Consider the following 245,094-nt stretch of genomic DNA (forward strand, 5'->3'; position numbering starts at 1 on the left):
CTTCATCTCCCTCCCAAGCAAATGAGTTCTTCATTCTATCTGTCGCAAATGCAAGGCATGACCCAGACCAGAACTATATGCTTCAAAGCTTAAATTTGGCATCTATTGCTAGGTTTTGCTTCTCTTTCCAGTGTGCAGTGTAAATGCCTCCAAATTACTACCACTTGTCTTCCTTCCGTCTTCCCCCAGGGAAAAGGATTCTCTAGCAAGTCAACGGACAATTACCCAAGTCAAAAAATTAACTTTGACTTGCTCACGCTTTTCCACAGAGTAGTAGCAATATTCCCCTCCACTCAGATTTGCTTTGTTGGCTGGGAGACCCACAAGGAGAAAGGGTGAACAGTGCTCTTCATTGCTCATTAGTTGGTGCTGAAACAGAGGCTAAATGAGCCTTCCCTGAAGCTCCACCTCCAGTCTCTTTGACAACTAATTCCCACTAGAATGACAGTCTCTCCTGTCTGCATCCTGCAATCTGCTACTACAGATAATGGTCAGGAACTTTGTAGCTGAAGTTAAGGCATAGTGACTCCCAGCTCTGGGTAGCTTCTGCCTCATTCCCACGTCCTGGGAATGTTTGATGTCTAAGAGCTCTGTGGCTCGCCATGGTGCCTGGTGCTTTAGTACCTCTCAGTGAACTCTTGGTGCTTTCTTCTCTTCTCCCAAGACACAACCCACACGGTTGGTCCCCACAAGCACGAACACACACAGGTGTACACACGCTCCTCTTTGGGGGGCTGTACAGATAGTAGACTCAGAGGCAGCTTTCTGGCATAATTTAGCTCTCTGGCACCACCTTCTGCGGCATGGAGGGTGTTCTCAGCATTTTCAGAACACGCTGTAGGTCTCTAAGCCTCTGGGAGAGACTGGATTTCCTACCTCTATTCTTTCATCCTGAAGAAACTCTTCCATATACAGCTATCACTCCAAACTTCCCAGCTTCTTAAATGCTTAACAGGGCTTGTCAGTGACCACATCTGTTCTACGACTCTACAACCTGTACTCCTCCTATAGCATCCTGCCCAGAAGTCATTCAATAAACACTCTGTAACAACGGAAAATGTTCTTACTCCCCTGCCTCCTCTTCAGCCCACTCAATTAAGGATGTCTTCCTCTATTAAAGCAAAAGCAAGAACACAGATGTTCCTTCCCATGCCTCAAACACAAGTGAATCCACTCACCTGCTGGGAATGCTGCATGCAACCCAGGCAAGTGCATGGCACAGTTGGATGAACCTCCGTTATGGCTTTGCTAGGGAAGAACAATGATCCTAATGGCCAGTACATGTGCAGAGTGCTACAAAACAGCTCCAGTGCTCAAACCCCAGACAGACTTTCTGAAAAACTTCTTTGTCTAAGTTCATAGGTCCAGGCTATAAACTCTGGTGAGAGAACCCCAGCCATGCCACTTAACACTCAATCACTGTGGCATCTCAGCAGCATGTCTCCGTTTCCAGACGGCGATGCTGGGCACTGATGAGAGTCAGAACTGTTGGTTTCGGGTTTCTCAGCCATGTTATCTAAGGACCGGCTGCTTGGGATTTGATCAGGGCTGGTTTGGGAGAGAGGCAGACGCCGTCTTTTCCCCAGAACAGACTACCCTTTGAGCTCTGCCGCCACCCGGGCTGGGGATGGAAGAAAGAAAACAAAAATCCTCACTGTATGTGGTTCTCCGGAATTTAACTTGGCTCTGGAGAGGGAAAATTAAAGAGCAACACTGCTCATCCACTCTCAACGCCCTCTGCAGGCAGCAAAGCCCATTAGCACTGAGGCTTGTCAGGACTGGGAAGGCATTGGGGTGAGGACAAGGTCAATTTCTCTCCCATCTCCTCCCTAGGCCAACACTAAGGTGTTGAGTAGGGAAGTCCGATTTAAAGTCCCTTTACAAGAACCAGCCCTTTCACAAAGATGGCACTGAAGGCAGAGAAGGAAGCCCCTGACCCTCCCAAAGCTGAAGCCAAAGCAAAGGCTTTGAAGGCCAAGAAAGCGGTGCTAAAAGTGTCCACGGTCACAGGAAAAAAAAGATCCGCATGTCACCTACCTTTTGATGGCTCAAGACACTGTGTCTTCAAAGGCAGCCCAAATATCCAGGAAAGAGCGCCCCCAGGGGAAACAACCTTGACCATTATGCCATCATCAAGTTCTCGCTGACCACTGAGTCAGCCGTGAAGAAAATAGAAGACAACCACACACTTGTCTTCATTGTGGATGTCAAGGCCAACAAGCACCAGATCAAACAGGCTGTGAGGAACCTCTATGACATTGACGTGGCCAAGGTCAACACCCTGGTCAGGCCCAATGGAGGGAAGAAGACATATGTTCCACTGGCTCCTGACTATGACGCTTTGGATGTTGCCAACAAAATTGGGATCATCTAAACTGAGTCCAGCTGGCTAAATCTAAATATAAATTTTTTCACCATAAAAAAAAAAAATAATGAAGTCAGTTTCCAAGAATCAATTGAGACAGAACGTTCTCATCGGGCTAAGCTATGAAGAAAGGAGAGAGACCCAGTCTAGTGATTTGGGACAAGGACAGCGCAACTAGTCATGTGGTGAGATTTTTTTGTTTTGTTTTCCTGGCCCTTCATATATTCACTGCATACGTGGTGTGGGTGTGGTGTAGTGTAGGGTGGTCAGGGTGGGTGTTGGGTGTAAGAAATCACTTTGGGAGAAAGTGAAATGCTGAGTTCTTCCTAAGTATTTATATTCCCTAGAGCTTCAAAAAAATTCTTCTGCCTTAACAAAGATTCTGCTCTTCAACCTGACATCTTACCCTAAAAAGAGGCCTGTCAATGCAAGTCACTGAGAGATACACATGGAAAACCCCTGCATTCCATCATCCCAGCTCATTTTAGGGGACATTTCATGTTCTGTTTTCCTTTAAGTCATTAGCAAGTGAACTTGGGGACTTTAAATCAGTCTCTGATTTATTTCTCTCATCTGGATTCAGTCACCCTTTGCTATACAGTTTCCCATCCCAGTGCTACCTTTGCTTACTAGGTGGATACTTTGCTTTCAGGTAGGTTTTCCCTTAAATTCCATGCTGTTCCTGGCTGTCAGCAGAGCATACAACTTTTGATCTCAAGGTTGTGCTTTCAGTCCCCATGTTGGGTATATAAAAAATAAATAAAAAATTAAAAATAATAAAAGTTGTGTGGTTTTTTTTTAATTTTGTACTATTCTCAAGGGAGATTACTCCTGCTTTTCAATACCTCTAGGCAAAGAAATCCCCTAACATTCTCACCATTAGTTGCTGGAATCATGGAAAAGCAGATCACCTAGGGAGGATCCTGTGGGTGAGAGAGTCCTGGGAATATTGACATTGACATGATAAGCAGAAGGGAGTCAGACAAGGAGTGAGCAAATCCAGCCGACAGAGGAGTCAGAGAGGACAGAGAGATCTACGAAGCAAGGAGAACACGTGAGGATGGGGTGGCACCCTCAAATGCGAGTGCTCAGGAGGTGAAGCTGGAGGCCAGGCATGACACAAGATGGGGCAGGATGAATTCAAGGTTACGGTCAGACTGAGTAGAGGTGAAATACAGAATCCTGAAGACATTATAGAGGATTTGAACAAAGAACATATAAAGAAGAGTTTAATAAGGTCATTTTTGGGGAGAAGGAATTCATTGCTTTGACATAAAGCAAGAAAGCATAGCTTTTGGCACATAGAGAGCATAGCTCTTCTGTAGAAGCTTATCAGGTGGTGCCCTGGCCTAGGAAGTGATACAAGAGTGTAGGGCAGAGTGAAGAATCACTCTAGTTAAGTAAAAGAACCCCAGACAGACAAGTCCAATCTTGACCAATTATCGAGCTTGTGGCTAAATGAAATCTTACAGAAATATGCATGACAATACATCAGACTCATTCAGATTTTGGATCCCTCCATTTAATATTTCATTATCCCTTTCTAAATGTCAAGACAGAGAACAGTCAACAAAGTAGTATCGAGATTGTACTAATTTAAAATTAGCACCGATATGGTTAAATACGAAGATGTTTAGTGGATTGGACAATAGTGAGCCAAAAGAGGAAAGAAAATGCCACAAAACCAACAGGAGGTCCATCAGAAACACCGTGGTCCAATTGGAGTTTGTTGGGATGCAAAAAAACAGCAGACTAGCCATGTCAAAATGGAATGGCTGGGAGAAACTGGACAAATAACATCTTACTCTGTATTTCTTCCAACCACATGTGAACCCACAATTATCTAAGAAGATAGATAGATTGAGATGGAGGTAAATGAATTAACTTTTCAAGCATATGATTTTATAATAAATATTTAACTAAAACAAATATATATTTACCACACCAATTTGAATTGACTCTATTACAGTAACCTAAATTCCAATATTTAATTGGGTCTATTTCTCAACTTTGTATTCTATGGCACTTGTTGGTCTGTTAATGTGTCAATACAACACAATTAAAAAAAAAAAAAAAAGCATGGCTGGCTCAGTTTTCAGAAAGAAGCCACGCAGCCCAAAAAGCAAAGAAGAGATGCCAAGATCTGCAAACAAAAGCAATAATAGCTTCTATTTGACAGCCAAGCTCCCAGAAAGCTCCTATGGCAAGGGCAGTGGGTTTCTTAGTAACAATCTCACTCCACACACTTATGTACCACTTAAGATGTGAATATTATCATCTGGTAGTTCAGAAAAAAATTACATCGTTTCCAAAAAGAGAGCTATCCCATCCACAATAATATGGGTATACTATGATGCTACCTTAGACACCAAGTAATCAAGTACATAACTGTTCCACAAGTTCAGCTTGTGTTCACACTTCTTTTTGTAGGACTGACTTGAAATTAAGCTACCAATCAGTCCAGGAGTAGAATACTTCACAGCTTACACCCATTAACAGATTTACAAACAACAAAACCCAAAAAAAACTTTTGGAGGAACTTAGCTGGCTCAGTTGGTAGAACACGTAACTCTTTATCTCAGGGTCCTGAGTTCAAGTCCCAACTTGGGCCTAGAGCTTACTTTAAAAACAAACACCATCTTTTGAAACATTTTCTTTGCAGTGCCTCCCTTTGGCCCTTTCTCCTGTCTGCCTATTCTAGATCCATTTAGTTCTCTGCCTTTACCTACTTGCTAAGTTAGGACACATGACGCAGACAGTGATTTGCTGGAATCTTAGACTTTTTTTTCATTGGCAGCCAATTCAACTCACCAAATCCTTCATCAAAACCTACTCCTAATGGTTCTATCCCTTGCCCCTCGCCAGTGCCCTCTCCTCTTTCCAAACATTCACTCTTCTCAAGCTCCGCACGACAGCAGTGCCCCATCTCACTCTCAGTGGAAGGCCTTGATTTTATTCCCTCTGTGAAAAATGAGGCAATCAGCCCTTAGGATTATCTACTCCTCTGCTCTTGCTGCCTCCATCGAACTGGCTCTCATTCTCCTCCTCCTATTTCACGAACATCTCTTCATTTATATGTGATAGAACCAAAGGTAGTGGCACTAAAACTTTATCCATTTTTCCATCTACATCCTCTATAAAGCAAATTGTTCTGCCTCTGGACCAAAATAATTGCATATGTACCTGGACAGCCTCTGGACAGTCAGTTGATCTTAGCTTAGTATAGCCTCATTCTGATTCATCCAGGACAAAGGAAAGAACTCAGGTTTCCATATTTGTATTAAGAAAATGGTGATTGAACTGCCAGTAGGAGATGCTACTTTCTTCTTTAATGTCTATGATAACAGATCAGGTTTTTTTCAACTAACAAGTTCAGCCAGAAATTCCCAGAGGGATTAGTCTTGGACTTTAGAGGGACTTACATATGTGGATGGTTCTTCTTTTTGTTCTAACACTTAAAGAACTACTTTTTCATTACAGTTGCTATTTTGGCACTAGGCAAAACAAAAAGGCTTATTAAATCATAGAATTTCAGAGCAAAACTTTAATACTTGTACAAAACTGCAGAGACTTGGAACAAGTAAAGTCATTAACAAAGTTATAAATGTGGTTTTTAACAAATTATAGAAAACTAGAATATCCTCAATTACATTTTTATTGAAAAATAGTTAATGTGTAATATACAATATATACATTATTTTTTAAAAAACATGTTATTGGTGAAATGATGAGCTTTCATACAAGGATCACTGAAGTTTCACTCACTCTTAGCAAAGTGGCACTTTTATTTTCCTAGGTGAACATTTTGTTTAAAAATGGAGTCTCTAGAAAGAAAAAGAGAGAAATAAAGGGAGAAAGAAAGGAAGAGGTCTTTAGTGCCCTCTGGTGAAACTTCCTGAGACTGGGTATCCAAAAAAAGTAATTCTGCTCATGAGGGAAGAAAGTTAAATAGCAGAATTACTACCTGTTCACATTTGACAGAATGTGATTTGCTGCCTTGGGCAACCTCAGAGGATGCCTTGATCTCAGGGAAAGTGTTCCAACTACTGACACTCAGCCCAGCCGAGTGAAGAAAATACTTTCTTCCTAAATTTTCATTGTCATTGCCTTCTTAAAAAAACAAAAAACTGTCATATTTTAAGTGGGAGAAAAAATGTGGGAAAGGTTACAATCCAGACCAAAAAAAAAAAAAAAAAAGCTAATAGGACAGCAAAAATTATAGCTAAAACTTAGCAAGAAGAGCTCCTTTAGTGGTCCCTAACTCTTAGCCCGATCTTCATAATGATGGATATCACTGTCCTAGCCGACTCTATGTGTACAGATTCTGGGAGAAAATAACCTTTTCCTCAGATTTCAGGAAGCAGACCTATTCCAGACGAGGGCCATTTCTAAATGTAAACATCAACAGAGTCTAAGTTCATTCTCCAGACCAAATACTTTGGACTTAAGGTTCTTCAGTTCTCCTTGTAGCTTATGTGCCCGTCTATTGCTGTCACGCACCTCACACAGAATGGCAAGATCCTGGTTTGCCTGGGCATTAAGTGTTGCCTAGAGATTGGAAAAAAAAAGAAGAAATGATTATAGCACACGCCAGGGGAAGAAATCGGTCAGAAAGGCTAGGCTCTCTGGCTCCTTTTTGTGAGACTTGTAGTACATAAGAGAAATCCAGTCCTCAGTTTGCTTAACAACTAACTAAAAGAAGGAAAATGTAGAGTACAATTAAAGCAGAAAAGGCGTGAGACTCTTGGCTTTCCCACATAGCAGTAAAGAAGCCATGGGACAGAGATCAGAAATAATGAGTAAAAAAAGACACTGATATGAACATTACTGGTAAATTTGCCAAAGAATCAAAGAAAGCATCTCTTCTTTTCCACAATTGACCTTGTTTGGCACATAGCAATCATTGAAGATATGTGGATGACTGGTTAAATCTCCTTAAGAAGGATCCTGAGGCAACCTGGATTCTAAATAAAGCTGTGTTTGATAGGAAGAAATTACTTTACTACTCAATTACTCACTTTCTCCACTGGTAAAATAGACACAGTTCTTGTACTTGAACGGGGAAGGATGAAGCTTTCTGCTAAGTTTAGCTAAGACAGAAGTACACTGATGCAATCAATGATTTCAGTCTACTTAGTCTTCCCTCTGGTGTGTACTCGCTAAACTGATTTTAGTGAGGTGTGTCTACACATTTCTCTTCTGAGGAGGCCTCACGGCCACGTCTCCTCACCTGCACCCCTTTTCTCCCTCTTGGTCATTCAGAATTAGCAATTACCTTATAGAGTATTTGCTCCAAGTCTTTCAGCCTCTGCCGGAGAATCTTAATATCTGTCTTAAAGCCTTCTACTTCCAAGATACGCCGATTCTCCAAGGCCTCATAGCGTTTTGTCATCACCTGTAAGCGCCTCCCCATCTTGTTAGTGCGATCCTAAATATAGGGACAGGGCAAGGCATTTTTGAAGATGAGGGAAGCATTCCCCAAACCATCTGCACTTCCCACTCCATCAGAGGTGGCAGAGAATTTTGTACCTTGAAGATCTCTCTCCTCACTCTCTCTTCCTCACGAATTCGGGCAAGTTCTTCTTCTAGGGAAATGCACTGCTCTTGATACATGTTGGACAATTTTTTCTCTTGTACTAACTTATCTTTTAGGGACTGCAGGTCAGAAGGAGAAAAAATTACAATTTTGGTAATTCAAATAGCACTTAGGCAAGGAAAGAAAGGATTTCCCTAAGTCTAAAACGAGTTAAGGAACAAGACAGCAAGGAACTTTGGGGAGAATGTGAAAGCCTCTTATTTCTAGAGGACTCTCTCAACCTTTTTCTGAAGTGTACATAGTAGAAATTCTTTAAAATAAAACAAATATCTTGGATCTGAGGAGAATCAGATAATGGAGCTCAGAACTATCTCAAGTAAGACATTACAATATATGTTTTGGGACACATTTCTGAAGTTTTTCTTTATTTTACTTTCAATTTTTTTTAAGTTTATTTATTTTTGAGAAAGAGTGAAAGCACAAACAGGAGAGGGGCAGAGAGAGAGAATCCCAAGCAGGCTCTGCACTAATAATGCAGAGCCTGATGCAGGCTTGATCTCACAAACCGTGAGATCATGACCTGAGCTGAAACCAAGAGTCTCATCAGACAGAGCCACCCAGGCGCCCCTGAAGTTTCCTTTAAATAGAAACAACAACAAATATTATATATGTTCCATCAAGCAGCCAGAAGATCTACAAAAACCTAAATCAGATGTTTCTTCCTTACACACAATCCTTCAAAGAGGTACAATGTTTACAGCTAAATTATTCTCACCAGGAATGTAAAGGCCCTAGAAGGCATCCTCCACAATTGGCTGCTGCCCCCACCCCCCAACCCATCAACCTCTTTGCTTTCCACTTCCTTCTTGCTTATTCCTCTATGACCACAATGATATTCTCCCTCTTCCCTGAACATACTTTTCTTTTTAAATTAAAATTCTTGTAAAGTAGGGTCCACGCCCAATGTGGGGCTCGAGCTCATGAACTTGCTCTACCGACTGAGCCAGCCAGCTGCCCCTCCCTGAACATACTTTAAATTTGCTTTTCCCTCTGCTTGAAATGCTCATCCCCTAGGTCTGCACAACAGGCTCTGTACCATTTTAGGTCTCAGCAAAAACATCAGACATTAACAGAGGGTCCCCATGCTTCCCTATGAAAGTAGACTTTTAGCAACTACATACAATCTTCATATAATCTTTTTAATTCCTTAATACCATTTACTTTTTAATAATCTATCATTTTTAAAAAATGTTTATTTAATTTTGAGAGAGAGAGAGACAGCAAGCAAGAGCTCGGGAGGGGGAGGGGCACAGAGAGAGGGAGACACAGAATCCGAAACAGGCTCCAGGCTCCAAGATGTCAGCACAGAGCATGACATGGGGCTCAAATTCACGAACTACAAGATCATGACCTGAGCCGAAGTTGGACGCTTAATTGATTGAGCCACCCAGACGCCCCAATCATTTTCTTTGTTAATGTTTCCTTCTTACCCATTAAAGTTTTTTTTATCTATTTAAGTAGTCTCTACATCCATGTGGGGCTCGAATTCATGACCCCAAGATCAAGAGCCACATGCTCTTCCAACTGAGCCAGCCAGATGTCCCCATTCTCACCCATGAAAATGTAAATGCCATGAAGGCAGGCCTGGTCTAACTTATCTACTGTTGTAGCTCCAGAGCCTAGCCCGTAGTAGGAGTGTTATAAGTATTTATTCAATGAATAAACAAATCAACCAGTAGTTTAATTTTCTAAATATGCAAACACTGTAATGATAACACTACTCTTTGAAAACTATTTCTTGGAGTGCCTGGGTGGCTCAGTCAGTTGAGCGTCCGACTCTTGGTTTCAACTCAGGTCATCATCTCACGGTTCGTGGGCCCGAGCATCACATCGGGCTCTGTGCTGACAGTGTGGAGCCTGCTTGGGATTCCGTCTCCCTCTCTCTCTGCCCCTCCCCCACTCATGTTCTTTCTCTCTCTCTCTCTCTCTCAAATACATAAACTTAAAAAATATATATTTCTTTTTACTATTATTTTTTAATGTTTACTTATTTTTGAGAGAGAGTTCACGCACGAACCAGGGAGGGGCAGAGAGAGACGGAGATAGAGGATCCCAAGCGGGTCCACGCCGACAGCAGAGACTCCAATGTGGGGTTCAAACTTGAGAACCATGAGATCATGACCTGAACCAAAGTTGGATGCTTAACTGACTGAACCACTCAGGTGTCCCAAAAAACCTATTTCTTGAGGCTGCTGCTATAACAGCTTTGGGAACTGAATGAATCTTGTATGACAATTCTCAGGTTCTTTGAAATTCTCTGAATTCTTTCAACTTTTCCAGAAAAATTAACAATTTCTATAAGACATAAGAAAACTACCTTAACATATTCATTTTGGTGATGATGATTCTCATGAATGACTGGCCAAACGTTTCTAATTTTATCTTCTTTCTTCTTACATTGCATGCTGTATTGCTTAATCTTTGACATCAAATGATCCTTTTCAAGCATCCATGACTTCTCTTTATTTTGGTTTTCAAATCTGAGTTGCAAAAAGTCTTTGGTGCTCTCATAGAGAAGTTCTTGGGTGTGATGGAGACTGAAAGAAAATACAAATGTGGACACGAAGAAGCTTACATGGCACCTATGACACATAGTTATTCAGACAAAGGGAAGATATAGGTTCTTTAAAAATTGTGAAATCCGTGAATTCTGTAAAATATCATTAACACTTTTAAAAACACACTTAACCTGGTCACTGGCAATCTTACATGTTTTACAAGACAAAATGTACTGTACTTACCCTTGCTCACTGGCTAACAGACTGGGCTTTATAGATATTTTCCTAAATTTCAGGTTATATAATTAAAAGACCTATAGAAATATTCGCACATAGCCTGCACAAATGTGGACTATTCCCTGACTGAGGGTGAACAAAAGTTCTAAAATGTCAAAGAGTTTTGCTTTTGTTTATGCTGTGCTCCACACGTAAACTGCCTGGTATCAAATCTTATCCTTTTCTCAAGATCAACTTCCTCCATGGAGGCATCGTGGCAACTTTAAGCCCATTTAGCTTCTCTATTCTCCAAAATTCCATGTCAGTTTAAATCTCTATGCCTGTGCTACAATCCGACACTTGCTTATATATGATGCTGTTTTAACTATCAAAAGGCATATTTTCCTTTTTTTTCTAAGTTTATTTATTTTTAGATCTTTATTTATTTTTAAGGGAGAGAGCATGAGTGGAGGAGGGGCAGAGAGAGATGGGGGGGCCAGAGGATCTGTACTGATAGTAGCAAGCCCAATGTGGGGCTAGAACTCAAGAACTGTGAGATCATGACCTGAGCTGAAGTCAGACACTCGACTGAGCCACCCAGGTGTCCTTAAAGTTTATTTTGAGAGAGACAGAGACAGAGACAGAGAGACAGAGAGAGAATCTCAAGCAGGTTCCATGCTATCAGTGCAGAGCCTGACATGGAGTTTGAACTCACTAACCAGGAGATTGTGACCTGAGCCGAAATCAAGAGTTAGACGCTTAACCAACTGAGCCACCCAGATGCCCTATTTTTCTTTTTCTTTTCAAAAGATTTTATTTTTAAGTAATCTCTATACCCAATGTGGGGCCCAAACTCACAACCCCAAGATCAAGCACCACATGCTCCATCAACTAAGCCGGCCAGGTGTCCCATCGTGCGTATTTTCTAACCTGAGTGAAAGCTTATACCTTATTTATCATTTACTTTTGCACTGCTACCACCAGATTTTCAAGGACAGTACCAGCTACTAAACAGACACAAAGTACTGAATAGATTCTCGCCGACTACTGAGATTTTGGAATAGGCGAATGATGTTCTATCTTCAAAAAAAAAAAAATCTATCTAGAAGTTAGCAGTTCATCAGTTTAACATCAACACCTAGAAAAATACTGTATCAAATGATCAAACTGCTTGCAAAGAATATGAAATACCATGAGGCAATCACTGTAATTTCCCACTGACCAAATAATGTCAGACACACTCAGTTCTTTTCATGAGTAATAGGATATGCAGAGAAGGGGAAATAATAGCATAATGCAGGCACAAAGCAGGACAACTGTCACCAGATGAATGTATATATGTTCAGGTATACATGTATGTGTATAAAGAAAGAGATTGATTCAGTTACCACAAGGATCTCTCTTGCTTTCAATGAGTTATTTTATTCTATCTTACATTATGTTCTCAATTACAAAGTGGGCGAGTAGGATCTTGCTAATGTATAAGTGGTTTGAAAGAGACCCAAAAGACAGTCACTAATGGCCTTGGATTTCATGCCATTCAATATTCTTAGGATGATCTATCTAATGTAAGGGATTGATCATGTGCTCAGATATGTAGATGATGTTAAAGCAGGATGGTTATTAATAGTCTAGAAGACAATTGTAAAATTACAAATTACTATGAAAATTTAAAAACACCGTTCCCTAGGGGCGCCTGGGTGGCTCAGTCGGTTGGGCGACCGACTTCGGCTCAGGTCATGATCTCGCGGTCCGTGAGTTCGAGCCCCACATCGGGCTCTGTGCTGACAGCTCAGAGCCTGGAGCCTGTTTCAGATTCTGTGTCTCCCTCTCTCTCTGACCATCCCCCATTCATGCTCTGTCTCTCTCTGTCTCTAAAATGAATAAACGTTAAAAAAAAATTTTTTTTAATAAATAATGAAAACACTGTTCCCTTAAAAACAATTAAAATCCAGTGAAAACTGAAAATGCTATGCGTAAGGCCAAAATACCAAAAATAAAAACGAAGGTGGAGGAGTGCTGGCCAAATGCAAACATACTGTTGTGTTCAAAGAAACAGAGCCGGCAAGAGCCAGAAGGCAGTTCCTACTCTGCAGTGGTCAGAAATCTTAATTTAAGTATCACATCCAATTTTAATCCCCATACTTTCAAGTGGAGGAAGAGGCACTAGAGAAGTTTAAGATGACAATAAAAAAAATAAATAAATAAAGCGATGAAAAATGTAACATGAAAAAAAATTTTAAATGTAGAATGTTTAACACAGAAAAGAAGCAGTAAGGTGCAGTTTGATAAGGATCACCAAGTACTCAATGTTTATTGCGTGCCTATTGTGCATACAGGGCAGGACAAGAGTTGGACACTTAACCAACTGAGCCACCCAGACGCCCCAGGACAGTCCACTTTTAAGCCACTCAGAAAAATGCAAAAATCTGTCAGGTACAGCTTTCTTGAACACTCACCTTTTGGTAAGCTCTTTGATTTTGTCCTGATTTCTCTGTTGATGCACTTGTATTTCCTCAATGCGAATCCGTCTATCCTCTATGAGCCCTTCAACTTGCTCTCGAGAAAGCCTGGTCTGCTCCTCCAGCTGAGCCTGCAGCGCTTCCACCTAGGTAGGCCAAACGGGGTATGGCATATCCACTCCTGCTTTGCTTCCATTTATTTATTACCTCTAAAAGCCAGCCTTGCTCCAGAAAAGTGTAAAAAGCCAAACAAAAAACCCACAAACAAAAGCACAGCAGCAAAACAAATAGAAGAAAAATCTTAAGTGTTCTCCTTTTTATTTAATGTCTTATAAATGGGGTTAGGCTACAAAAGAGCAAGCTCTGTCCACACTAAACAAAGCATCTACATCACACACAAAAAGCTAGAAAATACAGTTTCCTCTACCCTAAGATTCTCATCTTTTCACTATCTTCTATTTTGGAATTTTAGGACTGTCTTCCTCTTAAGAACCCCTCGTTGCACAGAAATAGAATGACTCTTCTTCATTTTTCACTTTAAAAGGTGGGGCAAAATCAGTATAATGTAATTTCCTTCTCTGATTCTGGCTGTCATGACTCCAAATGGAGATACTAGCCAAAGGCAGAAACTGTCATTTAAAGCAACAGACTGCTCTGTTGTTACTCCTCCCCAGTAAGGACAGGAACTTGAGTGCAACTAGATGAAAAATCCTGGTTGCAAATGATACACAATTACCAGATGGTAATAGGATGATTCATGACTTTCCTAGGCCAATGTACCTTTTAAAAAAAAATTATTTATTTTTTGTGAGAGAGTGCAAGCAGGGCGAGGGACAGAGGGAGAGAGGGACAGAAGATCTGAAGGTCACAGCGCAGAGCTTGATGCAGGGCTCGAACTCATGAGCCATGAGATCATGACCTGAGCCGATGTCAGACGCTCAACCAACTGAGCCACCCAGGCACCCGTAGAATACATGCACTTAAATAAACCGATTTACCCCCCCAGAGGTCAATCTATCAGCACAGATCCCCTAGGCCAATCACAAAGGGCATTCTTACTGTATGATAGTTTTGTTGGGTAAGGCTTTGTATATAAGCTGAAGGAATAGAAGGTTCAGAATAGTGCTTCTAGAATGGCTCAAAAGAGAACAATGGTTTTAAGATATAAAATAATTTCCCTGGAAATTAGGAACAACCTATATTTTCTTTATCACTTGATGAATAGATGTAACATGTATGTAAGAAGATATTTATATGATAACAAAGGTATGCTATACAAAGCTAAAGTTGTGGACAGAAACTGTTCTGGTTTGCCAAAATAAATTCTTTACCTGCAGGGTAAGTGTTTGTATGTCTCCCCGGTATTGCTCAGAAGAACTTTCTTCTTTCTCTCTCATTGCTGGTTTTCTTTTGCTTACTTTAGAATCTAAAACAGAAAACAAAAATTAATCAAGACCCTTACCTAGTTTTTCTTAGCTATTTGAGCATCAACATTAGCTCTGCAGAGGAGTCTGGCTGGGTTTACCTGTAAGAGAAGAAAAGGAAGAAGAATGAAAACATCCAATGGCTATAGTAAGTTTTCCAAATGGGAATCTCTCTAAAGGAACTATGCCAGGATGTCTTCTGGATAATAGTATTCACCTTTCTAAAGAATAAACACTAAATTTTCCTTTGGAGTTGTATCTATTCTCTTCATAAAATATTATTTAATCAGAAAAGGTAAGGAATAAGGAAAACTAAGTCTAAACATTTGGTTGTGATTTATCACCCAATTTTCTAAAGATGGGGATTTTAAAAATAAGCAATGCTAGGACCCTGCCTGCACCTGCCAGCCAGAGGCCAATTATCGGTGGGGTGGAGCAGCACTTCCCAGGAAGGGGGGTGCACAGAGCAGGACCCTTTAAGGCATCAGGGTTTAAATCCCAGCCTAGCACCAGGGAGGCATCAGAGTCAGTAGAGCAGGACAAACCGCCTCGTTCGGACCCATGTGGCACTGAGAGGAGGCCCTTTGGTGGGGTGCCCAGAGCGGGACCCTTTAAGACATTTGGGTTTGAACCCCAGATGAGCCCAGGCATGGGAGACTGTGGAGCAAGAGAGAGGGGGAAAAAAATAGCCCCACTCCCACTGTGCAGTACTGTGAGGATGGCCTGAACAGAGTGGTTTGGGACACCGGGGGTCTGGGGAGGAGAGACTGGGATGTCACCATTTTTCTTCCCATCACCAACAAGGTGGGGCCTCAGGGAACCGACAGAGGGCCCACAGTGGAGGCGGAACCCGCCTACACCAAACCACGCCCCTCTGCACCTGGTAACTGGGTGTCTACCTGAGCAAGATTGACACTAACCAGATCAGACAGCCTCTCCTCCAGACCAGTGCTGCCACCAGTTCCAAGGCACCATCAGATATCAGTCCAGCATTTTTGCATTTTCTGATTTAATTCTTGGATCATTCTTATTATATGCATATATATATGTGCGTGTGTGTGTGTGTGTGTGTGTATTTACACCCATACACATGTATACACACATATATATGTGTGTGTGTGTATGTGTGTGTATATACACATATATATACATACATATATACATATGTATGTGTATGTATGTATGTGTATGTATGTATATATATATATATATATATATATATATATATATATATATATATATATATATTTTCTTCCTTTTCTCCCTCTTATTTCTTCCCTTCTCTAGTCCGGTTATTCTGTATTCTGGTTGTTAGTTTATTTAAGCAGACATATTTAACCTATTCTCTTTATACCTGTTCTATATCTCCTTCTTTATTTTCTTCTCTCTCTGGATTAAGCCATATAGTTTCTCTGCCCAGTTAATTTTCTTTTTTTCCTTTCCTTTTCCCCACCCCTGTCATTTCTCTCTTTGTACAGGACAGGGCCTTTTCCACCACCACTGCCCCCCAACCCCCTTTTTTTAAAAATTTTTTTTCCAGGACTACTTCAATGAACAAATCAAAGCACACCTGGTGGAGGGTCCAAAACATCACTATGAGTAGGGAGATAAAGCAATCAGAGTCACAACAACAGAGAGCACATAACACACTGCAAAAAACACCTCCTGAAGGGCCAGGCCCTGGACAGTATATGACCCCTCTTTAATATAGTAGTGCTCCCAGGTGCAGGACACATAACAAGCTTTTAAAACACATAAGGGAAAGAAAACTAGCCAAAATGACAAAATGGAAGAATTTTCCTCAGAAGAAATTCTGACAGCTGAAGAGTTGATAAAAACAGATATAAACACTATATCTGATCAAGAATTTAGAATAATAGTCATAAGATTAATCGCTGGGCTTGAAAAAAAACATAAAAGACAGCAGAGAATCGATTGCTGCAGAGACCAAGGAAATAAAAAGTAGTCAGGATGAATTAAGAAATGCTGTAAATGAGGTACAAAATAAACTAGATGCAGTGACAGCGAGGATTGAAGAGGCAGAGCAGAGTATAAGTGAAATAGAAGATAAAATGATGGAAAAAGATCTAGCCAAGAAAAAAGATAAAAAAATTCTAGACCACGAGGAGGGAATTAGAGAACTGTGATTCAATGAAACAGAATAATATCTGTATCACAGGAGTTCCAGAACAAGAAGAGAGAAAGGGATGGAAGGTTTACTTGAACAAATTATAACTTCCGCAATCTGGGTAAGGAAACAGACATTGAAATACAGGAGGCACAAAGAACTCTCTTCAGATGTAACGTGAATCAACCTTCTGCATGACATATCATGGTGAAATTGGAAAAATACAAAGATAAAGAGAATTCTGAAAGCAGCTAGGGACAAACAGGCCTTAATCTACAAGGGTAGACACATAAGGGTAGTAGCAGACCTATCTACTGAAACTTGGCAGGCCAGAAGGGAGTGGCAGGAAATATTCAATGTACTGAATAGGAAAAACATGCAGCCAAGAATCCTTTATTCAGCAAGCCTGTCATTCAGAACAGGAGAGATAAAGGTTTTCCCAGACAAACAAAAACTGAAGGAATTCATCACTACTAAACCAGCCCTGCAAGAGATTCTAAGAGGAACTCTGTGAGGGGAATGTTGCAAAGACTACAAAGGACCAGAGACATCACAAGCATGAAACCTACAAATAACACAATGACACTAAATCCATATCTTTCAATAATAACACTGAATACAAATGGGACTAAATGCTCCAATCAAAAGATACAGGGTATCAGAATGGATAAAAAAACAAGATCCATCTATTTGCTGTCTACAAGAGACCCATTTTAGACCTGAGGACACCTTCAGATTGAAAGTGAGGGGACGGAGAACCATCTATCATGCTATTGGAAGTCAAAAGAAAGCTGGAGTAGCCATACTTCTATCAGACAAACTAGATTTTAAACTAAAGGCTGTAACAAGAGATGAAGAAGGGCATTATATCATAATTACGGGGGTCTATCCATTAAGAAGAGCTAACAATTATAAAGTTTTATGAACCCAATTTGGTAGCACCCAAATATATAAAACAATGAATCACAAACATAAGTAATCTTACTGATAAGAACATGGTAATTGCAGGGGACTTTAATACTCTACTTACAACAATGGACACATCATCTAGGCAGAAAATCAATACAGAAACAATGGCCCAGAATGATACACTGGACCAGATGGACCTGACACATATATTCAGAATTTTTTATCCAAAAGCAGCAGAATACACATTCTTCTCGAGTGTACATGGAACATTCTCCAAGATAGATCACATACTGGTCACAAAACAGCCCTCAAAAAAATATAAAAGAACTGAGATCATACCATACACATTTTCAGATCACAATGCTATGAAACTTCAAATCAACCATAGGAAAAAGTCTGGAAAACCTCCAAATGCATGGACGTTAAAGGACATCTTACTAAAGAATGAATGAATCAATCAGGCAATTAAAGAAGAAATTAAAAAATATATGGAAACAAATGAAAATGAAAACATGACAGTCCAAACCCTTTGGGATGCATCAAAGGCAGTCCTAAGAGGAAAATACACTGCAATCCAGGCCTATCTCAAGAAACAAGAAAAATCCCAAATACAAAATCTAACAGCACACCTAAAGGATATAGAAGCAGAACAGAAAAGAAACCCCAAGACAGAAGAAGAGAAATAATAAAGATTAGAACAGAAATAAACAATACAAAATCCAAAAAAACAGTAGATCTATGAAACTAAGAGCTGTTTTTTTTGAAAAAATAAACAAAATTGATAAAACCCTAGCCAGAATCCTCAAAAAGAGAGGACCCAAACATAAAACCATGAATGAAAATGGACTTATCACAACCAACCCCTCAGAACTAGAAATAATTATCAGAGAATACTATGAAAAATTATATGCCAACAAACTGGACAACTTGGAAGAAATGCACAAATTCCTAGATACCCACACACTACTAAAACTCAAATGGGAAGAAACAGAAAATTTGAACAGACCCATAACTAGTGAAGAAATTGAATCAGTTATCAAAAATCCCCAACAAATAAGAGTCCTGGACCAGACTTCCCAGGGGAATTCTACCAGGCATTTAAAGCAGAGTTAATACCTATCCTTCTCAAGCTGTTCCAAAAATTAGAAATGGAAAGAAAGCTTCTGGACTCATTCTATGAAGCCAGTATTACCTTGATTCCCAAACCACACAGAGACCCCACAAAGAAAGGAGAATTACAGGCCAATATCCCTGATGAACATGGATGCAAAAATTCTCAACAAGATACTAGCAAATCGAATTCCATAGCATATAAAAAGAATTCTTCACCAGGATCAAGTGGGATTTATTCCTGGGCTGCAGGGCTGGTTCAATATTCATAAATCAATCAATGTGATACATCACATTTAAAAGAAAGGATAAGAACCATATGATCCTGTCAATAGATGCAAAACAAAATACAGCATTGTTCCTTAATAAAAACCCTCAAGTAAGTTGGGATAGAAGGAACATACTGAAATATTATAAAAGCCATATATGAAAAGCCCACAGCTAATATTATCCTCAATGGGGAAAAACAGAGCTTTCCCCTGAGATCAGGAACACAACAGGGATGTCCACTCTCATCACTGTTGTTTAACACAGTGTTAGAAGTCCTAGCATCAGTAATCAGACAACAAAATGAAATAAAAGGCATCAAAACTGGCAAAGAAGAAGGCAAACTTTCACTTTTCACAGACATGATACTCTACATGAAAACCCGAAAGACTCCACCAAAAAGCTGCTAGAACTGATACATGAATTTAGCAAAGTCACAGGATACAAAAATCAATGTACAGAAATCAGTTGCATTTCTATACACCAATAATGAAGCCATAGAAAGAGAAATCAAGAAATCGACCCCACTTACAAATGCACCAAGAATCATAAAATACCTAGGAATAAACCTAACCAAAGATGTAAAAGATCCGTATGCTGAAAACTATAGAAAACTTATGAAGGAAACTGAAGGAGACACAAAGAAATGGAAAAACATTCCATGGATTCGAAGAATAAATGTTAAAATGTCAATACTACACAAAGCAATCTACACTTCAATGCAATCCCAGTCAAAATTGCACCAGCATTCTTCTCAAAGCTAGAACAAACAATCCTAAAATTTGTATGGAACCACAAAAGACCCCAAATAGCCAAAGTAATGTTGAAAAAGAAAACCAAAACGGGAAGCATCACAATCCCAGACTTTAGTCTTTACTACAAAGCTATAATCATCAAGACAGTGTGGTATTGGCACAAAAACAGACACATAGACCAATGGAATAGAATAGAGAACCCAGAATTGGACCCACAAGTGTACGGCCGGCTGATCTTTGACAAAGCAGGAAGGGGCATCCAATGGAAAAAAGACAGTCTCTTTAGCAAATGGTGCTGGGAAAACTGGACAGCAACATGCAACTAGACCACTTATACCATACACAAAAATAAACTCAAAATGGATCAAAGATCTAAATGTGAGACAGAAAACCATAAAAACCCTAGAGGAGAAAACAGGCAACAACCTCTTTGACCTCAGTTGCAGCAATTTCTTGCTTGACACATCTCCAAAGGCAAGGGAATTAAAAGCAAAAATGAACTATTGGGACTTCATCAAGATAAAAAGCTTCTGCACTACAAAGGAAACAATCAACAAAACTAAAAGGCAACTGACAGAATGGGAAAAGATATTTGCAAATGACATAGCGGATAAAGGGTTAGTATCCAAAATCTATAAAGAGCTTACCAAACTCAACACCTGAAAAAAAATAATCCAGTGAAGAAATGGGCAGAAGACATGAACAGACACTTTTCCAAAGAAGACATCCAGATGGTTAACAGACACATGAAAAGATGCTCAACGTCACTCATCATCAGGGAAATTCAAATCAAAACCACACTGAGATACCACCTCACACCAGTCAGAGTGTCTAAAATTAACAACTCAGGAAACAACAGATGCTGGCGAGTATGTGGAGAAATGGGAACCCTCTTGCACTGTTGGTGGGAATGCAAACTGGCATACCTGCTCTAGAAAAGTGTGGAGGTTCCTCAAAAAATCAAAAATAGAACTACCCTAGGACCCAGCAATAGCACTGCTATGAATTTATCCAAAGGATATAGGAGTGCTGATTCATAGGGGCACATATACCCCAATGTTTATAGCAGCGTTTTCAACAATAGCCAAATTATGGAAAGAGCCCAAATGTCCATCAACTGATGAATAAAGAAAATTTGATTTATATATACAATGGAATACTACTTGGTAATGAGAAAGAATGAAACCTTGCCATTTGCAGCAATGTAGATGGAACTGGAGAGTATTATGCTAAGTGAAATAAGTCAGTCAGAGAGAAACAGATATCATATGTTTTCATTCATATGTGGAACTTGAGAAACTTAACAGAAGACCATGGGGGAAGGGAAGTGGAAAAATAGTTACAAACAGAGAGGGAGGGAGACAAACTGTAAGAAACTCTTAAATACAGAGAACAAACTGAGGGTTGATGGGTCAGGTGGGGTAGAGGGGAAAATGGGTGATGGGCATTGAGGAGAGCACTTGTTGGGATGAGCACTGAGTGTTGTATGTAAGTGATGAATCACAGGAATCTACCCCCAAAACCAAAAGCACCCTGCACACACTGTATGTTAGCCAATTTGACAATAAATTATATTAAAAAAACAAGCAACACTAAAATTACACTGAACAAAATTCGTAGAATGATTTAAGAACCTCATGCTAAGAGAACAGATCTTAAGAGTTCTCATCACAGGAAAAACAAATGCATGACCATGTGGGATGATGAATGCTATCCAGACTTACTGTGGTGATCATTTCGTAACACAAATATTGAATCCTTATGTTGTACATTTAAAACAAGTGTAATATGTCAGTTACATCTTAATTTTCTAAAAAGAGGCAAAGATATAAAACTAAGATTTCCATTAAAAAAAAAAAAAAAAAGAGAAGAGACTGAGGCTTAGAATTGAATTAATATTCTGTGATCCCAGAAGTTGTCCAAGTCTGTTTTATGATTTATCATCATGTTAATTATGTATTTTTTATTTTACTTTATTAAAACATCAAGGAAGGTTAAAGGAAAGAAAGCTCAGTGAAATCTGAAACCACCAAAGACATCACTATGAATATTCATTATCACTACATAGTAGAAAAAATTTCTAATCATGTGCACTATGTTTTTGAATTCTGCATCAATGAGAATTTATAATAATGTGGCTAGTACCTGCTCTGAAAGCTGAGGAAAATTCATTCTGTTCACATATACCTACAGGCTGGATAGTCTTTTGGAAAATGCTGACCTGAAAAGGAAAAAAAAAAAAAAAAGTATAGAATTAGCCTCCCTATAAGATGTCATACTTCACTTTTTAGCTTTATTTCTGTAGGTCAAACACTATTCACATATCAAATTTGTCAAAATTGCCATAATCGTATAAGGATGTCATGTATGTGAGATACCAAAGCGGACAAAGTAACAAATTGGATAAAACTCAGTGCTGGTAATACAAACTAAAAAAATTAAATTTCAGAGTTATCTAGTAATATCTGCTGAAAGAAAGGGGGAGGGGATCCTTGACAAAGGCCTTTAGGAAAATAACGGTAACACCAAAGAATGTACATGTAGATACACATAAAGATGCTCATTGAGGTACTGTTTATACAAGTATAAAAATGGAAATACTATACATACACAAATATTTCTATATGAATGGAAAAAGTTTTATCTCTGGGATATAGAATTATGCAACACTGCCACTCTTATATGATCGATTTCTCAAATCTATCTGTTTTTAATAAAGACCATGCATTACTTTTATTATCAGCAGAAACTTCAGATTAAAAAAGAAACCTGAGGGGTGCCTGGGTGGCTCAGTTGGTTAAGCGACCGACCTCAGTTCACGTCATGATCTCACAGTTCATGAGTTCAAGCCCTGTGTCGGGCTCTGTGCTGAGAGCTTGGAGCCTAGAGCCTGCTTGGGATTCTGTGTCTCCCTCTTTCTGCCCTTCCCCCACTCATGCTCTGTGTATCTCTTTCTCTCTCAAAAATAAAAAAAATTAAAAAACAAAAAAGAAACCTGAGTATTGCAACTTGCTCCCACACTAACTCTGCTCCTGCTTTCCTCTCTAATCTCCCCCCAAAACATCTACTCCTCTATGCTTTAGATTTCCAAACAATAGGGGCACCTGGGTGGCTCAGCTGGTTAGGCATCTGACTTCAGCTCAGGTCACGATCTCGGGGTTCATGAGTTTGAGCCCCACATTGGGCTCTGCGGAGCCTGAAGCCTGCTTCAAATTCTGTGTCTCCCCCTCTCTCTGCCCCTCCCTAGCTCGCACTCTGTCTCTATCTCTCTTTTTTTTTTTTTTAATTTTTTTTTAACGTTTATTTATTTTTGAGACAGAGAGAGACAGAGCATGAACGGGGGAGGGTCAGAGAGAGGGAGACACAGAATCCGAAACAGGCTCCAGGCTCCGAGCTGTCAGCACAGAGCCCGACGCGGGGCTCGAACTCACAGACCGCGAGATCGTGACCTGAGCCAAAGTGGGCCGCTCAACCAACTGAGCCACCCAGGCGCCCCTCTATCTCTCTTAAATATAAATAAACACTTAAAAAAAAATTAGATTTCCAAACAATAAAATGGGGTAAACAATATTACTTCCCAAGGTTTTTTCGGAGAAAAATAAATAAAATCATAAAACTGTCTGTAATTATAGCAAGTGCTCTGAAAACTTAGGGGCTATGACATTTAATTCTCCTTCTATCTTCTTTAATAAGTACCAAAATTGCTCTTATTGTGGACCCCATCCTGTATTTTATAAAAGCCATGCTTACCATGCTGTACCAAAGATTACTTACTTTGTTTGGAGGCTCCTTATAAAAATAGGTCACTTCTCCAGTGTCTGTGCCCACAAGGGTCAAGAGGTTCTGAATCTTTTTCTTGTCTTCTAGCTCCCTGCAATTCTCATAGAGTAAGCACATATTGTGTTCAGAGGAAGTAAATTTTCCTATTTAAAAGACCTCCTTTCTGATTTACTTTTACGACAATGGCAACATCAAATTAAAATTGAGTAAGATATATTTAGACCTTAGCTCTAATTTTTAAAACATCAGGTGTTTATACTAATTCAGAAAGAATGGATCAAAGACCTACATATAAGAGTTAAAACTATAAAACTCTTAGAAGAAAACAAAGTGATACTGGATTTGGCAATGATTTTTTAAACATGACATCAAAAGCAGAAGGAACAAAAAGAAAAATATACCAATTGGACCTTACAAAAATAAAAAACTTCTGTGCATCAAAGAACTATCAACAGAATAAAATGGCAACACTCAGAATGGGAGAAAACACTTGGAAATCACTTACCTAATAAGGGATTCAATCTAGAATATACAAAGAACTCTTAAAACTAAACAACAGTAAAAATCAAAGAACCCAATTCAAAAATGGGCAAAGGACTTGAATAGACATTTCTCTGAAAAAGATACACAAATGACCAATAAACATGTCAAAAAATGTCAACATCACTAATCATTAGGGCAATGTAAACCAAAACAATGAGATACTACTTCACACCCATTAAGATAGCTAGTATTAAAAAAAATAAAGAACAAATGTTGGTATGCACATTCAGTAAGAGACTGAAACCTATGTGCACTGTGGGTGGGAATATAAAGTGGTACAGTCACTATGGGAAACAGTATGGCAGTTCCTCAAAATTATTAAACATAGAATTAACATTTGATTCAGCAATCACACTTCTGGGTATATATACAAAACAACTGAAAGCAGAGACCTGAACAGGTATGTGTACATCAATGTTCACAGCAGTGTTATTCACAATAGCTAGAAGATGGAAATAATTCAAATGTCCATCAATGGACCAAGGGATAAACACAATGTGGTATATACATATAATGGAATATTATTTGGCCTTAACAAGGGATGAAAGTTTGATATGTGCTACAACATTGGTGAACCTTGAAAACATTGTGCTAAATGAAATAAGCCAGATGCAAAGGGACAAATACTATCTGATTCTGCTTATATGAAGTCAAATACATAGACAGAAGGTAGAACAGTGGTTACTGGGGGCTAGGAGGAGGGGAGATGGGGAGATATTGTTTAGAGTTTCTATATGGGATGATGAAAAAGTATTCTAGACATGGATAGTGGTATGGCTGCACAATAATGTGAATATACCTAATGCCACTGCACTATGCACTTAAAAATGACTAAAATGGTAAATTTCATGTTAAATATATTTTACCACAATTTAAAAAAAATTTAGTAGTGGATGCTTCCACATCGTGGACCACTGCTCAGATGCTACCTTCAGGATCAAGACACTTCTCACCCAAGAGCTTCTCCAGCAACTGCCCTAGGCTGAAGGCAGCAGCCTTTCCCAAGTCTATATCCCCTCCCTGGTGGCAGCCTACATCCAATGAGTGGGGTACAAATGTTCAACCCCTTTGCCTCTGAATGGCTGTCCTGGCCTCAGAGCTCAGCTGAAGCTAACTGTTACCATCGAATCACAGTTCAAATTCTTCCTCTGTCCAAATCTGCTCGTAGATGGTATTCCTGAGAGTCTACCTACTAACCATCCTACGGGCATTCGTATCCATCTCAGAGTCTGCTTCCTGGGGAACACAACCTAAGAGAAGGACCATAGAGATATTTATCTTGTTTCATTTAATTTAGAAACAGAACTCCAATATTTCCCTTCTGCTAGTTGGCACCTGATTCTCAGTCGGTCGTTTTCAGAGTAGAGGCGTAAAGCATGTTCCCGTTCCTGGAAGAGGCAGACCTGCATATCACTTAGGGCTTTCTGCAATTCAGCAATCTCTTCCTCCCTCTGCTGCAAATCCCATTCTAGTTTATGCTGAGGGAAAAAAAAAAGGTAGTTGAAAAGATATCTGACTTCATAGGAGTATCTCTTATTGGGTATGGTGGCTCAGTTCAGGTAGATATATCACAAAGTGAATGGTTTCACCAACACAGAATTCAAATGACAACAGGTGTGTATAGACTAGGGTTTAAAAGCTACAGGGTGTGACGTTTGCATGTAGCATCAAAGCTCTCGTATCTTTTACAAATTACAAAACCCTGTAATGCCAAATGATCTACCTGTTCTAGTCACACCTTTTTTTTTTTTAATGCTTTCTATGTAATAAGGATTATAAAATTTTGGAAAGACAAAGATAAAAAGGTATGATTTTTGACTACAGAGCTGAAGAATTTTGTGGGGAAAGAGACATGCCAACAATTAAAGTGAAATAAGTCTTTCATGAAAGAGCATACAGAATAAAACGGTACAGGGGAAAGCATGGCAGGGGTAAAACCTCTAAGGTTTTGGGAAGTCAGGGAATGCAACCAAAAAGTTGGAACTTGAAAGACAAAAACTGTTGGAGACAAGTGGAGGGGGGCATACTCTCAGGAAAGAGACATAAATACACAACCATCAAAGAGCTGTAAGGGTCTGGAAAACTCCAAGTACTTCAGTGTTACTGGAGTGGATAGTGAGAGGCAGACTGGGGACTTATGGGGCCGGAGGCTGGATACTGGTAAGGAGTAGCTCAGGGGAGGCGTAACAAGAGTCTGAACTAGTGTTGTGGCAAGAGCAATTAAGCTGTAAGAATGGATCTAGTGACATTAAGGAAGCAGAAGCAATAGCACTTACCAAATGAAGGAAGTAGGGGCTGGGGAGTGCGGCAGGCAACGATACCATTTACTGGACAAAGAATAAAGACAAGTGAAGAGATAAGGGGAAGTGTTAGCGGCATATATGAATGTGTGGGTAGGGGAGCAAAGGGGAAAGGAGCTCAGACGTGGGCATGTTAGCATGGAGCTCAGGGAGAAATGGGAGTCCCCATCAGTTACTTGGTGTCATCATCGCAGATGTAGCAGCAGAACGAACAAATACGATGAGACCGTATACGGTGGAATCTAGAACTTAGACAGTTAAGACTAAGGAAAGGGAGTTGTGAATGGAGACTGACAAGAACTGGGCAGAGAGGTGAAGACAGAACCTAGGAAAGAAAAATGACAGAAATCAAGAAAGGATGAGTTTGCAGAAAAAGGTCAATGGTGACAAATACTGCAAAGGCTACAAAGAGAAGAGATCATTTTGACAAGTAGGTTCTAGAGACCACAGGAGGTACAGTTTTCATGGAGCAATGAGGACAGAGACCAAACTGCAGTCAAGAAGTCGCTGAGAGAGTGATAAAGTCAAACTATTCTAGAAGTGTGGTTGAGAAAAGAGGGTCGACAGGGAAAAGCATAACTACAGAACGGCATTTTCTTCCTTTAAGTTGGGAAAGACTGGAGTATGTTTATATACTGAGGAGAAAAAGCCAATGTCATGCAAGAAGTTAAAAACAGAACATGGAGAGAAGAGAGCGGATGAAACAGGGTTTCTTAGGAGGAAGGAGGATTGGGGGCCAGGGAGAGTTCTGGATCAATTCACCTTGAACAGGCAGAGACATCTTGCCCCTGCAGCGGTAAAGAAGAAGAGAGATGGACAGAGGTGTAGATATCTGTGTGTGGATGGGCAGGAAGGGAGTGCAAGAGAGGTGGCTGGCATTTCCTTTGTGAACTAGGAAGCAAGATTGCCTGAGAGAAGTGGGCTAAGAAGGGGTGGCAGGCTGGAGGAGAGTGAGGGTATGGCACAGGTGAGCACAGGTGAGAAAATTGTTGTACAGTGACTGAGGATACGGATGGATATGTTTACTGTGACTTTATTGTGTAATGATTTGTGACCGTTCTAGGAGAACGGTTCTTAACTGGGGGGTAATTTTGCCTATGCCCCCAGGAGAAACTGGGCAGTGTCTACAGGCATTTTTGATGGTCACAATTGGGGACAGGGAGGATGGGGGCAGAGGTGTGCTACTGGTATCTAGTGAGTAGAGGCCAAGGATGCTGCTAAACATCGTACAATGCACAGGACAGTCTTCACAACAAAGAATTACCCAGCCCCAAATGTCAATAATGCCAAGACTCAGAAATCCTGCTCCAGGAGAGGAGGTGGTGGAGAACCAGATGAAGTTATAGCTAGGATTTGTGCTATGCAAGCAGAGCAAAAGAATAAGCAAGGGGTCATGTACAGGCAGTACAGCCACTGAAGTGAAGCACAATGGGATTTGGGTTAGAAGGAAGGACATGAGGTCAGAAAACTGACAGGCAACACTTAGAAAACCTGAAAAGTCGGGATGCCCAGGGGGCTCAGTTGGTTAAGCATCTGACTCTTTATTTCAGCTCAGGTCACGATCTCATGGTTCATGAGATCGAGCCCTGCAACGGGCTCTGTCCTGACAGTGGAAAGACTGCTTGGGATTCTCTCTCTCTCTCTCTCTGCTCCTCCCCCACTTGCTCTCACTCCCTCTCAAAATAAATAAACTTAAAAAAAAAAAGGGGGGGTGAACAGGTGGCTCAGTCAGTTAAGCATCTGACTCTCGATTTCAGCTCAGGTTGTGATCTCACGAGTAAGATCAAGCCCCGAGTCAGCATGGAACCTGTGTGGGATTCTCTCTCCCTCTGCCCCTCCCTGGCTCACATGAGTGCATGTGCTCTCTCTCTCAAAATAAATAAATAAACTTTAAATAAAATATCTGATTATGATGCAAGCTGGCACTTCTCTCAGTAACGAATGGACTCCATCAGAGTCCTGAAAGGGCACAATGCGCCATCTCTTTCACCTGTCCTTCACAAGCTCCTTTGTAGAGTTCCAGTTTCTTCAACAGGTCTTCATTTTCTGCCTCACACTCAGCCATCTTCTTTTGGTAATATTCCAGAAGCTCCTGAGAAGGGCAGAGGACAGCCAGACGATCTTGTGTGGAAGGCAAGGGAGTTGACTCCACCGAATCCAAGAAAGACTTTCCCTTCCAGTTGGTGGGACCACTGAAGCCACAGGCAACATCATGTTTGGAGGCAGTTGTCAGCCTATGTGACATTACAAAGGGCAAGTTCATTAAACTGTGGGGACGTTTATGAGACATTATAATTTCTTAAATAAAAAAGGGGTTTATGTTCTTAAAGTGCTAGAAGTAAGGTGCTCATAAACCTTCAAAGTTTGATGTTTCAGGTTAGTGACAAATCTTGTGAACTGGTTTCCAAGTATTAAAGGCTTAAAGATAGATTCAAAATACATGTTAGAGGGATAAAAAGATCATTTAGAAAAATGAAACATCACCCAAGTAAGACCAGGTAGTAACAGAAAATGTAATGCTCTTCAGATGCATAGCAACGGAACACTATACACTGTAGTAAAACTGCTACTCCTCTTGTCCTAGAGAAACTCATGCACATATATACAAGCTGACATGTAAGAAAATGTTTATAATGACATTGTTTGTAACAATAAAAATGGTAAGCCTTCCATCCATTCAATAGGGTAATGGATAAATTGTGGTATATTCATATAAATGGAACATTATTCAAAGTTATTAGAAACTGTGAATTAGAGATACTCAAATATTACTGAATCACCCAAACAGTATTAAATGGAAAAATGTATGGAGATGCGTATATAGAAGGTACTGCCATTTGTTTAAGATTATAATTTGCAAAATGAAACTGTTCTTAGGAACAAGTATGTAAGTGGCAAACTTATTAAGAAAGGGAATGATAAATATAAGATTCAGGATTACAAAATAGGCTAGTTAGTGAGCACACAATCATATTAGCATCAGAGACATCTGAATTACACAGACCAAGACTAGACCAGATCAAAGGTTAATCAAAGGCAAGACAAGAAGTTTAGCAAGTAAGAGACTTCAGCTAAAAGAATGAAAGTTGGAAAACAAATAGCCCAGAAGTGGAGAAACCCTGTGAAAATTAATCCAGTTTGGCTAAATCTCTACAATTTACAACATAACAAAATACACAGCAGTGTGGAGAAACTTTATACCGCAAGCCCAGAGTTGTAGCTAACGAAAGTCATGGTCAACACCTTTAATAAGTGAGCATGTACAGAAGAGATATTAAAATTTACTTTCAGCTATCAGGAAGGAAAAAAAACTTAGTATTTTCTCAATCACTAAAAGCTCATGACAGAAATACTCTTTTACTTAATGTTTCATGTTTTCAAAGGAAGTTTTATTTATAACAACTCTGGGAAATAGTCTAGTAGATGAACTAAGAGGTACTTCTGAGATTCTGCAGTGGGGAGCAATGGCCACGAGGATGAGATGTATCTATTGTGTAGCAATAGCAGAACCGGAATTAAAAGTCCCCTGTTTGTATGCTGATTGTTCCCTCTGTCGTCCAGCATCCACAGGTACTATACCAGGCTCACTCAAACTGCCTGCATTCTGGTATGAACATTTAATATGTCCTAGTTTTTAATGTTTATTTATTTATTTTAAGAGAGAGAAAGAGAGAAAAAGAGAGAGAGAGAGAGAGAGAGGGAGGGAGAGAGAGACAGTGCAAGCGGGGAAGGGGCAGAGAGAGGAGAGAACCCCAAGCAGACGTTGCGCTGCCAGCATGGAGCCTGATGTGGGTCATGAGATCATGCCCTGAGCTAAAATTAAGAGTCAGACGCTTAACCAACTGAGCCAGGCACCCCTAATATGTCCTAGTTTTTAATCCGAAAAATACATAGTAAGAATAGAGAAATGAGGTCTAACATAGTTTAAATCCAGAGTTTGGAAATACACTTCTAAAGCCCTTCTAGTTCCCAAGTTAACTTGCACTTAAGGCTACAGAAGTCTTGATTCTTTAACAAGTCAAAAATAAACAAATGGCTTACTTTCTGGAGACAGGGGTTCGTGTTGGGGTAAAGTTCATTCTGTCCTTTTCACACCTGTCAAACACACAAAAATTCAGAATGAGGGGTCAGGAACAGAAAAAAACAGTATAAGATGGGATGCATAGACTCATTCCCTCTCCACCATCATCAGATGCACCTGCTGGTGAGAACGTGCTGTCCTAAAATGTAGGACTCTTGGGGTGCCTGGCTGGCTTAGACAGAAGAGCATGTGACTCTTGATCTCAGGGTTGTGAGTTTGAGTCCCATCTTGGGTGTTCTGATTACTAAAAACAAACAAAACAACAATAACAACAACAAAAACCAGCTTAAAAATAAATAAAAAATAAATAAAATATAGCACTCTTTAAAGTTGTTCCAAATCCTGAAAATCTGACTTTGAATTTTCATAAGGCATTCATTGTTCTTATTTTCAAATAAAATCAGAATGGACAAGCACACACAAAAGAAAAGCCTCCTTTATATGAAGGCTGTCTGCAACAATGCAAAACAAATTTACAATCCTTTTGCTGATACAGAAGAGAGATTCAGAAAAGTTTTTGACAAGTAAGGGACAGTATGGGAATTAAGGTAGAGGACTAGTTATGCTAAATTTAAAATAAATACAAAGCCACTGACATTTTATCCTTATTTGGTGTTCTTTATCCATTGTTTTATCTTAGAGAAAGAAAAAACTACTTACAAAAGTTCATTTACAATCTCCATTCCCATTGCTAATACAGACCTTGGGTTCCTCTATTTGAACAACCTTATCACAGAAATTTTCATGAAGATAACCTCACAGTCATGTTCTCTGAAAGAGGGAGGAGAGAAGGAGAAAGGGGGAGAGAAAAAGGGAAAGAGACCGAGAGGAGGAAGGGGAAGAGGGAAGGAGGGAGGGGAGAGGAGAATTTATTTTATTAACTTTAGAGAAAACTGTCTTATTGAGCATGCTTTGTCAACCCATTTGATTTTGAGCAAGATGATGTAATATTCTGCTCATGTACTTTTAGGGTTCTTCCTCATCTTTCTCTATACTTATTGCCTTGGTGACCACAGAAAGTGTCAGTTTTCAAATACCATCTACACATTAATGGTTTTCAAATTTCTCCCTCCAGCGCTGGCTCTGCCCTCGACTCTGATCATGCCTATCTGACTGCCTATTCCATATCTCCATTTAGATGTCGTACAGGTCTCTCAGGCTTAACAGGTCCAAAACCAAGCTCCTGCTAAATAAATACCTACCACCCAAAGCTGCTCTTCTCTCAGAATTCTACCTTCCAGTAATTACTACCTCCATCTTGCCAGTTGTTTATGACAAAAAAACTCGGTTGGAGAAACTTTACTCCTCTCCTTGTCTTATATGCTACACTTGATCCCTGTAAGCAAATCCTATTGGCTTTACCATCCAAATATCTAGAATCTGACGATCACTCATGCCAATACTGCCCTGGTCCAATGCACTACAACCTCTTGCTTGGATGACTACAACAGCCTCTTCAACTGGTGTCTTTGCTTCTGCTTTTAGAGCAGCCCCCCACAGTCTATTCTCAACATAGCAGTTAGAGTGATTATTTAAAATATAATTCAAACCACAAAGCTCCTCTTCTCAAAAGCCTCCAAGCTGTTTTGTTTTAGTCAGAGAACCAACATCTTTAAAATGGTTTACAAAGTCCTACATGGTCCAACTACCCCAGTACTTCTGTGACCCCACCTACTACTCTCCCCCTGCTCACTGCTCCAACAACACCGGGCTCTGCTGTTCCTCAAACGTGCCAAATTTTTACTTCAGACTTCACATTTCTACTGTATTTATGATGTTCTTCTCCCATTCATTTAGACGGCTTGTTCCCGCTGCTTGAGGGTCCTGATGTCACCTTCTTGGTGAGTCTCCTCTGACCACTCTGGCATCCCCTTACCGACCTTCTCTGCTTTACTTCATCACTATCTGATATATTTTACTTATTGACTCCCCACACTGGATCGTGGAAACTCACTAAGGGCAAGGATTTTTTATCTCTTGTTTTCACTGCTAAATCCCCAGTCATTAAAAACAGTGCCTGGTTCAGTAGATGCTCAGTAAATTTTTTTAAAAATCCTCAATATGAATTTGAAAGACTCTGTTCAACATCTTCTTCTACTGGTCAGTCTACCCAGTTTAGCTAGAATACTGGTTTCTGTCTGTCATTCCATTAGCTTTCTTCTACCAACCAACCCTTCAAATATACCATCTCTTTTTCTCACTCTCTCCTTTAAAAACATTTTTTAAGTTTATTTATTTATTTTGAGAGAGACAGAGACAGCGTGAGTAGGGGAGGAGCAGAGAAAGAGAGAATCCCAAGCAGGCTCCGCACTGTCTGCAGAGTCCAATACAGGGCTCGAACTCAGAAACTGTGAGATCATGACCTGAGCCAAAACCAGGAATCGGAGGCTTAATCGACTGAGCCACCCAGGCACCCCTCTCACTCTCTCCTTTAAAACGACTACTCACCTCCTTCCACAAAACTTCTCCAAGTCAGGCCAATTTGTCTTTTGTAAAAAATAACCTAGAAAATAGAAATGGTAATTGGGTTGGTATAGTAGGATAATGGGTAACATTTTTTTTTTAAACAGCTTTATTGAGATAGAGTAACTCACATTCCAAAAGTCATTCATTTAAAGTATATAATTCAGGGGTGTCAGGGTTGGTCAGTCAGTTAAGCGTCTGACTTCGGCTCGGGTCATGATCTCGCAGTTTGTGAGTTCGAGCCCCACGTCGGGCTCTGTGCTGACAGCTCAAAGCCTGGAGCCTGCTTCAGATTCTGTGTCTCCTTCTCTCTCTGCCCCTCCCCTGCTTGTACTCTCTCTCTCTCAAAAATAAATGGTTAAAAAAAATCTTTAAAGTATATAATTCAATGCTTTCAGTATGTTCAGATATGTGTAACCATCACAATTACAGAACATTTTCATCACTTCAAGAAGTCCTCTACCCTTTAGCCATCACCCCTGTGCCCCCCTCCCCTTAAACTCTAAGCAACCACTGATCTACTTTGTGCTTCTATAGATCTCCCTATTTTGGACTTCCATAGGAATGAGATCATATAGTATGTGGTCCTTTGCGGTTGGCTAGTACTGTTCTCTCTCACTTAACATAATGTTTTCAAGGTTCATCTGTGCTGTAGCGTGTATTAGTACTTCATTCTTTTATTTATTTTTTTTAATTTTTTTTATGTTTATTTATTTTTGAGACAGAGAGAGACAGAGCATGAACGGGGGAGGGTCAGAGAGAGGGAGACACAGAATCCGAAACAGGCTCCAGGCTCTGAGCTGTCAGCACAGAGCCCGACGCGGGGCTCGAACTCACGGACCACGAGATCATGACCTGAGCCGAAGTCGGCCGCTTAACCGACTGAGCCACCCAGGCGCCCCAGTACTTCATTCTTTTATATGGCCAAAGAATATCCCATTTTATGAATCCAGGTGACATCTTAAAGATGAATGCCACTGTTCTAAAACTATTTAAGAGTAACTTGGAACGCTTTTTTTTCAAAATAATCTTGAGTCATTTTATTTGTTTTATAAAGTAAAAGTAAAGCCCAACATGGGCTCAAACCCACAACCCCAAGATCAAGAGCTGCACGCTCTACCAAATGAACCAGCCAGGCCCTGCCGCGCTGCACACCCCCCACCCCGCCCCCAAGTAACTTGGAACTTTAAGAGAGTCCTCCCACAAGCCATAACCTCTCTTCCCCCTCCGAGTCAGCGACTGTCCTCACTCCTGTTTCCTATGACTACTGCACATCTATAAAAAGTTATCTATATTCACATCTCATTTAGTTTTATTCTCTCACAATCTGACTTCGACTACAACATCTGAACTGGTTATTCTTCTTGGTCACAAGACATCCAAATGAATAAATTTAACTGCTTTCTTGGTTTCCCACCCTCCATCCAACAAGTCACTCCTTGCTTTGCATACTTAATTTGACAGTGTTGACCACCTTTTCAAAAAATATTGGGAGTTGAGAGCTTGGGCTCTAAAGTTAAACAGACTTGGGTTTAAGTATAAGCCCTGTCCCTTATTAGCTGTGTAACAAGACCTGTTATTTAACCTCACTACATTTCAGTTACTTATTAAAGAGGGGGAAATTAGGGGTGCCTTAGTGGCCCAGTCAGTTGAGCATCCAACTTCAGCTCAGGTCATAATCTCACAGTTCTTGAGTTTGAGCCCCACACTGGGCTCTGAGTTGACAGTGTGCAGTCTGCCTGGGATTCTTTCTCTCCCTCTCTCTGCCCCTACCCCACTTGCTCTTTTTCTCTCAAAATAAAATAAACTTAAAAAAAAAAAAGGGATAATAGGGGAGCCTGGGTGGCTCAGTTGGTTGAGGGTCCAACTTCAGCTCAGTTCATGATCTCATGGTTCTTGAGTTTGAGCCCCGTGTCAAGCTCACAACTGTAAGCACAGAGCCTGCTTCGGATCCTCTGTCCCCATTCCTCTCTGCTCCTGCCTCTCTCTCAAAAAATAATAAACACTTAAAAAAGGAAGATGGGGAAAATAGCATATATCATAGGTTGGTGTGAGAATTAAATGAAATAATGAATAAAAAGGATGAACAGTGACACATAAGTGCTCAATAAATGGAGATTATTATTTTTTACTGAAAATTTTCCTTTCTTGGTTCAAAAGGTTCTGTCTTCAACTTTCTTTGCTATTTCCTCTATCCATTTCTGTGGGAACATCATTATCCCCACTGCATTTATGATTACCTCTATTATTTAAAACACTACCTGGCACAGAGTAACTAACAATTACTTACTGAATGAACAAATGACATCTTTCAATATCCTGGTTTGAATGTCCAATATGTAATGGACATTTTCACCTATATGTCCCACTGGAGTTTGAAATGTCTAACTTAAAAAAGTTTAACTTAAAAAAAAATCACTCAAGTCACGTATGTTTTAGCACCTCAAAGCAAATTCAGCATCTCATAAGCAACCTGGACTTTAAAATTAACATTCATTATTTCATTACTCCTTCTCTTGACCTTCATCCAACCATATGAAAATCCCATATAGTCTCTCTGGGCAATCACCATGTTTATTCAGGATCTCCATATCTTCTTCCCAGCTCTACTATAATGGCTTAACTGTTCTACCCACCCCTTGTCTCCCTTGGACCATATTCTTTTGTTTTTTAAGTTTATTTATTTTGAGAGAGAAAGAGAACCAGGGAGGGACAGAGAAGGAGGGAGAGAGAGAGCATCCCATGCAGGCTCCATGCTGTCAGCACAGAGCCCAACATGGGGCCGATCTCACGAATGTGAGATCATGACTTGTGAAATCGTGACACAAGCAGAAGTCGAGAGCTGGATGCTTAAGTGACTGAGCTAACCAGGCACCCCTTTGCACCATATTCTTAAAAGTCATAATATTCATCAGTGGCTCCTCAGAGCCTAATGCATTAAATGAAACTCAGCCTGGATGTCATGGCTCTCTATCTAAGGACCAAACCTATCTCCCCTAATTTCCCTCTCTTCCCCTAAAATACTCCCGTTGCAGATAACTTTCTTGCCTCCATGCCTTTGTTGGTGAGCTTCCCTCCAGCTGGAACATACATCAATCCACCCCCACCCTTCCCCCCTTCACTTAATGAAATCCAGTTAGTACCTGAAAACTAACTACCTCCATCTCTTTCCATAGTCTCTCGATCCAAATTGATCTATCAAAATGATGTAGCTGCAAAAGAACACCATCTGTAATTCTCTAAAAGTTAACATAATAGAGTTCTTTGTTGCTATAACTTCTCTCATGGCAGGGTATGTTCCTTGCAGATAGAAAATGGGCATTACTCATTATAGTACCTCCCAAAAGATCAATATAGATAAATTAATGGGTTTCAGTTAGCTTCTACTCCTCTCTCTGTGATATCCTCATTTAAGTGGTTTTTTCGTTTTTTAATACAGCCTGTTTACTTAAAATTAAATCTTGATTAGTACTTTGACATTTATTTTATTTACCCCCATAACAACTCGGTTAAATACTTTTATTATACTTTAATCTACAAATGAGGAAATTGAGGGTTAGACTATTGTGGGATGAGGGAATACCGGAGCGCATTTCCAGGACACCAAATTCTACACTCTTTTTTATATTTCATCCTGCTGTTGACTCCCTCATGTTTATGGCTCCCCAATCCTCCAGCACCCTCAAAATATTTCACTTTGCACATCCTAACTTCCTTCTTCCGGGACCCGCACTTACTTCTCCCTCACCAGATTTTTTCTAGCCCAAGGCCCGTTCCCCCACTCCTGCATCCCAAACCCAAAACTCTGTACTCACGGCACACTAAACCTCCGAGTCAGAAACCCGCAACCGAAAAACAAAACTTAAATCCGGTAGCTTTGCAGCGCCACTGAGCGTGCACGAAATCGGTCCAATCGCCCACAAGTTTACACGGCCCTTTGGATTGTGCGCCAATAGGAAGGCTATTCACACAGAGGCACGCCCCATTCCCGCTCTTCCTCGCTTCGCGTCTAACCGCGCAGAGATAGCCGGGAAATGTAGTTTTACTTCAGCACGCAGCTTCCCTGGTGGAGGATGTTAATGGATTGCAACCCAGTTCATCCCAGTACTGGTAGTGTGGTGTTTGGGGTCAGAACGCACTAATTTTGGGCACCCCCAGTTTAAACTTGTTCAACTACTTTGTTTTCATAAAAAATCATGCAGAAGCGCGATGCATAATCATGCAATGGATACAGGATTATTATGTGTTGCAATTTACAAGCTTATATCAAGGTGAAGATTCTAAGAAGATAATTTCTCCTTCAATGACCTGGTGGCCTAGGGTCAAGATAGGACCTGTGGTTCAGTTTCTACCGTCAGAGAGTTATGTATATAAATACTACTATTTTTATCAGCAGACACTGCTTCCTTTTCCTGAAAGATGTGAGAAACTGGCTTTAATAATGTAAGCTAATTCAAAACTCAATTGCAGTCTCATCTTTGCAGAAGAACAAATGGTAGGAGTAGGGGGAAAGGCACTTCAGCCTCTGAGCTGTCACTACTGCTATGAAAAAGCTGGGACTCTTTGCTGTATAAGACTTAAGGATGTCCAGAAGGAATTTGACATCTCCTAAATTTACTTTTTGCTGTCTTGTGATTTTTCTCTATTAGTTACACCAAAAATCAGTATTTTTGTGTCTCTTTTGGCCCTTACATTTTTTTATTATTTTATTTAATTTTAAAGTTTATTTTTTTATTTTGGGAGAGAGGGAGAGAATCCCAAGTAAGCTCTGCACGGTCAGCACAGAACTGGATGAGGGGCTCTCACAAACCATGAGATGATGACCTGAGCCAAAATCAAGAGTTGGGTGCTCAATTGACTGAGCCACCCAGGTGCCCTCCCTTATATATATATATTTTAAGCAAAATCATGGTGATCTTATCTTCAGACTGGTTCTTAAATACATATCATCCTATTAATTGCTACTCTGTGTCTCGTCACCTTTCACTTGGATTACTACAATAGGTTTCCAACTGGTGTTTTTCCCTTCTCCAATCCATTCTACAAAAGGTGATTATTCTTTTTAAAGCACATTTCTGGACATGTCACATTCCTGTTCATAAACTTTTGGTTACTCCCCAAAGAGTAGAGAATAAGTCCAGAGAGTGATATGGCATTCAAATACTGACATAACCTGATCCTACTTATCTCATTATATAATAAATAACTTATTTTCTGAATGTAGCATGGACTTCCCAGGTTTGGCTCATACCCTTCCTTTTATGTGGATTGATCTTTTCCATGAATCTTAACCTATAAAATCCCTACCAAGGCCAATACAAATACCATCTCCTTTATTAGAAGTAATCCCTTGTGCTTTGATATTCATTTAGCAATTTGTCATTGTATTTTGATAGCATAGCTTCTGTTCAAATGTCATCAGTCTTGAGCCCTTCTCTGACTACACTATCCCCCCTTACCACCCTTTCGCTCCCTACCTTCTGTACTTTTTAAAAAGATCTTACCAGCACCTAAAATAATATATATTTGCTTGTGCCCATTATTTTGTCTCCCCTTGCCAGTAGAATGTAAGCTCTGTCTTTTTATTGTTGTTCATGTTATATATGCAGAATGAATCTAGGAGAGTGCCTGGCACATAGCAGATGCTCAAAAGTTGTTGCCAAATGAATGAATGCATATATAACATTCTTCCCCACAGGTGTGTTTCCTCTCTTTATTAGATTGCTCTTCTTCCATTCTACATCAAGGTTGAAGTGTCATCATTCATTCACATGTCAAAGGGTTATTCTCAACCCTCCCTCTCTCACAACCACCCAATGTCAGATTGATTTTTTAAAAAAACACTCTGGTTGCAGAGGATCAATTAAGGACAATGCTTGAAGATCTGGGAGGCTGCCGTGGTAATTCACGGAAATGCCTAACTAAACAAGGGAGGCAAAAATGGAAATATGAAGAGGAAAATGAGAAATATTTAAAAGTTCCAATTGACTGGGTGGCTCAGTAGGTTAAGCATCTGACTTCAGCTCAGGTCGTGAACTCGCAGTTTGTGGGTTCGAGCCCCATGTCAGGCTCTGTGCTAACAGCTCAGAACCTGGAGCCTGCTTCAGATTCTGTGTCTCCCTCTCTCTCTGTTTCTCTCTCTCTCTCTCTCTCTCTCTCTCTCTCTCTCTCTCTCTCTCTCTCAAAAATAAATAAAGATTAAAAAAAAAAGTTCCAGGGCGCCTGGGTGGCTCAGTTGGTTAAGCGTCTGACTTCGGGTCAGGTCATGTTCTCCCAGTTTGTGAGTTTGAGCCCTGCGTCAGGCTCTGTGCTGAGAGCTCAGAGCCTAGAGCCTGCTCCAGAGTCTGTCTCCCTCTCTCTTTCTGCCCCTCCCCTGCTCGCATTCTGTCTCTCTCTCTCTCTCAAGAAAATAAATAAACATTTTTTAAAAAGTTCCAATCAACTGGATCCAGGACAGGGAGATTAGCTGGAGTAGGTGACATTAATCAGAGTGGGAAATACAAGGGACCTAGCTGGCTCAGTCGGTAGACAGTGTGACTCTTGTTCTCGGAGTTGTGAGATTGAGCCCCACGTTGGATGCAGAGATTAGTTAAAAATAAAATCTTAAAAAAGAATGGGAAATACAAGAGGAAGAGTATATATGAGTATATATGGAGGCTATGAGAAAGGCAAACCTGAGAAACTCTTACTTGGTATATTCTCCCGCCCTGGGACTTTACTTTCCTACTCAGTTTAATTCTGTGGTGCATAACATTGTTACTGCCGGCAATCTCATCTCTTTGTCTTTCTGTTGTAATGGCACTACACTTTATTTTATTTATTTATTTATTTATTTATTTATTTATTTATTTATTTTTTTATGTAGGCTAATGTGGGGCTTGAACTCACTGACACTGAGATCAAGACAGGAGCTGAGACCAAGAGTCAGATGTTTAACCCACCACCAAGGTTCCACCCAGGTGCCCCAATCCCTGTACTTTAGATTATTCTTAGCTTTTGCCTTCTATGTGTGCTCCTGGGGAACAGTCTCCCATTTATGGGAAATGATATCACCATAACGTTATGGTCTCTAACCTTAGTGAAACCCTCAGAAATGAAGAACAACACTTCTCAAGAAATATTTGCTCTTTCTCCTTATTTCCACAGGAGCCATTTTGGGTATTCACAATTTACTTTAAACCCTTAAGGGAGCCCTCCCAGTATCTTTGTCTTTCTTTCCCAAGCTAATCAACTGCCTTAACTTCGTGCCTTCTCACCCGCTTACTTACCATCACTGTACTTGTATTTACCTCTTTTCCTCTGCTTCAGAGGAACGTGTGTCCCTGCTCTTATCATGCTCATTTCTTTTGCTTCTTTAGGGACTTTGGTTTTTCTCTTACTATCTTCAGCCTCCAATTCTCCATTAGTTCTTCCTTCTCAGCACTGAGGCCCACTCATGTATACTAGCTTGTGAAGATATTCTTTGGTTCTCCTTCAGTAACTTCCATGTTTCCATACCCAACCTTTCCTCCACAGCCAAGGACATTGAGTCCATGCTTGGCTCCTTTTCTTCATCTCCCATTCACTTCCCAACTCACTCAAAACTGGATTTTGACTCCATAACTTTATTGAAATTGCTCTATGATCTATTAATTGCTAAACTGAATGATCACATCTTGTTGTATCTCATTCTTTCTGGCATTTTATACTGTTGCAAATTTTCACCTTTTCTTCAAATTTTACTTTCTTGACAACTATGAAAACCCTCTCAAATCACTCTCACCATTCATTCTTAGCATCACATGCTGGTTTTTCTTTTTATGGTGAAAGAACTATTACCTTCCTGGAAAAATTAACTTTTATTAGCTCAACACAGATAACTGAAAAGTAAACTTCTGGTTTCTCTTATTTGTGTAAGAACCATGGACTTCATAACAATAATACATATCAAAGAATAAATAGAACTGAAGCATGCCTTTGGTATGCTTCCCATCCTCATTTAATGCTAAATTTAAGAAATAATAGCTTTTGCCCTCTGAGAAATCACAGAAAAATAGACAATGCACATACAAACACACTAAAGGAAATAGGAGTACTTAAAAACTATGTACCTGTCCAGGGAGCCTACACCAGGAAAACAAATAAATAACTAGTACCCATGTTTTAATTTTGAAAAATCACAGGGCAGAGAGAAGATAGAAGACTGACATTTATCATTTCCTTTCCAGTTTATTATTTGTATTTTTATTGTCATGTGTATGTTGGTACACAGTAGTGAACAAGGTCTGTGTTATCTGTCCTCTATGAAGGCATCTGCGACATAGAAAATTATTGATAAAGTCCTTGACATAAATTTGAGTGAATCCAAACCAAATATGAGAAAATACCTCACCTAGTTTTTTTTGTTTGGTTTGTTTGTTTGTTTGGAATATGGCATTTGACTCTGTTCTTGAATTCACCCAGTTTGTTAAGGTAGAAGCTCTTGATACGTTACTTTACAAATTATGCAAATATTTTGGCAAACACAGATTTAGAGATTCAAATGAGATTCAAATGATTAAAGTTAAAAAAAAACTTTAATGTTTGTTTAATTTTGAGAGAGAGAGAGAAAGAGCGCACAAGTTGGGGAGAGGCAGAGAGAGAGAGAGAGGGAGACATAGAATCCGAAGCGGGCTCCAGGCCAGAGCCCGACATGGGACTCGAACTCACAAGCCGTGAGATCATGACCTGAGCAGAAGCTGGATGTTTAACCGACTGATCCACCCAGGGGCCCCTAAAATGTTTCTTCTTCCTTTACCATAACATTAATAAGGAGATAATCATTTGAAATATTGCATTTAAAAATCTTTTAGATCATTTTGCCTACCAGCGCCATTGAAAGTGATATAAAACAGAGCCTTGTATGTTATTTCCAATTCTTATGAAATGCTGCCATGCATTATTGAATTAATCCTTTCCTTTATAACTTCCTTTTATATATCTTAATGTTTAAATGAAATATCTTTTAGTCTCTATGTTCAAAATTCTGGTATAAATGTAGCCTCTATTTTATTTTTAAAGGATTTTCTTTTCTTTTTTTAAAATGTTTATTCTTGAGAGAGAGAGAGAGGCAGAGAGCAAACAGGGGAGGAGCAGAGAGAGGAAGACAGAATCCCAAGAAGGTTCCATGCTGTCAGCACGGAGCCCCATGTGGGGCTCAAACTCACAAACTGTGAGATTATGACCTGAGCTGAAACCAAGAGTTGGATGCTTAACTGACTGAGCCACCGATGTGCCCCTACATGTAGCCTCTTAACCAAAGTTCTTCTATATGTGATTTCTTTTTCTTCTCCTAGAATATAATTTCTTCTCCTAGAATACACACTAATTAAATTTTATTATTGGCTTCACTACTGCCTTAGAGTTCCACAGTTTTTGAAAAAATTTTAAACTTTGACGTATTCTTCATATGTAATTGATGATTTTTATTTTATCTCTTCTTCAAGACTAGTGAAAATATGTGCACCTAAAATGCAGGTCTACAGAAATTACTTGTAAATTATCACTATTTTCCTCCCTTAATTAAGGTATCAACAACTACTTTCCAATCAGATTATTTGAACATTCATAGTCTATGTCTATCTTCCCTCAAAGTACCCACAGCTTGTTTGCCCAAGATATTAGCATTATTTATTTGAATATGACTTATATTTATATGACCTTTAATGGATTCTTAATCATCTATTCTTTTGTACTCAGCAGATAATGGATTGTTGTAAGGCAAGGCACAAGATTATCAATAAATTTAGGTGCACTGTAAATTGTTCTGTTCAGCAGTAAAACCATGTATATCCTTCAAAGAACACCTTGTAATTGCTTCTAAAATAATATAATTTGTGGCACCTGACTTAGTTGGTAGAGCACACAACTCTTGATCTCAGGGTTGTGAGTTTGAGCCCCATGTTGGGGGGTACACTCGTTCTTCCCCACTTGTCTCTCTCTCTCTCTCTCTCAAAAGCAAATAAACATTCAAAAAAAATTTAAAAGAAACATTTTAAATCATAGCTTTTCAACCTTTAGAGTTCATAAAAATTGAATCTCTTCCTCCTATACTGATTTGTCCCTGTGGACTACTTAGAGTCTGTCTGCTCAAAACCTATGTAAAAATGTGTCTTTTTAAAAAATGTTTATTTTTGAGAGACAGACAGAGAGAGAGACAGAGAGAGTGCGCGAGCCTGAATGAGGGAGGGGCAGAGAGAGGGAGACACAGAATCTGAAGCAGGCTCCAGGTTCTGAGTTATCAGCACAGAGCTTGATGCCGAGCTCGAACTCATGGACTGTGACATCATCAGTCCCCAAAGTGTGGTCAACAGATCCTTATTTGTCCTCAGGCCAATGTTGGTCCCTGAAGTATCTTCCGAAGTTCTTGAAGTCAAAATTATTTTCATATTAACATTAAAATGCTATTTGCCTTCTTTTTTTATTAAAAAATTTTTTAATGTTTTATTTATTTTTGAGAGAGAGAGAGACAGACAGACAGACAGACAGACAGCGGGGCGGGGGGCGGGGGAGAGAGGGAGAGAAAGAGAATTCCAACCAGACTCCACACTTATCAGCACTGAGCCCGATGCAGGGCCCAAACTCATGAACTGTGAAATCATTACCTGGGCTGAAGTCGGATTCTCAACCGACTGAGCCACCTAGGCACCCTGTTTTTGTTTGTTTTGTTTTGTTTTGTTTTGTTTTTGCCATTGACATTTGCACTGCAAAAGCAGTGGTGGCTAAAACTACTGGTTCCTCAGCATGAATCATGGCAGTAACACCAAACTGTACTTGTAGTCATTGTTTTTACGACACACACACCAATGGTTTAAGAAGAAAAAAAGCCAGTTTCATTTAAATATGCCCATGATGGGGGTGTGGGGGTGGCTCAGTCGGATGAGTGCCCGACTCTTGATTTTGGCTCAGGTTTATCAGTTCCAGCCCTACATCAGGCTCTGTGCTGACGGCGTGGAGCCTGCTGGGATTCTCTCTCTCCCTCTCTCTCCCTTCCTCTCCCCCATGCTCGCTCTCTCTCTCTCTCTCTCTTTCTGTCTAAATAAACTTAAAAAAAAAAAGAAAGAATGCCCATGATGAAGCAGTAAAAATGATTAGTTTTAGTAAACCGTGACTCTTGAACATGTTTTTTTAATAGTCTATGTGATGAAGTAGGAAGTACACATAAAGAAAGCAGTTCTACTACGTACAGAAGCAGGAAGGTTTTCTCAAGGAGAAGCACTTATGAGCTTAATTAGTCACATTTTTCATGTAACACCAGAAGGCCAAACAGATAAACCATGGCTATTTAGATCTAGGTAGTTGACAGACATTTTCTTGAAAATGAACAATGTGAGCCCATTTATTCAGTGGAAACAACTGATGGTATTTGTTGACAATGAAAATCTGAGCTATAAGTGAAAATCATTATTTTGGAAAACTTGTTTCTGTTACTCTGAGTTTGACAGCCTCTCAATTTTCTGAGAACATCAATGGTAATATTGCTATGATTTTTAATATTATATAATTATGTGCATCAACATTAGGAAGATCTATATAACTCAGTTATAATATTGAAATAATATTATCAAAATGACTAATGCATGATGTTACAAAATCATGACTGAGTAAAAAATCCACTCAAGGACAATGTTGACTACCATTTTAATGTAACAGAGTACAAAAAGTTCATTGATAAAGTTTTAGATTCCATATTGCTAACCTTTAAGAAATTACAATTATCAGGGTGCCTGGGTGGCTCAGTTGGTTGACTCTTGATTTTGGCTCAGGTCATGATCTCACAGTTTGTGGAATTGAGCCCTGCATTGGGTCTGCACTGAGTGTGGACCCTGCTTGGGATTCCCACTCTCTCTCTCCCCACCCCCCCACCCCTCTCCCCTGCTTGCGTGCTCTCTCTAAAATGAAAAAAAAAATGGAAAAAGTAATTACAATTATCTGAAAGGGCTAAATATTGAAAAAATACTATTTCCTTTCCAACTACATATCTGTGTGATGCTGGATTTTTTCCCATATATTTCAACCCAAACAATATATCCCAAAAGATTTAATACAGAAACAGGTATGAGAATCCAGCTTGGTCTTACTAAGCCAAACATTAAAAAGTTTTTCAAAAAATATAAACTCAAGCTACTTTTATCACTAAATTCTTTTTAGAAAAAATATTTTATATATATATATATATTAACATGTGTGATGGTTAATTTTATGTGTCACCTTGGAGGGTTTTTTTTTGGATGAGGTTAACATTTAATCAATAAACTCTGAGTCAAGCAGATTTTTCTTCATAGTGGGTGGGTCTCATTTAATTAGCTGAAAGCTTGAATAGAACACAAATCCAGCCTCCCCAAGCTAGATGGAATTCTCCTGCAAAGCGCCTTCAGAATTCATCTGAACCATCTTCTTTCTTGGGTTTCCAGCCTGCTAGTCATTGGAGTGGAACATCAACTTTCCTAAGACTCCAGCCTGCTAGCCGACACTGCAGATTTTGGACTTGCCGGCCTCCATAATTGTGTGAGCTAATTCCTCATTTTCTCTCTCTCTATCTCTCTCCATTCTATTGGTCTTGTTTCTCTGGAGAAAGCTGATTAATACAACATGTAAGGGTTTATTATTTATTATTATTATTATTATTTTTAATAGTCTACTTACTTAGAGAGAGAGTGCTCACATGTGAGATGGGGGAGAGAAGGAGAAAGAGGGAATCCCAAGCAGGCTCCATACTGTCAGTGCAGAGCCTGACACAGGGCTCGATCCCACAAACTGCGAGATCATGACCTAACCTGAGATCAAGAGTCAGATGCTTAACTAACTGAGCTACCTAGGTGCCTGGTTCTCAATAATTTTTAAGAGTACAAAATGGTCCCGAGACCAAAAAGTTTGAGAACCACTGGTAGAAAGTATATTTGAAATGAAATAGCCTTTCCTTACAAATTTAGTAATTTTTAATTTTGGCTCTCAGCAACTTGCCTTCCTTCAATTAGTCTGAATTTATGAAGTTTTATTACGTTTTTTAATAAATTCAGAGATCACAGCCTAGCTAGATGATTGTCAGAGTTGGATATTCATTTTATCCTATTCTAGCACCAAGGACAGCAAATTTTGTATAAAACATAATTTTTTAATATTATTTAATTTTTTCTCAAAAGTTTTTAAGAATAGCTTAACTACTGAAAACAGCACCTGTAAACTACAGCTATACCTAACTGTTCTTCCCTGAGACCCAAGCACTATTGACAGTCAATATTAACATACTACGTGCAGAAAGCCCTCATTAGAGCTGATTAACCATGGGCAAAGTAATGTTGAAAAAGAAAACCAAAGATGGAGGCATCACAATTCCAGAATTCAAGCTATATTATAAAGCTGTAATCATCAAGACAATATGGTACTGGCACGAAAAAACAGACAAATAGATCAATGGAACAGAATAGAGAACACAGAAATGGATCCACAAACATATGGGCAACTAATCTTTGACAAAGCAGGAAAGAATATCCAATGGAATAAAGACAGTGTCTTCACCAAATGGTGTTGGGAGAACTGGACAGCGACATGCAGAAAAATGAACCTGGACCACTTTGTTACACCATACACAAAAATAAACTCAAAGTGGATGAAAGAGCTAAAACGTAAAACAGGAAGCCATCAAAATCCTATAGGAGAAAACAGGCAACAACCTCTTGCAGCTTGGCCGCAGCAACTTCTTGCTTGACATGTCTCCAGAGGCAAGGGAAACAAAAGCAAAAATGAACTTCTGGGACCTCATCAAGAGAAATAGCTTCTGCATAGTGAAGGAAACAATCAGCAAAACTAAAGTTTTAGTTTAGCAAAACTAAAAGGCAACTGAGAGAATGGGAAAAGATATTTGCAAATGAGATATCAGATAAAGGGTGAGTATCCAAAATCTATAAAGAATTGTCAAACTCAACACCCAGAAAACAAATAGTCCAGTGAAGAAATGGGCAAAAACCATGAATAGACATTTTTTCAAAGAAGACATCCAGATGGCTAACAGACACTGAAAAAATGCTCAACATCTTATCATCAGGGAAATACAAATGAAAACCACAATGAGATACCGCCTCACACCTGTCAGAATGGCTAAAATTAACAACTCAGGAAACAACCGATATTGGTGAGGATGCAGAGAAAGAGGAACCCTTTTGCACTGTTGGTGGGAATGCAAACTGGTGCAGTCACTCTGGAAAATAGTATGGAGGTGCCTCAAAAAATTAAAAACAGAACTACCCTACGACCCAGCAATTGCACTACTAGGTATTTATCCAAAGAATACAAAAATGCTGATTTGAAGGGACACATGTACTCCAATGTTTATGGCAGGACTATCGACAGTAGCCAAAGTATGGAAAGAGCCTTTGTTATGTAACATCGACTGATGAATGGATAAAGAAGACACACACACACACACACACACACACACACACACACACACGATGGAATATTACTTGATGATCAAAAAGAATGGAATGAAATCTTGACATTTGCAACAATGTGGATGGAACTAGAGTGTATTATGTTAGGCAAAATAAGTCAGAGAAAGACAAATATACAATTTCACTCATGTGGAATTTAAGAAACAAAACAGATGAATATAGGGAAAGGGAAGCAAAAATAAGATAGAAACAGAGAGGGAAACAAACCATAAGAAACTTTTACAATAGTGATTCTCAAAGGGATGGGTATGAGGGGTGAGGATGGGTGATACTTCTGGAGGGGAGGATTAGAATCTCATGTGGGTAAAACTGGATAAGTTTTTTCCATCCCCAGTAGAGATATTCACTGTGTTTCTCTTATAGACTCACTGCTAAAGTGACTGCTACAGATTTTTCAGGCATATTAAGGCAAATAAATGATTGAAGATAATCACTGAATGAATTTAAATACTAGGGAGACAGTTTAAAGTACTAGGTAAGTATACCTTGAAAGATCAAAAGTAAGAGAAACAAAGCTTTTAGGAATTTGTGTTTATTCTGAGGATCAATCAAGGCTTTGCTGCTCTGCTGGTAATATAAAAGCAAAACAATTATACTTTAATTTACATATTTAATGATTATTTCAGTGTTACTTGGTTTACTTAGAATTTCATTATTTCTGTTGTGAGTAATGTGGATTTTCAGATTTAAATAGTAAAAATTTGATTTTTAAATCAGATTTTATTGTGACTCATTATAATTGTGTGTGACGAATCACACTTTTCTCTACATCCCTTTGCAATGTGATATTATTGTTCTTCCCATCAAGATATGTAGTCCATTTCACCACCTTCTCAAATCTGGACTGGCCTTATGATCTGCCTTGGCCAACAGAATATGACAGAAGTGATCTTGTACATTTTGGATCCTAGGACTTAGGCCTAGGCTTCCATTCTCACACTCCCAGAATGTTAAGACCATGTTATGAAGAAACACAGTCTATCCTATCGAGGATGAGAAGTCATGTGGAGAACTGAGGCTTCCCAGCCAACATCCAGCACCAACTGCCAGATATGTGATGAGGCCATAGTGGATCCTCCAACTCCAGTTAAGCTGTCAGACGCCTGTAGCTGCAGAAGTGATCCCAGGGGAACCATGAAAACACCGGATTGCCAACCCACAGAATTGCAGTAATAGTTTTCATTTTTAGCCACTAAGTTTTTTTAGCCATTAAGTTTTGGGGTAGTTTGTTACATAACAAAGGCTAACTGAAACAAATGTTTGTGTATGGGTTTGAGGCTGGTGGGTGTAGTAACTGGGCATTAACTTTTACGGATACTATAAACAAATGATGGGATATCATATATGCCACACCTTAGTAGAGTCTTAAAATTTGTTATATGTAAATGTAGATGAGGCAATGAAACACAAAGTAAATTTATTGGGTGAATCCACCCACTCATTCAACAGATACTTATTTAACAGATGTTTATTGCATACCTTCTATACACCAAGCACCATTCTAGGAATTGGGGCTACAGTGGTCAATACAACAGACTTGCACCTACCTTCATATAGTTTACAGCCTGAGGAAGAATGGCAATGAAGAAATTCCAAAAAGTTTGATAAGGAAGTACAGGTTGCTGTTGGGTAAATGACGCTAGAAAGTTAAGGAAAGCTTTCCAGAGGAAGTCATATTTAAACTGATATATGAAAGATGAGTAGGTCAGAAAGGGGATATATGAAACTGTGGGGTGGGGTCAGGAGAGTACAAACGTGTTCCAAACAGAGGAAACATTATCTGTGGAGGCTCAGAGATGAGAGAAGGCACAGTGCATTAAAGCCACCACAAAGCTTGGGAGTAAGGTGGCAAATAAGAAAGGAGTTTGAAATCGTGGAGTTTGGAGATGAGGGGACAAGGTGTATTCTGGATTTTAGACAAAGCAATCTGACAACTGAATGGAATGGGATTTGAGGGGGGGTAAGAACTGAGCTATCATAGTTCAGGTGAGAGAGAACTTAAGATAGTGATACGCGAGGATGAAGATACATGGGTGGGTTTAAGATTTTTAGGTGAATCTCTAGACAGACTTGACACCCAATAGTACATAGTAAGGGAGGAGTTAAGGATTAGCTCTAGATTTCTGGCTCAGGCAACTGAGTAGGTGAAGTCATTCACGGAAACAGGAAACACTGAAAAAACAGTAGGTACTTGAATTGACGACATGGGGTTGTCTCGCAGGTAGCTAGATGTATTGGTTTCGAAATCAAGAGAAAAACCTTGTCTGAAAATACAGTTTTGGGAGTTATCAATCACAGTTGGTAATTCAGGTCCTGGGGTAGCCGAGATTGCACAGGGAGTATGAAAAAAAGCCCTGGAAAGGAAGTCTTCCTTACAATAAATATTTAATACTCGAACTACCTTTTCAGTTTCTTCTTTAGTTCTTTCTACGTTATTTCCTACAATTTGGAGTAAGTGGAGATGTACACTGGCACAGAAACTTTTGACAAGCAGGATCAGAAGGTTTGCCAGTCTTTACAGCGTATTGAGAAAAGTTTACGAAGCGTGTGGTAGTAAAGTGCTTGTTGTTGAGATGACTTGGGGTTGTCAATTGCTGGAAAAGGAAGGTCAAGAGCGGTGTCTTCCACGAAAAGCAATTCCTAGACGGTGACTAAGGCCGGCTGGCAGGATTTGGGGGACAGATTCGATCCGAACCTGTTGTCACGGAGATGAGGCGGCTATGGAGTGGCCAAGGGAGATTATTTGGAAGAGATACTAACAGTCAAAATACTAAAGAAAGAGCCAGATGCTGAAAAAGCTGATTATATGGAAAAAGACAGGTACGTTAAAACAAGCCGCGATGCCAGGACAGCCAGATAGGCTCGCGGAAAGCAGGTCGAGTTTGTTTCCGTGTCATTTATACACAAAGGGGAACAGAACCCTCCTCACCGGAAGCAGAACCTCTGCCCTCTGGGGCATTACACATTCCTCCGCGCCGGAAGAGTGCGCCCCTCCTGAGCCCTGACTGCTTTCTCCCCGCCAGTATCTTTCCTGAGGTGAGCTCGTGCGACCTTAGGGGTGTGCCGCTGAAAGTCGTCGGACAGCGCGGAACTTCCGCAGACAAGGAACCACACCGGATTGCCGGCAAAGGGAGGAAGAAGAAAGGCGAAACGACGAGGCTTCGCCTTGCTGCGGAGGGATTCTGTTTCTGTGGTGGCGGAGGGATTTGACAGTACATTAACTTCCGGAAAAGTCCTGACCCAGAGAGGAAAAACCCCGAAGGAAACAATAACAAACGAGAAGAGGAAGCGACTGTGGGGTTCCTGTGTTGAGCGGTTCTTGCCCGAGAAGATGAGCTTCGGCTCCTGTCAGGAGACGTGAGAGAGTTCGGTGGGCTTCAGTGAGCCTTTCTCCACCTGTTCCCCCACGGGGACCCCCCCCCCCCGTATTGCCATGGCAGGCGTGGGGCCGGGGGGCTACGCGGCGGAGTTCGTGCCCCCACCGGAGTGCCCAGTCTTTGAGCCCAGCTGGGAGGAGTTCACAGACCCGCTCAGCTTTATCGGCCGCATCCGGCCTCTGGCGGAGAAAACCGGCATCTGCAAAATCCGACCGCCCAAGGTACCGGAGTCCGAGGAGAAAGGGAAGGGAGAGTGCTTTAGCTTTACTTTTTCAGTCCTTCTGTCCTTTCATACTTACTGTCTTTCATTTCTCAACAGCTAGAAGCTAAGTTTGTAGATGTTCTTGCCTTGGTTTCTTTTGCAGTCTTAACGTAGGAAGGTCTGAGCCTGCGAGTGGTGTCCCAGGGGCCTTTCCGCCTAGAACTTGGGAACTGGTAGTTTTCTTGTTTGACTGTAGGCAGGGGTAACAAAAGACTTCAGGCCTTTCGTTGGTCAGGAAGGTGTTTGAAGTTTATGACATGGCATGTCTTATCCTCATGTACTGTACTCTCTTCTTATGGTGCTATAGTAAAAATTGCCTTTGAATTGGTTATTTCTTTAACCAAGTCCTATTAATGCTTAACTTATTAAATATTTGGAGGCCTCATCTCAAGGCTAAGGTTTCTTAAACGGTAATCTGAGATGTAGTTGTCCCCTAGGATGATATTACCAAACAAGAGCCCTAGACTCTGTTGTCGCACTGAAAAAGTCTTCCCAGGGGAGGAGAAGGAGCGGCATTTATTACAGAATTTTGAGGTTTAAGAGGAATTGGTCAGTAATAGATGTGGAAGAAAACGTTGGATCTTTTGACATAGGAACCAAGGTTCAAAGATTTATCAATTGCAGTTACTGCAAATAACTGTTTGCCTATAGTTTTTTTATAATTCTCAATCTTTAAAGTAAGGAAAGCAGGTACTCCCCTTTGGGGGGAATTAGTGCCCCAAGAGGTTGAGTGATTTGCTCAAGGTCAAAAGCTTTTTTTTCTTTACCCATAAGACCAACGTTTTCCAAATGATGTTCTTGGTCCACCTGCGCCAGGCTCAACCAGATGCTTGTTAAAATGCACATCTCTAGGCCTCATTCCCAGACTAGAATCAGTTTCTGGATGTGGAAGTTCTAGAACGTGTTTTTCTAGCAAGTCCTCTAGCAACTTAATGCACATTTAAATTTGAACTGTTGCCTTCGGTGCTTCTTAAAGGGACACTTTATGTTTTGTCTACTAGTTATAAGAATAAAAGATGAAGTAGTTTTATGCGTGTTGCATTTGAAAAGTGTCTGTTCTCACCACAGACTACCACAGTAGTGTGTGCACATAGAGAATAAAGAGTTTAAGATGGGGGGGGGGGAGGAGGAGGAGGGATTTAGATAATAAACCTACAGATTATTTCACTTAATATTCTTTGAAGCCCTAGGAGGTAAATAACGTCTTGTTTTATAGGTGAGACAGGTCTGAATAAGTTACATAACTTATTAAATATATGATCTTGGGCATGTGGCAAAATAGATTTTGAACCTAGATCAGTCTGATTCTGAAACCCAGACATGCTACTAAACCTGTTTATGCTTAATGAATTTGATTAAGGTTTATAGACTATCAATCACAAGCAAAGGATTAAAAGCTATTGCTATGATCAATGATGGGCATTACCATCCTCCAAAAACTTCATTTAACTGTTTACCTATCAAAATTACCTAATACTAGCAAAACTTTAAGCACTGAAATTTTTCTCAAACAACCATATTTTCATCTACTTTGTTGCCATTTATGAATTAGAAATTGTATTCAGGGTTCCTTTAGGTAAAAAAAAAAAATACATGTTTTTTATTACTAAAAAAAAAGAAATAATATATCATCTCTTTGTATGTCGTATTATTACTAAAAATAAAATCTTGTTTGCAAGCAGAATTTAATTTCTATATTGGTGGATTTCTTTAGTTTCCAAGGTAAGAACAAAATACTTGACTACTTCTCATATTTTTAAGTAGATTTACTCTTATTTAGGCCAAATCAAAGTATTTTGTATAGAACCCTGCTCAAATTGTGCTATCTCATTTCAGTTACACCACAACTCCAATCAGGAATTGTGCTTGTTCTGTGGATTTGCTTACTTTTTTTTTTTTTTTTTTTAATATTTGGGTGCCGAGAAACCAGGCTTTGAACAAAACATTTATGTAACATAACATAGACTGTAAAGTGCTGTGTCACATTACATATGAATAAAAAAAAGATATCCAATTATATAAGTACTTTAAAAATGATTTTTTAATCTTTTACCCTTTTTAGTTTCTTTCAAATTCTGTTTTCTTTTTAATTTGGTAAATTTAGATGTTTATTAGACACTGTATTGTGATACATGAGCTCACTGCATTCCACTTGAGTAATTGGGGAAAGCATAATATTGGGTTATAGAGTGGGATTGTTGAAATTTGAGGAGGGTTTATAGATAAAGTAATTTTAAAATTAGAATATGATAGATAAGTGATTGGAGGTAAGTAATATTAAAATTATATCACCTAAAGAATGTTACTCTTTCTGTTTCTACAGTGAAAAAGACTTAAAGTTGACCTGCTGTCATCATGATTTGTGGCTACTCATCCTTTAAATTAAGGGAATAAATAATAGATTCTTTCTTTATATATCAGTATGTTTAAAAAAAAAATCTTTCTCTTTAGGATTGGCAACCTCCATTTGCATGTGAAGTAAAAAGCTTTCGTTTCACTCCCAGAGTCCAGCGCCTGAATGAACTTGAGGTGGGTGTTGTGTCACCATTTCTGCCTCCTGATTCATTGTTTATGTCAGGGCTCCAGTAGAGAACTTTGAGAAGCTTATGTACCAGGGCTCAGAATTAATGTTAATTGAGATTGAATGGAAGGAAGTTTCTGATAAAAACACATCATAAAAAGTAGTTGTTATAGTTTTTCCACTTAAATGGGATTATGGGAAGCTATTTTTTTTTTTTTTAATACAGGAAACTGTGTTTTTCATAGTGGAAATATCCAGTACTTACCTGCAGAGACCTGGAATTCTCAAGTTCTGTTTCCTTTGGCACTTACTATTCTATGAAAATTTTATGTTAATGTTGGAAGATTCTGTTTCTTGAGGTCTTTGGAAAGTAGGTTTTAAAATTTTATCAAAGGTTTTCAAAGGTTATATTTGGCTTTAACAGAATTTTTCCAGGACTCTTAATCTGATTTATTAAGATTTCCCTTTAAATATTATTTGTCTCTTTTATGTTTTCTAAATTGAAGTCTATTTAAATATTATTATTTTTCCTGTCTGCTGGATTATCAGAAGATACTTCGGTGTGGTAGAAAACTGTTTCAGAGTACAAAAGAGAATTCTTAGCTGAGGTTTAATATGTCATAGTAAGGTGGTTTTTTTCCCTTGATGTTTCTGAAACATTTATTTTCCCAGATTTTAATACTTTTTTTCCCTTTAAGTTTCTTGTAATTAGATACTTGATGAAGGATCTTAATATCAGTGGGGTAGAAAGTTAGTGTACCTGAGGTATATATAGTTTATACAGATGAAATGATAGAATGCTTAGAATAATCCGATTTACTACATTTTCTGCTTAGCTTAGTTAAGCCAACTCTTAGAAAGAAATTTCTTTGGTTGATAAAATATGAGAGCATTTCTCATAATTAGAGTGACTTTTTTGCCTTAGTGAATAAAGTTTATTAGTAGTATTTTCTCTCTTTATTATTGTCTTATTTTACAGGGTTGGACTAAGTGATACGAATTTCTTTAGAGAGATGAGTACCTCTGTTAAGTAAAGCTCATTTATTTTCAACCATAACTTAATTCCTATTTCTGGTTTCTGTTTTTTAATAATCTTAGGCAATGACCAGAGTGAGACTGGACTTCTTGGATCAGTTAGCAAAATTTTGGGAGCTCCAAGGATCTACCTTGAAGATTCCAGTGGTGGAGAGAAAAATCCTGGATCTGTATGCTTTGAGCAAGGTGAGGCTTGTACTTGGTTTAGAAATTGGAGCAGAGCCTAGTGAATCTGTGAAATTAGAAATTTCCAATAAACTTTATGGAAAACATTGTTTCTTATGTGGGATTTGTTTGACAATGAAATGCAAGCATGAATAAATGTAAATGACAGATTCTGAAGTTACCTTTAAAATTATTTCATAATTTGTTATGAGATTTAACATATTTAATGATTCATACTAGTAGACTCTGATAAACATTATACAAAAGAAATGATGCCAATCTATTAATAGTATCTTGTGTTGAGGGTACGATGTCTTATGTTGAGCTGGCCATTTTTATTCTACTTCTGAATTGAAAATTTGTTAAAGAGATTCACTTGCTCACCATTCTTGAGTGTGGTACATATCAGTTGTATTAATACCTATAAGTAGTGTTAACTGAAGCCAGCATTATCCAGAATGAATAAGAGCTTGAAAACTTAAGAGTGAAGAGTTTAGACTGATTTTTACCTAAACTTATGTTAATTTTGTAACATTATATTTCCTAATGTGAAAAGAACTAACTGACCTGCAAGAGCGTTTGAATTACCTTGAAAACCTGTTTTGTTAATATAATAAAATGTATGATTGTTCTGACTTGTGAGTAAAGACAGCTTGATTATCTGAGGAATTTTGCAAAACATCTATTTTTGAGTGGTCTTTCATGTCTTTGATGTACTGTGTTGAAATAAAAAGTTACTCAAGTTACAGAGTTAATTTTGGAGATTTCACTATCAAGGAAAAATGAGACAAACATACTTAAATTATTTTTTGTGGGCATCTGGGTGGCTCAGTCAGTTAAGTGTCTGACTCTTGATTTCAGCTCAGGTCACGATCTCAAGGTTCATGAGATGCAGCCCTGGGTCAGGCTCTGCACTGACAGCAGCATGGAGCCTGCTTGGGATTCTTTCTCTCTGTGTTCTTCCCCTGCTTATGCTCACTCTTTTCTCTCACAATAAATAAACATCAAAAAAAAAAAAAACATTTTTTGTAACACATTTTTTTTAAGGCAACAAATTTATGATTTTTTGAGAGAGAGAGAGAGAGAGAGAGAGAGAGAGAGCCCATGCACACACTTGAGGGAGGGGCGGAGGGAGACGGAGAAGGGGAGAGTGAGAGAAAGAGAATCTTAAGTGGGTTCCACTCTTATTGCAGAGCCTGACACAGGTCTTGATCCCAGGACCTCAGGATCACTACCTGAGCCTAAATCAGGAGTTGGACATTCAACCAACTGAGCCACCCAGGCACCCCGTAATGCATTTTAAATTTAGTGTCAGGTTAGAATGCTCTAAAAATTCTGGGATGTGTAGTCTTATGCTAAAATATGGTTATAGGCTTCTTTCATCTGATAAAGTTTAGTACTGATATCAATAATTGAACACCATCCTGAGAATTATCTAGTATAGTTGTATGAAAATTGATGATACCAAAGAGCAAAGTATATGTGAATATGAGGGATGAGTTTGTGTCTTGTAGGGAACCATTAGGATAAAAATTTAGTTTTAAGGGTGCGCCTGGGTGGCTCAGTCAGTTAAGCATCTGACTTCGGCTCAGGTCATGATCTCATGGTTTGTGAGTTCAAGCCCCGTGTCAGGCTCTGTGCTGACAGCTCGGAGCCTGGAACTTGCTTTGGATTCTGTGTCTTCCTTTCTCTCTACCTCTCCTGCTCCTGCTCTGTCTCTCTCACTCTCTCTCGAAAATAAATAAACAAAAGTCTTTATTTAAAAATTTTAAGAATTTTTTTCTTTTTTACATTTTTATTCAGTGAAAGCTTAATTATTAAGTTTTGCTATGTGATGCTGTTTAAAGCTCTGAATATGTTTGGTTCAATTTAGATAGTTTATTTTTTTTTAATTTTTTTTTTTAACGTTTATTTATTTTTGAGACAGAGAGAGACAGAGCATGAACAGGGGAGGGGCAGAGAGAGAGGGAGACACAGAATCTGAAACAGGCTCCAGGCTCTGAGCTGTCAGCACAGAGCCCGACGCGGGGCTCGAACTCACGGACCGTGAGATCATGACCTGAGCTGAAGTCGGACGCTTAACCGACCAAGCCACCCAGGCGCCCCTTTAGATAGTTTAAAGAAATTTTCAAAAATTAATCATTAATAACAATAGGGTTGTGATAATTTTTGGCTAAAACTCCATGTACCTTGGTTTTATGGAATTTGCTAGAATAAGTATTTTATATAAGCAGATAATCTATCAAATTGAAGTTGTTCCTGTTTCAGTAATTTTCCAATTAAAAGGTAAATACCTAAAATAAATAAACATTAAAAAAAAAAGAGTAGATTAAAAAAAACACTTGGAGGATACTTGGGTGTCTCAGTTGGTTAAGTGTCTGACTCTTGATTTCAGCTCAGGTCATGATCTCATGGTTCATGGGTTTGAGCTCTGCATTGGGCTCCCATGCTGACAGCAAGGAGCCTCCTTGGGATTCTCGCTGTCTCTCTCTGTCTCTCTCTCTCTCTCTTTCTCCTGTCTCCTTCCTTTCCTTTCTCCCTCTCTCTTTCTCCCTCTCCCCCCGCCCCCCCCCCCGCCTGCTTGCGCATGCAAGTGTGCTCTTGCTCAAATAAGAAAAAAAATTAACATTACTCTGATGGTAAATTAGATTGCATTCTTGGTTTTACTGAATTGTAGCATTTCAAAAGTAAAAAGGGGCTTTAGAGGTAACCTGAATACCTAGTTGTTCACAGTTCTGTATTGTATTTGTCATCTTGCCAGTTTAACTCCATCTTGAGAAACCCATTCTTTTTGTGCAAAGAGAAAAACTACTAGTAAAATATATCTCATTTAAATACTTAAGAGAGTATGTTGAAAATATATTGTGATGAAAGGTTAAGTTTGATTGTCCTGGTGTTTATTGGAGTCTCGTCTTTTAAGTACCCATGGACATCTGTTTCCCCTAATCTTTGGGAGTGCTTATAAACCTAAGATGTAAAACTAAGAGGTAGATCTAAGTTTTGATTTGTAGTTGTTTTGTTTGCACGGTATAATACTTTGTTTCCGGTATAATACTTTGTTTCCTAAATGTCACCTAAATGGTGAGCTTGCTGCTTCTCACTACATGAACTTTCTTTCTTTACGTTGGGGGAAACTTAGAGGGCAATGCACAAATCTTAAATGGACAGTTGGATCAATCTTTTTTTCTTTTTTTTTGGATCAATCTTTATATATGTATACACTCATGTAACCACCACCCAGATCAGGATGTAGAACATTTACAGGCTCTAGCAGTCTCCTTCGTCTCCCTTGTGGTTAGTACTTCTCCTCAGAGGTAATCACTATTCTGACCTCTGTCATTGGGTGAATATTTCATTACCATGACGTTTTACTTTGTAGCGAGGAGCTCAGGGTGAAAACTACAGAAAATATGTGAGAGTTTATATATATGAGAGTTCTGATACGTTTAGGTTGTTGGGTATGCCCTTTACTTAAAAAGAGAAAAGATTATAATTGGCTGACAGCTGGTGAGCATCTCTGGAATTTGTGTTATTACAGACATGATTTTGAAACACTTTAATTCTCACTACTTTATAATGGGAAGCAAATTTTCGGTCTCAGTCATTAAATTGTCAATTTGATGGTTTCCTGTATTGATTAAATCATTTGTCTTCCTGGCTATTTTTTATTATAAAAAGTATTGCTTGGAATGTCTATAATTTAAAGGAGTTTGACATTAACAATTACTGTTTATAATCAGTGCAGCAAGGAACATTCATTCTAGCCCTTAAAATTTTTTGTCAATGTAATACTTTTTAAAATATAAGGCTTAAAATGAAAACCAACATTCTTCCTTCTCCACCTCTCCACTCCCATTCCCACTCCTCAGAGCTAATCATGTTCAATTCTTTTAGCCATTTATTTTTATATTTATTTTTTTAACGTTTATTCATTTTTGAGAGACAGACAGTGTTGAGTGGGGAGGGGCAAAGAAAGAGGGAGACACAGAATCCGAAGCAAGATCCAGGCTCTGAGCTGTCAGCACAGAGCCCGATGTGGGGCTTGAACTCACAGACCACGAGATTATGATCTGAGCTGAAGTCGAACGCTTAACTGACTGAGCGACCCCTAGCCATTTCTGATTTTGATTTTTGTATTTCTTTTTTTTTTTTTTAACGTTTATTTATTTTTGAGACAGAGAGAGAGAGAGAGAGAGAGAGAGAGCATGAATGGGGGAGGGGCAGAGAGAGAGGGAGACACAGAATCCGAAACAGGCTCCAGGCTCTGAGCTGTCAGCACAGAGCCCGACACGGGGCTCAAACTCACGGACCGTGAGATCGTGACCTGGGCTGAAGTCGGACGCTTAACGGACTGAGCCACCCAGGCGCCCCTGATTTTTGTATTTCAAGTAGTATACTCATGCTAGTTCATTTTTCAGTTTTAAATATTATACACTGTATTTCTACCATTAAAGATGGAGAAAGGGTGTAGGAAACCTAAATCCTTACATAATTCCCCTCTTCCATTCTAGTGTAGTTAGATCAGTTTTTTATTAATCAAACATTTTTACTCTAACTGTAAATACAAATATTATTTGTACCTGAGCCTTATAGTGTGCCATGATTGTTTCCTTATACCAATTTTTATTTTCCTTGGGGTTAATAATCCTCCTTGTTTTCATTTTGTAATATTTCTTTGTAACCATCAAAAATTTGTTTTCAGATTTTCCAGCAGCAGTTTAAATCTCTCTGTATGCTTCACCTGTCAGGTAATCTATCAGTTTCACTTTGTTCTTGGAGCCAGTCCTCTGGAGTTCTATTTTCTGCTTCAATCCAGACTGCTTGTTTTTTAAGGTTAGCTGTCAGCTTGGAACTTCCTTTCACTGTTATCATTCTGGGAATTCCCTTTGCCTCTCTCCTTGTTTCAAATCTTCCTATTACTTGGTTCACTCCTATTTTGATGAAGCATTTCTTCTGTTAGTTTCATGAACAAGAAGGTAAATGGAATGTAAATTTTTTGCCTGTCTAAAAATGGTCTACTCTTACGCTTTAGTAGTAGTTTGGTGGGGTTTAAAAGTCTAGATTGTAAATTGTTTTCCTTTAACGTTTTGAAACTTTATTCCATGATCTTTCAGCTTCCAGTGTTGCTTTTGAGAAGAATGATGCTGTATTAGTTCTTGTTCCTTCCTATGTGGCTTTCTTTTTCTTGAAGACATAGAACGTAATCTTTATTCCCAGTGCCTTGAGATTTCACAGTGGTATATGCATTAGTATGTGTTTATCTTCATTATATACATACGTGTTTGTTTCCTTTAAAGTTTTGCTTTTAATCACCTTTTTAAACACTTAACAGATGGACATCCATTCCTTGATTTTTGGTCTTTGTTCATCTATCATTCTTAACAGTGAAAGTCCAGAACCTTTCACACTAATTGTAAAGTCCCGCTAAACATTCAATAATGAACAAAGCTGTTTACATTTACCTTTTATTTTTGTCTAAGTCTTTATTAAGTTTATTGTAAGCAGGATCATCATAAGGGAATTTGTGAATCATTCCAGTCAATGATTCTAAGACTTTCATCCTTTTGCTGTCTTTCTCAGTGGCATAACTGTGGAGGAGACATTGCCAAGCAAAAGCAACACTTTGGTAGCACTCCATCTCAGAGATGATTTTTAACTCCATGTAATGTGCCATATTGTCTTCCTTCATTTATACCTACACTATTGCCTTCTTCATAGCTTTTGTGAAACCCTCCTCCAGGAAACCTCTTCTGAAGAGAGAATGTCCACTTCCTCATTTAATACCTGTTTTTTTAATTTTAGTTTTTTTAAGTTTATTTACTTTGAGGGAGAGAAAGTGTGCGCCAGTGTTGGGGGGCGCGGCGTGGTGGGGGGGAGAGTCGTAAGCAGGCCCTGCACTGTCAGTGTGGAGCTCCCTCCCCTCAGGGCTTGAACCCACAGACAGTGAGATCATGACCTGAGCCGAAATCAAGAGTCCGACACTCAACTAACTGAGCCACCCAGGTGCCCCTCCTCATTTAATATTTTTCATTGCGCTTGATAACTTCTAATCTGAACTCGTGTCTTTGAGTTTTTGTAACTTTTCTTGTGTTTTTTGTATTTGATAATTTCTTCCACTTTTCTCTCTTTTTGAACTTTTATTAGTTGGATGTGAGACTAATAACCTGATGCTGGATTATTAGACTATTAGACTGATCCTATACTTGGCTTACATATTTCTCTTAGGGTAGAGTCCCTTCTTTTCAAACTCTCTGAAAGTAAATCTCTAGTTTTCTGCTAGGGTTAGAGAGCAATAGTTGCCCGGCTGTGCTGACTGGGGGAGGTCTAATTGCTTTTATACAGGTTTTCAGCCAGTCCTGTTCTCTGTTTTACTGCCATCTCTGATTTTAAAGGTACTGCTGCTTCCATTTCTTAAGCCTTTCCAGGTTCTGTATTGGAAAGCTTCTCCTTGACTCTCTTCTGTTGAAGGTACTTGGTTGGTTTTTGGTTCTGCCTGCTAGGTTTTCACTTCTACATCTGCTTTTTTCTTGGTCCTTTGCCTTTTTGTTCCTTTACTGTCTTTTTAATGGATGCTTGAGAGAGAGCTTTTAAGTAGAACACTACTACTTCATGTCTGTTAAAATTCTCTTGCTAACCAGACTTAGTTTTACACTGGACTGAAATTTTGGCCTTGATTAACATGACTCTGGTTAAATTTTGATTAAGGGCTTGTCTCCACTTTGTTCAGTTTAAGTGCATGGCATCTTTTGTAGGGCATGGCTCATAAGTGATATTTTTCTAGTGATAGTGGTGTGATATATTTCATGGCAAAATGTTTGGAGTAAATGGTTTATATTTTGAAATTATACATGATAATTCTTGAATCTGTCAGCTGAAGAAAACCAAGTGTAAAGTTTTGTGTGTTTTGATAGTATCGGGCCTTGTTAGATTGTTAGAGTGTTGTATGCATGATGCCAAAGTCATAGTTTTGATTTCTTTGTGAGATAGTTTCATCTTATTTCTTGGCTATACTCTGACTGTGCTGGCTGTTATTTTCACAGCTGCATGCTGGTAATCATCTTAAAACTGGGTGGGAAAGCATGACTGGATCCATGAAGATATATCATTACTAATGGAAATTGAGCTTGAAATGCTTTGAATATAGAGTATTGTGTAATGTAATGGTGATAATTGTATAATAAAGATTACTAAGAGAGCTGCTGTTTCCTTTCTAACTTCTCCCCACTTGCTTCAGCCACAGTGGCTTCCTTATTGCTCCTCAAACACTTGAGGCATGATTCTAACATGGGGCCCTTCCTCTTACTATTCCCTGTGTATCTGTTTGGGTAACTGCCTCACCTTGAAGGAGTCTTTCCTCACATTTCACCTTTATAATGAAGTTTTTTGTGACTGTTTAATACTTCAGTTAACCTTCACTCTGCTACATGTGAGGCCTTTTAACTGGTTTTTAAAATTTCTTCCACAGGATTTATTACTTTCAAATTTACATATTATGTGTATTGCCTGTTTTTCACCCTAAAATGTAAGCACCACGAAGGTAAAGATCTTTGTTTTATTCACAGATGTGTCTCAAGCACCTAGAACAGTAGCTGACAGTATAGAAGCACTGGAAAATATGAATGAAAGGCATTCTACTTCATCTGCTTACTTCCAGACAGCCTTCTAAAACACCTTCATTGTGTCTTCCTCTACACTACAAAATTGGAAAAATAAACTTTCTTCTCTTTATAATTTTCCCCTGGTTAGCCTCAGAGGGGGCTTCTCTGAGGGTGTGATAAAAACAGCTAAAGAATTAGAGATGTGTTCAGCTCTTGTGCATGTGAGCTTATGTGTTTCCTACCAAGCTTTCACATACTTCTGTAGAGGGAAATTTTGCTTTGGTATAAGTTCATCTTTGTCTATAATAGCGTTGTAGAGCACAAGCGCTGAAAACATTTGCTTATTTATAGCACGCATACTTCCTGCCCACACACGTAGATATTATAATACTGCTCACATTGATACAGTGCTTATTTTGTCCTGGTTTTTCATGTTTTATTTAGTTTGTCTTCACAACTGCCTCATAATAAAGTGTGGGTGCTGTTAAATTGTTAATATTTTAATAATAGTGAATACTCCAAGACACATTATATAAGTTGCCCAAGGTCATACAATTATTAAGTAGTAGAGCTGGGATTTGAACTTTGGAAATCTGGCTCCAGAGTCCATGTTCTTAGCCTTTTACAAAAAGTTGTGGGAAAATCTGTGTAACATAAAAGTTACCATTTTTTAAATGTACAGTGGCATTAAGTACATTCACAATATACAACCATCACTGTTCTTCGTTTCCAGAACTTCCACTCTTCCTTCAGACCTCTATTCTACTTCCCCTCTCTATAAATTTGCTTATTCTAGGTGTTTCATATAAGTGGAATCATAAAATATTCATTTTTTTGTGTTTGGCTTATTTTACTTAGCATAATGTTTTCAGGGTTCATCATGTCACGTGTATTAATTTTACTCCTTTTTAAGGCTGAATAATATTCCATTGTATGTATATCACATTTGGTTTATTCATCTCCTGATGGACCTTTGGATTGTTTCTACCTTTTGACTATTGTGAATAATGTTGCTGTGAACATTGGTTTGCAGGTATCTGTTTAAATCCCTGTTTTCAGTTCTTTTGGGTGCAATTGTTGGATCATATGGTAATTCTATGTTTAACTTGTTTCTTAACTTTTTTTTTTTTTTTTTTTTTTTTAAAGTAAGCTCTGTGGTCAATGTGGGGCTCAAACTCATGGCCCTGAGATCAAGAGTCTCCTGCTCCACCGACTGAGCCAGCCAGGCACCCCTCTCTTAACTTTTTTTTTGATACAGAGAAATACAGTAGTATATACTCAAAGAGGAAAATTTTTTTTTTGAGTTAAATGATTATGTCACAGTCCTTTTTATTCTGTTGTTAGTCAACTGAAGACTGTGAGACATACAGTATCAACTTCTGGAAGACAGGGAACCTTGATACATGTGTATTCTATATAGTGTCTTTTTGAAAAAATGTTTATTCATTTTTGAGAGAGAGAGTGTGAAGAGGGGAGGGGCACAGAGAGAGGTTGGACAACGGTCTGAAGTGGGCTCTGTGCTGACAGCAGCGAGCCTGATGTGGGGCTCCAACTCACGAGCCACAAGATCATGACCTGAGCTGAAGTTGGATGCTCAACTGACTGAGCCACCCCAGTGCCCCTATTTGGTGCCTCATTTGATGGGAGCATTCAGCCACATTGGCCAGTTTATCTCATCTTTTCCTACATTAATACATTCTATGGTATGTTCGTTAGTAAGTCTGCTACTGTAATCTGATTTTTCTCCATCATTCCTTCATAAACTTCCATGTAAAACTTCTCCTTTTGAAAAAGTATAGCCTTTTCCAAAATATCCTCTGAATCCATTGTTTGCTTGACATTTTTCTTTTGTTTCCTCTTTCTTTCTTTCCTCTCTTTTGGGGTAGGAGGGACAGAAGGAGAGGGAGAATCCCAAACAGGCTCCATGTCCCACGTGGGGCTTGATCTCATGACTTTGAGATCATGACCTGAGCCAAAATCAAGAGTTGGATGCTCAACTGACTAAGCCATTCAGGTGCCCCTGTTTGCGTGACGTTTTTGTTAAATTCTGTAAGGTATTTAGTACATTTTCTAATTCACGATTTATGTTCATTTTGTGTCCTATATAACTTAATTTATAACTTAATTTATCCTTTTTTTCCTTAACATTTATTTATTTTTGAGAGACACAGAGTATGAGCAGGGGAGAGGCAGAGTGAGAGGGAGACACAGAATCTGAAGCAGGCTCCAGGCTCCAAGCTGTCAACACAGAGCCCGACGCGGGGCTCAAACTCACAGACCGCAAGATCATGACCTGAGCCAAAGTCAGATGCTCAACTGTCTGAGCCACCCAGGCGCCCCTAACATAATTTATTCTTTTTTTTTTTTTTTTTTAATATTTATTTACTTTTGAGAGACAGAGAGAGAGCATAAGAGGCAGAGGGGAAGAGAGAGAAGGAGACACAGAATCCGAAGCAGGCTGTCAGCACAGAGCCTGATGTGGGGCTTGAACTCACGGAGTGCGAGATCATGACCTGAGCCAAAGTCAGTGGCCTAACTGACTGAACCACCCAGGCGCCCCTTAATTTATTCTTTATAAAAATTTTGTTTTTAGAGAGGAGAGAGAGAGGGAGAGACAGAGCGCAAGCAGGGGAGGGTCAGAGAGAGAGAGACACACACAACCGAATCAGGCTCCAAGCTCTGAACTGTCAGCACAGATTCTGAGGTGGGGCTCGAACCCATGAACCGTGAGATCATGACGTGAGCTGAAGTCAGACACTTAACCAACTGAGCCACCCAGGCGCCCTTTAACTTAACATTTATTCTTACGTTCATTTTTGGTCTGTTTTTAATTCATATTTTATATTGAGTTCCTTATGGATATTGAGTACATAAACCTGTTTAGTTTTCTCAAGGTATGTAACGTACAAAGTGTAAATCATTAAATGTTTTTGAGTGCCTAGTTCATGGAAAATAGACACAACATTAAAACTTCAAAAAATCATTGTCTTTATTTCATACTTTAAGTGTTGACAAGTTACAATTTTATGGGTATTTGTGGAAAGGAAATTAGAAATGTAAGCTCAGAATAATTTTTGTATTTAGCAGACAGATATAGAGTCAGAATACATGAATCTGTGTTTTTTTCTTAAATAATGTTTACTTCGTTTTCAGATTGTTGCCAGCAAAGGAGGTTTTGAAATGGTCACCAAGGAGAAGAAATGGTCTAAAGTGGGTAGTCGCTTGGGATATCTGCCAGGAAAAGGAACTGGGTCTCTTTTGAAGTCACACTATGAAAGAATTCTCTACCCATATGAGCTTTTCCAATCTGGTGTCAGCCTTATGGTGAGATGCATCATTTTTTTTTTTTTTAGGAGTGGATAAATCCAGTGGGCCAAATTTGAATGTTAGACTGTGTTCACCATAACAAGTTAGCAGTTTACTAAGTATAGGAAGTTAAATTTCTCCTGGTACCAAAATTTGGGATAGCAAGGTGTAGTTTAAAAATTGTGGCTGTTTTTGGTGGTTTACAAGATAAAGGCTAATGGGAATGAAGGCTATTTTCTTATTTATTTAAAATAAATCCTCATGACTTAAGCTTTTTGAAAAATTTCTCTTGGTTTCATGTATTTTTTTTTAACAGCTTTATCAAGGTATAATTTGCATACCATAGAATTCAGTCATTGTAGATACTGAATAAATTTAATAAATTACATATTTATGCAGTAATCACCACAATTCAGTTTTAGAATATTTCCATCAGCCCAGAAAGTTCCTTTGTGTTTAATTGTAGTTGGTTCCTATTCCTACCCTCAAACCCAGATAACAGCTGATCTGCTTTCTGGCTCTGTAGTTTTTTGCCTTTGTAGAAATTTCATAAAGATGGAATCATACAATATAATTTTGTGTCTGGCTTCTTTCACTTAGCCTAATGTTGAAGGTTCATCTATGTTTTAGCCTGTATTAGTACTTCATTCTTTTTTATGGCTGACAATATTCCATTGTATGGATATACCATATTTGTTTATCCATCTACCAGTTGGTGGACAGTTAGATTGTTTCCAGTTTATGGCTATTATGAATAAATGCTATGAATATTCCATGTATAAGTCTTTGTGTGGACATATGTTTTCATTTCTCTTGGGTAGATACCTAGGAGTGGAATTGCTGGGTTATATGGTAAGTTTATGTTTAACTTTTTAAGAAACTGCCAAACTGTTTTTCAAAGTGGCTGAACCATTTTACATTCCCACCAGTAATGTAGAGGCCTCCAGTTTCTTCGTCTTTGCCAACACTTGATATTGTCAGTTTTTTTGCTTATAGCCATTCTAGTGGGTGTGTAGTGGTATCTCATTGTGGTTTTAATTTTCATTTCCTTAATGATCAATGGTGTGCATCTTTTCATGTGCATATTAGCATTTGCATATCTTCCTTGATGAAGTGTCTGTTCCGATCTTTTTTTTATTGGGTTGTTTGTCATCTTACACTTCTTTTAAGAGTTTGCTATATAATCTGGATACAAGTCATTTATCAGATACATGATTTTACAAATATATTCTGCTAGTCTGTGGTTTGCCTTTTCATTTTTATAATGGTGTCTGTTTGAAGAGTAGTTTATTGATTTCCCTCCTCCCTGCTTCTATGGATTGTGCTTTTATTGTCCTAAGAAATCTTCCTAACCCAAGGCCCCAAAACTACTTTTTGTTTTCATCTAGAAGTTTTATAGTTTTAACTTCTATATTTAGGTATGAGATCCATTTTCAGGGTGTGTGTGTGTGTGTGTGTGTGTGTGTGTGTGTGTGTGTAGTATGAGGTAAAAGTGTAAGTTCGTTTGTGGGGGGTTGTTAGGAATATCCAGTTGTACCAGTATCATTTTAAATTTTCCCATTTATCTTGACACCTTTGTTGAAAATCAGTTGACTATAAATGTAGGTTTATTTCTGGTCTCCATTTTGTTCTTTGATCCATATATTTACCCTGATACTAATACTGTGCTGTCTTGAGTACTATAGCTTTATAGTAAGTTTTGATATCCAGTAGTATAAGTCTTCCAACTTGGTTCTACTTTTTTCAGAATTTCCAAACAATTTGCATTTCCACATAAATTTTAGGACTGACTTCTCAATTTCTACAACAAAAGCCTGCTAGGATTTTGATAGGGATTGTCTTGAATCTGTAGATCGATTGGTGGGTAGAACTATCACCTGCTTTCATGTAATTTTGAGGATTTATTGGAAATTTATTATTTTTCTCCTGATTCTCAAATCTGACTTCTTATCAATGAATCTGCTCTCTTTGTGTGCTCTGATTCTTTAGGGTGTACAAATGCCTAATTTAGATCTAAAGGAAAAAGTAGAGCCTGAGGTTCTTGGCACTGATGTCCAAACTTCCCCAGAGCCAGGCACAAGAGTGAACATTCTGCCGAAAAGAACAAGACGTGTCAAGTCTCAGGTATCAGCTTCCATGGATCATTTTTAACATGCGTTTTAAGTGCATTGACTGCAGAACAGTTATGTGGTTATTGGAGGCAGTCACACACTGTTGTTCTTTAGAACTTGAAGAGACCTATTTTTCATTTACTTTTACAATAAAAAGGGAAGAAATGATAAAATTCAGTTTGATTTGATTTAGCAAGCTTTTTGTTAATTTTGAACAGTTTTTGAGAGGGATGACAAATCAGAGGGTGACTGGGTATTGTAGGGCCAGCGTTATAGACATGCTGATGATCTGTAGTATATTATATTTTCATGGTTAGAAGTGAGAGGAGTAGGAGAGGATGGTTTTATTTTTCACTCATTCCTTTAAAAGCTAGAGTATGAGCTTGTGTCTGAACCATTCCATTGTAACTTCTAGAGTGTTCCTGTAGCCTAAAATATTTTTTTTCAGAAAAAAAAATGCCTTAATTTCCTTTTTGTGTTTCCTTGTCCTCCTTTTCCCACTCCCATTTGTGGCCCTCAAAGTTACATTTTTTAAAGTTGCTGGTAAAGACAGGTCTGTAGGTTGACAGTGAGATGCCCTTATAACTCTTAGATATGTTTCATTTAACCTGTGGTTGGATCAGAAGAGCAGCTTAACTTGATCCTAATCATTGATTTTAATATATCTAAAGAAACATTGTGTTATAAGAATGGAAATGGTTCCCACTGAAAGTAGGAATGGAGGGGGGGGGTGGCTGGGTGGGCTGGGTTGCTCAGTAGGCTAAGCATCTGACTCTTGAATTTCCACTCATGTCATGATCTCACAGTTTGTGGAATCAAGCAGCAGATTCTCTTTCTCCTCTCTCTGCTCCTACCCTGCTCATGCGCACTCTCTCTCTCAGTCAATAAATCAACACTAAAAAAACAAAAGAAAGTGGGAATCAGAGAAGGGACTTGATCTATTCATTATTAATAAGACTTATTGGATCTAGGGTTGTGAGGAGTTCTGTTAGTAGAAAGGAAGGTAGTGATATTTCATCTTGCTTTTCTAGAGCTCAGGGGATATCTGTCTTTCATGCCATGGCAGCTTTCTTTGCTCTGAATTCATGTTCTTTATTTTATATTATTTTATTTATTAAAATTTTTTTTAATGTTTATTATTTTTTTTAAATTTTTTTTTTTAAGGTTAATTTATTTTTGAGACAGAGACAGAGCATGAACGGGGGAGGGTCAGAGAGAGAGGGAGACACAGAATGTGAAACAGGCTCCAGGCTCTGAGCAGTCAGCACAGAGCCCGACGCGGGGCTCGAACTCACGGACCGTGAGATCGTGACCTGAGCCGAAGTCGGATGCTTAACCGACTGAGCCACCTAGGCGCCCCTTTAATGTTTATTATTGAGAGACAGAGAAAGACAGAGGATGAACATGGGAGAGGCAGAGAGATGAGGAGACAGAGAATCGGAAGCAGGCTCCAGGCTCTGAGCTGTCAGCACAGAGCCTGACGTGGGGCTCGAGCTCACAAACTGCGAGATCATGACCTGAGCTGAAGTCAGACACTTAACTGAAGTCAGACACCCAGGCGCCCCTCTTTTTTTTTTTTTTTTTATGTTTATTTATTTTTGAGAGAGAGAGAGAGAGAACGAGTTGGGGAGGGATAGAGAGAGAGGGAGACCCAGAATCTGAACCAGGCTCTAGGCTCCGAGCTGTCAGCACAGAGCCCAATGGCCCAATGTGGGGCTTGAACTCATGAACTGTGAGATCATGACCCAAGCCAAAATTGGACACTTAACTGACTGAGGCACCCAGGCGCCCCTGAATTTATTTATGCTCCTTAAATAATCTCCTTAATAATAATTTAGCTTCTTAAGTACTTTGATAACAGAAAGTAAGTGTCTTGAATGAGGAGTGTGAATTTAATAGAAATTCAATGGAAAGTGAATTATAAGTTATAACATATTCATTAATTAGTGAGTTATCAATATATAATATAAATCAGTAATTCATAATTTAGTTATATATTATAATTACATAGTATTTATAACTTACATTTATCATAGTAGGAATTCTTTCTTTAAAAATTTTTATTTAATGTTTATTTATTTTGAGACAGAACAAGTAGGGGAGGAGCAGAGAGCAGGGAGGGAGAATCCCAAGCAGGCTTTGCACTGTCAGGGCAGAGCCTGACACAGGACTCAGATTGTATGATCATGAACTGAGCTGAAATCAAGAGTTGGATGCTTAACTGCCTGAGTCACCCAGGCGCCCATTTCAGTAGAAATTCCTAATTATAAACCATTATAAATTGGTAAACTCTGGCTTAGATTTTTATTACTGTGGTTGATCTCAGAAGTTCTGATCATCTTTGGATATATAGTGATGATTCTATTTTAAGACAAACAGTTGAAGACTAGTCTCTGACATGATGATTCACTTTTGAAGAGTTGCCCCAAGTGGCCCTGTGCATCTAATCATTGGCCAGCTTGTGATGAAATTTTTTGATGTTCCTTCTGAAACCAGAAAAAGTCCTGCTGCTGGTTGCCTGTACATATTATAAGAAAAGGACAACATAGAATGTTTTACCTATTGTAATAATTGTCACTGTAGTCAGATTGGTTGATATCAGGTAGAAAGTAGAACTATTTTAGAATTTTTTTTCTCCAAAGATCTATTCATTCATTCCCTCATTCATTTTATTCATTCATTCATTCGTTCATTCATTCATTCGTTCGTTCGTGTGTGTGTGTGTGTGTGTGTATGTGTATGTATTTATTTAATCTCTACACCCACTGTGGGGCTTGAACTCAACAACCGAGATCAAGAATCACATTCTCTTCTGACTGAGCCAGCCAGGTGTCCTTAGGATTTTCAGTTAAGAATTTCTTGGGGTGCCTTTGTGGCTAAGTTGGTTAAGTGTCCGACTTTGGCTCAGGTCATGATCTCACAGCTTGTGAGTTCGAGCTCTGTGTCAGGCTCTGTGCTGACAGCTCAGAGCCTGGAGCCTGCTTCAGATTCTGTGTCTCCCTTTCTGCCCCACCCCACTCACACTCTGTCTCTGTCTCTCTTAAAAATAAACAAACATTAAAAAAATTTTTTCTATAACTCTTGGGCGCCTGGGTGGCTCAGTCAGTTAAGCATCTAACTCTTGATTTTGGCTCAGGATCTCACACTTGGTGAGATATGAGCTGAGAGTGCAGAGCCTGCATGGGATTCTCTTTCTGTCCCTCCCTGTCTTGGGTGGTATGTGTGCTCCCTCTCTCTTTTTTTTTTTTTTTTCCTTAAAATAAATAAACATTAAAAAAGAAAAGAATTTCTTCAACTCTCAATTTATCCCTAATTACTGTATTGCCAAGTCTGCCTCATTCCTAGTCTTCAGTTTCAGAAAGAAAATAAAGGCTTTCTGGTAGAACTCCTTCAACTTCTTGCCCCATACACAGAATTGTTAGTATTCATTCTTAATTTCTGCCAATCTCAGTGGGCAAAGGGTACCTTTGTTTCTAAGGATAATCCTTCCACATCCATCCTTTCTGGCTTCTTTAGTGATTTCAATATTACCAGGTGAAATCTTTCTCTCCTACCTTCTCTGTCTGCTTGGATCTTCTTTTACCCCCAGTGTAAACATGTTTATGTATCATCTTAAAACAAAAACTCTCTTCCTAGATAGTGCCTTACTCCTTGCCTCTCTAAATGAACTTCATTTTTTTTATATTAAAAAAAATTTTTTTTAATATTTATTTCTGAGAGACAGAGCGCATGTAGGGGAGGGGCAGAGAGAGAGAGGGAGAGAATCTGAAGCAGGCTCCAGGCTCTGAGATGTCAGCACAGAGCCCGACATGGGGCTTAAATTCATAAACCGCAAGATTATGACCTGAGCTGAAGTCGGATGCCCAACTGACAGCCACCCATGTGCCCCTCTAAATGAAGTTTCTTGAAAAATAGTCTGTGTTGTCTTGTTTCCTCAGTATCTGCGTAGCTTTTTTACTTTTTTATTTTTTTATTTTTGAGAGAGAAGGAGCATAAGTGGGTTGGGGGGGGTGCAGAGAAAGAGGAGACACAGAATGCAACGCAGGTTCCAGGCTCTGAGCTGTCAGCACAGAGCCCAGTGAGGGGCTGGAACTCAGACTGCGAGATCATGACCTGAGCCAAAGTTAGACATTCAGCATTCAGCCGACTGAGCCACCCAGGCGCCTCTTTGCTTAGCTTTCATACTCTGTAATCTGACATTGAGTAAAATCATTTTATTGAAACTGCACTACCTAAGTTACCACTGAGTTAATAATTGTCGGAAGCTGAGTACATTTTTTTTTAAATTTCTTATCTTACTTCATCTCTGGTCACATATACATTTAATATGGTTGTTGACTCCTCTCCTTGAAATTCAGTTATCTTGATTTTTCTTTGGCTTTCATGATGCCTCTTTCCTGGTTATTGTCTTCACTCTCTGACCTTTCCTTAGTCATCTTTGTTCTCTTTTCTCATTGCCTTTTACTTGGTGTTTTTAGTCGTTTCCTATCTTTACTCTCCCTAGTTGTGTATCTACCCTGTGATTTCAGTTACTACCTATACACTCAAGAATCCTAAACATGTCTTTAAAAAAATTTTTTTTAATGTTAATTTATGTACTTCATTATTTATTTATTTTTTAATGTTTACTTTTAAAAAAAATTTTTTTAACATTTATTTATTTTTGAGACAGAGAGCATGAACACGGGAGGGTCAGAGAAAGAGGGAGACACAGAATCTGAAACAGGCTCCAGGCTCTGAGCTGTCAGTACAGAGCCCGACGCGGGGCTTGAACCCATGGACCGCGAGATCATGACCTGAGCCGAAGTCGGATGCTTAACCGACTGAGCCACCCAGGCGCCCCAATGTTTACTTTTTTTTGAGAGAGAGAGAGAGAGAGAGAAAGAGCACAAGCGAGTCAGGGACAGAGAAAGAGGGAGACATAGAATCTGAAGCAGGCCTCAGGCTCTGAGCTGTCAGCACAGAGCCTGGTGCGGGGTTCGAACTCACAGACCGCGAGATCATGACCTGAGCCAAAGTCGGATACTTAACCGACTGAGCCACCCAGGTGCCCCTATTATTTATTTATTTTTAACTTTACATCCAAGTTAGCGTATAGTGCAATAATGATTTCAGGAGTAGAGTCTGGTGATTCACCCCCTACATATAACACCTAGTGCTTATCCCAACAAGTGTCCTCCTTAATGCCCCTTACCCATTTAGCCCATGCCCCCACCCACAACCCCTCCAGCAACCCTGAGTTTGTTCTCTCTCTTTAAGGGTTTCTTATGTTTTGTTCCCCTTCCTGTTTTTATATTATTTTTGCTTCCCTTCCCTTATGTTCATCTGTTTTATATCTTAAATTCTTTTTTTAATGTTTTTTAAATAATTTTTTTAAATGTTTATTTTTCACAGAGAGAAAGAGAGACAGAGAGAGAGAGAGAGAGAGAGAGAGAGACAGAGTATGAATGGGGGAGGGGTAGAGAGAGAGAGAGAGAGGCAGACACAGAATCTGATGCAGGCTCCAGGCTCTGAGCTGTTAGCACAGAGCTCAACGTGGGGCTTGAACTCATGAACCTTGAGATCATGACCTGAGCTGAAGTTGGACACTTCACTGACTGAGTCACCCAGGTGCCCTGTTGTATTTTAAATTCTCAATATTTATTTAATTTTATTTTATTCTATTTCATTTTATTTTTTAAAATTTTTTCTTAAGTTTATTTTGAGAGAGAGAGTGAGCGGGGAAAGGGCAGATAGGGAGAGAGAGAGAGAGAGACAATCCCAAGCAGGCTCCACATTGTCAGCACAGAGCCTGCTGTGGGGCTTGAACGCATGAACTGTGAAATCTCTACCTGAGCTGAAATCAAGAGTTGGATGCTTAACTGACTGAGACATCCAGGCGCCCCAAGACTCCTAAATATGTTTTGACACCATGGTTATTTATTTTTGAGAGGGAGAGAGAGACAGAACGCAAGAAGGGGAAGGACAGAGAGAGAGGGAGATGGAGAATCTGAAGCAGGCTCCAGGCTCTGAGCTGTTAGCACTGAGCCCAGAGTGGGGCTTGAACCCATCAACCACGAGATCATGACCTGAGCCGAAGTCAGAAGCTTAACTGATTGAGCCACCCAGGCGCCTAACTCTCCTAAATATGTCTTGTCACCATGTTTCTTTTCTGTTTACCTGGGATGTGTGTGTGTGTAGAATATACGTATACACGTGTACTTCTTGGTGGCCACGGCAGGTATGCTGAATTCAGTACACCTCAAACATTATTACCTTTTCTAAATCCATTTTTCATTTGTTATTTTCTAGCTCAGTGTCTTTGACAAGCCTTCCATCAGTCTCTTAAACAAGAAACAAGTTATGAAAGATATCCCACTCCCCCTTCTTCTATCACATCACTTGCTTTTCTCTGCTAGAGTTGTTTTTCATCTGCAGCCTCATTAGTGAGCTTTTTGAAAGCTCGTTTATACATTCAAGGTTTTACACTGAAGATAAATTACCTTTAATTACATTCAAAACTTTTTTTTTAAGGGAATAAGCTGTTGGGCTGTATCTGTATAAATGTGCTTTTTATTTTCTGGAGGTACAATGAAAGTTTATACTTGTATCTCACTGCATCATATCTGATTGCAGAAATTAAAGCATAATTTACAAGAAAAAAATAGAAAACAGTTTGTGAAGGGTTATCAAATCCTTAGCATATTTATACTTTAGAATGAAGCCCATAATGCCAATATGTCTCATTATTAGTGACATTAAGTTTGAGCCAATTTCTCCATTATACTTAAATTAGTATAATCAAATCAAAGTTTATGTGTATTAAAATGCCATTTTGGTTGGTTTGGCTCTTATATGATCGTAGGTAGTTTGGTTCTTATATGATCATAAGGTAGTCTGTATTTTGTCCTGGTTTATTTTTATTCTTACTGACTATATTTTTAGTAAATTTTGGTTATTTATTTAGTGTACATTCAGAGCGTATGGGCCATCTGAATTCATGATGTAACACTTGTGTCTACCAGGATGCTCTCGTCTTCAAGTACTAGAATGCCAAATGACATCAGTTTAAACATTAACAACACAGTTTTCACATAAGGACACGTTTTTCACATAAGATTTACAGGTATAGGTAGTTCTAGGATTGATGCAGCAACTGCACATTGCCATGAAGGGCCAGGCTCTTTCCATCTTTCTGCCTTGCTTTTTTCAGTGTGTGGGTAATATATTTCTTCCTAATTGCATTGTGGTTGCTGCATAGTCCAGCACCATACTTTCACCAGGTGAATCTCCTAGCAGTATGGAAGGAAGTTGGGACAAAAGGCTTACTCTTCGAGAAGGTTTTTCTCATTAGAAGATGAACATCTTCCCAAGAGACTTCCAGTAGACATTCTTTGTGTCTCATTGGCTAGACCAGGGTAACATTTCTACCTCTGGCTAGGTCATCACTAATAATGAGAAATGGCATGACTGGCTTAGGATAATCATTCATCTCATGGACTAGGCATACTGCCTTCTGTTCAAAGAAGGATGTCCATTAGCAAGTTAGAAGTGAGGATCTCTGTTGAGTTATTACCAGTATTATATTGGTTATTACCAGTATTATTTGTCTCTGGACAGAACTTAATTGACAACTGTGCTTTTCTTAGAGATAGGTTTTCTTTTGTTGAAAGGAAGCTGGGTGTTGCATAGTGCTTGGATGACTGTTCAACTGTTGTAATGAGGCAGTGAGTGGATTTAGAGAGAAGAAATCAGTTAATTTTTTTCTCATTTTGAAGAGGATCTTGAAATTTTTCTTGTTTAGGAAAATAAATATATGAATCAGAATAATTAGATAATACGAGTTTTGTTTATTGTTTTAGTCAGAATCTGGAGAGGTGAATAGAAACACGGAACTGAAGAAACTTCGAATTTTTGGGGCTGGCCCTAAGGTTGTGGGCCTAACAATGGGAGCAAAAGATAAAGAAGGTAAAATCTGTTATTTGGTCATGAAAAGAAATAAGGTAATAAAAATAATATTTGAATTGCGGTCTGCCTTGGGATTTTCTTGAGTGTAAACTTGCAGTATGGTTTTAGATCACCCTTTATGGTAGATAATCTTGAATTTAAGGCTTGAGGAACCATATTTTATTGAATTTTTATATTTGAAAGAGATAAATTTTCATTTTTATGTCTGATATGTGACAGAAATTTATAGTTTCTGAATGCTTTAGTTTATGAGAGAGTGGTGAAATAAATAGTTCTTACTTGGTGATCTAAAGCTTTTAAATTCAGAGACAGGGTTCCGTGACCTTTACTATTGACATGTACTGCGGGGAGTTCATGACTTACATTCTAATTCCAATTTTGTTGTTTTTCCATAATTATCTTGATACATTATGACACTTCATTTAAAAAAAACTGTGAAGAAAGCCTAGTTACTCTCAGCTTAGTATGTTTGAAACTTCTTGTGAGTAAAATTTCTAATGTAAAGGTCAAGTTTTGCTGTTCTATGTACATGTCAGTTTGAAAACTCAGTTTAACAAAGGTTGTGTTGGATTTGTTTTTAGTATATATGAATTTAATGAAGTGCTATCATCACAAGTCACATTAGTTATTATCCATTTCATGATATAAATCACAATTCAGATTGTGGACGAGAACTCTGGAGGATCAGATGATATTGTCCCATCACTCTAAAAACATTCAGTGTGATAGAACTTACCAAATACATTATGATATTTATTATCACCCTTTTAAGAATTAAGCACTTAATTGTCTTTTTCATTCTTGTACTTAATGCATTGGCTGGCAGTGATCTGAAAACTAGTCTCAAGTTAGTCCCTGATAAGTACTACATACAGGCAGTATAGAATTAGTAGTTAAGCTCTCTAGAGCTTGATTGCCTGGAATGGATTCCCAAATCTGCCTCTGACTGGCTTTATGATTTTGGGCAAGTTACTTCTCTATACTTTAGATTCTTTATCTTCAATGGGGATAGTAGCATATCTACCTCATAGTGTTGTGAGTTTTAATTTAAATAATTTTAAGTAGTGTCTGGTCCAGAGTAAGCTCTCAACATTAGTTTTTACTATTATTATATAACTATTTTTATTTCAAGATGAGGTCTCCCGAAGACGAAAAGTTACCAACAGGTCAGACGCATTTAACATGCAAATGAGACAACGGAAAGGAACTCTCTCTGTTAACTTTGTAAGTGTTCTGAGATGTGTCAGGAGGGAAAGGATTTATTTTTAGTTTTGCACTTTTTTATCTCGTTATGTATTAGTATGCCATTTGGTTAGTTCATTTGGTTAGAAGACTAGATGGTAAATTTAAAGTTGCAGCTTTCGTTTATGTAATGTTAACCTTGCTTTGTCCATTTACATTGACTCTTCCCCTAAGTTATACTCACGTATACCTTGTGAATGAGAGAATAAGAATCTAAATTCTTGAGCTGTATTGTGGACAGTGCTCAGTATTCATTCTCTACAAAGAGTGTTTGTGTATAGGAAGGATGACATGGTGTATTTTATTTATAGAAATTGACTTTCAAGTGGTCTAGAAAGTCTTTCTTTATTCTGATACCTTGATATGCTTTTATTAAGTAGAAGTGCTGAGGAAATTGAGGAGATTTTATGAAAACCTGTTTAAATACAGTCATTTAAAAAATATTCAGGATTTAAGTTATGTGTACTTTTTAGTATACATTATTTTGTTTCAATTAAGGAATTCCTGGTAAAAATTCAGTATTACTTATTGTAGAAAATAGACTTTTATTTTGTTTGTTTTCTAACAGGTTGATCTCTATGTTTGTATGTTTTGTGGTCGGGGAAATAATGAAGATAAATTGCTTTTGTGTGATGGATGTGATGACAGCTATCATACATTTTGTTTAATTCCCCCACTACCTGATGTGCCCAAAGGAGACTGGAGGTGTCCTAAATGTGTTGCTGAGGTACAAGCCTAAACTTTATAGATTCTTTTTTAATTAATAACAATAATATACACATACACACATACAGTAAATCCAGTTTCCAAAAGTGCTTGCTTTGTTCTTCAATGTTTAAAATCTCTAAGATTTTTTTTTTTTTTTGAGAGAGAGAGAGAGAGAGAGAGGGCACAGGTAAGCAAGAGGCAGAAAGAGAGGGAGAGAGAGAGAGAGAAAGAGAGAGGTGGAGCTCATCCAGGGTTCATGTTTTACCTGAAACAGGGCTTGTGCTTACCCGAATCGGCAGAGCACTAGCTCTCCTGAAGCAGGGCTCGAGCTCACCCAGTATGAGACTCGAACTCGTAAGCTGTGAGGTCATGACCTAAGCTGAAGTCAGATGCTTAACAACTGAGCCACCCAGGTGCCCTAAAATATCTAGGATTTTTTAAGAGCAATATTGAATGAAAATGTAACAGTTGTATTACGGCAGTTTGCCTTTCAAAAACTCTTTCTGACTATCGGTTAGATAATTCTGTTTATTGCTGTAGGTGAATGATACTCTTGCTCAGAACGTTCATATTCCTGGAAACCTGGCTGGCTCAGTCGGAAGAGCATGTAACTCTTTCTTTAAATGTTTTATTTTTTTTAATTAATTAATTTTTTTTTTAGTGTTTATTTACTTTTAAGAGAGAGAGAGAGAGATGCAGAGCATGAGCGGGGGAGGGGCAGAGAGAGACAGACACAGAATCCCAAGCAGGCTCCAGGCTCTGAGCTGTCAGCACAGATCCTGATGCGGGGCTCGAACTCACGGACTGTGACATCATGACCTGAGCTGAAATCAGATGCTTAACTGACTGAGCCACCCAGGTGCCCCTAAATTTTTTAAATTAAAAAAAAATTTTTTTAATGTTTATTTTAGAGACAGAGAAACAGAGCACAAGTGGGGTTGGGCAGAGAGAGAGGGGGACAGAATCTGAAACAGGCTCCAGGCTCTGTGCTGACAGCTCCGATGCGGGGCTCGAACTCACAAACTGCGAGGTCATGACCTGAGTCAAAGTCGGACACTCAGCTGACTGAGACACCCAGGCACCCCTAAATGTTTTATTTTTGAGAGAGAGAGAGAGAGAGAAAGCGCAGGGGAGTGACAGAGAGAGGGTGAACAGAGGATCCAAAGCAGGCTCTGTGCTGACAGCAGCGAGCCCAGTGCGGGGCTCGAACTTACAACCGTGAGATCATGACCTGACCCAAAGTCAGACATTCAACTGACTGAGCCACCCAGCCAGGCTCCCTGTAGCATGTAATTCTTGATCTTGGGGTCATGGGTTCGAGACCCGTGTTGGGTGTAGAGATCACTTAAATAAATGAACTTCAAAAAAAAAAAAAAACCAAAGTAGAAATCAGACATAAAGCTCTAGAACTTAGGATTTATGCCTCCAGTTCTCATGTTAACAGATAATGGCTAGTATCTATTAGCTTATTTAAATTTTTACTTGATTATTCTAAATTATTCTTATTCAAAGATTACATTGACATTATTGTCCTGAAATACCTAATCCGTTTGCTTAACAGAATGTTGTGGTAGGATATGGAAAGGAAGGAGTTGGCTGGGTTGTATCTAGGTGTATTCAGAGCTTTGAATTATTTGTTATTCTCATGGTTAGATGATTCCAAAGCAGCTATACTCTGAGAATTTGTGTTAAGATACTGGTTAGGGTGATTGGTGGTGTGAAACAACCATTCCTATAGCTAGATATTCTAGCAGTCAAGTGGATATCCCTTTATCCATTATCTTTCCTTTGTCTGTGAACATTTATTTTCTCCATTGCTAAATCCACTGGTAAACTGAGAATGAGTAGCATCCCTGGGCTTGATTGCATGTCAGTAGTCCTCCAGGTGTTTGTCTTGGTGCTGAGCTTAACCGACTGAGCCACCCAGGCGCCCCTCTCACCTTGTCTTGGTGCCGAGCTTAATGCCAACTCCAGAGTCTGAAACTGTCTCATTGCCACCTTCCTACTGGAAGGCTGTGAAAATGCAGTTAAGGTTTTAGAACTTTATTTACTGATTTCATATTGCAAGTAATTAATACTTGTTTTGCTAAGGTTGATTGGATTTGCTTCCCCTAGGGAAATGATCAAAGAAGGTAATGCCTGAGAGCCTTAATATTTTGTTCATCTTCAGCGAGTTAATCTTAGGTATTTCTTCTTCCTAGGAATGCAATAAACCTCGAGAGGCCTTTGGATTTGAACAAGCTGTACGAGAGTATACACTTCAGAGCTTTGGAGAGATGGCAGATAATTTTAAGTCTGATTATTTCAATATGCCAGTTCATGTGAGTATCTTTCTTTTAGGTCGGTTTGGGGAAGTCTGAAGATTTATCTGTGTCCAAAGCTTTTGGTTTGCTTTTTACTTTCATCATTTTGTGGAAAATCGGGACAGCATGAGAAAGATGATAGAATATTAAATCTAAAGATCAGGGGCCTGGCATCTGTTTCTATTTTTTTCATTTGCTAATGTGGCAGTGTGTACTCTCCTGTTGAGAAATCTGCTTTGATCTTGGAATTGTTTATTAGCCTTCTGTAGGAAATCTTTTATAGAAAACCATGAAGTATGTGGCAGTTGCTCCTTTTGTTGTTACTTGTAATATGAAGTTTGTTCTTCTCCTAGGGGATCTTGGGCTTTTTAATATCCTTATCCAAAAAATTTGCCAAAGCTATTAAAATTCAGCCTTGATTTTTCCATTTCCTTTTTTCTTTCTTGATGTCCTGGGTCATTTTTATATTTCTTAGTTGGAAAACAGTTTACAGAAAAAGGCAGTTCAAGTTTATTATGTTTTTCTGAACATTTAGGTTGCCTTTAGCATTTCGCTATCCTCATTGGAAAAAGCCAAGAACCTGGTCTTTTCAGCTCTGGAAATAAGACTTTTCATTTTATCATGGGTTTGTGTTCACTTGATCTGCATTTTATGTTTTAGAAGGTTATGGTTATAGTGAGTTAGTAATCTGTAGTCTTTGTTTTCCCTGCATAGATGGTTCCTACAGAACTAGTAGAAAAGGAATTCTGGCGGCTGGTGAGCAGCATTGAAGAAGATGTTATTGTAGAGTATGGAGCTGATATCTCCTCAAAAGACTTTGGAAGTGGATTTCCTGTGAAGGATGGTCGGAGAAAGATGCTGCCAGAAGAAGAGGTGCAGAGCAGATAGTAGTAATTCAAACTTAGCCCAAGCTGATTTAGCCTTTGCATAGTAGTAGAAAACTGCCTTTCTCTAATTTTAAGGGATTACATTCATTTAAAATATTCAATCTGTAGGATTTGGACATTATATATTATCTTCAGTTTTAAAAACAATACATCCAGGGGCACCTGGGTGGCTCATTCAGTTAAGTGTCCGACTTCCGGCTCAGGTCATGGTCTCACAGTCCGTGACGGGCTCTGTGCTGACGACTCAGAGCCTGGAGCCTGCTTCGGATTCTCTGTCTCTCACTCTCTCTCTGCCCCTCCCCTGCTCATGCTGTGTCTTTCTCTCTCAAAAAATAAGTAAACATTAAAAAAAAATTAAAAACAATACATTCAGAGTACCCTTAAAAATTTAACTTTGCATTAAAAAACCTTTTTTTTTTTTTTAATGTTTATTTTTGAGAGAGAGAAAGACGGTGAGTGAGGGAGTAGAGACAGGGAGACACAGAATCTGAAGCAGGCTTCAGACTCTGAGCTGTTAACACAGACCCCGACGCAGGGCTTGAACTCACGAACTGTGAGATCATGACCTGAGCTGAAGTTGGAACACTTAACCGACTCAGCCACCCAGGCACCCCTTAACTTTGCATTTTATTATTACTATTATTATTTTTTCTCCCCACTCTCCCATTAACTTTGCATTTTAAAACCATTTTAGTTTATTTTTATTTTTATTAAAATCTTTTTTTAACATTTGTGCATTTTTGAGAAACAGAGCACAGCGGGGGTGGAGCAGAGAGAGAGGGAGACACAGAATCTGAAGCAGACTCTAGGCTCTGAGCTGTTAGCACAGCTCAGACCCACACACTGTGAGATCATGGCAGCCAAAGTCAGACGGATGCTTAACTGACTGAGCTACCCAGGCGCCCCAAAACCATTTTAATTAGTTTAATTTTTTTTTTTATGTTTATTTATTCTTGAGAGAGAGACAGAGCATGAGTGGGGGAGGGGCAAAGAGAGAGAGAGAGGAAGACACAGAATCTGAAGCAGGCTCCAGGCTCTGAGCTGTCAGCACAGAGCCCAATGTGGGGCTTGAACCCACCAACTGTGAGATCATGACCTAAGCTGAAGTTGGACACCCAACCGACTGAGCCACCCAGGTGCCCCAACCATTTTAATTAGTTTAAAACTTTGATTCCAGTTAAAAAAATTTTGCCTCTTTGTGTTTGAAGTGATTTAAGATTTTTTTAAAAAGAGTTACATTTCTTGATAGGTTCAAAATTAAGTTTCCTTTAACACCTGAGCAGGTAGGTTTTCAAATAATGCATTTAAACTGTAATATATATTGAAGTTCTGTCAAATAGGAGATGACCCTTATGTATAAAGCTGAATTAAGATGATCATTCACTTCTTTTTCTCATTATTTTGGTCCTTTTCACTTTTCCTTTCCTTCTATATTGGCAGTGATTAAGAATTTTATTTCCTATGAAAAGAGTTACACATGGTTAAAAAAAAAGTTACATAGTGCAGAAAGATATATAAAAGAATATCCTGGGGCGCCTGGGTGGCTCAGTCGGTTGTGTCCGACTTCAGCTCAGATCATGCTTCTTGAAGTTTGTGGGTTCAAGCCCCATGTCAAGCTCTGTGCTGACAGTTCAGCCTGGAGCCTGCTTGGGATTCTGTGTCTCCCCCTCTCTCTGCCCCTCCCATGCTCATGCTCTGTCTCTTGATAATAAATAGAGATTAAAAAAAAATAAAAAATAAAAAAGAATAACTATCCCAGTTCTCTTAAGGTTAGTATTTGCAAGGTATATCTTTTAACATTCTTTTACTTTGAATTTGTTTGTATCTCAGAATCTAAAGTGTGTTTTTTGTAGGAGGATATGATTGGATCTTGCCTTCTTAAAACAAAAAATGCTTATTTTTATTTATTTTTGAGAGCGTTGTACATGTGCGTGCATGCCAACAGGGGAGGGGCAGAGAGAGGGAGGGAGAGAGTCCCAAGCAGGCTCCGTGCTCTTAGCATAAAGCCCAAGAGGGGGTTTGAACTGTGAGGTCACGACCTGAGCCAAATCAAGAGTCGGCCACTTAACCAACTGAGCCACCCAGGTGCCCCAGGATCTTGCTTTTTTAAAAAACCTAGTCTGAGGGTTGCCTTTTGATTGGAGTATTTAGTGTATTTACACTTAATATAATTACTGACACGGTTGATTCATGTCTGTTCATTTTGTGATTTTGTGTCTTGTTTTTTTTGTTCCTCTGTCTCTGTGGCCTTTTTTTGGTGTTAAACAGATATTTTTCATAATACCATTTTAATTCCTCTAGATTTTTTTGTTTTGCATATATGCTTTTTAGTTATTTAGTGGTTCTAGGAATTATAATATGCATCTTATTTATTTATAAAAGTTTATTTTTGAGAGAGAGAGAGAGAGAGAGGGAGGGAGTACACGTGTGTGCATGGGAAGGGCAGAAAGAGAGGGAGAGAGAATCCCGAGCAAGGTCCACGCTGAGTGCATAGCCTGACTCGGGGCTCGATTTCATGAACTGTGAGGTCATGACTTGAGCCAAGATGAAGAGTCAGGAGCTTAATTGACTGAGCCACCCAGGTGCCCCTTTTGCCCCTTTTTAACTTTTTAAATGGTCTTTACACAGCCTACTTTATGTTAATATTGACTTAATTCTGGTGAATATAGCAACTTTTTTCTTCATTTCCCACTGTATTGTTATACATTATGTCTACGTATTGTATAAACACGACAACACAGCAATATAATTATTACTTTAAACCATCTTTTTTAAAAAGTTAAGAGAAGGTAAAAAATACACATATACTCTTTTACCTATTTACTCAAAATTCACCATTTCTGATGCTCTTCATTTATTCCTGTGGGATCCAACTTACTTTTTCAGGTCATTTTCTTTCAGGCTGGAAGACTGCTTTTATTTGTAGTATGGGTCTGCTAAGGAATGAATTTTTTCAGTCTTTGCTTATCTGGGAATGTTTTTATTCAGGCTTTTAGTCTTTCAGTTGTAAATGCTTCTCAGTTTTTTGTCTTGTTCTGTTGTTTGCCTTTAGTTGATTTATAGTGCCTTAGAAATGGCTGTTTTGATAATTTTGTCCAGATTTATCTTTGTTTTTTGTGGAGGGGAATTGCCCAGCCTCTCCTTATTACCACTGCTGGAAATTCTTTACAATTAAAAGTCTCCCTCCTACCCAGATCACCAATGTAACAGAGGAAGACACTATTTCATCTTCTAGCTGTTCTTCAGATATAGTGATCTATGCAAGCATTTTATTTATTTATTTATTTATTTATTTATTTATTTATTATTTATTATTTATTTTTAAAGTTTATTTTTGACAGAGAGAGAGAGACAGAGCATGAGTCGGGGAGGGGCAGAGGGGGCAGAGAGAGGGAAACAGAATCCGAAGCAGGCTTCAGGCTCTGAGCTGTCAGCACAGAGCCTGATGCAGGGCTCGAACTCACGAACCAAACCGCGAGATCATGACCTGAGCCGAAGTCGGACGCTCAACTGACTGAGCCACCCAGGCACCCCTCTATGCAAGCATTTATATATCACACATGCAGAATTGTATATTCTTTTTAAAAATAAATGGAGTATACTACTTACGTGGTCTTACCCTTTTTGTTTTTTGTTTTTGAGTCCCTTCAGGCCCTGTTCAGTCCATCCTAATTCCTTATAGCATTACTTACCCAGTTTATTCATGGTACCATCTCATTGGATATTATGCCAACCAGTATCTGAGCACTTAATGTGTGCTGAGTTAAGTTTTCATTTTGTTTCATTTCTTTATGATCAAAAGTTACATCTTTTGGCTTTCTTATTATTTTAGCCTTGTTATTATATTTTTCCTTCTGCATAGGTAGAGTACAGGTTGGAATAATCAGGTTAGGATAATATAGATTAGAGAATACACATTGGGTTTTACCAAGGGAGAAAGAGAATGATTACAATAGATGGAGAACATAGATAATATACAGATGGTTTGTTCAGTATTACTGAATTTAATCTGGTTTTTATAGGTATAAGGAAACACATCAGAGTTTCTTTATACCCTTCCTTTGCCAAGTGGTGGGCAATTACTGAATTATTGGGAAGATACTTTTTCTGCCTTTTTCTGAATTTTGTTTCTGTTCTGAATTTTTTTTATTAAAAAAACTTTTTTTTTAGTGTTTACTTATTTTTGACAGAGAAAGAGAGTGTGAGCAGGGGAGGGATAGAGAGAGAAAGAGACATAGGATCTGAAGCAGGCTCCAGGCTTCAAACTGTCAGCACGGAGCCTTATGCAGGGCTCAGACTCGTGAGCCGCGAGATCATGACCTTAGCCAAAGTTGGACACTCAACCGACTGAGCCACCCAGGCGCCCCTGTTCTGAATTTTTAAGTTGTTCTTAAACAGATATTTATATCTTCTGATCTTAAAAACAAGGTCACAGAGATTTTAAAGATTATTTTAAGTGTCAAACCTAAGCACCTAATATTAATAATACAAATATTAGTCTTTCTCCATGTTTGAGTTTTAAATGAATATTTATCTATTTCTGCTTTTGCTCTATTCACCTTCATGAATGTGGAGAAATGCTGGGCTGTAACCAACCATAGTATAAAGAGACAGGTGATACAACTTTTTTTCTAGACTGGATCATGGATTTGCTCTTTGTTTTCTAAGCAGTAATGTTTTTCACAGGATACTTTTGTTGTGTTTAAAGATAGAATGAGAGGACTTCTTTATTACAAAAGGATTTTAAGGACTAATTAGAGTTTGTGTAAAACCTTCAGACTTTTTATACTTAATATCAGTTATGGTAAAGTTACTGTACTAGAATAGCAGATAACTACCAACATTTCACTAGGCGTTGTACATTTGTGTTGAACTTCTGCATGAGATAGCTCTTGGTATCTGATAGCATATTTCTCTGGAGTCATAGTTTACTGGAGAAGTACTTCTGAAGTTAATATATTGTCTTATGAATACAATGTGCTCTACCAACAGGGCTTCTAAGGAATAAAAATAGGCACAGAACTTGAAACCTTGGGAACATTTTTTTCTTCTTGTCCTTGGCTCCATATTAAGTCATTGACTGAATCCTGTTCATTTTTCATTATTTTCTGTAGGACTGGCCTCTTTTCATACCCGCTACTACCATCTTTGTCTAGGTCCTGTCACATCATGTTGGGATGATTGTCATAATCTTAAATAATGACCACTTGTGTTTGGAGTCCCCAAGACCATCTCCAGGTTCAGTGATTTTCTGGGAGGACTCATGGCTATGATTACTATAGTGAAAGAATACAAAGCAAAATCAGCAAAGGGAAAAGATGCATGGCCCAAATCCAGAGAAAACCAGGTAGAAGCATCCAAGAGTCCTCCTAATGGAGTTACATAGAAGGCACTAGTATCAAATTGACAATGTGTAGGAAGTATTGCCTACCAGGGAAGCTCATTAGTGACCCAACTCAAGGTTTTTATTGGAGGCTGGTGACCTGGGCATCCTCTGCTTAACACATACTATAAAATCCCAAACTCCCAGAAGGAAAGCAAGTGTACATAAACTACATTGTATGGTCTAGGCATCATAAATCACTCTTTTTATTAGTGTAGGGAGCTGTTTGCCATGTAAGTTTCCACATACCAGCCAAGAGAACTTTAAGTAGGCTTTTTGAAGAATAGTAGTCTTAGGCCTGTTATGTTAACCAGATTTTCTGCTTACTGCTTGTCTCTGCAGTCATTTTAAATATATTGCTTTGGGGCGCCTGCGTGGCTCAGTCGGTTAAGCGTCCGATTTTGGCTCAGGTCATGATCTTGCGGTTCGTGAGTTCAAGCCCCGCGTCGGGCTCTGTGCTGACAGCTCAGAGCCTGGAGCCTGTTTCAGATTCTATGTCTCCCTCCCTCTCTCTCTCTGACCCTCCCCTGTTCATGCTCTGTCTCTCTGTTTCAAAAATAAATAAACGTTAAAAAAATTTAAATATATTGCTTTTACTTAACATGTTAAGGTTGAGAGGTCTTCTGGAGTTCATTATGCAGTTCTGTCTACTTTTGTTTATGTTTCAAACTTTCCGTAAACAAAAGTTTAAAAATATTTAAGATACTATGTTTATACTGTTTCACTTTTCAGATTCTGTTTTATTTCTTTTCTGAATATAGGATAAAACCCAAGCTTCTTAATTTAAGGTTAAAGGTCCATTCTTCTTTTCTAGTCTTATTTCCTGTGTTTCTGAGTATGACTAATTTCAGTCTTCCCCTTCACCAGCCAGGACACTATATATTCTGTTTTCTGTCATTCATTGTCACATCTTATCTATTTTTCTAAGCTTTACTCAGGTTCTTCTTTTCTATAAAGTTTTCCTGGGGTGCCTAGGTGGCTCAGTCGATTGAGCCTCTGACTTTGGCTCAGCTCATGACCTCGCGGTTCACGAGTTTGAGCCCTGCATGAGGCTCTGTGCTGACAGTTTGGTGCCTGGAGCCTGCTTCAGATTCTGTGTCTCCCTTTCTCTCTGCCCCTCCCCTGCTCACACTCTGTCTCTCTCTGTCTGTGTCTGTCTCAAAAATAAATAAACATATTAAAAAAAAAAGTTTTCTTAATGATGCAAACCCACACTAACTACTATTGTCCTCTGAAGAACTAAAGAATTTACTCTTTTATCTGTGTTTGGAGTTTCATGTGTATACTGTTGTCTTGAAACTTTTTGTATGTAGGTCTTACCTCTTCAACTAGATTGATTATGTTTTCACACAACCAGCTGACCAACCAACTAAAAAACATATTGAATAGTATTTTTTGAAAACCTTTTTTAAAAAGCATATTGAGGGTATGAATCGTATTTCATTACTATTTCTTTGTTTTTATTTTTTTTTTTAACGTTTATTTATTATTGAAAGACAGGGAGAGACAGAGCATGAGAATGGGAGGGGCAGAGAGGAGGAGACACAGAATCTGAAGCAGGCTCCAGGCTCCAAGCTATCAGCACAGAGCCTGACATGGGACTTGAACTCACAAACTGCGAGATTATGACCTGAGCCAAAGTTGGATGCTTAACCGACTGAGCCACCCAGGCGCCCCTATTTCTTTACTATTTCTTAATGGCATTCCTACTTATTTTTTTAATATTAAATATAATTTATTGTCAAGTTGGTTTCCATACAACACCCAGTGCTCATCCCAACAGGTGCCCTCCTCAATGCCCATCACCCCCTTTCCCATCTCTCCCACACCCCATCAACCTTCAGTTTGTTCGCAGTATTTAAGAGTCTCTTAGGTTTGCCTCCTTCCCTCTATGTACCTTTTTTTTCCCTCCCTTCCTCTCCCCCATGGTCTTCTGTTAAGTTTCTCAGGATCCACATATGAGTGAAAACATAATGGTATCTGTCTTTCTCTGCCTGACTTATTTCACTTAGCATAATACTCTCCTGTTCCATCCACGTTGCTACAAATGGCCAGATTTCATTCTTTCTCATTGCCAAGTAGTATTCCATTGTGTATATAAACCACATCTTTATCCATTCATCAGTTGATGGACATTTAGGCTTTTTCCATAATTTGGCTATTGTTGAAAGTGCTGTTATAAATAAACATTGGGGTACAAGTGCCCCTATACATCAGCACTCCTGTATCCCCTGGGTAAATTCCTAGCAGTGCTATTGCTGGATCATAGGGTAGATCTATTTTTAATTTTTTGAGGAACCTCCACACTGTTTTCCCGAGTGGCCGCACCAGTTTGCATGGAATTCCTACTTAAACCTATGATGGACTTTCTTATTTTGTCCTCTGCGACTCTTAACTACATATTTATAGTTTCCATTTTTTTGTGCTACAATGTGGATGATATCCTCAAATCTGACTTCTAGTTGACACATTCTGTCTTCAGCTTTGTCATTGGCTGTTAAAGCTCTTACTTTGAGGGTTTTATTTTTTCAACTCTGTATTGTGGAAAGTGCACATAATAATGAACTTTCCTCCTTCCCTCAGTACCTGGCATCCACGTTTAGCAGTTTTCGACTACCTGATAGAAGGCAGCTGGGTTCACTTTCTTCTTTGTGCATTCAGTCTGTTGTGATGTTACATATCATGTATCCTCTGGAAAATTCACACTACATCCCTGTAAGAATGAGTGTAAAAAGGCAAATAACATCTTAACAGTTCCTATGAGCATAGTTTGACTTTGCATAGTCCCGGAAATAGTTCTGGGTTCCCTGGACCCCACTTTGAGAACTGCTCCCAGCAAGGATGATAAGCACTTTAAGGCTTCATAATGGTTTCAGGGTAGGCTTTTGAAACTCAGTGTCCAGCCTTTATATCCAGAGAAGCCTCTATGAAAACTCAGTCAGTAGCTTTCCTTTTTCATTCTGCCTTTCTTTCCTTTTTCTTTGTTTCTGGAAACTGGAAATTCTTTTTTCTTTTGAGTTCATCTATGAAACAAATGTTTTCATTATTATAATTTATCCAGTATTTCTAGGTGAGTTGCTAGTGGGGGTGGTAATGGTGACTTTCTGTGTCATCTTAGTCTTTGCTGTTGGCATAAATGCAGGATTACATATCGTAGTATTCTGTTTTCACAATATCTGGCACCATGCTATAAATATTTGGGGAAGTTAAATTAGAAATATAATACTGTCCTATTAAAATGAGTCTCACATAATTTTATAGTAGTGTATTTGAGGGAGGAGTAGTAAAAAAAAATTGCTTATATGCTTCAGAATAAACCAGAGGTATCTGAAATAACTAAAGGGAAATCTAAATGCCAGCTAGACAGGAGACAGGATTGAATAGGTATATGAGTTACATGTTGCAGAGAGCAAAGAGCACGATTCTATGGACTAGATTATTATAAATATTATATACAATTTTTACCTTATTTTAAAAGACTCCCTTGAAATTTCTATTGGGCACGTGTCATTTCTGATCTTTCATTTACATCTTTTTTTTTTTCTTTATAGGAGTATGCACTTTCTGGTTGGAATTTGAATAATATGCCTGTCCTAGAGCAGTCTGTTCTTGCACACATTAATGTAGACATCTCTGGTATGAAAGTGCCATGGCTCTATGTGGGAATGTGTTTTTCTTCTTTCTGCTGGCACATTGAAGATCACTGGAGTTATTCCATCAACTACTTACACTGGTATATATGATCTTTGTTATATGTTTAGTAACCTTTTTAAAGGTGTGATATAGTATTAGGTGATATGTTAGTAAGAGCTGAATTTAAAAGTATTTCCTATCCAAAGTAGGGTAACATATTGAGAAGTGTAGAGGTCTAAGGATATGTATATCTCAGATACCTTCCCTTTTAAAATATGTGCATGCAGCAGAGCCTAGAGTTTTATTTTTTTATTTTTATTTTTAAACTATTTATTTTTGAGAGAGAGAGGGAGAGGAGAGAGAGAGAGCAAGCATGTGCATGAGCAGGGGAGGGGCAGAGGGAGAGAAAATCCCAGGCAGGCTCCACACTGTCAGCGCAGAGCCTGATTCGGGGCTTGAACTCATTAACTGTGAGATCATGACATGAGCTGAAGAGGACGCTTAACCAGCTGAGCCACCCAGGTGCCCTCAGAGCCTAGAGTTTTAGACCAAATGATACTTATTTGGTGTACATGAAAATTACTTGGTGTATCTTTTGATATTCAAGGTAGAATGTTCAAAGCGTGTATATAATTAAGATCTGACTAAACCTTCAGTATTGGAAATTATCAAATGATTTTTTTTTCTTTTTGATAACATTTTCCCTAAAAATGCCTGTTACATGTGTATTCATTAAATTTGTTGGCTGAATTTTTTTGTATCTCCCCCATAGCTTTTATTTACTTGCCCAGTTCCTTGTCCATTATTATGATATCAACTATATGATGTTTTTTTCTCCATTTGGAAGATACTACTCAAATCACTCTTTGCAGTGGAAAACTATAGTGATTTTATTTCTCTGCTTTATCACAGTGCTGTTTAATATGATAACTGCTAGCTAAATGTGGCTATTTAAATTTGTTAAGAATGGGGCACCTGGGTGGCTCAGTTGGGTAAGCATCTGACTTCAGCTCAGGTCACGATCTTGCGGTTTGGTTCGTGAGTTCGAGCCCCACATTGGGCTCTGTGCTGACAGCTCAGAGCCTGGAGCCTGCTTCAGATTCTGTGTCTCCTCTCTCTGCTCCTCCTTGACTCATCCTCTGTTTCTCTCCCAAAAATAAATAAACATTAAAAACAATCTTTTTTTTAATTAAGATACAATTAAAAATGTAATTCCTCAGTTATAGGAAACATATTTCAAGTGCTTTATGGTCACAGGTGACTAGGGCTATATGTATTGGTTAGCACAGCTATAGAACATTCTCATGATTATAGTAAGTTCTGTTAGAGACAGCACTGTGGATTGTATTAGGATTAGGAAATGCAGCTATTTTATAAATATAGTATGACCCATTAAATCCATTTCCTAGGAGTACAATTTAGTATTATAAATGAACTCTAGTCCGCTAAAGTCTGGTACATTAATGGGGCCAGTTTGGTCCTTAAGATTTATAGATAGAATTCTTTAAGTTTTCAACAATTTCCAGCCTTGCCTTATTTTGTTGGATAGTAAATCAACTTAATGAATTTATGTAAAAGTAGTCTAGAGAGTACTGACTTTGACTTTGGTCGTTGTGGGGATAATTGGAATGTCCAGTGGACTTGAAATCAAGGTACCATGTCAGTATCCTTTAGAATGATGTTGGTTTTTCAGATAGGATCTTTCCTGTTTGAAATACTATTTGTTGATCCACCTTAAAGAGTTCATGTGCTTTGAATTGCTTTTCTAATAGTAGTGATAAGTATGTGCCTGCCTATTTATATACTCTTGCCCTACCTTCTTTATGAACAATAGCTCATCAAACAATAGATTTATGAGTTGGTTTGCCAAGATTCAGGGTATATAATTTATGACCATGGGACAAACAAAATTAATTATAAATTAGTGGATTTGCATGAGAGACCCTGGCCTCATTGGTACCATGCTCACCTAGTTAAACAGTTGTTTCTTTTGCTAGGGGGGAACCAAAGACCTGGTATGGTGTGCCATCTCATGCTGCAGAACAACTGGAGGAGGTGATGAGGGAGCTGGCCCCTGAGTTATTTGAATCCCAGCCTGATCTCCTGCATCAGTTAGTCACCATCATGAATCCCAATGTACTGATGGAGCATGGTGTGCCTGTGAGTCTTTTTGGGTCTCCTTTTAGTATTTTTACTTTAAATTTATGTTCGCTTTTTATTAGAATCACAACATATGCTTTGTTTTGTAACTGGAAGCAAAAGATCATGTCATTTTCTAGCCAAATTAGAATTTATATTCTGAAGGGAAGAACATTTTTTTGGTTAAGAGGTGTTTTAAAGTATTCATCATATTTTATGTATAACTACCTATGAAAATAGTCTTCTGTTTTCAGTAAACCATTATGTCCTGGTCTTAACAAAAATCTTGTATTCCTTATTAACCTTGTTTAGTCAAAGTGTAAGTATTTTAAGTGATAGTTGTAATAACTAATGTCTATCCTTTGGAGATCATTTTTCATGTAAAGATTTCACAGCCTCTTTTTATATGCAATAATGAAATGTACTATGGATACTTTTTTACTTTTCAACTTGGTTTTGATAATGATTATTAAATTTAAGCCACTAATACCTGATAAAGTATAAATATATACAGATTTGCTGTATATATTCAGATATTCATCACACCCTTAATGAGAAAGTAGTTTGAGTAATAGTAGTGTTAGTTTGTCTTTGAAGAGTGAATGTGTACTAGAATCTGAGACTTTTTTTTTTTTTAAGGTTTATTTTTGAGAGAGAGAGATAGGAGCGCAAGCAGGGAAGGGGCAGAGAGAAAGGGAGACGGAGAATCTAAAGCAGGCTCCAGTCTCTGAGCTATCAGCACAGAGCCCGACATGGGGCTCGAACTCATGAGCTGTGAGATCATGACTTGAGCCGAGGTCAGATGCTTAACTGAGCTGAGCCACCCAGGTGCCCCAAATCTGGGACTTTTCTAAAGACATATAGTATTATTATAAAACTAAGTGGGATTCAGGAAAACTGATTTTGGGGATATTTCCATATTACGTATGAACTAATTTATTTCCAAAAAATTATCCAAGAGTAGGAGGAAATTCCATCCTTTACCATGATTGACAACACAAGGATAAAAGGAGTAAAAGAAAAAATCTCTTAATTGTAAAAATTTTGTCAAGTTTCAGAAACTAGTAGTTCAGTGAGTAACATTTCTCTTTGAAATTTTGTCTCATACTTTCTTTTTATGAATTATTATAATTTGTTATCAGGGACTATTTTAAGAAGGTAGAGTTCTGGCTGCTGCTTTTTTTTTTTTTTTTTTTTAATTATTTTTGGTAGAGAGAGAAACAGAGCATGGGCGGGGGAGGGGCAGAGAGAGAAGGAGACACAGAATCTGAATTAGGCCACAGGCTCTGAGCTGTCAGCACAGAACCTGATGTGGGGCTCGAACCCACGAACTGTGAGATCATGACCTGAGCTGAAGTCAGACACTTAACTGACTGAGCCACCCAGGTACCCCTCGGGCTCCTTTTTAAACCCTGATATTGTCTTCTGATAGGTGTAAATGAATGCTTTACTGTTTTTAATTTTAGAAAGTGCTGCTGAAAGTGACTGATAAAATCTGTTCCCCTTTTTTGTTGTTTTTATTTTGTTTTGTTTTATATCCCTGTTCCCACTTTGCATTTAGGTGTACAGGACCAATCAGTGTGCTGGAGAGTTTGTTGTGACGTTTCCTCGTGCCTATCATTCTGGATTTAACCAGGGCTACAACTTTGCTGAAGCTGTGAACTTCTGTACTGCTGACTGGGTCTGTTCTATAGCAAGTAGCTGTTGTACGTCTACTAACACCCCTGGAAAATGCATCTTAGTTGCCATATTTGCTTAGCTGGGGAGGGGAGGATTCATGAATATTTCAGTAGAGAGTAGAGTGGCTGTTATAATTTAGAAAGTTCAGTTTCCATTACACTTTTTATTTGGAAGATCTTATAGTTCTTATCCATTATTTTCCCCATTCTGTTTGAATTTTAAATGAACAGTTGATATTTTTTGAATCTTTCTTTTCTGAGAGAATATGGTTCCTCTAGTCTTTGCTTTATCTGAGCAACTTATGGATTTTATAATGACAACCAGATCTTTTTTTTTTTTTTTTTAAACGTTTATTTATTTTAGGGAGAGTACATGTACACTAGAGCCAGGGAGGGGTAGAGAGAGAGGGAGACAGAAGATCCTAAGCAGGCTCTGGGCTCCGTGCCAACAGCAGGGAGCCCAATGTGGGGCTTGAACTCACGAACTGCAAGATCACAAACTGAGCGGAAGTTGGAGGCTTAACCGTCTGAGCCATGTAGGTGCCCCTACAACCAGATCTTTTTAAGAATTAATTTTACCGGGGCATCTGGGTGGCTCAGTCGGTTAAGCGTCCAACTGTCGGCTCAGATCGTGGTCTTGAAGCCCGTGAGTTTGAGCCCCGTGTCAGGCTCTGTGCTGACATCTCAGAGCCTGGAGCCTGCTTGAAATTCTGTGTCTCCCTGTCTGTCTGTCCCCCCTCCCCCCACCACTATACTCTCTCTTTCTCAAAAATAAATAAACATTAAAAAATTAAAAATAAAAGAATTTTACCCATATTTTCCAATATTTAGCTCAGATTTTTAAAATATCCCTTTATTATTTTCCTTTTTATAGACAATTAGTTGATTTTACTCTTCCTGCCATTTTGTTTTTTTATTCCTTTTAAAAAATTTATTTTAAAAAGTTACTATGATATTGGGATCTCTGTTGATACACTTTTGTTTAAATGATAATGCCAGTGATTTCTCTTTTGCTTTTTTGTATGAGGTAGATAATCAAAAAGTAATTAGATATGATTATGTCATGTTGGTTGGGAAAAGACTGCAAATTTATGATACACTCTTTGACTTTGTTTTTCCTTTAGTGACGCTTTTCTGTCTCTCAACATTTGGGGAGATATATATATATTTTTTTTTAAGTATCTTTTTTTTAATGTTTATTTATTTTGAGAAAGAGAGGGAGTGCATGCATGTGTGCTAGCTGGGGAGGTGCAGGGAGAGAGAGAATCTCAAGCAGGCTCTGTGCTGTCAGTGCAGAGCCCATCACGGGGCTCAATCTTAACAGTTGTAAGATGAGTAGGACGCTTAACTGACTGAGCCACCCAGGCGCCCCTTGGGGAGGTGTTTTTTTGTAATATTGGGTCTTATGTTTTCTGTAGCCACCTTAATTTATTAAATTTCATAGTGAATCATTTTTGTTTCCTTGGTTAACAGATGACATGAGTAATCTTATTTGATCTAGTAATTTTGAACGTTATTAGGCTTAAGGAGCAGTATGAGCAAGTTCGAGCTTAGGACTTTTCCTTGGGTTTGAACTCTGTTTTTGTTTTTAAGTTGATTTATTTTGAGAGAGACATAGAGCAAGTGGGGAAGGGGTAGAGAGAGAGGAAGAGAGAAAGAATCCCAAGCAGGCTTTTTGCACTGTCTGCATAGAATCCGATACAGGGCTTGAACTCATGAACCATGAAATCATGACCTGAGCTGAAGTTGGACACTTAATCGACTGAGCCAATCAGGCTCCCCAAGCTCTATTTTTTTTTTAATTTAACTAACATTTATTAACTTTATGATTTACTTGTTTCTTGGCTAGATGTAGGATAGGAAATAGAGGTAATTCAGAAACAAATTAAAGATGGTTTCTGCCTTTAATGTTTTCACTGTTATTGATGTTTGGCCTTGAGCAGCTCTTTTAATTTCACTGGGCCTAAGTTTTTCACATGGTATATAAACATGCTAAGATTTGCTTAATAACTTCAAATAAGTGAGATGATATATGTAAAAGTCCTTGAAACTCTGTAGAAGAAGGGTGTGATAGAAGTGGGAAATTTTTTTTTTTATTGTCAAGTTAGCTAACATACAGCGTAGTCCTGGCTTCAGGAATAGATCCCCGTGATTCATCACTTATATACAACACTCAATGCTCATCCCAGCAAGTGCCCTCCTCAATGCCCATCACCCATTTTCCCTACCCCCATCAACCCTTAGTTTGTTCTCTGTATTTAAGAGTCTCTTATGGTTTGTCTCTGTCTCTGTCTGTCTCTGACTGACTTATTTCACTGAGCATAATACGCTCCAGTTCCATCCACGTAGGTGCAAATGGCAAGATTTCATTCTTTTTGATTACTGAGTAATACTCCATTGTATATATATACCACATTGTCTTTATCCATTCATCGTTTGATGGACATTTGGGCTCTTTCCATAATTTGACTATTGTTGAAAGCACTGCTATAAACATTGGGGTGCATGTGCTCCTTTGAATCAGCACACCTGTATCCTTTGAATAAATTCCTATTAGTGCTATTGGTGGGTCATAGGATAGTTCTATTTTTACTCTTTTGAGGAACCTCCACACTGTTGTCCAGAGTGGCTGCACCAGTTTGCATTCTCACTAACAATGCAAGAGGATTCCTCTTTCTCCACATCCTTGCCAACGTCTGTTGTTTCCTGAGTTAATTTTAGCCACTCTGACTGGTGTGAGGTGGTATCTCATTGTGGTTTTGATTTGTATTTCCGTGATGATGAGCAATGTTGATCATCTTTTAATGTGTCTACCATCTGCATGTCTTCTTTGGAAAAGTGTCTATTCGTGTCTTCTGCCCATAGAAATGAAATGTTTTAGCAGCTTTAGATTTGGAATAAAGCGATGGTATTAAGTTTTATAAGCCACAATAGATAATCAGTTGTATTTTATGTGGCTTCTTTACAGATTGTAATAAAGATCTGCATATCTTCTTGCCATTGTTAATAAGTTGTATCAGAAATGTTTAAAAAGTAAATATTTATGAATTAAGAAATGAAAGACTTGTAGATTGTTAATAGACAAAATAATTGCTAATCATAAGTTCAGTATAATTGTTTTCTTGGGAAAGATGGTTTCTTTAGAAGAGTATGAAAATATCACTTGATTCAGAGATAGTCTTATATTCTTAAACTATGATTCCTATCGTTGTCTTCTGCCTGTCTTAAACTGGAGGTGATTTCTAAAAGGTTCTTAAAGGTCCATTTTTTAATTTTTTCTCTTTTATATCTTAGTTTTCAAATATAAACTAAAACCCTATTTAAATCACCCAAGTTTTTCCACTGTACAGGAGGATACAAGTGTGGGGGGCGGGGAGGGAAAGAGAGAGAGAAAGGAGAGAAAGAGAGAAAAGAGAGAGAAAAGGAATGGGAGGAGTGTGTGTGTTTGTGTGTACAGGCATATGTGTTTCATCACACTTTATTGCACTCCACAACTGCATTTTTTTTTTTAAATACAAATTGAGGGCTTGTGGCAACCCTGTGTCAAGCAAGTCTCTTGGTGCCAGTTTTCCAATGGCATTTGTTCATGTCTCTATGTCACATTTTGGTAATTCTGGCAATATTTCAAACTTTTTCATTATATGTTACAGGGATCTATGATTAGTAATTAGGATTTGTTGCAAGTTCTGGTGATGGTTAGCATTTTTTAGCAAGAAAGTATTTTTTTTCATCCCCCCCAAGAAAGTATTTTTGAAGTAAAGTGTGTACATTGTTTTTTTTAGACATAATGCTGTTGCACACTAAATATATATTGTATGGTGTAAACCTAACTTTCATATGCACTGGAAAACCAAAAAATTCACTTGACTCACTTTATTGTGGTATTCACATATTATGGTGGTCAGGAACTGAACCCACAATATCTCTAAGGGGTGCCTGTATAGTATAACTAGTATCACAATTTGGCTTAAAGCTTGATGGTTAAAGAAATTTTCAGTATTTATCTTAAAGAAGAAATCTGATGATTTATGAAAAGTGGTCATTTCACGTAGGGAGAATAAAGTATATAATCTCAGGACTTCACTTTGAATTCTCTTTGGGTCAGACTGATTGTATGTATGTATGTATGTATGTATGTATGTATGTATTTATTTATTTTTACGTTATTTATTAAAAATTTTTTTTAATGTTTATTTTTGAGAGAGAAAGAGCGTGAGCGGGGGAGGGGCAGAGAGAGAGATGAAGAATCCAAAGCAGCCTCCAGGCTCTCTGAGCTGTCAGCACAGAGCTTAACGTGGGGCTTGAACTCATGAGCCCATGAACTCATGACCTGAGCTGAAGTTGGACATTTAACCAACTGAGCCACCCAGGCATCCCTAAGTTATTTATTTTGAGAGAGAGAGTGTGTGTGTGAGCAGGGGAGGGGCAGAGAGAGAGAGAGAGGGAGAGAGAGAGAGAGAGGGAGAGAGAGAATCCCAAGCAGGCTCCACACTGTCAACACAGAGCCCGACCTGGGTCTTGATCCCACAAACCGTGAGATCATGACCTAGCTGAAATCAGGAGTTGGACACTTAACTAACTGAGCCACTCAGGTGCCCTAGACTGATTGTTTTTAAAATAATTTCTAGATGCTAAAATGTAAATCATCTTTTGCTTTGGTTCTTACAAAAAATTGAGTGAGTCCATGTGAATTGCTAAAGTAGTGCTTTTTTTCTCCGCTTTTCTTTTTCAAACTTCTAATAACATCTCTGCTTTTTGTTCTATGGAAACTTCTGTGTTGAATATGTCCACTGAACCCTTTATAATCTGAATGTCTTTTCTTTTTTCTTTAAAGGCAGTTTATGTTAGACTGGTCTAAAAGTTTGCTACCTTATTTAAATATCAAGGAACTTGTACTTCTGGTACATAATGAGTAGAAAGTCAATAGCTTAGGGTAGAGGCTTAGCATCTCAAATTATGGAAATTTTCTGTGGGAACACCTTTGAAATTCCTGCTGGGCCATAAAGATTTAATATTTAAGTTACCTCTTATTTTCAAATGGAGTTGGTTATTCTGCCTTCTTTACAGTAAAAGAGAGGATCTGTAGGCTAAATAGTGGTTTTGTTCTGGAAAATGTTATAAGCAAGTAAGTTAATTTGAGAAACTTGTCGTTTTACAGTTACCCATTGGACGTCAGTGTGTCAATCATTACAGACGGTTAAGGCGCCATTGTGTCTTTTCACATGAAGAACTCATTTTCAAGATGGCAGCAGATCCAGAATGCTTAGACGTGGGCCTGGCTGCCATGGTGTGCAAAGAATTGACTCTCATGACTGAAGAAGAGACAAGATTAAGGGAGTCTGTTGTACAAATGGTGAGTTTGCTTGGCACATTCCCTGTATTCAATACTGCTCATGGAATATACTAAAAATGGAATGTGTAGAAAGAATCCATTTTCATCTTTGATTCCTTTAGAAGTTGAACACAAAACTCATAAGTTTAGAGAAGGTATGTTTTTATACTTGCCATTTTGCGTTCTTCAAATTGAAAAATTTTAGGAATCTTTATGTCATTTCTAGATTAAAAAAATAGAATCCTATCAGCTAGAATTTCTTAGGTATATATTTATTTCTTTAAATAAGAATCTTCAGGGCACCTGGGTGGCTCAGTCGGTTGGGCGTCCGACTTCGGCTCAGGTCATGACCTCGCGGTCCGTGAGTTCGAGCCCCGCATCGGGCTCTGGGCTGACAGCTCAGAGCCTGGAGCCTGCTTTAGATTCTGTGTCTCCCTCTCTCTCTGACCCTCCTCTGCTCATGCTCTGTCTCTCTCTGTCTCAAAAATAAATAAATGTTAAAAAAAAAAAAAAATTACAAAAAAAAATAAATAAGAATCTTCTACATATAGTATTTCTTTAAATAAGAAAGTTCAAATCCTTTTCTTTGAGGTTTGAAATTGAATAAAAGTTATGTTTCTGGTGATTCCAACTGTCAGACTAAATTGATTTGTTTTTATTTCTTTCCTCTTTCTAAGCAACTTAATGAGTAGGAAGTACTGAATGACCAAGTGCTGGGATTTTTTTTTTCCTGGTTTGGAAGCCAGTTGAATTTTTGATGGAGTTTCCTTATAATGGAGGTGGCTGGGCAGAGGGTGACCAGATCCACCTCCCACTGCCACCCCCCTCCACCCCCAACAAGTGTTAGGATTTTGAATGCTTGTAGTAAATTAAATCTTTTGTTTTTTAGAATTTATTTATTTATTTTTGAGAGAGCGGGAGCAGGGGAGGGGTAGAGAGAGGGAAAGAGAATCCTAAGTAGGCTCTGTGCTGTCAGCACAGAGCCCAGCATGGGAGCTTAAACTCACAAACCATGAGATTGTGACCCGAGCTGAAATCAAGAGTCAAACGCTTAACTGACTGAGCCACCCAGGCACCCCAAACCTTTTTTTAAAATTTAATTTAATTTTTTAGTTTATTTATTTATTTTGAGAGAGAGAGAGAGAGAGCAAATGGGGAAGGGGAAGAGAGAGAGAATCCCAAGCAGGCTCTGCACTGTTAGCACAGAGCCCAGTGCAGGGCTTGAACTCATGAACCATTAGATCATGACCTGAGCCAAAGTCAGACACTTAATTGACTGAGCCACCCAGGTGCTCCTAACTCTATTTTAAAAAAATTCAACTAACATTTTAATTTGAAATTAAAAACAAATTACCATTGGGCACCTGGGTGTCTAAGTTGGTGAGGCCTCCAACCCTTGTTTTCAACTCAGGTCATGATATCATGGTTTGTGGGATCAAACCCCTCACCTGGCTTTGCGCTGACAGGATTCTCTGTCTCTCTTTCTCTCTCTGCCCTTCCCTGTGCTCACATGCACACTGTCTCTCAAATAAACATTAAAAAACATTTTTTTTTTAAGTTAACCATTTATATTAGCACTCTCCAAGAATGAAATACTTAGGTTTCTTTTCTTTTTTTTTTTTTTAATGTTTATTTTTGAGAGAGACAGAGTGCGAGCAGGGGAGGGGTAGAGAGAGAGGGAGACACAGAACTTGAAGTGGGCTCCAGGCTTTGAGCTGTCAGCACAGAGCCTGACATGGTGCTTGAACTCATGAACCGCAAAATTGTGACTTGAGCCAAAGTCAGATGCTTAACTGACTGAGCCACGCAGGCGCCCCAGTTTCTTTTTTTTTTTTTTTGGAAGTTTATTTTGAGAGCGAGTGAGTACAAGTAGGGAGGGGCAGAGAGAGAAAATCCTAAGAGAGCTCCCAGTGGAGAGCTTGAAGCTGAGCTTGAATTCATGAAACAGGGAGATCATGACCTGAGCTGAAACCAAGAGCCAGATACTTAACCAACTGAGCCACCCAGGTACCCTGAACATGTACAGGGAGGAAAACTACAAAACTCTGATGAACAAAATCAAAGAAGAGTTTAGTAAATGGACAGATATTCCATGTTCATGGATAGGAAGACTCAGTGTTGTCAAGATGTCAGTTCTTCCCAACTTACCTATAAATCCAGTGAAATCCTTATCAAAATCCCAGCAAGTTATTTTATGGATATTGACAAATTGGTTCTAAAATTTATTTGGAGAGATAAAAGACTCATAATAGCCAAGTCAATATTGCAGAAGAACAAACTCAGAAGACTAACACTACCTGATTTCAAGACTTACTATAAATTGTACACCTGAAACTAAAGTACACTATGTGTCAACTATACTCATAAAAAATAAATAAAAATATTAAATACTTACTATAAAGCTAGAGTAGTAATAAAGACTATGTGGTATTTACAAAAGAACAGACAAATCAACCAATGGAACACAACAGAGAACCCAGAAACAGACTCACATAAATACAGTCAACTCACCTTCCACAAAGAATGATTTCTTTCCCATTGCCTGGTGTCTATCTTTTGAAGTTTCACAGGTACTGTGTTTTTTACAAATTGAAGGTTTGTGGCAACCTTGCATTGATCAAATTTATTGGCCTCATTTTTCCAACAGCATTTGCTCACTTCATGTCTCTCTGTCACATTTGGTAATTCTCAAAATATTTCAAATTTTTTCATTTTATTTTATTTCATTTTTTCATTTTTAATTATGGTACAATTAATATACAATGTTATATTAGTTTTAGGTGTACAATACAGTGATTCAAAAATTCTATACATTAGTCAGGGCTCATCATAAACGTACTCTTCATCCCCTTCACCTATTTCACTGATCCCCCCCCACCCACCTCCCCTCTGTAACCAACAGTTTATTCTCTATATTTAATAGAGTCTGGGGCATCTAGCTGTCACAGTGGATGACTTTTGAACTCAGGGTCATGAGTTTGATCCCCACATTGGGTGTAGAGCTTACTTAAAAAAAGAATGAAATTCCCTTAATAGAGTCTGAGGTTTTTTGTTTTTTGTGGGTTTTTTTTGTCTTTTTTTTCTTTGGTGGGTTTTTTTTTGTCTTTTTTTTCTTTGTTTTGTTTCTTCAGTTCCACATATGAATGAAATCAGATGGTATTTGTCTTTTTCTGACTGATTTATTTCACTAGCATATTCTCTAGATCCATCCATGTTGTTGCAAATGGCAGGTTTTTGTTCTTTTTAATGGCTGAATAATATTCCATTGTGTATATATACCACGTTTTTTTATCCATAATTTGGCTATTGTAAACAATGCTGTAATAAACGTAGTGGTGCATATATCTTTTCAAATTAGTGTTTTCATATTCTTTGGGTAAATACCCAGTAGTGCAATTGCTGAATCATATGGTAATTCTAACTTTAATTTTTTGAGGAACCTCCATACTGTTTTCCACAGTGGCTGCACCAGTTTGCATTCTTACCAATAGTGCATGAGGGTTTCTCTTTCTCTACATCCATGCCAACACTTGTTGTTTCTTATAGTTTTGATTTTAGCCATTCTGAGAGGCATGAGACTATATTGTGGTTTTGATTTGCATTTCTATGATGAAGAGTGATGTTGAGCATCTTTTCATGTTTCTGTTAGCGATCATGTATGTCTTTGGAGAGATGTCTGTTAATGTCTTTTGCCCATTTTTGTTGATTTTTGTTTTTTTATTTTTTATTTTTGTATTTTAGAGAGAGTGCAAGTGAGGGAGAGGGACAGAGGGAGAGAGAAAATCTTAAACAGGCTTCCGTGCTCAGCGTGGAGCTTCACACAGGGCTTGATCCCACAACTATGGGATCTGACCTGAGCTCAGATCAAAAGTCAGATGCTGATCCACCCAGTCACCCCTTCTGCCCATATTTTAATTGGTCATGCTTTTTTAAATTATTATTATTATATTCTTTATGGTCATTTTATGAGTGATCTTTGATGTTACAACTGTAATTGTTTTGGGGTACCACAACCTGTGCCCCCATAATGGTGAACTTAATCGATAAATGTGAATGTTGAGCCTGCTCTACCAACTAGCTATTTCTCTGTTCCTCTTTATTCTTTGAGCTACAACAATACTGAAGTTAAGCCAAGTAATAGCCCTATTACAGCGGCCTTTTAAGTGCTCAAGTGGAAGGAAGAGTTACACATCTCTCACTTTGGATCAGAAGCTAGAAATTATTAAGCTTTGTGAGGAAGGCATGTGGGAATCCTACGTAGGTCAAAAGTTAGGCTTCTTGTGCCAGCTAGCCAGGTTGTGAATGCAAAGGAAAAGTTCTTGAAGTAAATTAAGAGTGCTACTCTAGTGAACACATGAACAGTAAGAAAGCAAAATAGCCTTTTTTGAGGATACGGTGAAAGTTTTAGTGATCTGGATAGAAGATGGAACCAGCCACAACATTTCCTTATGCCAAGGCCTAATCCAGAGCAAGGCCCTAACTCCTAAGTTTTATGTATGCTGAGAGCTATGAGGAAGCTGCAGAAGTTTGAAGCTAGCAGAGGTTGGTTCATGATGTTTGAGGAAAGAAATCATCTACACACCACAAAAATGGAAGGTGAAGCAGCAAGTGCTGATACAGAGCTGCAGCAAGTTATCCAGAAGATGTAGCCAAGGTCATCAGTGAAGGCGGCTACACTAAGTATAGATTTTCGGTGTAGACAAAACTGCCTTCTGTTGGAAGGAGATGCCATCTAGGACTTTCATGGCTAGAGAGAAGTCAATGCCTGGATTCAAAGGGCAGGCTGACTCTCTTGTTAGGGGCTAATACAGCTGATGACATTAAGTTGAAGCCATTGCTCATTTACCAATCCTAAAATCTCAGGGTCCAGCTAGGGGCATCTGGCTGGCTCAGTCAGTTAAGCATCTGACTCTTGGTTTTCACCTATAGCTGGTGAGATTGAGCCCTGCATCGGGCTCCTGTGCAGACAATGTGGAGCCTGCCTGGGATTCTCTCTCTCCTTTCTCTGTCCCTCCCCTGCTCACATGCTCGCTCTCTCTCTCTCTCTCTTTCAAGAGAAGTAAAATAAACATTAAAAAATAAATAAATCTTTAAGAATTGTGCTAAATCTACTCTGTGTTGTATAACTGGAACAACAAAATCCAGATGACAGCACATGTGTTTACAAACAGTTTACTGAAATTTTAAGCCCACTGTTGGACCTGCTGTGCAGAGAAAAAAAAAAGATTCCTTTCAAAATATGACTGCTCATGGACAATGTGCCTGGCCACCCGAAAGCTGTGATGGAGATGTCCAACAAGATTGATGTTGTTTTCATGCTTGCTAACAGAACATCCATTCTGCAGCCTGTGGATCAAGGAGTAATTCAACTTTCAGGTCTTAATATTTAAGAAATAAATTTTGTAAGGCTACAGCTGCCATAAATAGTCTTCTGATAGATCTAAGCAGAATAAATTGAAAATCTTCTGGAAAAGATTCACCATTCTAGATACTATTAAGAACATCTGTGATACATGGAACAAGGTCCAAATATCAATATGAACAGAAGTTGGGAAGAAGTTGATTCCAGCTGTGGCAGGAGTGACTTTTAGGGCTTCAAGATCTCAGTGGAGAAGAAAGTGTAGACGTGTTGGAAAGAGCAAGAGAACTACAGTCACAGAAGTGGAGCCTGAGGATGTGACTGAATTGCTGCAATCTTGTGATACGGCTTTAGCAGATGAAGAGTTGCTTCTGATGGATGAGCAAAGAAATTGTTTTCTGGAGATGGAATCTACTCCTGGTGAAGATGCTGTGAAGATTATTGAAATGACGACAAAGGATTTAGAATATTATGTAAACTTAGTGGATAAAGCAGTGGCAGTGTTTGAGAGGATGGACTCATATTTTGAAAGAAGTCCTAATTGTGAATAACATGCTGTCAAATAGCATCATATGCTAAGAGAAGTCACACGTGAAAGAGACAATTGATGTGACTCCATTGTTTTAAGAGATTATAACAGCCACTCCAATCTTAAGCAACCACCACCCTGATCAGTTAACAGTCTGATGAACATCAAGGCAAGACCCTCCATCAGCAAAAAGATTATAACCTCCTGAAAGCTTAGATGATGTTGAGCATTTTTTAGCAGCAAAGGATTTTTTAATTAAGGTGTGTACATTGCTTTTTCAGACACAATACTATTGCATGCTTAATGGACTACAGTATGGTGTAAATATAACTTATATATATGCTGAGAAACCAGAAAATTTATTTGACTTGTTCTGTTGTGATAGTTGTTTTATTGCCATGGTCTGGAACCAAACCCACAGTATCTCTGAAGTGTGCTTATACATTGGTGGAGACTCATGAAGTAAGTTCTTGTGGTATGGTCCCATTTCAGGTTTAACCTGTGTCATTAATGGGGCATCATTTTTCCTTGTTCTGCAATAATTTGAATATCACAACTCTTGATCATCTTATCCTTTGATCAGATTTCTCTAAGGACTCTTTTCCTATGAACTTTTGAATAATTAGGGAAGATTCATTTTTGAATAATTAGGAATGATTAATTTTGGAAAGTATTTTGATGATGTGTCATTGTACCTCCATGTTTATATCTTAAGTCAGAGATTTACCTGTAAGAAAAAAATTTAATAACTTGAAGGTCTTTGATGCTTAGAGACTAGAAAGATTTGATGTAGTGACATGAATTGTATTTCAGGGTGTCCTGATGTCGGAAGAAGAGGTGTTTGAACTTGTTCCTGATGATGAGCGACAGTGTTCAGCGTGCAGAACCACATGTTTTCTCTCTGCTCTGACATGCTCCTGTAATCCTGAGCGGCTTGTGTGTCTCTACCATCCAGCTGATCTGTGCCCCTGCCCCATGCAGAAGAAATGTCTTAGGTATCCATAAGTTTCTTGTAAAACTTGTTAATTCTTTGAAAACCAAGGGCATTGTTCTTTGTAATTTACCTTCCCTATGTGTAGACTGGTGACTTTTCCTTGTCTCTCTGCCTCCCTGCTGTGGACCAGTCATTTAAAGTTGGCTCTAAACTTGGCAACTGAAGTTATTTTTTTTTATCAGTTGATTTCATATGTTCCCTGTCTCTCCCTGCATTAAACCTCTATGGACAACTTTGATTTTTTTAAGACCCCATTCACCTCATCATTGTATTAAACTGATTATGTTTAAAATTTATTTTCAAGTTATTGTTGGATTTTCAAGTTTTTATTTCTGTGTTTTGTTTGTTTCTCTTTGTTTTTAGATACCGCTATCCATTAGAGGACCTCCCTTCTCTGCTATACGGTGTGAAAGTCAGGGCACAATCTTATGACACTTGGGTCAGCCGTGTTACAGAAGCATTATCTGCCAACTTCAACCACAAGAAAGGTTAAGTATCCTCCTTTTGTATGCATACACTGAAATTACTGTCACATTGAAAGAGGCCTTGTGGGGCGCCTGGGTGGCTTGGTCGGTTAAGCGTCCGACTTCGGCTCAGGTCATGATCTCACGGTCCGTGAGTTCGAGCCCTACGTTGGGCTCTGTGCTGACAGCTCAGAGCCTGGAGCCTGTTTGGGATTCTGTGTCTCCCTCTCTCTCTGCTCCTCCCCTGTTCATGCTCTGTCTCTCCCTGTCTCAAAAATAAATAAAAATTAAAAAAAAAAAAATAAAAAAAAAAAAAAAAGAAAGAGGCCTTGTTTTGTTTTATGTGTTTTTCTATTAAGGAAAAATCTTAGGCTTCATTTAAGATTTGAGACTAATGGATTGGTTGACTGACTTAAGATTTAGTTTTCTATTTGAGAATCTTCTCTTACATCAAAAGTTAATATAAAATGGGGCAGATGGCTAACTGGCAATAGATATGTATTTTGGGGAGCCATTGTGACCAGTGGACTAACACTGAAGGCTAATTAAGAACAAGGAATTGCAGGGGCAGCTGGGTGGCTCAGTCAGTTAAGTGTCTAGACATTGCTTGGGATTCTCTGTCTCTCCCTCTCTCTTTGCCCCTCCCCTGCTTGCATGCATGCTCGCTCTCTCTCTCTGTCTCTCTCAAAATAAATAAATAAAACATTAAAAAAAAAGAAAGAGGAATTAACCTTACCTGAGAGAAATCATCCATAAGGATTAGGAATGAGCATCTGCTCATAAGCTTTTAATTGCATTGGTGAGATTTTCCCAGCTGCGATGATTCTTCTGATAGGTTGAGGACTAACTTGAGAGGGGTTGGTTAACATTTTTAAATGGCTTTTTATGTCTGTGGTTATAGCATACGGTTTTATTCTTACAGATTTGATTGAATTACGAGTAATGCTGGAAGATGCTGAGGATAGGAAATACCCAGAGAATGATCTCTTTAGAAAGCTCAGGGATGCTGTAAAAGAAGCGGAGACCTGTGCCTCTGTGGCTCAGCTGCTTCTCAGCAAAAAGCAGAAGCACAGGTAAGACTATGAAGAAGAGTTGGGTTCCCCAGTGGTTTCTTGTGGGTTTTTTGGTCTTGTTTGTTTTTCTTTCAGAGTAGAAGCCAGAATTTTAACTGGCTCACAAGGCCCTCTATTTAATCTTTGATCTCTTGTGGCCATTTCCCTTTCTCCTCCAGTCATGTCCCAGTCTTAAACCCCTACTACTCTCCCTTCTTTCTTGCTTCACTCTGCAGTCTTCTTCCCCTTTCTGCTTTTCCTACACACTGGGCACGGTTCTCCTTAGGGCCTTCACAGGCCTTCCCTGCTATCCAGGTGGCTTGTCCCTCACTTCTTTCAGGTCTTTTTCAGATGACACGTTCTTGAAGAAACTTGCTCTGACAACCTTTATAAAATTGCAACCTTTTTATTCTTTTTTCCTGTTTTTTCTCCTAGCCCAGTCACCTCCTGATATACTAATTCATTATCTCTTCTACTGTTTCCCAGGCCCACTAGAACATGTGTGAGACTAGGATGTTGGAGATTTTTTATTCTTTTTTTCATTGCTTTATTTCTTGTGCTTAGCACAATACCTGGCACATAATAGGTGTGCAATAAATATTTGTAAATAAATAAATGATACTACATGCTGAAGGCAGGTGGCAGCAAAGAGTAACCTTGATGGATGCAGGAGAGGCTGTTATTAAGGAGTGTAGAAGTATGAGCCCTTGATTTAATGTAATTTGTATGTGTTAAATTTTCTGTGGTATTGTTTTGTATTCATTCCAACACATTCCTGGTATCTGAACAGGTTCTTCTGTAGCACTTCACATTGGGTTTTAAAATTACTTTGTATATTTTTTATTTATCATTTTATTAGAGAATCTTTCTTAAAGATGTTGGTCAGTGAATCTTTAGCTGTCATTGGGTCACTAACCCTCTCGGAGAATCTGGCAAAAGCTTAGAGACCCTTTTCTTAGAAAAATGCACGTACACATACAGTTCTGAATATGTTTCAGAGGGTTTATTGTCTCCTAAGTTAAAGGTGCCCTTGTTCCACATTTTAAGCTTTTTGAGGTAGAAGATTTAGTTTTATTAATGAGCATAATATTTTGATCTGAGGAATTGATTAACTGTTTGAAATGTTTAACACTTGTAAGATTGGAGGAACTACAACTTGGAGTATTGAATCTTTGAGCCATTAACTAAAGAGGTAAATACCTGATTTGGAGGTGATCAGCATTACAGTGGAACCTCTCAAACACTCATATTCTGGGGTTGCTTGGGTTAGAATTCTAGAGAGACTAGAAGCCCCTTTGATATCAGATGACTATGAATTTTTCTTACTTATGTCTCAATATTATTTCACATCAGGCAAAGCCCAGATAGTGGGAGGACTCGGACCAAACTGACAGTGGAAGAATTGAAGGCCTTTGTCCAACAACTTTTTAGTCTTCCATGTGTCATCAGCCAAGCTCGACAAGTAAAGGTGGAGTATTACGTTTCTTTTCTTGGGTAATAACCTTTGTAGTATGGGTTTCTGTTTTGGGCAGATAAAATACTGTGTCTAGACTGGTTTTTTGTTCTGTTTCTCTTACTGCTGACAGTAAGAATCCTTTGGTTTAGGGGCGCCTGGGTGGCTCAGTCAGTTAGGCATTCAACTCTTGATTTCTGCTCAGGTCATGATCTCACGGTCGATGGGTTTGAGCCCCACATCGGGCTCTGTGCTGACAGTTCAGACCCTGCTTGGGATTCTCTCTCTCCCTCTTTCTCTGCCCTCCCCTGCTTTCTCTCTCTCTCTCTCTCTCTCTCTCTCTCTCTCTCTCTCAAAATAAATAAATAAACTTAAAAAAAAAAGAATTCCTTGGTTTAGTTCTTAGTCTTTAATACTCCCTTTAAGATTCTGGAACCAAGAGTAATTAGTTTAGAATTTTTTTCTGTTTTAATTTTAGATCAGAATCCCTATCTGGCATAGATAAAATTGAAATGCAAGAAAATCATTAAAAGAATCTAAATGTTTCAATAAGTTATTAGTTCATGAGCTTTTAAAAATATGAGCTCTGAAATTACTAGAGTCCTGATGGTTTCTTGAATTTGTAAAATCTAAAAAGTATATATCAAATACATTAATTTGTGTAGTTAGTATTCCTTTGATAGTTCATGGTGGTGGTTTGTGATTTGGCCATGGGCAGGATATCTGAAATGGTTTTTATCAAGGTTATCAGCTTGTGAAATCTAGTATCAATTGTGTTTTTGCTTTATTCCTTGTTGTGGGAGCATTTTGATAGTTGACCACACTTTCCTATCTGAGAGACTTTCTTCTCTAAACATCTGTGACATCACACTCTCTGGTTTTCTAGGTTTTTCACAGTTCCTTCTCTTTAGTCTTCTTTGCTGTTTGTTTTCTCCTTGACTTGACTTCTAATTGTGGAGTATGTTCAGAGCCTCAGCCCTTTCTTTAGTCTAGGTCTTGACATCTTACTTGTTTAGTGACATTAAACAAATCTGATCTGATTCCCAGATCACCAGTTCTTAGTGCCTTTGTTCTTTTCTACAGGCTTGTACGTCCAGTGGCATACTCTCCGTATCCCTTTGGCAGACTAAAGTAATCTTAAAAGCCTTTTAATGAGTCAAAATCCTTGATTCCTTTATTTCCCTTATTACCCTACAACCAGTCTCTAAACAAGTGCTGTTTTTATCTTCAAAATGTATCCCAGAGTGAACCATTTATCATCATGACCATTGCTTAAACTGCTCTGAACCACTAGATTCTAAGCCTTAGGTTACTGTAATAGCCTCTTAACTCACCTCCTTTCTTCTTCTCTTGTCCTTGATAGTTGATTTTTTATTTGGTAGCCAGAATGATTGTGTAAAATATAAATCAAATCATATCATTTATTTGTGGTAAAATTCTCCAGTGCTTCCTCAAAGCCATTAGAATGAAATCTAAATTCATAATCTACAGGGCACTGTGTAATCTGACCTCTGCTTATTTTTAAACTACATTCTCCACTTTGCTTCTCATCACCCACTCATCCAGATGAGCAAGACAGCAAGCTCATTTCTCTTTAAGAGCTTTTGCAGTTATTACTTGCCCTGCCTGAACTGCTCTTCTTCCAGATCTTCTTATAGTTCCCACTTCTGTCTCCTTATTTTAGTTTCAGTTTATCTGTTTTCTGTGACCACCATTGCAATGTAGTATGCCCTCCTTCTCTGGTCATTCTCTATTGTGTTCTATTTTGTTCTCATAGCATTTAAAACTAACTGAAACATTTCATTCACGTATTCAGTGTCTGGCTATTTAGATTAAAATGCGTTCCTTGAAGACAAAGGACTGTATGTTTTAATATTGTGCACTTAAAACAGTGGCTATATCTAAGTCTGCAGTCTTTAAATATTTTTTGAATTGGAGCGCCTCCGTGGCTCAGGGTTAAGTGTCCGACTTCGGCTCAAGTCATGATCTTGCGACTCGTGAGTTTGAGCCCCACATCAGGTTCTGTGCTGCCAGCTTCAGAGTCTGTGTCTCCCTCTCGCTCTGCCCCTCCCCCACTCATGCTCTCTCTCTCTCTCTCTCTCTCTTTCAAGAATACACATTTAAAAAAATTAAAAATTTTTTTTGAATGAGTCGTATTTTAAAAGGAAGAAGGTAAGTAATTACAGAGAAGCATATTTATGATATTTACGTTTTTTACTATCGTATCTATTTGGTGCTATAATGGTGAGATTATTAGATAATCTAGAGTTTGTTAGTTTGCCTGAGCTATATTCCATACTCATTTTGTATCTTTTATTTTTTATTTCTTTAAAAAAAATTTTTTTCCATTTATTGATTTTTTTGAGTGACAGAGTGAGACAAAATGAAAGTGGGGGAGGAGTAGAGAGAGAAGGAGACACAGGATTGGAAGCAGGCTCCAAGCTCTGAGCTGTCAGTGCAGAGCCTGACATGGGGCTTGAACCCACAGACCGTGAAATCATGACCTGAGCCGAAGTCGGACGCTCAACTGACTGAGCCACCCATGCGCCCCTCATTTTGTATCTTTTAAATTTGGTTGTTTTTGTTGTTTTGTTTTTTGTTTTTTTTTTTTACTTTTTCAGAATCTCCTGGATGATGTGGAAGAGTTTCATGAACGTGCTCAAGAGGCCATGATGGATGAAACCCCAGATTCTTCCAAACTCCAAATGTTGATAGACATGGGTTCTAGTCTCTATGTGGAGCTACCTGAATTAGCCCGACTAAAGCAAGAGCTACAGCAGGCTCGATGGTTGGATGAAGTAAGACTGACCCTGTCAGATCCACAGCAGGTCACTTTGGATGTCATGAAGAAACTGATAGACTCTGGGGTGGGGTTGGCACCCCACCATGCTGTGGAGAAGGCAATGGCTGAACTACAGGAGCTCCTTACAGTCTCTGAGCGGTGGGAAGAAAAGGCTAAGGTCTGCCTGCAGGCAAGGTGAACACATACATTGATGACTGTTGCCTCTTTAGTAATGAAGTCAGAGTAGAACCGAAGGAGGAACATAAGGTTCTGTTTCATTAAATATTTAATTAGATGTTTTGTGCCTTCCCTGATCAATCACTAAGTTATCGAATAGGTCTGCACATAAACAGTTTTCAAATATTGTGTGCACTCTAGTGCAGAGTACTTTGCTAGGTACTTTAGGTGATACAAAGTAGTATTTTGTTTAGAACTTTCCATTACCTATGCTGTATTTCAGAGCTAAGAAATGTAAAGCTCACCACCATATGTTACTGTTAACTGAGAGGTACAGAAAAATACAACAGGAGTTTAGAGGAGAGGTCAGTGTTAGCTTGGGTGCTCAGAAGAGAAGCTGGAGAGAAAAGAAAGAACTTAGGTAGAGACTTGAAGCATGAGTGCGATTGAAGCGGAAGGGAGGTAGGAGAAATGTCATAAGCTAAATTGTGTTTTGGTGACAAAAGTTAAATGGGCTTCCCTGGAGTAGAGGATTTATGCAGGAAAGTAGTGGGAAAGAGAAAGAAGGGGAAGAAAACGTTAAGTTGCATTAGCATTGGCACCCCATTGGATTTGTGAGATTTCAGTAAAGCATTCATCATATTTGTGTATCAACTAATTTCATAATTATGTAAGAACTAATGTCCTTTATTAAAGTATTTCTTCAGCTAAAGTTGATACACAATTTCTCGTGTGAGGATGAGGAACCTGGGATACTTAGATCACATAGTTCTTAACACAGCTCAAATTTGAAGCCTTTTCCACTTCATTCCAAAGTCTTCATGTACTTAACTACTTTGCCAGCTACTTATTTTGAATGCAGATGATAGGAAAAGCCTTAGATGATTTAATGAATAATGACCACAGTTTTGTTTTGCCAAGAAAAGGCTGCATGTATTTTTGCTGGATATTTTGCTCTCCAGATGCCATGGAGAATACATACTAAAACGTATCCATAGCTGTTTTTCCTTTGAAACTATTCAGTGTCTTCAGATTCATGACAATTCCAGGAGCATATTAAATGGGAAAAACTAAATAACTGTGGAATGCAAAACTATAATTTGGTATACCTGATGCAACTTACCGTAGTCTACAGAATGAAAATTTGGCGGTAGTAATATGTGAAAACTTTTTCTCTCATTTTTCTACATTTAATCAGTCACCAAGTTTTAGTGGGTTTGCCTCCAAAATGTCTTTCGAATCTGTCTTCACTGTCACTGACCTAGTTACAGTACTCTTGTATTTTCCCTTAATCTTTGCAATTCAGTAAGTATTCGTGGAGTAGCTGCTACATGCCAGGCACTGTTTCTCAGTGCTATAGAGACAGTAGGGAAAAGCACACAGAGTCCCTGCTCTAAAATAGAGCCAACATTCTAGTGGGGAGAGCCAAGAGACAGGTGAATAAGTGAGTGTATGAATGGATGAGTAAATTTTAGATAATTAGTGTCATGAAGAAAAGAAAATTAGAAAATAGAGGGTGATGGAGTTTGGGGATAGTGGGAAGAAGAATCTTTTGTTTTCTTACTCCTGTCAAGATTATCTTTTTGGGGTTTTGTTGTAGTTGTTTGTTTGTTTTTAAATATAATTTATTGTCAAGTTAGCTAATATACAGTGTTTGCAGTGTGCTCTTGGCTTCGGGGGTAGATTCCCTATGATTCATTGCTTAGATACGACACCCGGGGCTCATCCCAACAAGTGCCTTTCTCAATGCCCATCACCCATTTCCCTTCTCCCCCAATCTGTGCCATCAATCCTCAGTTTTGTTTTCTGTATTTAAGAGTCTCTTATGGTTTGCCTCCCTCCCTCTCTGTTTGAAACTATTTTTTCCCCTCCCTTCCCCCATGGTCTTAAGTTTCCCAAGTTCCACATATGAGTGAAAACATATGAAATCTTTCTCTGAATGACTTATTTCATTTAGCATAATATCCTCCAGTTCCATCTACATTGTTGTAAATGGCATGATTTCATTCTTCCTCATTGCCAAGTAGTATTCCATTGTATATGTAAGCCACATCTTCTGAATGGATAAAGTTATCTTTTTGAAACACATGTATAATATTCTTCACGTCTTAGCATTGATTGATTACTGACCATTATTTTCTCAATACCCTTCTTCGCTTTTGGCCTTTTTTCCCCTGCCTCTTAAATAAAAGCTTTCCTCAAGATTCTGATGTAGACCACTTCTGTTTTTCATTGTGTACATCTCCCTGGAAATTTCATCTAATTTCTTGGCTCCATTTGTCCTCTTTATACTGATTAACTCCAAAATCTCATGTATAACAGATATATTTCATAGATATCATCTACTTATTAGATAATTCCATTGGATGTCCTGTTGGTACCTCAGATTCCCCAAATCCAAAATTGGGTTCATTCATACATAAGCCAGTACTTTGGAAATTAACTTTAACCTTTCCTTTCCATTTCCTTAGCCTCAAACTCATTTAACTACCAAGTCATGTTGGTAATATTTCCTCAATGTTTCTCACTTTCATTCTTCTTTTGGGTGCTGTCATAGCTGGCCTAAATCATAGCAACAGGTTCTGTGACCTCAGTGACCTCACTCTTCTCTAACCCATTCTCTACATTGCAACTCATATTTTCCTAAAATATAGGTATGGCTTTTTGACTGTCTTGTTTAAAGCCCTTCAGTGTTTCCCATTCTCCTTGGGATGAAATTTAGACTCCTTAACCTGATTCATAAGGCCATCTGTAATTTAGCCTCTTGCTTTAGGATCTAGCCTCATCCCTTGCCTATCTTCTTTGCATTCTGTGTTCCAAACATAGTGATCCCCACTTGCTTTCTTCAGACATGCCATGTTCTTTCTTGTCTCTGGACCTTTGCACATGCTTATTTTGTTTTCCTGTGGAACATTTCTTCCCTTCTGCCCAGCCCCTGTGGTGTACCCCTACCCTGCCTCTGGTCCCAGCTTTCCTGACTCACTCCTATTAAAAAAGGATAAGAAACTTTAGAGGTCACTTCTGGGAAGCCTTCCTTCACCTGCCAAGTCAGTTTAGGTCCTCCGACTATATATTCCGATAGCATCTTACAGTGCATCATAACTGTGTATTAATAATCCCCCTCCACCACAAGATTGAAAAGTTTCATGAGCATATAGTAGGATTTCTATATGATGAAACTACTCCCACCCTCAGTAGCTTCCTGTTGCTTTCATAGTGAAATTCATGGCTGTCAAGACCGCTTATATCAGTTTGTATCTATCTTTCTGGTCATGTTCTCCTACTTCCTGCTCTTACTCCTATTCCTGTTTTACCTCCATCCTCATGCCAGCCCCATCTTAAACTGGGCTACTAACTTAATTTTTTAAATATTTTATTATTATTTTTAAAATAATCTCTACCTCCAATGTGGGGCTTCAACTCATGGCCCTGAGATCAAGAGTTGCATGCTCTACTCATCGAGCCAATTAGGCTGCCCTGGACCACTAACTTATTTTTAAATGTTTCTTCCTGTGTTTGTTCATTATATTCCTCGTTTTTCTTCTTTAACATTCTACTTGATAAAATCACTTCTTTAAGCTCCCCTCAAGGCCCTTCTCAGCTCCCCTAAGCAGAATTAAACACGACATCCCATTTTGATGAGCCTATACTAATTTGTTCTTAGTCCCCAGTACAGGTTTAATTTTTATCTTGTATTCTGATTAGTTGAGGATAAGGTCTATTTTATTCATCTTTTTTGTAACTAGGTATTCTTGAATGCAGTTGAATTAAATGTATATGGTCAATATTAATGGACTTCTAGACTATTGCTTTTTACATTGCTGTCTAATATGCATCTCTGACAATTTCAGATATTGTGGAGTACTAAAATAGATGCAATTTACTATAGTGAAAAGAGCATGGGCTCTGAGACTCATTCTGAATCAGTATTTCGGCTGTGCCATTCACTGTATTAAATGACTTTGGGGGTAAATAATTGATTTTTGAGCTAAGGTTTTCTATTTGTAAATTGGAAATAAAGATAATAGCTGCTTTGCCTTCCTTATAGAATTGTGGTAAGAAGTAAGTAAAATCATGTATATGAAAGTTCTCTGCACATTCTAAAATGTGATTTAAATGTTGGTAGCAGTTTGACTTTTCCTCATGCATCTACCCTATTTTTGTATTTTTTTTAGACCAAGGCACAGTGTGGCAAGTTTAGAAAGCATAGTGAATGAAGCCAAGAACATTCCAGCCTTTCTACCCAATGTGTTGTCCCTGAAAGAGGCCTTACAAAAGGCTCGAGAATGGACAGCGAAAGTAGAAGCTATTCAGGTAAGGAGCCTCTTGAGTTATCCTACCATTCGGGTAATGCTGTCTCACAGATGAATTCTTTAAGCCTATAATTTTTTAGAATAGAATAACCAGAATAAAATAATGATAGTACTTAAAATTCAATTGTTTTTCCATCTGATTCTATCATTCAAAGTAAATATTACCTATTTAAACGTTAACTTGTTTTGTTGACTCCCTGCTGTGAAAGATGACAGAATTAGCTATTTATTTAACTCTTAGCAATAGGGAGTTTATTCCCTGCTGTATTCTTTGAATCTTTGCCATGTGCACAAATTACTTTAAAATAAGAGGCAGCAAAAAGAAAATGAAATTAATATTTACTGAACCCCATAACACTCATGGTACTATTCTAGTTGTTTGGGAGCAGAAATGTGAGGGAAGGGTGTAAAGGTAGTACCCAGGCCCTCAAAATAGCATATTCTCTAATTAGAAAGACATATACATTTTATTTTATTTTTTTAATTTTTTTTTTCAACGTTTATTTATTTTTGGGACAGAGAGAGACAGAGCATGAACGGGGGAGGGGCAGAGAGAGAGGGAGACACAGAATCGGAAACAGGCTCCAGGCTCTGAGCCATCAGCCCAGATCCCAACGCGGGGCTCGAACTCCCGGACCACGAGATCGTGACCTGGCTGAAGTCGGATGCTTAACCGACTGCACCACCCAGGCGCCCCAAGACATATACATTTTAATTTAAAACAAACTATAATGAGGTGCCTCAGTGAGTTGAGCATTCAACTCTTGATTTTGGCTCAGGTCATGATCCAGGGTTGCGGGATCAAGCCCTGTGTCAGGCTCCATGCTGAGCGTGAAGCCTGCTGAAGATTCTCTCTCTGCCTCTGCCTCCTTCACCCTACTTTCACACTCTCTCTCTCTAAAAGAAAAAAAGAAAACTAAAACAATGAAATAAGGGCTAGACATGAAACTGTATTTGAATATATAAAATTCCTCCTGAATTATAAAAACCTGGCAGCATTTTTAGTATTGAGGGTATACCTACTCTTTATTGTAGAACTATATCCAAATAAAAGGAAACCAACTCTACTAAACTTAGGAGAGAACATACTGTAGTTGTCAAGTTCTAATGACTTCTGTTTTACTTTGTTTTAAGTTGATTTTTTCTGGGAGCTGGTTAGCCGCACTTTTTCTATGCTATTTTAAAAATTACCTGTGTTTTCATTAGGGCAGCTCCTCTGTTTCATCTTTAACCTATTTCAGGAAGTTGGTTGTCCTCGAATGTCTGATAACCCTTAGTTGGCTGTTTATTTATGACTGCTGGACCAAGTCTCCAAGTGTTGGTGGCTGCCATGTGTTTCCTCTGTCATTTAGAGGACTTTTCCTCCACTAAGCCCTCCCTTCAGTGGGGAGATGGACTTGTAGATTCTAAGTAAGTGGAAAACTTCTGTTGACAGGCAGACTCTTCTTTAAGATACATAGTTTGGGAGCAGGCTCTGTCAAGTCTTAGCCAGGAGATATTCTATAGTCAAACAGCTATAGCTGGGCACAAGGAGTATTAGTAAACATGGTATTTGTCAACCATATCTGTATTTGAGCTTTCTTTTCTTTTCCAGTTTGCTGTTCTTTAATCCTAGTCCACAGTGATTTTAATTATACCATTTTAATATCTCTTAGGGCTAGAACCTTCCCATAGTCTTTGTAAAAATTGTCTTAAGTTGATGCACCTGGTTGGCTCAGTTGGTGGAGCATGGGACTTTTGATCTTGGGGTTTGTGAGTTCAAGACCCCTGTTTGGGAGCTGGAGCCTACTTTAAAGAAAAAAAAATTCACTGAAGTTTCTTGCTTATTTATTTTTCCACATGTTTCAGTGTAACTTTCCAAATGAATTTTTAGGCAAATGAGTCATTTAATAGATAGGAACTAACTTTTTATTAGAATGTCTGTTTAGCACGTAACTATGCCTTTCCTTCATTCAGAGCCTCTGAATAACAATAAATGTTAAGGGTATATATACAGTTTCTTGTAGGAATGGTTACATGTCCTGTCTGCTTGGAGATTCATCCAATGTTATCACTCAGAATTACTGTAATGGATTACTTGTTAACCCTCTCCCCTCTTGTAATGATTCATTTAGTTAGTAAATGTGAAGCAGTAATAGTTCTAAAAACAATAATGACTTCATTACACATAAATACTGAACCATGTGACTTAGGCAAATATCCATTCTCATCTGTATTTATAGAACATAAAATGGAGGTGGTTATCAGAACTAAAATACTGCTTTGTAGTATTTGGAAAAGTTGAAAGACTGAAATAGGCAAAAGAGATTACTGATGTCCTTTCAGTGGAATACTGGATATTGTCTGGTGAACCCTCCAAGATTATCTCGTTGAAGGAGTGTGGCCTTAGATTTTGTTTGACCAGGCTATCTTACAACTCTGTCGATTACTAAAAACGATAGTAATACAAATGAATTATGTCCATAGAAAAGCAATTAAGCTTATCTATAATGGAACAATTGATTTCCACATGGTAGAAAAGATGATTGCATTGTCTGGTATGATATTAAACATCTGTTTCCATCTATTAGCAAATTCCTTGCCTCATTCCTGATCGTATTTATATACATGTTCTTTAGATTATCTGTTGAACTGGTTTTTTACATTTTAACTTGTTCTTAATTAATAAAATAAAAAAACTTTGACAACATGAATTTACAGACTTTTTAAAAACGACATTGGCTCTGTTAGTTCAAGAGATACGATTAGGTTTAAAGAATAATATTTAATAAAAAGCTTAACACTAAACTCTGTAAGATCTTCCGACCAGTATTGCTAGACTTCATAAGAAAGTGCAAGCTGTGTGAGAGTGTACTTTTGTTTTTCAGAGTGGCAGCAACTATGCTTACTTGGAGCAGTTGGAGAGCTTGTCTGCTAAAGGGCGCCCTATCCCTGTGCGTCTGGACGCATTGCCCCAAGTAGAGTCACAAGTAGCAGCTGCACGGGCATGGAGAGAACGGACGGGGCGGACCTTTCTTAAGAAGAATTCTAGCCATACGTTGTTGCAGGTAAAGAATAGTTGGTAATTTAACACCTGTAGGTAGGAGTTTCGTTGGTGAGGGTTGTTTTCAGTTTATCTGGTCACGGTTATATAAGTGATTCCTATTAAGTGATATCAAATGTTGACTAGAAATGTGGAGCTTTAGGCAGACTTATTTCCAGTTCATCTTCTGCTGCGTCCAGAATACAGTATCAGCCTGGATCTTATCTCTGTTACTAATAGATTCTGTCATTGAAAGATTTATTTCTCAGAAGTACAAATTTAAATAGTCGTTATCTTTTTTATCTTGAGCATTTGAACATCGTAAAGAGCATAGTTGGAGTAAGATAGTTTCACGTTTGAGGACTGCTCCCTAATTGCTAACCTTGTGTCCTTGGGCAAGTTGTTTCCTTTCTTAGCCTCAGTTTCCCTGGTTTGTAAAATACAGATAATACTACCTACTACGGAGGGTTATTGTGAGGACTGAATTAGGTAATGTGTATAAAGTATGTAAAAAAGTGTGTAGGACATGATGGTCAGTAAATGATTCCTTTTATTATTTTCAGTTTTAAGATTTTTTAAAAACTGGAGCTCAGTGTTTGGTTTTATTTTTGTAGGTGCTGAGTCCCCGGACTGACATTGGTATATATGGGAGTGGTAAAAACAGAAGGAAAAAAGTAAAAGAACTAATAGAAAAAGAAAAAGAAAAGGATCTGGACCTTGAGCCTCTGAGTGATCTCGAGGAAGGATTGGAGGAAACCAGAGATACAGCCATGGTGGTAAGAAATTATGTAATGCATCTTGAATCTGCTTGTGAATACAAAATTCTGTGAAGATATTAGCAGATTCACTGGTTTTATGTTCTTAACTATTTTTGTTTTGTAAACATTATCTTTGGCTTTATATATATATGTATTTCATTTTTTATTTTTTAAGTTTTTATTTATTTTTTTAATTTACTTTCAAATTAGTAGTTAGCATATAGTGCAACAGTGATTTCAAGAGGAGATTCCTTAATTCCCCTTACCCATTTAGCCCATCTCCCCTCCCACCATTCCTCCAGTAACCCTGTTTGTTCTCCATATTTAAGAGTCTCTTATGTTTTTGTGCCCCCCCCCGTTTTTGTTATTTTTGCTTCCCTTCCCTTATGTTCATCCGTTTTGTATCTTAAAGTCCTCATAATGAGTGAAGTCCTATGATATTTGTCTTTCTCTGACTAATTTCACTTAGCATGATACCCTCTAGTTCTATCCATGAAGTTGCAAATGGCAAGATTTCATTCTTTTTGATTGCCGAGTAATATTACATTACATACATATATACCACATCTTCTTTATCCATTCATCCATCAATGGACATTTAGGCTCTTTCCATACTTTGGCTATTGTTGATAGTGCTGCTATAAACATTGGGGTGCATGTTCCCCTTTGAAACAGCACACCTGTGTCCCTTGGATAAATACCTAGTAGTGCAATTGCTGGGTCGTAGGGTAGTTCTATTTTTAATTTTTGAGGAACCTCCATACTGTTTCCCAGAGTGGCTGCACAGTTTGCCTTCCCACCAGCAGCACAAAAGAGAGCCTTTCTCTGCATCCTCACCAATATGTTGCCTGAGTTGTTAATTTTAGCCATTCTGACAGGTGTGAGGTGGTATCTCATTGTGGTTTTGATTTGTATTTCCCTGATGATGAGTGATGTTGAGCATTTTTTCATGTGTCGGATGGCCATTTGTATGTCTTTGGAGAAGTGGAGAAGTGTCTATTCATGTCTTTTGCCCATTTCTTCATTGAACTATTTGCTTTTTGGGTGTTGAGTTTGATAAGTTCTTCATAGATTTTGGCTACTAACCCTTTATCTGATGTGTCATTTGCAAATATCTTCTATTCCCTTGGTTGCCTTTTAGTTTTGCTGATTGTTTCCTTCGCTGTGCAGAAGCTCTTTATTTTTTATTTTTATTTTTTTATTAAAAAAAATTTTTTTTAATGTTTATTTTTGAGAGAGAGAGAGAGATACATACAGAGCATGAGCAGGGGACGGGTCAGAGACAGAGAGAGACACAGAATCTGAAGCAGGCTCCAGGCTCCAAGCCATCATCATAGAGCCCGACACGGGGCTCGAACCCACAAACCGCAAGATCATGACCTGAACCGAAGTCAGACGCTTAACCAACCGAGCCACCCAGGCACCCCAGAAGCTTTTTATTTTGATGAGGTCCCAATAGTTCCATTTTTGCTTTTTTTCCCCTTGTCTCCAGAGACGTATTGAGTAAGAAGTTGCTTTGGCCAAGGTCAAAGAGGTTTTCGTCTGCTTTCTCCTCTAGGATTTTGATGGCTTTCTGTCTTGCATTTAGGTCTTTCATCCATTTTGAGTTTATTTTTGTGTATGGTATAAGAAAGTGGTCCAGGTTCGTTTTTCTGCATGTCGCTGTCCAGTTTTCCCAGCACCACTTGCTGAAGAGACTGTCTTTACTCCATTGAATATTCTTTCCTGCTTTGTCAAAGATTAGTTGGCCATACGTTTGTAGGTCCATTTGTGGGTTCTCTGTTCTGTTCCGTTGATCTGAGTGTCTGTTCTTGTGCCAGCACCATACTGTCTTGATGATTACAGCTTTGTAATATAGCTTGCATTCTGGGATCATTTTTTGTATTTGTAATCAAAGTTTATCATTTTGCTCCCTCCCTAAAATTGTCTTTTCCATATCTCTGTTCGTTATTATTGTTTTAATAGTTGCTAATATTCCTTCAAATTGTCCATGATTTGCTGAACAGTTCTCTGATACATCAAATATTTTGATTGTTCTAAGTATTTACTATTATGGATAATATAAAGTGAACTTCTTTGTAAAGCCTTTTCCTTTTTTCAGATTATTTTCCTATACTTGACTCTTAGGAATAGGATCACTGGGTTAGAGTTTAATAGCATTTAATACTGTGCTTTTAAAAGGAATTGTATCTATTTAATTTTTTTAAGTTCATTTATTTTGAGAGAGAGAGAGCACATGCACAAATGGGAGAGGGTCAGAGAGAAGGAGAGACAGAATCCCAAGCAGGCTCTGCAACATCAGTGCAGAGCCCGATGTGGGGCTTGAACCCACAAACAGTGAGATCATGACTTGAGCGGAGATAAAGCATCAGACGCTTAACAGACTGTGCCACCCAGGTATCCCTTTATCCATTTAATGATTCCAGCTACTATTTAAAATATCTCCCTTCTCTTTGTAGCATTCATAGTATAGTGAGTGCTGAAAATATTTGTAGCTAATTAGAATGATGGGTGTTTTTGTTTTTGTTTTTTGAGAGGGGGGTACAAGTGAGGGAAGAGCAAAGAGAGAAGGAGAGAGAGAGAATCCCACAAGGGGTCGAAAGAAAGAGAGAAGGAGAGGGAGAGAGAAGTGGGGCTAACTCAAAGTGGGGCTTGTGCTCACCCGAAGTAGGGCTCGAGCTTACCTGAAGCAGGGCTCAAACTCAAGAACTGTGAGATCATGACTTGCGCCGAAGTGAGATGCTTAACCTACTGAGCCACCCAGACACCCCAAGAATGATAGATATTTTTGGAGAGGAGGAGGAAAGTGTGAAGATGACTAGGAGCCTGAGGTTGTAAAGAGAAATAAAAAATGAGTTTGGGCAATATGTAACAGCAGGGAATTACATACATTAAGTCACTTGATATGGCTGCTTCTGCCTACAAATGATCTTGGTTTGAGGCCAGTGGAAATGATTTATTAGCAAATCTGCCTAACAAGTCCGTCCTGCCAGATTGATAGGACTGGAAATTATTTCAGAATTGTTTCGGGGCACCTGGGTGGCTCAGTCGGTTAAGCGTCCGACTTCAGCTCAGGTCACGATCTTGCGGTCTGCGAGTTCGAGCCCCGCGTCAGGCTCTGGGCTGATGGCTCAGAGCCTGGAGCCTGCTTCCGATTCTATGTCTCCCTCTCTCTCTGCCCCTCCCCCGTTCATGCTGTGTCTCTCTCTGTCTCAAAAATAAATAAACGTTAAAAAAAAAAATAAAAAAAAAAAAAGAATTGTTTCAAAACTACTATAGTTTAAAAAAGAAAATGCACTAACAGTGTTCATGATAATTAAATTTTGTTTGCTTTTACTTACTGTTTAAAAGTGAGTTACATAAAATCTTGTTATAATTGGTCATCACGCTTTGTTATTCTACTTCTACATGAGTTGGAGAAGCTGTTTAGAAAGAGAGAAAAGTTGATTTGTATAGAAATCCCCCAGGGAAGGAATATTTATTGACTACTTACCTTGTGCAAGATACCAAATTAGGCACTTTCATGTATTATCTTACTTAATCCTCAAAACAACAAAACGAGATTGGTTGGTATTCTCATTTTTCAGAAAACTGAGATTCATAAAAGTTGTGCCCAGATCATTAGTCTAGATGTCCAAGAGCCAGGCTTCATGCCCATGTTGCCTGACTCCAGGGCATATTATCTTTCCTATTGCACCCTATAGAAAAATTCAAAGTACTCTACTGATATACACTGTCAAATATGGTAGCACTCTGCTCATTTCACAAATGAAGAATGTACCCAAATTATGGGAAATGATTGACAACTGATTTTTTTTTTTTTTTTAAAGGACAGTGGTTTGTTACAATGAGGGCACAATGTGGAGATGATCCCTCAGCTTTGAGGATTTGTCATTTTTGGAGTATTTTGCCATGACTCCTTTTAATTAAATGTTCGTTGTATACAGGTGGCGGTTTTCAAAGAACGGGAGCAAAAAGAGATCGAAGCCATGCATTCCCTCAGAGCAGCCAACCTAGCCAAGATGACAATGGTGGACCGCATAGAAGAAGTAAAATTTTGTATTTGTCGCAAGACAGCCAGTGGGTTTATGCTACAGTGTGAGCTCTGCAAAGACTGGTTCCATAACAGCTGTGTTCCCCTTCCTAAATCAGGTTCCCAAAAAAAAGGATCTAGCTGGCAGGCTAAAGAAGTAAAATTCCTTTGCCCTCTTTGTATGCGGTCTCGAAGGCCAAGGCTAGAGACTATTCTATCACTCCTGGTATCCCTTCAGAAGTTACCTGTACGTTTGCCAGAAGGAGAGGCCCTGCAGTGTTTGACAGAACGTGCTATGAGTTGGCAAGATAGAGCACGGCAGGCTCTAGCCACAGATGAACTGTCCTCTGCCCTAGCCAAACTGTCCGTGTTGAGCCAGCGTATGGTGGAACAGGCAGCTCGAGAAAAAACTGAAAAGATCATCAGTGCAGAACTCCAGAAAGCAGCTGCCAATCCAGACTTACAGGCAAGTTTAGGATTTACTTTCTTTTTTTATTTCATGGGATTATATTTGTCACTGTATAAATAGTAAATCAAATATATGTTACTGGCTGATGAGGAAAATAACAGTAAGTTGCCAGTAGCCATGTTATCAATAACACCTTTCTATATATAACTGTAGAATTTTCTTCAGATATATATCTAGGTAATTTTAGTGAACTAGTACCTGGAAATATCATTGAGATGGACCTTGGCATCATAACCAAATAATTTAATCTGTACTAACTGTTGAACTTTATTGACCACTTAGCAAGTTCATTACATTTTGTTGATATTTTTTAATTTTTAATTTTATTTTTAATTTATTATTTTTTAAATGTTTATTTTTGAGAGAGAGAGAGAGAGACAGAGGTGAGCCAGGGGAGGGGCAGGGAGAGAGACACAGAATCTGAAGCAGGTTCTAGGCTCTGAGCTGTCACTATGGAACCTGGTGCAGGGCTTCAATTCAGAAATCATGAGATCATGATCTGAGCTGAAGTCGGATTCTTTTTTTTTTTTTTTTTAATTTTTTTTTTCAACGTTTATTTATTTTTGGGACAGAGAGAGACAGAGCATGAACGGGGGAGGGGCAGAGAGAGAGGGAGACACAGAATCGGAAGCAGGCTCCAGGCTCTGAGCCATCAGCCCAGAGCCTGACGCGGGGCTCGAACTCACGGACCGCGAGATCGTGACCTGGCTGAAGTCAGACGCTTAACCGACTGCGCCACCCAGGCGCCCCTGAAGTCGGATTCTTAACCAACTGGCCTACCCAGGCGCCCCATTAACGTTTATTTATTTATTTTGAGAGAGAGAGTGAGCAAGCAGGGGATGGGTAGAGAGGAGATAGAGAATCCTAAGCAGATTTTGCCCTGTCAGCCCAGAGCCTGATGCAGGGCTCAGTCCCACAAACTGTGAGATCATGACCTGAGGTTGGAACTAAGAGACACTTAACCAACTAAACCACCCAGGAGCCCTACATTTTGGTGCATATTAATTACCAATGTTTATTTAGTATGTTGCTCTGTTCATCTTGGAATTTTTTGTTGTTTAGGGACACCTACCTAGTTTCCAGCAGTCTGCTTTTAACCGGGTGGTGAGCAGTGTATCTTCTTCTCCTCGACAAACAATGGACTATGATGATGAAGAAACAGATTCTGATGAAGACATTCGGGAGACCTATGGCTATGACATGAAGGTAACTAATGGACAGGCTCTCTGAGTGCATACCCGATCACTGGGCTTGTTAAAAAAAGTTGTTGAACACTGATGTTTCCACTGAAAGTGGAAGAGAAAGTAGTCATCTATTTATACTGGATTTATGGTGTTACCATTTTTTCAAAGCCCTCAAAAATATAGGTTGATGAAATAATTTTCTTTCTCTTTTCTCTTTTCTTTTTCTTTCTTTCCCTTTCTCTTTCTTCTTTCTATTTTTGGAAACAGTTTTTTTTTTTTTTTTTTTTAAGGATGGAATTTTTGAAAGATCTGTATTTTCCTCACCTTATAACTCCTTATGGCTTAGAAGGACTAGAAACATACATATAGATTACTAAAAGCTTTTATGGTTTATTTCAGTATTTCGTTCCCTTTGGGTTGTTAAAGTCTGTGTAGTTATGTTTTAAGAATCCCATTCTAACTGTGCTTTGAGTCTTTTTGCTCTGATCTCTCATCTGGTGATGCTAGATAAAATGTCCTTTTTTTTTTTTTTTAATTTTTTTGACGTTTATTTATTTATTTATTTTAAATATTTTATTTTTTTATTTTTTTTTTAACGTTTATTTATTTTTGAGACAGAGAGACAGAGCATGAATGGGGGAGGGTCAGAGAGAGAGGGAGACACAGAATCTGAAACAGGCTCCAGGCTCTGAGCCATCAGCACAGAGCCTGACGCAGGGCTTGAACTCATGAACCGTGAGATCATGACCTGAGCCGAAGTCGGACGCTTAACCGACTGAGCCACCCAGGCGCCCCTGACGTTTATTTATTTTTGAGACAGAGACAGAGCATGAACAGGGGAGGAGCAGAGAGAGAGGGTGACACAGAATCTGAAATAGGCTCCAGGCTCTGAGCTGTCAGGACAGAGCCTGACACGGGGCTCGAACTCACAGACCGTGAGATCATGACCTGAGCCGAAGTCAGACACTTAACCGACCAAGCCACCCAGGCGCCCCAAAATGTCCTGTTTAAAGATGAGTTATACTTGGGCCCATGGTTCAGATTTGCAGAGTCACAGCTGCAGCTAGAATAAATTATTTGCCCTCAGTGTGATTATTTTGATAATGACACCACACTGGTTTTGGCAAGTTTGTTTTGTGTTGGATTTTTACTATTTTGTGTGAGGCCCAAGTCCTTTGTCTTTTACCAAGTAATAACATCATGATCTAGGCACAAACTCTGCCAGGTTACAGTTAATCCATTGATCTGTTTTATATTAGCCTTGTTGAACTGTTTAGAATTTATGTCTGTAACCAGGGAATTCATACTCTGATGTGTGAAAAGGTGAGGGTGCCTTTTTTCTCCCCTACGCCATAGCTATCTTTTGTTTATCCTTTCAGTGTGTAAATCAGGTAGGTCACTTCATTCTTAGAGCATTAATATCATCAACTTTAAAGTCATAGGATAGGGGCACCTAGGTGGCTCAGTCGGTTAAGCATCTGACTTCAGCTCAGGTCACGATCTCACAGCTTGTGAGTTCGAGCCCCGTGGCGGGCTCTGTGCTGACAGCTCGGAGCCTGGATCCTGCTTTGGGTTCTGTGTCTCTCACTCTTTGACCCTCCTCTGCTCATGCTCTGTTTCTCTCTGTCTCTCTCTCTCTCAAAAATAAATAAAAACATTAAAAGAAAATTAAAAAAAAAATCATAGGATATAAAATTAAAACTATCCATCATAGATGCTTATAAATGATCTGTTGGAAAATATTTTTCTCAAGATAAAAATGCATCTTGGGGACGTTTTAATGAGAGAATTTTTAGTTTTAGGAATTAAAGACTTGCGCAAAGTTGAAACTTGAATTAGCTTGTTAAGGTTCTGAGCACCTCGTTACTCTGAAGTTAATGACATTCTTTGCTTATGAAGTTGTATAGGTTGACTAGGAGCAGCTGAAAGGGAATGTGGCCCATGCCACAAAGAAGTTAGTACTAGAATTGCCAGTTTACCATAGCTTGGAGGCCTTTGATAACTGGGTTGTTATCTTTCTAGCACATTAAGTATCAACCAGTGCTCTAGAATTGCTGAATGGGGTGGACTTTGTTTGGAAGCAGATTGGTAACCTATGAAAACAAAACATCAAAAGTATTAGATGATTTTAAGGCTAGGGATCAAACCTGTGGTTTGATATGGTTGTACAGACTAGTCTTTTTTGCAAAATTTCTACAGTGGTGTTAGCTTATGGGCTCTTCTTTGGTAGGGAAGACTTACAATATGAATCATGAATTTGTAGTGTTGGCGATATATTTGACAATGTAGAAAAATAGAAGAATGGTAGGTGGCAAGATTTGGGGTAATTTTCAAGGTCACATTCACCTTAATGTAGGTATCTCTGCATTAAAAAAAAATTAAACTCTTGAGTATTTTCTCATGGAACAAACACTTCCTGTGTAATTAAAATTTTATTTACCAATTTATTTACAATTAGCTTGGTGATTTGTGACTATGAATTCATCTTTAAAATAATTTAAATTTAGTATCTTTGCTTGAGGGAGAGCCTCTTACTGGTTGAGGAAGAAGAATAGGTAATTACATAGAAAACTAAAATCGGGGTGCCTGGGTGGCTCAGTCGGTTAAGCGTCCGACTTCAGCTCAGGTCACGATCTTGCGGTCCGTGAGTTCGAGCCCCGCGTCAGGCTCCGGGCTGATGGCTCAGAGCCTGGAGCCTGCTTCCGATTCTGTGTCTCCCTCTCTCTCTGCCCCTTCCCCGTTCATGCTCTATCTCTCTCTGTCCCAAAAATAAATAAACGTTAAAAAAAAAAAATTAAAAAAAAAAAAAGAAAACTACAATCAGTCATTTGATCTTAGTTATCATAGCATCTAATTTGTGCTTTGCATTATCGGATTACTTCATTTGCATGTAATATCCTGTAATCACCACTGAATCACTGAGTAGCAATTTAAGAAAATCATTACTTAGGAAAATATATATTTAATGAAGCAAAATTTGTCATGGATCTTTTGTGTTTGTGTCTGGCATAACCTTTGCATATTCACGTGATTAATTCCTTTTTTTTTTTCCCCTTAAGTTTATTTACTTTAAGAGAGAGTACGCAAGCATGGGAGGTGGTAGAGAGAATCCCAAGCAGGCTCAGTGCTATCAGCACAGAACCCGACATGGGCTCGATCTCATGACTGTGAGATCATGACCTGAGGCGAAATCAAGAGTCGGATGCTTAACTGACTGAGTCACCCAAGTGCCCCTCTTTTCTAACTCTCCCCTTTTTTTTTTAAATAATTTTTTTAATGTTTATTTATTTTTGAGACAGAGACAGCACATGAACAGGGGAGAGGCAGAGAGAGAGGGAGACACAGAATCTGAGACAGGCTCCAGGCTTTGAGCTGTCAGCACAGAGCCCGATGTGGAGCTCGAACCCACAAACCATGAGATCATGACCTGAGCTGAAGTGGGGCACCTAACCGACTGAGCCACCCAGGCGCCCCCACCTTTTTTTTTTAACGTTTATCTATTTTTGAGAAAGAGAGAGAGACCGTGAATGGGGAAGGGGCAGAGAGAGAGGGAACACAATCCAAAGTAGGCTCCAGGCTCTGAGCTGTCAGCACAGAGTGCAATGTAGGGCTCGAATTCACAAACTGCGAGATTGTAACCTGAGCTGAAGTTGGATGCTTAACCGACTGAGCCACGCAAGTGCTCCTTTTTAATCCTTGGATGGCTTGAGCTTTGGTGGAAAGACTCAATTTTTTTGTATTTAAAATATGTCTCTTGTAGATAGCATATATGTAGAGGGTCCTTTCTGGACTGTAATTCTACATATATATGCATTCATAAAATACAGAGTTAAGTCTTGTTTTTTGTGTTTTGTTTTTAAAGTAATATTACAATCTCTGTCTTTTCATTGGTAGTGTTTAGTCTATTTTCTTTTTTTTTTTTTAGTCCATTTTTCATTTAACATAGTTGTTGACATGATTGTGTTTAAGTTGATCATCTTGCTGATTTTTTATTAATCTCTTGTTTTTGTTCCTGTGTTCCACTTTTCATGCCTTCTTTGGGTTAATTAAAAAAAAAATTTAACGTTTCATTTCATTTCCATTATTGACTTCTTGCCTTACACCTCTTTTTGTTTGTTTTCAGTGATTGTTCGAGGGCTAACAATGTGTCTTTATCTTACCTAAGTCAGTATTGTACATATTCACATTTCATGCATCACCTTGGGGAAGTAATTTTTTTAAAAACCTCTTTTTAGCTATAATTATTTTCCATCATTGTTTTCTTTTTCTTTTTTTTTTTTTAAATTAAAAACATTGTTTTAGTGTTTAGTTTTTGAGAGAGACACACACACAGATAGACCATGAGCGGGGGAGGGGCAGAGAGAGAGGGAGACACAGAATCAGAAGCAGGCTCCAGGCTCCAAGCCGTCAGCACAGAGCCTGATGTGGGCTCAAACTCATGAACCGCAATATCATGACCTGAGCCGAAGTCAGATGCCTAACTGACTGAGCCACCCAGGTGCCCCTCCATCATTATTTTCTGATCACTGTCCTTTCCATTTTGAAATCTTAACAGAAAGTTCCGTGTATGAGTTATAATGAAATGAGTAGAATCAAAGTCAGGAAAGACAATTCTAGTCAGTGAGAAGAAGCATCTGGGAACTAAAGCAGGGGTGCACTAAAGTATTCTTTCATCTGATGGTTTTTAGAAATTAAATTTTTGAATAGGGAAGATGACTGTAAACTGCTATTCCTAAATTCTCAGTGAGTGACATTGTCTTTTAGAATTCTCTTATAAAACCTTTTAAGTGTCCTATTTAATTAAGGATAGTCTCATGATCTTCCTCTTGTCCACTGTACAAAGAGAATCAGGCAGGTGTTGTGCTAGTCTTTAAGCTGTGGTCTCTCATCTCCTTTTCGTTTTTAAATTTATTTATTTATTTTGAGAGAGAGAAGGAGGGGCCGAGAGAGAGGAAGAGAGAGAATCCCAAGCAGGGTCTGCACTGTCAGCACAGAGCCCAGTGTGGAGCTCGAACCCACGAACCTATGAGATCATGACCTGAGTTGAAATCAAGAGTCGGATGCTTAACAGACTGAGCCCCCCAGGCACCCCTGTGGTCTCTCATCTCCTAACTCACTCTTCTGTACTCTGCTTTGTGATGCTGGGGATGGGACTCTACACTAGGGGTTGCTAAACTTTTTCTGTAATGTGTATATATTAACACACATTAATATACAACTAGATAAATAACACAAATAAAGCTTAGTAAATATTTTAGGCTTTGTAAGCCACATGTGGTCTTTATTGCATATTCTTTTCTTCCCCCCACAACTCTTTAAAAATATAGACTATTCTTAGTTCTTACTCCATACAAAAAGTGAGCTGCCAACTGGGTTGCAATATGCCAACCAACTCCTGCTCTACACATTTGTTTTCTGCCTACTGCCTTCCTTCTGCCAATAAGAGGACATTAGAGAATATTAAAAGGCCTGGACAGTAAGAAGGGACATGATCTTTCCCCTGTTTTAGCCTCCATTTGTGTCATCTGAATTGCATGCTTTTTTTCCCCTTCTTTTTTTACTCTGGCATCGGGAACTGGTTCCAATTTGTGGTTGTTTTTTTTCACATCCCTGAAACCAACCACATCATGTTCCATTAGAGATAGCAGAACTAACTGGCCAGCACTTCCTTCTCAGAGGTATGGGTCCCAACTCCACAGGGCTCCTTCTCTGAGCTTTGTTACCTCAAGCTCTAGGGTTGGCAACTCTCTCTTGGTGTTAGCTTGGTGTTTCCATTTTGCCTTTTCAGCCTTTAATATACATCTAACCAGTTCACTTTATTAAATTATCCTTGCTGAAATACCTGTGATTTCTGTCTTCCTGATTGTTCATTAAAGCTGTACATGTGAGCTTCTGGAAACAAACTACAGGGGAATCTGAGAACCAACTAGAGCTGTCAGAAGTATATAATTTGAATGTTGTCAGTGAGGCTTTTTGTTGTAAGAGCAATTGATAAGCTTCTAGGTTTGAAAACCTTTAGAGAGGATTAAATGTTTTTTTAAGTTTATTTATTTATTTTGAGAGAGAGAGAGAGTACGTGAGTGATCACCAGCAGGGGAGGGGCAGAGAGAGAGAGCAAGAGAGAATCCCAAGCAGGCTCCATGCTATAAGTCAATGCGAGGCTCGATCCCACAAACCATGAGATCATGGCCTGAGCCAAAATCAAGTTGGACCCCTGACTGAGCCACCCAGGTGCCTCCTGGATTAAATGATTTGTGTCCTTAAGACACCATGTCTAAACCTTTCTTCCCCTCCTAAGTCCATTTTAAGTGTCAAGATTGTCTAACTTGGTATAGGAGTTTTTATGAGTTGTAGACTGTAGAAGGTAGATTATTTAATAGTACCTTTTTTTTTTTTTTTTTTTTTTTTTAATGTTTGAGAGAGAGACATGGAGCACGAGCAGGGGAGGGGCAGAGAGAGAGGGAGAAACAGAATTCGAAGCAGGCTCCAGGCTCTGAGCTGTCAGCACAGGGCCCAATGTGGGATTGAACCCATGAACTGTGAGATCATGACCTGAGCCGAAGTTGGATACTTACCTGATTGAGCCACCCAGGCTCCCCTAATAGTAATTTTCTTGAGGTTTATTATCTCTGTGGATTATTTTTGAGCTTTACTCATTCCCTTTTGGCTTGAAACTGTAATCATTACTGTTTTTCCTCCCAGTGGGCATTTTCTGTCCTATTTAATACTATGTATCTAATTTTACAAGTGTATTTTTAGTATATTACGAAGCCTGCATTTAGATCTTTGTCACAGGGTAAGTTAAGTGGTTCTAATTCTGAATACCCCTCTTTGTTTCTTCCTCAGGACACAGCCAGTGTGAAGTCCTCCAGTAGTCTAGAACCCAATCTTTTTTGTGATGAAGAAATTCCCATTAAGTCTGAAGAGGTGGTCACTCACATGTGGACAGCACCTTCGTTCTGTGCAGAACATGCTTATTCTTCTGCTTCTAAGAGTTGTTCTCAAGGTATTACCTTTAAAGCAATATGGAGAAGATAGGCCTGAAACCAGTGAGAAAAAAAATTGTATTAATCAAGACTGTGAATCTCTCTTAAATGTATATCCTAGCCATGAAATGCTAGTAAAACCTGAAAATGCAATTTTGGTTAGGAAAAGCTACGCCCCTGTTTGCATTTTATGTTACTAGGTGGTAACCTGAAAAAACTTGCACTGAATTATTGAGTCCTAATAAGAAGATCTTTAGAGGCTCTCTAGTTCCATCTTTCATTAATATAAAATCTCTAATAGGCCTCTATTTGTTCATTACCAGTTGTTGAGGAACTTGTTGCTTTTTAAGAGTATTCATTCTTGTTTTGGAAAGCTTTGTTAGAAAGTTCTTCCTTTCTTTGGTAGATAATTGCTCTTGTATGTCCACTTAGGTCACACGTCTGGGAAGTAAAGGGTGTTTCTTCATTTAGGATTTTATGGAACAGCATATTATCGTTGGTTTATTAGGAGGATAGCACCTTATTTATATAGGGCAGCTCATGTGCTTACTAATCTTTTGGTCCCCTCTAAAACAGAGAGAGAATGGATTAAGAGATTCTTTCACATTCCCTTTCCACTTCAGTCACAGAGTAAAGAATCCGTAAGGATCCAGATTTTTATTCTTAGCTAATTTTTGAGAGTGGGCATTAGAATTCGAGATCTTTTTTGTTTGTATTTTTTGAAGATTTTATTCTAACTTTAATATGGATGCAGTGAATTCAGATGTCTAAAGTATTAGAGGAGGAGGAACCATTCCCCTAAATATTTACTTTGGAAACATTACAGTTTGTTGATAGTTTTCATTTTTTTGCTTTGTCTTTTGTTTTATTGGAAAGGTTCTAGTACCCCCAGGAAACAACCTCGGAAGAGCCCTTTGGTGCCCCGGAGTTTGGAACCTCCAGTGTTGGAGTTGTCACCCGGCGCTAAAGCCCAGCTGGAAGAACTTATGATGGTTGGGGATCTCCTAGAAGTATCTCTGGATGAGACTCAACACATTTGGCGGATTTTGCAGGCCACACACCCACCCTCTGAAGACAGATTCCTGCATATCATGGAGGCAAGAATTTAAAACTTAAACCATGGCTTTAACATTTTTAGAATGCCTTGGTTCTTTGGAGGTACCACAAATGCCAGGATGGGGATGGCTGAGTGGGTAGTACTGTGGCTATCCTACTTTTTTTCCATTAAGCCAAAAGTAGTTCTGCTTTTTGGTTTTCTTTATTAAGATTTTATATAATATCGGGGGGGGGGGGGGGAAGTAAACACCATTTCTGCTAAAAAGAAAAGAGGGCACTGAAAACTACCAGTTCTTCTAAGGAAGGAACAACTTCCTTATCCCAGACTCCCACTGTTGAAAGGCCCAAAAGAGAAGGCAGAAGCAAATATAGTGGTTGAAAAAAGAAGCACGGGAAGGGTTAAATAGGGGAGGAGGGGAGAATAAAAGGGAAAGGTTAAATAGAAGCAGACTGGGGTAGGCAAGAGAGTCCATGTTCATATATTAATACCTCATAGCAGGTTGCAGTTTATATGATGTTTTTCTATCTGTGATCTCATTTGATCCTCACCATAATCCTAAAGGGGAGAGGAAAGGATAGATGGGCAAGTATTGAGCCCATTCTACACATGAAGAAATTAAGGGTCAGAGAGGTAGAAACTTGCTTAGATCACACATTTAGTAAAAACAAAGAGACCTGGATTCCAGCTCTGGCACTGGACTTCTAATGTTCTTTTCATTATTCTTTTCCATTACTTATTTCCATGTAATGGAATGGTACGATGTCACTGACAATTGATACAGATATACATGGCATATGATAGTTTTTGGTTTGGAATTCAGATCAAAGGTAGTCTTATTTAGATAGTGTTTTCCAAAATACAAAGGGTTTACTTCTCATCCATTATCTCATCTGATCCTCTTTATTTTACACATAAGGAAACACAAAGTATTGAGAGGGTAAATTTATAGTGCAAGATGTGATAGACTTCAGACATTTATAATGCAGTGTTCTGCATTCTGCGGTTTCTTAGGTTCCTGTCAAAGATTTTCCAGTTTCAGATATGTCACAAAATGAGTTCTCAAGTGGTGTTTCTTAAGTAACTATCAAGCTTAATGTTTTTCAGTATTTCTTTCTTTACCTCCTCCTTGTACTTCCTGTTGCTAGACATACTTTTACTGTTAAAATTTTTAATGTTTATTACATTGGCATATAATAGAAATCAGAAAAATATTAGAAAATTGGAAAAAAAATAAGAGTTTTTTGTTCTAGCCCTTGCCAAAGTTACTACGTATCTTTTGTAATGAGATCATGGATATAGTTTTATGTTTTGCCAACCATTTTGATAACTTCTTGGCCTTCAGGAATTTATTAATTGTGAGTTAGTAAAGAACTGTAGTAGTAGTAAATGAAGACCAAAAAACTTGTTACATAATTCAGTGTACATTTAGTGCTTTTAGCTTTATGTGTATGTTTTATCTCAGTTAAACAGAGGTGCTACACACTATACTAATATATGCTAACAACGATCTTTTTTCCCTAGTAATCTAAAGTCAGATGTTTTATATAGGCTTGCCATTATTTTCATTGAATATTAACATTTGATTTCTCGTTTTTTATTGTTTATTTTTGAGAGAGAGTATGTGCATGTGTTTGTGCAGGTGGGGGAGGGGCAGAGAGAGAGGCGGGTGAACAGAGTATCTGAAGTGGGCTCTGCGCTGACAGCAGAGAGCCTGATGTGGGGCTCAAACTCATGAACCCATAAAATCATGACCTGAGCTGAAGTTGGAATCTTAACCGACTGAGCCACCCAGGTGCTTTCTTTCTTTCTTTCTTTTTTTTTTCTTTTTCTTTTTTAACATTTATTTATTTTTGAGAGACAGAGACAGAGCGTGAAAGGGGGAGGGGCAGAGGGAGACACAATCCGAAGCAGGTTCCAGGCTTTGAGCTGTCAGCACAGAGCCTGACGCGGGGCTCGAACTCACAAACTATGAGATCATGACCTGAGCTGAAGTCAGACGCTTAACTGACTGAGCCACCCAGGTGCCCCTATATTTGCTTTCTTAAAATGTCTTTTAAATATCTTTAGAACATTTATTATATATAATGTACACAACATAAAATTTACCATTTTAATCCTTCTAAGTATACAGTTCAGTTGTGTTAATTGCATTTACAGTGTTCTGCAACTGTTGCCACTGTCAATTTCCATAATCATCCGAAACAGAACTTCTGTACACATTAAACAATAAATACCATTATCCTCTCTCCTCAGCTCCCGGTAACCTCTGTTCTACTTTCTGTTTCTGTTGTTTTTGTTTTTGTTTTTGTTAAGGTTGTCTACTCAAGATACTTCATATGAGAGAATAAAACTTTATAAATGTCTTGCTTTAGAGGTACCTGGGTGGCTCAGTCAGTTAAGTGTCCTACTCTTGATCTCAGCTGATGTCTTGATCTTAGGGTTGTGATTTCAAGCTCCACATTGGGCTTCGTGCCAGAAGTGGAGCCTACTTAAAATGAATGAAAAAATAGTAAGAAAGATTATTATTTAAAATAAAATAAATGTCTTGCTTTAAAATTGTTTCTAATTTTATATTGATGAAGGATGACAGCATGGAAGAGAAGCCATTAAAAATAAAAGGAAAAGACTCTTCAGAGAAGAAACGGAAACGGAAGCTAGAAAAAGTAGAACAGCTTTTTGGAGAAGGAAAACAGAAGTCCAAGGAGTTAAAGAAAATGGATAAACCTAAAAAGAAGAAATTAAAACTAAGTGCAGAAAAATCAAAGGAGCTGAATAAACTGGCCAAGAAACTGGCGAAAGAAGAAGAGAGAAAGAAGAAGAAGGAGAAGGCTGCTGCAGCCAAAGTTGACCTTGTGAAAGAGACTACTGAGAAGAAGAGAGAGAAAAAAGTGCTGGACATCCCCTCAAAGTACGACTGGTCAGGAGCGGAAGAGTCCGATGACGAAAATGCTGTGTGTGCAGCACAGAACTGCCAGAGGCCCTGCAAGGACAAGGTGAGCTCTTAACTATACGGTCACGTGGGAGAGAGGACAAGGAGCAGCAGTCTCCAGCCAGAAGTTTGATGAAATGAGAATCTGGTTTTGATTCTAGAATTTGGGCTTCCAACTTAATATGTTTTCTACAGTTTCTATAAACTGTTGTGAATTATGAGGCTGTTAGGTCAGTGTGCTTAATAGAAGAGATATTGTGCTTTAAAAATCAGATACTTAGTGAACATAAAGAGACAAGAGCAGAGAGAAGCTATGTGATAACCCTGGGTAGCAGTGCATTTCATGTGCAGCTGGCATAGCAGTTTTGGTATAGTCTTTTGCCTTCCCTGTAGGGTGACTCAGAGAACTAAATACCTTGTCGGTTAGTCACAGTGGCCTGAAAACATTCTGGGCCAGTATTTTAAGAGCTCTGGAAAATTGCATTAAGATTTGTTCTAAAGACCTAAACTAAGGGGTTAAATCTTCCCGTTTGGTCTGTGTCTTACCAACACTCAGGCCTGTGTGCATCCTTCTAAATGGAGTAAGAGTTTTTCAAATACCTTGTGAAGAAATAATTAAGATCTTTAAAGGTATTATTTTAAAAGTTTCAGTATATTAATTATGTGATGGCCATTCTTTAAGTAATATTGATGTTATGAACTTCTGAGTAAGATGGATGGACTTTATGAAAAATCCCAGTTCATTCAATGACTGGAGGCATCTGTTATGGTTCCCATCAAGATGATTAGTAAATTCATAGTTTTTATTTGATAATGATTATTATACCACTTGGTACTTAAAATTGTAATACCTCTTCAATTTGAATATATGAACAGAGAATATAACTGCACCATTATTCCCTTACTTCCCTCCTCAGTCAGATTCTTGTTAGAGCTTGAAGAGGTCACCTTGTCCAGGCTCTTCATTTTACAAATGATGAAACCAGGACTCAGTGAAGATAAATGATGTGACCAAAGTCATAGAGCTAATTAGTGCAAAGCCAAACGTAGAACCGTGGTTTCCTGGCTCCCAGACCAGGTTTTCTCCACTAATATCCCCCACCCCACCAATAATTAAGATGTAAGTACAAAAGCACATTCCAAAACTGAATGACACTTATATTTAAATTACACTTATTAAATGTTTTCCACTCATTTTTAGAAAATGAATATATATATGGTAAGACACATATCCCATAGTCTAACCTTCCAAGGACAATATCTACAAATATTTTACTATGTTTCCTTCTAGTCTTTTTTCCTATATGGCTTATTTTATATTATGTCATAAAACCTGTTCACTTTTGTATCTTTATTATATAAATGTTTCTATTTTATGAACATTTTTAAACATTTTAGTAGTTACGTTATATATGTGTGTATATTATTTTTCTTTCATTTTGAATTTCTTCTCATCCGAATTTGTTTATTAAAGAAGCTGATGAAAGGTTAACTTTTTCTTTGGGTACTGAAGAACTATTGGCAGCTCATGTTGGCAGAACCTTCTCCCTTTTTTAAACTAATTTTATGGCAGTTTCAGGACTGGCAGCAAGATGGTGTTTCTTTTTTAAGCTTTCCTATCATCATTCCTACAGTGTTTATATCCATCACAAACTTTTTGCTTTCTGTTTTTTCACCTTTCCACCTAATAATCTTTCCCCTCTTCTGCTAAGCATCGTAAATATGGCTCAGGTCATCCATTATCTTCCTGTAGCATATAAACGTTACAAACAGTTTTTTTTTTATCATCTGCTATAAAATTGTTAAGTAATTTAACACATGCCCTGCTTACTCTCAGGGTTATGAGAATTAAGAGGAGATCATTTATATGAAAACACTTGTTAACCAAAATGCAGTATAAATGTTAAGATGTAATGGTTATTTTTAAGTGAGCCCTGAGATTTGCTCCTAGTGTTAAAGGTATTTTTTTTTTTTTTAATCTGGAAAGTTGTCTTAATAGAACTGAGGGAGATTTAGCTGCACATTCAGAAAAAATGTATATTTCAAACTGTTAAAACACATACAAAGGTGAGGAAGATGTGTCTTAACCTGTCATTAGTTTACATAAAAGAAACAGTAAATGTTGTAATTTTTTTTTAATTTTTTTTTTTTTTTTTGAGAGAGGGGTGGGGGCGGGGAGGTACGGCCCAAGAGAGAGGGAGACAGAGGATCCAAAGCAGGCTTTGTGTTGACAGCAGAGAGCCCGATGTAGGGCTCGAACTCATGAACAGGGAGATCATGACCTGAGCCAAAGTTGGACACATAACTGACTGGGTCACCCAGGCACCCCTAAATGTTGCATTTTTATAGTGTGTTTTTTTTAACTTTTTAAATAAAATTTTTAATAAAATTTTTTATATGTTTATTTTTGAGAGAGAGAGAGAGCACGAGCAAGGGAGGGGTAGAGAGAGAGGGAGACACAGAATCTGAAGCAGGCTTCAGGCTCTGAGGCATCAGCACTGAGCCCAATTGCAGGGCTCTAACTCATGAACTGAGCCAAAGTCAGATGCTTAACTGACTGAACCACCCAGGTGCCCCTAATGTGTTTAATTTTAAACAGAAATTATTTCAGATTGTAAACATTTTGCTCATCATTGCTGCTGTTTTGCAATATTTATGGTTCTCCAAGTTTGTTCTTGAAACTAGTTTTACTAAATAAGAGGTGTATTTCTTCAGCTGCTTTGTAAAGAATTTTACAACTTTCTCCATTTGAAGTATAGTATTTTTCTAAGAAAACCAAATTAATGCATGGCATAAAATGATGGTTAAAAAAGAAGAATGTTTTTAGAGAAGTTGGTGTTCTTTAAATATCACGAAGCAAAAAATAACTTCTAGGGTTCGTTCATATTTAGGTAAATGTACATTTACCATATTTCTAACCAATAATTACTATTACTTTTCCCCCACAATGTGCAGATTGAGAAAACTTTGAAGGGCTACCTAAACATACCTAGCCTCAATTTCAAGATGTTTTAGAAAGAGAAAAGAAAAATATTACCAGAATAATGGGAAAGGGTTTAAAAAAAAAAGTCTCTTTTCCACCATTATCAAATTAATTTCAAGGTGTAATTAATTTTAAAAATAATGAAAAAAAATAACTATTTTCAAAAAATTAGTTTTAAGGTTCGGAATCTTCTTCTCCCTGAAGTCTGCCACTTTCATTCAGTCTTCCTGATACCAAAAGTAAAAGAAGTTAACTTGAAAAGGAGCACATTCTTTAAGCTAACATTTAAGTAACCTTTTGTTTCTGTATTAGAATAAATATTTAATCATCTTATGAAAATAGACTTTTTTCCCTTACCTTTTTTTACCTTTTTCCTGTGGGCCTTTTCCTTACCCATTACTATTTCCATAAGTTTTGGATGGTTAAATAGAGATGAAGTTGATAAACCTATGTCTCACTTTTACTCTTTGTCAGCCACTCTGATGTATTAAAAGATTTTCATAGGGTGCTATCTCAGCCAAAGTATTTGCATTTCCATTATTAGTTCATATCTCTTTTTAAAAGCACAGATAATCAAAGGTTGGATTACCCTCAACAAGTGGTGATGTGGAGATTGGGTAACGAACCGTCCCAGTTTGCCTGGACTTTCCAGTTTTAGCGTTGAAATTCCTATCTTGGGAAACACATCAATCTTGGGCTAAGAGAGCTGGCCACTTAATGTTAAGAGCATCAAAAAATATACACAAGGATTCTGAACATTGTTCTCTTGTACTTCATTAAGTGAATTGTTTTAATTTTTGAATCTGGTTTTTGCAGGGAACCTTGGTGCAGTAGAGATTGAATGCCAAAATAACAAAAGCTTGGTTGGGTAACTAAGCTAAGACTATCACTAAATCACCAGGCTTTCTTTTTTCCCATTGCAGTAATAATGCCCTGTGAAGTGAAGAAAATGAAATATGGTAAATATTTTTAAGTGTAAATATGAAACCATATAGCAACACAGGAAATACTAAATTAACATTATTTCCTGTATTTAATGTATTTCTCTTTAAAAATTTCCCCCAATCCAACTGGTAATGTATTTGTACTATACTTTCAAATCTTTTATCAGTTAATATTTGAACAACTCACAGCTGTGAAGTTTTTTAATTATTTTTGTGATTTGATAAGCAAATCTCTTAAAACCAATGAAAGGGGAAGTGACTATTAGAGCCTAATGTGCAGATAACCAAGTTCTGTGTTCTTGAGTTTTCAGCCTAGTACACAATCTGTTGCCCCTGTGTCAAATCTTCAGTTAATTCAGTTGAAATTCCAAACTTTGGTTTGCTTTATGACCCTATGGGCCTTTTCAAACAGAAGTAGCACTGGAATTGGATTGTTATTAGTACATGAACATGACAAAAAGATACTAGTAAGGGAAGGATTGTTTTTTCCCTGCTAGATTATTAGGGTAAATTGATATATAACCTGTAGGCTGAGATACAATTTGTGTACTGATAAAGGTCTCAAAAAAAGTTTTATACTGTTTTGGAATGGTGGGAGAGCTAGGCTCTAGGAGTGGACCTCTAGCCAAAATCACAAAAGAGAATGTGTTCTCATCCTTACTTGAGACTGATAGATTTAATTTGGGGAAACCTGGAATGCAGTGCAGAATTAGATTTTTAAAAAGATAGGGCCACTTTTTCTTGGCAGGATATACTGATAAATTGGGAACTTTCTTATCCTGTGGGTTAGCATGAATGGGGACTGGACTAGATTAAGAAGGTTGAAAGTAGGACTAGAGTTATCTACTGGTTCAGGGTGGCGTCATAAACAGGGTAATATCTCCAATTTGGGCAGCCCAAAGAAACACAGATCATCTTCCCAGTTCTCGTTACCAGTGCCAAATAGCCAAAACACTTAACCCCAAGTTACTTACCATCACATTAGCACTTTGTAAATCTTCATTGCTATAGTACCTATATGTTTAGTTTGTTGCAAAGAAGTCATTTATCTCCCTCTTTTGTCTTTCATATAGTAGTTTGCTGCAATAGGAACAGTTCAATTTTCTTCACTGCACTGACTTCAGAAACTAAATATTACATAAATAATTACAGAACAAAAACAGAATTTGTTTTAGGAAGGAATTGTTAAATTGCTCTGAATTTACCAGCAAGCAGTATCACAAAGTACTAGGAATGATCAAATTTAGAAAATATAAAAGTTACCTAGAATCTGACTGAAAATCTAAGCTCTGGTTTGTACCCCCAAGATATTCTGAGTCTGTAGGTTTGGGTTTGGGATGGGTCTCAGCCGTACTTTTAATGAGCACAACAGGCAATTCTATGTAAGTGGTCTACACGTTTTTGAGAAGCAGTGCTACAGGCAGTTATTTCAAAGTGCAAAATGGATCTTGTGTAAGATAGTATAATGAGTAGAGGCATGAAATTGTGATCTTGAAAGATGCCACACGGTGAGCTAGCTGTTTTGCCATGCATTATTTCATTTAATCCTCTAAATAATCCTGTAAACAGAATATTATCTCCATTTTACAGATGAGGAAATTGAGCCTTACTGAGATTAAATTCTTTGCCTCAAATTGTACACATCAGAATTCAGAACTTGTGACTGAATTCAGTAATCTTTACTGTACTAGAACTCTAGAATAGGAACAATGGAAGCAGAAAGATTCTTTTGACAAGTGATTTTTCCCATGCTTTATTACAACCCTAAAACCACTAACATGAGCATCATCATTTTGATAACTCTTTGAGTACTCGGAAACTAATTTAGAAACTACTCCCTTTCCCTGAAACTCATTTACCTAGCCCAAACCTTCCTCCTCTATTCTTTTCTCATAAACTTCACTGAGGTACCTCTTTGATCCCTTCATACTCCTTACTTTGCTCTGAAAACTGGCAAAGCTCATTGTAAGTGGCTTTGTAAGTTGCCAGTGAGATGATCCACTTTGTACTGGGGAGAGGAAGAGTAGCTCTTTTAATCTTAAAGGTTCTCATCTGCCATGACATCAGTTACAAAAACTACCACATTCACCCTCCAGATACAAAAACCCAAATCATCTTATTGTTAACTCCAGGCCCAAGGCTTAATAAAGTCACCAAACTACAGTCTCTTTCTAGCCTTCTATGATTACAATATCCTCTGAAGGGTCAAAGTTTGCTTGGCATCTGCCACTGACCTATCAGTTATACAGACTTGAATTTTAAACCCCGGAGTGATCTATTGACCTGTGACTTTGACTGTTTTAATTGGTTAATTTGTAAGATTTGACCTCTGATATTTGCTAACTTTTTATAGGGAGTTGTATTTGTAACGGAAGAAGAGAAGAATAAAAAATATTAGTTTTAAAAGTGGCCTATGTGACTGCTTTTCTAAAAAGGTATTTAATGCTCTTAGTACTTTGGCTTATCTCTTTGAAATAAAGCTAATACACAGGATTGCCTTCACATTGTTGTACTCTTCCTTTCTTGATTGATAATTGCATTGTCTTAGCGTCTAGAAATTGTTAATATTAGCTAAAACTACTTGGCTGCTCTATTAGAAGTTCCTTTTTTGTCAAGTTTTTCTCAAACATGTTTCTGCCTCAAAAGGATCCCTGGGTATTTATGAGGTAATGGAGTACCTAAGAGGCCTAATTTTGAGGACATACTGTGGTAAAATATAATTTGGGGATATTAACTTCCCAGCTTCTTTCTTTAAAAAGTAACCCCATAAAAAGTCATTGTCTGTCTCTGGACATCCCAGTTATTTGCTATCATTTAAGCCAAGAAAGCTCTTTGGTTTGCTTTTTTTTTTCTAGGCTTAATGTTTATGTAACCTAAACATTCCTCAATCTTGTCTCCTACAGGTAGACTGGGTACAATGTGATGGTGGCTGTGATGAGTGGTTTCATCAAGTTTGTGTGGGTGTATCTCCAGAAATGGCTGAAAATGAAGATTACATCTGTATAAACTGTGCAAAGAAGCAAGGGCCAGATAGCCCAGGTCAAGCACCACCTCCTTCCTTCATAATGAGCTACAAACTACCAATGGAGGATCTTAAGGAGACCAGTTAGCAGTTGCTGGGTTAGTTTGGGACATGGGGGGAAATGGACCACATTGAGACCTTAGTCATCAAGTAGAGTGGTTTAGATCCACTCAGAATGTTGCTTCCAAAGACAAATGGCCTTCAGAGAAAGTCCTCTTAGCGGACTTCCTCTTTGCATGGACTGTGTGACCTACATTCTCTTCAACACATCTATGCAGAGGGTGTCTTTGGTACAGCAGCCAGTATTTCAGTTTATGTCTCCTCTGAGTATGGTATGTTACTTTACAGCCAGACATCTGATTGAGCTCTAGAGTGGCTGGTTGGCATTAATACATTGGTATGTTAGCAGGGCATGTAGGATGTGGCTTATGGCCAGTTGATACTAGTTAGAGGTTTACAACCTAGAGGCAGTACTGTCTGGAGGTGCTGACTACTTGGCTCTCCTTAGGACAGTTGGACAGGAGTGAGAGTACCACTCTCCTTCCACTGTTACCTGGCATGTAATGCCCTACGGATATAGCCATGGGAGCAACAGGGCCAAAGTTACTCCTGTTAGTAGTCATGGGATAGTAGCACAGTCTAGACCCCAGCTACTTGTGTGTGTTTGTACCAAGAAGAAAACCCCAAATGAGAGGCAGATCACCTTATCTTCCTAAGGAGGAGTATGTCATCTAGTTCAGAAGTCTGACTAGATTGGATTCTGGGAAGAAGAGCTTTTCTTATTTCAAGGCAAGGAGCCTTTTTTTTTTTTTTGGCTTTGAGAAGTCTTGCTGTCTTGGGTCTGCATTTTAGAGACGAGCAGGTACATGGATCCAGGCTCCTGCAAAAGAAAAGAAGACAAGTCAGAATGTTTTACTGAGACCCAGTGATGCATGCTTTTCGGGGAAACCTTCATTTACAAGTATACCAGACCACCAGGCTTCAGGCATGGCCATGAGCAAGACCAGCAAATAACAGCTTTTTGCCTTGCAGCCCTGACCCCGATGTCTGCTGTTTCCAACACTGGCAATTTCTGATGCCCACAGCAGATGCTGTTGAATAACACCCTGGCTTCATCAGAGGATATGGGGTTGTAGCACCTCCGGGTGATAAAGTTGTTTTAGTAAATCCATTTTTAAAAAAAGAAAAAAGGACTTGTTTTTACTTTTTTCTAAATGTCTCTGACTACTGACTGTTCTATAAATAGATTATTTTTCCTTTTTTAATATACATATATGGATATATAAATATATATATTTACTGTTACCAGCAGCATATGACAGAGTTTTCAGCATCAAAAATCCATTTGGGGGCTTGCTTTCTCTTTTTGCTTTTTAATAAAGAAACCCCATTCCTTCCTTGTAGTACAAGGAGTTGTTAGCACTTCCTTCTCCATCCTAGCCTGACCACATCTTCCATCTTGTTTTTGTTCATAGATCATTGTATTTCCTTTGTGTTGTTGGAACTTGTCTCTGTCTATTGGGAAACTTGGTCTTACTATTTCTGTGATGGCTGGTTTGTTTCGTTTTTGTATGTAAATGTTTGAAACTATGGTGCTGTGCCCTCTTCCCTCCTGTTGTGTTCTCTATTGTTAAGGTGTTAGGTAAGCTGTATGGAAACTTTTATTAGAAGGGGACTAATTTTTTTTAAAGGACAAAGAACCCCAAAAAACTAAAAATAGTGTTTTGTCTTCACTATGCCGTGTCCCTTTATTTTGTTTAAAAATCTGTGGTTTGGCTTAATTTATCAGTTTTCTTTTTAAAAGGGGGGAGCAGGGTGGGCCTAGAGAACAGCTTATAATCTCCTTTTCCCTTTTTGCCCCAGTCTCTTTTAAAGAAATGTCTTCTAGTAACTAGAAGTGAAGTGTACTGTCCAGTTACAGTTTGAGTGGGTATGAGATTTAACTCAAAAGGCATCTTGCTAAAAAAACAAAACAAAACAAAACAAAAAACAAAAAAAAAAAAAACTTTTCCTGTAAAACCCAGTTTCTGTAAATGCTTTCTCTGTGGTTCAAACTACCTAATTTTTAGTCTTCCCTTAATATTGCATAACATTTTTAGTGTTTTGACCTGTTACAAGGGTCATAAGTGTCACTCTGCATGATCTCAAGTGTGTATATGATTTAAGATTTCAAGGGATATTACAAGGTAACTTTTAACCAATTTCATAAATTTTAATTTTGCCAGTCTATAAAGATATTATTACCTAAGAATTTTATCTGGTTGATGTTATAAAAGAAAGCACAATATTTTTTGCCTTTCGTCTTCTCTGCAAAGATCTTCAAATACTTTTGGGTTAAAAATTGAATGCAGTTTTAAGTGATGGCTGCCTTGGTGGAAAACATTTAAAAATAGTTTATCTTTTCTTCCTAGTCACCCATTAACTTTACTCAGCCATCAGTGGAAGGGCATGAGGATGCTGAGAAAGATAGTTAAGTTGGTGCTCTGCTTCTTGGAGTATGGTGGGTGGATGCAGGTGGCTGTTGAGGAAATAATTTATGTCCTTAATACAGTATTTACCAGCTGGAGATCTGAGAGAAAAATGCAAGACAGTCTTCAACTATGAGTAGCTCCCTGTTTATCTTCTGTTTTGAAACTTAAATATATCATTCAGTTGATTTGGTGGGATTTTCTGTATTTATTTGAAAGTCACAGAGGATTTGGTCTGACTCTTGACCAAAGGCTGAGAAGAACAGATGAGAGACATTAGTTTAAAAAAGAGAGAGAGAAAAACGAACATATACAAGTCTATAATTTTGGAATTAATGAACTAAGATTCATCTATTTAAAGACATGCTGGTGTTCTAATATAAAATATTGTTTTCAGTTAGAGGAAATCACCTATTTACAACTTACTCCATTCTTCATTGTTGTAACATTTTATATTAAAATTTGATTTAAAATGTTCCTTTACTTTTCAGAGTTGCAAATTTTCACCATTGGTGTTTTAACTAATTCTGTGATAGTTCTTTCAAAGATATTTCTTACTATCTTCATTATAACTATGTTGGGGAAGGTTATAGAAAGAAAAATTTAAAAAATGCTACGTAAGTCTTTAATATTCTCAAAGGGGTAGGTCAGTGGAACTATGCAAATTCCCAAGTTTACAAATGCAACTATAGCATTAGTAGTAGTTAGCTTTCTTATTGGCAGAAGAGGGGACATTTTTTTCCCACAAATGTCTATTTTAGTTCCTGATAGTTATTGCAACAAAGCCATGTTGAGAGTTAGATGTTACACTCCCTTCCTAAGTTGCTGCAGACCACCTTTGCACTGCATGATTCGAATTTGTGCCTCAATAAAATTACAAATTACTGGTATGTCATACTTTGAATAATTGAAAAGATAAGCATTAAATCTGTGATTGTCTACTATGTACTTTAATAATCAAAATCCTAGCAAAGCTAGCAGACCTGTAAGATTAGAACAGTTTTTACCTGTGCTTCACTTCTGTTCTTCTCTGCTTTTGTCTTTGGTGTCCAAGAAATGTCTGTTTATTTGTTTTTCTTAATTTTAACATTCTGGATGCAGTTGAGTGCATGTAAAAGAAACTCCCTGCTTGTCAGTATTTTAATTCTGTAATACATTTGTATGAATATGAGCCAGAACTTAAAGTAGGATGAAAGGAAAAACTGAGAAAGCCTTTCTTTCAAAGGATGAGACTATATCCTTTTTAAAGGAGAAAGTGACAATTTGGAGTGGGATTTAAAAATTGTAAATTGTGAAAAATTAAGCTGTTAAAGTCCCACATATAACCAGGTTCAATAAAGGTTTACATACGGAACTAGCTTCATATGTGTGTAGAAAGTTGCTTTTGCAGTAGGTCTGTTAAGTATAAATTTTAAAAAGCAGGCAATTGATTTGTCTTTCACCTTTTGAAACTCCTGCCCCCCCCCCTTTTTAAATTAAAGCATATCATTACTTCTTTGGATATGGATGTGCCGAATGATATTTACAGCATGAGAAGGAAACAATTGGATGTAAATCTATTTTGGAATTGCAGTCTTCTCTTGGCCTGGATCATAATCCACTCACCACTATGCAATGGCTGATGTGCACTGGGAAAGGATGTGACGGGGGTAGATGTATCCAGCTTATTCTTACTTTTGCAATACTCCAAGATGTCTAAACAGGAATGTCTTTTGTAAACCTCAAGACCCTCTATTGATTATTCTCTTACATATTTATTTACTTGTTAGTGAGACACTTAAATATAATATGGACTCTGATTTACCAAGGTTTTTGGTGGTGCCTTATGAAAAGTATAACTTGTTTTCTTGTTTTTTGAGCATGTTTTCCATTTCTTTTGTTTTCTAAAAGAGTATTAGATATGGTTATTTGCATTACAGCTAAAAAATAAAAAAAAAAAATTTGTGTGTGTGTGCTCAGGTTCCCCCCTACTCTCTCATTTACATTGGTGTCAACTGTAAATGGTAACCAAGTAAAGGTAAATGTTGGCATTGAGTATTGATGATCCTGAGGAAAACTGGCAGGTGCATGAGAGCTTTTCACCCGGGGTCAAAGCTGTTTCTGATACTGCACTTGCTCTCTATAAAAATACTGGCCTCAAGTAATTTGATCACTGGTGTGATTAGCCTATTACTGAGAATACTGTTTTCAGAAAGTGTGAAGTGGAAGAAGTGATCCCTGAAGATTTCACCTGTCCTGCTTTCAGCAAGAATCCAGCAATGATCTACAGCCATTTCCCCACCTTTGATTCTTGAGCACTTCGATCCTTGCAGCAAACCATAGCAGGGAAAATGAGGAAATACTTTATTTTGGCCTCATGCTTACAACTAGTTCAAACTGCAGCTTACTTCAGAGAAGTAAGTAGCGTTTTTTACTCATTGCCAAGGTTACCAGATCATGTGGGCATTGCTGGAAATGTTAAGATTCTGCTTTCCATGAAATTGGCCTCAAATATGAAGTATGTGACTGTGTATATATGTGTTGGTATGGAAGATTGGTGGGAAGGAGGAGGGGGGAAATCTGGTTGTCTCTTAACTTGGAAAATAATCTTGCCAGCGAAAAAAAGACACCTGCAATTTCATACAGTGACAGATTCTTTAAAAATTGTGTGGGGTCCTCCCAGTTTAGATCAAATATTTCTTGGACCCTTGGCATTGTAGTTGACATTAATAAATCGAAGGTCCAGAATCTTAGCCATTAGCCATGAATTGGGAAGTCACATACACAAGGAGAGAAAATACAAAAGAACACAAAAATGTTACGTAAATAAACTTAGAGGGATTTTGGAATTTCTGGATTCTTTTCAGCTCTTCTTTAAAGACTATTTCTACTCCGTTTTAGTAGGAAGAAAGATTTAATTAGCATTTCCATATAGTGAAGTTCCATGAAATTTCTTTACCATAGATTTTCACTAACCTTGACTTTGGAGCTAGGTTGTATGCCTTGTTAATGGGAAAAAAGGCAACACAGGAAGTCTTGAAAATGGCTTGGTAGGTCCAGGTAGTAACCCTTGTATTAAGGAACCCTGATGAGTTGCCAGGAATATAGGGATGAAGACAGAATTGTCTGTAGTTCACAAAAACAAGCAAATGAACAAAAACTTAAAGCCCAGATGAGGACTTTAGGATTACAATAAGGTAAAGAACATGGATTTAGGAATCAAATAACTAATGGGTTTTTAGCTCTATATTACCTATAGTAGTGTTTTTGAGACTAAGTTTCCTACCTTGTGTGGGTTAGTTTGTGTGGATACAAAGTTATAGCTCTCTCCCCTCTAGAGAGGTAAGACCTAGATGATGATTTTTAAGAGTTTCCTATTAAAACTTTTACAGAATTTCTAGAGGAAGTAGTACAAGGATTTTGGACATGTAGTCCAAATCCCTGTTTAATGTTAGAAAAAGTCTACTCATTACTTCCGAGGAGGGACTGTACAGACTGAGACTGTATTGAATATTCTGTTTTTAGAAAATGTAAGTATTGGTCACTAACTTACATATTAGAGCTTACCCGTAGTCTTCCCTTCACTTGGGTCTGGATTTTGCAGAGTTCATCAAGCACTTTTATGTATGCCCCAAGACTAGCATCTCGTTCTGTCCAGTGCCCAACTGTGTGGAGGTAAGGTGAGTAGAAGACACATTTCGACAGACCTATTAGACTCCCTCCTCCTGAATTGGTATTTGATCTTAGTAATATTTTTCCACCATTCAAAGCAAAGACCCCTTCCCACTGAGACCAGTAGGCCACTCACAGGTCTTCAGTCTTAGTAGGCTACTTTAGTCCTCTCTGGCCTAACCTTGCCATCCTCTCTACTTGGGGCTAAGCTTTGCTGAGACACAAAATGGAGTTTTATCGTTAAAACTTTTTGGAACCTAGAAGAGTTCAGGCATATCTAGGCTTGGTCAATGCTCAGCACTTCTGTTTGTTTTGTCATAGACACATGACTTCAGAATTCCAGTTGGAACATTTAAGGCTGGTTTAATTCACTTTGCTTCTCATCCCTGTAATTCACTGCTGCCATCTAAAATAGAAGTCCAGGGACACCTGGCTGGCTCAGTAAATCATGTGACTCTTGATCTCAGGGTCATGAGTTCAAGCCTCATGTGGAGCCTACTTACAATAAAGAATAAATAATAGATCAAAGCCCATCCAGTCATCCTTCCTCTCTCTTCGTATTCCAGTGTTACCACCTACTATCTCCAATTCATGTTCCTATTGTGCCCCTTCCTGCTGTTTTTTGTTTGTTTGTTTGTTTGTTTTTTGGCATTACAGAGGGGCGTCTGGCTGGCTCAGTCAGTAGACCATGCAGCTCTTGATCTCAGGGTTGTTAAGTGAACCCCGTGTTGGGCAGAGATTACTTTAAATTAATAAGTATACATTGTAGAGACTTGCTTCCCTATTCCTTTGTGAACTTCTACTTTTTCATTAACTGAAACCTGGCTCTCAGCCGCACTTACCTTAGGACAATTTCAAGTTGAGGGTGCTCTTTTTCTCACTTTACTACTATAAGGTATGAACCAGTACATTATAGGGGCTGTTGCCTTTATGTTACTGATTTCCACTGCCACACATTGAGGCCTCTGACATTCAGCTGTACCATCATCTATCCTCATTACTGTCATCTCTGGTTACTCTTTTACATTCATTCAGGACTTGGATGGTTCAAGAGCATCTCTACTTCCAACCCTACCATTATTCTGGGCAATATCATTGATAATGGTTGACTTTACTGTTTCTGTACCTTCACCTCCAATAATCATTTTCTTTCCTTTTTTTTTCCAATACTCCTTTTCACTTCATTTAGCAAACCAATTCCAAGGCCATAGCTTGGATTGTGTCAAGAACTTATTTCTAAATGTTAAGGTCTAGGCCTATACTCATACTATTGTGATTTTTTTTTAATGTTTATTTATTTACTTACAGCATGAGAGGGGGAGAGGGAAGGAGAGAGAATCCCAAGCAGGCTCCACATGGAGCCCAATGCGGGGCTCAAGCCCATGATCTGAGCCAAAATTAAGAGCCAGATGCTTAACTGACTGAACCATCCAAGTGCCCCCATACAATTCTGATTTTTAATGTTGTATCTTTGATCTTTGCCTCCTAGTGTATTTATGATCTCAAAAATCTCCAGTTAATCACTTTTTTCTTTGAATCTTCAGTTCACTCTGGCTCCAGCTCATTTCTTCTCCATTTAGCATAGACTGCATGGCCTGTCACTCATTCATGGTGTTTCCCCATCACTCTGGCCCTGCAGAACCTTATTTCTGGATCATTTTAGCCATCTGACCTCTTTGCTCTCATGGGCTGCTGAATATTACTGAGTACAAACCACTGATTGGTAGTACCAAAAACTGACTCAGGTGGGTGGGTTCTCAAAGTCCCAATGGTGCAGCAACCTCTTCCATTTTTAAAGACTACTTACCACTTTCATTGTTGTCAAATCCTCACCCACCACCTCTCTTCCCTCAGCAGAGGTACCCTCCTAACACTGACTTGAGCAAATTGAAGCTAACAGGAGAGCTCTAAGTTTCCCTAGTCACCACTATCAGCATTTTAAAGTGGTGTCATCAAAGACTCTTCTCTTATATACCCTCTTTGGGGTATATAAGCTCTTGTTCACTTCGTTATCACTTGCCACTTTTATTCTCTGATGTTTCCCAAATCATTATCACCAGTTCATGCTTGCTTGCTTGCTCTTTAATCAACTGTCTGGTAAGCATTTCTATTTGTATGATTTTAATCACTCCAAACTCATTGTGTCAAAACCAAACTCTTCTTCCTGCCCCCAAACCAGTTCCTCTTTATTCCCTCCAAAAGAATAGCGTGTTGCACAAGCCAAAATTCTGTGAACCATCGTATATTCTTTCTGACCACTCCCTTCCTGTATGCAATTATCTCCTCTGTTCTCATTGTGATGTATTAGCTCAAGCCCTCCTCCGTTTTCCCCTGGATTTCTGCACTACTCTTTAGTCTGGTCAATCAAGTTTATCTTGCAGATTACTACTAGAATGAACTATCCAAACAGCCAGCCTGTTTAACACATTGTCCTATGGAATCTGCCCCATTTACCTTTCTAAGCTTGTCCTGTTTCCACATACACCCCCATTCACTGCTTCAGACACAGATGTTCATTTCCTAGGCTTTTTCTGGAATGCTCTCCTAGTTCTGTCATTCTCAAGATGTCAGTTTAAATGCTACCTCTTCAGAGGCCCCTTATTCTCTCCTAACAGCTTATTCTACCCCCTAATGGGACTTTGCAATATGTGTTGTATTTGTTTATAAGTTCTATGAGAGCAGGAGCTTTTTTTTATTTCATCTCTTTATACCCAGCAACTAGAAGAATACCCTGCATATGGTAAACATTCAATCAATGACTTGAATAAATATTGTTTCATGCCTTTGTCCCTTCCTGTATATTGTTGTCTCTCAATTTATTGTGCTCTGTTTGGGCTGCCATGCCCTCATCCACACTTTTCCTTACTATCTCCTGTTAAAGAACAAAAACTCAACTGAGTAAATTTGAAGATCTAATTGGTTTTATTAAGTGATTCATGAGGACGGCATCCTATCTAGCAAGTTAGAGGGGGGGCTCTGAGGACTTGTACAAAATAGAAGATTTTTGTAGGAGGGAGGGTGGGGCAATGAAGTTATTAGCAAAGGAAAAGAAAGGATTGTTTCAAACAAGGTCACTTTCCCTTTAGGGAATGATCAGGAGGTCTCAGGCAGATTACCATATTTTCTTTGAGGTGGGGAAGGTGGATAGAGAGGGTCCCTGTGACAGATTACCTCAATGGTACTGATCAGTTAAGACTATGTTTCTGGGGGAGGTTGAAACTGCAATTAGGTTAGATATTAAGCCCCAGTTTGGTGACTTGGCCTGACATAAGTGACTTCATATTGAGCCCATATTGTCGTTTGAACACTGCCCATTTTTCAAAATTCAGCCCATCCCCAAAACTCTTCTGAGAAGTCTTACAGGTTAATCCTTTCCTCCTAATGTGATGTGGATGTCCTTTCATGGAACTCTAGTAATATTTAGATTATACAGTAGTTCACAAAGTTGTGGTCTCTAGATCAGCAGTATCAGCAACACCTGGGAGTTTGTTAGAAACACAAATTCTTGGGCCCTACCCCAGACATCTTGAATCAGAAACTCGGGGGGCAGGGCCAACAACCTGCATTTTAATAAGCCCTCCAGGTGGTTGTGATACTTGATGAAGTTAGAGAACCGCTAGACTGTATTATAGTCACAGCATTTATATCACTAGCTTCTAACACAATGCCTAGAACAAGTTTATTGTAAAGATCTTCCTTTCAAAGAACTAAAGTCCATCTTCCTGTAGCCTCATACATCAATCCAGATTCTTTTGAGGATATGAAAAACGAGTTCAACTGCCTCTATTTGGCATCCTTTCAATATTTGACAATAACTTTTTTTTTTTAACCTCCCCATCCTTCAACTTCAATCTTCTGGCTTAATATTAATTTTTTCTTATGTGTTATGACTTCGAGTCTCTTAAAATTCAAACACATTGAATTTATCTGAAAAAATTCCAACTTCATTTCCATCTTAAATACATACTCAGAACATCCTTTAGCTTTCAAGCTAAAATTCTAAAGGTGGAACTCTATGTGTAGTGTCACCCCAACACAATGGAGTTCGCAACGAATTTGACCAACATTGCATTTGCATAGTTGGAGATGTACAGTGGAAATCAAAGGTGGTCTGAAGCTCTGTGTATTCTCTCAAAGAATCTGGCCTTGGTAACATGAAGTAATTCTGTATTCTACAACTGAATTGGTGGTTCTCAGCCCTGGTAGCACATTGGAATCATATGGAGAGCTTTACAAAACCATCCCTGCCACCCCCATCCCAGACCAATTGAATTAGAGTATCTTGGAGTAGCATGCAAGCACCAGTATTTTTTTTTTTTTTTGAAGAGCTTTTTTGAGATACAATACCATAAAATTCACTTGTTTTTATTTTATGAGTCAAAGATTCTTAGTAGATTTACAGAATAGTGCAACTATCATCACAATCTAACTTTGGAATGTTTCCATTACCCCAAAAAGAAACTTCATGCCCCTTCAAAGTCATCCCGTTTCCACTCCCAGCTCTAGGCAGCCATGAGTCTACTTATGTCTCTGTAGATTTGCCTTTTCTAAACTCAAGCATTAGGATTAAAAAAAAAAAAGTTTCCAGGTGATTTTAGTTATGCAGCCAAGGGTTGAGAACCACCATTCTAAATGCATTATAGGGAGTCTTAATGATTGTTAAGAGCTGTGTATAATAAGGGTATTCGCATATTTTTATGCAGTGCCTTCCACCTATGCCTGTGCATTCAGCCACCACTAGTGTGACAAGATCATTAATTTGATAATGGCACTTAGTAGGCTATTCTATTATTTCCCCTGTATACCTTTTAGAATCATATTAATTGCCTCCCATGCTTTCCCCAACCTATTTCAAAACATCTCTAGTCTTTTTTCCGTTTTTCTTACAAATTACCAGCAATAGAAGTTATCTCCAGAGCATTCTCCCTGAGATATATAGTCTGCAGAAATGACTGCAACATACTGGTGTTGTTCCCATCCAAGAAATTGTTTTCCTTTCAGTATCTTTCACATTGGTATTTCTTCTTTAAATGTTTTCTGTTTAACTTATCTGACAAATATAACGATTTTTGCACTAATATTTCTAAAAGTTTTGGGGGGAAATATATTTATTGTTTTTTGTTTGTTTGTTTAATAGCACATGAACATTTGTTTAAAAAAAGTACTAAGAAGGGGCGCCTGGCTGGCTCAGTTGGAAGACCATGTGATTTGACTTCGGGGTCATGAGTTTGAGCCCAAGTTTGTAGAGATTACTTAAATAAAAATAAAAGTTAAACCCAAAAAACAAATAATCCAGTAAAGAAATGGGCAAAAGACATGAATAGACACTTCTCCAAAGAAGACATCCAGATGGCCAACTGACACTGAAAAAATGCTCAACATCACTCATCATCAGGGAAATACAAATCAAAACCACAATGAGATACACCTCACACCTGTCTGAATGGCTAACATTAACAACTCAGGCAACAACAGATGTTGGCAAGGATGCGGAGAAAGAGGATCTCTTTAGGATTGTTGGTGGGAATGCAAGGTGGTGCAGCCACTCTGGAAAACAGTATGGAGGTTCCTCAAAAATTAAAAATAGAACTACCCTACAACCCAGCAATTGCACTACTAGGTATTTATCCAAGGGATACAGGTATGCTATTTCAAAGGGACATATGCACCTCCATGTTTATAGCAGCACTATCAACAATAGCCAAAGTATGGAAAGACCCCAAATGTCCATCGAGGGATGAATGGATAAAGAAGATGTGGTATATACATACAATGGAATATTACTCGACAATCAAAAAGAGTGAAATCTTGCCATTTGCAACTACGTGGGTGGAACTCAGGGTATTATTACGCTAAGGGAAATTAGAGCAAGACAAAAATCATATGACTTCACTCATATGAGGACTTTAAGAGACAAAACAGATGACCATAAGGGAAGGGAAACAAAAATAATATAAAAACAGGGAAGGGGACAAAACAGAAGAGACTCTTAAATATGGAGAACCAACAGAGGGTTACTGGAGGGGTTGTGGGAGAGGGGATGGGCTAAATGGGTAAAGGGCATTAAGGAATCTACTCCTGAAATCATTGTTGCACTATATGCTAACTATTTTGGATGTAAATTAAAAAATAAATAAACTAAATAAAAATAAATAAAACTTTAAAAAGATAGTAAGAATAAGTGAAAAATGACCCTCCACCAAAAAAAGACCACTGCTGGGGCACCTGGGTGACTCAGTCAGTTGAGTGTCTGACTTAGGCTTGGGTCATGATCTTGCAGTTTGTGGTTTCGAGCCCCATGTCGGGCTCTGTGCTTACAGCTCAGAGCCTGGAGCCTGCTTCGGATTCTATGTCTCCCTTTCTCTCTGCCCCTTCCCTGCTCATGCTGTCTCTCTCTCAAAAATAAACATTTAAAAAAATTAAAAAAAAAAAGACCACTGTTAAGATTTAACCAAATTTACTTTCACACAGCTATCTGTGCATATTTATGTATGCATATATGCAAATATGTACACTTTTACATAAATGATGTCACACTCTACTGTTTGGTAACTTGATTCTTTTACTTAGTAATAACATTTGTATAAGACAAAAATACAGAGTTGTATTCTTTTTAATCCATGTATAGCTTGCATTAAATGGAATCTTAAAGATTTTTAAGAATTGTGTGTATTGAAGACATTATTTCTTTGTCTTGTGTTGCAAATTTTTGATCACCTTGTTATTAGTCTTTTATTCTTATTTATTATTTTTTTCTTTATAAAAGTTATTATTTTATTAAGATGTCAACTTCTTTAATTTTATAATTCCTGGTTTTCCTGACATGCTTACAATGACTTCCTCTACAAGATAATAAAAATACCTCCTTACCTGCTTAATACTTTTTTTTTGTAGTTTATTAATTTATTTTAAGAGAGACAGAGACAGCGCAAGTGGGGGAGGGCAGAGAGAGGAGGAGAGAGAGAATCCCAAGCAGGATCCATGCTGCCAGCATAGAGCCTGGTGTGGGGCTTGAACCCATGAAGCTGTGAAATCATGACCTGAGCTGAAACCAAGAGTCTGATGCTTAACTGACTGAGCCACCCAGGCACCCCTTGCTTAATACTTGTCTAGTTTTATTCTCTATACTAAATTTTTGTTCTATCCTGAATCAATTGGTGTGAGGAGTGTCACGTTTCTTTAGATTATTCCTCTGTTGACTACATTTCTTAAATTTCTTATAGCATACTCATTCATTCTTCAAAGTATCTGAGCATCTATGCATATGTAAATATAGTCATTCCAAAACCTCTACTATGCAACCATAATTACTTATGAGGATATATCTCATGTACTGGCTGTAATAATTTTCTATTGCTGTGTATCCATAATATCACAGTTTTAGCCATTTGGCACGGCACACATTTATCACCTCACCATTTCTGTTGGGCAGGAGACAGGGCACAACGTTGCTGGGTCCTCTGCTTCTGGGTCTCACTAAGGCTATAATCAAAAGTGGTGGTTGAGGTTGTGGTCTCATTTGAAGCTTAGCTGGGGAAGAATCCCTCTCAAGCTCATGTCGTTGTTGTAGCATTTAGTTCCTGTGGGTTGTTGGACTCAAGGCCTCCCATTTTTGTTGGCTGCTGACAAGGGGTCATCCTAAGTTCCTTGGTGCATGGATTTTTCTAGCATGGCCAATTGTTTCCTCAAAGCCAGCCAGGGGAAGAGTTTACTAGCAAGACACATGTTACAATCTTATATAATCACGTGCACATAATCACATATATCCTGTCACCTTTGCTGTATTCTGTTGGTTAGAAGTAACAGGTCCTGCTTACACTCATGGGGAGAAGGTCACAGAGGGTGTGAATGCCAAGAGGCAGTGATTGTGGGGTGCGACCTTCCTTCCTACACACAGTCAGCATGAGTAATATGCTGTATCAGCCTAAGACCGAAGTGCCTGAGAAAATTAGCTAACTTCCTTAGGCTTAACAACATTCACAATTTCCGTACTTTCCCATTCAAATCAGATTGAAAAAAAAAAAAAGTGTAATGGCTTTTTTTCTAGTGTTCATGAGAAGAAAAGCAGTAACTTTTTTTTTTTTTCACTTGAGCTAAACTTCTATAAAACTACTCCAATTTGGGGTAATTATAATTGTCCTTTGGCCAATCCCCCTCTTACATTCAATGGAAGTGATCTTTTCTGCTTCTTAGAGAAAGAGAAACCTCCAAATCTCCTCACATCTACTACAGTGTGTTCTGAGTTACTTGGCCCTACTGGTAGTTCTCCTCTGAAAACATTCCAAATTGTTCCCATCTTTTTTATTGTGTATGCAAAGCATTCTTTTAGTCTTTAAGCTATAACTCTGGAGGAAGGAATCAAATCTCCTTGAATTTTTTAATTCATGAGATTCACAGTATGCATAGCGAAGAGTCTTTGCAAATTTGCTTCCTCTTCATTCATTTTCTTATCTTTGTAGCCTCATGCTTTTGGAAGCTGTCAGCAAAAATTGCTGTATTTTCCATTCCTAATTTTCATTCACAAATATGGAAATGTGAGGATTTCCTCATCACTGAAATTATACTCTTATCTTTCCCATGTATCCTGAGAGTTTCTATTTTGTTTCTAGGGATGGATTAGTTGGGGATTTAGTAAGCTGATTTCTTGATATGTGGTAATAAAAGATAGGAGGCAAGAGACCAGAAGCAGAATTTAGAGTTTTAAAGTTTCATCCCAACTTTGTAAACTAATAAATAATTTCTATTTACTTACTTACTTATTTATTTATTTATTTATTTATTTATTTATTTTCAATATATGAAGTTTATTGTCAAATTGGTTTCCAAGCTAATAATAATTTCTATCCATAGCACCTGAGGGACTCAGTTGAGCATCTGACTCTTGATTTCCGTTCAGATCATGGTCCCAGGGTTGTGGGATTGAGCCCCACACTCAGAGCAGAGTCTGCTTGGAATTCTCTCTCTCTCTCTCTCTCTCTCTCTCTCTCTCTCTCTCTCTCTCTCTCTCTCCCCCTCCCTTCCTTGGCCCCTCTCCTGCTTGTGCACACTCTCTTTAAAAAAAACAAAAGAAGAATGGGGTGCCTGGGTGGCTCAGTCAATTGAGCGTCCGACTTCAGCTCAGGTCACGATCTCCTAGTTTGTGAGTTCGAGCCCCGCGTCAGGCTCTGTGCTGACAGCTCAGAGCCTGGAGCCTGCTTCAGGTCCTGTATCTCCCTCTCTCTCTGCCCCTCCCCTGCTCATTCTCTCTCTCTCTCTCTCTCTCTCTCAAAAATAAAAAACAGATGCCTGGGGAAGATGGCGGCGTAGGAGGACGCTGGGCTCACCGTGTGTCCTGCTGATCACTTAGATTCCACCTACACCTGCCTAAATAACCCAGAAAACCGCCAGAGGATTAGCAGAACAGAGTCGCCGGAGCCAAGCACAGACGAGAGGCCCACAGAAGAGGGTAGGAAGGGCGGCGAGGCGGTGCGCGCGCTCCACGGACTGGCGGGAGGGAGCCCGGGCGGAGGGGCGGCTCGCGGGCCAAGCCGAGCCCCCGAGTCTGGCTTGCAAAAGCGGAGGGGCCTGACAGACTGTGTTCCAACAGCAAGCGCGACTTAGCGTCTGGGAGGTCATAAGTTAACAGCTCTGCTCGGAAAGCGGGAAGGCTGGAGGACAAAGGGAGGGAGAGCTGCTGAGCCCCCGGACGACAGAGCTCAGTTTGGTGGGGAACAAAGGCGCTCGCCAGCGCCATCTCCCCCGCCCATCCCCCAGCCAAAATCCGAAAGAGAACCAGTTCCTGCCAGGGAACTTGCTTGCACCGCGCAAACACCCAACGCTGTGCTTCTGCGGAGCCAAACCTCCGGCAGGGGATCTGACTCCCTCCCGCTGCCACAGGGCCCCTCCTGAAGTGGATCACCTAAGGAGAAGCGAGCTAAGCCTGCCCCTCCTGCCCCTGTGCACCTTGCCTACCCACCCCAGCTAATACGCCAGATCCCCAGCATCACAAACCTGGCAGTGTGCAAGTAGCCCAGACGGGCCACACCACCCCACAGTGAATCCCGCCCCTAGGAGAGGGGAAGAGAAGGCACACACCAGTCTGACTGTGGCCCCAGCGGTGGGCTGGGGGCAGACATCAGGTCGGACTGGGGCCCCGCCCACCAACTCCAGTTATACACCACAGCACAGGGGAAGTGCCCTGCAGGTCCTCACCACGCCAGGGACTATCCAAAATGACCAAGCGGAAGAATTCCCCTCAGAAGAATCTCCAGGAAATAACAACAGCTAATGAGCTGATCAAAAAGGATTTAAATAATATAACAGAAAGTGAATTTAGAATAATAGTCATAAAATTAATCACTGGGCTTGAAAACAGTATACAGGACAGCAGAGAATCTCTTGCTACAAAGATCAAGGGACTAAGGAACAGTCACGAGGAGCTGAAAAACCCTTTAAATGAAATGCAAAACAAAATGGAAACCACCACGGCTAGGATTGAAGAGGCAGAGGAGAGAATAGGTGAACTAGAAGATAAAGTTATGGAAAAAGAGGAAGCTGAGAAAAAGAGAGATAAAAAAATCTAGGAGTATGAGGGGAAAATTAGAGAACTAAGTGATACACTAAAAAGAAATAATATACGCATAATTGGTATCCCAGAGGAGGAAGAGAGAGGGAAAGGTGCTGAAGGGGTACTTGAAGAAATCATAGCCGAGAACTTCCCTTAACTGGGGAAGGAAAAAGGCATTGAAATCCAAGAGGCACAGAGAACTCCCTTCAGACGTAACTTGAATCGATCTTCTGCACGACATATCATAGTGAAACTGGCAAAATACAAGGATAAAGAGAAAATTCTGAAAGCAGCAAGGGGTAAACGTGCCCTCACATATAAAGGGAGACCTATAAGACTCGTGACTGATCTCTCTTTTGACACTTGGCAGGCCAGAAAGAATTGGCACGAGATTTTCAGTGTGCTAGACAGAAAAAATATGCAGCCGAGAATCCTTTATCCAGCAAGTCTGTCATTTAGAATAGAAGGAGAGATAAAGGTCTTCCCAAACAAACAAAAACTGAAGGAATTTGTCACCACTAAACCAGCCCTACAAGAGATCCTAAGGGGGACCCTGTGAGACAAAGTACCAGAGACATCACTACAAGCATAAAACATACAGACATCACAATGACTCTAAACCCGTATCTTTCTATAATAACACTGAATGTAAATGGATTAAATGCGCCAACCAAAAGACATAGGGTATCAGAATGGATAAAAAAAACAAGACCCATCTATTTGCTGTCTACAAGAGACTCATTTTAGACCTGAGGACACCTTTAGATTGAGAGTGAGGGGATGGAGAACTATTTATCATGCTACTGGAAGCCAAAAGAAAGCTGGAGTAGCCATACTTATATCAGACAAACTAGACTTTAAATTAAAGGCTGTAACAAGAGATGAAGAAGGACATTATATAATAGTTACAGGGTCTATCCATCAGGAAGAGCTAATAATTATAAATGTCTATGCGCCGAATACCGGAGCCCCCAAATATATAAAACAACTACTCATAAACATAAGCAACCTTATTGATAAGAATGTGGTAATTGCAGGGGACTTTAACACCCCACTTACAGAAATGGATAGATCATTTAGACACACGGTCAATAAAGAAACAAGGGCCCTGAATGAGACATTGGATCAGATGCACTTGACAGATATATTTAGAACTCTGCATCCCAAAGCAACAGAATATACTTTCTTCTCGAGTGCACATGGAACATTCTCCAAGATAGATCATATACTGGGTCACAAAACAGCCCTTCATAAGTTTACCAGAATTGAAATTATACCATGCATACTTTCAGACCACAATGCTATGAAGCTTGAAATCAACCACAGAAAAAAAGTCTGGAAAACCTCCAAAAGCATGGAGGTTAAAGAACACCCTACTAACGAATAAGTGGGTCAACCAGGCAATTAGAGAAGAAATTAAAAAATATATGGAAACAAACGAAAATGAAAATACAACAATCCAAATGCTTTGGGACGCAGCGAAGGCAGTCCTGAGAGGAAAATACATTGCAATCCAGGCCTATCTCAAGAAACAAGAAAAATCCCAAATACAAAATCTAACAGCACACCTAAAGGAAATAGAAGCAGAACAGCAAAGGCAGCCTAAACCCAGCAGAAGAAGAGAAATAATAAAGATCAGAGCAGAAATAAACAATATAGAATCTAAAAAAACTGTAGAGCAGATCAACGAAACCAAGAGTTGGTTTTTTGAAAAAATAAACAAAATTGACAAACCTCTAGCCAGGCTCCTCAAAAAGAAAAGGGAGATGACCCAAATAGATAAAATCATGAATGAAAATGGAATTATGACAACCAATCCCTCAGAGATACAAACAATTATCAGGGAATACTATGAAAAATTATATGCCAACAAATTGGACAACCTGGAAGAAATGGACAAATTCCTGAACACCCACACTCTTCCAAAACTCAATCAGGAGGAAATAGAAAGCTTGAACAAACCCATAACCAGCGAAGAAATTGAATCGGTTATCAAAAATCTCCCAACAAATAAGAGTCCAGGACCAGATGGCTTCCCAGGGGAGTTCTACCAGACATTTAAAGCAGAGATAATACCTATCCTTCTCAAGCTATTCCAAGAAATAGAAAGGGAAGGAAAACTTCCAGACTCATTCTATAAAGCCAGTATTACTTTGATTCCTAAACCAGACAGAGACCCAGTAAAAAAAGAGAACTACCGGCCAATATCCCTGATGAATATGGATGCAAAAATTCTCAATAAGATACTAGCAAATCGAATTCAACGGCATATAAAAAGAATTATTCACCATGATCAAGTGGGATTCATTCCTGGGATGCAGGGCTGGTTCAACATTCGCAAATCAACCAACGTGATACATCACATTACCAAAAAAAAGAGAAGAACCATATGATCCTGTCAATCGATGCAGAAAAGGCCTTTGACAAAATCCAGCACCCTTTCTTAATAAAAACCCTTGAGAAAGTTGGGATAGAAGGAACATACTTAAAGATCATAAAAGCCATTTATGAAAAGCCCACAGCTAACATCATCCTCAACGGGGAAAAACTGAGAGCTTTTTCCCTGAGATCAGGAACACGACAGGGATGCCCACTTTCACCGCTGTTGTTTAACATAGTGCTGGAAGTTCTAGCATCAGCAATCAGACAACAAAAGGAAATCAAAGGCATCAAAATTGGCAAAGATGAAGTCAAGCTTTCGCTTTTTGCAGATGACATGATATTATACATGGAAAATCCGATAGACTCCACCAAAAGTCTGCTAGAACTGATACATGAATTCAGCAAAGTTGCAGGATACAAAATCAATGTACAGAAATCAGTTGCATTCTTATACACTAACAATGAAGCAACAGAAAGACAAATAAAGAAACTGATCCCATTCACAATTGCACCAAGAAGCATAAAATACCTAGGAATAAATCTAACCAAAGATGTAAAGGATCTGTATGCTGAAAACTATAGAAAGCTTATGAAGGTAATTGAAGAAGATTTAAAGAAATGGAAAGACATTCCCTGCTCATGGATTGGAAAAATAAATATTGTCAAAATGTCAATACTACCCAAAGCTATCTACACATTCAATGCAATCCCAATCAAAATTGCACCAGCATTCTTCTCGAAACTAGAACAAGCAATCCTAAAATTCATATGGAACCACAAAAGGCCCCGAATAGCCAAAGGAATTTTGAAGAAGAAGACCAAAGCAGGAGGCATCACAATCCCAGACTTTAGCCTCTACTACAAAGCTGTAATCATCAAGACAGCATGGTATTGGCACAGAAACAGACACATAGACCAATGGAATAGAATAGAGACCCCAGAACTAGACCCACAAACGTATGGCCAACTCATCTTTGACAAAGCAGGAAAGAACATCCAATGGAAAAAAGACAGCCTCTTTAACAAATGGTGCTGGGAGAACTGGACAGCAACATGCAGAAGGTTGAAACTAGACCACTTTCTCACACCATTCACAAAAATAAACTCAAAATGGATAAAGGACCTGAATGTGATACAGGAAACCATCAAAACCTTAGAGGAGAAAGCAGGAAAAGACCTCTCTGACCTCAGCCGTAGCAATCTCTTACTCGACACATCCCCAAAGGCAAGGGAATTAAAAGCAAAAGTGAATTACTGGGACCTTATGAAGATAAAAAGCTTCTGCACAGCAAAGGAAACAACCAACAAAACTAAAAGGCAACCAATGGAATGGGAAAAGATATTTGCAAATGACATATCGGACAAAGGGCTAGTATCCAAAATCTATATAGAGCTCACCAAACTCCACACCCGGAAAACAAATAACCCAGTGAAGAAATGGGCAGAAAACATGAATAGACACTTCTCTAAAGAAGACATCCGGATGGCCAACAGGCACATGAAAAGATGTTCAGCGTCGCTCCTCATCAGGGAAATACAAATCAAAACCACACTCAGGTATCACCTCACGCCAGTCAGAGTGGCCAAAATGAACAAATCAGGAGACTATAGATGCTGGAGAGGATGTGGAGAAACGGGAACCCTCTTGCACTGTTGGTGGGAATGCAAATTGGTGCAGCCGCTCTGGAAAGCAGTGTGGAGGTTCCTCAGAAAATTAAAAATAGACCTACCCTATGACCCAGCAATAGCACTGCTAGGAATTTATCCAAGGGATACAGGAGTACTGATGCATAGGGGCACTTGTACCCCAATGTTCATAGCAGCACTCTCAACAATAGCCAAACTATGGAAAGAGCCTAAATGTCCATCAACTGATGAATGGATAAAGAAATTGTGGTTTATATACACAATGGAATACTACGTGGCAATGAGAAAAAATGAAATCTGGCCTTTTGTAGCAACGTGGATGGAACTGGAGAGTGTGATGCTAAGTGAAATAAGCCATACAGAGAAAGACGGATACCATATGGTTTCACTCTTATGTGGATCCTGAGAAACTTAACAGGAACCCATGGGGAGGGGGAGGAAAAAAGAAAAAAAAAAAAAAAAAGAGGTTAGAGTGGGAGAGAGCCAAAGCATAAGAGACTGTTAAAAACTGAGAACAAACTGAGGGTTGGTGGGGGGTGGGAGGGAGGAGAGGGTGGGTGATGGGTATTGACAATAAATTGACATATATTAACAACAATTTGACATATATAACATATATATATATATATAACAACAATTTGACATATATAACAACAACAATTTGACAATAAATTTCATATATTAAAAAAATAAATAAATAAAAACATAAAAAAAGATTTAAAAAAATAAATAAAAGAAGAAGAATAAGGATTACTGATAGATGAGTCCTATATATCCACTTGCCTATAGACCTGTTTACATCTCAGCAAGGGGTGCTGGCTTTGTGTGTTGTTTTACAGTTCTTTTCAGGGATATATTTAATATTCTGCTTTAAGTTCTGCTTTAAGTTCTATGTATACATGCACATATATATACATATATCCTATCATGTCTTAGAATGACATAGCCCTAAGATTTCCAGCTTTTCAAATGTCAACTTTTCCATGCTTCTTCTGCCAATAGACTAAATTGTTTCTAAAACATGGCTAATGCTTGCATGAAAAATGTGTCTGGGAAATATTATATATAGTCTAGTTCTACCTTGTTTTTTCTAGTAGTACTAATTAGGCTACCATTGCATAATAAATATTTGTTTACCAAGCAAATGTTTGTCTGATTTGTGGGATGTGTTGAGGCTATGGGAGATGATGAGTGGACAGGTGGAGGGAGAAGGAGATACTGTGCTGACTTCACATGAAATTCCCAGTTTTGAAGGTGTTTCTCTGTTAAGCTGTATTTTTCTTTTCTTTAATTTTTTTTTAATGTATTTATTTTTGAGACAGAGAGACCAAGCACGAGTGAGGGAGGGGAAGAAAGAGAGGGAGACACAGAATCTGAAGCAGGCTCCAGGCTTTGAACTGTCAGCACAGAGCACGATGTGGGGCTCAAACTCATGGTCATGACCTGAGCTGAAATCAGCCTCTCAACCCACTGAGCCACCCAGGTGCCCCAAGCTGTGTATGTCAATAGTTGTTATCTTCACTCTCTCTGGTTTGCAGAAAGGGAGGAAAGAGAAAAACATTTGCATTAATCTCAAGGAGAACAGGTTTTTGATAACTAAGATCATGATGAAGGGAAGAACAGTAGATGAAAAATACAGTGTTAGAGTATTTTGATGTGGTTATAGAAGAAGCTAGAATGAAATGTGAAAAACCCTGGCATTAGGGCCTTTCTAATAGAAATTGAGGTATAAGGTGCTCCCTCTTCTGCCCCCCCCCCCCCCTCCTTTTCAAGGTACTCCTTTCCAAGTGATCAAGAAGCACTACTTTTCTGGCTAAAAAAGTAGAGCTGAAGCCCAATGCCAAAGCAACTTCCAGGCTCTGGTCTGGAAAGCAGACTGAGAAAAAGGTGGCAGGAGGGGAAGGACAGAGTCATTACCACAGATCAGGTGCAGAATGGAGATCTGTGAAAATCAGAATGGAGTGGCATGTCACAGGATGAGACTCATGCCATCAGGTCTGCCATAAGGGACAGAGGAAATCCACAGCCTGTCACGGGAGAAGGATACCACGGGTACAAAATAAAGTGGAGGAAGAATGAAGAGTGAGTGACCCATGTTCACACGGCACAAGGTGAAACCACAGTCCCTCATTTCTTTAAAGTAGCAGGATAGGTTCCTAGAGCAGAAAGCCAGCAAGCATTCCTCTTGAATTCATGTCTAAAACATATTCTCAGGGGCACCGGGGTGGCTCAGTCGGTTAAGCGTACGACTTTGGCTCAGGTCATGATCTCACAGTCTGTGAGTTCGAGCCCCGCGTCGGGCTCTGTGCTGACAGCTTGGGGCCTGGAGCCTGCTTTGGATTCTGTGTCTCCCTCTCTCTCTGCCCCCCCTACTCATGCTCTGTCTCTCTCTGTCTCAAAAATAAATAAAAACATTTAAAAAATGTTAAAAAAAAAAAAAGGCACCCGTGCAAGTGAGGGACCCCAAGACATCACTAGCTTCAAGGTGTACCTATCTCTGCTGGGTGAAACAGAGGGATCTGGGGGAGCCCTGGATTCAAATCCCAATTCTGTTACTTAGTAGCTTTGGAATCTTGGGCATTTACTTCTCTCTGAAGCTCTCTGAGGCTTACCTATAAAATAGGGATCATGCCAATCTTTCTGGTTTGTCAATGCAAACCAGGAGAATGTATGTTAAAGCGCCTGGCACAGTGCCACAATTGCTAATATTGATGACTCTATAGGGTGCTACATTTTGGTAGGTATAGTTGTTGATGAAGAAGTGAACACTGATTATTCTGGTCATTCTTGTTTAGAGCTCTAATTCTTAAACATGGAGGAATGTGTCTTTAACTCATTTCGATGTTTCAAGGATCAGCTGAGTGGACTGAATACTTTGAGACTGTTTTCTTTATTTAGAAGACGGCACTGTATCATCTTAGAGAAGCTTCCATTCTAGGGATGCTAAGTCTGCACTGTAATCCTTGATGTCAGGATTGGGAAAATAATAACTCTTGGAATGACTGGAGCTGCTGAGAGAAAGAACTGTGGGCAGATCAAGTAGAAGGGGAACCATGAGAGCCACTTTTTTCCGTTATGGCCTGAGGTCAGCTGTGAAAGATGCAGAGCTGAAGTGAAGCCTAGACATGATCTGGGCTTACTCTCTGATTTTACACATGAGCAACTGGGGCCTAGAAAGGTGAAGTTCACTGCCCAAGGTTATGGGGCTGATTAGAGTCATTTCCAGGACTGGGATCGTGGAGTTCTGCCTCCCACGTTATCCGTTTTTTTTTTGTTGTTGTTGTTTTGTTTTGTTTTTCCCACCGCACTGAAATTTGCTCTTGCCTCATTCTGCACTTAAGCCCTTTCTTTCTGCCTCCTCCATGCGCCACCCCCATTGGTCACCTTGGAGGACTTGCCACACAATTCCCATACTGACTTATTTAGGCTTCTGCTTCTAAGTCTGCGAGTGTGTATGTGGAATTCGCCAATTGGTGGATTTCTTGATTGGTGGAAACCAAGAACTGAATCAGCAGTGTGGAGCCACCGTTGAAGCAATCACAACATGGAACAGTCAACAACAATACGGCACGGCAGGGTCCGGAAGTTTTGAGCACTCCAGCTTGACAGAGATGTTAAGAACCTGGAGAGCATCCAGGGACAGCACTGAAAACAGTGGGTGGAGTAAGAAAGGAGGATTCTTAGAAGAGATAAAAGGGATTTGTGATTGTTTATCTTGGAGAAGAAAAGGCTGAGGGTGGCTTTCCAAAAGAATTTCAAATATAAGGCATCTTTCCCGAGGATGGAATGAGAGCTAAGATAACTGCCACAAGAGCATTTAGGCTACAGAGGTTTTCAACTTCAGCTGCTCATTAGAGTCATCCAAGGAGCTTTTGAAAACAGTCAATGTCCAAGCTGCACTTCACAACAATAAAATCAGAAGCTTTAGTGTTGGGAGCCAAGTGTCAGTGATTTTTAAAATGCTTTCTAGGTGATTTCAATGGGCAAACAAGAACCTGGGCGAAGAGTGAAGACAAAAGCCCCTTACCTGCTAAGGGTTATGTGATTTTGGAGAGGCCCTGAGTGGAGTGTGTGATCATCCTATTTGGAAATGGTTTAAGTATATAATAGACCCTTAGCTTCTTGGAGTGTAGATAGATATAGATAAACACATCTGTAAATACAGCTGTCTGTATCTACATCTATCTGTCTGTCTATCTCTATACCCCTTAGAGATAGGTTTTGATGTGGTAGTCTTTTTCAGATGCAGTAGTTCTCAATCCTGGTTGTGCATCAAGTTTAATCTTTGTTAGAATCAAGATCATATTTGTGAGAATCAGGGTCAGTATGCATTAAGATCAAATTGTGGAGCTTTAAAAACACAGAGCTATCAGGGCACCTGTATGGCTCAGTCAGTTGAGTGTCTGACTCTTGATTTTGGCTCAGGTCATTATCCCAGAGTCATGGGATCGAGCCCCACATCAGGCTCTGAGCTGAGCGTGAAACCTGCTTAAGATTCTCTCGCTTTCTCCCTCCCTCTATCCCTCTCCCCTGTTCACACTCTTTCTGTCTTAAAAACAACTGCCCCCCAAAACCAGAGATATCTAGGTTCCACCCCAGAATAGTGAATCAAAATCTCTTAGGCAGGACCCAGACTATAAACTTATATATGTTATATATATAGTTAGCTAGATTTATATATAGTTAGCTAGACTAACTACATATAGATGTAGTTATATATAGATATATAAATCTAGCTAACTATATATATGTGGTTATTACATATAACTACATTATATATATGGAGTTATATATATGTATATATGTGTATATATATAGTTACTACATATAACTACATATACATAATGTAGTTATATACAGCTATCTATAAATTTATGTAGCATAGCTCTATGGGTAATTCTGATGTACAGTCAGTGTTGGGAATCACCTTCTTTTTTAAAAAAAAAATGTTTATTTATTTATTTTTGAGACAGGGTGAGCGGGGAGGGGCAGAGAGAGAGAGAGAATCCCAAGCAGGCTCTGTACTGTCAGCACAGAGCCCAAAGCGGGGCTCAAACCCACGAACTGTGAGAACATGACCTGAACTGAAGTTGAAAGTCAGACATTCAACCGACTGAGCCACCCAGGTGCTCTTTGAGGAAAAGTGTTTAACTGGAGAGGAGGAGCATGTTGGAAGGGAGAAGGGAGCAGAGTTGGCAGGGGTTCATGGGCCAGATTATCACGTGCACAGCCATCCACCTTAGTTTTAAACACTCTAACAGAGCAGGCAGCCTCCTGAGCTGCTGAGATCTTAGTGTAAAAAACAAGGGTTAGCGACACCTCAAGGAGGTCATGCTCTCATAATCCTTGCTTTCTTAGTTGCTCCAAGGCCCACGGAAGCAAGGTTTTCTCCAGACTCCATGTTCACGCATTGTGATTTCATATTCAGAAAAATTTACATATTAATCTGATAGAAGAGTTGAGAGGAGAACGGCCAGATGATGTCTATGTATTCTAGGAAATTTTTCTTTCCTTTTTTTAATGGAAGGAAGAGGAGAAAGATGCAACAAGAGTGAAGAATGTTGGGGTAGGGCTTCCTTCGAAGGCCAGAAAATTCCGGGAGATGGCAAGGGAGAAGCTGTGGCCAAGGCCTTTGAGAGGAAGGTGGGTTTCCTCCTCTCCACAGAGTTACCAGCTCCCGCTGTGTCATTTCAGCTCTGTGAGGCTCTGCATGTGGCTACCAGTGAGAAAAGAAGCCCTGTGACAGCTAAGACCTGCATTAGCACTGCCAGAACCTTGGCGTGGCTAGGCCTTGACACCCACAGTTGGGCCCCGTGTTCTCCTGTTGAACATAAGGCATTTCCCACATCATCATCAGACAAGGCCACTTTGTGATCATGATGGAAAAGACAAAAATAAGACCACTCTGTGATCATCTCTGAAAACAGACAAAAACATGAACGTTATCCAAATCACAAAAAATGGCCAAACGTCTCCCTATGCTGGCTAACACAAATGACCACTGCTTCCCTACAAATTCCCATTTTTAGCTTCGCTTCATTCTTCCTGCTTTCTAGATAAAATTTAGCAAGAAATCTGGTCAGAAAATGATCTCTGCTTCCTAATAGCAACCAATCCACAGCAAAGCTCTGCTTCCCGAACCATCCTCAAAATCACCTAACACAAATTCATTTTATAATCAATCCTCTCTAACACCCTCGTACTGAGATCTCCCACCATCCTGATGGAGCACATTCTCCCTTGTTGCAATGAGTAATCAACCTGTTTCACTACTGGTGTGTGCCTGGTGTCTTTGGCTGGTTGGTATTGCTACAACACAGTTTGGGTGTGGGCCCTATTCTTTTCTAGTTTGGGGGAATAATGATGGAGGAGACCCATATAGTCACACTCCTTTTTGGGGCCCCTTCTCCCTCTCTGGACTAAGGAAAGAGTCATCAGCAGTGACACATGAGATTATAGGCAGTACCTTGAGTTCCATATCCTCCAGCTAACTGATCAATATATGTTCTTGCCTATCGTAAATAAACTCCTGTGGTGGTATTTAAAAATGGTTAGCCTAAAAGACTGTCCAAAGGTTGAAACTGTCGTGTTAACACGTTGCCACTCTGCCCTCCCTCACCGTAGCTCTGGGCTGTAGTGTCAGTGTGTGGAATCTATGTTGAGAATTTCTCCATTCACTCAGATCCCCTTATCGCTCACGGTTAATCAGCCAAGAGTTTCCTGCTGAGACTAGTTAGTTACATAAATGTTGCAAACTCTCCTCTCTATTCTGAGAATGAGACAAGAAAATCAGGGGAACGGAGATCAGAAGAAACTGCATATAAGTAGAAAAGGACTACAATTAATTTTCTGGAGTTAAAGAGAAAAGTTATGATTTTCCTTCCTTGGTAGGGAAGGTAGAGTAGTGGGGCAGGATTGTCAACACGTCGGGATAGGAGACAGCCTCTAATTAGATTGTTAAAATAGTCTTCAGGTCTGATGAAATTTTCAGTGAAAGCAACAATTTTTCTTGTCATTTCATTATTCACCTCTTTCCTAAGAAAGCTATGTTTAATCCCATGGGCTAGCAACAGCCCAAATAAACACAGTGCTACAGCTGTGCTTGGTAGCCTTTTTCTTGTCTTTTTTTTCCACCCCTCCTGGAGTTAAAGTGTAGCATGGTATTTATAAGTAGTGGACTTTGAAATCTTGCAAGCCTGAGTTCAAATTCTGCCCCACCATTTTCTAGGTACGTGACCTTGAGTAAGTTATTTACTTCTCCCTAAGCCTATGTGTTCTCATTTTTAAGAAGTCGTAATAGCTGTTTCTGTCGTTGTGTCTCTCCCCCAAATGTGGGGCAACCCGATGGGTGGAAGCTTGCAGCACGGGAGGTGAAAGAATTCACCCGAGGCAGAACAAGGGAGATAGAAGTTTGTTGAATGCACTGGAAGGGAGCTGCATGCAGGACAGCAGAGCAGAGACTGTTATGAGGCAGGGGTGTGGGCTGTATTTAAAGGGGAGGAGGAGGAGGTGTGGGAATATATGTAATTTTCCTTTCTTGTTACCTGTGTCCGGGTTTATGTAACCCATTGGTCAGCTAGGGATTATGGATACTTTGAGGTGGGTCACCTGATGGCCCTGTCTGTATTCAGCCAAGAGGCTGGGGTCACCTCACTCAGGCTTCCATCGGTCAAGCCTGTTGCCCAAAAACGGCCTCTACATCTGTTTCATAGGCTTTCTCTGAGGGTAAAATGAGAGGGTGCACGAATAGCACTTACACGGTGCCTGGCACACTGGAAGTGCCTGATACAACTAGTAATGGTGATGATTGACATTAATATTTTTTGTCATTAGTTTTATTTCTTTAAGACCTTGGGCTGACAGAAGTTAGGCTATCCCATGTGGAATCGAACACAGCATAGTGAAGAGTCATCAACATTTTCAGTATCACCTGTGTTACCAGGGCTTTTCACAACAGGGTCAATCAAGTACTTGAAAAGCAGTAGTCAGGGAGCAAACGATAGTCTTTGGGAAAAAACAAAACAAAACAAGCTTTTTATATAAATTAGTTTTAGACTTAAAGAAACATTGCAAAAATAGTCCGGTTTCCCTTCACCCAGCTTTCCCTAATGTTAACATCTTACCAAACCGTAGTACGGTTGCCAGAATCGGGGACGTAACATCGGCAGAGCACATTCAAAACTAAGTCCTTCTTCATATGCCACCAGTGTTTACACTAATGTCCCTTTTCTGTTCTAGCATCCTACCTAGGATCCTATGTGGGATCCCAGGTTACATTTAGTTATTATTTCCTTCAGTCTCCTGCGGCCTAAGACAGTTCCTCAGTTTCCTTGTCTTTCGCGACTTCGATGCTTTTAAAGAGTAGTAGTCAGTTATTTTGTCCAGTGTCCCCCACTCTGGGGTTGTCTTATGTTTTCTCGTGACCAGACTCAATCTTTGGTGAGGATACCACAGAAATGTTGTGTTTTTCTTAGTACATCATCTCCTGTGGTTCGTTGATGTGCTTATTGTTAGGTCTTATTATGGGAGATGTTGACCTTGGTCACTTGGTTATGGTGGTTTCTGTCTGATTTCTCCACCATGAAGTTATTGCCTCTTAGTAGTTAATAAATATCTTGGAGGAGATACTTTGAGACTATGTAAACTCTGTTCCTCCTCAAATTCTCACCCACTAATTTTAGCATTCATTGGTGAATCTTTTCTCCAACAATTATTACAGTGGTATTTGCCTAATGGTGAGTTTCTATTTCTTGCTTTCCTTCTACTTTTATTAATTGGAATTCTACTGTATAGGCGAGCTCTCCTTTCTCCCCCATTTATTTACTTCATTGATTATATACTTATATTAGCATGGACTTGTGAATATATTTTTTCCTTTGGGTTAAAACTCATTATTATCCTTATTCATATTGTTGCTTGAATTGTTCCAGTTTTAAAAAAACCTAATTTGTTGTCTAGTTTGTTCACTACTTCCTTTATTCCCTTTCAGGGTGATATTTGAAGAGATCAAAGAGGTCAAACAGTTCCTCACCCCTGTGGTTAAACAGAACTAACTATGCCTATTAATTTAAAGATTTCCAGAGGAACCCACCACTTCACTCACCAACCAATTCCAGTGTTGACACTGGAGTTGCTCAGAAATATTCTTTCTGAAATGAATCATTCTCCTAAAATTTATTTGCCCTTGTGTCACTCCTAGTAGAGACAAAAAATTGCTGGGGGAGTATATCATGGCATATTGGCATTTAAATATGCCCAGGGTCAATTGGATAGAAGCCAAGACCTCCCAGGCCCACTTTCTCCATCGTTCACTTTATTTCATGCATCCTGTTTGGGGAGCACATCCTCCCATTTTCCTCACTAACAGGCCTGAGTGAGTCTTAGAACTTATGCAGACTCTTGAATGAGAATTCTGGAGTACTGGTTCTAGTGTTACCTTTTCCCAGATTCTCTGACCCAGGAGACAAAAGGATAATGGCAATGTGAAGGAGATGCAAAGCTAGTCCTGCCTGATTTGTGCTTAACCCCAAAGAGGGAGTTATGAAGAATTGTCATGAACACTCATTTTCCAGTGGTTTTCAAACTTTTTAAAACTTTGGCCAACCTAAACAAGGCAAATGACCTACAGCATTGGGGCGCCTGGTGACTCAGTTGGTTGAGTGTCTGACTCTTGATTTCAGCTCAGATTGTGATCCCAGGGTTATGGGATTGAGCCCTGCGTGGGGCTCTGCACAGAGTGTAGGGTTTGCTTAAGATTCTCTCTCTCCCTCTCCATCTGTCCCTCTCCCTTGAGTGTATTCTCTCTTTCTCTCTCTTAAAAAAAAAAAAAAAAAAGACCTACCACATCAATTCCTACTTTATGGAAAAAAAAGAAATTGAGGGTAACAAAGATTTGGAGAGGAATAAAATAGCAAAAGAGCAATCAAAATGGTAATATGTGGGGCGCCTGGCTGGCTTAGTCAGTGGAGCATGTGACTTTTGATCTCAGGGTTGTAAGTTCAAGCCCCACATTGAGTGTAGAGATTATTTAAAAATAAAATTTAAAAAAATGGTAATGTGCAAGTGGTTATGTAAAAACAATAGGATCAACCAGCAAAACAAAACATTCCTTAACATGAGAGCAGCAACTCAAAACTAGCTCAGCCTGATCTTAATGATGCCCTGATCCCTGACAGTCTTTCCTGGAAACTGGGAATGCCAATTTTTGCACATAGAGGACATAGGAGGGGCTGTGCAACATTGCTAAAGGCTGTATGGTATCTTTATATATGTGATGTGTGTGTGTGTATATATATATATATATATATATATATATATATATATATATATATATTGAGGCCTCAGTAAACTCAAGTTATCTGGTCTTTTTTTTTTCTTTTAATTTAGAGAGAGTGTGAGTGAGGGAGAGAGGCAGAGGGAGAGAGAGAATCTTCAGCAGGCTCCACGCTCAGCACGGAGCCCATGTGGGGTTGGACCCTCTGGGACCATGACCTGAGCTGAAATCGAGAGTCAGACGCTCAACCCACTGAGCCACCCAGGCGCCCCTATCTGGTCATTTTGGAATACAAATACCAGAGTTTCCAACTTAACAGTTCAGTTACAAGGTCATTAGTAAGTACCACTCAATGGTAAATAAAAATAGAAGTTAACAGTGTTGGCTTTGAAGACAGACTTTTTTGCAACCTCTCTCAGAGAAGATATTTGGTCTCTTGTTTTACAGTTAAGTAAAATGGAGGGATGGTTAGAAGGGGAGAGGAGACGGAGCTGCTGAAATACAGGAATAATAATCTCTGTGAGGCTCCTTGGGTATTATCATAACGCGCTGCCGTGCCCCTTGCTGCCATCCCTGGAGGGGATGTCGCAGATGAGACAGAAGAGAAATAGAAACTGTGTTAGAATCTCGGATTTACCTTCTTTTCTACTCCTCTGTGTCCTTTCAGGCACATTTTTTTTTGTTTTTAATCCCATTCAGTCATCCACCTCCACCACATGACTATTTCTTACTGTCTGGCCTGACATTCAAGGCTTGCTCTGTATTAGGCCCTTTACATATGCCCATTTTCTCCCGAAACCTCAAATCAACCCTGCAATGTAAGCACCTTTTCATAGATTTCTTGAAAACAAGGTTCGAGCAACAAGACCACAAACTGGAAAGTGATGGAGGCAGGACTCAGCCCTGGACCGTCTGGTCTCGGCGCCGAGGCGGTGTCCTGGCACTGCACTGCGCTGCGCCCCAGCCGGTGGCTCTGGGGGGCTCTGCTGGCCAAAGAGGCAGCCTGCCTTCACCACAGCCGGGCCCTGGGCTGCTCCTGCCCCGACACTGAGTGCCCGGGACAGCGCCCGCCCCCTCTTCACAGCCGGCTCTTTCACTTAGGAGGACTTTAAGGCTTTGCTTTGTTGGAAAGTTTGGCACTTTCTTTTCTTTTCTTATTGGTTTAAAGAGTTATTTCAAAAAATCAATTCTAGCACGTTATTTAAACATTCAAACCGACCCCAAAGCTTAAAAATTTAAGCAGAAGTGGAAAGTGTCCCTTACTTCATTTTTCATTTCCTGACCCCAACCCCTTCTCTCCAGATAGAGCTACTATTAATTGTTTAGTGAATGCTTTTTCTGACTTCTCTTCTTTCTTTTTTTTTTTTTTTTTTAAGATTACTTACTTTGAGAGAGAGAGAGAGAACAAGTGGGGGAGGAGCAGAGAGAAGGAGAGACAGAATCCCAAGCAGGCCACCACACCACTGGCGCAGAGCTCGATGTGGGGCTCGAACTCACGAACCAGGAGATCATGACCTCACCTGAAATCAAGAGTCAGACGCTGAACCGACTGAGCCACCCAGACACTCCCAGCTTTTCTATATGTATATAAATGTGTGTGTGTGCATGTATGTGTGTTGAGGAAGTTTTCCTGGCTTCTCAGTTGTCTGTAATCTATATATCTTTACTTTTTTGTTTTCTAATGAAAGTTTTCTTTTATTGAACTTTATGCATATAATTTTGCCAGTAAAACAAAAAGTACAAAATAAAAAATAGATAATATGGTACAACTTTCAATGATCGATAGTTTTTTCATTCTATCAATGTATTTTTTTTAATTGAGGTGTAGTTGATTCACAGTATTACATTAGTTTCAGGTGTACATATGTATCTTTATTCTAATCATGGTCTACACCAAATCAGAACCTACAGAGGCGTAAGAGAAATGTACACTACAATTTTTTTCAATTTTTTTTTTTTTTTTTGAGAGAGAGAGAGAAACAGAGTTCCAACGGGGAAGGGACACAGAGAGAGGGAGACAGAATTCCAAGCAGGCTCCAGGCTCTGTGCTGTCAGCACAGAGCCCGATGTGGGGCTTGAACTCACGAACCATGAGATCATGACCTGAGCCGAAAACGGATGCTTAACCAACTGAGCCACCCAGGCGCCCTGAGAAATGTACATTTAATCTGCACAGCACCCAACCCAAGGGACACCTATTCCTGATGTGTGTATAGGAGTACAGGAGCACTGGGGCTGGAGAAAGGGTGGAAGGTGGGATCCCTCTAGGGTGACCTTGAGGTTGCCGGTTGGGGGGGGGGCGGGCAAGAGCACATGAGCTCTGGGGGAGAAGACTAGCTGCCCAGCCTCACAAGCAACTGGCCTGACCTGCCAGGGTGTACTCGCACTCCCCAGGCTGTGAAATGACTCCGGTGTGTAAGTCTGCTGCTCAGGGGGAGGGAAAGTGGGGTGGGGAGGCAGGAGGAGGAATGTGGGCAGGGCCAAGTTTAGAATTACAAGTGCAAGTGCCGCAGAGGAGTTGGAACCATACTTTAAATAGCCAGCACCTTCCCCTTCCCCCTTAGATAATTCTTCTCCCCCTGACTGGACCTCTGGCAGCAGCTGCACTAAGGTTCGTAATATGTTCTCTCTCTCTCTCTCTCTCTCTCCCTCCCTCCCTCTCTCATTTTTCTGTTTCTGGGTCTCAGACTATAGGATGGGATCATAGGACTTACAACCAAAGGATTTTTTGATCCTCCTAGAATATATGTTTCTGACATTCATGTGTGTACATGCAAAGCCTAGATGCTATATTCTTGGCTTTCTGAAACTTTAGTGGCTGTTGACTTAAGGGACAATGCGATTTAGAGAAAGAGAGCCCTAGATTGAGCAGAAAGGAAAGCTTTTTTCTCTGTGAAATGAGACAATGAGCAACTCTTTGACAAGATTGGAAGAAACTACAAATTTGAGTGCCTGTTATTCTGCTAAGTCCTTTACTTTATATGCATAACCTCATCTAATCCTCCCCACTTTTACAGATGAGTGAACGAAGGCTCAGAGTAATTAATTAACTTCTCTGAAGTTGGGCAGCGAGTGGTACAGCACAGACCTAAGATTTGTACCCGGCTTGTCTGATTCTACAACTCATGACCTTTTTGTTGCACCACACAACCTCTGAGAAACAGTACCCTAATGAGGCAAGGGACCCAGGATAGGGCTACTGTTTCTTCTAGGGTCTGAGAAGATGAAGGAGTGGAGGGAGATGGCGTGCCATCATCGGAAGACACCCATCGGATGGTAAAGGAAGGCTGAGAACCGGCACAAGACGTTAGACAACCTTCTCAAAAGGACTGAGGAAGCTTGCTTCTTGGGACGAGCTGCTTGGATTTCTCCTTCTCAGTGCACACTCTTTGGAGCCTATTCCCTAATTTATCAAATAAGCAAAGATCCCTACTGTTCCTTGACTTTCTCTCTAACTTTTTGAATCCTGAAGGTAGCCCCCACTGGAGAAACTGAACCATAGGAGAGTCTGGCCAGATGGGGCTCCCAATGAGAAAGTTCTGTTAACATGAATTTTTCTTGAGGGGTACAAAAATGTCCATCTGCTTACTTCTCCGGAAAAGGGGCCACTGTGAAAAATCAGGGAGAGTCATTAGAAGATGCTTCTTTAGACATGCTGAGAGACGCCTGGGTGGCTCAGCTAGTTGAGCATCTGACTTGATTTCACCTCAGGTCATGATCCCAGGGTCATGGGATCAAGCCCCATGTAAGGCTTTGCACTGATCGTGGAGCCTGCTTGCGATTCTCATTCTCTCTCTCTCTCTCACTCCCTCTGCCCCTCTTCCCTGCTCATGTTTTCTCTGTCTCTCTAAAATAATTAAAAAAAAAAAAAAGACATGCTGACAAACCTGGGCAGCCAATTAAATCGAGAGATTTAATTGAAAGAGCAGGGACAGAGTGGGTTCAAGTCCCACTTGTGCAATTTACTCGCTATATGACCACAGATATGTCATTTAACCTCTCTGAGCTGCACCTTCTTTATTTACAAAGCAGAACTAATACTGCTTATGTTTCAGGGTGGTTGTGTGGATTAAGTGAAATAAGTATATGTAAAGTGCTTTGTAGTAGTTACTCTTTACGTGTGAGCCATAGCAGATCTTATCTTCAATCTCAGTAAGAGTCTAGAATAGGGCAGGGGAACATTTGGAACTGTGGCCCTTTATTCATTTCATGTTGTCTTCTCTACTGAAATAGATTCCCACATGTTTCATCACCAACAAAGAAAAAGAGCCCATAGTTCATCTTTCTCTTATGTTGACTTCAGAGAGAGGTAGAAAGATAGCTGGGAAGGTCAGTCCATCTTAACTCAGCTTCTCCCATTCCTTTGGAAGGATTTCTTTTCTTTCTTTCTTTTTTTTTTTTTTTTTGAAAGAGACCAAGAGTAAGCTTGAGGCGGGGGCAGAGACAGAGAGAGAGAGAATCCCAAGCAGGCTCCTTGCTGACAGTAAAGAGCCTGACTCAGGGCTCAAACTCACAAACTGTGCGATCATGACCTGAGCTGAAATTAAGAGTTGGACACTTAACTGACTGAGCTGCCAGGAGCCCCTGGAAGGAGTTTTTAAAAACTTGCTTTTATTTTAATGTTACAAAATAAATCATGTTCTTTGATGAAAACATAGAAAATAGAAATAAGGAAGATATTCCTATAATCCAACCACTGAGCGAGAAACATTTTGGTGGATATCCTAGTCTTTTTTTTTTTTTTTTAACGTTTATTTATTTTTGAGACAGAGAGAGACAGAGCATGAACGGGGGAGGGTCAGAGAGAGAGAGGGAGAGACAGAATCCGAAACAGGCTCCAGGCTCCGAGTTGTCAGCACAGAGCCCGATGCGGGGCTCGAACTCACGGACCGCGAGATCATGACCCGAGCCAAAGTCGGACGCTTAACCGACTGAGCCATTCAGGCGCCCCTATCCTAGTCTTTTGATGCATACACTTTATAAAATGTTTTCCAAGCATGATCATATCATATGTGCTATTTTATAATTTTTCACTCCACATATCGTGAACACTTTCATTTCATTACACTTTCTCCTGCAACACAATTTTTCATGATTATATATTAGTCCGTTGTATGTATGGGCCATAATTTCTTAACCTGTGTGTGTTTTCTAATTTTCTGCTGCTGTAAACAATGAACATCCTCAGTGCCAAATCTTTATCCACAGTCACAATTATTTCCCTAGAGTAAATTCCTGCATGGGAGATTGGTGGGTTTGAGGATCTTTTCCTCTGTCCCCATACAGAATACAGACACTGGAGCACGTGCTAACACAGACAAAGCTGGTTGTAGGATGGCGTGGAGAACTTAGCCCAGGGGCCATGTGAACTCTTCCATGTCCACAAGCCCCAACCCAAGAGGCCCTCCCTAGTGGAAAGAATATCTATACTGCAGCCTCAATGCTTTCTTCCTGAACAGTAAAGGAATATACATTCTTAGCAGGTGTTACCCAGGCTTTACCAATATGAGATGCCAAGGAGGACGTGGGTCTATAGGCAAGGGGGTAGGAATTTACTTTCTCCTGGTGCACTTATTCCCTCGGGAGTTTGCTGGTGAAGGAAGGGGAAGGCTTTCCTCCCAAGGTTCCCAGCGGTAATAGAACACTCTGCTTGTTTTTCAGGTGGGATGGATAGCAGGATCTCGAGCACAGCCAGCAATGGGGAGACAAAACCAGTATACCCTGTCATGGAAAAGACGAAGGAAGATGGTACCCTGGAACGGGGGCACTGGAACAACAAGATGGAGTTTGTGCTGTCAGTAGCCGGGGAGATCATTGGCCTAGGCAACGTCTGGAGGTTTCCTTATCTCTGCTACAAAAATGGGGGAGGTGAGAGCTACTGCGCCACCCCACCCGTCCCTGGAAGGAGGATGTCTCCATCTCCTGTAATTATTGCCCCTCTGGGGACTCCCATGGGTGCATAGAATGCTGGAGTTGGACAGCCCCTTACAAGTCAGTAAGGACACTGCAGGAGACTGAGACCTAGAGAGATTATGTAACTCTCCCAGGGGTCTTTCTAGAATGCTATGGCATCATAGACATATGAACATAGGTTTGGAACCAGATGTATCAGAATTTGGATTCTGGCTCTGCTACTTACTCTCTGTGTAGTCTTGGGCAAGTTATTGAGGCCCTCAGAGCCTCAGCTGCTGTTCCTGTAAATTCAGAGAGTAGTACCTGCCTTTAAGTTGCTGTAAGGATGAGAGGTAATGTGTGTAAAGTGCTTAATAAATGGCAGCTGTGTTGAAGATGATGTTGATACTGAACTGTCCTGTGGTCTTGAGACTCCTTAGTCTTTGTGTTTTCCCTTTCTCTGCTGGCATTGTGACATTCTCTAAGCCAGTCATTACCCAACCCCTACCAGTGTCATAACCTTTGATACTAGTGGCTCTGCCTTCAAAACTTCCCACTGAAAGTTTGTGTGTATGCAGTATTAACTCTAACTCTTTCCTAGGGCTTTTTTGGCTTCTCATTCCTCCTATCCCTTCCAGCCTCCTAGAATAACTTTGCTACCCCACAGCAGTGGTGGTAATTTTCCAACCAGTAACTCACTTTCAGGGAATCCCAGACCTCTGTGGGACGCCCTGGAGGGATTTCTCAGGTACTGAAGTGTTCTGGCTGAGCAGTAGGTTACGAACATCTCCTTGTTGATGGGTAAAGCTTATAGGTGTTGGGGCTCCCAGATCTGGTTTGGAAGTGAGGTTGCAGCCTGGGCTGCGGGAGGGGGAAGTGCAGAGGTAGGTAACGCGGGGAAATGCTGAGGGCAGTGGTTATTCTGGGGCCATGAGGATTGGAGGGTACCCTAATGTGACACCCAGCCTTGTGCAGGGGAGTCAGAGCCTCCAAATGCATTGAGCTCAGTCTCCCGGTGGTTTCGGACAGTGGAGGTGGGAGGGCCGGAGAGGAGGGTACAGAGGTCCTCTGAGCCCATGGAGCCTATTCTCAGGATTGTGGCAATTGGAGGATTGGCCATGGAGTTGGAAGTTAATTTGTATGTTTCCAGAGGGGTGGGTATGGGCTGATGCGTCCTTTCTCCCCAGGGATTTCTGGCCAGCAGCCTGAAATCACAGGACTTTGTTCCGTGTGCCCTGTGAGGGAAGGAAGGAGGTCTTCCCACTTTGAACCTAGTCCTGGACACTCCACACGCTTCCCTTCAGAGAACTGGGTGGAGGGACGAGGCTGGTCCAGGGAGGAGGAGGAATCTGGGGGCTAAAGCTGGCCACTGGGACTCTATATCTGGAGCCTAGTAACCAGCTTAGCTCCTCACATGGCAGGAAGATTAGGAGGTGAGCGGCTTTCCCCAAGCCTCTCTGGAATTGGGTAAAGGTTGGCCTGGGAATTAGCAGGAGTGGCACGAAGAGGTGGGAGGGAGTGATATCCAGGTCTGGCGCAAAACCGCTGGGCTGAGAAAGGTGAAGCGAAGGGAACCGTAATAGGAGCAGTGGGGGGTGTGGGCTCACCCTGTTGAGGGAGCTTGTCTGGCAGTGTTGGGATCTGAGCTCTGCCTTGGGACTCTGTGGTGAGTCTGTGTAGGCCTGGGAGTGTGTGACATTGTCTCCAGGGGAAATGCAGGCCCAAGAGGAGAAAAGAATCGGGTGCCCGTGTTTCTTGCTATGGGCTTGTGAGGGAAGAGGGTGGGTATGATGGCTGTGGCTGCTTCCTCCCTGGAGAGAGCCTGCCTTCCGGCATGCTGATTCCGATTGAGAGTGGAGACATTTTCAGGGGTTCCGGATCCAGTCAAACTCTCGGTTTAATCCCTAACACTGCCACCCACAATCTCTTCCCTTGATCAAGTGCAGGGTCTTAGGACTCCTCTTTTCCTTGATGGACGACAGCAGCTGGAGGGAAGTGTTCTGAGGGGCTTTGGAGCTAGAGACTGATGCCCAGGTTTGCTCTGAAGGGCATGAGTCACCCAGGGCCACCGGGGGAATTAATGGAAAGCCTCCTTTGCCAAGGTAAGGGGGACTAACCGAGGAGATGTGTGCTCGTGAGAGGGACCTAGATATGCCTGGGTTTTGGGGTTCCCAGCAGCTTAACCTTTCTGTCACCACTCAGCCCCCTTCATCTCCCAGCAAAACAAAGTTCCCACAGAGAATGGGTCCCCACACTTCCTCTTCTCACCCCTTTGTCTGTCAAGGAACAAACTGATGCCTCTTTCTGACCCTTTGCTACCAGTATGGGGAAGGAAGGTGAGGAGAATGGAAACCACTTACATTGATTTGACCCTTTTCCTCCTGCTTTAGTGATTTTATTTAAACCCATGGTCCTCCAACTGGGACCTGGACTCTCAGGGGATGAGAGGAATGTTCTGACCAAGTTCTGGAGAAGGATGCTGGGGTCCTCTGGGGTGTATCATGCTCAGGTAATGGACCCTATCAGCCTGCTTCTGGGCTTCTGGGCCCTTTCTTCAACTTCCTAGCTTTAAACAGCCACTTTTGTGCTTGGGGCAGGAGGGGAAGATAAGCTTGGCCCTTTATTATTATCAATATTTGTCTAGTGGTGAGGTCAGAGATTAAAAAAGTCCCTAAAATATAATTTTAGTTCCAAACTTAAGAAATACAAATGATGTCTTCTTGGGTTCCTTCTAGCTTTAACATTTGGTAGATCCAATTTGAAGTGAGTTCCAGAGCAGAGAAAGGGCTGAAGCAAGAAGATGATAGAAAAGAAGGTAAACTAGTTAAACACTAGAGTTGAAAACCAGAGAAGCTGAGACAGTGATTTAAAGAAGCCCATCTAAAATCAGAAGAAACTGGTAGGCTTTTCAGAGAGATGGATGAGCGAGATGCCTGCCTCAATCATCTCGTAGCTGAGCACAATCCCTGCTGTCCGGGACCTGTGGCCAATCCACCCCCAGATATATTTTTGGAGTCTCCAGTCTCAGCCAGTTGCCCCAGCACACAGCCCACCAAGCCCCGACCCTGCCTGAGTCATTCAACAGCAGTTACAGGGTACAAACTATCTGCCTAGAATTATTCTAAGCTGTTGGGCTACATCTACAAACAGAACAGAACAATTCCCTGTCCTCGTGGGGCTTACATTCTTGAAGAGGGAGCCAGACAATAAACAATAAATGTAGTAAATAAGAAAATTATATATAGCATATCGGAAGTTAATGGGTGTTGTGGAAAATGACCAAGTAGAGCTGGGAAAAGAGGATCAGGAGTGTGTGTGTGTGGAGGGGGCACATCGAGAACATTTGAGCAAGGTTTGCCAGGAGTGAGAGGGCTGGTCATGTGGATATCGAGGGTAAAAGTGCTCCAAGCAGAGGACACAAAAGATTTAATAGTAGTAAAGCAAGAGGCTGACTGGCTTATTTGAGGAGTTGCAAGGAGAGGAGTAAATAGAAGCTGAGGTCAGAGAAGTAAATAGGACGAGGGTGGCAGATCATGTAGGTCCTGGTCAGCTATTGTAAGACTTTGGCTTTTGCTCTAGTGACATGGGGAGACAGGGCAGGGTTTTGAGCAGGAGCGGCATGATCTTACATTTTAAAATAATCTCTTTGGCTGCCGTTGAGAACTGATTGTACACGAGTCGGGGCAGAAGCAGACCAGTTACGAGGCTAAATATTTCGGAGTCATCCTTGAGTCCTTCCCTCCTGCTCCCAGACTGTTAGATCTACCTAATTACCCAGATTCTGGGGGCTTCAGAGCATGAGTCTTCAGCTGGAACCTCTCCAGCTCCCTGGACTCTGGCTGCCAACAGACTTGAGGAACCCAGAGTGCCTGGGACTGGAGACCCCACATGATGTATGCAGAATCTGACACCTCTTGTCACTTCCACTGCTGCTGCCTGGGCTTAGCGGTCCAAGGATTGCAGACTGAGCACTGCGAAGGAAGGAGTTGCCATTTACTGTGATGTGGAAGGCCATAAGAGGAGCAGGTTTTAAGAAGAAAATAAGGAGTTGACTTTGGGGAACACTGAGTGGAGATATCTGTCAAATATCAAGTGGAGATGTCGACTAAGCAGTAAAACATATGAGTCTGGAGTCTGTGAGAGAGATGTGGATGGGAGATATAAATTTGAGAGTGATTAGAATTTTGATGGTGATAAAAGAGAGCAAGGACTGGGGGGAAGGGGAGGGACCATCAGGAGACAGAGAAGGAGAAACCAGTGAAGAAAGATGATACCAGGATGATGAAGTGTTTTGGGAGGCAAGCATCAAATGCCGCAGATAGGTTAAGAAAGATATGGAGTGAGAATGAAGTGTTGGCTTTGGTGGCATGGAGGCCTTTGGTGACCTTGTAGGAGCAGTCCCAGTGGTATGGCGGGGCAAAGGCCGCTTGCAGTGGGTTCAAGATAATGGGGAAAGAAAATGATTAGAAATAGGAAATATGGGTGATTTGGGCAAAACTTGGGAGTGGGCAAAGTACATTTCTGCTGTCTGTGTTCTCCCTCCTGGGGAGGGATAAGCCAATATGAGTGCCGCGTAGTAGTGACAGTGTGCCCGTATGTCTGGCGGTGGTGGGGATGGGTCTCCTGACTGGAGAAGTGGCCCAAGAACTATTTCTCAAGCTCTCCACCCTCAGTTCCCTGGAGGGAAAAGCAAACATGACCTTCCACCAGGGCCTATCCCTTAAAGTTCTAGCCATGCAGATGAAAAGTCTCTGGATAACTCAAAAGGCATGATGTTGGGGAAAGGTGGTAGGAGAGGGTTTTGGCAAGAGAATTCAACTCTACCACAAGGGAATTTAAGTTACTTGCCTGCCAATCTCAGCCCAGACAAAAAGACCATCTGCCAAACATTTTATGCTTAATTCCTTTTCTTTTTAAAGATTTTATTTTTAAGTAATCTCTACATTCAACATGAGGCTCAAACTCACAACGCCAAGATCAAGGGTCTCATGCTCCTCTGACTGAGCCAGCCAGGCGTCCCTATACTTAATTTCATTTTTTTAAAGTAGCTCCACACCGGCTGTGGAACCCAACACGGGGCTGAACTCACAACCCTGAGATCAAGACCTGAGCTGAGATCAAGAGTCAGACACTTAACCTACTGAGCCACCCAGGCACCCTCACCCCACACACTTAATTTCTAAGTGCAGGTTGCTGAAAACCAGGGGCAGAGGTCACTTGTGCTAAGAATCGTTGGTTTTTGCTAGTCATAGAACAGCAGCTGGAGATCAGTTACCTTGTGCGAGGACAGGTGCTTCCTTCTTCCTTGTACCCCGCCTCCCCCCAAGCCCTCTCTGCTTCTGATCTTCAGTCCCCAGACACCCAGATCCTGGTGGCTTCAGAACATGGGCCTTCCGCTAGGATCTCTCCAGCTCCCTAGACCTGGCTGCCAGCAGACTGAGTTTCTCAACACCTGGGATGCCTGGAGACTGCATGTGAGGCTACAGCAGAATGTCCCGCAACTGGATCTCTAGGAATGGGGATCTTAGAGGAGCAGGCTGTGGGGGAAGGGCAGCTCTAGACCATAGGGAGATGAAGGCAAAGAGGACTAAATGGTACCTGGCCTTAGGGAGAACTGGTCACCTTGCTGTTGCTTGTCAGTATGTAAGAACAGAGAGAAGAGAAGAACACTTTTTTCCTCCATGTAACAGTAATAGCTATTTTAGTAGTGTGTGATGATTTGTTACCATTTTCAGTTAATTACTCACCCCCCAGGAGTGGTCAGATTAGTGGTGACTGCAGCACATAACTGTTCATGTATGCTCACTGCTGTGTTGCTCATGTGGAATCTCATCTGTTTATGTTTTAAAATATTAGCTGGAACGTTACAGATGACACCACAGAGTGTGCTGCTTTTGTGAAGGGTGGCCTACAGAATGATTCCCCTCTAGGTTGGGCATGTGGCCTCTCCATCTCATGGGGGAACAGGCCAGGACCTTTTAGAATTTGGAGAAGGAGACTAACCCACAGGAATAGGGAGCAGGTAACTGAACTCCATCCTCCACCTCTAGGACTAGCTCCATCTTTTAATGGTGGTGACTGGGGCTGTGAGGAAAGAGGCAGAGTGCCCCCAAAGGACTCCCCAGTCTGCACCTGGCTCCCTCTGGGTCCCATCTCTCTCCTACCCCTTCCCTTTGTAGGACTAGTGGCTCTGCTTATTGAGTGTGAACCTTGCCCCTTGTGGCCAGCTGCCCACGTGCTCAAAGAGGCAGAGGAGGAGAGGCATAGAGCTGACCATGGAACCTACTGCAGTTAAACATTGGCTTGGTTTATTGGGAAAGAGCAGGCAGCATAAAGATAGGGAGGTGGGGCTTGAGCTGGGCAAAAATTCTCTTTCTCTCGGTCTTTCTGTCTCTCCCTCTTCTCTCTCCTTTTTTTCTGCTATGCTTTCAACTCTGAGCAGTAACTGTCCATATCAGCTACTAAGTTCTGTCTTCCCTTATTTTCCTTTCCTACTCAACAAGTCTTGGGTTGACTTATGGACTTATTAGGCTGAGGTGTTTATGATCTTTATTTCTTTGCCCTTCTGGTAATCAGGTGCCTTCCTCGGTGCCTGACTTATGGATGTGTAGACTACAGGCCAGAGATTTGAAAGGTGAAGGACTGGAGAGCTCTATTCCCCATTAACTTTCATTTTGAACCGTTTCATTTCCTCCATCCCCAGGTCTTTGGCAACCACCATTCTACCCTTTAATTCCACAGATTTGGCTTTTTAAATTTTATTTTAAGTTTGTTTGTTGTTTTAGTAAACTCTACACCCAACGTGGGGGTCGAACTCACAACTCCAAGATCAAGAGTCACATGCTCTTCTGACTGAGCCAGCCAGGCACTCCAAATTTGGCTTTTTTAGATTCCATATATGAGAACAATCAGTATTTGTTATTCTCTCTCTGAAAATGTAATGTCTTCGAGGTCTATTCATGTAATCTCAAAAGGCAGGATTTCCTTTTCATGTGTTGATATTTAAAGTGCATTTCTTTTAAGCAACATGTAGCTGAACCTTGTTTTTTTTTTGAAGCCAATCTGACAATCTCTGACATTTATTTGGGACATTTAGACTATTTACATTTAAAGCAATTATTCATACAGTTAAATTTAAATAAAATTATCTTGCTTTTTGTTTCCTACTTGTCTTATCAGTTCTTTGTTCCCCTTTTCCTATCCTTCTGCTTTCTTTTGAATTAATTGAATATTTTTTATTATTCCATTGTTGGCTTTCTTCCTTTGGTGACTTATTAGCCATAAGCCTTTGTTATGTTAGTTGAATGATTGTTTTAGGTTTTGTAGCATACATTGGGTTTTTTTTTTAATGTTTATTTTTGAGGGAGAGAGAATGGGAGTTGGGGAGGGGCAGAGAGAGAGAGAGAGAGAGAGAGAGAATCTGAATCAGGCTCTGCGGTGACAGCACAGAACCTGATGCAGGACTTGAATTCATGAACTGAAAGATCATGACCTGAGCTCAAGTCAACCAACTGGGCCACCCGGGTGCCCCTGTAGCATACATCTTCAATTTATCACAATTCACCCTCAGGTAATATTATACCACTTTACATATAAGAACCCTACAATAATACATTTCCATCTCTCTCCTCCTGACTTTTGTGCTCTTGTTGTTACACGTTTTACTTTTTCATCTGTTATAAACTCCACCTTACATTGTGTAACCAGTCAGTTAACTTTTCAAAGAGATTTGGGTGATAAGAAAAAAATTCTTATATGTTTACTTGTGTATGTAACATTTCTAACATTCTTCGTTCCTTTGTGTAGATTCATATATCTCTCTGGCATCATTTCCCTCTGGCTGAAGGTTTTTCTCTAACATCGCTTGTAGTACAGATCTTTTGGTGATGGATTCTTTCAAGTTTTGCTTGTCTTAAGAAGCATTACTTCACTTTCATTTCTGAACAGTATTTTTATTGGGATTTTTATATTTCTATAAAAATTCTTGAGCTTTGCTCGGGACCAGTGAAGTTATTTGATACTTTTGGGTTTTGCTTCTAAGATTTGTTAGGGAGAACCAGAGCTGTGCTCAATCTAGGGCTAATCATTCCCCACTTCTGAGGAAATACCTTCTCTTCCCAATGCCTTGAGAATTCTGGGACTATCCAGTCTGGCTAGTGGGAGCCAGCACTCTTCCCAGCCCTGTGTGAGCACCATTACTCTCAATCTTTCTGAATGGTTCTTTCCCTTAGTTCGGGTCATCTCCTCCTATGTAGATGCTGAGTGGCACTCAGTTGAAAGCTAGAAGGGGACTCTCCACAGATATTTGGATCTCCTTCTGTGTGCAGTTCTCTCTTCCCTGGTACTCTGTGAACTGCCCTATCTACCTTGCCAACAGATAGAGGTCCACAGTGGAGAAAATGCCAGCATTTCCAGAATCAGTACACTTGTCTCAGCCAATAATTATGAAAAACAGAAGGAGAAAGGATTACTAAAGGGAAATCTGATTTCAGTCTGCTAAAAGTCTCTCTCTACCATTAAAAGCAGTCATTTCCTTGGAAAAAATTATAGTCTGTGGGCTGTCTTAATGCTCCTGGATGTCCATTATTCAATGAGTGCCTTGCTGTGGCCACAAGTTTTGTGTAATTAAAGTAATAATTGATGTTCGATGGGGACCAAGCCTTGGTAGGTATAGATTGAAACTTTCAGTGATAAAAAGGGCTCGTTAGGTAACTTGGTGACTCTTGATTTCTGCTATGGTTCCAGATATCTGAACAGATGTCCCCTGCATTTTGCATGTCCTGCACCCCTGGGGATTCTGACTGGCAACGTGGGGTGGTGATGGGAGGAGATGAATGTGGACTATGAGGAGGGTGGTGCCAGGTAATGGAAAGCCTGTTTCCCACCCCACAGGTGCCTTCTTCATCCCCTACCTCATCTTCCTCTTTACCTGTGGCATTCCTGTCTTCCTCCTGGAGACAGCACTGGGCCAGTACACTAGCCAGGGAGGCATCACAGCCTGGAGGAAGATTTGCCCCATCTTTGAGGGTGAGTAGCCCTGTGCCTGATTCCAGGATATCTGCATACATGGTTATAAACCTTATTTGGAATGACTAGATTTAGTAGCCGTGCTACTAACTTGGGGTATATTAGAAATCTGCCAAGTAGGTCATGGAAATCTTGGGTCAAAGATCAGAGTGAGAATTCATCAGAATGGCAAGCAAAATGTCACAGACTTAAAGACTTTGTGTCTTTATGTTAAACACCCCACTTGTGGATTTAGGGCTGAGCTAATCCCCTGGTCTCTGAGAGAATGGAGAAGATGGGGGTGAAGAAGGGAAAAAAGGCTTTAGATTAAATAAGTAGAGTGCAAAGCTATCTTAGCTATATAGTTTACACATGCATAACAATGATTTTGTATTTTTCAAAGCATATTTAATTAATTACAAAACAAATAAAGAGAATTTTAAATGGCAAAAAATATCATTAATAATTCTACTGTCTTGACACAATTGCTATTTAGACTTGAGGGTGTTTAATTTCAATATTTCTCTTTCTATAGGATTTTCTTTAAGTGTCTATTTTGAAATAATATATAGTCACAGAAAGTTGCAAAAATAGTATGGGGAGGTCATATGTACCCTTCACCCAACTTTCCCCAAGATGTTAAGATGTTACTTAACTATTAAAAAATATCAGGACCTGGAAGTTAACGTTGGTACTATCCACAGACCTTATTCAGATTTCCCCAATTTTCCAAGCACTCATTTATGTGTGTGTGTGTGTGTGTGTGTGCGTGCGTGTGTATAATTCTGTGTTATCTTATCACATACGTAGATTTGTGTGACCATCACTACAATCAATATACATACTCTTCCATTATCACAAAGATCTCTGTCATGCTACTCCTATGTAGTTACACCTACCCCTTCCTGCCCCATCCTTAACCCCTGGCAACCACTAATTTGTTCTCTATATCTATAATTTTGTCATTTTGGGAATGTTATATAAATAGAATTGTGCAGTCTATAGTCTTTTGAGATTAGCTTTTTTACTCAGCATGATGCCCTTGAGATCCATCCCAGTTCTTGTATAAAGAGTTCGTTTATTCTTTTTTAATGCTGAATAGTATTCCATGGTATGGATGTACCACAGTTCATTTAACCATCACCCACTGAAGAACATTTGTGTTGTTTCCAGTTTGGGGGGTTTATTTCATTCTTTCTGTCTCTCTGAATAGAGCCAACATATCTGTTAATCTGGAACATACACGGTTTATGTTTCCACTTTTCAGTTTTTCCATCCTCTACCCAACAATTATTTTATTTTATTTTATTTTATTTATTTTATTTTATTATTTTAGGGAGAGAAAACACATGAGTGAGGGAGACAGGGAGAGGTTGAGAGAGAGAGAGAGAGGGAGAGAGAGAGAGAGAGAGAGAGAGAGAGAGAGAATGACAAGCAGGCTCCACGCTCAGCATGAAGCCTGATGCAGGGCTTGATATCACAACCCTGGAATCATGACTTGTGCTGAAACCAAGAATCAGACATTCAATCAACTGAGCCACCCAGATGCCCCAACACAATAATAATTTAATGATTGCATAAACTTCAGTTGAGTGGGTATATCATAATTAACAGTTCTCTGTTTGGGGCTTTTTAATTATTTTCAATTACTTATAACATTTTTATATTCGGCTATCATGTGTATTTGTTGAGATAGCTTTCTGCCTCTTTTTGGGGAATTATTTCTTTGGGATAAATTTCCAGGATGAGGATTGCTGGATCAAATGGACAATCAAGTTGATGTCCCTTGGTCTAGCTTATTAAATTGTTCTATGGAAATGTTATATTGACTTGCCATGTCATTAGATATGAGTAAGTATCTTTCCCCCTTATCTTTAATGACTCCAAGGTATTTGTGGTTCCCAAACTTGTCTGCAAGTTGGAATCACCTGGGGATCTTCAAAATATCCTGAGGCCTGTATCCCATCCCCAGAGATCGTGATTTAATTGGTCTGGAGTCTGGTCTAGACTTTGAAATTTTAAAAATATTCTCAGGTATTTCTAATATTTGGACAAATTTGGAAATCACTGAGTTACATCATTTGTAACAAATTTCATTACATCTGGCTATACAGAAAGGTACCTCATCATTGTTTCCTTTTGCATACCTGCAATTATTAGGAAAGATCTATTTGTATTTCTTCTTATGTGAATTGTCTATTCCTGCTCTTTTTTTTTCCCAAGTAGGCTCTACACTCAATGTGGGGCTTGAACTCATGACCCTGAGATCAAGAGTCTCATGGTCTATGAGCTGAGCTCAGCCAGATGCCCCTGTTTCTGCTCTTAACATGTGTTTTTATATTTCAGAAATATATCAGCCTAATTCCAGGGAACATTAACTATTGAAAATCAGGGAATTTTCAGAACCGGTAAAGAAGAAAATTCACGGGAATCCAGGGCACAGCAATGGAAGGCAGAAAGAAAAGTCTCTCCTCACCTGCTGGGGAGATTGAGGAGAGAGTCAATGAGCCTGGACCCAGCAATGTTTAAGGGCTCTGACAGTGGAGTACAAACCCCCTCCGAAACTGGGAGGGGTGGCTTATGAGAAATCTGTCCACTGTCCTTGGCCCAATTCTGCAGTTTTCCCCTCCAGGCATCGGCTATGCCTCCCAGATGATTGTCATCCTCCTCAACATCTACTACATCATTGTCCTGGCCTGGGCCCTCTTCTACCTCTTTAGCAGCTTCACCATCGACCTTCCCTGGGGAAGCTGCCACCATGAGTGGAACACAGGTAAGGTCATCTCTAGAGAGTCCATTTCTAAACACCACATTAGCCAAGACCGAGATTATCCTTATGTCCTGAGTATCCCCAACCGTAACTTGGCACACACTAGAAGTCTGCCAAGTAGGTCATGGAAATCTTGGATCAGAAGTCAGAGTGAGAATTCACCAGCATCACAGGAAAAATGTCACAGACTTAAAAAAAAATTGTGTGTCAACTATACTCAAATTAAAAAAATGATAATGGGGGCACCTGGGTGGCTCAGTTGGTTAAGCGTCCGACTTCGGCTCAGGTCATGATCTTGCGGTTCGTGAGTTCGAGCCCTGCGTCAGGCTCTGTGCTGATGCCTTGGAGCCTGGAGCCTGCTTTGGATTCTGTGTCTCCCTCTCTTTCTGCCCCTCCCCTGCTCATGCTCTGTCTCTCCCTGTCTCTAAAAAATAAATAAATGTTAAAAAAATTTTTTTAAAAATAATGCATTCAACTCATGTATTATGAAAGCATGTGTTATGCAAATAGAATTGATTCCTTTCTATGTAGTTTAGGCATTTACTTATTTCAATTTGAAGTGTGATTACTTAGGTGTATATATGTATTGTTTGTCCATTAGTTTTCTTTCTCATGGCTTCTTTCTGATACTATCCTAGGTCTTTCTAACTCACAGGTCATCTGGACTTAACCAGAGAATAAACTGTTTTGTATGTCTTCATTACAATTTGTAGTAACAATTAATTTCTCCTGTGCTTATAAGATTGCATGTGACTCTCTCGTAAGACAACAAGAACCACCTATGGCCATAGAACTGCTGAGTCTATTTGACTGAAAGTAACAACAATTAAAAATCCCTAGTGCCGTCCAAGAGAACTTATCGGTGATAATGACAGTGTTCTCTGTACTATCCAGCGTGGTGGCTGCTAGCTACGTGCGGTTACTGAGGACTTGAAATGTGCCTAGTGTGTGTGAGGAACCAAATTTTAAAACTTGTATTTAATTTTAATGAGCTTAAACGCGAACATCCACATGTAGCTGGAAAATACCCTATTGGACAGCACAGATGGAGAGCTGTCCTGCTTGGACCCTCAGCACTACAACTCTCAGTGCTGATCCGTCACCAAGGCCCTATATGTGCCATGATTAATTTTTTGTTGTTATTCAGGTAGGGTAGTCAGTTCTGAACTGGAGTCTGAGTCTTTTTCTTGCCAGGGAGGCACATTTTGCAATGTTTAGCAAGGCCCCTCTTGTCCTCAAACTTTTGATCCCTTCCTAGGCATTCTTTTGCTGATCTCTGCCACCTTCATTCCACCATTTTGCAAGTGAAGAGTCAAATCTTGGAGCTTCCTCCCCTGATGCCCCAAGATTCAATAGGTTTCCTTTCTTCTTGGCCTTTAAAGTTAATTTATTTTTGAGAGAGAGAGACAGCAAGCGAGGAAGGGGCAGAGCAAGGAGGGGCTTGAGTGAATCCAAGCAGGCTCTATGCTGTGAGTGCAGACCCAGACACCAGGCTCGAACTCATGAACCATGAGATCATGACCTGAGTGGAAATCAAGAGTTGGCTACCCAACCGACTGAGCCACGCAGGCACCCCGTGTTCTTAAATACATGTAGTATTACCTGCACTGAGCCCTGACTCTACTGTGGCACTTGCCTTACTTTTGGGCTGTTGGTCTGGTTTTCCCACAGGTCAGCAAGATCTTGAGGACAGAAAAGGTATCTTTATCTCTGTATCCTTTGTGACTAGCACAGTGCTGCCTACCTCATAAGCACTTGAAAAAATATTCGTCAGATCACTCCAATTTTATTTTATTTTTTAAAGTTTATTTACTTATTTTGAGAGAGAGAGAGAGAGAGAGAGAGAGAGAGAGAGAGAGTGAGGTAGGGGCAGATAGAGAAGGAGAGAATCCCAAGCAGGCTCCAAATTGTCAGTGCAGAGCCTGATGTGGGGCTCAAACTCACAAATGGCAAGATCATGACCTGAGCTGAAATCAAGAGCTGGACCCTTAACCAAATGAGCCACCCAGGTGGCCGGATGAGTCCAATTTTAAAAACCTTTTTTATTCTAATATCTTCTTTATCATATATTCTTTCTTTCTTTCTTTCTTTCTTTCTTTCTTTCTTTCTTTCTTTCTTTCTTCCCTCCTCCCTTCTTTCCTTCAACCCTCATTCATTCATTCATTCATTCATTCATATATTCTAATGATGCTGAAATCACCCTTGACAACCAGCTTGTCAGACAGTGATTTGATCCAGATTTCAGGGGAGTTCCTTTTGTAAAAATGTTGCAAATTTTTGGTGGCCTAGGGCTTTTGCTTCAGGGCACTTTCAGGCCTATATACCTTTGGGTTGACTGGAGGATCTCTGAGACAATTCTGAGGAAAATTCAATTCCTGAGCCTTTTGCTTGGCATTTTTGACATTTCTCCTAGTGAGTCTGGTTTTACTCAGAGCCTAGCATCTTTCATATACAGGACATCTTGTCCTGTCAAGATGAAACAATACTTTTCTGGGTGTGCAGAAGCTTCAAGGAGAGAGAAAGGGTTTAGTGAAAAGAATGCTTGATTTACATTCATTCAACAGATATTTAATAGAGCTCCTACTATGTGCCAGGCTCTGTTCTAAGCAGTGGGGTTACGAAAATGCACAAAAACAAAGCTCCCTGCCCTCATGGAATTTTTGTTCTAGTGGCAAGACACATACCATAAACAAAATAAATGATTAATATGTATTATGTTCAAAGAAGTGCTAGGGAGAAAAGTAAAACAGGGAGGAAGGATTGGGAGTTTTAGGGGTGGGAGTTGTCATTTTAAATAGAGTCATCAGGGAAGGTCATACTGAGAGGACATAGGACTAATGCTCTGAAGGAGGTGGGGGAATCAGCCACTCAGATTTCAGGGGCAAACACTAGGTAGAAGGACCAACCAGTGCAAAGGCCCTGAGGTGGCCCTGTGCCTATAGCATCCAGGGAACAGCAAGGGGGTCGGTGTAGCTGGAGCATTTGACTGGGGGAGAACTGGGAAAGGAGGACAGAAGTGATGGAGGTAGATTGAAAAGGGCCTTGGAGGCAATTATAGGGGTTATAGCTTTTTTCTCTGTATGGGATGAGAAGCTCATTGGAGAGCTTTAAAGTGAGACATGACATAAAGCCACTTAAATTTTAACAAAATCATTCTGGCTGCTGTGTGGAGATTTGGCTAAGGAGGCAGGAGTAGAAACTGAAGGCCAGTCTAGGAGCCAGGGAAGGATGAAAATCTGCAGGGTTTTCATAGGGTGCTGGTAGTGGTAATGAAAAAGGTCAGATTCTAGGTAAGATTTTGATAGTAAAACATATAATTTGCTGAGCTGGATTCTAGCCCTTGCTTCGTCATTTATGAGCTGGAACCGGCCATTTCTAAGAAGATTCACTTTCTTCATGTGTATGATGGGGAAACACTATCTTAATATCTCTAGGATTATTATACTAACACAACGTATAAAAGAATGTGAGCCCCATTGTGAAACTCCAATGTCAGATGCAGATAGTTAAGAACCACTACTTACTGGGCACTTTGCACTCATATTTTCATTTAGTCCCCTGTCAATCCCACAACTGGATATCACTACATGCATTCTAGAATTGAGGGAAGCGAAGTTAGAGAGCCACACGGCAAATAACCAGAGGGTCAGGATTCAAGCCAGAACTTTCTAACTTGTGTCTGTGCTCTTGGCCACTCTGCTCCATCTTTTCCCTAGAAAGCACTTTTATGATCCCTCAAAGGTTGTGACTTTACACAAGACAGTGACCTAGAAATATTTGTATACTTTGAAGAAGATGTCATGTGGAATATCTTTCCTGATGCCATCTGATCATGCTTTAGTAAGAATATGTACCCAAACATTTAGAAGCCCACACGTACAGTCCTGTGGGGGAAGGTGAAGTAAGCTTATTGAGTTCATCTTGTGTTCGAGGATGTTTTGTTTGGACAACTTCAGCCTGGTTCATTCCAAAGACCTTACCTTCCCCATGACTCTCTCTAGTCATGCCAAATATTCAATGATCTTTTTCTTGCTTCCTTCCCTGGGACCCACGGGTAGACTCCTGTGTAGAGTTCCAGAGGACCAATGGCTCCCTGAATGTGACCTCTGAGAATGCCACGTCTCCTGTCATCGAGTTCTGGGAGTAAGTGAGGCCCCTCTCCCCATCCCAGTGTGGGTTGTGTTCAAAAGAAGGGCACAGGGATGGGCTCATGCAGGGCTGACCCTCAGGGGACCGCAAGAAAAGAATTTCCACGTCCTTCTTTGGTGGCCTAAGTGGTCACCTAAGTGGCCTTTTTTCTGGTGTGCTTGTATTTGTGGTTAATGCAGAATTTGTTTCAGAGATGAGAATTTTGCAACTCTCCTCAGGCTGTGCCTGCCTCTCCTCTCCCACGTGCCCATGTGCATGTTAGCACACATGCATGTGTGTGCACACTCCTAACCCCTCCTCCCTTCTGCTGCATGCATATTGCCTCTTAGCCCCCCTCCCTAATGTTGATAATGACCTAGGACATGATTCCTAATATCAAAACATCCTGAAACCCTGGTTGAGAAGATGTGTGTTTGCACCTCCCTCTCTAGGTTAAATTGGTACTCAGCCTCCCAGAGCAAACTTACCTGGGAACAGTTTATATTTGCCTCCCTTTATATCTACCCCCATCTCTGGGCAAAGGAGAGCCTCATGGATCTGAGTGAAAAGAGCTGACAAGCCTTTGGACAAGAGCCTGGAGGCATGGCTCCACTGCCTGAGACACACGGGCTACAAAACTGAGGCTGGCAGCAAAAGTGGAGCCCGGCTCAACCTTCTCTCCCCAGGAGGCGGGTCCTGAAGATCTCCGATGGCATCCAACACCTGGGGGCCCTGCGTTGGGAGCTGGCCTTATGCCTCCTGCTCGCCTGGGTCATCTGCTACTTCTGCATCTGGAAGGGGGTCAAGTCCACGGGCAAGGTCCGTGCTGGAGAGCTCCTGGCCCCTCTCATCCCAGGACTCCCTGTCCTCCCTGGGGGCCTGGTCACCCAGGAGTTCTCCTAAGCTGTAACCTGGTCAGGGATGGGAGGGAATGATCTCGCCAAAATTTTGTGTGGCTCCCTTCCTTGATTCTGTGTCTCTCCTTGATTCAATCCTGTGGACTCTGGTACATGGGGAAATGGAGTGGAAAGGAGGGGGAGAGGAAGGCAGGAAGGACACTTCCAGATCTGTGGAATGTGATCTTGCAATACACCACGTGTGGGGGCACACTGCAAACTGGACACAGTTCGTGGCTCTTGTTTCACCCAACAGTTCTTGGGAGAAAGAATCTGCCCGAGACTGTTAATCTTAAAACGATTCTCAACCACCCTGAGAACCTGGGTTGGGGGGCACTCTTTGCCTTGGGTGTACAAGGTATGAGAGGGCTTTCTGAGTTCTTCTGGACTCTTGCCCTGGAGGCCTCCAACAAGGCTTCCTTCGTAATCTGGCTGCCCGGGTGTGCTAAGCTCGTAAGCTCTGTGAGGACAAGGATCATGTGTTACAGAGTTTTCATACCTGACAACCCTTGCCGTAATTCTAAGCACACTTGGTGGGAGAATGCCTGAGTTCATTCAGTCACTCGACAAGTATTTACTGGGTATGTGTCAGGAGGAGGGTGGGTACTTTAAGTGGGAGGGAGAAAGGGATAAGGGAGGTTGCGGTTTATGGCAGAGGGCAGATGGAGCTGAACAGCTGCAGGGGTTGGGTGGGGGAGGAGAGAAACTCTCTTGACCTCTTCTGTGAGTGTGGGGGAGCTCCGGCCTCCTGACTCTGCTGCTGGATCACCAGGTCCTTCCTTCCAAACTCACAGGTTCCTTGTGTTTCATCTGCCCTCTGGCCAGGTGGTGTACTTCACAGCCACATTCCCTTACCTCATGCTGGTGGTCCTGTTAATTCGAGGGGTGACGCTGCCTGGGGCAGCCCAAGGAATTCAGTTTTACCTGTACCCAAACCTCACGCGTCTGTGGGATCCCCAGGTAAGAAGCCACAGACAAGGGCCATCAGGTGGCCCTGGAGGCTGTTTCCGTGCACTGTGGTCCGGAATCCCTGCTCCCAGCCCAAACCCCAAGGCATCCATGGTGGCGTAGGGGGGCTCCAGACATGTGTCAGCAGCTGTTTGTGGTCCCTGCTTGGCTCACACCTCTCAGGGCTGCCTGAGATGTGTCCCTCGGGGCCTTTTACTCACAGGTGGCGGCCCTTTCCCCACCGTCTATCCCGTCCCCTTTTTGCACTTTTTTTCTCTTGGTGATCTTTCACACTGAGCTTCCTCTCTATTTCTTCACCCTCCACCAGCTCCTCTGGTTCCCTCCCTGTGGTCACGTGGCCCATTCTGAGGTGTCCCGGGCCCCTCCCAGCCAGCTGGGCTGGTATTGAGTTTCCTGTCAGTTGTCAAGAGGCCCCTGCCTCTTCCCTCCCCTTTGGCCCTTCCTTTGTGCCCACACTCTGTCTGCTTCAGCCAGCTTCCTCGTGGCTTGGCGCAGGGAGGGGGGTGGTGCTGCTTGCTGACTGGAGGGGTTTGTAAAGCAGGGCCTGAAATAAGAAGCCACTGCCTCTGACGGGTTTCTTATCTTCTCATGTTTGGCAGCCATTTTGAAAGCTGGCAAAGCCAGGAGGTGTCGAGGGCCGGAGGGGAGCGTGGGTAAGCTCCACCCCAGAGCCCCTAAAATGTGTTGCCCAGCTACGTGCCCCGCCTCTGCCTCCCTGGCATGGAGGTCGCCCTCCCTGGGGAGCATGTACAATTTAGAGATCCTCCCCTCGGGTCCTGGAGGAGTTCTCTGAGTTTGGAAAGGGTCCCTGAGGAGACATAGGGCGGGAGGCTCCCAGCACAAAAAAGACTAACCGTTGGATGGCTTTGCAAACATCATAAATAATGCGGTACCAGCACATTCCCTGAAACTGCCCAGGGGGAATAAGAGCAAAGGGAGCGGCACACAGTTCCACACTTTCCTCTGGGGCTGGGCGCTCAGCCCATGCAGAAGCAATGGGTCCCCATGATACAGAATTTTGGGTGATCCAGCAGCTGAATTTTTCTTAGGCCTTCCAGCCACCCCAGCCGAGTTAAGTTCTCCCATCCCAAGTTCTACCGGGCCTGCTGTGGCTCCCAGAAGTAGCCAGAGCACTTGCATTCAAAACCTCCCCCAGGGAATCCATAGCCTTGCATCCTAGGTATTGCTCAGTGACCTGGGGGGATATGGGCTTATCCCACCCTCCCCCATTTCTTAAACATAGTGGAGGTGCAGATTGCTGTGGCGTCAGCTCCATGTGAGGCACAAAGGCTGTAGTCAGGCTTTGGAACAAACCATAAAACTGTAGGTGTTGGCGCTAAAAGGACCTCAGAGATCATCTAGTGCAAACTCCTCATTGAACAGATGAGCAAACAAGGCCCAAGGTCACACAGCAAGTAAGTGGCTGGCCAAACAAAGTGTATTTTTATTTTGTGAATCATAAGCACTTTGACTTATCTGGGACCAAAGTGTTGTGGTGGAGAGTCCACAGCGAACAGGAGGTCATGGGGGCAGAGTTGAAGGACAGCTTTGAAGGCCAAGGGTAGACTCTGGCTTGGGTCTGTTGTGCAGGAGAGCTCCGTTGTCGTTCTGGAGCAGCAGAGGTGTGAACCAGTCGTGAAACCGCACAGTCTGCCTTTGTTGGGAGGTCAGGGTGGGAAGGAAGGGCTGTGTTCAGGCGGGGAGACAGGCAGGTAGGCTGACACAGAACTAACTAGGAGAGAGGGGTCTGGGATTTCTGGAATGGATTTATTATGGCTTCTGTGATCAGTGCCTCATTTGTCCTGATCAGCTATTTATAGCCAACAACTATTGAGTGCTAACTATATCCCTGTCATTGTTAAGAGGCTTACATCCATTATTATAGCTTATCCTCACAACAGATCAATGAAGTATCCTCATTTCATAGATAGGAAATGAAGACTTAGAGAGTTTAATGAATTTTCCATCTTCATGTCTGCAACTGGAAGCTGGGCCCGAATGCTGACAAATCCCATATACTTTATGATCTCTCTTTTAAAAAAAAAAATTGTTAATGTTTATTTATTTTTGAGAGAGACAGAGTGCAAGCAAGGGAGGGGCAGAGAGAGAGGGGGACACAGAATCCAAAGTGGGCTCCAGGCTCCAAGCTGTCATCACAGAGTGGGGCTAGAACCCACAAACCGCGAGATCATGACCTGAGCGGAAGTCATACGCTTAACCGACTGAGCCACCCAGGTGCCCCTACTTTAGGATCTCTTGAAAGCAAAGTCCCATCTGCACATCTTGGTTTTTCTCACAGCTCATTCATTCAGCAAAAATTTCTTGAGCATTCATTATGCAGCAGGTCTGTTCTAGGTGTAGCGTTTGTTGTAGAGTAGCTTCTAGCAAACATGAAGAAGGTGGACCAGATAGCCTTCAACTCTGAGCGTTAATAAAGTCACGACTCCGGGTCTGGGTTACCGCAGGGAATAAAACCTCTTTTAATCTGCCTCTGGGATATTACCCTTCCAACCCCAGCCAGCTGTAGGCTGTGCAGATAGCATGTGTCTTCCTGGTCCTCTGAAGCCATGAGGAAGGAGATGTTTCAAGAGCCAGGCTTGGTCTGGGCTTCCCAGCAGCCTCACTGGCAGCCAGGTCCTGGTCTCATGCTGCAGGAAGCCTTTGTTGTCAGCGAACAGAGCAGCGGCCTGCAGGTGTGATGCTCCTGCCAGAGCCCTAATTGAATGTAGTTGGCACTCCCCAGGAAGTGCGATAATTCCAACTGGCATTTGCCTGGCACTTGAGAACGGTGCAAAATTCCTGCTAGCCAACACAAAGACCAAAGACATCTCTCTCTGCCAAGCAGTTGGTCTGGGAGTGGGGAGACAGGCAGAGACAATGCTGGGTTGATCTGGCTTTCTCCTCTCTTTCTGCCAGGCTTGCTGTGTGTCAGGCAGGTCACGGACTCTCTTCGTGTTCCCTGGGGCTCGTCTCTTTCACGTTGAGGAGTGGATCCTGGAAACTCAGGACTCTACTGGGCGCTTGTTTCTTTCCCTCGCCTGGCCCTCTGTCCTGCTGCACTTCCATAGATGGATGGGGCAGCAGGCTGAGGGTACAGTGTCCAAAGAGCCCTTGTGGAGCCTTTTAAAGCCCTATGTTAAGCTATTCTAATGAAGGGTCTGTTAAGGGAAGAGGTTGGGTCCATTGATTAGAACGAGTCTTTTTATTTTGACATCGTACATTGAGATCTATGGGACCTCATCATTACTGAAAGGCGAGTTGCCTTTTTAAAATAACAACAACAACAACAACAACAACAAACAGCAGCAACAGCTAACACATTTATTACGTGCTTACTGTTTGCCAGGCACGTAACTGGTTACATGACACAGGGTGGTCCCCACACAACCCTGCGAGTTTGCCGTTAGCTTCATTTTGCTGAAGAAGAAATGGAAGCTAAGAAAACTTAACAAATTTGCCCTAACCCACAAAACTAGCACATGGGGGAGCCTGGGTTTCATTCCAGGTACTTTAGAAGTCTGCTGTGTTGATGACCATGATATAAATCATCCAAAGAATATGAATTTGAGAGTTTTAAGGGATGCTTTTATTATTCCAGAAGGTGGGATAGGGAACTAATATTTATGTGTTAGGTATTTCATATATATTATTTTATTTGTTGTTATACCCATTGCCCTGATGAGAAAAGCAAGGTTCAGGGAGGTTAAGTGACTTGCCCAAGATCACATAGCTAGTAATGAATAGAGTTAAGAATTGAACCCAGTTCAATTTGACTCCAAAGCCCAGGCTTTTTCCATTGCACACTATTGCCGTCCTAAAAATACTGAATATAATAGTCCTTGGGATTGAACTCAAAGTTGGAAACGTCTCTCCTGGATCTTCTAGAGGTCTCTGTCTTTCTCTGCTCCCCCAAAGACCTCTTTTTTGCCCACATTCCACCAGGTGTTTTTCACACTTGTCTTATTCTCGATCAGACCTCTATTTCAACCAAAGACACACTGGGGTTTTGCTTTAGAAGCCAGGGCTGCTGGCGTGGTCAGGGAGCGGGTCGCCTGTGGCGGGGAACAGGACAGCTTGCTCTGCTTGTCCCTGTGGCCCTTCCTCTGACCCCACTGCTCTCCCCATCCCAGCAGGCCTGTCAGGCTGCAGCTGGGCCAAGAGCAGGGGGCTTGCCAAGCTCCCCAGGAGGGGGCTTTTGTCAGAGGCACCGGGTCTGCCCCTTGCCCTCCGAACTCTCAGACCTCCTGCTGCATTTTTTTCTGTGTTCTCATTAACCTCTGTTCCCACCCCAGTCTTAGTCTGTCCTCCTCAGGGCAGGGTGAACTGCCAAGGCACAATTTTTCTTATTTTTTTCTTCCCGAACCCAAGTTCGCGAAACCTCATCACCATGGGATCTGCAGCCCGTGCCTGTGTGTGGGCAGCTGCAGAATGTCTGAGGGCACTGGAGGGTTTCCCTGGTAACTTGTGGGTCAGTCTGCACCCTGTGCACTGCCAGGCACAGGGAACAAACTTGGAAGATCTGACACTGGGCAGGCTCTCGGGCCATATCCTGGATGACCTGATGGGGAGAGATCGCGGGGGTCCGTGGCTGTGAGCCCCCGGGTAGATCAGGGCGTCTCCCAGCCCTCCATGTCTGTGCCTGGGTCAGGCCTCTCCCCACAGGCTCAGAGCCTCTTGCTGCAAGGCGCTGCGAATGACCTGCTGAGTGAACAGGAACGAAATAGAACAGAGTGACCTCCGGTCACTGAGTTTTCCTGCAGTGACCATTCTCACAGGCTCTGTGGGGGCACTTTTAGAAGAAAAAGCTTTGAGACATCTCAAAGGAGCAAATGGAGGACCCAAGGCACCCCCTCAAATGTCCGTGGCATCACACCGAATTTTGTGAGCCCCTCCTTCTCGTCCTCAGTTTCATTCCTAACTTTTCCTTCTCTAGCTTCTGAAATAAATCCCGAAACTGCCCCTCCTTTTCCCATTATAATTTGCTGTCAGGTTTAAAAAAGTTTTCCTGGTGTTTCCATCTTTGTGTGCTATTTCCTTGTTAGCCAGGGACCCTTCTGGATCTTCGACTGTGCTGCTTGCTGCTGACGCCTTTTCCCTGGTGGCAACTCCCACCTCGCGGAATACCTTGGGGACAGGGTTCACAGCGAGCAGAAGGGGCAGGAGACTGGAGATGGTCTCCTTTTTTCTTCACCAGCTTTCCCTGTGCTGTCCTGCTTCCCACAGAAATGGGACTATAACCAGAGGACTGAGTGCCCTGGATGGGTCCCTGATGCCAGTTCTCAGGGGCAGTGATTCCCACATCTGGCTGACATTAGGATCATTCAGGAAGCTCTGAAAATAATACAGATTTCTGAGTTCTCCTTCAGTCCTAGAGATCCAGTATCTCAACTGGGGCTTGCCAAGGGGTCCCTGAGACCCACCACAATGCTGAGGAAAATGGGCACTTGGGTGGGGGCGAGTGTGACCAGAAAGCAAGGGAGGTTGGGGGCCGCGGAGATGGTTAGTGAGGCAGGGAGAGGTAGGTGAGGGACTGAGGAGCTTTGGACAGACAGAAGCTGAGGTTCTGGTGGATGTGGGCATTGGGAGCTTGACATGGAGGTAAGGAGAGCAGGGGCCTACTTGGGAGCTGCTAGGGCAGGGCTGGGCAGAGACCAGAAATGGCGAACACAGAGATGGTAGGACACCTGCCTGGTGATTTCTGCGCCCGTAGCTTAGTGCTCCTTTGTGGTGCTCACATCCTCTGAAGACGGGAGGTGCCTGGGGAGGGTCTGTGGCCCCAGGACCCCACCTCCTGCAGATCTGCAGAGTTGCCTAGTTCTGTTCGCCTTGATGTTCTTTCTCTTTGGGATGTTATTGTAGCTGTTGAATCTAAATCATAACATGCCGGGGCTGGGTCAGCCAGCTGAGACAACAGTAACAACCATGCCCTATGTTTAGCCACAGAGCTCCTTCCCACCCCCACCCCACCTCCCCCCCCCCCCCCCCCCCCCACCGAGGAGTACAAAGCCCTTACAGATGCATTTCTATTCATCCTCTTGACTTGGTCAGCTGCGGACTACTTTCTGTTTTTCAGATAGCAGATTTTGAGGCACACAGGGGCAAAGCCATATCTCATGTTGGCATTGATATTAAGGGCCTATATCTGTCCTTGGATTCCTTCTGAACTGGTCACACTGCCAGGAGGGGTGAGGATAGGGGGGAAGTGCAGGCAGAACCCAGAGCTGTATTTCTGTTATACAAAAGTTGGTGCTGGGTCTAGCCTAGTCCTAGGGCTCCTTCCCAGCCTCCTCCATTAAGGGTCCATTAGTCTTTTCCAATGCCCAATGCCCACGCCATCCTGGTAGTGCCCAAGAAACTCCATCTAGGGGCCCAGGAAGTAGAGCCCATTGGGACAGCAGGGTCACAGGCTGAGAGCAGGGTTCTCACCATTGCTAGCCAGTGTCTGGCTCAGCCATGGGCCTGTGTGCCCCCATGGAGCCCAGATGGCTTGGCTCTCCTGGAGTGCAACTTTCTTGCCTTTTCCCCGTGTAGGTATGGATGGATGCAGGCACCCAGATTTTCTTCTCCTTCGCCATCTGTCTAGGGTGCCTGACAGCCCTGGGCAGCTACAACAAGTACCACAACAACTGCTACAGGTGACTGGGGGCAGTGGGGCCCAGGCCACCAATCTGCCTCTCTCAACTGCCCCCCTCCAGCATGCTAGATCAAGGGTGATTTGGAGGGTGCACCAGCTCATGGATTCACCTTCCCCCTACTCGTCTTCACCCCATTTTCCAATGCCCCAGGGCCACAAGTTGCTGAAAGGAGCCAACTGCAGCACAGGCAGAGGGATTGCTTCCAAAGGCTGGGATAGTTGCAGTTGGCTGGGAAACCACAGCGAGGGCCCAACCCTCCGGCTAACGGAGAGGTTGGTGGGCTGAAGCCTAAGGAGTAATTCATCATATACAGTGGAACCTTGGCCTGACCTGCTTTGTACATTTGCCCCAACAAACACTGAATCCTTACCTATTTTTACCTCACTGCTCCCCTTCCCATGTCCCCTTCCCTCTGGTTCCCTACTTGGTTCATATCAGAGCATTCAAGCTAATTTCAATCTTAGCTAAAAAAAAAAAAAAAAAAAAAAAAAATCATGTCATGAATTACAAAATCAAATTTGGGGGATGGGAGTTATTTGTTGCTTGGGATTGTCTATGTCCATACCCTCCATATTAGTACGCCAAACTGAATTGTGTCCGAGTGGTAGCGTCCCAAGCGGTGTGGTGGCAATATGGCAGGGAGGGGAGGCCGTGTGGCAGTTTGTAGTTTTTAGACTAGCATTTTACTTCCTTAGAGCCTTATTCTTTCATGACTACCTTGACTGACTCCAAGTCTCAGCTAATGGAGTGGGCAGGGGGAGAGCAGAAGCTAATCCTGGCGGGCAGCCCCTCTCTGGCCTGCGTGAAGGGCTGGGGTGAGTGTCTGCCTGTCTGAGGGGCAGTGCTCCCAGTTCCTGTTGGCAACCCCTCTCTGACCCTGCCTGTCTCCGCCTTCCCACCTGCCCCACAGGGACTGCATCGCCCTCTGCTTCCTCAACAGCGGCACCAGCTTTGTGGCCGGATTTGCCATCTTCTCTGTCCTGGGCTTCATGTCTCAGGAGCAAGGGGTGCCCATCTCTGAGGTGGCCGAGTCTGGTGAGTGTTGTGGGGAAGGGTGCCAGGGGCGGCTTCTGTGAGTTTTGCTTGAACCTTCGCCAAGCGGGATCTGTACACGTTTCTATTGTCGCCAACACTGGGGGTAAGCCATAGTCATCTTTCGGTGGACATGTCCTGGGAAGACCTGGGGAGCATCCTGACCCCAGCTTCAAAGGGTAGAGGCATAGACAGTGAGAATTTCCCACAGCTGGCCTCCACGTCCTTGCCCTGGAGGCAACCAAGGTGATGAGGTTCATGTTTCTCCTTCCAGAAACAGTTTAGGCATATATGAGTAAAAAGTGCACACACACACACACACACACACAAACATTCATACATGCCTAGCACATATTACTACTGCTATTTCTTACTCCCTTCAAAAAGCTAATTGATAATATACTATATACACTGTTCTGGGCTTTTTGTTTTACTCACTTTACTTTTTTTTAAGTTTATTTATTTATTTGGAGAGAGACAGAGACAGTGCAATGGAGGAGGGGCAGAGAGAGGGGGGGAGAGAATCCCAAGCAGGCTCCTCACTGTCAGCAGGGAGCACAGGGCTCGAACTCATGAACCATGAGATCATGACCTGAGCTGAAATCAGGAATTGGATGCATAACTGACTGAGTCACCCAGCTGCCCTTGTTTTGCTCATCTTAAACTGTATGTCGAAGATAAGTTTATGGTGGCACATAGTTTCCTCCTTTTCACCATGCAGTGCTATTGTTGCTTTTAAACAGAATCAAGGATTGGTCCCCTACCTGGGTAAGCTGTAAATGTCCCTTGCCCTTCCCCTACCCCTATTCTTGAGGGCCACCGTCGTGCACTCACTAGCAAGGCAGTGTTTTATAACATTCCCACAGCACATCCTGTCACGCAGAGTACCAAGCACTGGGATCCCACTGAGTCTTATTAAAAATCATAGCGTTTCACTTTTATTAAACATTTACTAAATGCCAGGCACTGTGCGAAGCATTTTGCCCGCACCATGCAGTGGAAAGCTTTGAGGCAGGTGCTAGAATTATCTCCCTCTCACCAGTGTGTGACACTGGGTCAGCTGCACGAATGTACCTGGCCTGCCGACCCCTTGGCTCTTAAGTTTGAAACCTCTGGTTTGGGGCAAGAGATCCTGAGAGTGAGCCTGAGGATTCAGGGTGGAACTTGCAGAAACGCAGGTGATATGCCTGCTTTCCATTTTCCAAAGCTCTTCACACTCAGTGTCTAGGTTCCATCCCTGCCAGTGAGAATACAGCGGGTGGTGCCTTGGAAATTTGGGACCCAGGTAGAGGTTTAGGTGGCTTCTCCTGGGTGAGTTTGGGGGTGATGATGGTAACTTTGGGGTCAAGTTTCCTCTGGCTCCTGTGATTCCATGGCCCCCGCTGGGAAGCCTTGGGATCAAACACGGCCTGGAGCCAGCCCAGGCACTGCGCTGTGTTCCTCTGCTTCTTGCTGTAGGCCCTGGCCTGGCTTTCATCGCCTACCCCCGGGCTGTGGCGATGCTGCCCTTCTCTCCTCTCTGGGCTTGCTGCTTCTTCTTCATGGTCGTCCTCCTGGGACTGGACAGCCAGGTACCAAGAACTGGCCGAGCAGAGCCTGAGAGATGGGTGGGTGTGTGGGGGCTGGAGAAGGGGGAGCAGGGGAAACGAGGCTGAGCCTGATGTCCGAGGGGCCTTAAAACAGCCGGGGGCTGGGCGAATGATAGAAGTGGATGCTCTTCTAGGGACCAACACGAGCTCTGAAGGGGAGGTCCAGACTTAAGTGTACAGGACAGCTTTGGGGACCTGAGACAGGGATGCTGCAGGGCTGATGCTGGGAGCCAGAAGCCAGAGCTAGTTGGTGCAGTGTGTTTTGGGAGCTCTCTTTCCCTCCAATTCTTTTGCCCTCTCATCCAGTTTGTGTGCGTAGAAAGCCTGGTGACGGCGCTGGTGGACATGTACCCCCGTGTATTCCGCAAGAAGAACCGGAGGGAGCTTCTCATTCTCGGCGTGTCTGTCGTCTCCTTCTTTGTTGGGCTGGTCATGCTCACAGAGGTGAGGGTCTGGGAGGCTTGGAGGTGCGGACCGGGTGAGGAGGAGAAGCCAAGCTGGATGCTGCCACCTGTCAGGCGGAGCAGGCTGTGTGGGTTCAGGTCGCGGGGCAGGCCTTCCGGGCTTCAGGGCCCTGGGACGCCCTCCTTTCCCAGCCACAGGAAGCACAAAGCAGGCGGCACCTTCCTCTGGCCTTTGGACACTGGCCACCTACCTTTGGGGGTGGCCAAGGGGTCATTTGGCTCCAGGTAAGCTAAGAGGTGTGAAAAAGATGGTCAGAAAGTCCTGGATTAGGACTGCCTCTCCAGCAAGCTCCTGTGATTTCCCAGGCAACTGAACCAAGTTCCAGGGACAAACTTCAAAGGAAGAAAGGGAGCCCTGGGGAAGGGTGATATTTTCTGTTTTGTCTCAAGGGAGATGGAAGGAGATGGAGCTTGCCAGCTTGACAGTATCGAGGACAGCCCCTGTCTGAGCGTTTGCCAAAAAAGTACACGCTTTTTCTTAGACTTCCGGGTCAATCCCTAAATGTTCTCAGGGATGAGCTAACAGTAGCTGTCTATTTTAGCTTCCTTCCAAAAATCATAATAAAAAATAATTACTGTCTCATATCTGCCTAATGCCTTAGAGCTTACAGACTATGTTGTTTTAATATCTGTCTCCCATGATCCTCACCAGGTCTGCTCTGTGTCTGAGGGTGTGAGGCCGGAGGCCATGGGCCAATCTGTTTCCTCTGGATACATTTCATTTTTTTCTTTCTTTAATCTCTTCCTGGGCAGGGCGGTATGTACGTGTTTCAGCTCTTTGACTACTACGCAGCCAGTGGCATGTGTCTCCTGTTTGTGGCCATCTTTGAGTCCCTCTGCGTGGCTTGGGTCTATGGTGAGTGACTCTTCCCCCAGGTCCCAACCCCAGTACTCACTGTCACCTCAGGGCCTGAGAGCAAAAGACAGTCATCTCCTGCTCACACCCACCTTTTCCTGGGGCACCTCCCCTACTCAGCCTCAAAAATCTTCTGGTTGCTACTGCTACCATTGTCACTCTCCTGGTTATGACTGTACCCAGACCACCCCAAGTGGGTCCAAATCCTGTCCTATCCAAACCTTTTCAGCCCTTAACAGCCTTGGTAATCAGAAAGTTATTATCTTTGCTTAAGCTGAGTCCTGCCCACTGCTGTGCATGCCTATGAATTTCAGGGAAGAGATTCTCCCAGCAGCGATTTGGAAAGACAACCATGGTAGCTTCTGTTCATTGGCCTTTGCCCATCCTGCCTCTGCCTTCGATGCTAAAGAATGTCCTTTCTCCCCCTTCCTTCCTTCTCTTCTGCACGGTAGGAGCCGGGCGCTTCTACGACAACATTGAAGATATGATTGGGTACAGGCCATGGCCTCTTATCAAATATTGTTGGCTTTTCCTCACACCAGCCGTATGCACAGTAAGATAACCCTCAGGGGGTAAAACTACAGGAAGGCAAAGAAGGACGGTGGCCGTAGGAGGGTAGATAGGCTGTTAGCCCTGGAAAGGATGTGTCCATGAGGATTGAGAATCATTTTAGATTTTCACTCGTCCTCCTCTTGGATTCTAGAAAACGATTAGCGAGACAGATTCTTCTTTTCCATTTCACAGAAGGACAGACTGAGGTTCAGAGCTGTCAGATGGCTTGAACCCACACCACAGAGTGAGTCGAATGTCACAGGGCAGGAGCAAAACCCAAGTGTCCTGGGTTGCTCATAATAATACTATTAACCACAGCAATAATAACAGCACCGTCACAGGGCACTTACTTCGCGTTAGGCATAGAGCGTGGTACACATTTTAGCCCACTTTATCTGCACAAGAACCCCATGAAGCAAGAATTACCGTTAGATTCATTTTATAGGTGAAGCTGAAGCCAGAGAGGTGAAGCCATTTGCCCAAGTGAGAAAGTTGCCGTGAGCTACTTTGGCAGCTTGGCTTCAGAGCCTGAACCATAAACCACTAAGTGCTGCTTCCTTGGGCTCTATCTTGTGTGTCAGCAGTCCCCCCACGCGCCCACTATAGGCAGGGCATAAATGAGGCCCAGGGGGAAGGAGGCATGACCCTTGCCCTTGAGGCCCTGGCAGCCCCTCCTGAAGGTGCAGGAGACTTAAGCAGCCGAAAACACCAGCAGCCATGTGACCATGTCCTAGCTGAGGGCCGGCCATGTGTATGGGTGCCCGGGGGTGCGGGGACCCTGCAGGAACAAGGTAGGTGCCCTGGAAATACTACTGGGGGTGTGGACTTTGAGTAGAATGTGGATGGGGATTGGGGGTTGATTGACCCAGTTGAGCCTGGAGGCAAATCCAGTCTTGCAAGGGGACTGGTCTCTGCCAGCTCTCCCAGGGGGGGGGCGAGGGCACAAGGCCCCTGCTCTCCCAGCCCCTTTCTCTTCTCCTCTCATCCTCAGGCCACCTTCCTCTTCTCCCTGATCAAGTACACGCCGCTGACCTACAATAAGAAGTACACATACCCGTGGTGGGGTGACGCCCTGGGCTGGCTCCTGGCTCTGTCCTCCATGGTCTGCATTCCTGCCTGGGGCTTCTACAAGCTCAGCACCCTCAAGGGCTCCTTCAGAGAGGTAGAGAGTCAGTAGGGCGGGTAGGAGCCCTAGAGGGTGAGGTAGGGCCCCCATGATGATACACAGATGCCTGCCAGCAAAGGAGCCCAGTGAAGGTGCTGGGGAGGCACTGAGTGCTTCCGAGTCTCAGAAAGAGACTGGAAGCCTCCAAGTCACAGGCGGTGATGACAGGGCCGGCACCTGTAGGGCGCGTTTGCCTGTGGGGGCAGCAGGCAGACGCTGGTGGTGAGGGAAGCTGGGACATATGCCCCTGACTCCAGCTCACCACCGCCACCTCCACGTTCCTTGCAGAGAATTCGCCAGCTCCTGTGCCCAGCTGAGGACCTGCCTGGATGGAACCGAGCAGAACCCTCTGCCCCCGCCACACCCAGGACATCACTGCTCATACTCACAGAAGTGGAGTCCCACTGCTAGGTCCGCAGGGCCTCGGATTGTGCCCGTGGGCCTGGCTGTGGGGACAGCTGCAGAAGGGGAGGGCAGAAGCAGCCCCGCTGTGCTCTGCCTCCTCCCGGGGCAGATGAGAAGGAGGGTTTGGAATCCACCTTGGGTTGGGCGCCTGCCACTGGAACGTCTCTGCTCCAGGGGTGGCTGTACAGGTGTGAGATGCTGGTATCGAGGGCACCCCTTTCGCAACAGGCCTTGGGAAGCCGGATGAGGGCCGGTGGGTGGAGTGACAGCCCCGTCCCTCTTACCCTTCATTCCATTAAATCCATGCTCTTCCCACCAACTGCCAGAGGCTCTGCCTGGTTCCTGCCCCTCTGCCTTGCGGCCTTGGCCACTTCCTCACTTTACAGCTGTGGCCTTAGCGGCCCCTCCCTCCTCTCTGTCTCTCCCTGCCTCATTGAGTACTTGTGGACCATGAGCAGAGGGGACTGCGGTGGTGAGAAGGGCAGTGGGGCCCAGCTGAGACCCTCCATCCTCAGACACTCACACCAGAGGGGTCTGTCACATTCTGTCCATGCGTCTCCCACAGCCCCTTCCCTCCCTCCTTCGCTCGGTGGAATAAGCCCGGCAATGGAGGGAGGAACGAGGGCGGCCTGAGCCTTAGCTAGAGGAAAGCAGAGGAAAGTGTGGTTGGGCTTCTTCCCGCCCACATTCCCCTTACCATGTCCCTCCCTGACTCCACCTGCCAAACTTGTGAGTGCGAGCGCGGGTGCCTGCGGGGGGACGCGAGGGAGACAGCCAGGGACTGCAGCAGACCTGAGGCCGCAGGCATGAGAAGCCCGGACAGAACGGGCACTACTCCAGTTCAGCCAGCAGAGGGCGCCCACCTCCAGAGGACCACCTCGCTTTTCTGCTCAGCGGACAGATGCCAGGCGCGGCACCGCCGGACGTGGCCACCAGGGGGTGGCACTGCCATGACCACAGCTCGCGGTCAGGGCTGGAGCTGCGCAGATGAGCTCTTGGGGTCAGGCTGCAAAGAGAATGCAAGTGGAGGAAGGCAAAGCCTGTCCTACCTCGGGGTCAGTGGCGTGGCCTGGTCCCCAAGTTCTACCACAGGTGTCTGCAGCCTATACGTGTGGGGCTGCGTGGAGCTGGGGTGCACTTATCTCTCGGGGTGTGTGTGTGTAAGTGCCTGAACACACACAGCTGCATTTCTCCCTGAACATGTGGAGGCTTTGGGGTCGGCCGGTGTCCCCACCTCTGTTCAGATGGTCCTTCTGGCGTTGTTCTGGGGGAGTGCCTGGGATTCTTGGAGCTGCAGACTGAGGGCACACAGCGTCCCCTGGGTGATTTTCCTAGTTTGTTTTACAGGTCAGTTAGTGGGAAAATGCACCGGAATCTTTGCCAATCTTCAGTTTTTTATTTGTGGCTGTTGGGAGAACTCGTAAAAGTTGGTGATCACGGCCCTTCTGTTGGTCGGTGTTGGCTGCTTCTTCCTGGACAATGACTGGTTGGGCCTCCCTCAGGTGTGCCAGGTGGGAGAAGTCAGTCTGCTAGAGAAACATGCTGCAACTCGAGACACCACACCCCTGGCATCTTGCCCATCTGACGATATTTCCAGAACACCTACTATGTGGTGCTGTGCTATACTCGTGACACATGACACAGTGTCTTCAATAAGAACTTGTGACAGATGCTGTTTTTTTGAAGGAAAAGCAAACTGGGGTCTGGGAAGGAACTCGCTGGTTTAGATGGGGCGGGCTGCGAACCCCGTGCTGACAGTGTGACAGCTGTCTCTCCATCCATCCATGTGATCACAGCTGCAAGCATCTGAGGGAGGGGTGCCAGTGTTTCAGTAATGGCGATTTGAATCCTAGTTAGAAGATTCATTAGTGGTGGAATATGGTGTGAAAATAATCCGTTGGCCTGAGCATCAGGAGATGTGGGGTCCAGTCCTGACCTGCTTCTAACTTGTCTTTGTGGAACTTACCCGAGATCCAATTTTAGTATATGTGCTGCCGAAGTGAGCACAGGAACTTACTTGGGATTCAGATCTTCATGTTTTTCAGACGGAGGTAATACTGTGCACCCGCATGCACGCAGTCTTATTGTAGGGCTCAAATGATGTCACGGGTGTGAGAGCCCTTTCAGTCCTCAGTGCCAAATGGTGTGAGGTCATTAAGCCAGTTGGGGGGACAGATGAGGGGGATATGCTCTAATAACCCAGGGCATTGACAGGCAGAGACGTGAGAGAAAAGCCACTTGCCTGCGTCGGGGCCAGGAACAGGAGCAGGAACTCCTGAACGTCGCTTTAGCTGAGATGGTGGGGCAGGGCCTGCTGTCTGTCCCATCTGCTTTCTCTCCCTGCAAGGCCAGATACCTGATCCTGCAGTTCTCCAAGGAAAAAGACACAAAAAGAAGGGGACCCCTCTTGTCTAGCAGCCACACCTATTAGGGAAGAAAGACAGGCGTGGGGAGCCCTGGGCAAGCGATGGCTGAATGGGGAGGGAGGAAGCCCAGCTCACTGGAGTTGTAAGCGGGGCCGTTACAGGCGGGGAAGCTGAGCCCACCAGGCTGCCTCGGAGCCTTGGATCCCACACCTCAGACCTGGCGTATGTCCCAGATCCATCCGTGGGCACACAGACACCCAGTCCTCTGTTACCCTCAGATAAGTGTGCCCAACTGAGATACACCACAGTCAGCCCAGTAGAGTCCCTCCCAGAGGCTTGCAGTCCCCGCTGGGGTCTGAGCCTTCTTACTTACCGGCTCTGTGACCTTGGGCCGGTTCACCGTTCTGGACCTTCACTTTCTCCTCTGTAAAATGGAAATAATAATACCTAGATCAATGTGTTGTTGGAGTCCACTGAAAGGTGTAGGGGAGAGCTGCCCCGGGGACACATTCGAGCAAATTCATCCTCTTTCCTGTGGCTCCAGCCCCACGACGCTAGGCCACGAAGAGTTCAGAGGCATCTTTGCTGTCCCTACCGCTTCTCCAGCCGCAGGCATCAAGTCGTACTGGGCCCAGAAAAAGGCTACACATTTATGGGGCTAGGCGTTTTGCAAGGGTGTAAGGGAGAGGTAGCCCTAGAAGAACTCTGCATCCCGTGGCCCCAGAGTCGGGCTTGGCACTAGCTGTATTGTTCAGGAAAAGCGGGACCTGAGTCCTTCAAGCCCTAATCTATCCCCTGGTTCCAGGAGAGCAATGGTTTTCCAGAAAATGGAAAACTGGGATGGATTTTTTCCCTCAGCTTGCATCCATCCATCCATCCATCCAATGAACACTGAGTGTCTGCTCTGAGCCAGCACTGCATTAAATGCTGGAGGCAAAAACAAGGAATTATGAAGCAGTCCCCACCCTTTAGATATTTATGCCCTAGGAAACAACACACTGCAGGAACAAAAGTTACATGCTCACACAGTAGGTGCCATGGCAGGCCTTCTAAAAGCATGCATGGGGTTAGATGAAGGTGGTGAGGAGAACATTTTATGGGGTTCACAGTTCTCACTGCTGCAAGATGACTGAGTCATTTAACTGTATTTCATCTTGTCTCTGGACCCTCCCCAGTGTGGACACAGTCTTAGGTAGGCTTTCCAAGTAATTTCAGGATTCCTACCTTTTGTAAAGATTGGGGTCTCTGGCCTCTGGGAGTTTACTAATTGGTCTGAATACCCAGTGGGGGTTGGAAGCTGCAGGGGCCAGGGTGGGCTTGAGTAAGGATGGGCTCAAAGTGAAAAGGAGGCCAGAGCAAACAAGGCAGCTGTTCTACAAGTTGAAGGTAAGGTAGTAAGACTGCCTGTCCGTGCATAGCCCCAGGTCCCTGCAGAAAGTCTGACACATTGTAGGTATGAAATAAAAAAAATTATTTTATTTAAAAATTTTGTTAATGTTTATTTTTGAGAGAGAGAGAGACAGAGAGAGACAGAGAGAGACAGAGCATGAGCTGGGGAGGGGCAGCGAGAGAGGGAGACACAGAATCCGAAGCAGGCTCCCGGTTCTGAGCTGTCAGCACAGAGTCCAATGTGGGGCTCGAACCAATGAACCGTGAGATCATGACCTGAGCTGAAGTCAGATGCTTAACCAACTGATCCACCCAGGCGCCCCCAATTTTTTAAGTTTATTTAGTTATTTTGAGAGAGAGAGAGAGAGAGAGAGAGAGAGAGAGAGAGAGAGCAGGAGCAGGGGAGGGGCAGAGAGAGGGAGAGAGAATCTTAAGCAGGCTCCGCTGTCAGCACAGAGCCTGATGTGGGGCTCGAACTCACCAACTGTGAGATCGTGACCTGACCCGAAATCAAGAGTCAGCTGCTTAACCAACTAAGCCACCCAGGTGCCCCTGAAATAAAATTTTTGAATGAATGAATGAGCTAGGAAATCTAACCCTTGCTTCGTCTGATTCTCTTTCCTCTCGCTTCCGTTCATGGAGAGGCTGGGTATTTTGTTCTGGGATGGCTGTCGCCACTGTTCTGTAATCTCATGGACTTTGGTGTCCCTCTGCACTATGGTGGACCCAACACGCAGGGACAGGGCAGATGCAGCAATGCAGGTCACACCGTCCCAGCTGAGCCCAGGGGTAACAGGGGTGTGAATTCTGGTTGAGGCCGTGTGGCTCTGCCAGAGCCGACCTTCCGGTTTCACAGAGGCTAAGAGTCTGAGGCCAGAGACTCGCTCTAGCTTTCTCTTGCTGGGGATCCCCACAGGACATGCTGAGAGGGGCCTGAGAGACACCGAGTGGGGCTGCTTGATGGAAAACTACAGACCGAGATTCTCACTTCACACCCCAGCCCTGCTGGGAAGTTCTAAAATATGAAGGGGAAGTTCATGCAAAGGGAAATTTCCCTTGCTCCCCACAACTTCCCCTCCCTCCTCAGCACCTGGGGCTGAAAAAGCACCTTCACTGTCTTGAAAGAGACACTGGCTGTTCTGAATGAATGACCGACCAGGGGACGGTCCTGTACCCAGCACCACGAGGGCATGCTCAGGAATAATGATAAGGACCCCGTTCTGGATGAACTCACTCATGGCGGGGGGCATACGCATTTATTCAACAAATACCAATTCACCACTGACAGCTGCCAGGCTGTCTCAGCTGCGTGCCTTAGTGCTGAGAGGTCACCAGAACATAATTGCTGCTGCCTGGGCCCAGACACCCATCATCCCAGCCCCTGCATCCCGAGGACACACAACAAACACCAATGACCGCCCCCACCCCCACTCGCCTTTAAGCACCTACAATATCCTAAGCAATTTACCATATTGTCTTTAACCCTGAAAAGTAGGTAGACATTGTTTTGTACCCTTTACAGATTGGAAGACTGAGGCTCAGATCCTTGCCTAGCTGCCCTGACTGGTGGAACAGAGGAGGGGTTCAAACTCAGGTCCGTCTGACTGTAAACCTGTGTCCTTTCTAGATTAGGTTTCTTGAAGTATGCTGTGGGCACTTTCTCTAGGAAAATCCCAGGGAATAGGGTAGTGGTTGTGAAGGTCCAGAGCCTTGCCTTGAAACCACAGAGGGCAGGTACTTGGTGGAAAACTCCAGTGCGTGATTCACCCTCCTCCTGAGCCCTCGTCACTGAGGCCAACTCCCCTCCTAAGGTTGTCAGTTTCCACCGTGGGGTTGGTGGCTCCCATCCTATTCCTCTGGCGAGAGAAGGCTGCTCCCTGACCTGTACATCTTCATTTCTTCCCTCAGAAGTTGCTGGTGCTAGAGGGGCACGGTGAGAAGGGGGAAGGCGGGAGGGACGAAAGAAAGGAGGGAGATGAGATTGGGTATGAGTCTCTGAGCTGGTCTGGAGGGACCGTCTTGGGACAGCACCCACTAGGAGGGCTGGGGGTGGGGCAGCCCACAGCAGGAGAGAGATGGGGGTGGGGGGCTGGGGACAGAGGACTTGGCTTCCTGAAGTCGGATGTTGTAATCCTGGTGCACAAACTTTTGGCTTCAGTCCCTCCTGTTGCTTGTGGTATTTCTCTGTCCCTTCACTTCCCAATACACTGGTGTGTGTGAGTGCGTACACACACACACACACACACACACACACACACACAGAGCTGCTTTCTGTCTGGGAGTCCCAGGACAACTTGGACGGGATTCTGAGCTGGGAGGAAAAGGGAAGGAGAAGAGGTGGACAGTTTCCCTCTCAGGTCCTGTCTTTCTGGGTATTCTTGCAAGCCGCTTCCCCGGGACTGTCCTGGGGACCCAAGGCATGGAGCTGAGCTGACCACGGGAGCGGAGATCGGGACTGAGGTGAGCAGGAAGTGGAGGACTGGATGTGCCTTCGCAGTGCCTGAGAGGTGCCTCAGAGGGGCTGGAGGGCTGAATCCCAGGTGGCAAAGCTTTGCAGAAGTGTGTGTGTCTGTGGTACAAAAACCTGGGACTGGAGGAAAGTCTGATGCTTGGGACTCTTAGGACAAGGGGCACCACCCCAGCTTCCCCAAACCATGCTCAGGGACCATCCTGGGAAAGTACAGAGATCGGGGGCTGGCCCCAGACAAGCGGGGAAAGAGAGGTTGTCACCTGACTGACAGGGAGGGGAAGCAGACAGTGCCCAGCGATGTGGGAAGGGAGAGCAGACAGGAGAAAGCTTGGGCATTCCTGAGGGCCCATGATCTGCAATTAGCCACGCAGATGAGGGGTTTCTGCCCTCCCCCACAGGTGGGGCAGGGCAAGCAGGGAGCCAACTGTCTCCCAGAAGGAGGAAGCAGCCTCAGCTTGGGGTGCCGGGGAGGCATGAGCATGCTTGTGCCAGGGAAGGGCAACGAGGGAGCTGCCGGGAGGTGCAGGTGGCCACCAGCTGAAGCGAGCAGCCCACAGGGTGTGAAGGACTAGACGGAGTCAGGTTTTGGTGCCATGCACACAGGTATGTGTGTGCAAAGGGACGTGACGGGAACGGCACCAGTGTGTGTACGGAAAAAGGAACTGGTATGTGGGTGTGGGCTGCAGTAGGGGCTGGGGCATCCCATTCGCCCCCGTAGCCGGGGCTGGCCCGGGAGGGTGATGGGCTGCACTGGGATCCCGGCGGCACACGGGGGGCGGCATTTCCCCACCTGTCTGCTCCTCCACTAGCCCCCGGCCAGGCCTCCGTCTTCATGCCCAGCTCCTGAACACGGTTAATTCCGGACTTGCTAGGCCTCTTGAAGATTTCCTCGATGGGCAGACTGAGCCCAGTGTGGGTGTAGGTGTCTTTGCTTCTGGAGGGCATGGATGTGCGGTGAGCTCCAATCCGTGCCCCGTGCCCTGCTCCAGCTTAGCGGGGGTGGGAAGGTGGTGCGAGCGGCTGGAGAGCTGACCGAGACGGGTGGACCCTTGGGAAGGGGGGGATCTCTGGAAGGCATCTCAACTGTGGATGACACCGTTGTTTATTCCTAGCACACAGCGGGGGGGCGGGTAGAAGGGTACCGTGGGGACGGGGTGAGGGAGGCGGAAAGGTGGGGCGTGCCATCCTCTTGGCTTCTTAAAAGTCACCCCAGAAGGAGAGCTCTGTACGGCTTGTTTTTGTGTCTGACATCCTCCTGGACACTTCTTCCCTGAGTCTAACTTGAATCGCACTTGCTGCACTGTCAGCCTGTTTCCCCTTGGCTTTGCCATGGCTCTAGGCCAGCTTTCCTTCTCACATGCTCTTGCTTTCATTCTGCCATTCCGGTTTTTCATTCTAACACACAAATTATGATCTTCCCAGTAACCTTCAAACATTAAAAAAAAAATGTCATTATCAGCTCATCAATGTATGTTCTCTTGTCTCCCTTCCCCCATCCCGATACAACCCAAACCCTGTGCCCGAGCCGGGCTCTCAGATTTGCTTCCTCATCCTGCACTCGCCTCTGGTTTTCCCTCCGTTTACTCCTTTGCCCCAGCACGTCTCCCCTCCTTCAACTGTCCAGGACAGCTGGGCCCTGGAATAGCTGCTTTTGGTCTGCGAAGTAAGGCTTGTCCCTTGACCACCCCCTTGGTGACCTGTGTGCTCGGGCTCACCCTGAGCTGAGCTACACTATAGCTCTTGGTACTTGGTCAGGCAAAGGCAAAAATCTCTCCTTGTCTTTCATGGATCTTATTTTTACTCCCCACCCTCCCAATGCCCTTGTTGAACAGGGATCATTCTCTCTTCCAGGGAGACTTAAAGCCCAGAGAGGAGGTGTGATTTGCCTAAGGTCACACAGCAAGTTAGAGACTCAGCTCCACCGCTTAGTGTATTGGTAAGTTTATTCAAATCATTCAAAAATAGTTTTCCTGAACACCTGGTGGGTGTCAAGTGCTGTTCCTTAGCCTCTCTGAGCTTCAATTCCTCATTTATAAAATGGAGTTAACAGTAATACCTACGTCAAAGATTTTAATGAAGATGAAATTCAGTAACGTACACAAAGAAGTGTATGTTTTTGGCACAACGTTAACTTTTGTTAATATTATTATTGGCTAGGTCTGGACTAGAACTTGGGTTTCATGTCTGGTGCTTTTCCATTAACATTTTTGAATTCATTCATTTATTCCTCCACTCATCCATTCATTTGTTTGATAATGAATTGGGGGCCATTGGTCAGGGTGCCCTAACCCCAGTTATGTAACAGCATCTACAGCTCGTTCAGGTACCCGCCAACTTTTTCCCCTGGGGCCAGACTGCCCTGTTTTTCCAACCTGACACTCTGGCTCTCAAAGCAAACCCCGCCCCCCCCCACCTGAGGTCTGACAGTCTCCTCTGAACCTGGGAGCTTTCTTCCCCTCCTCCCTCTCCTCCTCCTCCCTTCCTTCCTCCTCCCTTCCCTCCTCCCTGACACCAGAGGCCCAAGACCTCTGATTTCCACTGGGTGCTTCTCCTCATCTCCTGTCCTGGGCTGAGATTGCAGTGGAACCCTCTGAGTCCCCATACCAGAATTTCCCCCTGCCAGGCTTTCCCATTCCTGGGATAACCTGTACCCTCGAAGTCACCTTCAAAAATTTCCATAACCTCAAATGGCTCCTGCCACGCCTTTCTAACTGACTTGGGCTTGGGCTGTTGCCTGGGTTAAAAGGACCAACAAATAAACACAGACACTTCTTTTAGTAAAAAGAATCCCTTGTGTTTGTCTAGAGCCTTGGAGAAGCATGGAGCACTTGGTAGCTTCTGGTCACTTTAATTCCCCCAGCGCCCCTGGAGGTGAGGGGCAGTGGGTGGGCGCTTCCCTCTGGAGCCCGGGCACCTCCTCCTGGCAGCTCACTGGGAGCCAAGGCGGAGGTGGCCTCAGGGCAGCTGTGTGTAGGGGAGGGAGGGGAAGGCAAACACGGATTCCAGGACAACACCGCAGTGCTGCAATTTATCTCCCGGGGGTTGACAAACGGATGATGACAGGCACAGAGTAAAGCTGAGAACGACCACGTCATTTTTCTGGCGGTTCAGGGAGCTTTGGGCTCTTTAGGGGAGCAGGGACTGAGGAAGAGCAGTGACCCGCTGTCATGGGCAGCCACTTCTGGGTCTCCCACGAGGGGCCACCTTGACCTGGAGATGACCACTACCCAAGTGAGTCTCGCCCTGGGATCTCCCAACAGGACCCCTTGCGTGTTCTCAGGACAGAGGTATGCCGGAGAGAAAAGGAGCCAGGTTTCCCTCGAAGGCCGTAGGTACTTGGTTCTGGTGCCGATTCCGGGTCTCACCTGGCCTTGCTCAGAGGCCCCACCTTCTCCTTCCCTCCCAATCAGACACCCAGGGCTAGCTGGCTCCCATGTTTACCCTGAGCCGATCAATGACCTGGCACGGGAGTGAGCACACAACCGCTAGGGGAAGACCATGCAGTCACCTAAGCCACACTTGCCCTTTGACCTCCTATCACCCCTGGCAGGCTTCGATCCCTCCTGGGCTGGAGGCCGGAGGCTGGGCTGGCGCCACTCAGTGGACCCTGTGGAGCTGGGCAGGTGGGCCCAGCGCGCATGGTGGCTGGCTGTAAAGCTCAAAAGGGACTCAGAATAAAAGACCCCGAGCCCTTTCCTCCCAGTCCACTCCTGCGTGGTCTTCATCTCTCGAGGCCTGGGTTTTTCCATCTGCAAAATGGACAAACTAAGATTGGCTCCCTATTTGGTCTCTGAGTTATGAGAGCAAAGTGTAACTTCAGGTGTAAAAGTCCTTGAGAGTTCGGGAAGAAAATCAACAGTCCGACAATATTAAACAATATTGCAACCATATGAGATATTACAGCAATGTTATACGGATGACAAAAGACGAGGATGGAGAAAGCAGGGGTGGCGGGGCACGCACTGGGGTTGCACGGCTCACCCCTTGTCCTCCCACCAGGCGCGCCTGTCTCCCCCATCCTGCCCGCTCCCGGCTCGGCGGCCCCCCCATCTACCCCGTGGCTATGGACAGAAAAATGGAAGTCCCCGAGGACGGGCCTCCTGTGGTCTCCTGGCTCCCTGAGGAGGGAGAGAAGCTGGACCAGGAAGGCGAGGACCAGGTGAAGGATCGGGGCCAATGGACCAACAAGATGGAGTTTGTGCTGTCAGTGGCCGGGGAGATCATTGGGCTGGGCAATGTCTGGAGGTTTCCCTATCTCTGCTACAAAAATGGAGGTGGTGAGTTCACTTTGAGGTAGGCGTGGTGGGGAGAGCCGTGCCTTGACTGCCAGGCAGGGCCCACCTGGGCGCCTCCTGCCTGGCGATGCGGTAAACCAGAAGGAGGCTGGAATGGAGTTTGGAGGGCTTGGGTCTGAGTTCTAGTTCCGCCTCAGGGTCTTCCTCTGTGAAATAGGGATGGTGCCTCCCAGGGCTCCGGTGAAGGTTAATCGAGGTAATGGGCAGGACCAAGGAATCTGAGTGTTTAGTAAGATACACTACTAACAATCCTTCATTATTCTGGACAGTGTCAGTGGCTGATAGGATTCGTTCATTCGACCTGTGTTACTGTGGACCTATCCTGGGCCAGGCAGTGTTCTAGATACAAAACAGAACATATTCCTAGTGCAAGGTGGCAGATGACAGACAAACAAGTAAAATGTGTGGTATGTTGAATGGCGAGTTGTGGAACGGTGAGAAGCAAAGCAGGGAAGGGGTGGGGCAAAGCTGGGTCATCGGTGGGGAGGGGGTGGGGTTGAAAATGTGGAGCAAGGTGACCTGCAAAGCTTTAGCTGAGGAGGTCACATTTGAGGAAAGACTTGAAGGAGGTAAAGGAGTGAATCGTATGGACAGTTCTCAGGTGAAGAACATTCCAAACAGAGCAAACAGCGAGTGCAAAGGTCCTGAGGTGAAAGTGCATCTGGCATGTTTGAAGAGGAGGGCAGAGACAGATGGGGGCAAGAGTAGGGGAAGGGATCAGAGAGGTAACAGGGCCCACATCTTGTAGCCTCTGCTCTGAGTGAGATGGGAACTGTAGAAGAATTTGATCAGAGAGGTGATATTACCTTGTTTATGATTTTTTTAATTGAAGGAACATTTTATTTTTCAGCACTGGTAATAAAAATGAGTAGGGGCATGGTGGGAAGGGGCCAGATTAATCTTTTTACGTGTACAGTTAAATGGTTTTAGCCTATTCACAGAACTGTGCAACCATCACCACAATTGATTTTAGAACATTTTCATCATTCCAGAAAGAAGCCCTGAAGCCATAAGCAGTCACTGTATTCCGTGTCCCTGCCAACCCTTGGTGGCAACTAATCTACTTTCTGTGGCTATAGATTTACCTACTTGGAATTTTCATACAAATGGAAGAATTCATTTATATGAATTTATTTGTGACTGGAGAGATTTTTTTTTTTAAGTTTTTAATTTTTATTTATTTTGAAAGAGAGATAGAGAGTGAGCGGGGGAAGGGGCAGAGAGAGAGAGGGACACAGAGAATCCCAAGCAGGAACGGTGCTACCAGCACAGAGCCTGATTCAGGGCTCAAACCCATGAACCGTGAGATCATGACCTGAGCTGAAATCAAGAGTTGGACACTTAGCCGACTGAGCCACCCAGGCGCCCCTGTGACTGGACAGATTCATCTTTCCCTTTTGAAAATATCTTTATTCTTCTTGTGCAAATCGCATATGTATATTGTGAAATTAGAAACATTCCAGAAGGGTAAAAAGAAGAAACATTCCTATTTAAAGATAATCATTGTTTAGAAAATCCTTCTAAACACGATTCATATTTAATTTGACAAGTATTTACTGAGTATCTACTATGTAACTTGTTCTGTGTTTCAAAACTTACAGTTATTATTACAAGCTGCTTGAACTAATGGCTCCAAAGAAATAGCGTTGGGGTTTCCTGGCAGGTCAGGGATATGGAGCCAGGCCTGGGAGTGGGGGATGAATCCTGGCCAGAGATCAGGGGAAGCAAGAAGAACTTGCTTCTTTTCTTTTCTTTTTTTTAATGTTTAGTTTTGAGAGAGAAAAAGAGAGAGGGAGTGAGCCAGAGAAAGAGAGAGAGAGCATGAGCAGGGGCGGGGCAGGGAGAGAGTGGGCCAGAGGATCTAAAGCTAGCTCTGCGGTGACAGCAGAGAACCGGATGTGGGGCTTGAACTCACGAACTGAACCGTCCTAGGCCAGTTTCACGGACACACAGGGCGTTAATGCTCCAGCTTAAGAGGACTTAGGCTGAGCCCTCATCTCATAGAGCACGTGGAGGCTCAGAATGTTTAGCGATTTGCCCAAGACCGTAGAACCAGCTGGTAGCTGGTAGCCTGCTTTGCAGGCTCCCGCATCCTCTCCCTGCCATCCGAAAAGGAGACAGGTTTTCGGGTTCCAGGGCCCACGCTGCCTCGTCCCACCTGGTGGCTGCACTGTGGCTGTGGCCTCTGTACTATGGAGCGGCCTGGGGAGACAAGCACCTGTGCCAGTGTGCAGTGACGCTGGGCTGAGCCTGGGTCATCTGCGAAGAGGCAGAACCAGACTGCATTTCCTGGCCAGGGTCTGTGTTCATTTCTGTCCCTTGTGTCCTCACTTGAGCTCTGCCCCAACCTAAGTACCTGGAGGAGGCACACTGCCCACCCCTCCGCCGGCCCTGGTGTGTTTCCCTCACCTTTAACAAGAGACGCTGAGCCAGATCAAAGGTCCCGATCTGAGGTCACTGGTGTGTGGGGGTCTAGGAAAGTAGTAACACATGTTCCTCATTGGAGACAACTTGATAATGGATCTGTGTGGGGAACATGACTTCACGGACCAACTCAAATGTCAACTCATTGCTTTAGGCTTTTACAATTGCACTAACTCATTGCGATAATAGGGTTTATCTCAAGCTGACCATAATTCTCAGTCGGCAGTTAAATATAGTTTTTACTGATAAAGGAATCAATTATTATTGCTTAATAGATAATTATTATTAGTTAATAAATAGTTTTGTAGAGAAAAATCTTTCCAAAGGGATAAAAAACAATGTTATTGGTACAATAATGTCTTTGGTCACAAAAAAGCAGGGAGTCACTAAACTAGATCATCTTCAAAAAATGGTTCACTCGGAGAGAGAATTTTATGAATTCTGAGTTTCCAGACGACAATGGAAACTCAGTGGTTCAGGAGTGTGTGCTTGGCAGAGGTAATAAGGCCTACCTTAGAGCAGAGGGAGGGAGATTATAAACACGTCTCAAGTTATCCTGTCTTCACAGATTCCTGTGGGGCATCATCAGGCCTCTGGTGCCCAGAGTCTGGGCAGATGCCAAGAGAAATGTGGGCCAGGGCAATCTCCCCAGGTGAGGATTCTCAGAAGTTCATTAGAGGGGAGTGTGTTTGCAGTGATAGTGCGTTGGAAACCCAGGGAGAAAGCCAAGGATGGAGGAACCATCCAGGCGATCCAGGACCAACCTCCTCTCACTGCTGTCCATGGCCCAGGCCCTCACTGCCCTTCTGGGTGGACTCAGGCTGACGGCGGCCCATCTCCAGGCCTCCTGAGCTCTCCCCAGTTTCCGTGGGGCTGAAGTCTACATGCCAAGGGTAGAGCTGAGACTGTCTCCTTCAGTAGAGAGAAGGGCCTCCACACAAGCCAGCAGAAGGGGTCCATGGGTCACAGGCCGCCACAGACCAGACTTTGGGAAAGTGCCCTCTGGGAGAGCCCCCAGCCCAAACACTTCTGAACGCTGCCCCTCAGCCACCTAAGCCACATAAACTGGAGTCAGTGATGGTACCGGCACTGGGTTGAGGAATGTTCCAGCAGTACTCAGGATGTACCGGCAAACCTGGGGTTAAAAAAGACGTCAGGACTCACAGAGTTACCGGCTGTTATGGTTCTGTAGGGCCCAGAAGACTCGCAAATCCTTCTGTCTCACTCTCACATATCGCTACTGGCAGCACAGATTGGTATGAGAGTCTGGGAGGGCGATTTGGAAATGCACGTCAAAGACCTTAAAAAAATGTTCAAACCCCAAAGGTGGAAATCCACCCAAATGTCCCTCAATGGACAAATAGACAAACATGTGGTATATACACAAGAGGGAATACTGTTCAGCCTTAAAATGGCATGGATAAACCTTGAGGGCACAAGCACTGTATGATCCCTCTTTATGAGGTGTCTAGAATAGCAATTCACAGAGAAAAAGTAGAATCGTGGTTACCAGGGGCTGGGGAGAGGCAGAGAACAAGGAGTTCCTATTTAACGGCTACAGAATTTCAGATTGGGTTGGGTAAGAAGGCTCTGGAAATTGATGGTGGTGATGGTTGGATAATAATGTGAATGTACTTAATGCCACGAAACTGTACACTTAAAAATGGTTAAAAAGTAAAATTCATGTTATATATATTTTACCACAAAAAAAGCAAAAAAAATATGCATACCCTCTGACCTACAAATTTGTCTACTGGAAACTTATACTGAGGAGCAAATTAGGCAAGTGCACAAGGCTGTGGACAACGGATCACAGCAGAGTTTCCAATAAAACAACCAAAAATGTCAGTGGGAGTACTGATGGAATAAACTAGGGTAGATGCATAAGGCAGAATACTATATAGCCATTAAAATTATGACATATGTATTTATTGATATAATAGGTTCTTGATGTGTTTTTAAATGGTTATCAAGTGATTATAATAGGTTCTCACTTTTGCAAAAAAAGAAGTATGTATGTGTTTGTGTGTGTGTGTGTGTGTATAAAAAACTGAAAAGGTGTACAATGCTTTTTCCCTTTGCACTTTCTATTTTGTCTACAAAGTAAAGTGGATTACTTGAGAGGTCTTATGATGCAGTGGTTAAAAGCACAGGCTCGGGGTGCCTGGGTGGCTCAGTCGGTTGAGTCTCTGACTCTCAATTTCAGCTCAGGCCATGATCCCAGGGTTGTGGGATTGAGCTTCTCATTGGGCTCCATGCTGATTGTGGAGCCTGCTTGAAATTCTCTCTCTCTCTCTCTCTCTCTGCCCCTCTCCCCTGCTCATACTTGAGCTCCCCTACCCTCTTCCCCTCTCCACTGCTCACACTTGAGCTCTTTCTCTTTCTCTTAAAAAAAAAAAAAAGAGCACAGACTCAGGATCAGACCAGCTGGGTTTGCGTCTCAGTTTCCTCATCTGTGTCTTAGTTTTCCCATCTGTAAAATGGGGATAACAATAGTACCTACCCCACAGGAGGTGGCTTTGTTGAGGATTTTGATGCTGGTGAGGCATTTACAAGAATGCCTTACAAAGACACCTGGGTGCCTCAGTTGGTTGGGCGTCCAATGTCGGCTCAGGTCATGATCTCATGGATTGTGAATTCGCGCTGACAGCTCAGAGCCTGGAGGCTGTTTTGGATTCTGTGTCTCCCTCCCTCTCTGCCGCTCCCCTGCTCACATTCTGTCTCTCTCTCTCTCTCTCTTTCAAAAATAAATAAACATTAAAAAATTTAAAAAAAAGAATGCCTTATATACAGTAAGCAGCAAATAGGTGCTAAGTGTTATTATTGTACAGTAAACAATATTCCATTCACCCATGGATACACTTCTGAGGTGAGGTCACTATCTTAGTGACTGAAGTGGGCACTGATGGCTTAGGGTTGTCTTCAAATTCCATAATTTATCAGATGCTTTTTAGGCCTGGCCTCCTATGGGGGCCTGTAGGTCAGTGCTTTATCACATGGCTACTGAAACCCCAGTGCCCGGGAATCTGCCTGAGCAGAGGAAGGGCCTTGTCTGCTAAGACCCCAGTTCAGACCAGAGCCTGGTGGAGGGGAAAAAAAACCCTCTGAAAATTATTAGAGGGAAAATAATTTTTCCAAGGTGTTTTTGTTTGTTTTTCTCTAACATGTAACAAACTTGATAATTTAATAAGCATATCAAATTATACAGAACACATGTTTTTGTTCCAAAAATAATAAACTGACTGAGTTTGTGAAGCACGCTGAGAAAATAAATAGTGCGTCTATTAGGATTTCCACCTAAATTTTTACTCATTTTTCTTCAAAGGCCTTTCCTATCCTGAGTGGGGCTCAGACTGGAAAATTTCTGCCTGTCCCTGCCAGCAGATGGGAAGAAGCCAACTTGGGCCCCTGGGAGGGTGAGGAGGGTGACGAGCACTGGGGCACAGGTCTCCGAGGACTGAGGGCTCAGCTCCTGCCTCCTTCTTCCACAGGAGCCTTCTTCATCCCCTATTTCATCTTCTTCTTCACCTGTGGCATCCCAGTGTTCTTCTTGGAGGTGGCGTTGGGCCAGTACACCAGCCAAGGGAGCGTGACAGCCTGGAGGAAGATCTGCCCCCTTCTCCAGGGTGAGTGTTCCCTTTTGCCCTCCTACCAGGGCCCCCAAGGGCCTCTATCCCTCCGTCACCCCATTCCCCTTCCTTTGGGGCCACCGCTTCCTAGTCATCTCCTCTCATCCCGTGCTAAGTGCTGTGGACGACCCAGGAAGTGTTGCCAGACTTTGTGGGGCCCCAAAGCTTATAGATGCTGGGGAGGAAGGCATTCCTCAAGAAAGCACAAAATTGCAAGTGAAACTTCAGATGAGGAGCCTTGGAAGGGGTCCTTGCAAGTGAGGAATCCTGAGCTTCATCTTCCTTGGCTTCCTGGAAAGCTGTTCCTGGGTACATGGCGTGGTCCCAGAGTACATAACAATAGTCATGATGATGAAGATGATGTCGTCTAACATCTGCTCAGCCCTGCTATGTGTTAGGGCTCATGTAAGCACTTTACATGCATTTCCTCATTGAATCCTCCAGTAATAACTCTCTTAGTTATTTGTATATGAGAAAATGAGGTCATTCGCTAAGGATTTGAACCCAGGCCTCCCTGAGCTGCAAATTCATGCTATTTCTTGTGTTCGGGATTATGTTAGGGACGGTTCTTGTTCCCTCTATGGAGTTGCTGGCACTAGTGTGAGCAGTTTGGAGTGTCCTTCCCTGACACCATCTTTAATTGATTGGACCAGTCCCCTGGGGGCCAGTGGGAAACCCAATCCTGGTCTCCGAGAGGTTTCTTGCATATTTGAAATGAGGAGAGGACTCTTTCCCTCATGTCAGTCCCTAAGGGAGCCCAGGGACTAGGCTATCTGGGGTTGCTGCCCAGCTTGGTAGGCTGGACGGGGGTGGGCATGGTGGAGAAACACTGGTTCCTGAGCAGGCCGGGTCCCTGACCACTGACTGGGGGTTTGGTTGGGGTACAAGGCTGGTCTGGTACTGATCCCTCTTGGGGTGTCCATGGGGCCCCTGTAGCGGCAGCAGTGAGCGGCTGGGGCAGGGGGAAGCTTGGCCCACATGCATTTCTACTCATGAGTTCTGGCTGCTCCAGGAGTGCTGTGGCCTCAGCCAGAGCACAGAGTTTCTCAGTGCTCTGCTCCAGACCCCAGAGCAGCCTACTGTCCCAGCCAGTTGGGCTCTATCCCAAGGTCCACGCGAGCCCCTGGGTGTCCAAAACAGGGGCCGGCCTCTCTGGCACGCATGTACTAACTCTTCAAGGGAGTCACCACAGACAGGGGGAGCAGACTAAGCATTGGATGGGGGTTGTGGGGAGCGATTGCTGCTCCTTCTGTCTTTTCCAAGCTGAAGAGACTCCAAGGCCTGGGGTCTCAGGGAAAGGCTCACTCAAGGTGTGTGCACCTATGTTGGTGGGAGGGTCCAGGCTGCTTACTGCCTGCCCACCACCTGCCTAACTGCACCCAGCCCACAGTTCACCTCCCAGGGAGCCTGGGCACACCCTGTGCTCGCCCACCCTCCCTCTTCAATTTGCACACAAGCACAAGCTTCCTCCTCTCAGAGAAGGGGCACCTCCCCTCCCCAGCCTGGCGCCCTGCCTTCTCCAGGGTCAGGTCGGTGTTTACGGGGCGGGTGGTGGGAGCACAGTGCGTTCCGGCGGGCCAGTGGCCGCACAGTGGCCCCTTGTTTGGGTGTGTGGGCGTCTGTGGGCATGCTCTGAATATCCCCGCCACCGGCTCCCCCGGGGGACCCTCCTCACCATCAGCAGCCCCAGCCACCGCCCCTCCCGAGGACCAAGTTGCCCTGGCCACGGCCACTTTAGGGCTCCCGTCCCCCAGTGCCTGGATGCTCTGCAGGGACCCAGATGCAGGAAAACACGGATGGCCTCTGGTTGAGTTTGCCAGGCCAGCGGGAATAGACAATCGGGGTGGGCTTGCCTGGCCAAGGGGTGGTATTGTTGACAGTCAGCATTGATTCTCCAACCTGCCCTGGGGCTGAGCTGGCCTTCCTTAAGTCGTTCTTGAGCCCGGGCGAGGACTCAGGACTCAGGACAAACAGGCCTGTGATCTGTCCTTTGCCCAGCTTTCACACCTCGGGACTAAGAGCCTCCCTGGCAACGTGCTACTTTTAAAATTACTGTGGCAAAGATCCCACGTTTGCAGGAGCAGACGGGCTGGGTGGGGGTGACTGTGCCTGCCCTTTGGTACCTCCCCCCCCCCCCCCATAGGGAGCCACAGCCAGCCTCCAGGCTGCTCCCGGGTGTGAGAACGCCTCTGCCAACACTCTGGCCCCGTACTCTGCAGCGAGGTGGCATGTGGAGACTGACTCACGCTCCAGAGTTCTTGACAGTCAGCGACCACTTCTCCTTTCTTTTTTCCTTGCTGGTTTCTTTTGGTTTTTGCACTTATCTTTTGGTTTTGCACTTTTTATTTTACAAGTAATGCATGATTGTCACAGAAAAACTAGAAAATGCAGATGGACAAAAGGTAAAAAACAAACAAACTTTAAAAAATGAGCCGAAATCCTATCACCTAGATAGACAACCACCGTTAACTTTTGGATGACAATCCTTCCAGACTTTATCTCATCAGAAAAAAAAAAAAAAAAAAAAAGGTATACATTCAAATATATATTGCAAAAGTGGAAGAATGCCTGAGATGGTATTCTGTAACCTGCTTTTCTTACTTAGAAAAATATGCTGTGGGCATCTGGGTGTCCCAGGAGGTTGAGCGTCTGACTTCCGCTCAGGTCATGATCTCATGGTTCGTGAGTTCGAGCCCCGCGTGGGGCTGTGCTGACAGCTCAGAGCCTGGAGCCTGCTTCAGATTCTGTGTCTCCCTCTCTCTCTCTCTGCCCCTTCCCTTCTCGTGCTCTGTCTTTCTCTCAAAAATAAATTTAAAAACATTAAAAAATAAAAATAAATTTAAAAAGAAAAATATGCTGTAAATGGCTTCTGAGGCCAACAAGCAAACCACGGGTGTTCTGTTCGTTTAGTACCCAATGTCCTTCTAGCCACAGCTGGCAGCTTCTATGTGACTTTGTTGGGCTAACATTGATCTCTTGGATTCTATTTGTTGCTCCCCATGCCTGCCCTACTCCCGAAGGCATTGGTCTGGCATCGGTGGTCATTGAGTCCTACCTGAACATCTACTACATCATCATCCTCGCCTGGGCTCTCTTCTACCTGTTCAGCTCCTTTACCTCTGAGCTGCCCTGGACAACCTGTACCAATACCTGGAACACAGGTATCCATCATTTCAGCCCCTGGGAGGGGGCCTCTCCTTAGGGGTTGGGCCTGTGGTGGCTGGTGATGGCGAACAATGACAGAGCACATGGTATAACTTGCCTCAAAGCCAAGTTCTGTGGCCTCTGGTGCAGTTTTGTGGGAGCCTAGGCTAGGTTCCCATTAGGAGAACCAAAAATCCAACAAGACTGTGAATGTTTTATATAACTGCAGGGGGTTATCCTCACTCCCTCTGTGCCAGGTGCTAGAGATCCAAGGGTGAGCACTGGCAACGTGGCCCCAGCCCTCCTTGAGTGTGTGGTCTAGTGACAGAGACAAGTTAATAAAACAATCACAAATTGCAATGGGTGAAAGAAACATTGCAGAAACTATACAGCGGTGGGAGGGAAAGAGCTAGCTGAGGCCTGAAGGATGAGAAGGACCCCAAATGTGAACAGCATAAGCCATGTGGGGGGAAGAGCAAGCCCAAGAACTCAGTCCATTCATCTGCTGAGTGGAGAGAGAGTGAGCAAGTTATAGGGGCAGAGGGGATCCGAGGTCTGTGTCAGAGGTTGGTGGGCGGGGTGGCCAGAGAAACAGCCAGATTCACTGGAACAAGAGCAGTGTGAGGCACATGAGGAGGGAGGCACATGGTCCCATGAACCACTTAAGTGGCTAACTCCTGGGAAATGGGGGCTCCAGGGGAAGCTCTTGGGACTGGGAATCATGGGGACTGCTGGGCTGCAAGGTCAGAGGGTTGGAGGGACTAGGATGTGAGGGCATCTCTCCCCATCTGGTCCCCAGCTGATGCACAGCCTCCCGCCCCACCCCTTGTTCCCAACAGAGCATTGCGTGGACTTTATGAACCATTCAGGAGCCCGCACAGTGACCCCGTCTGAGAACTTCACTTCACCTGTCATGGAATTCTGGGAGTAGGTCCTGGGCTTGGATGCCATGTGCTAAGGGCCCCAAGCAGGAAATTTGGATGTCTGAGGTCTGGGACTCGGAGTACAAGCTCAAGCCTTTCTGTGCATGCTTTTCAGCACTTACCCACCTCCCACCCCCACCTTGCACATCACTGAGCCATGAGGGAACACTCACATCAACCCACACGTGTCCACAGGCGCACAGCAAATAGTCTGTCCCAGCTAAGGAGAGCTGGTTGTGCACATCGCTCCCCAGCTTTGTGTTCAGTGATGTGTCATATTGGTGGCTTGAAACTGGCCAAGGAGGAAGCATTTGTACTGCAAAAACTGGCAAACACTATACTCACACCTCCACCCTTCCCCTGACTACACCCTTACATCTGCCCATGCCCACGTGTCCACCTTTGTTCTGACACAAGTATACCTGTACCCTCACTCTTACCTAAAACCCACACTTATTTACCAACACTCACATGTGTCTACCTACACCCTCACACATTTACAACCCCATGTCACCCAAACCTCACACATGTCCACCAACGCTTACGCACACACATTTCCACTACTCCCTACACCCTTTAGGTACTAAAACACATTCAGCCCCTCTGTTTGATACCCATGTAGTTGTGCATCAACCTGAATATCTACTCTCCATCTACTTATCCATTTATTATTTACCACCCTCACTCTCTCTCTCTCTCTCTCTCTCTCTCTCTCTCTCTCTATCTCTCTGTACAACAGAGAAAGCTGGATGGTTAGAAAGACAAAGATACCTATGGGATTACGTGATTTGGTCTTCTAACGGCCAGGGGCATACAGACTACAGGTGGGAACATGGCATGGCCATAGGGGAGGTGCAGGGGGATGGGGTGGGGAAGCCTGGAACCTGAGATGTGTGGGGTCAGCTCTAAGAATCAAGAGACTTGAAGACAAAGGCGATTTGTGCCCCTGTAGCCTTTCACCTGGTTATTCATTTTTTCCATCCTCAGGAGACGTGTTTTGGGCATCACCTCAGGCATCCATGACCTGGGGGCCCTGCGTTGGGAGCTGGCCCTGTGCCTCCTGCTCGCCTGGGTCATCTGCTACTTCTGCATCTGGAAAGGGGTCAAGTCCACTGGCAAGGTGAGGTGTTCTGGCTCCTGGTAAGCTCTCTGCAGCCCCCAGAATCCATGGAGACACTCACAGAGTCCCTCTGGAGAACTGAAAGAGTAGTTTAGGGGAGAGGCATGGTGAGAGCAGGGGAAAATGGTAGGAAGAGTTTAGCTCAGCACAAGGAAAGACTTTCTCTTTCAATATTACTTTAAAAGACCTGTTTACATAAGAAACATGCAGAGCAAATTGAGAAGCATAAAAGTCCCCCTAATCACTGTTGGAGCCAGCATGGTGGCAGTTTGGATCTACTAATCCCTGTTAATGTTTTGCTGTATTGCCTTCTAGTTTCCTTTTTAAGTATGCTTGTGTATATCTGTATCTATTATGTGTGTATATTACACAATTAGGATCATACACTTTTATGACTTGCTGTTTGCACCTAACAACACAACAAGACAATGTTTGGTAAGAACTAGCACACAGAACTATCTCTGAGGTGGTGAGTTTCCAATAATCACGGGGGTTTAAGCCAAGAATGGACAAGAGTGGCTTATTGTATGTGTTGAGAGAGTTCAGACTTGAACACTTATTTTCAACCCAGGGAATCTGAGGTGGATGCCTCATGCTTTTTAAAGCCAGGAGTAGACGGGATGCTGACTTCTCTGATTAGCCTGTTCTTGGGGGGCAGCCTTGCCTTTCCACGGATTGTTGTAATTATAATAAAACTAGAAATAGTGATAATAACACAGATATTGCCATCCCCGTGGGTTAAGGAGCTAAACTTGGTCAGGAGCCGAGTAGACCCATCTGAGTGTCTCCATGTCCCAGAGCTCAGGCCACTGCTACTTGCCCAACCCTAAGCCTGGAAAAGTGCAGTCTAAGTTTTGCCACAGGTCATTGCGGCGATCTGCTCCCCCTCCCTCACCACGTCCCACACTCACCAGGGGCATAGGGAGACCAGCTAGGGTGAGGGATTAAGGGAGAACAGATTCTGGATTCTATTTTTTTTTCTACGTTTATTTATTTTTGAGACAAACAGAGAGAGTGAGTGGGGGAGGGACAGGGGTGGGTGATGGACAGAGGATGCCCGATGTGGGGTGCGAACTCACGAACTGGGAGATCGTGACCTGAGCTGAAGTCAGACGCTCAACCGACTGCGCCACCCAGGCGCCCCTGGATTCTAAAATAGTCTTCGAAATGTTACGGCTGGAAGCTTGTACCCCTCCCTGTCTTTGTTCCCTCTTTGCCCTGCTGATGTATATCTCACAGTCCGCCTGCCAGGGCACCTAAGACCCACTGGAATGTGTAAAGGAAGACAGGTGCTCACACGCTCTCAGCATCTCTAAGAAGGTGTCGGACCCTGAGCTGGGTGTGACTCATGCTGCCTGAGGAGGGGGTGACAGGAGGACCACTGCAGACTCCCTGGTACCTCCTGGCAGCTGTGTCCCCAACAGCAGTGACCCGGCCCCGCTTCCCCTCCAGGTTGTTTATTTCACAGCCACATTTCCCTACCTGATGCTGATCATCCTACTGATCCGAGGCATCACCCTTCCGGGAGCCTACGAGGGTGTCATCTATTACCTGAAGCCAGATTTGCTTCGCCTCAAGGACCCCCAGGTAGGGGTTGTGCTGGGGACCCTTTCCCAGATGCCTCCCACTCCAAACCAGAGCTGTACTTTTGAAAATCTGTAGTTGCTTTTCTCTTGGTTTAAAGGCAATATATTCCCCCCTGCAAAAAAAATTAAAAAGGGGCGCCTGGGTGGCTCAGTCGGTTGAGCGTCTGACTTCAGCTCAGGTCATGATCTCGCGGTCTGAGTTTGAGCCCCGCAGCAGGCTCTGTGCTGACAGCTCGGAGCCTGGAGCCTGCTTGGGATTCTGTGTCTCCCTCTCTCTCTGCCCCTCCCCCACTCATGCTCTGTCTCTCTCTCTGTCAAAAATAAATAAACATTTTAAAAAAAGATTAAAGGCAATATATCCCCACTGGAGAAAAATTAGATAAAGGTGTCTTGTAATCCCACCACTCAGGTATCATCTCTATGAGCATTTTAGTATATTTCCTTCCAACTCTTTTTCTAGTTGGTGTTATGTATCTTTGTTTTAATGTATTTGAGATATTTATATACAGAGAGATGCATCTTTTTTCATTTAAATTCCACTGTAAGCATTTTTCATGCTATCACATTCATTTGTAGAAGTCATTTTAAATCCTTGCATAATATGTCCTCCATCCATCATCCATTCGGTCACTTATTCACCCAAAATGTACTGAGGACCCGTTCAGTGCCAGGTGGCTCTCTGACCATGGAGTGGGGCAGTGGGCAAAGCAGACAAGGCCCCGTGTCCTCTGAATGCTCACCCCTGGGGTGGGGGTCCTCACTTTCTCAATCTCTGATTCTTGGATATTTAAAGTCATGTAGTTTTTTATGATCGTATATACAGCTGCATTGGACACCCCATATTTAAATCTCTTGCCACCTCTCTGATTATTTCCTGACGGCAGTCAGCCCTGGAATCACTAAGTCAAAGAGCATGTGCTTTTAAGGTTCTTGAAATGTACTGGCTTTAGAGAAATGTGGACTTTCTCCCCCAGTATTGGAGGGCGCCCTTTTTTCTGCAGGGCCCATGAGAGATTCGATAATAATTTAACCTTTGGTAATTTGATAGATCAAAATAGTATCATTTTGTTGTCTTAATTTTTTTTTTATTTTTTACTGCTGTGAGGCTGGACATTTTCCCACAGATTTGCTGGCCATTTGTATTTCCTCCACTAGGACTTGTCTGAGCGCATTCTTTGCACCCCCTCCCTGTGGAGTCCTGGTGGTGTTTTTCTTTATATTTTAATGAAGTGGCCCCGTGGCACTTGTTGAATGAGCCAGGTGCTCTCAGTTCTGCCCTGCAGGTAGGCTTTGCCTTCTCGGGGCACCGCCACTCCACCTGAGAAATTCAAGTACTTGGTGCCTACGAAGTGCCCCCAGAGGAAAATTTACTTAAAAAAATTTTTTTTTAATGTTTATTTATTTTTGAGAGAGAGACAGAGAGTTGGGGAGGGGCAGAGAGAGAAGGAGACACAGAATCTAAAGCAGGCTCTAAGCTATCAGCACAGAGCCGGATGTGGGCCTCGAACTCAGGAACCATGAGATTATGACCTGAGCTGAAGTTGAATGCTCAACCGACTGAGCCACCCAGGCGCCTCTCCCCCAAAAGAGGCAAATTTAAACCTGGCCTGCCAGTGAAGAGATTGTGAGCAGAGAGTGGGGAATAAGCAACTCTGAGGGCACACCCAGGGGGGCCCGCTGGGGCTGAGGGGTGATGGGCGGGTACCCTCCCACTCTCTCTGCCACTTTCTTGGGGTCTCACGTAGGTGTGGATGGATGCAGGCACCCAGATCTTCTTCTCCTTTGCCATCTGCCAGGGGTGCCTGACAGCCCTGGGCAGCTACAACAAGTACCACAACAACTGCTACAGGTAGGGCTGGGCGGTGGGGACGCTGCGGGACCCCGGGGCACCAGACCTGCCTGCAGTGAGGTCGGGGAATCAGCTTCATCTTGCAGACTCAGTGTCTTCCTTCCCTCCTCTTCTTTCTTCCTCACGTTCTTCTCTCACCTTCCACTACATGACCGTGGTCTTTCCCCCATTCTCTCTTCCATTTCTCTCCTCTCGCATATTTTGCCTTCCTGTTCCCTCTCCTCTCCCCGCTTGCTGTCTTTGGAGCTCCCCTCCCTTGATGGATTTCTTCCTCATTTTCCTTCCTGGTTCCTCTGCATTGGCCCCGCCCCGCAGGGACTGCATCGCCCTCTGCTTCCTCAACAGCGCCACCAGCTTCGCGGCCGGGTTCGTGGTCTTCTCCATCCTGGGCTTCATGGCCCAGGAGCAGGGGATGCCCATCTCTGAAGTGGCCGAGTCTGGTAGGTACCACTTTGCTGTCTGGGCCCTGAGGGGAAGGGGGGTCAGGGAACACAGATCCCTCCTACAGGGTCCCAGGCAGGAGTCCCAGCAGCTGGCTTATGAGAACCTTTCAGCATCTGGGGGCAGAGCTTAGGCCTTCTCATGGGAGGGAGGGAGGTGGGGGAGGGCACTGAGGGCGGGTAGCCCCACGGTTGTGTGCAGGGATGGATAAATGGATGAACCAATGCACAGCCAACTCCCCAGAACCAGAGAGCAGAGTAAGGGGTGAAACTACCCTGATCTCTTGAACCACTCCCCTAAACGCTTTCCTCCTTCCCCCTGCCCCTCCACACACACAGTGCCTTGGGAGAAGGCTCTTTGCCAGGGCAGTGAGAGCCAGGAGCTCTCCTGACTGTGCTGTGTGCCTGCAGGTCCTGGTCTAGCCTTCATCGCGTTCCCCAAGGCAGTGACTATGATGCCCTTATCCCAGCTGTGGTCCTGCCTTTTCTTCATCATGCTCATCTTCCTAGGGCTGGACAGCCAGGTTCGTCACCCCACCCCGACCCTCCCTGCCCTGGTGACCCGCTTGCCAGCTTCTGAGGTTCTGAGCTTTCCCTTCCCCCCCCCCCCCAACTCCTTTTCCCCTGACCTACATTCCAAGCCCCACTCCACTTTCCAGGGTTTGTCCTTGCAGTTGGTTGGGTGACCCTTGGCCTCAAGACCTTCTTTTGTGAGGGGGGCCACCTGCTTTCTCCCCCTACAGCCCCGCCCCCCATCCTGGGGACGGAACATATCTCCCCCTCCAACCCTCACTGCTGGGACCCTCGGTTGTAGAGATACAGCCGAGGGCAGGGCTGGCCACCCATTTTCTGCCCCTGTGCCCCTTCCTGCGCTCCTGTGCATCAGCACGGGTGAGTGGGGTGCGAGGCGGCCAGGGCAAGGCCACGCCAGGCAAGGCCCACGGGCAGGCGGTGCCTCTCACCCCGGCTTCCCTCCTGCCTGCAGTTTGTCTGTGTGGAGTGCCTGGTGACAGCCTCTGTGGACATGTTCCCCGGTCAGCTCCGGAAGAGCGGGAGGCGAGAACTTCTCATTCTCACCATTGCCATCGTGTGCTACCTGCTAGGGCTCTTCCTGGTCACAGAGGTGAGCAGAGGGGGGCGGCCTGCAGGCGGGGCTCCAGGCTGAGGGAGCCGTGGGGTGCACTGGTGACCCTTCTCAGAGCCCATCTTCCTCACAGCAAGGTTGTGGGGACCACGAGGCAGAACCTACCTGTGTTAGTTAGCTGTCTTTCTGTGTCGGGTGACAGACACCAAATGCAAGCTAGCTTAAGCAGAAAAGGGAGCATTGGGGGGGCCAGGAAACTGCAAAGTCTAGGGATATTTGGTTTTAGGCATGGTTGGATCCAGCTGGTCCAATGACATTGTCAGGAATGCCCTTCTTAGCCAGATTCCCCTCCTCATATTAAAGAAGGTGGGTGCAGCTTCAGGCTTACCTTCTGCCACCCACCCAACCCCACAGGAAAGAGAGGGACCTTCTCCAAGAACACGGTAAGTGTCTGGCCCTGGCTGTCCTTCGGGCCTGGAGAGGGGAGCGGAGCCCTCTCAGAGTGAGGTGGGGCCAACTTCTAGGAGATATGATCCCGGGCAGGCAGTTCCCAGTGTCCCCGTAGCTGTCAGGTTGTTGTCCCGATGTTAAATGAAGGGCCTGTCTTGCCTGGCCAAACTGCCTTCAGATGCAAGGAACAATTTCCCATGGGCCGAGCAGGATGTGTGCCCAGATGGGTGTGCACCTGTCCCTGAGGAGCGGGTTCCCTCCCCCATTGGCCAAGGCCCAGCTCTCCCTGCCTCTCTGCAGGGCGGGATGTATATCTTCCAGCTGTTTGATTATTACGCTTCCAGTGGCATATGCCTGCTCTTCTTGGCAGTGTTTGAAGTGATCTGCATCAGCTGGGTGTATGGTAAGTGGAGGGGGGAGGTGGGGAGAGCCTACCCCTAAGGTTGTGAGAGGCGGGGTGTGCCAGCCCTCTGGTTTCTATAGGTCTTGGTGTTGCTGCCCTGGTTCTTTTCTCTGGGAACTTTGTCCGCCTCTGGGAACCCAGGCATTTCTCACTGTGGCAGACAGAGCTGCGGTAAGGACAAAACTGATTTCCTGCACTAGTGAGAGGAATCAGAAACAACAATGTGCCGTTTTCTTGATGCGGAAACTGCTGGAGGCACTTCATCAGTGGGAGTCCTAGTCAGAAGAGATCTTCAGGGCCACATAGTCTGAGCCTCCACACATTCCCACACTCCCTTTCTAGGTTACCACCCAGACCTTGCTTGAATACTTCCAGTAACAGAAAACTCGTTCCCACATTTTTGAGGTAGCTTTTTTTGTTGTGGCTGTTATGCATTTCTTTCTTAAACTAAAGTGAGTTCTGCCTTCCATTGACTGCCCTCAACCTCCCTGATCCCCCTCAGTGCTGGGGCAACTGGCCAGTGGTGCTGAGTGCTGTGACATCCATGCCATTGTTGTGCCTGATGACAATAGAGGAGAAATCTTTATGCATGGAGTCCGTGCACTGCTGAATACCAAGCAACGTGATGATTGTATCATACATTCTCTCTCAACCCACACAACAGCCTGTGCAGGGGAGGTGAGGCTCAGAGAGGTAGGTCTCTTGCCTGAGCTCACACAGAGAGTAAGTGGGGGAGGCATCATCATACCCAAACCATCTGACTCCACTGCACCAGGTTGGGGGGGAACACATTGCTAGTGTAACAAGGCTCAGGGCAGAGAGGGTAGGTGGGTGCCGTGTAGTGGGCATAGGTAGGAAAGCCACGAGAAGGTTTTTATTTTGCTACCCTAGGCCTTCTTTTTTGGTGTCCTTTCCTTTCCTGGGACAGGTCACCTGTCTTCTCACCTCAAGCATCTGATGTCTTTCTGATTTTCCCCTACTGCTCCTCAGAACTTGTTCTCAAAGAAGATCTGATAAACTCAATCACAGAAAGGTATAAGTAGCTGAGAAACCTTAGTATGTTACCCCTTCCTAGTAACATCTGGTTTTTAACTGGGGGAAAATTTAGAAGCCAAAGGAATGACTCCCTAATGGTGGCATTTCATGCCCATCAGTGATCAGCGGAAAGTTCCTTTTTTTTTTTTTTTTTCTGAGGAAGGGCTAGGGGGCCCTCCAACCGTCTTTCCCAATCAGCGGTCCTTTTCTTCTTGGGAGACTGGCTGGATCTGGATCTGGAGCAAACGTGGAAACAGAAGGACAGTAAACAAATCCAGTCAGTGTTTCCACAAACACAAAGCGAGCCTCTTAGCAAGATTTTCTAAGAACACAGAGTGGCTCCTCCAGAGTGTCGAATCTAGACTGTTGTTCCATTCCCAGAGGCTTTCTGGCCTTATGTGAGTTCAGCATGCTATGCTTGGAACAGTGGGAACTTTGCTGTTTTGACTTGAAACTGAAGTCATGTCTGAGGCATATATAAGTGAGCGTTTGCACAGTCATTGTGCCCATTTTAGGCTCACACCCACCTCTGTGGTTAGTAGGGTCTTCATTCCTAGACAGGGGGCCAAAGGATTTAACTGGGAGGTTAGGTGACTCTCTCAAGGGCACCTGGCTTTTTGGTGGCAGCCCCTTCTTCCTCCTCGCTCCCTGCCTTGTGGTTGGGGTGCCGGGGACCCATTTCATTCATGTGCCTGGATCCGGTTTCCCCTCATAGGGTAGGGGGAAGAGTGCAAAGCCAGGTGAGTCCTTCCCAGATACCGTGAGTTCTTCCCTTCCTCCTGTTCTCACACTCCCCTCCCACCTGGGCAGGGGCAGATCGGTTCTATGACAACGTTGAAGACATGATTGGCTACCGGCCATGGCCCTTGGTGAAGATCTCCTGGCTCTTTCTGACCCCTGGACTTTGCCTGGTATGTACCCACCCAGCTACCCCTATATCTCCTCCTACATCCAGAAGACTCGGGGACAAGGAACAGGATGCCCGGGTTCTGGGGCTCTTTTCCTGCCTGTCCAGTTACCTTGAGAGGCTGGTCCATTTCCACTTCTGGGTTGGTTCTCCTGCCCTTCCTTCCTGGGACCATTTCATCTCTCTGCTTTACCATCATTACCCTCCAGTTTCTGCTCCCTTCCTTTCTCATAGCGCCTCCATCCAGCCGCCAGACTTCCCAGTTATGGTCTCTTTCTGTCTCCCTGCTCAGGGCTCCTCCTCCCTCCCCCCCCCCCCCACCTCCTGTCTCAGCCCTCCATGGAGTGATGCCTTGGCCCACAGCTTGTAATGGCTTTTACTATTCTACCTCATTGAAGCACCTCAGTGTATTTATTTATCTATCTGTGTATTCTTTTAAGTTGATTTATTTGAGAGAGAGAGAGAGAGTGAAAGAGAGAGGAACCAAGCAGGCTCCTCACTCCACGCTGAGCCCAGTGCAGGGCTCGATCTTATGACTGAGATCGTGACCTGAACTAAAATCAAGAGTTGGATGCTTAACCACCTGAGACACCCAGGCGCCCCCACTTCAGTGTATTTTACTTGTCCTCTGTCACTGGATATTTAAGCAGCTAAAGAGAGGATTTCAAGGGCTCTCTGTCTAATCTGCATCCACCTCTCCCTCTTTCCAGGCCACCTTCCTCTTCTCCTTGAGCAAGTACACACCTCTCAAGTACAACAACATCTATGTGTACCCTCCTTGGGGCTACTCCATCGGCTGGTTCTTGGCTCTGTCCTCCATGGTCTGCGTCCCTCTGTTCATCATCATCACCCTTCTGAAGACCCAGGGTTCCTTCAAGAAGGTAGGGGCCAGGGGAAGTGATATATTAAAGGGGGTTGCAGAGTGAGGTTGCAGGCAGGGCACGATGGGCAGGGCGCAGCTCTGAGTGTGGGACAGCTCTTTGGTCTGATGAAATCTCAAAGAGAAGGGTCTTTGAAGACCAGTCCAATGGCTTCATTTCCAGAAACACTCAAAAGACCTAGAGTCCTAGACCTTCAGAATCTGACCTCCAGCCGATCATGTGGGCAGGTTGACCATGGGTACACTGTCAAATGCTTATGGAGGAAACTGAGTCACAATAAGAACTTCAAGGTGCCCAGACAGAGATTTATAGGGCACAAATTCCTTTCTCCCAGGAAATTAATAACCAGCTATCATGGTTCATTCCTGATTTCTTTTCTTAATTCTGCCTGGGGAAGCATGGGCAAAAGCTCCCTGTTTAGAGTTTAAGACATGCCTTCCCAAAAGGGGATAGCGCATGCTCCACAAAGACATTACACTTGCAGAAATCTATCTGGCCTACAAGTAACGGAAAACCCGACCTGCAATAAGCAAATAGGCTTATTTTCTTTTTACATCAAGAGACCAGAGATGGGTGCTGCTGGTGTTTGCTTCAGCTGCTGAAAAGAAGTTGTTAGGGCCAAACTCTTCCTCTATTTCTGCACCTCCATCCTGAGCACGTCTTTTTATCATCATGCTTACCACTTCATGGTCACAAGAAGGTTGTCATCATTCCAGTCATCACATCTGCATTCAAGGCAAGAAGGAGGGGAAGAAGATGGCACCAATAACAGTAATAATAGTAGTACTGCTCCTCATAAAAAATAATAGGCACTTATTGACCAACTGACCCTGTGCCAGGCACTATACTATGAGCTGTGTACTATTATTATCTTCGTTTTACAGATAAGGCACAGAGGGATTAAATGGGTTGCCTAAAAGTTGCATAGGTAGTAACATAGCTGGGACTAGAACCCAGCCTATTCATGCTCTTAATCGCCACGGGATTGATCGTCTCTTCTCTCTTCTCAAAATATTTATTCATGTATTTACTCATATCGTGCTGGCTGCCCCCAGTGTGCCTGGCTCTGTACCAGGCCCTGGGGATACAACCAGGATGAAACAGCTTTGTCTTTCTCACCGGTAGCACCCACTCGTTCCTTCTTCTCTCCACAGCGCCTGCAACAGCTCACCACCCCCGACCCCAGCCTCCCGCAGCCCAAGCAACACCTGTGTCTGGACCGTGGTACCAGCCAGGACTGTGGGCCTTCCCCAACAAAGGAAGGACTAATCATTGGGGAGAAGGAGACCCACTTGTAGGACGTGGCCAGCAGCCAAGTGGCCATTGAGCCAGGAACCTCTGTCAGGGCCACTACAGCAAACAGCCTTTGCCTCTGTCCCTTACCACAGTCCTGCTGAGCACCTCTGTGATGTTCATGGGTGCCCCCGGCCAGAGGCCACGCTGCTCTCTCCTCAGCGAGGGCAGCTCCTTCTGGTGGGCTAGAGGCGGTCCCACTGCACCACGCCATACTGTTGGAACACACCTTCTTATTTATAAAGGAGGGTGGTCTTTTTTGAGTCCACCATCTGATTCTAACATATTACACTGTGTGGAACTCCCACTGTAGGGATGTTCCTGTATCTGGGGATGTTACAGCTTACTATATTTGTGCATTGGGAGGGTAGCACTGATGGGAATATGTATCATGCTTTGGCTTGGAGAGCCCAATGGAACACACCATGTTGGAAGTGACAACAAACACACTATTGGATTCTGACATTCCATTAGAGGGGTGCTTCATTAGGCTTAGTGTTCTGGAGTCAGTCCATGGGGAAGGAACTAGAGAAACAGCCAAGAGGCAAGCCTTCACAAGCCATCATTGTCTTAAGGTGTCCCTAGCGGCAGCCGTAGTTCCACATGCTTCCTGCAATGTTGTCCTCAACTCATGGAGCATTGGAATGGAAAGAACTTAGAGATGATCCCTAGACTGTGCAAATGCATGGTGAGGGTGTCTGTACTTTCCTATGCCTGCAACAGACATTGCTGATTGAGTCTTTCCCACCTCACAGTCCTTTCAAATACAGTGCTCCAGGTGCTCCAGTTGCCACTGTGCTTTTTTTGTCCAACCTCCTGACTTCATGGATAAGGAAACTGAGGACCAAAGAGAAAGTGACTCTTTCAAATTCTGGCTCCTTAGGGCCAGAGATATGCCTAAACCTGGTGTCCTTGTTCTCAGGCCGGTGTTCTTCCCCATTATACATATTTAACAAGCATGTATGGATTGCCTGCTACTGTGTGCTAGTTTTCTCTGCCTCACCCCATTTCTGTTTAGTTATGTTGTCTTGGGGTGGGAAGGAGAGTGGTCCCCTCTATAGAGGGGTGAGCAGCTCTCCCCAGATTGGCATCCTTACCTTGGCATTTTCTCTGCCATCCCATACTCATCTGGCCAGATTTCCTCTCTGGATCCTTTTGTTCCTGCCATTTTCCATCTCTCCTTCCCCCCTCCCCCCGCTTTCTTGGAGTCTGAAAGACCTCTGGTCTCCCACAGAGAGAGAGGTGTTGTGTTTGGGACGCTCCTTTCCCCATGTCCCTATAAAATCATGCCAGTTCCTGCCAAAGGCAAGGGAGGAGAAGGAGAAGAGGTGGGGTAGGCCACGCCAAGAGAGTTTCCTGGGCCAGGACCTGGGAGCTGGAAGAAGGGCAGCCACCTGTATAGATAGCCATCTGCAATGATGCACAGATAGATGTCACCCAGAGCCACTGCCCAGTGGCCAAAGTAAAAAGCCATGGTCCAGCCAGGGTGACTTCCATCTTCAGAGTGCCTGGCGTCCTTCATCCAGAGCTGTTAGGGCTTCTCCGCTTGTGAGAACAAGTACGTTGGCACGCTGGGCACAGGCAGATGTCCAGACCCCTGGGTTCTGCTTCCCTTTGACTGCTCTGCACATCTGTGCTTACTTTTGTTGGACTAGTTAGTGGGTGAAGAAGGAGGTCCAGGAGAAAGGGATAGAGAGAAACTGCTTCAGCCAGATTGCGCTCCTGTATGACCCTGGGGACATGTGAGGCAGGTTCAGTGCTTTTTGCTGCCACCTGGTGGTGGATGAGAGCAGTGCAGCCTCCCCTGGCCCTGCCTCCTCTGCCCTTGCAGGCTGGCTGGCTGTTTCTTCCCTGTATAAGCTCTCGCCCTCTGGAAACTAAATACTTCCTATACCCTCCTCCCATGGCCCAAGCAGGGCTCCCCATTACAGTTGGCTTGCCTTGGAACTGCCTAGCTGCAAGGGCATGGGGGGCGCTGAGGTCGGCCAGGCCTCTCAGCCCCCTGCCACCTCCCCAGAGTGTGCTGTGCTTTTTAGCCTGGGCCCTTTCAGCCTGGAATATGGCATTTTCTATTGTAGGCGGTTGCCCTGTTCTGGACTCTGGCGGGGCACTCGCTTTCCCCAGCTTGTGGGGCCCTGAGCCTCAGCTTCTATCTCTGCAGACTGTTTGCAGACACCCATGGCCCTTACCCATTTTTCCTCTCTCCACATAAACTCACCAGGAGTTTCTGGTCCTCCGGGTTCCCTGGCTGTAAGCTCCCAGCCTGTCTGGGAAGGTTTCCGCTCTGGCTCGGGGGCCCCACTGGAGACAGCATGTCTGCAACCATTCCCCTCTCTCACTGCCTCTTCCACCCTGGCACCCAAGACAGAGCCTCTGTGGTCTGCGGCGGGCGGGGTGTGTCAGAGGGCCTTCATGGGGCGGTTGGGGCCGAGGGAACACTAAGGAAAAGAGACCTCAGACCGACTTCATAGCTTATGGAGTACCACTTATCGGGCCCACAACATGGGCAATGAGTAACAATATGACTCTTTTTAAAGTTTATTTATTTTGAGAGAGAGAGAGTGCACAGGTGGAGTG

General features: G+C 41.9%; 4 protein-coding genes, 1 long non-coding RNA gene and 1 pseudogene across 38 annotated transcripts; 4 read left to right on the plus strand and 2 right to left on the minus strand.

Moving 5' to 3' along the window:
• Positions 1-1,904: 1,904 nt before the first annotated feature.
• Positions 1,905-2,374, plus strand: LOC106965493 (60S ribosomal protein L23a-like; annotated as a pseudogene).
• A 3,503-nt stretch (positions 2,375-5,877) lies between these two features.
• On the minus strand, positions 5,878-36,810 carry CCDC77 (coiled-coil domain containing 77). 7 transcript variants are annotated; one of them, XM_053225668.1, is made up of 16 exons: positions 36,713-36,768; positions 36,041-36,109; positions 32,883-32,937; positions 31,137-31,205; positions 30,552-30,678; positions 30,395-30,448; positions 28,344-28,587; positions 25,389-25,531; positions 23,505-23,601; positions 21,876-21,951; positions 14,469-14,563; positions 13,135-13,283; positions 10,279-10,498; positions 7,895-8,020; positions 7,641-7,793; positions 5,878-6,913 (listed from the first exon to the last, which is right to left on the minus strand). In XM_053225668.1, the coding sequence occupies exons 6-16, from the start codon at positions 30,430-30,432 to the stop codon at positions 6,767-6,769; spliced, it is 1,488 nt and encodes a 495-aa protein (XP_053081643.1). In that variant the 5' UTR covers positions 30,433-30,448; positions 30,552-30,678; positions 31,137-31,205; positions 32,883-32,937; positions 36,041-36,109; positions 36,713-36,768; the 3' UTR covers positions 5,878-6,766. The 7 variants fall into 7 exon arrangements, with proteins under 7 accessions (XP_053081643.1, XP_053081645.1, XP_053081644.1 ...); XM_053225670.1 differs by having other exon boundaries at positions 31,095-31,205; XM_053225669.1 differs by lacking the exon at positions 36,041-36,109 and having other exon boundaries at positions 36,713-36,804.
• Positions 36,811-50,330: 13,520 nt separating this feature from the next.
• On the plus strand, positions 50,331-147,915 carry KDM5A (lysine demethylase 5A). 2 transcript variants are annotated; one of them, XM_015061466.3, is made up of 28 exons: positions 50,331-50,963; positions 53,456-53,533; positions 54,624-54,746; positions 65,477-65,647; positions 67,619-67,753; positions 75,582-75,687; positions 76,820-76,911; positions 77,498-77,656; positions 79,839-79,958; positions 80,655-80,813; positions 89,762-89,943; positions 91,841-92,003; positions 93,544-93,663; positions 98,820-99,014; positions 105,695-105,876; positions 106,239-106,363; positions 107,262-107,412; positions 108,745-108,859; positions 111,466-111,821; positions 115,979-116,117; positions 118,984-119,163; positions 119,753-119,914; positions 123,844-124,395; positions 125,461-125,604; positions 132,429-132,588; positions 133,445-133,665; positions 136,208-136,618; positions 143,385-147,915. In XM_015061466.3, the coding sequence occupies exons 1-28, from the start codon at positions 50,799-50,801 to the stop codon at positions 143,589-143,591; spliced, it is 5,073 nt and encodes a 1,690-aa protein (XP_014916952.2). In that variant the 5' UTR covers positions 50,331-50,798; the 3' UTR covers positions 143,592-147,915. The 2 variants fall into 2 exon arrangements, with proteins under 2 accessions (XP_014916952.2, XP_053081646.1); XM_053225671.1 differs by lacking the exon at positions 143,385-147,915 and adding an exon at positions 137,472-138,675.
• LOC113603674 (uncharacterized) lies at positions 136,003-149,930 on the minus strand. Of its 2 annotated transcripts, none has more exons than XR_003425350.2 (5): positions 149,518-149,930; positions 148,927-149,076; positions 144,207-144,383; positions 141,456-141,561; positions 136,003-136,110 (listed from the first exon to the last, which is right to left on the minus strand). It is a non-coding gene; the product is annotated as an uncharacterized LOC113603674 (long non-coding RNA). The 2 variants fall into 2 exon arrangements; XR_008300041.1 differs by lacking the exon at positions 136,003-136,110 and adding an exon at positions 140,154-140,470.
• Positions 149,931-176,974: 27,044 nt separating this feature from the next.
• SLC6A13 (solute carrier family 6 member 13) lies at positions 176,975-214,912 on the plus strand. 9 transcript variants are annotated; one of them, XM_053225687.1, is made up of 16 exons: positions 180,317-180,338; positions 182,304-182,464; positions 182,753-182,871; positions 189,255-189,389; positions 191,988-192,141; positions 196,197-196,281; positions 196,953-197,085; positions 197,988-198,122; positions 204,663-204,766; positions 205,677-205,801; positions 207,257-207,369; positions 207,694-207,831; positions 208,605-208,707; positions 209,160-209,260; positions 210,251-210,421; positions 210,713-214,912. In XM_053225687.1, the coding sequence occupies exons 2-16, from the start codon at positions 182,389-182,391 to the stop codon at positions 210,833-210,835; spliced, it is 1,815 nt and encodes a 604-aa protein (XP_053081662.1). In that variant the 5' UTR covers positions 180,317-180,338; positions 182,304-182,388; the 3' UTR covers positions 210,836-214,912. The 9 variants fall into 9 exon arrangements, with proteins under 9 accessions (XP_026929803.1, XP_053081664.1, XP_053081662.1 ...); XM_053225685.1 differs by lacking the exon at positions 180,317-180,338 and adding an exon at positions 181,149-181,795 and having other exon boundaries at positions 182,309-182,464; XM_053225684.1 differs by lacking the exon at positions 180,317-180,338 and adding an exon at positions 181,150-181,795.
• Positions 214,913-216,324: 1,412 nt separating this feature from the next.
• Positions 216,325-243,494, plus strand: SLC6A12 (solute carrier family 6 member 12). 18 transcript variants are annotated; one of them, XR_008300043.1, is made up of 19 exons: positions 217,053-217,657; positions 218,906-218,990; positions 221,054-221,331; positions 224,342-224,425; positions 227,265-227,399; positions 230,423-230,563; positions 231,386-231,473; positions 232,457-232,589; positions 234,042-234,176; positions 235,921-236,024; positions 236,340-236,464; positions 236,876-236,988; positions 237,450-237,587; positions 238,299-238,401; positions 238,482-238,572; positions 238,744-238,806; positions 238,904-239,094; positions 239,392-239,434; positions 240,247-240,347. XR_008300043.1 is itself a non-coding variant. In XM_053225675.1 (18 exons), exons 4-18 carry the CDS (start codon positions 221,118-221,120, stop codon positions 242,520-242,522), a joined length of 1,929 nt encoding a protein of 642 aa, XP_053081650.1. In that variant the 5' UTR covers positions 216,325-216,517; positions 216,942-217,044; positions 218,906-218,990; positions 221,054-221,117; the 3' UTR covers positions 242,523-243,494. The 18 variants fall into 18 exon arrangements, 12 of the variants coding, with proteins under 12 accessions (XP_053081650.1, XP_053081651.1, XP_053081654.1 ...); XM_053225675.1 differs by lacking the exons at positions 217,053-217,657; positions 238,482-238,572; positions 238,744-238,806; positions 238,904-239,094; positions 239,392-239,434 and adding exons at positions 216,325-216,517; positions 216,942-217,044; positions 241,054-241,224; positions 242,379-243,494; XM_053225679.1 differs by lacking the exons at positions 217,053-217,657; positions 238,482-238,572; positions 238,744-238,806; positions 238,904-239,094; positions 239,392-239,434 and adding exons at positions 216,688-217,044; positions 219,860-219,925; positions 241,054-241,224; positions 242,379-243,494.
• The last annotated feature ends 1,600 nt before the right edge of the window (positions 243,495-245,094 follow it).

Source organism: Acinonyx jubatus, chromosome B4, assembly GCF_027475565.1.
Source record: "Acinonyx jubatus isolate Ajub_Pintada_27869175 chromosome B4, VMU_Ajub_asm_v1.0, whole genome shotgun sequence".
NCBI classification, from domain to species: Eukaryota; Metazoa; Chordata; class Mammalia; order Carnivora; family Felidae; genus Acinonyx; species Acinonyx jubatus.

Excerpts from the sequence above, each read along its gene's own strand:
- SLC6A12 (XM_053225672.1), top strand. Across the intron at positions 238,402-240,246 it reads CTGCATCAGCTGGGTGTATG|GGGCAGATCGGTTCTATGAC; the intron begins GTAAGTGGAGGG and ends CCACCTGGGCAG. Across the intron at positions 241,225-242,378 it reads CCCAGGGTTCCTTCAAGAAG|CGCCTGCAACAGCTCACCAC; the intron begins GTAGGGGCCAGG and ends TTCTCTCCACAG.
- CCDC77 (XM_027074000.2), bottom strand. The coding sequence starts at position 30,432 with ATGAACTTTACCCCAACACGAACCCCTGTCTCCAGAAA. Across the intron at positions 23,602-25,388 it reads AACGACCGACTGAGAATCAG|GGAGCTAGAAGACAAGAAAA; the intron begins GTGCCAACTAGC and ends TGAGAATTGCAG. Across the intron at positions 10,499-13,134 it reads ATCAAAGAGCTTACCAAAAG|TCTCCATCACACCCAAGAAC; the intron begins GTGAGTGTTCAA and ends ATTTTCTTTCAG.
- KDM5A (XM_015061466.3), top strand. The coding sequence starts at position 50,799 with ATGGCAGGCGTGGGGCCGGGGGGCTACGCGGCGGAGTTCGTGCCCCCA. Across the intron at positions 116,118-118,983 it reads CGAAAGTAGAAGCTATTCAG|AGTGGCAGCAACTATGCTTA; the intron begins GTAAGGAGCCTC and ends TTTGTTTTTCAG. Across the intron at positions 133,666-136,207 it reads GATTCCTGCATATCATGGAG|GATGACAGCATGGAAGAGAA; the intron begins GCAAGAATTTAA and ends ATATTGATGAAG.
- SLC6A13 (XM_053225687.1), top strand. The coding sequence starts at position 182,389 with ATGCCCAGGTTTGCTCTGAAGGGCATGAGTCACCCAGGGCCACCGGGG. Across the intron at positions 205,802-207,256 it reads CTCTGAGGTGGCCGAGTCTG|GCCCTGGCCTGGCTTTCATC; the intron begins GTGAGTGTTGTG and ends TTCTTGCTGTAG. Across the intron at positions 207,370-207,693 it reads TCCTGGGACTGGACAGCCAG|TTTGTGTGCGTAGAAAGCCT; the intron begins GTACCAAGAACT and ends CCTCTCATCCAG.